This window comes from Melospiza melodia, chromosome 18, assembly GCF_035770615.1.
Source record: "Melospiza melodia melodia isolate bMelMel2 chromosome 18, bMelMel2.pri, whole genome shotgun sequence".
NCBI lineage: Eukaryota > Metazoa > Chordata > Aves > Passeriformes > Passerellidae > Melospiza > Melospiza melodia.
Window position 1 is genome coordinate 1,844,223 of NC_086211.1, and position 243,793 is coordinate 2,088,015.

General features: G+C 49.4%; 5 protein-coding genes and 1 long non-coding RNA gene across 7 annotated transcripts; 3 read left to right on the plus strand and 3 right to left on the minus strand.

Annotated features, from left to right (window-relative positions):
- Window positions 1–30,373: 30,373 nt before the first annotated feature.
- C1QTNF8 (C1q and TNF related 8) lies at window positions 30,374–36,083 on the plus strand. Its single transcript, XM_063171406.1, has 3 exons — window positions 30,374–30,712; window positions 32,913–33,148; window positions 34,010–36,083. The coding sequence occupies exons 2-3, from the start codon at window positions 32,929–32,931 to the stop codon at window positions 34,555–34,557; spliced, it is 768 nt and encodes a 255-aa protein (XP_063027476.1). The 5' UTR covers window positions 30,374–30,712; window positions 32,913–32,928; the 3' UTR covers window positions 34,558–36,083.
- A 5,594-nt stretch (window positions 36,084–41,677) lies between these two features.
- On the minus strand, window positions 41,678–52,576 carry SSTR5 (somatostatin receptor 5). The gene is made up of 2 exons (XM_063171526.1): window positions 52,505–52,576; window positions 41,678–45,279 (listed from the first exon to the last, which is right to left on the minus strand). Exon 2 carries the CDS (start codon window positions 45,202–45,204, stop codon window positions 44,092–44,094), a length of 1,113 nt encoding a protein of 370 aa, XP_063027596.1. The 5' UTR covers window positions 45,205–45,279; window positions 52,505–52,576; the 3' UTR covers window positions 41,678–44,091.
- Window positions 52,577–63,059: 10,483 nt separating this feature from the next.
- On the minus strand, window positions 63,060–70,939 carry TEKT4 (tektin 4). The gene is made up of 6 exons (XM_063171584.1): window positions 70,421–70,939; window positions 68,311–68,381; window positions 66,949–67,092; window positions 65,519–65,741; window positions 64,011–64,165; window positions 63,060–63,367 (listed from the first exon to the last, which is right to left on the minus strand). The coding sequence occupies exons 1-6, from the start codon at window positions 70,937–70,939 to the stop codon at window positions 63,148–63,150; spliced, it is 1,332 nt and encodes a 443-aa protein (XP_063027654.1). The 3' UTR covers window positions 63,060–63,147.
- Window positions 70,940–125,565: 54,626 nt separating this feature from the next.
- Window positions 125,566–233,566, plus strand: CACNA1H (calcium voltage-gated channel subunit alpha1 H). Its single transcript, XM_063171616.1, has 33 exons — window positions 125,566–125,672; window positions 126,077–126,210; window positions 129,389–129,486; window positions 134,051–134,210; window positions 141,425–141,737; window positions 153,077–153,169; window positions 155,588–156,365; window positions 160,763–161,178; window positions 185,059–185,210; window positions 186,391–186,576; window positions 187,595–187,712; window positions 189,133–189,288; window positions 192,146–192,236; window positions 193,569–193,777; window positions 196,429–196,854; window positions 198,000–198,100; window positions 198,438–198,561; window positions 198,680–198,748; window positions 198,858–199,042; window positions 200,903–201,029; window positions 201,365–201,490; window positions 201,971–202,060; window positions 202,802–202,994; window positions 211,068–211,219; window positions 213,369–213,478; window positions 214,207–214,340; window positions 215,065–215,135; window positions 219,910–219,988; window positions 221,766–221,887; window positions 223,363–223,668; window positions 226,589–226,772; window positions 229,994–230,139; window positions 230,812–233,566. Exons 1-33 carry the CDS (start codon window positions 125,580–125,582, stop codon window positions 231,904–231,906), a joined length of 6,837 nt encoding a protein of 2,278 aa, XP_063027686.1. The 5' UTR covers window positions 125,566–125,579; the 3' UTR covers window positions 231,907–233,566.
- LOC134426540 (uncharacterized) lies at window positions 232,536–236,620 on the minus strand. The gene is made up of 3 exons (XR_010029998.1): window positions 236,455–236,620; window positions 233,747–233,794; window positions 232,536–232,765 (listed from the first exon to the last, which is right to left on the minus strand). It is a non-coding gene; the product is annotated as an uncharacterized LOC134426540 (long non-coding RNA).
- Window positions 236,621–239,441: 2,821 nt separating this feature from the next.
- B9D1 (B9 domain containing 1) lies at window positions 239,442–243,475 on the plus strand. Of its 2 annotated transcripts, XM_063171619.1 has the most exons (7): window positions 239,442–239,512; window positions 240,094–240,162; window positions 240,243–240,354; window positions 240,418–240,514; window positions 240,909–240,971; window positions 242,172–242,239; window positions 242,345–243,475. In XM_063171619.1, the coding sequence occupies exons 1-7, from the start codon at window positions 239,456–239,458 to the stop codon at window positions 242,470–242,472; spliced, it is 594 nt and encodes a 197-aa protein (XP_063027689.1). In that variant the 5' UTR covers window positions 239,442–239,455; the 3' UTR covers window positions 242,473–243,475. The 2 variants fall into 2 exon arrangements, with proteins under 2 accessions (XP_063027689.1, XP_063027688.1); XM_063171618.1 differs by having other exon boundaries at window positions 240,243–240,514.
- Window positions 243,476–243,793: the final 318 nt, after the last annotated feature.

The window sequence follows — 243,793 nt, forward strand, 5'->3', positions numbered from 1 at the left end:
CTAAAAATACAACAGAACAACAGCAGCAAAGTCATTCCAAAAGCAGGGATGCAGCTCCAATCTCTCCTGGATGGCTCTGAGCACTCCTGCATTTATGGATGTTGACATCAGCACCGGATGGTGTTTCTTATTTCGTTTCACGCTTTGTTAACTTCTCTCAATTACGTGGAACACTCTTTTTTTTTCCTTTTTTTTTTTTGGTGGTTTGTTTTATTTTTTAAATACCCAAACTTCTGCCTGTTCCCAATTACCAAAATGAGGGAAAAAAGTAAAATAAAACAAGAAAGAAAAACAGAGTGGAAGAAGCTGGCACCAAAATGAAGTCAGGCACACAATGGAACAGAAGAGTTGGAGGCTGGAGAGATGGAGGAGTTAAGGCACGTGGTCGTAGGAAGCAGAGGAAGGCACTGACAAAGATAGAAAGAGGCCTTGAGGATTTCACAAACACTGAAGGAAATGTCAGAGATATTTCAGTGATAATTATCCCTGCCTTCTGCTCCGGGTATTTAGAGGATTTATGTTGTCTTGGAACAACAAAAAAGCCAAATCAGTGCTGCTTTTTAGGGGGTAATTTGTTAAATCTTAATAAATGCAACCAAAGCTTCGCCCTGTGCCAGAGGTTCACCTTCAGCGGGAAAATGGAGTTATCCAGACCTTTAAATAGCTTGGGATGTGTGGTTTGCTGGGCTTTTGAGCCTTTCTCCAGTGTTCAAAGTTGTTTTTAACACAATTGAAGATGGTTTTGATTCAATTATTGCATTAGTGGGAGGCTGAGCAGGCTCAGGAGCAGCGGGGTTATGGCTCTATGAGTTAATGTTCACACCCCTTTCGGGTGTCCCAGAGGAGCTCCACGGGCTGGCGGCCAAATTTGAGCTTGACTCGGCTCCCAGTGTGCGAGCCAACTGTTCCTGCATTTCATTTCTGTCATATCCTGGACATTAAAACACCATTAATCCAAACCTTTTGTTTCGAAGAACAACTGTGCTGTAAAACAGCGAGAGAAGCTGCCAAAGTTCCCTCAAAGCTGTGTAATATCGTGGTCATCCACACAAACTGGGATGTAAAATTCAAAAAAATGGGAGTTTTTTTTTGTTATTTGGGTCTAAAACACGCTACAAATGAGATTTTTTTTCTTGCTTGGCTTTGCTGTGGGATGAGGGGGGATGAGTCCAAGAGCAGGTTTGTCCCTGTGGGATTCCACAGCAATTCCCCCCATTTAACCATTAAATTAGGGACAAGCTGGGAAATTATTTTGCTGTTGTGAAATGCGTTAACCCCAGGCTTTATTCTGGAAGTGGCTCTATCCTGCTTCCATTGGCTTTTCCCGGGTAACATGAGAAGCACTCTGATTTTTTCTTCCCAAATTGCTGGGTGATTCAGCACGGTCTGGGAGATGCCTCCAGAGGCACGTTCCCTGCACTGGCCACAGGATTCAGGGATATAGTCAGGATTCCAACAGCTTCTCCATCTCCACGTGCATCCCCTTGCTTTATCCCTGCTTGTTTAATTATCTCACTAATTATTTTAATGGAGGGACGGAAAAGGCAGCAAAGGGTGAGGCTGGAAAACCCACAAGCCATGGGATTTGTCATTTGTCCTGAAAACACCTCAGCAGCCACCATTCCCACAGGGATATGGCCTTGCATTCCCAGGGTATGGATGGGCATGGCCACATCCCCATCCCAAACACAGCAGCCAAGGAAAACACAGAATCAGAGAATCCAGAAATTGGAAAGATCAGCAATTTAATTTAAGATCAGCAATTCCAACAGTGCATGAGTCCAGCTGGGTCCTTGTCACTGAGGGCATTCATCCTCCTCCAAACCCTCCTTCCCAGTCACCCTTCCCAGTTTTTCACAGCCTCCCCATGGAATCTTGACTTCCTCCTGCAGAGGTCTCAGCTTTTCAATCCATGGTCGGATGAGCAGGGAGATTCAAACATCACCACGCACCTTCCTGCTCCACCCAAGAGGGATCTGCTTCCTTGGCTTCCCGAGGCTCTGGATGAGCTCAATCCATAACCACTTCCCTCTCCTCATGGTGCCTTTGGGATCAGGAAGATGATGATGATGATGATGATAATGGCTGAGTGTCAGGATGTGATTTTTCATTGTGGGGTGATTTCTGGGATGTCCCGTGGAGGGCTGGGAGTTGCACTCGTTGATCCTTGTGGGTCCCTTCCAAGTCATGATTCCAGGACACCCTTCAGCAGCTGCTTCCTGGCTCCCATGTGCAGGGACTGAGGCTGGACTGGGCTCCTTTCCCAGAGCAGCTGAATGTCCAGGAATCCCCCATCCCTTGAGGAATATTCCAGGTAAAACTCTCCTGGAGCTTTTCAGGTGCAGCAGTGGCTGCATCATTTTAAGGACCAAGTGTTTCCTGCACGTCCCTTTTTCCTCCAGAGCTGGCGGTTGGAATCGGATGTTTATGGAACAAGGGGAAGTTAGGAACTGGAAGGAGGATTTAGGAAGCAAAGCCCTGCAGGAGGATCTCTGGCACCAGACATCCAGGAGCCACAGAAGCAGCACTGAGCCTTCCAGGCTGGGTTTGGAGGGGCTTTAAAGGAAGTTCAGAACCTCTCCCTAAAAAGGAGACATCCAAACATCAGCATCCATGACTCAGCTCATGTCTCTGGATCAAGCTGCCATTCCCAAAGAAAACCTGGGATGCCCTTGCCAACAGGTTGGGCTCCTTCATCACACACTCTCCGTCTTTCATCCCGGGGCTGATCAGGGAATATTTTGAGAGGAATTTAAACCACTGTAAATCCAAGCCCAAGGCAGCGCCAAAAGAAAGAAAGAAAAGGGAAAAAAAAAAAAATCCAATACCACCAGAAGAGAGGGAAAGATCTTTCCCCAGGCCACAAATTCTAAAGCTCCCAGACGAATTTATGACCTGTTGGTTAAACCAACGCTCCTGGAATCGAGGATCCCTCCTGGAACAAGCTGAGATGGATCCATGAGCTGTGTTTTGGGCAGGATGTTTTGCCCCCATTTGCTGTAGCATTGTCTCCAAAATTTCCCAAATCCCATCCTGAGCATTTCCCCTCCTCTCCCTGCCTTAAAAGCCTTGTTTTGGCTCCGGCTGCAAGGAATAACAGAACGGGGAAGGGGAGGGAAAAGGGATCTCCGTCAGCTGCTAAACATATAAACCTGCAGATTTATTTGGTAGGAATAATCCCTGAAGGAGAAACAGATCCAATACTTCATCATCCCACAAACTGCCCACATCTGTTCGGAGACAGCAACAGGCGGCCGGGAACATGTGCCAGGAGCGGCTCGGAGGCAACCTGTCCCTGCTTCCCTGGATCCCACATCCCATTCCCAGAGATGTTTCTGGATGCTTCTCTTCCTTGGGGAAATTCCCTCAGCTTCTCCTGAGCTGGGGAAGTATCCTGGGATAGCCTGAAGAGTTCATCTCAGAGGCTGTAGTGGGATATATTAGAAATTGAATTTCAATTTCTAATTTAACAGCTGAATTTAACCTGGAATTTTCTGCTATAAGCACCAGGAAAATTATTTTCTCTGGTGGCTTCAGCCCTGGAGGTGATGGCACAAAGTGCTGGGTGACTTCCCATGTGGACTACAGCCCACAGCCCTAATTTTGGCATTAAATTAGGATTTCAGCTCGTTGGGAACTCAGAAATAAGGAATAACCCAGTGCCTCAGTCTCATAAATTGTTGCACGACCAGGATAATTCCAGCTGGATCAGGAGCCTGGCAGGACAAAATCCACCCTGCAGAGAGGCACTGAAAAACACCCAAAATCAGCCAAATTTCATTGGATGAATCCCCTCAGCACAGAAACCCTTGGAGGAATGGATGCAGCAAGGTGTTGTCAGGCTCTCTGGGTTCCAGGATTTCCAGAGCCACTTCCCATGGGGGGCACAGCCCACAGAGCCCTAATTTTGGCATTTAATTAGGATTTCAGTTCTTTGGGAACCCAGAAATAAGGAATAACCCAGTACCTTGGTCTTAGTGTTTCTCCTGGTCCATGACCAGGATGCTCCTGGTTGGATCAAGAGAACAAAATCAGAACAAAATCAGGAGAACAAAATCCAGTCCCAGTTGGATCAGGAGAACAAAAATTGAGTGCCTACAGAAAGGCACTGAAATACCTCCAAAATTTGGGGTGAAATACATCCCAAATCAGCCAAATTTTGGGAGTTGAATCCCCTCATCAGAGAAACCTTTGGAGGAATGGATGGAGCCAGGTGCTGCTGGGCTCTCCAGGGATTTCCAGGACTTCCAGGCTCCCTGTTTGGCCCCTGGAGAAGGGAAGCAGGGCTGGATCCGTGGCTGTCAAAGGGCGATTGTGGGGTTTGGAGCAGGGCAGGGTGGAAGGGGCTGGCCCTGGAACAGCCTCCCCACGGCTCCCCTGCGAGAACCACGCGGCTCCGTTGACTTTTCACACCTCATTAAGGAGGAAAACTCACCAGGCTCCCGGTTGACATTCCCGGGACCGCGCTCCCGACCGGCAAACAGCGGCTCTGTGTTCGGGCTCTCGTTATTTTGGGGCCCATGCTCGGCTGGAAAAAGTTGCTTGACAAAACTGCCTCGAGAAATCTCCTCCCTGAAGAGTTCCACTGTCCAAGTTTACTCTCCAATAAAATCCCCAAGTCTGGGCTTTGGTTTTCCAAAGGGAAAATGATCCTGCTTGGATCCGTGTGGAAGTGCAGTGCCTGAGCTGGGGACTGCCCCCTTTGCTGGGCATGGGGTCTGGGGCAGATTTGGGAATTCTGATTCTGTGCCTGCAAAAATGTGGATCCTGGGGGACAATCCACAGCCTGGTGTCACCTGGAATGTTCCCAGAGCAGAGTAGGCATGGAAAAGTGGTGGACAAGGCCATGGAAAAGTTGTGGACAAGGCCATGGAAAAGGGGTGGACAGGGCCATGGGAAAGGGGTGGGGAAGGCCATGGAAAAGAGGTGGACAGGGCCATGAAAAAATGATGGACAAGGCCATGGAAAAATGGTAGAGAAGTCCAAGGACTGGAAATGTCAACTCAAGGGATGCTGTGAGTGTGAAAATCCCTCCCTGTGGACTTAAATAAATGTCCAACTCCACCCTAATTTTGTCCTTGAGGCCGTCACAGGATCCCTGCTCTGGACTAGTCACCGCAAAATTTTGAAACACAAAATTAAATTATAAAGGCATCACCACAAATTCTGCTTAATTCATTCTATTTCCCATTTAATTTGAGTGACATGCAGCAAATAAATACTAAAAATTACAGCAAAAAATAAAAAGATGATTTGTGCGAACGTGTCGTGGCTGCATAAAACGGGCAGGTTTTCATTTGGCTACTTTTTAGTTCCTGGAGTGGGAGAGCTGCAAATAAAAACACCCCAGGAAGCTCCAATTCTGGGTCAAAAGCAACAGTTTATGTCACAAACCCCTCGGGGGACGACTTTTGACGCGAGAAGCAGAATGGGTAATTCGGAAAACACAGTATGAGGGACTTAATGCAGATTTAGGATTGAGGAAATCAATTTTTCAAATGGGAAGCGATTTTTGTAAAGAGTTGGATCCAAGAGGAGACACACAGATTCCAGGGGGAGAGGATGGAAATTACCTTTTTTTTAGTGTGGGATCATGTTACTGGTGGAAAAATTGACCTGCAGGGACTGAGTTCCTCCTTTGTGTCACTGACCATCTGCCAAGACCTGATTCTTTCTGGATATTAAAGGTTCAAAATCCAAACTGGATTTTGGAAGACGTTTAAACCTGAGCCTTGTGCACTGCCCGACTTCCTCCACATCCCAAATGAAAATCCTGAAATTGAACTCATCTGGGACAGAAGTGATGCCCTTTTTGAGAATAACATTACAAAGTCCTTCAAAAAAACCAACATGAGGCATCTTCAAACCTTCTCCATGACCTTATGAAGAGCCCAGACTCCAGCCACTCTGTTCTCTTGGCTGCTTCAATAACTCTGGCATTCCAGGGAAATCTCAGCAGCTTCTCCTCTCTCTTGTCCCAGGATATTGCAACTTTTTGAGTGTCTCAAACCGTGCTGAAGGTCAGGAGATGCCTGGACTTGGTGTTTTGCATTGGAACAATTTCAGCTTGGTGCATTTTGGTGGCACAGACACCAAGGCAGGCCTTGTCTGCCTTTCCCTGTTTCTCTTCCTGCCGCTCTTGGGGTGGGATTTGATCCTTTTGAGGGGAGGTGGGTGCCAGCCAAGGTTTTTCCTTGTCACAGTTTGATCCAGATGAACTTGGAGGAGAATTCCTCTCAGCAACCGCCTGGAATGTGTGGAGGAGGTTGGAGTTCAGGTTGGTTTTTTCACAAAGTCTTCCCTGGGTTTTGGTTTGGAAACCCCAAATTCAAATGAAAGATTAGGGACTGAGATAAAATAGATCTGAGATCCAACTCAAGCTGATTTTGTTTTCACAAACCCCAAACCATCCTGGTTTGTTCTTCACAGAAATGAGGGAGGAAACCCCCCAAACTTTCATCTGACCCCTCCTCGAAATTCTTTTGATGCTCAAGATAAAATGGGAGTGAGATTCCCACAATTCTTGGGGGAAGAAGAGCCCTCAAAACAAGAGATTCTGGCCCTGGATGGACGTGACCCAGCGCAGCTTGGCAGCCCAAATTCTGAAGTCATTGATCCTGGGAAAGGCAATAAATCCATTTGACAGCTCAAGAAAAGCCAGTCTGACCTTGGGCTTTGTTTTGATCCCACTGATGCAGCTGGAGACCTGCAGGAGCACAAAAATGGCAGCTCTGAGCCAGCAGCCCACTGGAAAATGGGTGGAAAAAATCCATCCTGCTGAGATGGGGAATAGGAAAATGTCTCTCCAGGACAGCAGCATCCCTGAGATCGTTGGCTGAATTTATTCAAAATAATAAAATCATGAAATCTCCGAGGTTGGAAAAAAATCTCCAGGATGATTAAATCCAAGCTGTGCCTGATCCCCACCCTGTCCCCAGCCCAGAGCAGTGAGTGCCACATCCAGGAATTCCTTGGACACCTCCAGGGATGGGCACTCCAAAGCTCCCTGGGCAGCTCCAATGCCTGAGCACCCTTTCCATGGAGAAATTCCTCCTGATGTCCAACCTGACCCTGCCCTGATGCAGCTTTGGGCTTTTTCCTCTCCTCCTGTCCCTGTTCCCTGGGAGCAGAGCCCAACCGCCCCATCTGCCCCCTCCTGTCAGGAGTATTGCAAAGCCAGAAGGTCCCCCCTGAGCCTCCTTTTCTCCAGGATAATTCCCCTTCCAGCTGCCTTTCCATAGGCAGGGAAAAGCTGGGAAAACAGCCCCGTCCCCTGTCAGAAACCCACGGAGTGTCCAACTGGCTCCGGTGGGATGGAAAACGCAACATCTCCCAACAGGAACTGTTTACTTCTTCCTCCCACCACCTTGGGCTGTAACATCAGCAGCCAGCTCGGCTTTTGGAAGTTCTCAGAAGCTCTGGAAGCTGCACAGGGTTTAGGGCTGGACCTCGCCAGGCTAAAGGCTCGCAGGCCTCCGGGTCAGGGCCTTTTAAGGACTCTTTTATTGCAGCTTTCACAAATCCATTAAAAAAAAAAAAAAGAGGAAAACAATCCTCCTGAAGATTGCACCTTTGAAACGACAGCTACCTACAAAGTTTCACCACAGTAGTTCAAAGTGTTGGAAAAGACACTTTTACATTTAGCAGGGAACAGCAGGTTTTAATCTATTGTGAGGTTTTTTTCTCCCCAGCATGTTCCGAGTCTGTTCCATGAGTGTTATCTGTCCGGTTTCCAGGTTTTTATAATCCACTGGGGCCTGTGTAAATCTCAGGATTTCCTCTGCAGACTCGGCTCATGTTCCACAGCTGTGCTGTAGCACATGTGTGAGGAAATTAGAAATGAAATCAGCTGATCCAGCGTGGATTAGGACAAGGAGAGAGACCCAAGGCTTGCAGGCTCAATGGCTTGTCCAGGGTGTCAGTGCCACCCTCCAGAGCATGGCCATGGCTGGATCAGTGTCCCCTTAAAGCAGGAGTGACATCTGCCCCACCAGGGGACACCTGAGGCCTTTCCTCAGAGGGTGTGGAGAACCTGGAACAGATTTCCAGAGCAGCTGTGGCTGCTCCATCCCTGGAAGTGCCCAAGGCCAGGTTGGATGGGGCTTGGAGCAACCTGGGATAGTGGAAGGTGTCGCTGCCCATGGTGGAGGGTTGAAACTTAGATGACCATTAAAATTTCCTCCCAGCTCAAACCATTCCAGGATTTTATGGTTTTCTGATGGTGTTCCCCATCTCTTGCCCGTCCAGTTGCAAGAAATTTGCACCATCAGGAGATGTCAGCTCAGAGGAAGCCACGTGTGGTTAACTGAGGTCGTGGTTCCGGAAATGCTTTGAACTGGATTCAGTGTGTCCATCTGCTCCTGCTGCACTTGGTTCCTGCAAATCTCCAACTGGGAACCAGCAGCAGGGAATGGACCTTGCAGGATGCTCAGAAAGGGCAGGGTGATGTTTGATCCCAAACCTGCAAATATCCCAAAAATCAGTGCCAGGAGCAGCCAGTGGACCTTGCAGGATACACACAAGGAGCAGAGCAATGCTCAGTCCCAATCTGTCCATGGCAGACACTTCTTGGGCTGCTGGGCATTTCCCTGTCCCAACATCTGTCCATGGCAGATATTCCATGTTCCATGGGCTCCATGTGCTCCATGTTCTCCATGGGCTCCATGTGTTCCATGTGCTCCATGGACTCCACAGTCTCTGTGTGCTCCATGTTCTCCATGGGCTCCACATACTCCACATGTTCCATGTGTTCCATGTGCTCCATGTTCTCCATGTTCTCCATGTGCTCCATGTGTTCCATGTGCTCCATCAACTCCATGTTCTCCATGTGCTCCATGTGCTCCATGGACTAGGGAACACATGTTCTCCATGTGTTCCATATGCTCCATGGTCTCCACACACACCACATGTTCCATGTGCTCCATGTTCTCCATGGTCTCCACAGGCTCCACATGTTCCATGAGCCCCACGTTCCCCATGGGCTCTGGCAGAGGGGGCAGGCTGAGCCCCTGGGGCTCTGGGGTTTATTTGATGCCCCCTGAGCTGTCGGGGGGTGCGGGGCTGTATCAAAGCTGGGCTTAGCGTGGGCTCAGACTGAGGGGGCCAGGCAGGGGTTAAGTGAAGCCTGAGGGCTCCAGCAGTTTGGGGCTGAGCCTTTCCCTGCCAGCAAATCCCACTTCAGAAAGATTCCCCCCACACAGCCAACTTTTGGCCCTGGAGATGGGTTTGCCATGAAATCCCCACGCCAGGTGAGTTCTACCTGCTTGAAGTTCTCCTCTGAGTGCTCCAGGCCCAGGAGGGTCACCAGGGAGGGTCACTCCTTCCCTCAGAAGGATCCAGGCACATCCCAGGAATGTGCTGTGGGATTTCTCAAGCCAAACCATTGTTTCATTTTTATTTTTTTGGCTATCTCCCCCTGACAGTGACAAGGAGCCCAAATTCCCAGTTGCAGAACCATTTTCCACTCAGTGATGGAAAACCTGGCAAAGCTCTCGAGGCTTCCCAAAGCTGGGAACACTAGGAAAGGGAAGGGAATCAAGGTAATTGCAGTCTTGAGCAGGGCAGAAGTGGCACTGCAAAAAGTGTGGGCAGGTGTGGGTGAACCCTGCAGTTCAATCACCCCGAGCAGGTAAACTCAACCAACTCCTCACCTGAACGGTTCCTCCCTTTTCCAGCACCTGGAGGATCACAAACATCCCTTTATCTCCGGCTTGTCTCATGTGGAATTGGCAGCTGGGCTGGCTCCAAACGCCTGTGCAAAGTTGGAATTCCTGAAAGACTTTTCAAGGGGTGAGTGCTGCATTCCACGGTCTGGCAGCACCCCCAGCCCCGCTCCTGGAACGGGAGACAAAAGGGAATGAGGCTTGGAGAGCGAGTTCCCAACGAGATCCGTGGATGTGACACCCCTGTGCCTGGAAAACCCCGCTCCTTTTCCTTTTAAAGGAGTTGGAGGAGCAAAGGAACGGGAATCTAGCCCAGCTTTCCTGCATATTCAAGCAGCATTTCTCCCTCTAGGCCACAGGCTCGTGCGCAGGGAAGCAGAACAAAGGGAAAACACAACTGCTGTGAACTGGGATGAACTTCCAGCCAAAGTTAGGAGAAGGAATTCCAGCTTTTGGGAGCTGCTTGGTGGGGTGTCCACTGGTCCTGACTCATGTCCAGCTCAGCTTTACATGGATTTGTAGTCAAATTCCTACCCTGAATTCCTGGTGGGGTCTGGTGCCAGTTTGGAAAGGGTGGTGGAGCTGGTAGGACACTCCTATGTCCAGCTGTTCCTGGCTTTGGAATCTGGCTGGAATAAGGTTTGTCATCCACATGTGTCACCTGGGATTGAGGTGAAGGTGCCTCCAACAGGGAATGTTTGGTTTCTCTCAGGGTGAACACAGCAATTCCATGCAAATACTGCTCCAGACAGTGAAATTCTGAGGAAACAGAGCTGGGTTTAATCCTTAACCAACATTCCTGCTCGTGTGGAGAAGGATGTCCCAAGGGAATTTCCTATAATCTTGGTAAGAAACAACCCTGAGCTCCAGACCTTGGTTTCCTACATGATTTTCTTGCCCTTCTGAGGCTTTGATGTCTCAGGAGGTGCAAACTCTGCCTTCATTTTCCTCCCTGACGAAGCACCTGCACTAATTTGATTTTCTGGCCTTTAGAGGGATTTTTGAGGAGTACTGCATTGGGATCTTGCTCTGGGAAGTCGGGAAGCAGCTCTGGAGCAGGGAAAGCTCAGCAGAAGTGGCTGTGAGTTTCCCAAAACCTGGCATGGAGAGGCTGGGCAGTGTGTGGAGCTTCACCTGCTGCTGGGAGCCAGGGAGGAACTGGAAAACTCCTGGAATTGGGATCCTCGGGTGCTTTTGCATCACCCATGAGGCTCCGGGCACAGCCATGAGATGTGGGATTGGCACATCCATCGGGGAAAAAATCCCTCTTGGAGCTGCAGAAGCTTCCAGCAGCTTTGCTAAGCCAGGGCTGGAGGCTGTGGAAAAAGTTTGGAGATACTTCCCACTTTCCCTCCACCTGTTTGGCTCTTTGGCCTCGGTAGAGTGAGGAGTCTCCATGTGTGCCGTTGGATTTATGGAATTTTGGTGCTTCACGTGCAATCCCGGGACACTGAGGAGGGTCTGGAGTGCACGACCCCCTAACAGGGCTCTTCCTGCCCCCTCTGCTCCGTGGGAGGCCCAGTCCATCCCCATCCCTGCCCCGTGGCCCCATCCCAGTGGCGGATCCCGCGGATCCCGGCTCGCTCCGTGCTTGTTGTTCCTCCCAAACCACCCAGAGTGCAGACAGATGTCCTCCCTCAGATCCAGCTGTTCCGGGGGAGGGAATTGCAGCTCCCAGCTGTTTGTCCCCGCTCCCCTGCCAGCGGGGCCGCCGGGGTCAGCGCTCCCTCATCCATCTCTGTCCGGAGAGCTCCGCTAGCGCGGACCTGCTGCTCATTCCCTCTTGGAATTCAGCTTGGGTTTGTCCGAAGGAGCTGGGCCAGAGAGAACCTTGGGAAAACTCCTTCCCTCATCCCAATGTCAGCATCCTGCAGGACAGGATTGGGCTGGCACAGCTGAGCTTCCTGGCGCATCCTTTTGGTGCCAAAAATTCCCTGGAATGACTCGTTGTGGTGCAGAATTCCTGCTCATCCCTCCCTCTGTTCCATCTTTCCCTTCATACCCATCCCAAGGGAAGCTTTGGCAGTGGATCCTGGGCCATGAGCCCGCAGATTTTTAGGATTAATCCCATCCTGCCCTGTCCTTGGGCAAGGCAAGGATCCCCCCTATCCTGGCTTCTCCCTGCTCTGTAAAACAGGAATGACAATCCCAACTTATCCCACCTCCCTCGAGGATTATTGGACAATGCTTTGAAAACACTCAGGGGGTGAAAGCCCAATTACTGGAAAATCCAAGCAATCCCAGCCCTCCTCGGGAGTGGGATTTGTGATTCCCAACAAAGCAGGAGCCGCTAAAATCTTGGGAAATTCGTGTGAGTGCATCTGAGTGGGCAGGAACAGCAGTTTGAGCTCAGCTTAACTTGATTCATGTAGGTTTTGACTCAGATTAGCTGAGCTTAAAGGGAACAAGGCTCCTATTTCTGCTCCTGATTCCTAAGCTTGGGTGGGATTTTTCCCCTACTTTTTTACTCTCCCTCTTTTCCTTCCTCAAACAACCTCTCCTGGATCCTCATTATGTTCTGGAAGTTTTGGGTGTGCTGGCTTTCATCTCCAGCCCCAACTGTGGCTCATCTTCCTTTACTTCAAACTAAAAGCCAAATTAAGGAAAAATTCCCTGTTTTCCCCCTTTTTTTTCCAGACACACACAATGCATTCCCCCTGCGGAAAAGCAACAACACATCTGGAGAGTGTTTTCCAAGGAATTATTGGAACAGCATCCTCAGCTTCATATTTTTATGTGCCACACATTAAAAATTACTGAGGGGAAGAGGAGACCCATGAGAAATATTTAAAAAACCAGCAAATTTAAAAAAAACCGAAAGATATATTATATCTATAATTATTATATAAATAATTATTATATTTTGAAAAATAAAATAAAGCAGAGTTTCCATTTGGGAACTGAATCTTATGGAGGAGTTTGCAGTTGGAAAAGCTGTGATTTGATGATTTATTCCTGATTTTTTTCCCTGGGGGTGTCCTCGAGGAGGAAGGAAACATTTGGGAGCAAAATGGATCAATGTTTTGGGCTGGGCTGAGGATCCTGGGGAAAAGCCGAGCGTGGATGTGCAGGGATTGGGATTTTTCCTTGTATGGCTCTGTCATTGAGATTCCAGGTCTTACAGATCCCCTGGGAACAGATCTTGGGAAAATCTTGGTGATTTCAGAAGTTGTTCAACTTCAAACATTTTTGGGAATTGTGTAGAAGGGCTTTGACACTCAAAATGTGATTTATGGATCCTGGCTGTCCATGGAGGGGATGCAGGGATATTCTGGATGCACAGGGGCACACAGATCCCTCATTTTGGGACACTCTAAGCAAGGAGGTGCTGTTCCAGATGGAAAAACAATTCCTGAGGAGCCCAAACAAGCAATAAACTCCCAAAAAATGCTCTCAGTAAATAAATCGTGACCCCAAATCTGTTGCTTCCTGCCCTTCCTTTCCATGCATCCCTTGATGAGCTGCACTTGGCAGGTTCGAAAGCACCTGAATTCCTTTATGGGCTCGTTCCAAGGGGATATAAAGCATTCCCAGGAACCAATGGGAAGAAGGATCCTAAAAGCCATGGTGACAGCTGCATTCCAAAGGCAGAGAGACAAAGGAATGGTAGAATAATCTGGAGTGAAATAAAGATTTTAATAGGAAAACGAAGTCTTCGGAGAGTGAACATGATCCAAAGCAAACCAGACCTTTATTTGGGAATGTGGGAGAGGGAGGAAAAAAAAATCCTCTCATTTTTTCCCCCCTAAAGCAAATTGTTCCTCATGGAGCAGTTTCAGATTTGCTGTTAAATTATTAAACTCCTTCTCTGGGGAGAAGAGATCAAATAAACATCCAGCATTCCATGGTTTTTGTGTCTCATAACCGAAGGAGGCTTGGGTGAGTGGAAAAGCAGCCTGGCTGTGGATAACCAGGCAACTGGAATAAAATCATCAGATGTTTGGGAATGCTGAGGACATGTGGAGCCCTCGAGAAATCAACAGCTTAAAACAACAGGAAAAAAAATAAAAACAATTGCATTGGGATGTGGACACCAAGATTTTCCCAGCCTGGAGGAAGTTGTGTCCCAACACCTTGGATGGAGGAGGTGGGACATTTGTCTGTGCTAAAAGGGACAAAAAGATGGGAATGGATCAGGGATTACATCATGGATCAGAGCAGGTTTGGTTGGACACGTGGGGAGGAAGAGCCAAGGAAGGAGAATCCAGCAGGAATGGGATCCCCCAGAGCAGCTGTGAGGGATGGGGTGGAAAATCCCCCCAGGACCAAGAGCTGGAGGAAAACCCTCTGGCTTTCATGGATGGCAGATATTCCATGAGTGGCAGATATTCCATGGATGGCAGATATTCCATGGATGGCAGATATTCCATGGATGGGAGCTATTCCATGGATGGGAGACATTCCATGGATGGGAGCTATTCCATGGATGGCAGATATTCCATGGATGGGAGCTATTCCATGGATGGGAGCTATTCCATGGATGGCAGATATTCCATGAGTGGCAGATATTCCATGGATGGCAGATATTCCATGAATGGCAGATATTCCATGGATGGGAGCTATTCCATGGATGGCAGATATTCCATGAGTGGCAGATATTCCATGGATGGCAGATATTCCATGAGTGGCAGATATTCCATGGATGGGAGACATTCCATGGATGGGAGCTATTCCATGGATGGGAGCTATTCCATGGATGGCAGATATTCCATGGATGGCAGATATTCCATGGATGGGAGCTATTCCATGGATGGCAGATATTCCATGGATGGCAGATATTCCATGGATGGCAGATATTCCATGAGTGGCAGATATTCCATGGATGGCAGATATTCCATGAGTGGCAGATATTCCATGAGTGGCAGATATTCCATGGATGGCAGATATTCCATGGATGGCAGATATTCCATGGATGGGAGCTATTCCATGGATGGGAGATATTCCATGGATGGCAGATATTCCATGGATGGGAGATATTCCATGGATGGCAGATATTCCATGAGTGGCAGATATTCCATGGATGGCAGATATTCCATGGATGGCAGATATTCCATGAGTGGCAGATATTCCATGGATGGCAGATATTCCATGAGTGGCAGATATTCCATGGATGGCAGATATTCCATGGATGGCAGATATTCCATGCCCCAATCCCAGCACCCTCACCCTTTTCCCAGCCTAAATTGGCTCTTCCCAATCTCATCTCCTTGCCTGGAGTTTGCCAGTGTTGGAAGTCAGGGAGAGGATCCAGGAGGGATGCAGTGGGTGCTGAGGTGAGGCATCCCTTCAGGTGGAATTCCTGCTCCAGGAAGGTGGGACAGGTGAGGCAGTGATGGATGGTTGGGAAGGAGCTGTTGGGAACAGCTCTTTTCCCACCTCTTTTTCACCTGGAATTAGGTCTGGATGACCCCACACAAAAATCAGGCATGGGAGAGCTTTGAGATCTCAGTCTTGGCAGGTTTTCCTTGTCAGAAGCCATCCCAAAGCAGAGACTCCCAAGGAAAGGAGCCTGATTTCACCATCCCAGGATTTCCTTCCTGATGGCTCAATCAGATCTGTGCAAATCCAGAGAAATTTGGTGTTTTCTGGAAGCTTTCCTGAAGGAAAACACAATCCCACATCGTTGGAAATTTGCTTTTTCAAAGAGGGTTTGGATGTTCAGCTTGATTTCCATCAGCAACAGGGAAATTTTCCTGGATCTTGATGGAATCTACCCCAAATAATGGAGTTAGAATGTGGGAAATTCAGGTTTTTCCCTTCAGACAGAGGACATTTCATCCCTTCTGCTGGTCCAGAGGATCCATCAATCCATATCTTTTTAGGAAAAAGCCTTTTCTGAGCTGTCCACACTCCAGGATTTTATGGTTTTCCTCTTTCACTCTCAGGTGAGTCAGGGTCAACACCAGCACTTGGCCAATTTGGAATAAATTTTCCACAAAATTCCCTTTCTCCTTTGTTTTCCACGATCAGGAAATTCTCTTTTCATGGATATGCAACCAGGAAAAGGAAACACAGAGGGAAAAACTATTGATCTAGAAGGAATCTTTGAGTTTTGGCTCCCCAAATATTGAGATAAAAATCAGGAAAATGGGATGGAAAAGGAAATTTTCCACGGCTTGTAGGCTGAGTTGAACAGATTGTGTGAAAAGTCCTGGGATGAAGCAGCACTTTTCGATCTGGAATCAATCCTGGCAGGAAGTGGAAACATTTGCCGTGGAGTGGGAAACAACACATGGTTGTTGCATTATATTTACCCAATAAAGTCCTTTTTTTTTTTTTTCATGTAGGATTGGAAAAAAACAGCATTTAATAAAAGAAGGATGCTGGGAATGCTTTACCAGTTAAGCAGGGAGAGATGAGGAGTATTTTTTTTTTTTTTTTGCCATTTTCTCAGGATTTTAGCAGGTAGGGAACGATCCTTCCATGATTTGGAAAAAACAAATGCTGGAAAATAAACAAATACTGATGTTTTTAAATTTGATTTTTTTTGTCTGATGACGTTGCAGGGATATAATCCTCCCGTGTGCAGATTCCAAATGATTCCATCTGCCATTCCCATGGAGCAGAGAGCCCCTGGACACCTTGGAGCTGAGCGCTCCCCAGTGCTCCCCGTGCCAGGCTGGGGGAGAAGCTGAATTCCTGCTTTGATTGCCACGTGTGTGGGATGGCACAGGAGGAGCGTGGGCAGGGAAGCGATGGAAGGAGCTCTCCCACCTCCTCACGGCATTTCAGGAGGAATCAGGCCCAGCCTGGGAGCAGAAGGAGCCGCTGGTGAGGGCTGGCGTTGTGTAACGGGATGGTGGCACGCGGGATGTGTCACCTCCTGTCCCCACACGGGGCTCCAGGTGAGGATCCTGCTGCAGGTGGCTGATCCAGCAGGGGTGGCAGCTTCCTCTTGGATGTGGTCATGGCACAGGGTCCAGCTGGTGAGCTGCAGGAGGGTTTTCTGTGCAAACCTCGGGAATTGTCTCCGTTAAGGTGATTTTAGGAGCACAAAGTGTGGCTGGGGCTCTGCCAGAGCCTCTCCTTCTCTGGATGGGGGGGGCAGCTGATGACCCCACTTGTCCAGGGGTTCAGAATCCCAGAATCCCAAAATTCCTGAGGTTGGAAAAGCTTCCAAGGTCATCGAGTCCAAGCTGTGCTTGATCCCCACCTTGTCTCCAGCCCAGTGCACCAGGAATTCCTTGGACACCTCCATGGATGGGAACCCCAAACTTCCCTGGGCAATTCCAAGTCCTGACCAGGCTTTCCATGGAGAAATTCCTCCTGATGTGCAACCTGAGCCTCCCCTGGCACAGCTTGAATCCTTGGATTTCTCAGACTTGTCGATGGCAAAAGCTCTGCCAGGTCCTTCACACCTGGAGGGAATTCCCAGGATGGGGACTGGGGAATGTCCAGCCGGGCCTTGGACACTTCCAGGGATCCAGGGGCAGCCACAGCTGCTCTGGGAATCTCTGCCAGGGTCTCTTCACCCTCCCAGGGAAAAATTCCTGCCCAGTATCCCATCTCTCCCATTCTCTGTGTCCTGTCCCTCCATCCCTTGTCCCAGGTCCCTCTCCAGCTCTCCTGGAGCCCCTTTAGGCTCTGGAAAAGGGGCTCTGAGGTGTCCCTGGACCCTTCTCCAGGCTGGATAATCCCAGTTTTCCCAGCCTGGCTCTGGAGCAGAGGGTCTCCAATCCTCTCCTCCCCTTCCCAGCTCCCACAAGGGCTCTCCAGTGATGGAAATGTTTCCATTTCCAGGGAAACAGCACCAATTCCTTAATTATTGCTGCTCAGAGCTGGTTTCCACAGAAACATTTTGAACTCTGAACCTGGAGGATTTTCTTCGCTTAGCCCTCCCTTATCCCATTCCTGATGGGAAATATCCCAACCCAGAGCAGCTCAGACCTTCCCAATGTCCTGAACATTTCCCAACCACGTAAACTAGGTTGGGAAAAGGTTCAGGATTCAAACCAAGGGGACACTTGTGCTTATTCCTCATCATTTTTAACCTCTGCCTGTTGGAAAACCTCTCTGTGGTCGTCTGGGAAGGGAGAGACAACTGGAGACCGGGAAAAAACAACTTTCCTTTTCTCGGAGTGCCTGCAGCTGTCAGCTGAACCCATTCCTGCCCTCTCCAGAACAACAGCTGGAGCAGCCAAAAATGGGATGCTGGGCATGAAGCAGAGCTCCTGCAGGGATCATTTACAGCCAGCACCTCGCAGATGCCACTTCCGTTCAAAAACATAAACTGGGCAGGAAAAAAACACCCCACAGATGGAAAAATTATTTGCCTGACATTGGGAATTCTTGTTGTTACATGACCCCCACCATGTGTTGCGCTGGAAAAGGCGGGAGTGGGGAGAAAAGGGAAACTGGAGGAAGGAGAAATTCTCCGTGAATTCGCTTTTCACCTGTTGTCTCAGCCTGGGGTGTCTGGGGATGTCTGGGGGCAAGATGGGGCCACTGGTCTGGCTCCAAGGATTCTCTTCCCCAGAAATATTTCCAAAAGGATGGAAATTTCTCGCCAGCAATTGGGGGTTTTTATTTGCTGGCTGGTGGAGTGGTGAAATTGGGTGTTCTTCCCTAGAAAATCCCATTCCAGCTCCAGTTGGAGTGAAGGAAAATTTGAAAATGGGCTCTGATCTGTTTGTTCCTGGCTAAGCAGGGAATGTGTGGCTGGAGAATGGGATGGTAGGGAATAGAGGGATGGGACAGAAATCCTGGCACAGGGACGTCCCTGTGGGCCACACACACCTCACTCCATCCTTGCTGCATCCAAACCTTGTGATCCCAAAATCCTGACACACGCAGAGCCATGGAGCTGGGATGAGGATGAGGGGAGCCTGCATGGATGGGGCATCAGGAAAAGCCTGGATATCAGGGAAAGGCTCTGTGGCGGGGCACTGAACGGGATTCCAGGGAATGGTCACATTCCCAAGGCTCCAGCAGCCTTTGCACAACGCTCTCAGGCACAGGGTGGGATTGTCGGGGTGTCCTGGGCAGGGCCAGGAGTTGGATTTGATGATTCCCATCCCTTCCAGCTCAGGATAATCCGCGATTCCATGAAAACATCCTTTCCACTAAAGGAATCATCAGCCCTTTTCCCTGCTGTGGAGATATCCGTGAGATTTGGGGAGATATTAATGTAATTTGTGAAGACATCAATGGAATCTGTAAAAACATCAATGTAATTTGGGAAGATATCAATAGAATTGTGAAAACATCAATGTAATTTGGGAAGACATCAGTGTAATTTGGGAAGACATCAATAGAATCTGCGAAAACATCAATGTAATTTTTTAATATATCAATGTAATTTAGGAAGATATCAATGTAATCTGTGAATATATCAGTGTAGTTTGTGAAGACATCAATAGAATCTGTGAAAACAATGTCATTTTTGAATATATCAATGAAATTTGGGAAGATATCAATATTATCTGTGAAAACATCAATGTAATTTGTGAATATATCAATGTAATTTGGGAATATATCAATGTAATATGGGAAGATATCAATATAAGCTGTGAAAACATCAATATAACCTATGAATATATCAATGTAATTTGGGAAGACATCAATAGAATCTGTGAAAACATCAATGTAATTTGTGGATATATCAATGTAATTTGGGAATATATCAACGTAATTTGGGAATAAATCAATGCAATTTGGGAAGATATCAATAGAATTGTGAAAATACCACTCTGAATTGTCAATATCCCAGGATATTGAGAAAACATTCCCAGGATTTCCCCTCCAATGCTCCCCAGGTCCAAAGTTCCTGCAAACACTGATTAGTTCCAGCCCTGCAGCTGATCCATCACTGCCTCCCCTCCGTGCTGCAGCTCTTGTCAGCATTTCAGGGCTTTGTCCAGGGCTCATTTCCAGCATCATCCACTCAATCCGAGCTGCTCCCCACACACAGCTCATCCCAGAGTGGCCAAAACCTGGGGACAAAGTGGGGACAAAGTGGGCACAAAGTAGGGACAGGAGCATGGGTGGGACAGAGGTGGGGAGGAGATGGGGGGCTCTGATGGGAGATGGAGGCAGAGCCTTCTCAGGTAGGGTGGAATGGGAAGAGAGAGGGGGAAAGAGGGGGAAAGAGGGAAAATAGCAGGAAAGAGGAGGAAAGAAAGGGGGAAAAAAGGGGGGAAATAGGGGAAAGGAAGGGGAAAAGAGGGAAAAGAGGGAGAAAAAAGGGGAAAGAGGGAAAAATAGAAGGAAAGAGGGGAATAGTCCTGGTACAAGGATACGGGAAAAGTGTGGATCCTCAGCAGTTCGATGCTAATCTAGGTGAATTCCTTTCATCTTCAGCTTGTGGCTCTTTTGGGGCTGGATTAGGGATCTGCGGGGTCTTTTCAGACCTGTCCTCGTGTGACACAGGGCTTTGCAATTTCCCACAACATTCCAAAAACCTGGAAGTTCCACAATGCGCATCCAAGCCTTGAGGACCAGGATGACAACTGTAGAACGGGGGAGACTTCCCTCCCCTCCTCTCTGTCCTCCCTTTCCATTAGCCTGGAATGACCCCCCCCCCCCTCCAATCTGGGCCTTTCTGGGTTGGAATTTCAGCATCACAGGCCTGGATTCACTTTCCCAGATCCCGGTGCTGCCCATCTCCCCCTCACTGTGAACCCGGGGAGCTGCAGAGCCCCGCATCCCCTCCCTGCAGAGCTTTGGGGAAAGGCAGCTGGGAGAGCTTCTCCTTGGAGCCTCAGCCTCCCCATTAGGAGCGAGCGGGAAGCATTTGCTGCTGCTGCTGATGGTGGTGGTGGGAGAATGTTCCCGGTGACAGGTCCCAAAATAATTGTGGAGGTGACAAGAGTGAGCGACACCGCTAATGAGCGCGAGTTGGTGGAGCTGCCACCGCTCCCGCGCAGCTCCGTGGTCCCCAGGGAGGCTCTGCCGCCCCCGCCGCGCCCGATTTAACGCAAAGTTTGGGAGTTTCACTTCGCCCCGAGCGCAGCTGAGGTGCTCCAACTTCTCCCCGTTCCTCTGGTGCAAGATAAACGTTAACTCTTCGCTGGGATTTGAGTTCCAGCCATTTTTTCCGTGACTCCGCGTCCCAAAAAATGTGCCCCGGTGTGGTGTCCTCACCCATTGGGATGATCCCAAAGGAGTTCGCCCCTTTTTTAGGATCATTTCCAGCTTTGGAAGGAGCAAATGTCACTTCCAAAGGGATCTTTTGCTGGTGGCTTTCAGGCAGTTGTGGTGCAAATGTTGGGAAAAGGATTTAGGATCAGGAAAGCTGAGTGTGGATGCAGGGCTGGAGTTTTGTCAGGATTTGGACATCTCTTTGTATACCCTTGGATTTTTTCCCAGCTCTGGAAATTTGGATTAAATGTCTTGGGAGGGACAAATCCTTCTGGATTTGGAGCAGAGCTGGACCCTGTCTGTGAATAAATGGAGACCTTCGGGGTGTGATGGTTTAATTTAGAGGTGGCACCTGACATTGGGCTGAGATGATCCCAACTTCACCCAGTCTGGGAATCTCCCAGATTTTGGGCTGGGAGCCATGAGGGATTTGGGATGTGGGTCCAAACTTCCACCCCGGAGCCTTTGGGATGCTCAGGGTACCAAGGAATGATTTTCTGCCTTATCACACACTGAGGAGAGAGGAATTCAGCTCCAAGTTCCTCTTGCACCAAATCCTGGTGGTCATTCCTGTTCCTCCCATCAAATCTCCCAGTGAACTTCCATTTGTGCCTCCAGCAGCAAGGACTTCCCATGATCCTGGGTGAAAAAGCTGACATTTTGCTGGAGAAATCAGCTGGATCTTCAGGAGCATCTCTTTGGGGTTTGTCCATGATTTTCATATCCAGACGAGCACAGGGAGTTCCTGTTTGTGCCAATCCAGCAAGGACACCCCATCCCCTCCCTCCTGACATTCCTTGGGGCAGGTTAAAGAGAGGAGGGAAAGTTGGGGTGAAGGGTTGAGAAGCAGCTGGAGGGGGGACACCAGGAGTGCAGGATTTGGAGAACATTTCTCCTGAGTTTTCCTCCTCAATCCCTGAGATCCCTTGAGCTCCAAGTCCTTTCCATGGGATGTGTCCTTCCCTCTCCATACCCAAAATCTTCCTACCTCCCCCTTAAATCCCTGCCAAACCCCAACTTCTGCTGAGATTACCCAAATTCCAACCCCTCCAGAAGTATTAAAACTTCCCAACATTATCCTTCCAGATAATTTAGTTTTCCTCTAAAGTAATTAAATCACTAATTTTCTGACCCTTTCCTTTTCATCTGGGAACTTGTGTTCTGGAGAGAATTCCAAACCCCCTCCTACTTTTCTTTCCTGCATGTTTCCCTCAGAGCATCCTAATTAATGATCATCAGCTTCAACGCCTCCAGATTACTGCAAATGAGTGATGCCTCCCTAATTAATAACGTCTTAATCACGTTATCACCCTTTGCCATTGCCAGACAGACTGCACAGAGAGGATTCCTTCCTTTGGGAAGCTCTCCACAGAAATGATGGATGGTTTGGAAGGAATCCCTCTGTGTTTGACACGTGTTTTCCCCGTGTTTATCCCCAACACCCCATTCCGAGATAACGTTATCAGCAAAGGCCTTATCAGGGCAGGTTTCCTTCGTTTATCACCTGCTCTGGGTGTCAGGGTTAACAGGGCTGGGATTCCTTGGATTTGCTCTCCTTCACCTGGGATAATTGCAATTAAAACATTGATTGTTTTCCTGCTGCAGATAAGGAGCCACATCCACGAGGGGCTGGAATCTCCAGGCCCCGCATTCCAGAAGGTTTTTCAGAGCAAATCTGGGAAATATTACAGATCTTTATTCCCCTCTAGTGGCACATCCACAAAAATCCAGCTGAATATCCAAACTGCTTCTTCCTCAGGGATCAGATTTTCTTATTGCTTTGCTTCCCAGTCTGAATATCCAGGTGGTGTTTGGTTATTAAATTGATTTTTGATACGTCGAGGGTGGAGGGAGCATTTCCAGCTGCTGCTTTTTCCAGGATGGGGATGGGGATCTCAACGCGTTGTCCTGGAAGAGAATCACGGGATAAAACCAGGAATAATTTGGAATTTGAGAAGGAAAATTGATGGGAAGAGGAGCAACTTGGGAGAGTCAGCATCACCTGCCTCAAAGGTGCTGGGAGAGCAACTGGATCCCAATCTCTGCATGGAAAAATGGGAACTATTCTGGGATTGTGTGACTTTTTATCCTGCAGGAGAAGGAGGCTGAGCCCATCTGGGTGCCCACATGTGGGACTGGGATCCAGGGCTGGGAACACTCCTGGAATTCCCAACTGGGCCACTTTGGATGGGTTCACCCTCTAAAGCAAACCCTGAAAATGAGAGAGATGTGGGAAACCTGCAAAGATGGGAGAGAGGGAATAACATCAGTGGGAAAATCCTGGTGTCTGTGAAATGTAAAATATTTCTCTTTTTAAAGCTTTTGTGGCAATTTTGGTTGACTCCAGAATTCCTCAGTTTCCAGCTTTGGATTTGATTCCTCCAGGCAAAATGGAATAGGGAAGCTCATGGCACCTCAATTCCCTTGGGAAGAAAAAACAAATAAAATCCACTATTTTAGCTCCAGGGTCAGCACTCACTGAAAAGTTCCTTTTAAAAATTAATAATGATGGAATTAACAGCAGAATTTCCTTCAGAATTGTTTTTCCTAAAATACAAGAGTGGCCTCTAGTGGTGTCATCCCCTGAGTCATCCTTCCCAGGGTATGAAAAATAAGTGATTCAACTTAATAATTAATAATAAATAATTGGTATTGGACTTATTAATTAATAATAAAAACATAATAGAAAATTTAAGAACTCTTTTGGGAACTCAACTCTCTTTTCCTAATGGTTTTTCTGCTCCTTATCAATTCTGATCTTCCCAAGCCAACCTTACATCAAAAATCAGACTGAAATGGGGTGAATTTTAAATTCGTATTATTTGGGACATTTGATGCTTTTACAATGGGAGATAAATATAATTCTGATTTATTTTTTTTAATGAATTAAGAATTTGAGCAAAGTTTTGTTTGGGGTCTGATTTGGGGTCTGCTTTGGGGCTTGGTTTGGGGTCTGATTTGAGGTTTGGTTTGGGGTTTGGTTTGGGGCCATGTCCAGGGCCCAGCTGCAGAATTTCCATGCAGCCCTTACAAAGAACAAAATAAAATCATTTTTCCCAGGATAAATCCACACATCCCACATTTGCTGTGCCCTCAGGAACACTCTGAGCCAGACTCTCCTTCACCCACCAGTGGCTTTTGATTCCCACCTGACCAGACAAGCCCTGCCTGAATAAATGATTTAAAACATTGAGAAACCACTTTTGGGAGTGGTGATCAGCGCCAGCTCTCTCCAAAGCTGTGCCAATCACTCTGGGAGATTATTTGGATTATTCCTGGATTATTTCCCACTTTTTGCTGCCAACTTCAGCCCCTGCTTTGTGCAACTGCCTGGCTATTCTCAGGTTCAGCAGGAAGGAAAATGATGATAAATAACTGTGCCAAAAACAGACAATGGTTTTGAGCTGCTCAGGAGGTTTGAGTAAAGCAGCAAATCCCACAAATTCCCTTTCAAAATGGAGGGGAAAGAGTGAGGATGGTGCTTGCTGGCAAGGGTTTATCGGGAATAGACATCACACAAAAAGCATCACTTATTTCTAAGAGAGTTCTTCAATCACAGGGGGAAAATATGTGGGAAGAGGAGTTGAATAGAAATCCTTTCTGGATTTATAGAAATGCTTGGATCTGGCTTTAGGGGCTGAAAATTGGGACTTTCTGCCCTAAAGGATGGATCTGTACAACAGAAAATCCAGTGGTTGTGTTGTGCTGTTCCTTGTTCCTTGCATATTCCCATGGCACAGGGAATGGCTCTGCCCAAAACAGGGCAAAGCTAGCCAGCCATCTGCAGGAGAATCCTGGAAATTATGGGAAAAACCACCTGGAAATTATGGGAAAAACCTCCTCAGAGTTATGGTAAAAACCTCCTGGGAATGATAGCAAAAACCTCCTGGGAGTTAGGGTAAAATCCTCCAGGGAATGATGGCAGAACCCCTGGAAATTATGGGAAAAACCTCTGGAAATTATGGGAAAAACTTCCTGAGAATTATGGCAAAATCCTCCTGGGAATTATTGCAAAAATCTTCTGGGAATGATGGCCAAAATCTCCTGGGAATGGTGGCAAAACCCCCTTGGGATTGATGGCCAAAGCCTCCTGGGAATCGTGGTAAAAAAAAACCTGGGAATTTTGGCAAAAATCTCCTAGGAATTATGGCAAAATCCTCCTGGGAATTACAGCAAAAACCTCCTGGGAATGATGGCCAAACCTCCCTAAACTGACATGGCTGGGGAAGAATAGTGGGAATTCATGGCCAAGCTCTGCTCTGGGCAAGGAGGAGGAGGAATTTCCCTTTAGGAAAACACAAAATTCCATTTTCTATGGAATGGGAATGGTTTGGGTGGGGAGGGACCATAAATCCCACCCAGTCCCAATCCCAATCCCAATCCCAATCCCAATCCCAATCCCAATCCCAATCCCAATCCCAATCCCAACCCCAGCACCTTCCAGGGTTCTCCAAGCCCCATCCTGAACATTCCAGGGCTGAGGCATCCACAGCTTCTCTGGGAATCACTGTAAAAAACCTCTTAAAACCACTGTAAAAAACCTCTAAATCTCGTCTAAATCAACCCATTTTTAGATTTAAAAAAAAAAAAAAAATTTTGGATCATTTTTATTGCCTTCAATGATTGCTGTTTTTGAGCCGCAGGAAGGACGCGGTGCCCTTGGCCGTGACTCGAGGCAGGGCAAGCTGTGCCCTCCCCGTGCTCCTCCAGGCGTGGCCCAGCTCCTTTCCTGGAGCACAATGATCTTCCCTGACCTTCCAGCTCAAGCTGTTCCCTGAAAAAAAAGGAGCTCCAGATGCTCCACAAAATCCCTTCTGCACCAAGGGATGCGGTTGGCTTGAGAAACTTGCCTGGAAAAGCTCCTTGGTGAGCTCAGCTTGGAGCATTCCAGCGTTCTTGGTGCTCTCAGGAATTTAAAATAAAAATTACGTGTAAAGTCATTGTGTTCCGGGTCCCCTTGGGAATTTAAAATAGCAAAATAAAAATTACATGTAAAATCCTTGGGTTCTTGGTGCTCTCGGGAATTTAAAATAGCAAAAAAAAAAAAAAAAAAGCGAAAGAATAAATGTAAAATCCTCAGGTTCTAGGGCCTCTCAGGAATTTAAAATAGCAGGAAATTAAATGTAAAATCCTTGGGTTCTAGGTCTTCTCATGATTTTAAAATAAAAATTAAATGTAAAATCCTTGGGTTCTTGGTCCCCTGAGGAATTTAAAAGATATTTTACAGCTGTGAACCATTCCCACTTTTCCTGCCTCTCCAGGGGCTCTGAGGTGCCCAAACTTTCCTTTCTCAGGGGAACATTCCCAATTTTCTCAGCCTCTTCTCTCCCATGGATATTGCTGAATTCCCTCTTTTTTGGACTCTCTATTCCTCATTTTTGTACACTGATTTTTGCCCTTTTTTTTTTTTTTTTTTTTTTCTCCCACGTGTACCAAATCCAAGCCCTATAAATCCACTGTGTAAACAGGAATATCCTTCCCTGAATGGGATTATTATTCCCAAAGAGCAAGCTGTCATTCCAAGAGGCAAAATCCTGTTTATTCTGGAGACACCAGCACTGCTTACATAAAATCCAGACTCAATGAAAAGCTCCCATTTGGACCATTCCTGGACAGTTTGGGGCCAGTTTTCCAGGTTTTCAGACCCCCAAATTCTCTTTTTTCTCCAGTTTAGTCCCTGTTTTCCTGTCCAGGTGTGGAAGTTCCTCACCCCCTGTGGAAGCAGAGCTGTGGCCCCTGAAATTCCAGATTTTTCTTGGCCTTGGAGAGTTTGGAGGAGCTGAGATCCAGAGGGTGCCCCATGGAGAGCTGGATCCTGCTTGGGGTCACGCCAGGACAGTGGGAAAACTTTTTAAAATAAAATTATTTTCATTAATAAAAACCTTTTCTTTATAAAAATATTTTACTTATAAAACTATTTTATCCATAAAGTATTTCACTCATAAAGCATTTTCCTTACAAAAATATTTTTCTTTTCAATTTTTGAATTTATTTTCTTTTTTTTTTGAATTTTTATTTTTTAATTTTTTTTAAATATATTTTTTTATTAAAAAAAATCATCACCTGCTCATTTCCTTAAACTCCACCAGTCCCAAACCATTCCTGACAAAACTCATCCGCCAAGGATTTTTTTTTCCCCTTATTTATCCCATCTCCACCCATGGATTTAAAGGTTGTTTTCCTTCTTTTATTTGGAAAAGCTGTTGCAGAGCTTTTCATTTTTTAATTAAAAAATATATATTTTTCTTTTCAATTTTTGACTATATTTCTATTCAAAAACCCTTTTTTTAATTAAAAAAAAAATCATCACCTGCTCATTTCCTTAAACTCCACCAATCCCAAACCATTCCTGACAAAACTCATCCGCCAAGGATTTTTTTTTTCCCCCTTATTTATCCCAGCTCCACCCATGGATTTAAAGGTTGTTTTCCTTCTTTTATTTGGAAAAGCTGCTGCAGAGCTGTGTCAGCTTTTCCATGGAAACAGCTCCACCTCTGCTCCAGGGCTCGGAGCACTGGGAATTGGGGCAGAATGGGAATTTCTGGGAGCTCTGATGGATCAGGAAAACCCCAGGGAAGGGAATATTTAAACCTGGGATGGGAAAGGCACAGAGAGGGCAAAACTCCCCTTTCCCTCCTGGCGTCCCCAGGCTGAGCCAAGATTCCCTTTCCCTTCTCATCCCTGCCCAAGGAATGGTGATGGAGCTGCCATGGGATACCTGGAGCTTCCACCCCTGCTGCAATTCATGGGAAGCAATCAAAGGAAAAGGGAAAAAGGGAAAGGGAAAGGGAAAAAAGAAAAGGGAAAGGGAAATGGAAAGGGAAAAGGAAAGGGAAAGGGAAAGGGAAATGGAAAGGAAAAGGAAATGGAAAGGAAAAGGAAAAGGAAAAGGAAAAGGAAAAGGAAAAGGAAAAGGAAAAGGAAAAGGAAAAGGAAAAGGAAAAGGAAAAGGAAAAGGAAAAGGAAAAGGAAAAGGAAAAGGAAACTTAAATTCAGAGCCCAAAGTGACTTTAGATAAATCCCCAAAGTGTTTTTCCCAAGGGTAAAAAAAGTGTGGGCATGAAAATCATGGGATTCTGGAATGATTTTGGTTAGGAGGGACCTTCAAGCTGATCCAGGCCCATGGGCAGGGACAATCCCCACCATCCCAGGGTGCTCCAAACCCCATCCAGCCTGGCCTGGGGCACTGCCAGGGATCCAGGGCAGCCCCAGCTGCTCTGGGAAATCCATTCCAGCCCCTCCCAGGGCAGAATTCCTTCCCAATATCCCATCCACATCTCCCCTCTTTCCCCTCAAAGCCATTCCTGCTTTTCCAGTTCATGCTGGAAATATAGAAATGCACAAATCCCAGAGTTTTTATTGTGGCTTCGTTGTTTCCTTTTTCTTCCCCTTTCTCCTGCTTAAAAAGATGCCGAAAACTCCCAAAGAAAAATTCTTTCCATGTGATCCCAGCACTTTCCCTCTTGGCTGGAACTCTGGATGTGGTTTTGGGTTCTGTGGTGGAGTTTTTTTTCATCCTTTTTTTTTTTTTTTTTTTTTTTTTATAATCCCATTTTTTTCACTTTTTATTTCCATCCCTGGGAGAGGCCCTGCAGAATTCCAGACTGGCAGCGAATCCTGAGGAATCCAGAGCGGGACAAAGGCTCGGGAGCGCGGCACAAGTTGGTGCAAGCAAAGAAAAGCAGGGAAAAAATTCCTTTTGCCGAGGTTTCCTAAGGATCCAGGCTGACTTTCCGTGTTTCTCTTGGATCCCAGCACGGGAGCTGCAGCCTGCCTGGAGAGCTGCAGCAGCTCGGGAACAGCGAGGGAAGGAGAATCCAGGGATCCTGAGGGACCAGGTGAGCTCCAGGGATCGGGATAAGGGGATGGGATCCCTGTGGGAGCAGAGCATTCCCACCCTGCCTGAGAGATTCCTTGGGAAAAGCGGGAATGAGGGGGTTTGGGCGTGCTGGGATGGCTTTAATTTGTCCCAATTAAAATTCCCGATCCCATTATCCACCCTGCACACGCCAGGACGGAGATTTCCCAGCGGGATGGGGATGGATCCGCCGTGCCCGAGGGACACGGGGCAGGAAGGAGCCGCTTCCCGGAGCCTCCACAGGCGTGGAAACTTCCAGGGAATTCTCCTTTCCAGCCCTTTGGGATTTGCTGCTCCCTAGAATTCCTCCAGGGAATTCTCCTTTCCAGACATTTGGAATGTGCTGCTCGCTCCGGGATGGGATCCAGGCACCGCATCCTGGGATGGGGAGAAAATCCCACCCGGGACCCTCTGCAGGGACAGCCCCGAATTCCCGCTGAATCCCCAAATCCCGGGGAAGCTGCTTCTCCATAGGGAAAGGTGAGGGAGGGATCGGTCGCTTCCATCGGGGGGGTTTGTCCTGCGGGAGAAGCTGCCCTGGGAATGACTTTTACTGTAATTCCTGCTGAATCACCGCCTGCGCTGCCTCGGGAGCCGGGAATTCTGCCAGGGAGCCGCCCAGCCTGGAGCAGGGACAATTCCAGGACACCGCAGGAGTCAGAGGTGCGGGCAGGGACACGGGGAGGGAGAGAGGGAAGAGCTGTTCCCTTGGGAACTGGGATCATCCTCCTGCTCCCTGTCAGAGTTCCTTGGGAATCAGGAGCATCCTCCTGCTCCCTGTCCTAGGGCAGGGTGGAATCCTGGGATAAAGAGAAGGAAAAAGGGAAAAATTGTTCCCTTTGGAATCATAAACCTCCTCCTGCTCCCTGTCCATGTTCCCTTGGGAATTGGGATCATCCTCCTGCTCCCTGTCCTAGGGCACGGTAGAACTTTGGGATAAAGAAAAAGGAAAAAGCGAAAAGTTGTTCCCTTGGGAATCATAAAACTCCTCCTGCTCCCTGTCCATGTTTCCCTGGGAATCAGGAGCATCCTCCTGCCCCCTGTCCTAGGGCAGGGTAGAAATTTGGGGATAAAGAGAAAGAAAAAGGGGGAAACGGTTCCTTTGGGAATCACAAACCTCCTCCTGCTCCCTGTCCTAGGGCAGGGTGGAATCCTGGGATAAAGAAAAGGAAAAAGGGAAAAATTGTTCCCTTGGCAATCACAAACCTCCTCCTGCTAGGGCAGGACGGAACCTTGGGAATTTGCAGGAATCCAGGGAACATTTCCATCCAGGCACAGCCTCTCCTCCTGCAGCATCCCCATGGAATTGTGGTAAATCCTTTCAATCACCCCGGGGTGCAGGGATATTTCCTTGGGAACCTCATTTCTTCCCATTCCTGGTGAATTCCTGGTGAATTCCCAGCAGGTGAGCACCTCAGTGGTTGCTGCTCAGGGCTGGCTCCTCCCAGGACAGAGGAATTCAGGGAATCATCCCCACTGGAACAGGCCTAGGCTAAAAAGCATCAGAAAAGTAAAAATAAACTGGATAATTGGAAAAAAGAGCTGTGAATTCCCAGACAAATGTTCACCCAGGCACTGCAAATCCAGCTGCAGCTCCACTCCTGGATCTCTCCATGGCTGGGTCCTGTTTTCCCCTCCGTTCCTGCCTCTCTCCCAGTGTCCAGCCCCTCTTCTCCATCATCCCAGGCTTGGATAAACACCCGGGACAAGGACCTCGCTCATGCTCCAACCACGACAGGCAGTGGGAATTCCCAACCCTCTTCCTTTTTGGGATGCAAATATTCCTGCCTGGGAGTTCTCAAATCACTCCTGCCACAGCCCAGCTCCTGCAGGACCTCCGGGGTATTTTGTCAGCACAGAATCCAGCAGAATTTTCCTTGGAAAACTCACAAAATCCTCCCGTGCTTTGGGCTTTTCCACAAGGAGCTGCCCACTAAGAAATTTTAGATCCTCCAGGGAGAGAAAATAAAAACAAATCCCGGGGAAATCCTTTCCAAGAGGAAGAGCAGTGTTGGACAATCCCAGCCCTGAGGATGCCTCGTTTCCTGCTGCTCCCGATCCAAGGAGCTCCGGAGCTGTGAGGAGATCCAGGCTGAGATTCAGAAGATAAAAGGTAAAAAGGCACAATCAGAATATTTTCCATATTTCTGGAATGGTGCTGAGCCTCAGAGCTGGCACATCCGTGAGTTTTCCATCAATTTTTCAGGTTTAACTGTGGGGTTTTAATCGAGGTTTGTCCTGAATTAAAAGGGGCAGTGCCTGGTGTTGTCCATGGATTTAAATCAAGGATTGTCATGGATTTCTTTCCCAAGTAAAGCCCTCGGAATAACCCTAGGAAGGAAAACATCAGCAGGAATTCAGAGCGTGGCTCAGGGAGTCCTGGAATTCCTGAGGCTGGAAAAGCCCTCCAAGACCATCAAATCCATCCTGGGCTGGTTTTTAGGATTTTCTGCCCATTTAATCTTCCTGTGTTTCTATTCCCAGTTGGAAACTCAAAGATGGCTTTAAAAATTATTTAATTACGTGGAATTCAAGCAATGAATGCTGGTGGAAAAGAGGGATTGATCCCTCCTCCAGCTGCTCCTGGAATGAGGTACAACTACAAATCCAAAGGTATTTCCAGTCCTGATGGATTTCAGGAAAGAGCATTCTCTGCTCTCAGAGGCAAAGTCATTATTTTCCTGCTAATAAGGATTTCTTGGCTTTCCAGGAAGCTGGAACGGTGTGAGTGACGCTTCTTTTGCAGCAGGGAAGAATGGGAAGCAAACATTTCCCAGGAATGCTGGTCCAATCCCACTCCTGACAGGTTTCTCCTCCTTTTTTCCTCCCCTGGCTCATTTTGTTCCCAGGGAAGCAGCTCCAAGGCTGGAAGTTCTCCCTCTGGGTGTCCATGGAATGAAACCCATGAAATCCATGAATCCTGGATTTCCATGGAATCCAGGCCATCCAGCACCCCCTTCCCAACCCATTCCAGGAATTCCAGCTGGTGGCAGAGGAGCCATTCCCAGCCCAGGGTCAGCCCGAGTCCGTCTCACTAATTGGACTTTGGAGAGGATCCACGGAGGCGTCGATCCAAGAAATCTGTCCTGGATGAGGCCCCACTGCAATCAGTGCAATGACACCAATTACACATGGAATGGGAACCAGTGGCCAATCTCCAGCTCCAGTCTTTCCTTGGGAACACGTCAGTGAGGAGCCAGAGAAAATTCCTCTTCTTTTCACCTGTTCCTAGGGAGGGATTGGAGCTGAATCTGGGAGGAATCCAGGGAAAAAATGCTTCAGATGGAGAGATGGAGATGGATGGAGATAAAAGAGGAATTTTCACCCTGGATTTCACCCAGAATCAGCTGCAATTTTCCTTAGGAACAGGTCAATGATGAGCCAGAGAAAATTTCTCTTTTTTCCCCATGTGAGGGAATTTTTTCCCTGGATTTCTCCCAGTATGAGTTGCAATCCCTCTCTAAGAACAGGCGAAAAGAAGAGGAATTTTCTCCCTGGATTCCTCCCACTGTCAACTCCAATCTTTCCTTAGGAACAGGTTAATGATGAGCCAGAGAAAATTCCTCTCTTTTCCCCATCAGAGACATTTTCTCCCTGGATCTCTCCCAGCATCCAGAACCTTTGGAGCTCACCAGGAGCAGATGAAAATCTAAGGATTCCCAAACCCCGGGGTTTGTGCTGAGAAAATCCAGTTTGGTGCAGCTCTTTGGGTTTCCATTCCACACATGGGACAATCAAACTGGAAAATACACGCAGGAAATCCAAGAATAAGGGAATAGATAAACCATGGAACGAAGTCACCAGCAAGAGGCTGCCAGACAACATTTAAAGATTGAAATACTTTTGATTTCTTTTGGGTTAGGTTTTCTTCTGGGCTTTTCCTCCCCCCAAAAAATTAGGTTTCAGCTCTATATTTAAATAAAATCCATATTTTGCCCTTCATTTTGAATTTTTTTGGATACTGAAGCCCAAACAAACCAACAGAGCATCACTTTTGTCTTTTCCCCAGAAATTTCCCGTAGCACTTGTTCCAGGAGCTTTTCCAGCGGAGCTTCTCCTCCCAGCAGGTTTTGTTTGGCTTGGGATTTTTCCCCCCCCCCCATCCTTTTGTTGACCTGGTGTCTCTCAGCAGCTGTCACAGGTAATGCCAGCCAGGAATCGCCTTTTCCAGCGCTCCGAGGGTCACCGCTCCCACCTGGAGTCTCCCGGCGCCGCTCCAGGAGCCGTCAATGATTAACCCCAAGGAAAGCACTCGCCAGCTGGCCCTGATTGGGATCGCCCCGTTAATGGTTTGTGTTCCCTCTCCTCCCCAGCTGCTCCCCAGGGAGGATGAGCTCCGTGATCCTGCTGCTGCTGCTGCTGCTGCTGCTTCCCGCCGGGGACGCCGGTTCTGAGGAGCTGCCCAGGCGGCGCCTGGCGTGCGTCAGGTGCTGCGGGCCCTCGGAGCAGCCCGTGTCCATCTTCTCCCAAAGGTCTGCCAGGATGAGCGGCCATCCCCAATATCCCCTGCCCAAAATCCAGCCCACCATCGACATCACCATCCTCAAAGGTGGGTGAAGCTCGCTCGCCCCTTGGCCTTCTCCTTGCTGATCTTCCTTGGGGCTTCCCTACGGAAAAATTCAGCTCAAAAGTCAAGAACGAGCAAAAGGGGTGCCCAAAAGTGCCCATAATATGGTTGTGCCCAGAAGTGCCCAAAACGAGGTTAAGGGGTGCCCAAAATGTGGTTGTGCCCAAAACAAGGTCAAGGGGTGCCCAAAATAAGGTCAAGAATGTCCAAAAATGTGTCCAAGTAAAAGTTGAGGGGTGCCCAAAAGGTTGTCATGCCCAAAATGTGTCCCAAACAATGTCAAGGGGTGTCCAAAATGTGGTGGTGTCTAAACTTATCCCAACGTGCCAAAAACAAGGTCAAGGCATCCCCAAAATATAGTGGTGCCCAAACATGGCCCTAGGTTAATCCTTCTGGGAATTGGGAAGCTGCCGATATCTGATTGATGTTCCCAGATTAATTCTTCTGGGAATTGGGCAGCTGCTGATATCAGGTTGATATTCCCAGATTAATTCTTCTGGGAATTGGGCAGCTGCTGATATCTGACCATGGATTAATCCCTCTGGGGATTGGGAAGGTGCTGTTATCTGATCAATATTTCTGGGTTAATCCTTCAGAGGAATTGGGAAGGTGCTACTGATATCTGATTGATATTCCCAGATTAATCCCTCTGGGAACTGGGAGGGTGCTGATATCTGACCATGGATTAATCGCTCTGGGAATTGGGAGGGTGCTGATATCTGACCGATATTCCCAGGTTGGGCAAATGCTCCAGCACCTCCCCTGCTCCCTGTCCCCAGGCCATTCCCACCACCTGACCTCCCCACCCTCGTGTTCTCCCTCTTTCCCCCTCACCCCGGGCAGGCGAGAAGGGCGAGATGGGCGAGCGCGGGTTCCCCGGAGCCGCGGGGAAGGTGGGAGAGCGCGGATCCCGCGGGCTGAGCGGCCGCAAGGGCCAGAAGGGGCAGCCGGGCCCCCAGGGCCACCCCTGCAAGCAGCTCTTCGCCGCCTTCTCCGTGGGCCGCCGCAAGCCCCTGCACAGCTCCGACTACTTCCAGCTCGTCACCTTCGACACGGAGCTCGTCAACCTCTACCAGCACTTCAACATGTTCTCCGGAAAGTTCTTCTGCTACGTGCCCGGCGTTTACTACTTCAGCCTCAACGTGCACACCTGGAACTTCAAGGAGACCTACGTGCACGTGATGAGGAACGAGCAGGCCGTGGCCATCCTGTACGCCCAGCCCAGCGACAGGAGCATCATGCAGAGCCAGAGCCTGATGCTGGATCTGCAGGAAGGGGAGGAGGTTTGGGTCAGGATGTTCAAGAGGGAGAGGGAAAACGCCATTTACAGCGAGGAGTCGGATCTTTACATCATCTTCAACGGGCACCTGATCAAACCCGCCCTGGAGTAGGAGCTCCTCGGCTCCAGGGAAAAGCTTTGGGCCACCCAGCAGTGTCTTCCCTCTAAAAGTGCATCTTGAATTCCATCTGGGATGGTTGTAAACCTGGAAGAGTTGTTTTTCCACATCTGTGTGTCTCCAACTGCTCAAGAATTCCAGAAGGTTCCCAGCTCCCTTTGTGGCCCCTCAGGAGCATCCCTGGAGTTTGTTCAATTGACAGCAAAAATTTCCCTTCTTTCTCTGGGGGCAATTTTATCTCCTTTAACCCAAAGAATTCCCAAAAGGAAGTCGTCACCAGTTCTTTTTCCTCTAAATCAATGCCAAATCTTCAAGATCTCCCATTCCACTTGGAATATTTGCAGCCCTTGGAAGGGTGGTTTTTCCACTCATTTATGGATGGAGGGAACTGTTCCAAATGCACAAAAATTCCAGAAGTTTTCCAACTCCCTGTGTAGCCCCTCAGGAGCATCCCTGAAGAGCTGCAAACTTAGCAGCAAAATTTTCTCTTCTTTCTGCATCTCCCATTCCATTTGGAATATTTGCAACCCTTGGAAGGGTGGGTTTCCACCCCTGTGTGGACAAAGGTGGCTGTTCCACCTGCACAAAAATTCCAGAAGGTTCCCAGCTCCCTGTGTAGCCCCTCAGGAACATCCCCAAAAATTTGCCAAGTTGGCAGCAGAATCCCCCTCCTTTGCTGTGCTTTAGATAAAGAATTATAATAATTAGGATATGATTACAATAAAATAATTATCCTTGAGGACCAGAGTGGTTATCCAGGTGCTAATTAAGGAATTTTGTTATTCCTGCAAAAATCTCAGCGAATAAGAGCCACCCCCCTCAGCAGCATCAGGTTGGCTCCTCTCAGGCAGGAATTTTGGCATTAAAATCAATATTTTGCACAGGAATTAATCCCAAGTTCCAGTTGGGTTCCATTCTGTGTCACATTCCATGGTTCCAGCAGAATGGTGGAATTAGAGCAATAACAGCAGACGGATTCAGGAAAGCTTTTCCAGGGAAACGGATCTTGGTACAATCACAGGCTCCAGAGGAAAACTTCCCAGAAGAAAATCCAGCCTGGGAATGTGCTTCCCAACTGGACAAAATGCTGGGAATTTGGGAGTTGCCATGCTGGAATTTCAGGCTCTGCTCCCATCTGGACGTTCCCATTCTGGAGCACCATAATTTCTGGGAAAGGGAGGAAAAACTGGAAAGAAAAAGGTTTTTGTTGTGGTTTTTTGTTCTTTTTTTGAGCATTTGGGGTTTTTCCTCAGAAATTACCATCTTGGAGCACCATAATTTCTGGAAAATGGAGGAAAAATGGGAAAGAAAAATGAGTTTTTCTTCAAGCAGTGATTTTTGGGAATTTTGGGTTTTTCCCTAAAAAATTATGGATAGAACCATGGTGCATGCAGCAAACCCCCATCATTTTATCCCATTCCTTCTTTTCATTTTTCCCAGTCTCTCATTTGCTTCCCAAACCTTTTGTACAAAGAATCCAGGGAAATTCCTGCCAGGAAAATGCTTCCATGGATCTCACCTTCCCCAGCTTTGGGAAAAGTAGCTGAAATAAAGATTTTGCTTTCAGTACCTGGGGTTGTTTCTCTCTTTTTCATAATTTTTTCCACAAGTTTTTCCACATTCCCTAGCTAAAAACACCACACTGACCCTGGAAAAGTCTTGGGGGGCAATTTAATGCAAAGAATTCCCAAAAGGAAGCTGTCACCAACTCCTTTTCCTCTAAATCAATCCCAAATCTTCAAGGTCTCCCAATTTTCCTGAAAATAGGGACTTCTAAGTAGAAAATTCCAGATAAAAATTGATCCCAAGCCTTGAATCCTTGAATGTGCTCCTGCTTCCCTTAACCCGCATCCTGAAAAGGAAACCTGGAAAATTTCCATTTTTAACGCCACACTGGAGATCTCCACATCTTTCCCCCTCCTTTTCCCACTTCTAAACCCTTCCCTGTCCCATCCCTGGGTTGGAGAAATAACTCCAAGGTGGGCAGGAGCTCTGTGGTGGAGCAGGAGCATTCCCAGCTGCTCTGGAATTCCTCATTCCTCACAGATCCAGCAGTTTTCACACAATTTTGGCTCATTCCCTTCTCCCATTTGCTGCACTGATTAAAATTGCAATTAAAAATATTTCTGATTATTGCCAGGGATGGAAAAAAAACCACACCCAGAACATTTTCAATCCACAGAATTACACAGAAGTTCCTTTTTCCAGGGAAGCAGCAAAAATCCATCATTTTTATCCCTGAATAAACTCATCTCCAGGGGAGATATTTGGATTTTGGAGCTCTCATGACTCATCCCAGTGCCAGGAGCAGGGGAATCATTAAATCCACATCGATTCCAGGGGCACAACGACCTTTCCAAGCATCCAAAGGGATCCACAGGATCCAAATTATCCCTAATGGCCTAAAAACCACTGGGAATCTCAACTTGCCGAGGCTTTGGGGGAAAACTGGAATATGACAAAGCTGAACGTTCCCACTGCCACATTTTAAATCACTTTTACAGGGCTGGACACCCCTTTTGGGAAGGAAATTTCCCAAAAATCCAATTTAAACCTCCACTGCTCTGCTCGTTGAGCTCCCTCTATCCTGGGAATGCCAAAATTCCTCGTTCCCATCTCCTCCCAAACTATTTTGGGGATAAAGAGGGAAATCATGAAATCTGCATCAATTCCAGGGGCAAAACCCAGAGTGTGCCCACAGGATCCAGATGGCCTAAAATCCACCAGGAGTCTCAGCCTGCTGAGGTTTTTTGGGAATCAATTGGAACCTCTAAAAGCTGAATGTCCAAAGAATTTCCCACTTCCACCTTTTAAAATCCCTTTTCGGGGCTGGAATCCCTAAAATCCAAATTAAACCCCCTCTGCTCTGTGTGGTTCTGCTCCCTCCATCCCAGGAATGCCACAACCCCTCATTCCCATCTCCTCCCAGCCCGTTTTGGGGACAAACAGCCTGTTTGGGTGTGGTTCCATCTCTCTGGATGGATTTTTCTCAGGAATAACAACAGGCACCGGTGCCTTGGGCAAACTCTTCCCTTCCTCTCCAGGAGGAAACTTTGGATTTACAACAGGAACGGCGAGATAACATCGAGGCTGATAAGGAAACCAGGCAACAAACCAGGCTAATGGATTGCCTCTGGATGAGTGGAATGGGATTTAATGGCTCCAGCAAGGATCTATCCCACCCCAAGGATTGGGAGAAAATGCAGGAGATGGGAGGGGAGAGTGGGAAAACAAACAGAGAGTGCTTCCAAGCCAGGGAGCAATCCTGGCTAAAAGCTCCAGGATGGAGACTTTGGCCTTCCACACCCTCCCTGCAGGCTGGGAATGGCAATTCCCAATCCTTGGACAGGCTGGGATTGGCAATTCCCAAACCTGGATAGGCTGAGAAAGGCAATTCCCAATCCTTGGACAGGCTGGGAATGGCAATTCCCAAACCTGGATAGGCTGGGATTGGCAATTCCCAAACCTGGATAGGCTGAGAAAGGCAATTCCCAAACCCAGAACAGGCTGAGAATGGCAATTCCCAAACCTGGATAGGCTGGGAATGGCAATTCCCAAATCTGCACAGGCTGAGAATGGCAATTCCCAAACCCAGAACAGGCTGAGAATGGCAATTCCCAAACCCTGGATAGGCTGGGAATGGCAATTCCCAAATCTGCACAGGCTGGGAATGGCAATTCCCAAACCCTGGATAGGCTGGGAATGGCAATTCCCAAACCCAGGACAGGCTGGGAATCTCAATTCCCAATCATCAGACAGGCTGGGAATGGCAATTCCCAATCCCTGGGCAGTCTGGCAATCTCAATTCCCAAAGCCAGGACAGGCTGGAATCTCCATCCCTCCCTGGAATGAGAGGTGGGATTCATTTGGGTGTTCCCTGTTCTTGCTCCCTGCTCTGTCCCTGTAAATCCTGAGGATTCCTCATTCTCCTCCTGATTTTCCACAGTGGTTTTATTTTTCCTGGCAAGAGCCAGAAAATCCGTGTGTGCTCTCTGCCCTCAGCACCTTTTCCTTGCTTAATTTGGGGAAATTTCCTGTTCTCTCCCAGGTTTTGCAGTAAAATCCCTGGGATTCGGATGGGACAGGGCCTTCCTGTGGGGATAACTCAGGATTTGTGTCCCTGCAGGGCTGGATTTGGCCCCAGCAGAGATGTGGGAAAAGCTCCATCCCCTCAGGAATGGGCAAACAGGGAGAGGAGCTGGGTCCCTGGGATGAGGAGGGATTTGCTTCCCTGTTCCCAAAGCTGTGGATGTTCCCTCCCCAGCTGCATTTGTATTCCAGCCAAAAGCTGCTGCAGAGATTTGGGCACCCAACAATCCCTGCCAGACATGGGGAATGACAGCCTAATGCTATTTCCAGGGAAAATCACATTAAAATCCAAGGAATTGGGTTTTCTCTGGATGGTTCTGGAAGCAAATCCCTCTCTGCTGGCTCCAGGCTGGAATGCTGCAATCTCAGCCTCCCCAAGGCCATTCCAGGAGTGAAATTCCACGTGCAGGAAACTGAGGAATTGCCGCTGGATTTGGGGTTTTGCTGATCCAAAACCCAGGACAGAGCCTGAGTGAATTCCCAAGGGATCACATTGGAATCATCTCCCTTTTTAAGAATCCAAAACAATTCCTCCACCATATCATTTCTCGCTGGATTTTGTGTTTTTATCCCTGTTAAGTCAGAATCCTGAATTTTTCCAGGATGGAAAGGACACCAGGACAGGGATGGGCTCAGTGATCACAGTGATCCTGTGATTCCAGGGATGCAGAACCCTCCATTCCCATTCCCATTCCCATTCCCATTCCCATTCCCATTCCCATTCCCATTCCCATTGCCATTCCCTGCCTCTGTCAGCTCAGCTCCCATGTTCCCATCAGGTCACAAACCCACAGATCTGCTGTTCCCTCCCTGAAAACGTGCTGGAAAAATCCAAACACCATCGAGTGCCATGAATTAATTCCATGGAAATGTCTCTTGATTCCTGTCAGGAAATAAAAGAATTCCAAGTGTGGGATGGGGGCTGTCAGCCCTGTCTGGCACCCGGCATATGGGGCTGGGATCTGTGGAAAAAACGGGACAGGGATGCAAACAGGATGCTCTCATTAATTCTGGGAATGCATAATTAATTAATTACCCTGCCCAGGGGAGCTGCTGTCACCACGGCTCCCGGAGCCAGCGCTTCTCCTCCTGTGGTGAAGCAGGAATTGTGCATGGGATTTGTGCTGCCTGCCTCTTGAAAACGGGAATTGTGCAGGAATTTTGCATGGGATTTGTGCTGCCTGGTTCCTGGAGCAGGAATTGTGCATGGAATTTGTGCTCCTTGGTTTCTGGAAGCAGAAATTGTGCATGGGATTTGTCCTGCCTGTCTCTGCTGTTCCTCCTGGATGCAGGAATTGTGCCCAGGATTGCTGCCCCATCCCTGGAAGTGCCCAAGGTCAGAGCTTGGAGCATGCTAGAATAGTGGGAATTGTTCCTGCTCATGGCAGGGGTTGAATGGGATGAGCTTTAAATCCCTCCCAATCCAGAGCATTCCACGATTCTTTGTTTTGCTAGGAAAAGCCAGGAGTGCATAAATTCATCGAGGCCTTGGAGGGGTTTTTATGCTTTTTTTTTTTTTTCCCAACAGATTCTCCAGGGGAAACCGTGGTGGGATTCACCTCTGGAGCAGGGAGGGGGAAAGCCCCAAATCTCCCTCTGGAATATGAAATAGGGATCCTCTGGAGAGGAAAAGCCCCAAATCTCCCTCTGGAATATGAAATAGAGATCCTATGGAGCAGGAGAGGCTGCAATCCTGGATCTCCCATCTCAGAGGGATGCACCAGGATTACAAACCCCAAACCCAGCCAGCAGAGGTGATCCATGGAAGGTGAAGGGAAAACTTCTCCCTGAAAATTCCCAGGTCTGATCTGCACTTCCAGGCCTGGGCTGTGTTTGCATCCAGGTCAAATCCGCACGGAAATTCCTGTTTATCTCCCACCCCCACAGGCCAGGATTGTTCATTCCCAGAATTTTCCAAGGGCTGCTACTTTTCCCGCTGGGAAATCACAGCAGGTTCATGCCAGGCTGAGGGAATGGGATCCATCCAATGTTTGGGATGACTCCTGGCTCGAGGTCAGGACAGGATCCAGGGCTTAGAGGCTCAGGAGAAGGGAGGCAGCAGGGACAGCTTCACCTGCTGTGACTTTCCAGGGAATGATGGGCAGATAGGGAGGATTAAGTGTGAAAGGGAGAGGGAACACAGAAACCCCGAGCGTCGCCCATCCCATGGCAACAGCGCCGGATTTCCATGGAGTTCTCCAAACAACACCCAAAGGGGAGGGAATGAGGGACCCAGGAGCACCAGGAGCTGGGTGAGGTGAGCAGCTGAGGCATTCCAGGTGAGAGAGGGGCTGGAGCTGGATAAAATACCCTGGGAATAAAGCTGGGAATGAAATCGGCTGCTCCTGCCTGGGCTGCAGCTCCAAGGAGCAGGGACAGGCACTGGGAATTGGGATTTGTGGGATTTAAGGATGCTGCTCATGGGTCGAGGCTGGCCCAGGATTCTGTGGCACAGGGAATGTTTGGATTCCAGCCCTGGAACCTCAGGGAGCAGAGAGCTGGGAGTTTAACTGGGAGTTAAGGAGGGAAGGTGCAAAAACTCCATGCATGCCCTACTCTAACTCCAACATCAATCCATTGATAAATCCTGCGATAAATCCCACACTTAAATCCCAGGATAAATTCCACACTCCAGGCACTTTCCTGGGATTTCCCTCCCTTGGGGAGCAGCCAGGAGAGATCCCAAAGATCCCAAAGCCAGAGGATTCCAGGGTGACCCTGCTGAAACCCAGGAGGTGCCCAGTGAAGCCCATGGATCCCAGTCCCTCTGGTATGCCCACCTGGAATCTGCCCTTTGGAATTGCTGTCTCCTAATGCCACTTGTCCAAACTGAATCCATTATTTCCCCCCCCTCAATTAAACCCATTTTTCATGGAATAAAAAGTGAATTCCTGAAGGAAGCTGCTCCTGTATTTTTTCCACACACCCTTCTTTCCTATCCTTTGGTATCCAGCAGCTGCAATTCCCTTTATTCCATGGATCTCATTGAATATTCATAGCTGGAGCCTGAACCAGAAATTCCAGTTTATTTTTTATTTATTATTTTATTTCATTTTTATTTTATCCAAATGATTTTTCCACCTCCTGAAGGTCAGGTGGGCACCGGGCAAATTTTCCATGATCTTCCCGTGGATGTTTTGTCTTTTTTTTTTTTTCCAGCAGAGCAGAGCCAACATTTGGAATCCTTGGATAAATCAAAGAAAAAGCTGAATAAGCTGGAATTTGGAAGGATTGTCTGTCGAGGTATTAAAGATGTCACTCAGTCCCTGGGGCTGAGGGATTGGGGTTGGAATGTGTGGATAGAAAAAGGGATGTGGGGAGTGTCGGTGCTGTCTGGAGCTGCTGGGAAGGGCTGGCTGGGAGGACAGATTCTCCCTGGAATTTGTCATTCTTTGTGGAAGGATGACATGTTTTGATGGGATGTGTGCAGGGACGTTGGCAGCTCAGCTGGCTCCTCAAAATTCCTCTGCCAAGCTGCCAGGAGAAGCCCAGGAATGGTGTTTGGGATGCAGGGAAAAGCCAGCAGAGCTTCTTCCCGAGGCATAGAGCTGAGGAAAGATTTGTTAGGATGGGAGGGAATCCCATGGAGCAAAGGCTGGGTGGCACTGGGAGAGATGATCTGCAAGAGCTGCTCCCAGAAAAATTCCTTGGGCCAGGAAAAAAATAAAAATAACTCATCCAAAGCAGCATTCCCATGGCACTGAATTCCCCAGGGAGCTGCTGCTTGGAAAGGGAATTTTCCTGGGTATTGGGGCATTGAGAGCTTTCCTAAATTTATCCATGAATACGATGGATTGCAGCATTACCAATGGGAATGTTGGATGGGCTGGCTGGAATTTCTGTTTTCTGGGAATTGGGATCCCCATCCTGATCTGGGGGGTGGGATCAGTCTGGAGGCAGTAGAAAACAAGGCCCAGGTTTATCCACCTCCTTTCCAGGGTCTATTACCTTCAGATAAAACTTCCCTTTGTTAATTCCAAGGATTTATCAAACTCCATGGAAGGAGGGGACAAATGCTCTTTGCTCTGCCCAAAACAGGGTTTAGCTCCTTCCCAGAAATCTGAATTTATTAAAATCTTTTTCTTTTTTTTCCAAAGCAGATTTTCCTGCCCCAACCTTGAGCTTTCCAGTCATTTCCCTCTCCAGAGGGAACATCTCAGGTGGAAAACTGAGGGAACCACCACCCAGCTCACACCAAACCTACAGGAAAAGTTAATTTTATTAATTAATCAGCTAAACCTGGCAGTGCTGGGAATTGGAATGTGCTGCAGGGGAGGTGGGCACTGCCTGCTACTGGGAGAATCCTGGGAGTAAATTACTCATGGTCCCAGCCAGGCTCTGTGCTTGTGCCTCAGTGAGTTCCTGCCTTTGGGAATGTGAGTGTCACATCCAGCAGAACAAATGGAATGATGGAATCATTAAAGTTGGGAAAAAACCTCCAGGACTGAGGCACAAACACTCCCTGGCAAGTGCACCACTCAGGAGGGGATTGAGCTGGGTTTAGTGTCTGAAAACACAATTTTGAGTCCAAACTTATGCTCAGAGGGGATTGAGCTGGGTTTAGTGTCTGAAAACACAATTTTGAGTCCAGACTTGCACTCAGAACCAAGGAATGGACACCAAACCTCCCCAGGAGCCCATGGCCATCAGCACTGACATCACAATGACGGGGTCACAGCACATTTCATGGGGTGGCAAGGTGGAAATGTCATGGCTGCATTGATTCCTTTCCAGAGTGTTTTCCTAATCTTGGTTTTTTATCCTTTCTGGCTGTGTTTGAAGGGTTCCTGGCTGTTCTGGCTCCCTGGGATGGGTTAATGGCAGGAAAACAAAGCAAAAGCAGCACCCAGCACATCAGAACCTGTTTCCAGAGCAGTGCTGGTGCCTTTTTTGCATGAAATTCTGAAGAAATCTCATTTTCCTTTCAGAAATCCCCTTGAAGAATTCCCAAATATCCCAGCTGAGCTGTTTGCTGCTCAGAGCTGATCCCAGCAGTGCAAAGCAGCCATAAACCAAGCTTTAACAAGAGAATTAGAGCTGGCTTAGTGTTGTTTGCATGGCTAGAGGGGTACAAAGCCTGGAAATCATTCCCTGGAGGACCCAAAGTGGTGCCAGACATCAGATCCATCAGGACACCACCAGAGCTTGGCACTTCCAGCTGGGAAAAGCAGGGAAGAGCCCTCTGTGTTCATTTGTGGGAGCTTCTGGGGCTCCACATTTTCCTTTTGCATGAACTGAAGTCCCCAAGTCCTCCAGGGGACTTTGCAGTGCCAGGCCATGCTCCATTTGAAGTCCCCAAGTTTTCCAGGAGACTTTGCAGTGCTAGACCGTGCTCTGCTTGAAGTCCCCAAGTCCTCCAGGGGACTTTGCAGTGCCAGGCCATGCCCTCCTTGATGGCCCCAGGTCGTTCAGGGGACTTTGCAGTGCCAGGCCATGCCCTCAGACCTTGCTGGTCTGCATGTGCCCGTTGAACTCCACGTTCCTCTGGGTCAGCATGGACTCCTGCAGGCGGCTGCTGTTCTCCTGCCTGTGCTCCACGGGCTCTCCATCCTCCGCCCCATCGCCCTTGCGGAGGCAGAGAACCTTCTGGAAGCTCTGCTTGAAGTTGTCGGAGAGGAAGCCGTAGAGGATGGGGTTGGCGCAGCTGTTGGCGTAGCTCAGCACCACCATGAAGAAGTAGAGCCCCTCGAGGACGGGGTCGGCGGGCAGGATGAGGATCAGGTTGACGATGTTCATGGTGTAGAAGGGCAGCCAGCAGAACACGAAGACCACCACGATGATCACCACCATCCTGGTGACCTTCCGCTCCGACCGGCGGCGCCGCGTGGAGCCCACGCGGATCCCCGAGGACTTCACCTTGACCACGATCAGCAGGTAGCACAGGCAGATGACCAGCAGGGGCCCGAAGAAGCCCAGCACCGAGGTGTAGATGATGAACGCCGCCGACCAGACGTTGACCGGCTCCGGCCAGTTCATGTTGCACGTCTGGAAATCCTCCTGCACGTCCGAGAAGATGATCACGGGCAGCACCACCAAGAAGGAGAAGGTCCAGACCGTGGCGCTGATGAGCTTGGCCACCCTGGGGCGTCTCCACTTGGTGGATTTGATGGGGTGCACCACGGCCAGGTAGCGGTCCATGCTCATCACCGTCAGGCAGAAGATGCTGGTGAACTGGTTGATGCCGTCCACGGTCATGACCAGGCGGCAGAGGAAGGAGCCGAAGGGCCAGTAGGAGATGGCGTTCTGGGTGGCCAGGAAGGGCAGGCCCAGCATGAAGAGCACGTCGGCCACGGCCAGGTTGAGGATGTAGATGTTGGTGACCGTTTTCATCTTGGCGTGCCGCAGCACCACGTAGATGACCAGGGCGTTGCCGCTCAGCCCCAGGGCGCACACCAGCAGGTAGCAGATGGGGATGAGCACCTTGTGGATGTACTGGAACGGTGGCACCTCCGGGAGCGTCCCGTTCTCCGTCCCGTTGGGCAGCAGCGACGAGTTGGCCTGGCTGGGAGCAGCCTCCATGCTGAACGTGCTGGAGAAGTACAGAGGATCCATGGGGTTTTTTTGTTTTCTCTCTCTGTGGTTTTTTTTCCCTCTTAGGAGAGATTAAACTTCATGGGCATCTTGTTCCTAGAATGAAAATTCGAAATGCGAAAAGTCAAAATTCAAAGGTTGAAAAAATAATTTTTTTTTAAATTATAGAATTATAGAAAAATAAAAATAAAAAAAAATAAAACAGAAATAGGAAATAGAAATAGAATAAAGTAAAATAAAATAAAATATAAAAAATTAAAAATTAAAAATTTAAATGTTAAAATTATTTAAGATTTTTAAAATTTAAAATTTCAGAAATTCAAAAAATCAAAAACTCAAGGAAAAGACGGGACTTTTACAAAGCAGAATTTTACAATCACTTCCATTTTCTCTTCTATTATTCAGGATTTGGGGTTGGATTATTCAGCCAGGGAGTGGGGTGGGATCAATTCCCTACAAAGGAATTGCACAATGGGAGAACTCCCATGCTCATCCCAGCTTCTGTTTCATTTTCACAGGATCCGGGGCTGGGTGCAGCTGTGATGGATTTTTCCCTGTGAAGGTGGAGAGGCTCTGGAATAGAATTCCCAGAGAAGCTGTGGCTGCTCCTGGATCCCTGGAACTGTCCAAGGCTGGGCTTGGAGCACCCTGGGATAGAGGAAGGTGTTGGGGTTGGAACTGGGATCAGGAGAATCCATTCCCATAGCAATGGAAAACCCTTGGAAAAAAATCCCTGAGCTCCAGTACAGAAAGGGTCACGTCAGAGATCTTCCCCACCAGGTCAGGGTGTGTGCACAGAGAAGGGAAGGAATAAACTCCTTTTTTCCATCTCTCAAGATTATTTTTTGTATTCCTGCATCCTCTCCTCTCACCCTGAACTGCTTTTTATCCCAAAGATCTCTTTTTTCCCTGCAGGAAATCCAAGCTGCACTGGGCAGCTTCAGGACAGCTGAGCAGATTTGAAGCTGGAATAAATTTTACCAGCCATCCTGAAAAAGGTGGAGAATTCCCAACACCCCTTTCCTGCGGCGAGCTCGATCCCCAGGAATATTTTTCCACCTTTTTGTCAAAGTGGGGTACAATTTATCAGGTGGAGAAACTTGGAAACACCATATGAAAAATGGAGATTTAAAGCAGCAGAAAATGGATATTTAAAGCACCAAATCCTGGTGAAGGTGGAAGAAACACCCAGCAATTTTTGCTGCCGTCACCTGACGATCAGATTCCCACAATAATCCGGGGGTTTGGGGCTGGCATCACAAACAGCCAGCCCACAGCACTGGAAAAGCTCCTTGTCTCCAGGAGCAATGTGAAACCACCTCCGTCCATGGCTGGGCTTTCTCCTGGGGTGAGAAAACCTGGGGGAGAGGAGGAGCCCCTGCAGCTCCCGGGAGGAATCTCAAATGTGCCGAGCTGCTTTGGGAAAGTGCAGATGGGGAGTAGGTGTCTCACGCGGCTGGGTGGAGATGCACCGGGGGAATTGGGAGTGCAGGAGGAGCTGGGGGAGCTGCTGGAGCTCCAGGGGGATGGGGAGGATGGGGCAGGAGGAGCTGGATGTGCTGCTGGAATATTTGGGGTTCGGGTGTTGGGAGCATCCCTGCAATTCCCAGCGTCCCGCTGCAGGCAGAGCTCAGCCTGAGCTCTTTATAAATTAAACAGGAGAGGGTCAGAGGCTGGGTAAAATAACACAGGGAAAGTCCAGTGCTGGCTGGAAAAGTGGAATTTTAAATCCTGATCTTCAACCTGTTTTGAAGTCCTGAGCTGTAGCAAATATCAGGTTATTTGTGGGGGAATTCTGGGAGAATTCAAAACTGGGACCCCTCATTCTCAGCTGGGAGGGGTTTGGAAATTCCCATTTTCCTGCTGTGACCCCACTGGGATCATCAAAGGGAAGGATAGGAAGGAAAAATGCGTGGGATGGGGCAGGCAAGGTTTATAAACTCATATCCATAGAGCTGCATCCTTGGGATTGGGAAATTCTTCCCAGAGAAGCTCAGCACATCCAGGCTGGGCCCAAAAAGCCCAAATTTCCATCTGAGCCTGGGAAAAATTGGAAGGCACAGAAAGAAGCAGAGCTGGAGCTCAGCAGGGAAGGTCAGGAGGGGCAGTCATGTGTGGCTCATCCTCTAACAAATGGGAAAGGACACCTTTTCCAAAGTGCCCTTTCCACAGTGTGAAATCCTTGGATTCAGGACTGGAGGAATTGCACAATGACTTCAGTCCTGCTCCTTTCACCACCTCTGGAGCTCAGGCCTTGGAAAGAGGAGCTTTTTCTTTGGATAATTCCCATTTCTTCTCCCCCTGGAGAAATCCTCCAGCCCCAAATCCCTGTTTGCAGAGGGCCTCGGGCTCTCCCAGCCATCCATGGGCATTCCAGGGGTTATTCATGAAGGGCTTAAGTGTGTTTTCCATGGAGAGGGGTGGATATTTTGGGGTTCTTTTGTGGGTTTTTGGATTTTTATTTTCCAACAGAGAGGAATTTCCAGGTTCCCTCAGCAGCCAGACTTTTCCTGGAATTAGGGACACCGGGTCACCTCAGCGTTTTGGGGCTCTCCCCATGGGTTTGTGGGAACATTCACCTTTCCCTCGGGATTTTTGTTCTGTGGGATGAACTGTAGAACATTCCCTGTCACACTGAGCGGATTGGGAAGGGAGTCCCAGAACCCTGGAATGCTTTGGGTGGGAAGGGACCTCCAAGCTCATCCATGAGCACCTCCCATGATCCCAGACCGCTCCAGCATGGATATGGACAATTCCAGGGATGCCCGGGAGCATTTCCTGAGGGGAAATCCATTTCCTAAGGCTCTGCTGTGAATCCTTCCAACTCTTCGCTGCTGTTCTCATCACCAAGGAGGAATTTACCCCACCTGGACATTCCCCATTCCCAGGATTTGACATCCCAAATTCCCCCAGATCTGCAAACCAAACCCAGATCGCCATCCCACCTTTGCTTCCCTCAGCCTTTGCCTTGCAGCCACCAGAATTTTGGGATTTTTCCTGGGAAAAAAAAAACCCAAAAAACCCTCAGCTGCAAATCCATGTTTTCCTGGCTGCCTTGGAGGAGCACAGGGAATTTTCCCCCCTCCTCAGGTGACAATTTGTCCCTCACCAGCATGATTTGGCCTCAGCTCCTTTTGTCACCACGACCCTGAACCTGCACAAAGGGTGATTAAAGATGATGATTAAAGGTAATTAAGAGGCGCTGATTGATCCCTCATAGCCTTGTTTAGTGTTCTTAATTAAGGGATTAATAACAAACACGCCTCCAGGGGGTTTTCTCTCATTCAGCTTTTTCTTTTTCCCCTTTGATTTCCAAGCCCCCACCCTGGGATTGTCCATAAATTCTGGGGTTTTTGCTTAAAATTGAGGAGCTGGGAATGTGGACCTGGAATAATCACTGACAGAATTCCAAGTTTTGACAGAACACCATCCAGGAAAAAAATCAGCATCCACAGCAGCTGAATATATCTCTGTCCCTGCTTCCCAAAAAAATTCAGGGAATAAATAGCAGAGGTGTTATGGTGCTAGAATTTCGCATTTGTGAAAACTCCTAAATAAACCTGGGTGAAAAAAACCCCAAGCATTAACAGAACAGCGACTGAAAAATCATCCCAACCTAAGGAAAAACAAACGTTTAAAATGGAATTAACATTTTTAATTTAAAATTAAAAATGCCCAGACAGATCAAGGCTGAAGCTTTCCCTGGGCTCAGGTCACAGCAGGAAAGCAAAAATAACTCCATGGAGAACATTGCATGAGAGTGGGGCAGGAATTGCAGGAATTAAACCTCATTTTCCAAGCTGGATTGGATCCTGCTGCCTGTTTGCCTCTGGAATCATCACTCTCTCATCCACGATAATTGCTGGGAATGGAATTACAGCACCAGCATGGCAGATTGCTGCTTCCAGCAGCAGGATAATTAGGGATAACACAGCCAGTGGGAATCCAGGCTTTTCAAACTGTCTTGGGAGGAAAAACACCCCGAGAACTCTCCAGGAATTGTCTCCGGGCAGCAGAGTTCCCATCCCGTGGAGCTGGCTGCAATAAATCCCTGGGATTTTGATAAGTTCATAATTTTCATGTTTTGGAGCTGTGTCCATCACCTGTCCATCCCCAGGGAGCTCCTGGGGCCTCGTTTGTGCGTTTGGGTGGATGGGGCAGGCAGGGCAGGGAGGGAGGGAGGGAGACTGCTGGGGAAGATGAAACAGGAAAGCCCTATAAATATGATTGTCTGGCAAAAGATTTTGAGAATATGGAAACTATAAGTGAGATTGAAATGAAAGCGAGCTTTGAGATCCCTCAGTTACTGAACAACTGGAAAACAATGGTGTGGCCAGACTGAAGGTGATCCCCTTTTGATGGAACAACACCCTCTGCTTGCAGACAGGCCCAAGGGGCAGAGCAGACCCTGCAGCTTGGCAGAAGGGTCCAAAGAGGAGGTTTTAGGGTTTAAAATGTAACACAGTGAGGTAATGTAATGATTCTTACAGGCTGTATGTAAATGCTGTAGGATTTGTATATTGTACTAGATTGGTTAGTGAGAATGAGAATATTCAACGCAGAAAAAGATTTATTGTATTGGAATGGAAACTTCACTGTCTTAGCTCTTGCCTCATACTCTTACTCTCACCTCTTGTCTCTCAGCTCTTGCCTTTTACACTCTTACCCCTTTTACTCCCTTATGTTTTTACTCTCTCACCCTCTCATCCTCTCTCCCCCTCTCTTCTCTGGGGCCTGCTCTGAGCTGTGTTTGGCAGCTCCCAGCAGGGCCCTGCACCCAGGCCCTGTGCAATAAACCCCAAGTTCCACGACCAGAAGAAGATTTATTGTATTGTAATGGGAACCTCACTCTCTCATCCTCTTTACTACTCTCTTACCTCTCTTTCTCTCTCTCGGGCCTGCTCTGAGCTGTGTTTGGCAGCTCCCAGCAGGGCCCTGCACCCAGGCCCTTTGCCATAAACCCCAAATTCCATGACCTGGCTGCAGAGATCTCTCATGTCCTGTCCCCACTGTCCTACCCCCCTTCAATCTTACAGGAGACCTGGCAGGGCAGCTCTGGGATAGCTCAGAAATCCCAGGAAAGCTGGGGGGGAGCAGCAGGGAAATGCAGCATCACCCTGAGAGCTGCCTCAGCTTTGAGGGATGAAATTGTTCTGTACAATGCAGCAGGGACACCTCGGTTTTCCCATTCCCACCACCTGGAGTTAAAAAAAAAAAAAAAGGAATCCATTCAGATTCTCCTGAAAAGGAATTTTCTCCTTGGACAAATCTTTGATGTTTCTCAGGGGGCGTTTGTTGCCCTGAAAAAAACAAATTATGGATTTTTCTCTGCTGAAAACAAAACTTTCCCATCTGAAATTGCTCCTCTGCTTCCACTCTCTGAATTGGGACTAAACCAATCAGCTGAAGTTCAACAACTTCTTCCCGCTTTTAACCCTAAAAAAATCTCTTTGAATTGTATATTTGGCACCACCTTGTCACCCCTCAGCCCTTCCCAGGGTTTCCCAGAGCACCTGGTCTGAGAGGCTGCTCCTATTTTTATGAGCAAACAACTCATAAAACAACTCACAAAACCAAATCTTTGCTGAATCCTTTTTTTTTCTCCCCAAACACATTTCAGTCATGCTCAGGGATTACTCACTCAGGCTGAGCTGCTCCTGCCACACCAACACTCGTGGAAAGCAAAAGCTGCTGGGCTTGGTCCCAAGTTTAAACTGGGTTTGGTCCTGGATTTAAACTGGGTTTCGTCCTGGATTTAAAATGTTGATGTTCTTTGTTAAAATGTTTGCTTCTGAATTTAAGGTGGGTTTGTTCCCAGATTTAAACTGGATTTGCTCCTGGATTTAAACTGGGTTTGCTACCAGATTTAAACTGGGTTTGCTCCCGGATTTATGATGGGTTTTCTCCGAGATTTAAGGTGAGTTTGGTCCCAGACTTAAACCAGGTTTGGTCCCAGACTTAAACCACGTTTGGTCCCAGATTTAAGGCTGGGTTAGGTCCCAGGCTTAAGATGGGTTTGCTCCCAGAATTAAAGCTGGGTTTGCTCCAGGCAGAGCAAGGTGTGCAGCTCCATCTCTGTTCCCCCACCGGGCAGTGGGGCTGGGGTGAATCTCCCAAACCCGGCTCCAACTCCAGCACATCCCCAAACCCAGGGGGTTTTTCTGTTCCTCCCTTCCCCTCTGCAATCCAGGGACAGGCAGGGATTTCAGGGATATTCCAGGTGGGTGCAGGAGTGCTGATTCCAGTCTGAGGGAGAATGGCAACAGCCCCAGCCCCAAGGTGGAAGAAGCTCAGGAACAGCAGCTCCAGGGGGGAAATTCCAGGATTTGGGGTGTTTGGCTTTAGGATCCATCCCACCCCAGCAGTGCAGCTCCACTGCAGCCACCGAGGCTGCTCCCAGGAGCTGGGGGTCCCTCAAGCACCCCCAGACTGGTCCCATCACACAGGGAGCAGCTGTGGGGTCTCACCTGGGGCTCTCCTCCTCTCCAGAGCTACAAAAGTCCCTGCTTGATCCCAGACCTCCTGAGCCCAGCTCTTTCTGAGCTCAGCTGTTCTCTCCCTGTTTTTTCACGCCCAGCTCTGGGTTCCAGGGCTGGCAGCTGCAGGGATCCAGCCCAGGGACAGCCGGAGCTGCTCCCAGCCTGACCCATCCTGACCCCCCAATGTCACCTTGGCCTGACCCCCCGGATGTCACCTCGACCTTGACATCTCTGCTCTCTGACCCCCCCGGAGCAGCTCCCAGCTTTGCTCTCCCTGCCGTGTTCTGTCCCAGGGCTCTGCTCTGTCCCTGAGCCCCATCAGGGCTCTGTCACACCCCCGGGTGACAGCGGCCCCGGGCTGTGCCCGCTGCTGCGTTTCGAGTCCCCTCCAGCCCCAAAGCCGCGCTCAGGCTGCTCCTGCTTCAAACGCGGCATCGTCCCCACGGCCAGGGGTCCCTCCCGGGCACCCCGAGCCAGGATTATCACCCCACTGCCCAGAGGGTTCCTCCTTGTCATCCTCCCAGCCAGAACTGTCACGTCGTCGCCCAGAGGGTCCCTCTCCGGCACCCCCCAGCCAGGATGGAGTCACTCCAGCACCAAAATCCCCCTCAGGAGGGCAAATTCCACAAGCGGGACCGACGGCTCCGGTGCCTCCTCCACCCCAGCGAGTCCCCCAAGCGGGGTTTGCTTTGCGGATCCCCCGCCTGCCCCGTGCCCATCCTCCCTGCAGCGATCCCGGCTCCCGTTCCCGCATCCCGGCTCTTCTTCCCAGCTCCCGTTCCCGCATCCCGGCTCCCGTTCCCGCATCCTGGTTCCCGTTCCCGGCTCCGGGCCGTGCTCACCTGCGGCTCCAGGGCTGCTCTCCGGGGCTGGAGCAGGAGCCGCCGCTCCCGCAGCCGCGCCGGGAGCGCTCCCCGCGCTGGCCGCTCCCCCGGGAGGAGCCACGGGGCTCGGAGGGGCCGGGGGTGCCGCAGCCCTGGGGCCGCCCCCTGCTCGCCAACTTGGGCTGGCAGCGGCTGCTGCGGGCAGCGGGAGCGCTGAGCGGGGATGCTGTGCCCGCCCGTGCCCCGGCCAGTGTGTGTGTGCGCCACCTGCGAGTGCGTGTGCCACCTCCACTGTATGTGTGCCACCTTCAAGTGTGTGTGTTCCCTCCCCGTGTGTGTGCCACCTCTTCATATCTGTCCCCTTTCCCATTTCTGTGCCCCCTCCCCATGCCTGTGTCCCCCTCCCCATGCCTGTGTCCCCCTCCCCATGTCTGTCCCCTTTTCCGTGGCTCTGCCCCACTCCCCCATCCCCATTCCTCTGTCCTCATCCCCGTTCCCTCGTCCCTGTTCCCCTTTCCCATCCCTGTTCCCACATCCCCATCCCCGTTCTCCATCCCCATCCGTGTCCCTCCATCCCTGTCCCCACTTCCCGGTCCCTATCCCCCCATCCCCATCCCTGTCCTCTCATCCCCATCCCTGTCCCTCCATCCCCTTTCCCATCCCCGTTCCCCATCCCCATCCCGGGCTCTCCTTACCGGGCTCTGCAGCTCCCGCAGCCCCGGGGCTGAGCCGAAGGGGGAAGAGCCGCATCTCCCCCTGCTCCAGCTCCTGTCCAGCCCCGAGAAATCCCCCAGAGCCTCCTGCAGGCTGGGACCGAGCCCCTCCCGACCCTCAAACACGGCAGCCGAGCCCGGGGCGCGTTTGGGGACAGCGGGAGGGCTCTGGCACCTGCGGGGCTCCGGTTTCACGCCCCCGTGCCTGGGCAGAAGGCGAGCCCGAGTGCCACGGGCGCATCTCCATCATCCCCGCAGAACGAGATCCCATGTGGGGAGGATTTCCTCCAGCTGGCTCCGAGTCAGGCCCTAAAATCGCTCCCTGGAGGGAAGATGGGGGCTGAAGATCCAGGCTGGGAGGCGAGCTCCGTGTTGGGTTTGCTCCCTCCTAAACTCTGCTGGGCAGGAAGGGGCTGAAGGATTTGGGATTTCGAGTATTTTGCGATGCAACAAGTGCGATAAAAGTGAGGCAGAGCTCTCCCCCTCCTCCCCGCACCCTCCCTGTGCTGTCACACGCTCAAACATCACTCCCAGCATCACCTCGAGTGCTTTCTCCCCAGTTTCTGGGCAGCTTGGGGGGCTCAGAGCAGCTCCGAGCTCAGCCCCTCCTCATCAGCATGCACAGAGCATCGCGCTCATAATAATGGATCTGATCTTAATCCTCTGTTGAGGCTTTTCAATTAGAGCCGGGTGCTTGAGTCAGACGTGTGAACACGGGGGAAAAAAAGCGAGGCAGAGCTGCTGCTGGCATGTCAGGCTGGAATTCAATCTGCTGATGTATTTATGGGCATGGGTTGCTAAACGCGAGCGAGACTCCAGCCTGCTCTCGCCATGACAATGGGAAGAGTCATCTGATAAAAATAGAATTTGGCATGATAAACAGGCAAGGAGAGGAGCTTCGCATCACCTGCTTGGCAAACACGCCCAGAAAATGCCCACAATTTATTGCCCAGCAATGATCCCGCCAGGAGCGGCAGCTTGAAGCCAAATGGGGTTAATTTGAAGGAATTATCTTTATTTTATTAGAATTTATTGGCAGTTTGTGCTAGGGAAAATGTTGCTGGATAAACATGGTGGTGTCTAAGTTGCCCTGAAGAAAGCAGCGCTTTTCCTGTAAATAAACACTGGGAAAAGAGGAATTTTGCTGGGATATGTGCAGGGGAGACACACAGGATTTTCCAAAGCTCTCAATGTTGGTTAAATTCTTTACCCACCCGAGCCAACAGTGCCCTGTTGGGGCTGAATGGAGGGAACACAAAGCCTGGAGAGAATTCCCTGCAATCCTGATTTCAGTGCCCAATTCCCCTGGGCAGAGGGCAAAGAGCAGAGGCAAAAGAGCTCCTGGCACCCATGGGTGGCACAGAGACCTTTGGTGGCACAGGGGACAGTGCCCCACAGGGATGGGAGAGTTTCTTGTCTTTAGAATTTTTCTGTCTCCCCTTTTGCTGGATGGAATATTTGATGATCCGCGCGCTTGTGACATTTTTTACGTTGACATTGTGGAAAGAAAGGAGAGCTGAGATGGAGATAAAGGCCTCAAAATGAGGGATTGGGGCTGGTTCTGCTCTTTGTGCATGTCCTGGTGGCCGTGAAGGACAATGGAATGATGGGGCATGTGGAGAAGAGCATTCCCAGCAGGACAAGGAGTGACCCTGCTCCTCCGGGTGCTGTGTCCTGCTCTGGGCCCCAGCACAGGGGGGACAGGAGCTCCTGGAGGGATGTGAGGATGAGGAAGGGCCTGGAGCAGCTCCATGCCCAGGAGAGGCTGAGGGAGTTGGGGCTGCTCAGCCTGGTGAGGAGCCCCAGCTGAGCTGAGAGGGGCCTCAGCCCTGGGTGTCCCTGGGTGTCCCCGGGTGTCCCTGGGTGTCCCCGGGTGTCCCCAGGTGTCCCCATGGATCCCTGGGTGTCCCTGCGTATCCCTGTGGGTCCCTGTGTGTCCCTGGGCATCCATGGGTGTCCCCAGGTGTCCCTGTCTGTCCCTGGGTGTCTCTGGGTGTCCCCATGGGTTCCTGGGTGTCCCCAGGTGTCTCTGGGTGTCCCTGTCTGTCCTGTCTGTTCCTGGGTATCCCTGGGTGTCCCCATGGATTCCTGGGGGTCCCCAGGTGTTCCTGCCTGTCCCTGGATGTCCTTGTGTGTTCCTGGGTATCTCTGGGTGTCCCTGGATGTCCCTGTCTGTCCCTGTGTGTCCCTGTATGTCCCCATGGGTTCCTGGGTGTACCTGTCTGTCCCTGGGTGTCCTTGTCTGTCCCTGTCTGTCCTGTCTGTTTCTGGGTGTTCCTGGGTGTCCCCAAGTGTCCCCAGGTGTCTTGGTCCTGCAGGGAGGGCTCTGTTCCAGAGGAAGGGCAGGGACTGATCCCAGGAATCCCCTCTGAACTCCTGCCCAGCCCTGAGCAGATCCCACAGAGGGTGTGGAGTCTCTCTCTTGGGGATATTCCCGAATTTCAGGATGTAATCCCACTCTGGGATGATCCCTGTGCTCCCTCCCAACCTGACCCATCCCCGATTCCATGATCCGTGTCCAACCCCCTCCCAAATCCCCCTAATTTGGGTCCAAGCCTGGCTGGAACTGGGTGGAAATGTTGGAATTGGGTGGAAATGTTGGAATTGGGTGGAAATGTTGGAATTGAATCCTTCCTCCTGAATTTTATCCTGACTCTGATTAAGGACTGGAGTAATTAAATCAAGATCTCTTCAAACCTCAGAACAGCAGAGGGACCAAGGAGCAGAAGGTCCCTGGGTTGCTCCCAGTTTTTGGAGCCTTTGCTCCAAAAATGGATTGGATGGGAAGGATTGGACACAGAATTTTCACATCCAGCAGAGGAAAAAGTCAAACCCAATGGAAGCAGTGTGGAAATGAGGGAAAATCTGCAGAGCTTGGCCAGGCTGGGAATCAACAGAATCAAAACCATCCCAAGTGGTGAAGGAGCAGCTTTATTAAAAAAAAAAATAAAAATTGAGGAGGCTTTGGAAAAGAGGGAAGCAGATCCTGGTCACACAGAGGGTTGGGGCTGGAGATTTGTCCGCTCCTCATTCCCATAAAATTCCCCAAAGTGCAGGAGGGCCTTGGGAAGATCCCAATCCCAGCCAGACACAGAATTTCCAGTCAATTTGAGACTCAATCCCAGTTCCTGAGGAACCCAATCCCAGCCTCTGCCTGGAATTCCCACCACGTTTTCCTCTAAGGATTTGAAATACTGATTTTTAACTTGAGGTGAATGAGATAAAAGCTCTGGATATTGCTGGGAAAATCATGGATCAGAGTGGGAATCATCACTTGGAGTTTCCAAAGGCAGCTGAGATTTGGGCTCTGGTGAGCCCTGAGTTATTCCTGTTGCCATAGAAATAAATGGATGTGTTTGCTGCTGCTCCCTGCTCCGGAGATATCCACAGATATCCATCCCCACCTCCAGCTATGGCTCTTGGTTCCCAGCTTTTCCTTCTCCCAGAAATTCCACGTGCAGCAGGAAGTTTTATTTTTATTTTTATTTTTATTTTTATTTTTATTTTTATTTTTATTTTTATTTTTATTTTTATTTTTATTTTTATTTTCATCTTTATCTTTATTTTTACTTTTATTTTTATTTTTATTTTTATTTTATGTTCATGCCCATTTTATTTTTATTTTTGTGTCATGTTTAGTTTTATTTTAGTTTTAGTTTTACGTTTATGATCATGTTTATTTTATGGTTATGTTTATTTTTATTTGAAATTGTATTTTTAATTTTAATTTTTTAAATTATTTTTATTTTCATTTTCATTTCATAGGAATTCCTGCCTGGGAGGGCTGGGATGGGATTCCCAGAGGAGCTGTAGCTGCCCCATCCCTGGGAGTGGATCCTCCAGCCTCATTGACTCAAAGTCAATCCTGAGTGCTCAAAACCAAGCCTTAAACAAGAATTAAATCCCTTTTAGGATGGATGAGCCTCTAGAAAAGGATTTCTCTTATCTGTGACCCTTATAAGATTTATTTGCCTGTTCCTCCTGACTAAATGAATTAAATTCAAGCCTTAAACAAGAATTAAATCCACTTTGGGATGGATGAGCCTCTAGAAAAGGATTTCTCTTATCTGTGACCCTTATCAGCTTTATCCTCCTGTTCCTCCACCGTTTATCAGTTAAAGTCAGGACTTAAATGAGTGTTCAAAACCAAGCCTAAAACAAGAATTAAATCCCCTTTAGGATGGATGAGCCTCTAGAAAAGGATTTCTCTTATCTGTGACCCTTTTATTTTCCTGCTCCTCCCATCCACCCAAATCCCCCATCCCTGGGTTCGTGGTTTGTCGCTCTCCGTGGTGCTGCAAAACTCTCGGTGCACCAAAATTCCCCTTTTTGGCCTCATTTTCCCCCCAGCTCCCACTCCCAGCAGGAATTTATTCCAGCCTGAATTCCATGTTCTCCAAAGCCCAGAATTCCGCAGGGAAAGCTGATCCTGGAACACAGCTGTGCCTTATTCCTGCTCCATTCCCACTAAACCCACCCTAAATCCCATTAAACTTTCCCACTTCCAAACAAGTCTGAAACTCCTAATTGCTTCCAGTGAGTCATTCCCGGGTGCAATTGTTCCCTAAAAGTCGTGGATTGGGGCTGTTAATCAACACTGAAATGGTTTTTCAGATGAGGTTTGAATAAATCCATTCAAGTCCTGACAATTCCTGATATCCTTGGATTGTTCTCCCAGACAAAGCCGAAGTGAAACTCGTGAAAAATCCCATTATTTTTGGAATTTCTTCTTTCCAGCGCCTCCAAAACGTGGTGAAATTCCTGGAAATTCATTTTCTACCATGGCAGACTCTGAATAAAATTAAGGGAAGGGTCTGGAAGGGAAAGGGGCTCCCAGAATTCCCCAAAGGAAAAGGATTCCTGCTTTTCTCCTCAGGAATTCCAAGTGCTGATTTTTGGGAACCTTTGGTGAATAGTCCTGCCTTGAAAAGATAACAATGCCCAGCTCTTATCAAAATCCCTCAGGATCCAATTTATGGAAATTTAAAAAACCCAAAAAGAATAAAAATTGTTTTATCCATAAGGGCCCAAAGCTCTTGGAATTGGAATTCTGGGAACAGCAGCCTTTTCCTAATGATCCCTCTGGAATGCACAGGGGAAAGATCTGCTGGGAGAAACAATTCCAGGAGCAAAACCCTCTCCTGCTCCCTCCCAGGGCACAATAAAGGAGATTTTTAATATTTTGGGAGCTCTGATAAGACTCTGCTTCCCCCATTCCTGGGAGCAGCCAATTTTCAGGAGCCATCCTTGAAATCTCTCTTGGAAATAAAGAAAGATGAAATTCTCCCACCAAATCCACCCCTGAGTACTAAAAATAACATTTTAATACTTCCTTTTTACCACAAAAATGGGGTTTTACCCACATTTTTGAAATGGGGGGAGGTTAAAAATAGCCCCAGTGCCAAGGCCCAGCCCAGCCTCTGGAATCTTGTGGAATTTGCTCTGCTCCACTGGAAAATTCCAAATTTTCCCCTTCTGTGGAGTTTGGGCTGAGTGGAAGAATTTTTAGGGGGAAAAGGGCTTTTTTTGGGTGATGGAATAATTTCATTTTGTGGCAAAATCGGGGAATTTTCTCCCCTAAAAGGGAAAGAAAAGATGGGAAAATCCACCAAAATCCCAGATTATTTTGGGGAGATCCATCCATTTTCCCTGGGTTCTGTTTCCCATCATCAAAGAACAGAAAACTTTGCTAAATCTCAAGAATCCTATGGAAACAAATAGAAATAACCCTGAAGTGGCTGCAGGATGGTCTGGTTGGGAAAATCCAAGAGTCAAGGAAGCTTCTGGATATTTCTGATTTAAATTCCAGAAAATAAAGCAAAATTAGGATTGGCTTGGAGCAAAAACTGAGAAAAAAAAATCAAGAATTCTGCTCATTCCTGTCCTGATTTCCAGGAAATTGTTGATCCCAAAGCTGCAGCTCCAAGACTCTCCTGGTTCTGGAGAAACCCAGGATGGGGCAGGCAAAGCAGGAATGTGGGTGAGGAAAATTCCAGGAATAAATCCTTTGCCACCTGCTGGAAAAATCTGCTGAAGCTTGCAAACACCGAGGTATTTAAGGAAAACACCAGAAATTCCTGCCCTGCCTGCGTGGGAATCCTTGGAAAAGCTGGCAGCTCCTTCCTGCCGTTTGTTCTGGGGTGGGAATTCAAAAATCTGTGAAAAATCCACACCAAAATTATATTGGTGATTTAACTCAACCTGTGATTCCTCCAGAAAATGCTGGGATGGGAAGGGAACAAGGAGGGAGGAGAAATTCTGGATGTGAATGGTGAATCTCTGGCCCCAAATGAATCTTGTTGGACAGCAAGCCCTAATTCCAAGAGGAATTTGGTTTTTTTCAGAGGAAAACTCCTTCACTTCTCCTTGCAGAGCAGCAAAACCAGCTGGAATTTTATTCCAAAGGGGATTCTGGTATTGCCAAACCTGAGATGAAAAAAAGAGTTGGGAAATTGGAGATTTATGGCTCAATTTGAGAATTTTGGAGTGGAGTTGCATCATCCCAGCTTTCCTTTTGTTTTTCCTGTTCCTCCAAACCCTTCCCATTTTCACTGCTCCCATTTTAATAAAATCAGGGAAAAGTGTGATTTATGAGTGAATTGCTCCCTAAAATGATCACAGAAAATCCTTTGTTTTTAATGCAGCCTGGGATGTGGGAACACCTCAGCTCCAATCCCACAGAGGGAAATGGGATCCCTCAGGCCCTGTTCCCTGCACTTCCCAGATTTAGGATTTCATTTTCCCTCTGGCAAATCCCACCAGGAAAACATGACAGGAACACTGTGTTTACCTCCCTGGTGGATTTCTGCTGTTCCATTTTTATTCATTTCCTGGGGAACATCATCCCAAATGAGGTTTAATTTATTCCCAGCTGCTGGTGTTTATTTAATTCCCACCTTTTTCCACCTGTGGAATAGCTCCATCCCAGCAGATGTTCCCTGAAATTTGAGGATGGAGCAGGAAAAGCTGCTCAGAGGGAGGGGTTGGGGTGGGGTGGGAAGGTGAGAGCTGGGCTGGAGATGGGGAGGGGAAAAGGGAAAAGGGAAGGAAATATTTTATTTCCACCTCTATATTGTTATTATTCCTAAGAAATATTTCTATTCCTCATTATTCCTAATAAATGTTCACTCCTATTTAATTATTAGGATGAAATCCCCTCCAAATAGTCACACAGGCTATAAATAGATTGCAGATGGAATAAATTGATTTTAAGATGGTTTAAACTCTGTTTTATGGCTTTTATAAGGAAAGGAAAGGAAAGGAAAGGAAAGGAAAGGAAAGGAAAGGAAAGGAAAGGAAAGGAAAGGAAAGGAAAGGAAAGGAAAGGAAAGGAAAGGAAAGGAAAGGAAAGGAAAGGAAAGGAAAGGGAAAAAGGAAATGGGAAAATGGAGAAGGAGGAGAAAGGGAAAAAAGAGGGAAAGGGGAAGAAAGGGGAAAGGGAAAGGGAAGATTGACCCATTGATGCAAAATCTGGGATGAAGAGAAGCCAGAGAGCCCTGGCCTCACAACCCCATCCCAAAGCTACTCATCCCTGGGGTTGTGCAGCTTTCCCAGCCTGGTTTCTCACTGCTTTTCCAGAATTTTTCATTATCCCAGCTCCCAGGCTCCCTCTGTCCAGCATATCCAGCCTAAAATCATTATAATAATCTGCCAAATTGGCTCTGTTTTCCCAGGAATGAAACATTTCCACTGCAGCCAAATGGGCCCTGCCCGTTCCTGGGGAACATCCGTGTGCTCTGGTGGCACAGGCAGTTAAATGGAGCCTGGGAGATAATCTCATTTCTGCCTCCTCTGCTTTTCATTCCATTTTCCCTCCAGACCAATTATCCCCAGGAATTGAATCACAGGGATTGGCACCGCCGCTGCCTGCGGGAGAAGTGGGAAAACAAGAGGAACCACCGGAGGGGAATGGTTTGGGATGGAGAGAAAGGGGCTGGAAAGGGGCTGGGAATTCTCCCTGAGAACCACAACTGCTCTGGAATCCTTCTCCCAACATTTTCCTTACTTAACTGCTCTGGAATCCTTCTCCCAACATTTCCCTGCCCTTTGCAAGGTTGGAATGGGTTTAACCACCCCCTCCCCAGCAGAGATGCTCAAGAAATCCAAAATTCTGGTGATTTTAAAGTCCTCTCCAACCCAAACTATTTGGATTTTATACAAAATAAAAGGAATTCCATTTCACCAGAATTTCCCAACCTTTCCCCCTCCAACTTTCAAACAGGCTGGGAATAAATTCTCTCTTATCAGCAGAGGGTGATTAATGTTGGGATATTTGATAAATGTGTCAGGGTATTGGATAAATGTGTTGGAATTATTTGTTTAAATGCCTTGGGGTGTTTGGATTCTTTTTTCCCAACCCGTTTTTTCACTTTTTGTGCTTTAAAGGCTGAGGTTTCCCACGCTCAGGTTTCCCTTTTTCCAAGTGCTGCTGGTTGGGAGGGTTGGGAGAAAAACTTTGCTGCTTGGAGTCCTGGGAAAAGTGGGATAAAGGCTGCTCCAGGGTTTTCCCTTCAGTCATAATCCTATAAAATATAATAATTCTATATTATAAATATATTTAGCAATAAAAAAATGGAAGCTTTTGGAAAGGAATTGCAGACTGGGATGGAATTCCAGTGAAGTTGTGGCTGCCCCATGCCTGGAATATTCAAGGTTGGACAGAGTTTGGAAAAACTTGTTGGAGTTGGAATTGGATGGGCTTGAAGGTCTCTTCCAGCCCCAATCACTCCAGGATTCCCTGATTTCTCCCTCAGGATCCAAAATCAGGGCTATCAAACACAATCATAAAGAGAAATCCATGAAAAGCCCCAAAGAACAACCCAAACTCTTGGATCCCAAATGCTCCTTGACATTCCCAAAGGAATGGGAGCAGCTTTTAGCAGGAAAAGCAATTCCTGGATAATCCTGAATTCAGAGAACACAAAATCCCAGGAATTCCAACCCCACACCCCATCCATGGGCTCTGCAAATGGCCCTGGCCAGGGTTTTTTGTGGCAATTTTGCCTTTAAGGAGGGTTTTTTTTTTTTTTCCCCTTTGAGCCACTGCTTTTTAAAGGTTAAAAATCCCTGTAAAACAGGAAATGATGGAATTTTGGTCTGGTCATTTTTCCCTGGTTTGGACACTCACATATTTAACAAATGCCCAATAATGGCTGCATGGCATTTGCTGGGGATGTGGATAATTGGGGATAAAAGGATGGATAACAGCTCATCCACAGGCTTTGCTTCCAGGGAAAAGCCAGAACACAGCACCAGCTCCATTCCACATCCCAGTGATGAAGTGGAAATTCAGGATTGCATCCCCAAGCTGGTTAAATTATCTTTTTATTTCTTGAAAAAAATTTAGAATTAAAAACTCTTGGATTCATCTCAGCAAGTGCCATGGATTGGGAATAGTTTTCCCGAGGGAAAATTGTCATCAAAGCTGGAAAATGTGTGGAAAATTTGGGTTTTTTATTAATAATGTCTGAGCAGCCTAAATTCCTTGCTGAATGAGTGTTCCTCAGTTTTATTGCACTCATTTCAAGCTATAAATATTTTATTTCCACCTGGATATTTTTATTATTCCTAAGAAATATCCACTCTTATTCCTTTTTATTACTAATAAATGTTCACTTCTTTTTAATTATTAGGATTAAATCCCCCAAAATAGGCACACATGCTATAGATAGAATGCAGATGGAACAAATCGATTTTAAGCAGGAAAGAAAAAGGAAAATGAAATGGAAAAGGAAATGGAAAAGGAAAAGGAAAAGGAAAAGGAAAAGGAAAAGGAAAAGGATTTTATCCCAAGTAGAAGAAAACCGAGTGAACACAACACTTCAATGTACAATTTCTCAATTTATTCATATGAAAGCTCACAGATATTTTTTTTTCCACACTTGCCAATGGCTGAACAGAAAAGAAGGAATAGTTTTTCTCCTGGGTTTTGCAGGCTGGGTACAGAAATCACTGTTGGTAACTCGCCACCTCCAGGTCCACGGGGTAGCGAACTCGGTAGCCCATGCACTTCTGCCTGTCAATAAAAATGCTGTTGGCTTTCACAGCAATCTCCTTCTCCAGCTTCATCCTGGTCTCCTCCAAATTCTTCAGGTTCTGCTCTGACTCCATCAGTTTTCTCTTCAGGGCCTCCAGGAACACTGTGAGCCCCTCCACTTCATTCACCAACCTGCAAGGAGTTGGGTTAAGCCATGAAAAATCAGGGGATGGTGAGCAAGAGATTGGATATGGGGTAAAGAGCAACTACAGATTCTAAAATTCATCAGGAAAAGACCTCAGAAAAGTAAAATAAAATATTTGATTTGGGATAAACTACGGAATTTAAAATTTATCAGGAAAAAGCCTCAGAAAAATTGCTCAAAAAGGTAAGATTTGGGATAAAGATCAATTACAGAATCAAAAATTTATCAGGAAAAAACTTCAGAGAAATCCAAGATTGGATTGGGGATAAAGATCAACTATAGAATCTAAAATTCATCAGGGAAAAACCTCAGAGAAATTGCTCAAAAAGTTAAGATTTGGTATAAAGACTACAGAGCTACAGAATCAAAAATTTATGAGGAAAAAAACCTCAGAAAAATCCAAGATTGGATATGGGATAAAGATAAAACAGAACAACTACAGAATTGAAAAGTAATTTCTGACTTCAAGTAAAAAAAATTAAAAGTCGTGAGGCAAAAAATTAAAAGTTGTGAGGTAAAAAAATTTTAAAAACGGCCCCAAATCACTTTGGGATGGAACAGGAGCCTTGGAGGAGTTGCTTAATGACCTAAGTTGGAGTTTATTGTGTAAATTGGAGTTGATTTACTGACCTGAACTGGGGCTCATCCCTGCAGAGCTCGACGTTGGGCCTGGAGGATCTGTCGTAGAGCCTGGTCTGAGCCACCTTCAGGAAAGCTTCCTTGTCCCTGATGGCTTTTTTCAGGTTCTCAATGTTGGCCTCCTCATCCCCAATATCCTTCAGGATCTGGAGAGAAAATCCAAGGAAAAAACATCTTCAAACAATGATGAATAGCATCCCCAAAAATATCTGCTCATGGTGAAGCGTTAAAGTTTTTACCACCAGTCTGGGGAATTAAGTACAACAAGAATAATTTTCATTTTAGATGATAATACGATTAATTTTATTTTATTTAAGATTAAATACAAAAATTAAGGTGGGTTTGACCTGTTTATTTTTAATATTACACTGAGAAGCACAGCTTTACTTTAAATAAAACAGAAAATATTCTGCAGCTTCTCCCATGTCCCAAAACCATGGGAGAGATCCCAAACCTCTCTCATGGGATGAAAACACATCCCACCTCCGTGGAGTGCTTTGAATTGTGAATTTTAACTGGAAATTCAAGAAAAAAATCAATTTATTTTGAGGGAGAGATGCTGATCAGCTTGGGAATACCTGGTTTTCCAAAGAAAATGGAAAAGACAGGAAATCCTGTAATTCTTCCCTTCATAACCATTGATACACATGCAAAAAATAGAGATATCCAGCTGTCATTCCCAGATCCTAAGGAATTATTACTTTTTCCACACTTGCCAATGGCTAAAAGAGGAAAAAGGAGCTGTTCCATATTGGAAAGGGGAAAGGCCCAAAGCCACCCCTTGCTCATAGAAAAAAATAAAAGTACTGTGGTGGTTTTGACCTCTTTATTATTATTATTATGCTGAAAATCCCATTTTCAGTCTAAAAAGAAGCTGGAAATATTCCCTCAAAACCTCTTCCATGTGTTCTGTGGGATGACAGCACATTCCCACCCCAGGAATTGCCACCAGGAGATAAGGAGTGACATTTCCTCCACATTTCCAATGACTTCAGTCCGGAGATGAGGAAAATATTTACTCTCAAAGTTTTTAAAGAAGGAGCAGGACTTCATTAAAAAAAACCCTAGTAAATAACTTTTAAAGAGCACAGAATTCCACATAAAATCCAGTAAAATCCACAAAAGAAGGAGTTGCTCCACGTTGGAGGAGGCTGAAGTCAACTGCCAAATTGACTTCACTGCAATTCCAGAAAAATCTGGGAATCCTGGCTCAACTGCCTGATCAGTCAGTTTTAGGGTTTAATTCAGGTTTAAAGGGTTTAATTCAGGTTTAAAGGGTTTCATTCAGGTTTAAAGAGTTTAATTCAGGATTAAGGTGCTTCATTCAGGATTAAGGTGTTTAACTGAGCTCCATCCCAACAAAACCCACCAAGACCACAACAAAACCCCAAAACCTCTCCCCGCATCCTAATCTGACACAAAAATACTTCACTCCTGTGTGGATTAAACCAAATTTTTTTTGGTTTAAGGACGCCAGAACTCCATGAAGTGCCCCTGACCTGCTTCAGGTGGTTCTCCAGGCGCAGTTTGGCATCGTCCAGCTCCCTGCAGTGGCTGTCAAAGGCCTCGCTGACCGCTGCCCGCTGCATGCGCAGGTCCTCGGACGCGTCGTGGATGATGTTGTTGATCAGGGACCGGAGCTGCACCGACGCCAATTTTTCCTGTTCTGCCCTGGAAATGTTGTCGTGGCTGAACTGGGCCCAGGACTTCGGTGTGGAGGCGCTGGAAGAACAAGGAATGGGGTAAATTGGGAATTTTGACCTTAAAAAAGGTTCTAATGCTGGGAAAGTGGGGTTGGCTTTTGGTTGGTTCAGGTCTTGCTTGGGGTGTGGATTTCCCATAAGGAACAGGATTAATCCTTTAATGAGTTAATAAAAATCCTCAAATAAATTAATAAAAATTCTTGGATAAATTAATAGAATATTCTAATAAATTAATAAAAATCCTTTAATAAGTTAATAAAAATCCTCCCATAAATTAATAAAAATTCTTGAATAAATTAAGAAAAATAGTCTAATAAATTGATAAAAAATCCTCAATAAATTAATAACAATTCTTGAATAAAATAAGAAAAATCCTTAATAGATCAATAAAAATCCTCAAATAAAGTAATAAAAACTTGAATAAATCAGTTAAAATCCTTGAATAAATCAGTTAAAATCCTCAAATAAATTAATTAAAGATATTGGACATATTAATAAAATATTTTAAGAAATCATTAAAAATCCTAGAATTAATTAATAAAAATACTTGAATAAATTAAGAAAAACTTCTAATAAATCAATAAAAGTTCTCAAATAAATTAATAAAAAATCCCCAAATTAATAATCTCCTGCTCCTGTGGCTTCAGAGGGAACTAAGGCCTAAAATAAATTCAGTCCAAGTGCTCCATCTTGAGCTAAAGCTGGTCAGAACATTCACACACATTTTTTGTCCAGTTCAGTCATGGCAAATAAACTTGGGAATATATCCAGGATTTAAAGGTTGGAAATTAAAAAAAACAGGATCTTGACAGGCTGGAGAGGAGAAGGCTCCAGGGAGAGCTCAGAGCCCCTTCCAGAGCCTGAAGGGGCTCCAGGGGAGCTGGACTGGGGACAAGGGATGGAGGGATAGGACACAGGGGATGGCTTCACATGGAGAGATGGGATATTGGGAAGGAATTCCCTGAGAGGGTGGGGAGGGGCTGAAATAGAATTCCCAGAGAAGCTGTGGCTGTCCCATCCCTTGGAAGCACCCAAGGATGGAGTTTTGAGCAGCCTGGGATGCTGTAAAGTGTTGGGACTGGAACCGGATGAATTTCCAACCCAAATAATCCACGCAGAACATCCAGCACGACCCTTCAAACCATGGCACTGCCTCGAAGCTCTTCCCCCAGCTGGGATTGGGCACTCCAGGTGTGCTGTCCCAGGAGATCCTGGGAATTACTCACTTCTCCTCGAACTTGACGGAGCTGGGGTGGAACTGGACGTCGGTGCTGTCGGTGCAGTAGCCGATGCATTTGTCGTCGATGTTGTACGTCTCCACCTTATCCGACCAGTCCAGCTCGCAGTTCTCCTTCTGGATCCGGTTGGATCTGCAAAAGTTGGGATCACAGCTCAGCTGGAAGCAAGAGAATTCCCAACCCAGCCCTCTTTGGGAAGCACAGCTCCACCCTTTGTGCTCTACAGGGAAACAAGACCGTGACATTCCTTGCAGGTTGGAAAATCCCAAACTCTCCCTTGACAGCTCCATCTCCTGGAAGAGGAGCCTGACTGAGATGGGATTTTGGGAAAAAATTCCAGTGTGAGGGTGCCTGGAAGAGGAGTCTGATTGAGATGGAATTTTGGGGAAAAATTCCATTGTGAGAGTGGGGAGGCCCTGCAATAGAATTCCCAGAGAAGCTGTGGCTGCCTCTGGATCCCTGAAATGTCCAAGGTTGGAGAACTCTGGGATTGTGGAAGGTCCCTGCCCATGGAACTGGATAACCTTTAATGATATTCAGATTAAAATTGCTGCTTTTTTGTTAATTAGAGTCACATATTGTTCAGTTAATTATAATTATAATGATTCTAATTACAAAAGCCTGTGGGTTGTTATCAGTTGATAACAGCAGGTGTCACTCTCAGCCAAGGAATTGGGAATTCTCTTGGAAAAGAGAAATAAAATGGGACTAAACTTGGAATAAAATGGGGCTAAAACTGGGCTAAAATTATCTTAAAACAATTAAAACCCCCAAATTAACCTCATTAGGCTCCTCTCATGCTCTAATTAATACAACAGAGCAACTTTATCTTAATTGGCATTTACAGCCATTTTTAAAGACAAATATTTCTTCTATCAGGTAGAACAGGAGCAGATTGAAGGATTTTTTAAACTAAAATATGAAGTTTCAAGCATGATTCCTTTATATTGATGGAATTTAGGATACAATAACAACTTTCCAAAGGGTTTGTTAGAAATTCCAAGGAAAAAAATCCTTTGGAATGGCAAGGAATACCTGGCCTGGCACAGAAATTCCAGATTTAAAGTCCACACTGACCTCTGGTGGCAAAAAAATTCCTTTGATCCCAAAAATCCCTTTAATAATACAAAGATTTCTCCAAGAAGATATCCAGAGAATATTTTTATAGCACTGGAATTAAGTGTTGGAAAACAAATCCAACACAGTTGTGGAGAGCAGGAAAATCTATATCTACCTGAAAATCTGGGTTTGCATGGAATTCCCTCAGCTCCTAAGCCTGGCCTGGCTGAGATCTGTGTCCACCTTTATCCCAGGAATTATTTGGCTGAAGAATCCTGGGAAATGTTTTACCTTATCTGGGTGGCAGCTTGGATGATGGTTCTTTTCAGAAGATCCCGGATATCCCGGATCAGATCGGCTTCCTAAAGAAAAACAGGGAGAATTCCATGGATCCAGAGCAGGAAACACCATCCTGAGGAGCAACTTGGGAATAAATCCTTACATTTCCCTATCTACTCTCACTTTATTAGGGTAAAACTTGGAATTTTGGAGTCACCAGATCCTGAGGGAACTCAGCTCTAAACCTATGGGGGCTGAAAAACCTGGAATATTTCAAAATTTTGTGGATTTCATGAAAAAGTCTGAATGTTATGGAAGGAATTCTTCCCTGGCACAGATTCCCAGAGAAGCTGTGGCTGCTCCATCCCTGGAATGTCCAAGGCCAGGCTGGAAGGGGCTTGGAGCAACCTGGGATAATGGGAGAGGGTGGGAATAGTGGGAAGGGGTGGGAATTGATGATTTTTAAGGTCCTATCCATCCAAAACCATTCCAGGATTCCATGATGCCATCAGATTAAATGGAATAAATTAATTCCCTGCTCAGTTTTGAGATGGGGAAAAATCAGGGAATTTCCCCATGCCTGGAACCATGGACTTGAAGAGTTTTAAAGTCTTTTCCAACCTAGAAATTGTAACAACTCCCACATGGAAATATCCTACATCTACTCTTCCCTGTTTATATTTTTGACTGGAAAATCTCTTAAATATTGATTATAAATCAGAAATTACACCCAATTCCCATTCAAAATATTCCTAAATCCTATCATGCCTTCTATGTGGAATGCTAGAATATCCTGAGTTGGGAAGGATCCACAGGGATCAAGAAATTCCTGGTTCTTCTCAGGATAATCCCCAAAACCCCACCAGGTTTACACATTTCAGTCTGATCCTTATTTTTTGAATATTAATCCTCTGGTAACTGACTCTGATTGGAGGCTGCAGGTGAATAATCATTAATTAATTTACGGGATATTGGAATAGGTGTAATTCCAGAATGGAAAATGTGTTTTTTGTAACACCCAGCACAAGAATGACACTGGAATTTGAAAGGAATCTCAGTGACAGGGTTGGATCATCACCTTGGCAAAACTCGGGGAGAATTAATGACAGAAACTGCCAAAATTTGGTCAATTTGAGCATGGGAACAGCCAAGGAATATCCCAGGGTTCCTGAACTTCTGGATTGTGGAGTTTTAAAGTGTAACCTGCAGAAAGGAGGGTGTTTCAAGGTGGGTAGAGAAGGAATTTATGTCAGAATAGGATTTTTGTGTTGGTGCAGGAAAGCTCTGGGTTGGTTTTGTTGGGGTCTGGGCTGAGGGAGTGAGCTGCTCTCCTCCAGCCACACTTCCCAAAGTGATTTAATCACTTCCCAAAGTGATTAAATCACAGCAAGGACTCAAAAAATTCCTTGGAGTGACACCTGGAGCACAGGAAGGAGCACCAGACCCCGACTCACAGGAGACACTTCCAGCATCCTCAGCTTCACCTCCTCACTGCTGCTCCTCATTTCAGCACTGTAAGAAGGGTTTAACTTCTATTTTTAGAGTCACGGTCGAATGTTTTGGTTGAAACTATACTTGCATGTGGGGATACCAGAGATTAGTTCAGGTTTGAGGATTAGGAGCATTATGGGGATTAGATGTAGGGCTGTGAGAAGATGTTCTCGTGTGGAGTTTTGGACTGATGTAACACGGGATGGGAGAGTGCCTGGTTGTGTCATTGCGAGCATGTATAGGGTGTATGAGGCAGTAAGCAGGATTGTGGCTCCTGTTAGGACAATTTTGAAGGCACATCAGTTGAAAAGTGTGATCACAATCGTTTGTTCTACTATGAGGTTTGTTGTTTGTCAGGTTAGCGAGGAGTCATCAGGTGGCTATGAGTGACAGAAGGGGCTGAAGGCCTCGTGTAAGTAGGAGGATTCGGCTGCGAGTTCATTCATAGTTGGTGTTGGCTAAGCAGAATAGTACTGAAGAGGTTAAGCCATGCGAGATTATTAGAATTATTGTCCCTTATTGCGAGATTATTAGAATTATTGTCCCTTATTGCGAGATTATTAGAATTATTTCCCCCTATTACCACCAGAGCAGCAGCGCCGGGGCTGTCACCAAGCCGGGTGCCGCTCACCTTCATCAGCTGCTTCTCCACCTCATCGATCACCAGGTCCGGGGGCTGCCGCCGCTCCCGGCACTCCAGGTTATCGATGACAACCGAGTAGGGCACCTCGGTGGCATCGAGCGCCCGCTCCAGCCGCAGCTTCTGGGCCACCAGCATGTTGGTCTCGGCGTCCAGCTCCATGATCTCCTTCTGCAGCTCCACCCTCCAGAACTGGAGGTCCTGCAGCCGCTGGCCCAGCGTGGCCTTGGAGTAGCCCTGGGCTCGCTGCGCGCTGGCGGCCGCATGCTTCATCAGGTGCTTGGCCTCGCCGCGGCCGCGCTCCGCCTGCTCGCCCGTCGTGTACGCCTCGAAGCAGACGCCCGCGTTGCGGCGGTGCCACTCGGGCAGGTGGTATTTGGCGGTGCGCAGGCCGGCCAGGGCCATGCCGCAGCAGGAGCGCGGCCTCTCGGTGGGGACCACATCGCAGGTCTTGCTGGGCAGCGGGCAGGAGGGAACGACCGGCGGGTGCGGCTCGTCGGGCTGCGCCATGGCGGAGCCTCCGGCGCTCGCCGCTCCCGCCCGAGCGTCCTCGCCTCACCGCGGCAACCAACGACTGGGCGGGCCCGCTGCTTGATGGACAGCAGTATAGACCAATCAGAGGGATTATCCGCACAGAGCGCGCCGCTGATTGGTGAATGTGCTCTCTGTGCCCGCCCCCACGCGGCTCGTTGCCGTGGTAACGGGAAGGCGGTTGCAGTTAAATCGGGAAGGCCGCGGTGAATGAGGACCGCGAGCTGCGGAGGGCTGAGGGGAAATGCCGGGGATTTCGGGAGGGTGAGGGCACCTCGTTCCAGGAAGGAAAGGAGGGGTTCAGATCCGGTGCTTAGCAACACCTGGAGCCTGGAATCTGGTGTTTGCTGCCACCGCCAGAGCCCAGATCCAGAAATTTCTCGGTGCCAGCACAGCCCAAGTCCAACAATTTGCTGGCATGGAAAGGCAAAATCTGACAATTTCCCGGCACCGCCCAGCTCTGGTAATTTGCGGTGCCAGGACTCCACATCCAGCAAATTGCCGGCGCCTGCACCGCCCAGGTCTGGCATTTGCCAGCACCGGCACCACCCGGATCCGGCAATTTCCTGTGGCTGGGGCACTTGGGGTGTCTGGCTGAGCAGCAAAGGTGACCCTGTGCCAGGAGCTTTCCTTGGCTGCAGCAAAGCCTCGGCATGCAAAGTCCTTGCCCTGTGCCAGGAGGGATTGTGCCAGCAGAGCTGACCTAAAATTCCTTCTCCCAGGCAGCTTTAGGTACGCGCAATATGGCGACGCCAGAGGCTGCTCATCTTTCTGGAGTCCTCCACAAGAACCTTGTGCGGGAAGCAGGGTTTATGTGCCAGGGTGGGCAGTTCAGAGCCTTTTTCTCCCCCGTGGGCTGAGGGTCTGGCCCTTGCCCTTTCCAAGAGCCCAAGGATGGCCATGGTGAGGGTGGCTCGTTGCCATGGTGACAGGAAAAGGCGGGAAGGCGCCTGAGGGAGGTGTCATGGTGGCCAGGGCGGCCCTCATGGAACCATAGGAAGGACGTCAACATTAAACTTATCCAGAGGAGAGCAACATGATGAAGGGCTTGGAACACCAATGTTTAGAAGGATGGCTGAGGGAGCTGGGGTTGTTTAGCCTAGGAAAAAAGGAGGCGCAGGGGTGACAGGATTTCATCGCAGTTTCAACCCCTCTGGTTTCCCCTGGAAGATTCCAGAGAGCCCCCCTGGTTTTAGGCTGCTCGGTTAACACATTTGTGCTCTTTGTTCTGCTTTTATTCCCAAATATTCATTGTTGAGGCCTTTGCTGTGACTCTGGTCCTGTTGGGGAAAAGGGAAAAGAAAGGGGAATAAAGGAGGAAGGGAAGGGAAGTTTGGCTCTCCTGCAGGAGATGTGGATCTTGATGAGATTTGTGGAATTCTCTGCCTTGGGAAAGGTGCTTTTTCCAGCTGGCAGAACTTCAGGATGAACCCGGCAGGTGTGGGCAAAATTCCCAGATTTCCACAGGGAATCCCACACTCCAGGTGGATTTTAAAAGCACCTCTCCCCATTCCTGCAGAGGGGAATCACTCCCATTTTGGAAAACCCGGAATGTTTTCCCTCCAAAAGCAGGATTTGGAGGGAATTATTGCTCAGATTGCAGCTTCTCCCAGCACCTCAGAGCTTTGAGGGCAATTTTGGGAAGGATTATGGATATCCCTACTGAATTATGGATATCCCTGCTGGATTACAACAGCCCTGGGAGAATTCCAGCCTCCAATCCTGTTTGCTCCCAATCCTCCCCATGCTCTGGAGCTGATTAGCTCTTGGAATAATCCCTGGAATGCAAATAATCCCAGGTCTGTTCTGGGTTTAGGATCATTTCAGAGGATAAATGGGATCTGCCAGAATTTTTGGGATTTACTGTACAGAGAAGTGCTGATGTAATTTATTTAGCTCCTTCACAGAAAAGAGGGATAGAGAAATTTCCAGGGTTTACTGTGTAGGGAAGTGCTGATGTAACTTATTTAACTCCTTCATGGAAAAGAGGGATTGAGGATTTTTTAGGATGCTGGCAGCAATTTGAGAAGGGTGGATGAGGGTGCAAAAATCATGCCTGGGACAGCTCAAAGAAAAGGAAAAGAGCCCGCCCCTCCCATCTTTCCCAGTTTTCCAGCCTAATAAAAGGATCAGGGATGGATGGACCTCCTGTGGAGGGGAGAGGGACGCAAGTGAACCCCATTCCCGGTGTCCCCCATTCCCGGTGTTCCCCCATCCATTCCCCTTTTCCCGGCACACATTCCTCCATGTGCCTGCGGCGCTGCCGCCGTGCAGGAGCCGCTCGCCCACGCAGCTCCAATTCCCCGTCTGGAGCAGGGATAAAAACCTGGAGCGATCCCAATCCCAACATCCCCGGCTGCCTGCTCCCGGTGTGGGGGACGGGAGGAGCCAGCCGGGGGCACATCCAAGGGAATTTTGGGATTAGGGAATGTGCCTGTGCCACAGGGAGGGATTTTTATCCTGGCTGGAGGGGGATTCGAGCACAGGGATTTTATTCCCGGCGTTTGGAGCAGGGGATTCTCCGGGATAAAGGGAAAAGTCGGATGTGCTGGGATTTGGGGAAGGAAGGAGGGGTTTTGAATATTCCAGGTGTTGCTGGCTCTGATCCCAGCGCTGTGCCCAGAGTTTTGTGGCATTCCTTGTTTTCCACTCAGGGAGCATTCCTTGTTTTCCCATTCAGGGAACATTCCTTGTTTTCCCACTCAGGGAACATTCCTTGTTTTCCACACAGGGAGCATCCCTTGTTTTCCACTCATGGAACATTCTTTGTTTTCCAAAGCAAATCGCTCTTTCGGGAGAGGCCACACGGAAAAGCAGGAAGGGGCTTCCCTATAAAATATTCACTGGCTCAGCTCCGCTGGAGTCTCCTGAGGAATTTTGGGATCTGGGATAATGAGGCTCTGCCGCTCTTCCCGCATTTCTGCCTCCTCCTGGCTCATCCCTTATTTATGTGCCCTTTCCATGACTTTTCGGGATGGCTTTTCCTGCAGGAGGTTTTGATGCCTTTGTTCCTGCTGGAGGAAGGGAAAGCACTGCTGGAAAAGTGGGAGAAGGGAATTTCCTTCACGGAATTTGTTTGGATTAATGGGATTTTATGGAGGATCCCATTGCAGCCCTGACATGGATGGGGACACTGGAATTCTTCCATCCCAGCCTAGAAAACATTTTTATGGGAAAGAAAGAGGAATTCTTTTTCTGCTGGGATAATCTGAAGTGCAAGAGGAGCTTTCCCATTCCAGGAGGAACCTGGAGGCTCCTGCTGCTTGGATCGTTCCCAGGATGGAACATTTATCCCATTTCCATCTTTCTTTAATCCTAAAATCCCCCCTTTTTGTGGGATTGACTCTGGAATGGTCAGGCCAGGATGATCCTGGATTGCTCCTGGAATGGTTTGGATTGGGATCTTCAAGCTCATCCCATTCCAACCCCAATGCTTCCCATTATCCCAATCCTCATCCAACCTTTCCTTGGACACTTCCAGGGATCCAGGAATTCCACAGCTTCTCTGGGAATTCCATCCCAGACAGGATGGAATAATTCCTTCCCAATATCCCATTTATCCCTGCCCTCTGGCAGTTGGAAGCTATTCCCCCTTTTCCCATCATTCCATACCCTTGGGAATATTCCCTTTTCATCTTTCCTGGACAATTCAGTCATTCCCACCCAGCTGAGGGGATTTTCCTGGGAAAAACCAGCTTAAGGTTGTTTTATCCCACTTTTTTAATGCCGGGAATTCTCATCCTTGGAATGGAAAGAGGAAAATCCAGGAGAGTGAAACACCGGGAATTGAAAGCGAGGGAAAAGCGGGAGCGGGAGATTCCAGCGGGAGTGAGGTCAGCGGGAATCCTCGGCAGGAAAACCCGCCTGGTTCCCATGGAAACGCCCAGCCAGGATTTCACACTCCACGAGTTTCGAGTCAGCATTCCTTAAAAAAAAAACGGGAAAAACCCAGGGAGGGAATCCTGAGGGAACCCCTCCAGCACCTGTATTTTTCCTGCATGGAATGCATGGATAAATAGGAATATTTGGCAGTGGAGCACAATTCCAGGGAGCCGCTCCCAGTTCAGACACTTCCAGGTGATTTTCCAAGATTCCAGAGGGTTTGGAATCATTTTGCTGTGGGATAATCAGTGGCACAAGGAGCTCGTTGGAAATTAAAGGAATTTTAGGAGATAAATGAAAGAAAATTAAGGAAAAAAGGGGAATAAGAGGAGCTTGGAGGTAAAAAATCCATAAAAATCCTGATTTTCTTCTTGGGAAAAATACAGAATTGCTGGATTTGGGAGGGAAAAGGAATTTTAGGGAGGATTTTCCATGGCAATGAGAGGTTGCTATGGGCAACAGGAATTCCTGCCCCGAGGTGGGAATTCAGGAATTCCTGAGTGGAGCAGGGATTCCCTTCCAGCAGCAAAGCCCATGGAAGAGGAAAATCAGGAATGCAGCTGGAAATTCCAATTTAAAAGAGTAAAAAAAGGGAAAATTCCCAAGTTGGAGCTGTTGTGGATCCTGAAGGGTTGGAATTGTGGGAGAAAATGGGAAGGGGTTTTCTGGGATGAAGTGGGATGAGTGGGAATGGGAATTGACAAAAATATTCCATAACTAATCCTCAAAAAGTCAAATTAATCTGGATTGTTGGGGGTGATTCCCAAACTCCACTGGCAGCTCTGGGCTGGGCAAATTTGGGAATTCTCTCCAAGGAGAGAATTCCAAAAGAAATCCATGGATTTAGCCATAAAACAGGAGTAATGATAAAACTGGATTGGGAGTTTTGTTATTCCTTTTCTCTTTGGGATACACCAGATTGATTTATTGGAGCCAAAATATCCCCAAAATCCACTTTAAACAGGAAATAAACCAGGAATGAACCAGGAATGAACCCCATGGACAGCCCGGAATCTTGGGAAGCTTTCCCTGGGGATCCTGCTGGAATGAAAACCCCGCTGCAGGGCAATCCTGAGCCTCTGGAATCATGGAATTAGGGAATGGTTTGGGCTGGAAAGCTCAGTTCCATCCCAACACCTCCCACAGTTCCAGGCTGCTCCAAGCTCCAGCCTGGCCTTGAACATCCCTGGGATGAGGCAGCCATGGATTCTTTGGGAATGCTGGGATTTTAGGGAAAATCACGGAAAATGCTGTTTCCAAGGAAATCTGGGATGGAAACCAGGCTGGACATTGAGAACAGGAGGAAAGCAAAGGAGATAAAAGGAAAATTCCAGAATTGTCCTTGAAATGTGGGATGGGAATGGGAAGAACTCCCAGGCCCTGGAGGGAGCTCATTGCTGCCTTTCTCAATCCCACATTAACCCCATTATCCTGCTTTTCCCGGGCTAAAGTCCCTCTGGGGAGGCTCCTTTCAGCCTCTGGATCATTCCCAAAGATCTGTTCTTATCCAGGCTTTTAGAGCCAAAGCTGGGCTTTACAAAGCCGGGCTTTTAGAGCCAACCCCGGGCCCTTAGAGACAGGGCCGGCTTTACAAAGCCAGGCCTTTAGAGACAAAGCCAAGCCTTAGAGGCTAAACCAGGCTTTTAGAGGCTAAGCCGGGCTTTTAGAGACCTCCCATGAATATTTTAGGCCGGAGCTCTCTGGTGAGAGCTGCAGGGATGGGAGATGCTCCAGGGGGAGTTTTCTGGAATCTTCCAGCTGGATTTGCTGGGATGAGCTCAGATCTTCCGGGGTGTCCTTCCCTCAGGGTCAGGAGCACCCAGGGAAAGCTCTGGAACAGGAGAAGTTTTGTCTTCTGGAGTTGGGATCAGCTGGGATTTCATCCCCACGTGGGCTGGAGGCTCCTGGTTTTCCTGGCTTTTTGTGGATTTGTGAGGGAATTCCCAGCTCTGCAGCCCCTCTGCACCAGGAATTCCAGGGGCCCTCAGAGCTGGGGCTGCTTCTCCTCATTCCTACCCCAAAAAACCAGGATAATTTGGCCAAGAGCGGAGCTTCTGGAGTTCTCACCTCATTTTTCAGGATCACCAAATCATTTGGGCTCATTTGACCCCTCCTGCTCCTGGGTTTTAGAGGCCAGATAAGGAATCATCCCAATTATCTGTGGAAAAGATTATTTCCTTTTTTTCTGGCTTCATTCCTTCCTTGTTATCCCCAAAAAATGAACATCCAGGCCAAGAGGCCAAGGAATCTCCCAGATAACAAAGAGAAATTAAATTACTTTATTCCCCCCTGGCCCAAGGAGGTGAATTCCTCCCTGAACTCATCCCTGAGGATTATCAGGAATAAACTCCAACTTTTCCAAGGTTTTTAACCTGGCCCAAAGGTTCCCTGACCTCATTCTGGGCTGAAAATTCCAATTGGAGAAGTGCTGATCTTCCCAAAAAATAATCACAGCTTGGAAGTGGAATCCTGGGAACTGGAGGTGCCGACCTGAATTTTGGGAATGCAAAGTTTGGATGAGGGAAAGAACTTTGTAGGAAACATTTAGGAAGTGCAGGTGGGTTGATTCTGGTTATTCCCAATATCCAAAATTCCCTTAAATATGGATTTTCTGGAAAACACCAGTATTGCCTTCAAATTTTCCTCTCCTGTTTTTTCCATGTTTTACAAAATCCCAGAATGGTTTGGGTGGAAAAGGGATAAAGCTGATCCCATTCCAAATCCCAGGTTGCTCCAAATCCCATCCAACCCAGCCTGGGATTTTTCCAGGGATTGGGCATCCCAGTTTCTCTGGAAAACAGGGAATTCCTGCCGTGGCGCTCCCGCTGATCTTGGATATCAGCCAGGATAAATCCCATAAATTTCTGCTTTTCCCTCATTTATTTCAGGGATAGGGTGACACTGAGGGCTCTTGGAAGCAGAGAATTCCAGGGATTCAGGAGCTCCTGCAGGATCCAACCGACCCCAAAGGAAATCCAGGAGCTCGTTCCCTGCTCCTGGAAGAGCAGAAGGAAATTCCCGTGAGGATCAGATCCTATCCAAGGATTTTCCCATATTTGAAGGGCAGCCCCAAATCCTTCCCAGAGGGATTTTCCCGTTTTTCCCTGGAAAAGAGGCTGCCAGCAGAGGGCACACAATCGATGGAGATGTGATCCTGATCCCAGCTCTTCCCAAACCCCTTTTCCAAGAGGACAAATGGAGGCAGGAAGCGAGGTTGGAGAGGGCCGGGAATGAGATCTGGGATCCACCAGAACTTCCAGGGCTTTGGGATGTGGTTATGGATCAGAAATCCCTGGATGCTTCTTCCCTGGGATCTGAGACCCCTCAGAACTTCCAGGAGTTTGGGGTGTGATTAAGGATCATCAATCCCCAGCTGTTCCCTCCCAGGCTGGGTGGGAATGTCATAAATCCCAATAAAACATTAAACTTTAAGCGTTAAAGGAGCCAGGAGTGATCCATAAAAAAAACATGGAAAGAGCTGGATGAGACTCTCAGAGCAGGAGCAAGTCCTGACTGTTGTTCCCTGGCACTTTTGGAATGTGGTTTGTCCTTCCTGGTCCATCCTCAGCTGGAACATTCCCTGCTCCATCCCAAACTTTAGCAGGGATGCAAATTCCCCTCTGGATGCACTCCCTGATCTTGGATTTGACTTTGAGGCTGGAAGGGAAAAGCCAATCAATTTTTGGGATGGAAAAGGGATTGGGAGGATCCACAGATCCCAAATTCGATGTTTCCTCCTAAAACATCCTGAATTTATTAATCATAACATTTTCTTGATGGATCCCTGGCTGGATGAACTCCTCCAACACATCCAGCTCTCCATCAGCATCCTGGATAGTTAATTTCAGGAATTAGCAGCAATTCCAATGATTTTGTTCCCTCGGATTTGGGATTTGGTACCATCAAGGGGAAAGGAAGAGGAAAGGAAAGGTGCAAAGCAGGGATTGTACTGGAGATTCCACACTTTTCTCCCAGCTAATCAGGACAAATCCTAAATTCCAGATGGAAGATGTGGTTGGGAGTTGGTGGAGCTCTTCTGGAGTTTCCCACTCTGGAATTCTCCCATTTGGGATAATGACTTCTAGAGGGAAACAGGAGGTGGAGTCAAATGGGAATGGGGAGAAAGAGGGGCCAGGAGGTGCCTCAACCCCATCCCAAAGGCAGGCAGTAAAATTCCCAGCAGTGGGATGCTTCCGAGAATGCTGGATCCATCCCCAAATCCATCCCTTTCCTGGCATGAGGATTTATTCCCTCCCATAATTCCTGAGGATCCCACAAGGAATTGGGGGGATCAGGGCAGATCTTGCTCTGTTTGTTCCAGGGTTAATTCCATGGAGTTGGAATCAAAGTTGATTTTTTTTCCACATGGACACCTTCCACTATTCCAAGATGCTCCAAGCCCTATCCTTGAACAATTCCAGGGATGTGGCCAGAGCAAGGATCCTCATCATCATTCTGGAATTCTCTTTCCCAGAGTCAAGAATCCCAAAAGCTTGGGAAACAAAGTGGCTGAGACCCCCATGTGAGCTGGAAACCCCACGTCCTTCAGAATTCCCACAAACTCACCCTGGTTTTAATGGAAAACATTGGCAAAAAGGGCAGGAAACAGAGGGAATTCAACCCCAGGGAAGGAATTCTAGCAGAATTCAACTGGAAGAAGATCCTGGTGATTCCTTTTGGATTTTCCCATGTGCCTCATCCCAATCCTTCATCCCATATCCCTCCTATCTCCACGGCATTCCCACAAGCAGCCCCGCAGACAGGTTGGATCATCCTGATGAATTTTTGGGATTCCATCCTCGAGGTCTTTTCCATTCCTCTCTCTCCTGCTTGTGAGGCTTTTCCCTTTGTATCTCACACTAAAATCGCCACACCCTGTTCATCCCGACCCGGGACTATCCCATAAAACCCTGGGATCGTCGCTACATCCCAGCTCTTTAGGAGCCGCATTAGGCTCAGCTCTGGGTGCTTTGAAAGCCGCCTGACCTCTCTTCCCAATCAATTCCCGGTTATTAACCGGGAAGAACATCGGGAGCTGCATTTGCAAATGGAATGTGCTGCTGGATAATGAGCTCGCACTCCTGAAAACATTCCAGGGGACGGGAACTCATCCACTCCCAGATTTCCAACCCTTCCCTGCACGCCCAGCCTGAGAGAATTCACGGAATTCCAAGGAATTCAAAGGGATAAAACTTCCCGAGCGGAGTTGAAGGGCTGGAGCCTGTCAGGACTCTCCCTGAGCTGTTCCTTGGGATCCCTGGGAGTTTCTTGGGAGTTAAACCTGGAGCAGCTGAGCGGGGAGCTTAGAGCCGAGCTTAGTTATTAAACCGCTCCTACCTCCAACCTGGGCTCAGACAGGGGCAGGGGGAGCGCTCCACCTTTTTGGGGCTCCATGTCCCTTTTTAGGGGAGCATCCCCCCCCTTTTTGGGATCTCCCCCCCCTTGGAGGTGCCGGAGCCGCGCAGCCCTCTCGGGATGGAGCGGAACCAAACCCGCACCTCCCGCTCCAAATCCTCTCGGCCCGCCCGGGGGTGCTTTGGGAGGGTCCCCGGCTCGCTGCCCCCCACCCATGGGTGCCCTCCCGTCCCGCAGCGCCGCGCGGAGCCCGAACAAAGGCGGGGGAGGGGGCGATGCGGGGCAGCCCCGGCTCCTCCCGGCCCCCGCCCCCGCCGCCCCCGCTCTCCCCTCCCCTCGCTCTCCCTCCTCCCCCGGTAAATCCGAAGTTTCCTGTTGGGCACGGGCGAAGCTCGGCGGAGCTGCCTCCTCCTCGCTCCTTGGGATTTACCGTTGGGAGAGGCTCGGGAAGGGCCCCCGCCACCTTCTCCTCCTCCTGCTCTTCCTCCTCCTCCTCCTCCTCTCCCCAGCCTTCCTCCATCCTCCATCCCCGCGGGCGGGCGCCGCACGCCGAGCCCCAACCCCTCCCTTCCCCCCCCGCTGGATTTTGGGGGTGCCACCGTGCCTGGGAGGGGGCTCGGCCACCCCCGGGAGCCGCGATTGTCGCCGGTCCCATGTGAGCTGCAAGGCACGGCTATGCCCCTGGGGACACCGCGCTCCGCCCAACTGAGGTAGGACACCCCCCGAGAATCCGCCATCCCCCAAAATCCAACGCCGGGAGGCTCCTCCGGGGGCTCCCCGAAGCGTGGGGGGCACCCCCGGCTCGCCGTGGGGGGCGGGAGCGGCCGCGCCCGGGCGGAGGCTCGACCTCCCCCCGCCCGCCTTTGTTGTGGCTGGAGCGCCGGGACCCGGCGGAGCATCCCCGGCAGCGGCGGCGGCGGCGGAGGCGGCCCGGCCCTGACCCGCTGCCCTCGCCCCGCAGGTGCCGCTGGCCGCGACCATGAGCGCCGGCGAGAGCCGGGAAGCGCCGCGCCCGGCCGAGGTGCGGGTGCCCATCACGGCGCTGCCAGCGCCGCGCCGCCCCGCCGAGCAGCCGCCCGAGGATGCCGGCAGCGGCTCCGGCAGCGCCTCCGGCTCCGGCAGCGGCTCCCCCGGCCGAGAGCCGCCCGCCGAGCTGGGCTCCGAGGAGGAGGAGCAGGTGCCTTACCCGGCGCTGGCACCCACCGCCTTCTTCTGCCTCAAGCAAACCACCCGCCCGCGCAGCTGGTGCCTCAGGCTGGTCTGTAACCCATATCCTTTCCCTCGGGACACCCCCGGGACACCGCGGCGCCCCCGGGACCCTCCCCGTGGCCGGAGCATCCCGGCGGAGCTGCGCGTCCCCGCTGCCGGCAGCGCCCGGGGATGCCGCGGAGCCACCGGCGTGTCCTCGGTGTGTCCCCGGTGCCGGCTCGGAGAGGGGGACGAGGGGGATTTGTGGCAGCGGGACGCGCACGGAGCGTGTCCCCGGTGTCACCGGTGTCCCCCGTGCTGGGGACACGCCAAGGTCCCGCAGCGGCTCCGTGCGAGTGTCCGGGACGGGGCCGCTCGGGGGGTGCGGAGCCGCGGCCCCCCGAAATTCCCAGCGGGGAAAAAAAATCCCTCAACTCCACTCGCGGCTCGCCGGGATGGGAATCCTCGCAATTCCAAAGGCGAGTTGGTTTTATTGGAATGCCGGGGGGCATCAGCCCCTCCGCTGTTTATATAAGAGCCGCGAGTGCACGGGAGCTTTCCCGATGGGGGAAAAATGAAGCTGGAGTTGCTTTGGGAAAGGCACATTCCCGAAAAGTCCCCTCCGCTTTTGTTCTGCTGCAACTTGCAGGCAAGGAAGGGAACAGTGAATCCCTTAAATCTCCGCCGTTGCCGGTGTCCTTTCCCGGCTTTAGGAATGTTAAATAATCATCCAGCCGCGTTTTCCTGTGGCTCGTGACATCCAGGAGATGGAATTTTCCCCGGAATGCTGGGTGCGAGCGGGAGTTGTCAGTTTGTGCCCGGAATCTTTGGGAAGTGAGCTTTTAGCACGGGCATTGTGTGGAGAATTCCTGCTTCTCCCTGCCCCCCATCCCTGCCTGCCTCTCTCCCCGTTATTTATTAATTTATTAAGCCCATTATTTATTAATAAGCTGATTATTGATCTGCCTCAGCTCCCCACACAAACCCCTGGTTCTCCCCAGCAGGAATTGCACATTCCTCCCAGGAATGCTGCCCCGGGCTGGGAGCTGCAGGAATATTCAGAGGGAAAATCCCACAGTTTTTATGGATTTGGGGCTGCTTTTGTTCTGCACAAAATGTTGACCAACTTTGGTCCTGTAGTGATTCCTCAAAACCCTCAGGGATTCATTAAGGGTTGGATTTAGTCGGGAAAAATCCCTTTCCCATTTTTTTCCTCTGGAAAATGGAGCTCCTTGGCCCCAGCTGATTTCTTGGTTCTGCTCGTGTTGGGTGAAGTCTCTGCTTGCAGCAAGTCTGGGTTTAAATTCCCCTTCCTAAAGTGCTTCTTGCTGGTTAAGCCAGGCCTAACATCACCAGTGCCATCCTGGGTGCTTGTTCCAGCATTCCTGAGAGCCTGGATGCTGGAAAAAAGGGATTTGGGGCAAGGATTTCCAGCCCTGGAGGGGGAACTTGGATGTGCAAGGGTGGAAAGGAGAAACTGATACTTAAATATTCCACGGAATGGTAATTCTGTAAGAAAAACGGGATGGAGCTGGCCTTGGGGTGGGCACTGTGTTGTCACAGGCAGGAGTGAGTCAGGATGGATTTATTCCCTAATCCAGGCGCTTGTGATGGAAAACTTTGGGAGTCTGTGGGAGGAAAGGTCATTTCCTTTGGGTTTGGGGGAGTCTCTGGGTTTGGCATTCCCGAAATCTCCTCTGGCAGGTGGAGAATTCCAAGGCAGGTGTTTTGGGAGAGGGTTCAGGTGTGCTCAGGCTGGGCTTCGATTTTCCTGTAGGGAATTCCCAGCACATCATCTGCCTTTCCCAAACTTCCCCATCCAACAAAGCATCAGCTGGAAATGGGGATGGATTGTGAACAGCCAAGCAGGAATTCCACAGAATTTCCAGGATTTCAGTGCTGGTGTGCTTGGATGGCAGCAGCAGGGATGAGTTCCTTGCTGGGATTTATTCCCATTTTCCAAAATAAAATCCTCGGATTAAATTTTTCAGGAAGAGCTGGTTGGGATTTTTGGAGCCACCTCAGAGCAGGATCTGGGTCTGGGTGTGTTGGACCAGAGGCACCTGGAAACCAGGAGCTTGGAAAAAATTCCATGGAGTGGGACACCTGTGAAGCAACTGGAAGAGGGGATTGAAGGAGGAGCATGGCTGGATCAGGGCAGGAATTCCTGGGAGATTTTCTCAGAAGGAAAAGATCCCACAGAGGGAATTTCTGGCTCTGTGGGTTTAGATTCTCTTCCTGCCCTTCCTAAAGCACAAATCCATAAATCAGGAAAAAGGGTGTTGGGTTTTCCTTAGGATTTATGGACGGGAGAGATGGGAACATGGAATGCTCCCAAAATCCTTGGATTTTCCTGAGGTGCCCTCCTTGGATGGGGCTTTTTGGTTGTTTTTTCCAGGGAAGTTGTCCTTGCTCCCACTGGGATTGATTTGGTGGGAAGAGGGGAAGGTCTCACTCCGTGCCCTCCAATTCCCATATCCCTCTTTCTCCTGTGTTTGCTGCTTTGGGAATTCTCCTCCTGTGAGGAATTCCAGCTCCAGGGTCCAATTTCCAGCAGCTCCTTGAGGCTGATCCCACGGGATGCTCTGGGAATGGAGCTGCTCTTGGATGAGGCACCCAAAATTCCCACTGTGTTCCATCCAATGAACCCCTTGGGGATCTCCCTTTCCCACCCAGATTTTCCAGGAGCTGCCGGCCACTCCAGATATTTTTGGGAATCGGAGCTATCCCAGCCCTGTGGCCCGGAGCAGGTGGGAATCTTCCCAAAAAATGTGATTTGTGTGGAGCTTAAGCAGGAAGGGGTCACTGGGAGGCTTTGGAATGGCTAAAAAAAGCTGGAGCCGGGTTCTGGAGGGGACAGGTGGGGCAGGGTCAGGTTACAGAGCCGGGAGCATTCCCAGGGAACATTCCCAGCCGGAGGCATCAGCGGGAAATGGGGATGGGGCACATGGAGGAGCTGCACCTCGGGCTTGGGGCACCACTGCCTTTGGGAATGCTGAGAACAACCTGGAAAAGTGATCCTGGCACAGATCCTGCTCTGCCTCCCCTCTGCTTCCAGAGGTTTGGGTTCGTGGCATATTCCAGTTGGGAAAAGCGCTGATTTTGGGGGGTGGGAGCACTAATTAGGTGTTAATTCAATTAATCGGAGCAGGGACGCTCTGCTGTCACTTTTGCTGTGCAGTGGCATTCCTGGATTTATTCCTGGATTTTCTGAGTGCAGGAATCTCTTCCCGAGCTCCAGGGTCACCTCCAATCCCAATTCCCACCCTAAAATCACAGATCACAACAAACAAACAACCCAAATATCATTTTTGGGATACAAGCCCTGATCCAAACGGGATTTTCCCTCAAACCTGGGTGGATTTTCTCTCTGTTTCCCTGCTGTGATTTGCATTTCCCTTTGGTTTTTTTTTTAATCCACACAAAATTAGGACCAAACTTCTTTATTTTCCTTCAGATTGGATCTCCTACGTCTGTTTATTTCTGGAGGGCCGTGGGTGGTGTTTTGTGCTGTTCCCGTGGGGATTTGGGATTTGCCACCCCTCAGGGTCGTTCCCTGGCTTTTCCCAAGTGGATCCATGGAAACCTGGAATGTCAAATGGGGTTTCCTTGAATATTTGGGATTAGCAAGGAGGGAGTGAATCCCTGAAGGTCTTTAGGAGGGGTTGGAAGCATATCCTGGATTTTTGGGTCATGGATGTAACCCCAGGTGGGCTCTGATGTGGAGGAAAGCTTGGAATCCATCCCAGGACTCCAAGGGGTTTTCCCTCTGGAAAACTGGGATGGAGGGATGGGAAGCACATGACTGAATCTGCTTCCAAGCCTGGCTTTTCTAGGATCCCTTTATCCTAATCCATGTTTTATTGCCAATGGATTCCAGAGTTATCCATCTCCGCATCCCAAAATCCAGGGTTTTTCCTAAAAATTGGAATTCAGTGATTCCAGGGTGGCTTTGGGACTGGTTTTCGTCTTTTCCTGAATTAAGTGATGTATTTTCCCTGGAAAATCCCCTCCAGCTCATCCCATTGGATTTTCCTGAGGATTCCCCATCATCTCTGAGAAATATCCTCAATTTATTCCCATTCCAGACTAATTTTAGAGCATCTAATTCCCATTTTCCATGGTATTTATGGATGCATGGATCCATGGAAATCCCAGACTCCACTTGGCTTTGCCAGTTGCCTTCAATTCCTCCCCTCAAATTTGTTGGGAATCAACAAATCCTATTCCAGTTTGGAATTTGGTTCGGAATTTTGGGATGGAATTGAGTCCAGGTGTGTTTCCAGCATTTCAGGATGGCAGATTCCTTGGAAATGTGGAGCAGTGTATTCCAGGAGTGGAACTGGGAATGCAGCAGATCCGAGGCTCCAGCTCATCCCTAGGGTTGGATCTGGGACAGTGGGATCCCAAATTTTCCATGGATATTTCCTGAATGATCATCCAGCTTCTCTGGGGTGTTTTGCTGGTTTTTAGGGAATTTTTTTTAATGGAGAAATGGGATTAGATTGATTTAAACTCACCTTTCTCTTGGCTTTGTTTTTGAGGGCTCGGGCTGATTCCTTGGGAGCCAAATCGTGATTTTTCCAAGCTCCCAGTGGGACAATTCCATTGGAACTGGGATCACTCTTGTTTGCAGTGAATAAACTGGGAATTGGGATTTTCTCCCTGTTTTTGCATGGATTTGGGATTAATTTCCCAATCCCTGCAGCAGCCAAGAATTCCTGCTGCCCATTTAGAGTTTTCCCTGGATTTCCCCTCTGGTTCCCAGTCTGGGATCTCCTTGGGCTGCTGGAAATTCAGGAGGAATCCCAGGGATGCCCATCCAATGCCATCCAGGTGTTTTTTCCTTTAATCCCTCAGAATTCCATCCCCAGAGGGCCTGCCCAGCATTCCAAGGCTGGAATTCCTCATGTGAGGAATATTTTCTGAATATTTACACAGATGTTGGAAACTCTGATTTTGCTCTTAATTCTTGAGGCAGCAGCAAATCCCAAAATCCCCAATCCCTAAGTCGTTGGGATTTTAAGGAAAAGACATTTTAGAGGGAATATTTTGCTGCCTGGGACAGGAGGGAAGTTACTCCAGGGTTATTCCATGATCCCAGCTAGGAGTTAATTCCAGAACTTCCAATCCTTTTCCTGAAGCAGCAAGGGAAGGGAATTAGAGGGTGCTGAGCTCCCTGGAAATCCAGGAATGGTCACTCTGGAGTGGTCTGGGAAACTTTGACAAAAAGCAGCTGCAAAAGACAATTTTTCCTCTTTTTTCCCTAGATAAAAATCCGGTCTGGGCACTGCAGCAGGAGCAGGGATTTGGCAGTGGATGAAATGCTCGGCTCTGGGATCTCATTTTCCCTCTTTCCATGGACAGATGGGAATTGTGTGAGCTCACAATGCTCCCACTATTTGGCTGTTTTTCCCTAGAATTCCAGAGGAATGGGATGGCTCTGTGTGTGTGCCGCTATTCCAGGCAGGAATTCCAGCTGGGTCACTGCTCCCAATCCCTTCCCTCCATCCCAGCAGGGAGGATTTGCCCGGATATCAAAAATCCTGGGAGATCTTGCTGGAAGCAGGAGTTGCAGTGTGGGTTTTTGGGATATCAGCCCCATTCCCAAGGGATGGAGGATGTTGGATGGATGTGACAGACGTTTTGGGAAGAGCATCCCGTGGGATTCGTGTGGAGCTCGTTGTACCCAAGCTCTTTGATCCTCTCTGCCTGTTTGGATTTTCCTGCTGTCCCAGGAATTCCTGGGAGAGTTGGGATCAGAACACAGGTGTTTCCATGGATTTCTGCTCCTGTCTCTGAGGATGAGAAGGAGGAACTGACACCTCCTTTATTGGGAATGACAGGAAGGGAAGGACAGGAAACAAAGCAAAATGTGGGATTTGGTTCCACAAATGGGAATTCTTTGGGACTGGGAAAGGGCTCATTCCAAGGGCTGCCAGCTCAGGTGGGATGGGGCTGTTTAATCCCAAATCATGACCAGCTGAGGGATCCCAAATCCATCTCCAGCATCCCTTGGGATAGAGCTGAGGGCAAACAAGGCAGGATCATCCCTGCTGAAGTGACTTTAGGCCCGAGTTTAAGCCAGGCTTAACCCCACATTTCCTGACAGTTGGGAAGCAGGGAGATTTGGGAACAGGGAAACTCGGGAATCAGGGAGTTGGGAGATTTGGGAACAGGGAAACGCAGGAATCAGGGAGTTGGGAGCAGGGAGATTTGGGAACAGGGAAACTCAGGAATCAGGGAGTTGGGAGCAGGGAAACTCGGGAATCAGGGAGTCTCAGGAACCAGGGACCCATCAGGGAATGCTCTTGGCCCAGCACTGTGTCCTGATCCTGGCTCCTGCTGGATGTTCTCCAGGACTTCTGCACCTTCCAATGGCTCCTGGAGCGATCCAGTGCCAACAATTCCTGCTGCTCCAGACATCTCTGGGGTTCTGTCTGCCTGGGAATGCTGGACCAGAATCCCTAAAAAGGCTCCAGGGCTGGGGCTGCCAAAAGGGATGAGCTCGATCTGGCTGTGCATCCTGTGGGGTTGGTTTCTCTGGAATTCTGGGATGTGCTGCCCTTTCTATAGCCTTGGGAAGCCAAAAGTTCCATTTTTTCACCAGGAGCCTGTCCTGAGCTCCTTTAGATTGGATGTTGGGAAAAACTTGGTTTTTCCATAGAAGTTCTCGACAGTCCATAAATATTACCAGGAATGGGATAGCTCTAGGTTGGAAGAAATTCCAGTCATTATAAAACTCCTCTGGAACACTTCATATTCCAAGCACTTCCTAATTCCTTGAATTCTGTAGGAAAAATTCTGGGAGTGGTGTTGGGCTTAGCTCTGATTTGGGAAAGGTTTTGGAATTCCAGAGGTTTAATTTGGAGGAAAAACCTGTGGAATAGGAGGAAAAGAAAAGGAAAAGGCTCTTCTGCAGCACAAATTCCGTGGCTTGAATCCCACCTGGAATTTTGGGGATCGAAAGAGGCATAAAAGTATGGAAGGGACAGAATTTCCCAGGAATTTTCTAATTCAGGGATCAAGCATTGCTGTCCCTTCAATTCCAGTTGGGAACAAGTGGTGACAATGGAGAAAAGTTCAGCTGGGCTGGAAAAATGGGAATATTTTAATATTCCCTGTGCTGCCTGATCCCAGAGTGTGGAATTTCCAGGGAATTTCCCTTTAGCAGCTCCTAAGAAAGTTCTGCTCCAATTCCAATCCCAGGAATTTTGCTGTTAGAGCAGTGAATTTTCCACATTTTTATCAAAAGCCCATTTCCTTCCCTGTCTTTTCCAAGTCAGATTCCCTCAATTGCTCTCCTACCTGAACCGGGATATCCACAGGACAATGGGATTTCCTGGAAGTGCTGGAAAAGCTCCAGCCAGGGGATTTTCCAGGAGTGCTTTGTGTTTCCTGGGAATGCCAGGAGGGAATTCCAAGCCAGAGTTTGGATCTCATCCTCCTTCATCTCCCTTTTCCCGTCTTTTCCACATCCTGCTCCTCTTGGAACCCATCCATCTTTTTTTAGGATGAGGAGGGAATTCCCAGTTTGAATACAGGGAAAACAAATTTATTCAAGGAATTGGGACTTGTCAGGACATGAGGGGACAGAGTGGGGAGAAAACCATGGAATTTTTGGCTTTTCCTCAGTTTTCATGGCAAAATCTCATTTTTTCCCTTTGGGAGCAGCTCTCAGGCCACAAAAACCGGGAATTATCCCTAAAATCCTCATTTTATTTGAAATCCCAGTTGGAAAAGGCAATTTGGGGACACGAGTGGGAATTCTGGTGCTGTTCCTTCATCCTTGCACGTTCCTGGTGAAATTCCTGAAGGATTTTCCACCCCACGTCCAGGAAAAGTTGCTTTGGGTTTGGTTTTGATTTGGGATGGGGAGGAGGGAAGGAGGAATTAATGAGCTTGGAGCCGTTGCCATAGCAACCTGTTGCTAATGGATCTCTGGGGTTTCCTCTCCACCTCCAGCAGCGTTTCCTGGGAATATCATTCCCATGGCAACGGATGGCGCCGATCCCTCCCAGGCCACCGCCTTGGAAGGGCACAAAATGCTCCTTTTCCTATCATCCTGGGAGTTTTTAATGGGAAAAAAATTCCTGCCACTCCAGAGAGATTTTTGGGATGCTTGGAGTAAAAATTCCCAACTTGATCCTGTCTTTTTTTGAGAGTTTTTCAACTCAAATCCAGCCCTCATCTCTGATGTGCTCTTTGCTGCCTCCTCTTCCTCGCCCTCCCCTTGAAGTTGGAATTCTGGGAGAAAAGCCCAGGAAAAGTGGGAATTTTGTGGTGTGGGATAATCAGGCACGATGAAATCCCCTTGACCTTGGAATTTTGGGAGAAAATCTGGGAAAAGTGGGAATTTTGTGGCAGGATAACAAAGCACAAGGGGATCTGCTCATTCCTTTGGAAAATTCCCCTTCCCTTTCTTCGTTGACTTTCTGTCACCTTTGGATGATAAAGATCCCATCAAATTCCTGCCTTCCAGCCTGAGCTTTTCCCTCTTCCCAAAGAATCCAAATGGATTTTGATCCAAAGGGATTTCTTTGGGTGAGCAGCACTCCAGGAGCTGCTTTTCCAAGGAAAGTTGGGTTTGTTTCTCTTTCAATTCAGGGAAGGCCACTCGGAGTCATTATCCAAAGTTTTCCTGTCCCCTGGCTGTCTCTGATGGATTCCCAGTTTTCCAAAGGCTTCTTGGGAATGGAGGGCTTTGCTAGGGAATGTTTGGATCTTCATTTAACTGTTTAACTCAGAGGTCCTGGAGTTCAAACGCTTTTCCAGCCTTTCCAGAGCCTGTGGCTCGATCCACCCTGCAATCCCGTTAGGATCAGCACCATTCCAACAGCAGGAGGATTTTTAGGGATTTGCAACCCAGTCTGGTGCTTCTTGCTCTTCCTTTTCCCCAAAATTATTCCTGGATGCCCCCTCCCAGCCAGTGTGGTCTCGCTGTTCTCCGTGTCCATTCTGTGTCGGGTTCCTGGTGGTGCCTGGAGAGGAAAGGTTGGATTTGAGGGAGATTTATGGATTCTGGCAGCTTTTCCAAGGATGTTCCTGCATCCTTGACCTTGGAGGAGAAGCTGGGCAGCACTGCAGGTTCCCACTTGGCTCCTTGGCGTGAATTCCCAGCCTGTCAATCCCGAAAATGCTGATGTTGGGATTTTAGCGGAGCGTTAAAAATCCGGGATAATTACCTTGGAATTAGATCGTTCCATGGGAGAGGTGCACAGCTGCTCCTTCCTAATCCGAGGTGCTGATTTAGGCTTTATTCCCTATTTCCTCTTGGATTGTTTAAAGGGAAAATAAATTGGCTCCATTTAAAAAAGGTGGAATTCTTGCTTTTCCAGCAAATCTAGGCCGTGATTAAATCCTTCCACGGTAAAAAAAATCATTCCAATTATTGGAGAGGGAATTTTTTCCAACTAAAGCTTAAGTGGTCACCCTCGGCTAAATTCCACCTTTTATCAATTTAATTGGAAAACATTCATTCCATGAAATAATCTGGGAATGCTGGGAAGGAATTGCCAGTTGCCAGGACAACCCATTTCTCCCTGGCTCCCTTTTTAATCCTTATTTTTCCTCCCCCTTTTCTTTCTCCAATGTCACTTTGGATCATATCATCCTGACGGGAGATTTCATTATTTGGGAATTCAGGCAGCTTGCATTGAAAGGCAGAGGGATTTTTGGGAAGTTAATGGAATTTAGGGAGCTCTCCTTGTATCCGTGCCTTTCCTCCACGGAAGGTCACGAGGAGAAGTGGGAATTACAGGGAAAGCTGGAAAGTCAGTGGAAGCAAACAAGAGGCGTCTCCTCTCTTATCCCAACAAATCATTCCAGCAGATTCCAGCTGGGAATGTCCTTGAATCCAAGCTGGATTTGTGACGTGGGACACGGCGTGGGATCCACGAGGTTCTGGTCAGTGAAATTCCAGTGGCAGAATGAGGGTGGCTCAAAGTCTGCTGGATCCAGGATTTTCCTGGACAACCACTTCCCTCTCTCCCATCCTTTCTCCTCCCCACTGGAATAATCAGGATTTCAGGTTAGGATGGAATTTTGGTTCATGAAGAAGGAAATAATCCCAGAGGAAGTCAGGGACACAGGGCTGGATGTCACCTCGAAGGGAAGAGTTGGTGGCAGGTGTGTCCGCATTGCATAGGAATGGATTGGACATCGGGAAAAGGAGCCTGGCAAAATCCTGACAAAGATCCAAAGCCTTCAGGACGAGGCCAAATCCCAGAAATCCCTGGATTTGGTCATTCCAAGAAATCCTTGGCTCGGTGTCCCAAGGGTTTGACATTCTGGGATGAAAATCCAAGGACAGGATTCTTCATGCATTGCTGGAAAAAATGGGAGAAGCTCAGGAATACACCCAGGAATGGTGCAGCAGTGATTTCCAGGGAGATCATTTTGGAGCCTGATTTGGGGGCTGTTCCCAAATTCCATAATTGTCCCACAACTCCCAGAGCGCTGCCGGCCCCGATGTTGGAATTCTGGGGGGAATCGGATGATGTGGAATTTTTGGGAATAGACACCGGACTCCAGAAAGTAGCCTGAAAAAGAAAAGCCTCAAAAATAAGGTTATTCCTAAAAAATCTTGGATTACTTGGAATCCAGTGAAATCCCAGCCTCCTCTGGCACTGGAGCTGCAGAGGGGATAAATCCATTCATTTCAGCCCCGTTCCTGATCCATTATTTATGGCCCAACATTTGCTCTGGAAAACATCTCTGTGTGCTCACTGCCAGAACCTTTGGATCCCGCGGGATTTTCCCTGTTTAATGAGTCCCAGGGGTGGGAAGAGGGGTCAGGAGAGGGGGAGACTCTGAACGTCTCCGCTCGGGTTTTTCCTGCTCTGGGTTGCTCCAGTTTTGTCGGAATTCTCCTCCCAGCCAGCGAGATCAAAGGAAAAAGGGAAAATAAATCCACGGAGCCACTTGTTGGGATTTCCCTTTGGAGACACCTAAATTGCAGCTTTGCTTTTCCATCTGCTAATTATCCATTGTTGGGTTTTTCCATTTAATTTATTGGTTGTTCCTTTTTTATTTTTTTTTCTTTTTTAAATCCGCTTTTTTCTGGGAGCGCTCGGTTCTGCAGGAATCTCATCCGTCCCATCCCAAGGATCCCTTTAGGATCATTCCCATTTTTCTGCCCCCTCCCTTGCGCTCGTGTCTCTGCCTCCAATGGGATGATTTATTTTCCATTTGCCAAAGGATGGAATAATCCATATCCGTGTGCCTCCGGCTCTAATCCCTCTTTTTTTTTTTTTTTTTTCCCCTGGGCGATTGATTCCGTGCGGGAGGGGCTTTAAAGCTTTTTTGGATTTTATTTTGGGATTTGGAATTAAAAACCAGGCTGGAAATGCAGAATGGAGTGTGAGGAATATTTTGTTTAAATTTGTCCTTTCCCCTTGACTTTGCTTGAATTCCAGATAAATCTGGGAATTGCTACCTGCCCCCATCCTTCTCCCAACATCCTCGGCCAAGGATCAAAAATCCAAATTCCTAAAAAATCAAGGGAGTCAGTGAAGCTTCCTGGCTCCATCTCCTCCATCCTGGAGAACTTCTTCCATTAACTGTGTGGATTCTGAATTTCCCTTTCCCACTAATTTCAAGGGAATGAACCCATCAGGCTCCTGGAAAATGCAGCTTTTCCACACTAAACAGAGGGGAAAAAGAGGATTTAAAGGAATTAGGGGGGTATTCCCAGAATTCCTGATTGATTTGCAGTTCCTTGGGAATCTGGCAGTGCTGCTCAATCTGTGCAGCCTCATTGATTCCCAATAAATTGTTGGGATCACTTGATCCCATTCCATGTCCCCAGTCCAATGTCACTCATCCCACATGTCAGTGACAGCTCCAAACATCCCAGGCAGCTCCCAGCCCTTCCCAGATGTGGATCTGGACTCCCAGAAGCTTTTTTTATCCAGGTATTTAATGGAAAAATCCATCAGTATTTATTTTTAATCTCAATTTCATTGTCAGAGTTTGGAATTCAGAGTTTGGAATTTGGTGTTTTTCCTTTTTTTCCTGGATTTTTATGATTGGATGCTCCATCCTCCCTGTGTTAAGCAGGAAAGGCTGACGGTGGGATAAGGAAAATAAGAAATCCTTGGATTTGGCTTGGCACAGGGACAGTGACCACTCTAATGACACTTCCAGGGATGCAGGGGCAGCCACAGCTTCTCTGGGAATTCCATCCCATCCCCTCCCCACCCTCCCAGCTGGAAATCCCTTCCCAAATCCATTGAAACCTCCTCTCTTCCAGTTTAAAGCCATTCTCCTTTCCTGGGTGGGGGGGGAAGAAGCTTTTAAAGGAAAAAAAACTCTGGGAATATTTAAATTTTTCCCCTCTTTGAGCAAAATTCTTCCAAAATCTGATAAATCCTGGATAAAGCCACATGATTCCAGATAAACCTTGGCCTTTCCCTGTGCTGGGCAGGAAAGGAGCAGGATTGGCTCCGAGGAGAAGTTTGGGAAGAGCATGGAAATGTCAGGGCTTATCCAGTGGAAGGGGAAAAATGCCCGGAACTCTTTGGTGCTCCCAAGGTTTGTCAGGAAATCTTTCCTAACAACTTCACTCTGCATCTCCACCTGGAGTTCTGACGGGGTTTGGAGGGAAGGACATCGGAAAAGATGGATAACAACGGGAATTCAGCAAGGACTCCAGCCAATTTTCCTTTGCAATCCAATTTCCACAGGCAGGATGTGCCACTGGAAATGCCAGGGCTATTTATGGATCCTGGGAGCAAGGGGAAACGTAGAAAACTTGGGAATTTCGGCAGCTTTATCAGGATCTGGGAGGAGGGAGAAGCTGTTAATCCTTGGGAAGGTCTGGAGGGAGCTGGGGGACACATCCAGCCCCATTCCCTGGCTGAGGAATCCCAAATCCTGCTCCTTCCTTGCCTTTTCTTCTCCCTGGGCCATCCATATATGGGGCTTTTCCCAGAGAAACCTCCTAGCAGGGCTCCAATCTAAACAGTGGCAGCATCCCAGGATTTCTGCAGCTCCAAACTCCTGGAACAGCTTCCAGCTGGAATTAGGAGCCCTCGGGAATTCGGAATCCCAAGCTGTGCTTTTTGTCATTGTCAAACTCCCACCTGGAATTTGCTTGGAATTCGCTGTGGTGTATTGGAAAGCTGAAAGGGGAACCCAGGAAATGCAGGAATTTTTTTAGGAATTTTCCCCATTTTCTCCATTTTTTTTGGCTGTACAAAGCTCCCACCTCTGGTAGTTGATCTCTCCATGGATCCCTGTTTTGTGCAATCCAAAATGTGCACCTGCAGGGATCACACTCAGAATTCCTGCTGGCAGACTCAGAGGTGCATCCAGAATTCCCTCATTTTTTTGGGGGTTGGATCAGAATGGAAGAGGAATATTCCCTCTGCTCCACGAGTGTGTGAGCAGGGAAGGGCTGATCCATGGGGGAAACTGGCACAGATTCCCAGAAAATCTGTGGTTGCCCCTGGATCCCTGGAATTGTCCAAATCCAGGCTGGAGCAGCCTGGGATAATGGGAAGTGTTGGGATTGGAACTGGAGGAGCTTTAAGGTCCCTTCCAATTCCAAACCATTCTGGAATTAGTCTGGACCAATGGTAGCATCCAAAACTTCCCAGTTCAATGGGATCGCCCCTGGATTGTGATGGTGGATTTGGGATAATTAGGGCAGGATTTGATCCTGGATATGTTGATGTTTATCCATGGGTATCAGCTCCTCGTGTCCTAAAGGACAGGAGGAAAAGCAGGAAGAGAAGTGGGAAAACCAAAGCTTTTCCATCCTTCCTGTCCCTGTTTTCACAGGATGGAAATATCCTGCTCCAGCCATAAATCCCGATCCCCAGGGGGAATTTTTTTCCCTCTGGAAATGGAATTTTGTGCTGGCATAACCTGGCAACCCACCCACGCTGGAGGCTGAGTTGTCCAATAATTATTGGATATTGGACTGGGAGCAGCTTCCTCTGCATCCCTGGGCTATTGATCCCTGGAGTATCCTGGGATTAGAAAGGCAGGGAAGGAAATGGGAATTGGCATTTGGAAGGTGCCTCTGCTGGGGATAATAATGGGATCATTTCCTCAGGAGCAATGGGGAAACCAGGCTGATCCATCAGGGATGGGGATGTGGGCTTTGGGCTGGCTGGCACTGGAGAATTCATGGAATCATGGAATGGTGTGGGTGGGAAGGGGCCTTGAAGCTCATTTTGTTCCAACCCCAACACTTCCCACTATCCCAGGGTGCTCCAAGTGTCCAACCTGGCCTTGGGCAATTCCAGGGATGAGGCAGCCACAGATTTGCTGGGGATCTGGGGCCTCAACACCTTCAGAGCCAGGAATTTTTCCCAATATTCCATCTAAAGTTTCCCTCTGGCACAGAAGCCACATCCATGTCCCCTGGACATGCAGCATCCCTTTGTCCAGGAACCCTGGATCACTTCCCAAATCCTTCTGAGATCCCAGGAGTGGGCACTGAAAGGAATTCATTGCTTAGAATGAGCTGGGAATTTCATTCCAGAGTTAAATTTCAGTCAAATTCCCGTTCTCAGGGATTTTCTGGCTTGTTTGGAGAAGGAAAAGCATCTCAAAATCCAATGTTATTGACTCATGCTCTCCCACACATCCTGCAAATCTGGCTTTGGGAAAAGCTGGAATTCTGTGGATGGGAGGGATTTGTTTGGAGCTGGAAGCTGCTCTGGGCTCATTCCAGGCTGGCTCCTGTCTCCCATGGGATGATGGTGCTGAGGATTTTGGGAATATTTGGGTTCAGAGGCTTTGGGTATCCCCACTCCAGGACATGTGGAGCTGTTTGGTATTGGAGCTTCCTGCTGATCCTGGTTTTTCTTAGGGATAGAAAAAAGCCAATGTCTTTTGGAATTGCATTCATTTGGTTTCAAACTTTTGGAAAAATTTAGGTTTTGGCTGTGGAGATGCTGGATTTGGATGATTTTTCCTGAAAATGGGATATTTATCCCTGAAAACCATCCCTGGTGCTGTGAGTGTTGTGGGATTTCTGCTTTTCCCCGCTGCTTTCCGAAGCTGTGTCCATTAAATCCCAGAAAATCTCCTGTCTCTGCTCCCCTGTGACACCTCCACCTGATTTTTCCTTTCCCTTTATCCTTCCCTCCCCTCTCCTGCCTTTCCCTGCTCCACTTTTCCCAGGAGTTCAACCCCTGGTCACAGCCAGGTCAGAGCAGGATTGAAACGAGGCCAGGCTTTGTCCCAGTTGGAAAACGAGGAATATTTTTGCTCTTGGAAAACATTCCTGATGTCACTTTGTGTTAGACATGACACCACTGCCAGCCTGTTCCTGGTGTCTGCCGGAAAATCAGGGATTTCTCCTGGAAAATCAGGGATTTCTGCCTTTTCCAAGGGAAACCAGGTGCTCAGCAGGCAGGAATTTCTCCTCTTCTGCTTTTCTACGTTATTTTTCCTGGGAAAAAATCTCTCTTCAAGGAGAAGGGATTGCTGGGAATGGGAGAGTTTAAAACATGTTGGGATTTGAGGATTTGGCCACGACCAAAATCCTGCTTTATGCCTATTGGGATTTTTGGGAATCATCTAAAATCCCATGGGATTTAAGGCTGAGGAGGAGGGGAAAGAGCATGGAATGTTTGGACTGGGATGAAAGTTTGGGATCAGCCTAAACTGGGCTGCTGATCCCTGATCCCAGGGATCCCAAATCCCCCTTTTCCATGGAGGAAATGTTGGGAATGCAGCTCTGCCAAGGGCTGCTGCATCTTCCACAATTCCACCCCAAAATTCAGAATTCTGGCCTCTTCCAGCCTCACAACTTCTGGGATTTCCCTGGATTTGTGGTGTCCCCAGGGCATCCAAAATTCCATGGCTGATCTCCCATCCCAGCACGTCCAAAGGGGTTGGAAAACAGCAGAAAAATTCCTTTAATTCCCAAATCCAGGCCTGGATTCCCAGCAGTTCTGGAGCTGTTTTGTAGGGCAGGATCAGGACAATTCCAGCATTTCCATGATCCAGGGTTTCTTTGGGAATATTTTGGTGATGATTAATCCCCATTCCCAGCACTTCCAGACTCTCCAGGAGCTGCTGGATCCAGGGAATTTGTCTCCAGCTGCTCAGAGCCATAAATATGGAATTTGTGTCAGCTTTATCCCTTTGGATTGGCACCCAGAGGAGGGAAAATGCCTGATCCAGCATTTCTGTCCTGGGAAAAAAACCCAAAGCCAGCGATTTTGGATGTCAGGAAACCCTTTGGTGTCCAAGGCTGTCATTTTGATCTCTGATTTTCTTTTCTGAGTGGAGAGAAGTGAATGTGCCCTGGAAATCTGGGAAAATGCTGGGGAAAAAAAACGATCACTCTCTTAGGGAAATTAAAAAAAATAATTTCTGAGAATTTTGAGAGTTGGTTTTGAGGGGTGTGAGGAGTGTCCATGTCCCACCAGTGGGAATATTGGGATGCACTGGGGCACTGTGGAATCTCTGGAAGGGGAAGAAGCAAAAAATTCCCACTTTTTCCTCCTGCACAGCTTAAAAGTGGTTAAAGGAAGGAATTGGGGAAAATGGAGGAAAATCCAGCTGAGAGCTCTGTTCATTCCCAAGCCATAAAATTCTGGAAAACAGAGATTTATAAGGCAACACTTGGAATGATCCCACTTTGTGGGATTAATGGGAAGGTTTTTTAATTTTTAAATCCATTTTCAAGAGGAGGAACTTTCCCTTCAGTAAAAGGAAAAAAATATTCCAAACCCTCTGGCTCCTGGAGCATCTTCATTTTCCAGCCCAGCGGAGTTGGCAAAGCTGCTGATTTTCCTTCATCTCCCATTTCTCCTGGTAAAATAAGGATTGGGAAGTGACAGGTGTGAAGACGTAAGGCCTGGGATAAAGCTCTGGCGTTGCAGCTCCTTCTCCCATTGGATTTGCCTGTTCCCAGTTGCTCCCAGCTGGAAATGTTGCTCCAAAGGGAGATTTGAATGGGAAGTGGGAACAGGACTGTGCCTGGATATCCCTGAAAATTCCAGGAGTCTTCATGGATTTAATGGATGAGGTTAGTGCTGGGTTTAAGCCCAGGGGTGGCTCCCACTGCAGAATTCCCTATGAATTAGTGGGAATTAAGGAGTGATCTCTGCATGGAGGCAGGAGAAGGGTTTACCCACCCTCAGCTGGGTCCTGCTTTTTGTCAGGAGTCAGAGGGAAAGGCAGGCTTGGATCAGAGAATTCCAAGAGATCTAAAATCTCTTTTTTTGGCTTGGCATCTCAAACAGGGCACGGAAAATCCCGTGCTGGAGAATTCCATGGAATTCCGAGGTGCTGCAGGGAGGGAGAGTTTGGAAAAGGCACCTCCGAGGCAGGAACGGGGAGGTCTCACCCAGCAACAAAATCTGGGCTGGGAGGGAGATCCCTGGATAAAATCATCCAGGATTAAAGGATGGGAATTCATCCAGCCCCCAGGGAAGCCTCTCTCTCTGCTCCATAGGGAAAGCTTCTTCCTAAGCCTGCATTTGGGATGGGATGCAAATCCAAAATGCCTTGGGCTGGGAGAGGCAGCGCAGGATGGGGATGGGATGGGGATGGGATAATGGGGCGGGATGGGATGGAAAGGAAAGGGATGGGGATGGGATGGGGATGGGATGGGGATGGGATGGAAAGAAAAGGGATGGGGATGGGATGGGATAATGGGGCGGGATGGGATGGGGATGGGATGGGATGGGGATGGGATGGAAAGGAAAGGGACGGGGATGGGATGGAAAGGAAAGGGATGGGGATGGGATGGGATGGGATGGAAAGGAAAGGGATGGGGATGGGATGGCATGGGGATGGGATGGCATGGCGATGGGATGGGATAATGGGGCGGGATGGGATGGGGTGGAAAGGAAAGATATGGGGATGGGATGGCATGGCGATGGGGACGAGGCTTTTCTGTCACCCCCTGCCCTTCCCAGCCGTTCCCAGCCCCTGGCAGAGCCCGGAGCCTCTGGAGCTGGCCCAGGCACAGAAACCCGAGCGGGCGCTTTAATCCTCGGCTGCGCCAGGGAAAGTCTCAAGGTCACCGCGAGGCTCCGGCTGCCCCCGCCCCTGGAATCTTCCCTTTTATGTGGGAATGTCGGGATGGCTCCGGGCCAGCTGCTGGTGTCCCTGTCCCCTCCTCCATCCCGGGAATCGCCGCTCCATGGGTGTCCCCAAAGGAATGTGCTGGGGGGATGAGCAGAGACAGCCCAGGGCACTCAGATCTAGCATAGAAAACTTCAAAAAGTTATATATAAATATAAATTAAAAAATTTAAAATTAAATATAAATATATATAATTAAATATAAATAAACCATGATTATGTAAATACAAAATTTAAATAAACATAAATAATAAATTAAAATATAGCTATACCTTTAATTATAAATGTAAATATAAATAAAAATAACTTTAAAAATAGAAATTTTATAAAATAAAAGTTATCCTTTATAAAATAAAAGTTTTATAAATTAGATATTTTATTATTTTAGGTTAATTAATAGCTAGCCTATTAAGTTCCCATAAGAAAAAGATTCTAAGAATGAAAATTAGTTTACGTAACAATCTACTCTTGTAAGAAAAACAGTTTATGCCTAAAAAAATCTATCCCATGAAAATTCATTTAAAAGATTATAAACGATCTTGAAAGATAAAACTTTAATAAACATAGACACTAGCTATTTACTAACCAATAAACTAAATTTTAGTAGATTGCTAACTAATTAAATTTAACATAGTACCTTTTAATATTCCTATAAATATAAGCCAGGTAAATAAATTCTACATTAAAAAAACAAATATCTAAAAATCTTGGCCATCTCTATATTACAAGATGGGAGCACCAGGTAAACCAAGATCCTTGTCTGATAACCTGGTGGGCTCCATGGAATTATTTGGAATGAGATAAGGACTGGGCTTGGAATAACCTGACCCAGGGGAAGGTGTCCCTGCCAGAGGGGATAAATATCCGTGTTCAGAGCTGGAGCTGGGCGTGAGCCAAAGCACAGCTCCTCTTTTGCACAGCTTGGACAACCTTGGGGAGGCTGGAGCAGGGGGAAAAGCTCCTGTTTTTCCACAGCTTGGACAACCTTGGCGAGGCTGGAGCAGGGTGAAAAAACTCCTCTTTTGCACAGCTTGGAACACCCTGGGGAGGCTGGAGCAGGGGGAACTCTGCGTGCCGGGGTCTCCAGCAGGATCCCACCCCACGTGGAGCCATCCCGAGGTGCCAGCAGAGCGGGAATGCTCGGCAGCCAGGGCGGGGAGGGATCCCTGCTCCCCAGGGGCATCCCAAACCGCCCTGCTGATCCCAGGGAAGGAGCAGGGCAGGGACAGCTGCACGGGAGGGACGGGAGCCAGGGCAGGAATGTCCCCCTGCTCCTGCTGCCAAGGCCAGCCCAGCCCAGCGGGATTCCCACCGGCCACACCCAGCGTGGGATGGGAGCAGCTGGATCATGGAATGCTGCTGGGTGGGAAGGAGCAAAGCTCATCCCAGAGAGCGTTTGGAGTCACCCAGGTCCTGCTGGGGCTTCCCGGAGACCTTCTGGGGGTCTCAGTTGGGAAGGGCCGGCCTCAGGATCCAGGGAATATCAAAGTGTGTGGATCCTCCTGGAACGCCACGTGGGTTCTTGTGCCCGGCTGGGAGGGGAGCCCTGGCACAGATTCCCAGAGAAATTGGGGATTCCCCATCCTGGGAGTGTCCAAAGCCAGGCTGGACGAGGCTTGGAGCAATAGTGGAAGGTCCCTGCCCCTGGAATTGGAGGAGCTTTAAAGTCTCTTCCAACCCAAACCATTCTGGGATTTTTTCCAAGCATTCTTTTGCTGCTGCAGATCCCACTGTGATCCTGCTCTGCTTCCATCTGTGCCTGGACACAGGGACATGGGACACTCTGTGTCACCAGGGCTGTCCCATGATCCCCTGGAGAAGGAGCTGGATCCATTTGTAAGTTTAAATAGGATTTGGGGAAGCAGAGGAGAGCTCCCGATGAATGGGAAATCCATGGATGTCAAAGTGGGGGAGATTCCGTTGTGCAAACTGGGAAATTCCCACTTTTGGAGCTGGGATATTCCCACCTTGGAGCTGGACTCATCCTGATGTGGGAATAGAAGACTTTTCCAAAAGTTTCCTTTCTCCTCTTCAGTCCCTCCTTTTGGGATTGCTCTGGTTTGACTGGGAGAGCTCATTGCTGGTTCCTGGTCCCCATGGATATTCCCACCTGGGAATTCCTGCTGGAATGACTCAATCCCTGCCTTAACCTCAGCCTAAAACATCCCTGATGCTCCCACCCTGCAATTCCCGGCTGGATTTCACATTTTGGGATGCACTGGAAGAGATTTTAGGGCTGAGGGGTGGAGAAGGAAATTCCAATCCTCATTTCCTTGGTGTATTCCCATTTTCCTGCATGTTCCATCCTTTCTCCCTGTCCCACTCCCTGTGAATGTTGGTGTTCCATGGGGGATGTTGGTGTTCCATAGGGAATGTTGGTGTTCCATGGGGGATGTTGGTGTTCCATGGGGGATGCTGGTGTTCCATGGGGGATGTTGGTGTTCCATGGGGGGATGTTGGTGTTCCATGGGGAATGTTGGTGTTCCATAGGGGATGTTGGTGTTCCATGGGGGATGTTGGTGTTCCATGGGGGATGTTGGTGTTCCATGGGGGATGTTGGTGTTCCATAGGGAATGTTGGTGTTCCATGGGGGATGTTGGTGTTCCATGGGGGATGTTGGTGTTCCTTGGGGGATGCTGGTGTTCCACGGGGGATGCTGGTGTTCCACGGGGGATGCTGGTGTTCCACGGGGGATGTTGGTGTTCCACGGGGGATGTTGGTGTTCCACGGGGGATGTTGGTGTTCCACGGGGGATGTTGGTGTTCCACGGGGGATGTTGGTGTTCCACGGGGGATGTTGGTGTTCCATAGGGGATGTTGGTGTTCCATGGGGAATGTTGGTGTTCCATGGGGGATGTTGGTGTTCCATGGGGGATGCTGGTGTTCCACGGGGGATGTTGGTGTTCCACGGGGGATGTTGGTGTTCCACGGGGGATGTTGGTGTTCCACGGGGGATGTTGGTGTTCCACGGGGGATGTTGGTGTTCCACGGGGGATGTTGGTGTTCCATGGGGGATGTTGGTGTTCCATGGGGGATGCTGGTGTTCCATGGGGGATGTTGGTGTTCCACAGGGAATGCTGATGTTCCATGGGGGATGTTGGTGTTCCATAGGGGATGCTGGTGTTCCACGGGGGATGTTGGTGTTCCACGGGGGATGTTGGTGTTCCATGGGGGATGCTGGTGTTCCACGGGGGATGTTGGTGTTCCACGGGGGATGTTGGTGTTCCACGGGGGATGTTGGTGTTCCACGGGGGATGTTGGTGTTCCATGGGGGATGCTGGTGTTCCATAGGGGATGTTGGTGTTCCATAGGGGATGTTGGTGTTCCATGGGGGGATGTTGGTGTTCTATAGGGGACGATGCTGAGGCTGCTGTTGCAGTTTGCTCCCTGCTCCCATTATCCCACCTGCATTTTTCCATGCCCTTGAGCCAGGATTTGCTGCTGAGCTTGGCTTGAGAGCCTTGTGGTGGAATGAGAATGATGGAACTCAGGTCAGGAATCCTGGGAGAGGCCCAGGGCCAGCTGTGGAGGAGATTCCCAACATCTGGCCTGGCTAAACATGGCACAGAATCCCCGTGGAATGGGCCAAACTGGGAGATTCCCACTCCTGGTGGCTCCTTCTTGAGCATTTCCCACCTCTGGAGGTATCCAGGGAATACCTGGATGTGGCCCTCGGTGCTCTGGGCTGACAAAGTGGGATCAGAAATCCTGGAGGGCTTTTCCAACCTCAGCAATTCCAAGATTTTATGGAGAGGGAAGCACAGCTGGAGGTATTTCTGTCCCTGTGTGCTCTGGGCTGTGCAGCAATCCCATTTTTTTCCCCTGGATTTCTGGTGATATCCAGTAGCCAGCGGGTTTCATCCCCAGCCAATCTTCCCTGTGGATCTCACAGAATCTCCCCTTCAGCCCGAATTCCAAACAAACATTGCCATGTTTGGAAATCTCCCTGCTGGGCCCCCACTTTCCTCCCGCAGGAACTTTGGCTGGAGGTGACTCATCACAATCCCTTCCCAAAGAGCAGAAATTCCCAACGGAGCCGCCGGGATCCGCAGGGGCCTTTGGATGCCACAAAACCCCAGCCCTTCCCACCCCTTTGGCCTCCAGATGGATTTTCCCCATTTTTTTCCCCATTTCTTTGATTTTCTTGGGCACTCAGAGCTCCTCTGCCAGCAGCAGGAGCAGCAGCCTGGATGTGCCATTTCATGGGGTGGTGCCAAGTTTGGGAACATCTTTTTCCCACTTCAGCTCTTTCCAAGGCACACCCAGGCTGGGTTTATCCCTCTTTCCTCCATGGAGTGGATTTTTATGGAAAAATTCACTTTTCTTGGAATCCTATGGAGCAGGGGCTCGGGGAGGTGGCTGAGAGTAACAATTAGTGCTGGTCAGCCTGGCTTGTTAATTAATTAAGTAATTAATTAACGCACTGCAAATTACACTTTGATGAGGGATAACCTTCGAGGTGTAATTAGAGGGGTGCAGTAATTAGCCAGGCTGGGTTGAAGGGGAGAATTCCCAATCCAGGTTGGGATCCAAAGCTGCCTTTGGCAATCCACAGGGATAAATCTCTACTGCTTCCAAGGAGACAGAATCAATCAAATCCATCCCCAGAATTCCTGGTTTTCCAAACATAGGAGAGATGGAGGGATGATGAACCAGCAGTGGTGAAGGCAGGGTGGATTTATGGGATTTTTGGGAAGGAATTCCTGGCACAGATTCCCAGAGAAGCTGTGGCTGCCCCTGGATCCCTGGCAGTGCCCAAAGCTGTTCCATCTTTGTGGATTGGGGTTTTCCTTACTCTGGGAATGCTGGGATGAGTCTGGCTTGCTCCTGGTGTTCCTCTTTAAACACTTCCACAGAGTCCCAGAGGATTTGGGGGTTCCCCAAGTCATGGGATGTTATGGGATCATGGAGCCATGGAAAGTTTTGGGTGGGAAGGGACCTTGAGGCTCATCCATTCCATTCCATGGGCAGGGACACCTCCCACCATCCCAGGTGGCTCCAAGCCCTGTCCAGCCTGGCCTTGGACACTTCCAGGGATCCAGAGGCAGCCACAGCTTCTCTGGGAATTCCATCCCAGCCCCTCCCCATCCTCACAGGGAATAATTCCTTCCTCAAATCCAATTTTAATGTATTTATTCCCTCCTGTCCTGACCCTGGTTAAAGTCTCTTTCCATCATCCCGCCCCGTTCCAGAGCCATGATTCTGGAATATTCCTGGGCTATCTCACCAGAGCTGCCTCAGCTGGTGAGATCTCCTTGTCAGGGGCTGCCAGGAGCTGCCATCCCTTTTCCCCATTGCTATTCCTGGAAAACACGATTTTCCAAGGCTCGGGAGCTGCGTTTGGGCAGTTCCTTTAAATAACCCTGATGATAAAGCGTTATCCATGGAAAGGCCATCTGTTCCCTGTGCTCCCAGAGCAGCTCCTCACGCATCCCTCCCTCCTTCCAGCATTCCCAAAGTTTCCAGCTCAGGCTCTTCTCCACCTGTCCCACCCATTCCAAACTTTTTTTTTCCAGCTTTTTGCTGGAAAATCCAGCTCTCCTTGGAGGAAAGGTTGGATCTTCACCTGAAGGGCAAGGAGCTGCTTCCCTTGGAATTCCTGTCTCATTCCACATGGCTCTGGAGCAGAGGGATCATTTCACCTCAATGATCTGCTCCCTGTGTTCCCAGACTGAGCAGGGCAGCTCCTTCCCTCATCCCTTCTTCCCTCCAGCATTCCCAAACTTCCACCTTGGGCTCTCCTACCTGTCCCACCCGTCCAAGCCCTTCCAGGCCATTTTTCCCAGTTTTTTGTGTGCCCCAAATCCAGCTCTCCTTGGAGGAAAGGTCACTCTCTGCCCCTGATCTGCTTCCCTTGGAATTCCAGCCTCGTTCCACAGGGCTCACGTGGGGCTGGGCTGGAGCAGAGGGAGCAGTTAACCTTAATCAGGGCAGCCAAAGGAAAGGTTGGGAAATAATTCTGCTGGAATGTTTGGATTCGGAGAGCTGACATTAGAGCGGGTAAATGTCAGAGGAAGTTTAAACAACAGAACAACTCTTGGAGGGCCACGTTTTCCTCTGGTGGATTTCCAGAAATCCGCTTCCTTTCCACCCAGAATTTCTGAGCAGGGTTTGTGTTCCCACTTGGAATTCTGGCCATGAACCTGCTGCTCCTTTCCCAACTTTTCTTTGGATCCCACTTGTGTTTTCCCAGTTTTTTCCCACCTTTCTGTATTGGCTGGGCCCCTCTCCAGTGCATTTCCCACTAATCCCACCAACCTGGATTTTCTGGAGCATTTCAGGATCTCCAGTGCATTTTCCACTGATCCCACCCTCACCCCAGCATTCCCTCACCCCATGGCTGCTTCCTGAGTCGTGTGTTATCCTGGGATAACAACCCACCATTCCAGCTATGGACACCCCTCAATTTGCTCTTCCCAACTTAGAATTTGGGGCGATCCCTCTTCCACGATCAGGATCCATCTTCCAGGAGCAGGATCTCTTCTTCAGGAGCAGGATTCCTTCTCCAGGAGCAGGTTTTGTTCCCCAGGACCAGAATCCCTTCTCCAGGGGCAGGATCCCCCCTCCAGGAGCAGGATCCCCCCTCCAGGAGCAGGATCCCCCCTCCAGGAGTAGGATTCCTCCTCCAGGAGCAGGATTCATCTTCTAAGAACATGATCCCCCCTCCAGGAGCAGGATCCCTCTTTCAGGAGCAGCATCTCTTCTCCAAGACAAGGATCCATCCCCCAGGAGTGGGATCCCCCCTCCAGGAGCAGGATGCAGCCCCCACAAGCCGGATTCCCACTCCCAGCTCATCTTCCAGGGCTTCCCCGCTCCGTGGCTCCCATCCTCCATCCCCGCTCCTGGCAATTACTCAGCTGTTTCTCAGCTGTTCCCTGGAGCGGCGGGGATGAGAAGGCAGCAGAGATATCGCTCCCAGGTTTTTTTTCCCCCACGTTTTATGGCTGGGATAAGCTGCTCCCGAGCCCTTGGAACAGCTGTGGGGCGGCAGAGCCGCGTGCCGGGCGCGGCTCCCGAGGCAGCTCCAGGTGCTCCTTTATGGTCCCTGCTCCTGGTGTTCCTCAGGCTGGGGGGGCTGAGGGCCAGGCTTTTCCAAACGAGCCCTTTGGGAGCTGTGGGATCAGGGAAAGGCCGGGAGAACAGGACTGATCTGCTCAGGATCCAATGCTTACAGATCCTCACACGCTCCCTGGGCAGTGTTGGTTTTCCTGCTGGGTTTTCCTGAGGGTGATGGATCACCTGCTTCCCTCCCTCCCTCTCTTTCATCTCTCAGGATTTGTTTGGAATCCTGTGGATTTGTTTTGATGGGAATTCCTGGTTTTCCATGGCTCAGGGCATCCCATGCACTTGCTCCTTGCTGTAAACAGATCCTGCAGCTCCCACAGCTCAGGTTTGGCTTTTCCTGACCAAAAGCTGGATTTCCCTTCCCTTGAGGTTTTCCAAACCCTGCCAGCTCCTCATCCTCTGGGATAAATCCATGGCTTGACCCTGTTGTTCCCCTGTTGGTTCATTTGCCTCCAGAGGCTGCTCCATGAAGAATTGCTATCCCGAATTTCCAGAGCTTGGCAATGCTCAAGCGGAGCTTTCCCTGGCCCCTTTTCATTTCCCAAGCCCAACATCCCAAAGAAAATCCCTTTGCTCCCCATGCCTGCAGGCAGCTCATTCCTCACCATGCCAGCCTGGATCAGGTTTAACTGGATTGGAAAGGAGACCCCAAGAGGGAAAACCCGAGCATCCCAAGGCTCATCCCGCAGCGCTTTTTGGGATGATGCGAGGGTGCCTCGCTCCAGGATCACCCCGAGGATGCTCAGGTGCAGCTCCCACCCCTGCCGAGCCTCGCCCACATTCCCGGGCTGCCCTTTCCCATCTGGAGCCGCCTGGTCCTTGGGAAGCGCCTCGGCAGCGTTCCCTTGGCAACGGCAGGAGCCGGGAATGGCAAGGTGTGTGGGAGAAACACCGAACCGCCATCCCGCCGCGGCCCCACAGGGACAGCCCCGGCCCCGAGGATTTTTCCCGGTTTTTTTTCACAGCCAGGGGGGTATTTTTAGCTCTGCCACGTCCCAGGGATCAAATATCCCCCAGGATGGGGGAGCTGGCAGGGGGGGAACCCTCGGGATTGACCGTGTAAGCCAAGCCTGGCCCCGGCTGCCAAGGATGAGCTTGGATTCCCCCGGCTGCTGCTCCGGCTGAACTCGGGGTTACCTCCAGCATTCCCCATCCCCAGGAATGACTGACACAGCGGGAAAGATGCCAGAGGCTTTCCAGCAGAAGGGAGAACAAATGAACTTGGTGTGCAACCCGTGGCAGTCTGGGCTGGTGGCAGCTCCCTGCCAGCTCTGCTCTCCTTCTCCTCCTCAATTTGTTAATTTGTCTGTCTGCTCCCAGGGAAGGTTTCTTTTCCTTTTCTCAATCCAGGAAACCGGAGAGGGGAAAAAAGGAGCTGGGGAAGGAATCTAGGCCATCCCATTGTGGCTCTATCTGGGGCTTAAAACCATCGAGCTGGGTTTGTTTGAAAGGGCCCATTTCTGTCTCAGGCTCACTCGTTTGATTTTATTTGGATTTTCCTTTGTTCACTCAGCTGGAACAGGCAGGCGCAGAGGGAGGGGAAAGCAGAGGATTCCAATAATGGGGTTTTGGCAGCAAGCTGGGCATAAAACAGCTTTATTTGGGATTTTGGTCCTTTTTTGCAGCAGCAGCAGCAGCAGATGAAAGGAACTCGTGGAGGGCCAGGGGCTGGTGATCCCCAGGCTGTCGTGTGAGTTGTATCCCACCCCAACAGCTGGGATTTTGCTGGGAATCCCTGTCCTTTTCTTCAGGGAATCATTGGGAATCCCTGTCCTTTTGTGCTGGGAATCATTGGGAATCCCTGTCCTTTTCTTCAGGGAATTCCTGCCCTTTTCTGTTGGGAATCATTGGGAAGCTGTTGGTAATTGATCTATGGCTCCAACCTCGGTGTGTCCACCCCACTCCTGCACCCACTGCCCCCAGGGCATCCCAGATCCTGGGATGAACACAGCAGGAAGTTGAATCATGGACTGGGTTGGGTTGGAGGAGATCTGAAGAATCATCTAGATCCAGCTTGGAGTCTTGTTCCCACTGTGGGATTTGGCTCCCGGCTGGAAGCCACCCAGACCCAGCTTTTCCCCCAAGGAGCTTCCTTTGGGTTTTGCTTCCTGCAAATCCAGATTTTGCTGTTTTGGTGCTGTTCCCCTTCCCTGCAGTCTCAGAATCTGCTGATGGAAACCTCCTGTTTAGTCGTTTTAATGATGCCAGGAGCCCAAAACCTCCCAGGTCCCTGGGATGGGATTTTGGGATGTGTGTGCTGTGGCAGTATGGGATCAGGGAATGGTTTGGGTTGGGAGGGACCTGCCATGGGCAGGGACACTTCCCACTATCCAAATTTCCAAGTTCCAGCCCTCCCTTCTCCCTCCTTCCCTGACATCCCACCCAATTGCCCTGCTGTTCCTGGTGGGATTGGATGGGCTTTAAGGTCCCTTCCAACGCATCCCATTCTGGCATTCTGGGAATCAAATCTCTGCTGTCTGATCATCCCTAACCAGCAGCCAGGGTGGGATTGAGACAAACTGAGCTTATCCTGGGCTCAGCTTGATGGGCTCGAGCCCAAACCACCGTGCACGTGCTGGAGAGCTCGGCTGAGCAGGAGCCCTTGGGAGCGAGCAGGCACCGGAACGTTTTTGGGAGGAATCATCTCAAATGTCGAGCTGCTCTCCAAATCCTGGTGGGAGTAAATGTCACTGGGATGGCTGAGCCTGTGCCAGCCATGGGGGGAGCCTGGGAGAGGCTGGTGTTGGTTGGAGCAGCTCCAGCAGGCTGCAGAAGGGGGGGTGACTCCAGGATCCCATGGAGAGCAGCATTCCCGGGATGGGGACAGTGACAGGGCCAGAGCTCTGGGCTCTCCAATGGGTTCCTCCTTCCTTTGGTGTGACACCACCTTTGGAAAGCTGGGATCTTGGAACAGCAAACTCTGGGGAGCTTTGGGAGGACATCTCTGAAGGGTGAGCTGCAGGTTTTGGAGTTTTCACCCTTTGTTTTCCCATGGGATGAGGGGATGGATTTGGATGTCCACACGAGGTGTGGATGGGGAAACGTTGGATCCAAAGTGTAAAATTCCCTGTGAGAGGCAGGAGTTGGATTCCTTGTAGGGCGAGGGGTGATTGTTTTAAACTCCGAGAGAAGATTTGGATGGGATATTGGGGAGGGAATCCTGGCTGGGATGGTGGGCAGGCCCTGGCACGGATTCCCAGAGCAGCTGTGGCTGCCCCTGGATCCCTGGCAGTGCCAAGGCCAGCCTGGATGAGGTTTGGAGCACCCTGGGACAGGGTGTTGGGGTTGGACCTGGACAGGCTTTAATTCCTCCCCAACCCAAACCACCACTTTTGGTGGGGATTCTCTGCATGGACATCCCTTGCCTCACCCTCAGCAGGGACAGCTCTTGCCAAGTTCCAGGAGGGTGCTGGAGGAGCCTCCTCACTCCCTGCACTCGTGGCAGGACTCATCCCTTGGAGGAGCAGCTCGGAGCCCCAGGCAGGGCCGGGATCTGCAGCAGGAGCGGCTCCAGCTCCGTGCTCAGAGCAGATGGAAGGAGCAGCATTTCCCTCCCACGCTCCTCCCCAGGAGCCCCTTTGGAGCGATGACATTTTTCCTTTAACCCCCTGATATTTTTCCGGGATCTGAATGAACAGCCCACACACGAGGATGGGTTTTTTCCTCCTTTCCTTTTCTTTTCTGTCTCTCCCTGCATTCAGGGAAGGGGCTGCTCTGAGTATTCCAGTCATTTGGATGACCAGGAAAAACCTACCTGGCAGCTCTGCTCAGGATAAATTCCTCATTAATTAGAATTCCAGGAAAAGATGAGAGCTGATGGGAGGTAATTTTGGTGCTGCAGGTGTGGACATCACCTTCCCAAACCCCCCACCATCCTCAAGTTCTCCCCTTTCTCCCCTTTCCAGGGAACATCCCCAAGGGATGGAGGATTCTGCTTTACCAGACTTCCCAGGGTGTAGTTTTCCATGGAAGAGGAATACCCCTGGAAGTATTTAAACTTCTGCTGCTTATCCCTCGCTCACTAAGTCCCAAAGCTCGTTAAATCCCAAGCTTTGGAGCAATGGTTTAATGTCTTAAGCCTTGACCTGAATTACCTGCTCTGTGTCCCAGGATTAGGAATGCTCTGCATTGGGAAGAGTCCTCTCCTCCTCCAGCTTTCCCCTGTTCCAAACAGTTCTGCATTTGGAAGTTGGTTTGCTTTAAAGTGCATTTGGGAGCAGCAATTGGACTTTTCCTGATTGGAAGGCTTTTTTCTTTTTTTTTTTATTGTAAGCAGATCGGGGGGGTTGGAGTCAGGCTTTAAAAGCCTTATTCATCCCTAATCCCAAATAATTCCATCTCCGTGGCTTTTAACGTGATTAAATCAGGGCAGGCTGTGACGACACCGGCAATTCCGCCTCCCAGAGAATATTGGATTGAACCCGGAGCAGAGAGAGGCTCCACCAAAGGAGGAATTTGGTGCTTGGCTTGGGCACTCCTGGGTCCAGGTGCTGTGGAATTCCAGGCTGGAAAAGCAGAGCCTTTTCCTGTGGGTTTTGCCTCACCCCTGGATCTAAAGCTGTCCATATTCCCTGCTTGTGCTGCTCTCCCCATCCCAGATTTCCCAGGATGTGCAGAGAGAGCTCTTTGTGCATGGATGGGATGGAAGGTGGAGTGGGGTCACCTGGATTGTCATGGCCATGGATTTATCCATCACCAAATCCTTGGAATTCTATCCCACTGAAACTGCATCCCCCTGGAGTTTCATTCTCCATCACTTTCCTGCAGGTGCTCCCCTCTGGAAAACCCCAGGAATAATTAACCCCTGGAATAATCAGTGATCTTGTGCCAATCACTCAACCTCGTTATGTCCCAGTTCCTTTGTGCTGAGCCAGGGGATAATCCAGGAAAGGAGCTTTCCAGAGGGTGCTGTGGGATAAACCCATTGGCAGCTCGGAGCTGCTGAGCCCCAGGGATGTGCCAGAGCCCTGGGAATACGGCAGGGAAGGGAAATCCTTGGGAAAAATGGGATTTAATTGCTGCTCCTTGTAACAGGGCCCCCAGTAAGTCACAATTCCCAGACAAGGAAAGGCCCAAGACAGAATTCCCCACTGGTGAGAGGGAATCCCAGGATGGGGTTTATATCTGCTGCTCCATAAATTGCTCTGATACATTCCCAAAGCTCTGCAAGTCCAAATTCCTCATGGATCTAAAAATGTGTCATTTTCCAGGTCTTTTTTTCCCCAGTCCCTCTAAAAACAAAAAGAGAGGGGTTGAATGAGAGAGTGGGGGGAAATATCCAAGGATTGGGATCAGGGCTCTGCATTCCCAAAGCTCCCAGGCCGTTTGGGAAGGGAGGCACCACTCCCATCCAGATGTGTCTCAGTGTTGTCACAGCTGCACCAGCTCCCAGAATTGAAGCCAGGGACACTTCCAGGGATGGATTTTTTGAACCAGGATCTGCTCCATGTTTTTTCCTGGAGCCTAGAAAGAGGGAGAACAGGCTCAGAATTCCTCATTTCCCTCAGGCCCAGCAGATTCCTGATGTGCCTGATGTACCTGTGGGGATTCAGTTTGAATATGGCTTTACTCTTTCAAATTATTTCTTCAGCTCTTCCCTGGCCACCCCATGGCAGCCACATCTCCTTTGGCACCACTTCCCCCAATATCCAAATATTCCCTCTCCACCTTGGCCTCCATCCGAGATTTAATGAGCAGGGAGCTCTTGTGAGGGAAAAAACCTCAGATTTTTCCTTGATTTCTCCTTCATTTTTAATCCTTCAAAGGGCTCTTGAGTCCTGATTCAAAGGGACCTCGTGTTTCTGTGTTTTGGGGAAGATGCAACTTTGTCATGGCAAAACAGCTGCAAGGAGATGTGAAAACAGAATAAATATGAAAACAGAATAAATGTGGGAACAGAATAAATGGGAGAACAGAATAAATCAGGAGCTGGAGAAAGGAAGGAGTGGGATGTTTTAATCTATTCCAACACTGTCCCCAAATGTCCCCATTTTCTGTCACTCCCAGCTCCTTTCAGATCTGCCAGACAGGGACGTGGCACTGCAGGGGATGAGGAGAGATAAGGCAGAGGGACTTGGTTAATTATTAATATTTAATATTAATATTCCCAAAGAATCAATGGGAGCTATGGAGGGCTCCCAACCTCAAAGGGCAAAGCTCAGCTTTTGCCCCCATATTTAAAATTCTTTTATTTGGTGATTTAGGCTCATCCTAAAGGCAAACTGGACTTGGGGTTTACAGAGGACTTTAGCTGCTTTTGGAGGTTTCAGGGCAAAAAATCCCAGGGGAAAAGCTCTGAGCCAAAATTCCCTTTCCATGGTGCAGCCACTTCCTTCCAGCCCCTCCTTCCCAGGTCTGAGTTAAAATCAGCTCCATCCTGGTGGGGAGAACAGCCCAAGGTGATCTCCAGGGCCACCATCCAGAACAGGAGCACTTTGTCCTCCTGCTGTCCTTCCCTCTCTGCAGGCTCTGGGATTTTCTGGAAGCACAGGCAGAGTTTGGGTTTAATTGGAGCCTCCCCTGCACAATCCACGCTCGGGAGAGATGGAAAAGGGAGATCTGAGGATGCTGCTGAGCTCCAGCGGGAGGTGGGAGGTGGATCCATATCTGCACCTGCCCTCGCTGGCCCTGCTCTGCTGCAAACACAATTCCATCAAACCCTCATTTCCTTCCTGCCCTGGTGCTGTGATGGAGCTGCAGCAGGAATTTGTATGGGATAATGGAGATTTGGAGGATAACAGGGATTTGGAGGCAGCTCTGCCCCTGTGGGGTTGCTGTGGAGGAGTGGAATGCTCCTCTCTCAGCATTCCCAGGAATCCTTTTGATGCCTCAGGAATTTGGGAATATTTTGGCTGTGCTGGTGCCAGGGTGTGGCTCTCACTCAGCAGGGTGGGATCTGCCAGGGTGGAAAACCCCAAATGGGAACATTTGCCTCCCTCATCCATCCAGGAGTAGGGCTGGAAAGGGGAAGCAGGAATTCCCACTTGGGTCAGCTGGATTAGAGAAATCCCAAAAATCCAGTGCAGGGAGGGGTTTGGAGTCTGGGCTTTTGTCTGATTTATTAACAGGGTATTTCGAGGCCTTCAGAGAGTCCCAGAATGGTTTGGGTTGGGAGGGACCTTACAAATCATCCAGTGCCACCCCTGCCAGGGCAGGGACACCTCCCACTGTCCCAGGCTGCTCCAACCTGGCCTTGGACATTCCAGAGATGGGGCAGCCACAGCTCCTCCAGTCAGATTTATCCCAATATCCCATAAAATCCCATTCCAACAAACCCCAGGCACCAGGCCCAAGCGCTGCTTTGCCAAAAATCCTCATTTTGGGTTCATCCCGAGGTGCTGTCCCATTTCCTGTCCTTTTGGGTGGCCCTTGGGTCATCCAAAGGATCTAAACCAAAAACCATAAAGGACTGGAAGTATGAAGTACGAACTGTAAGGACTATAAAGTACAAAATGAAGTCAAGCCACTGTGAAATGAAGGAGAGAGAAGCAGAGAATGACAGGAAGGTGCAATCCCCACCATCCAACCCCTCTGCTGAGAGGATCCACGCTCACATTCCATCATCCAGCCTTCCCCACAGATCCAGCAGGACTCGTGGGCACTCCAGAAGCTGTGATCCCATAGCAGAACAGGGAGACAAATCAGCAGCTCCTTTGTTCCCCCGTTTCCACGCCGGGCACCCCGCGTTTATTCGTCGGGAGCATCCAGGGAGCAGGAGCCGCTCGGGGTGCTCCATCACGGGCACTAATTGACTGTCGCGCTGCTTTTTTTCCCTGCTTTTTATTCCCGTTATTCATCAGCCCGGGGGAGCCGAGGAGCTGACAGGCAGGGAGGGAGCGGCGGTGCCCGGCGGGCAGCGTGGGTGGCACCTCCCGAGCTGGCACCGAGCCACCCAGGGGACACCGAGGGACAGCACAGGGCCCACTGCAGCCTGGCCCTGCCCGTGTTTCCCGAGGGGTTCTTGGGCAACAAAAGGCGAATTCTCAAATTTAGCTCCGTGGCAATTAACGGGTGCTAATCCGCGAGGAAATGGGGTTTTCTTCCTGTTTTTTTTTTCTTTTTCTTTTTTTTTTCCCTTCCAAGTTAAATTATTCCTCCACGTGCTTTACAGCTGGAGCATCCAATGAAATTCCAGCATTTGCCACCTTTTCCTTTCCCAGTTTTCCCTCTCAAAATCCATTTTTCCCTTCTCTGTGCAGCCCCCCTGGAAATGTTTTTGGGTTTGTTTTTTCCTTCAAATTCAGTCTATTCCTCCACATGCCTTAGAGCTGGAACATCCAAGGAATTTCCAGTCTTTGCCACCTGTTTTTTCCCATTTTTCCCTCTTCCCTTCCCTGTGCAACCTCCTTGGAAATGGTCTTCTTCCCATTTTTTTTTCCCTTCCAAGTTAAATTATTCTTCTTTCCAAGTTAATCTGTTCTTCCACGTGCTTTAGAGCTGGAGCATCCAATGAACTTCCAGCCTTTGCCACCTTCTTCTTTCCCATTTTTCCCCCCCAAAATCCCTTTTCCCCTTCCCTGTGCAGCCCCCCAGGATGAGCTGCCCCGTTATCCCACCCTGGCTGTGCTTCCCAGCGCTTCTGTGCGACTGAGCTCCTTCCCAGAGATCATCTGAGGCAAGAGAGGCCCAATTAACAGCCCATTCCAGTCCTCACCTAATTGAGAAGGGAATTGAGGGTTATTTTTACTCAGTCTGAAGACAGCAAAATATTTTCCTCGCTGGGGAAGTTGTTTGGCACAGTCAGAGAGGGAGAATCCAGAAAATTCCAGCTGGGAAGCACCAGGTCATGGCAGGGATGGAGGGATTCGGTCATGCCAAGCTTGGTGTTACAGCTTCTGCAACATCCTGGGTGGAAAAAGGGGGATTTTGGGATCTAATTGATGGCTGGAAAAAGCAATGGCAAATTCCCATGAAGTGCTGAGGGGTTTCTGCTGCTTGCAGCTGGATCTGAGGGATTTTTTGGGAAGAATTCTGATTTTCCTGGTGGTGGTGATGCTGTTATTGTAGGGTTTGGGTTTGCTTGAGGCTGGGGAGTTTTCTGCTGGGTTCATGGTTGGCAGTGAGTTTGTGGATCCCATGGGTGTGGTGGGAAGCTGGAGGAGCACTGGGCAGATCAGTCCAAGGCCTGGATGGGTTTGGAGAAACCTGGGAATGCTGGAAGCTGTCCCTGCCCAGCTGGGGGTGGCACTGGAGGAGCTTTTCCAACCCAAACCATTCTGGGATCCTCTGAGCTGGACGCAACCAGGCTGAAGGGGACTGAAGCCCTTGAGATGTGCAGGAGATGTGCAGGTCCTGCTCTCCAAACTGGAATTTGCAATGGGAAACATGGAAAAGTCAGATCCTGCTGTTCCAACCAGGAGAGGAGGAGCCTGTGGCCGTTCCCACCTCATTCAGGGCATGGATAAGGACAGGGAATCTCCTTGGATTTGGTGTTGGATGCCTTGGAGCTGTGGGAGAGGCAGGGATTGTCCACAGGGATTGTCCTGTTCCATCCCACATCCCCAGAGACTCCTCCTGGGTCCAGAGCCAGTCTGGAATATCCAACCTGGAGTCTGTAGGGATGGCAATGACCTCCAAACCCCAGTGAGGGCAGGATCCGTGTTCATTAGGGCTGCAATTAATGCTGCTAAATGAGTTTGGGGCCCCCAAGCCTGCAGGGTGTTCAGCAGGGCCAGAGCTACCCAGGTGGGATGAGAAAATCCCAGAAAATCCCAGAGGAGCCACACAAGGAAAGTTCCAAAGAACCTGAAGTGTGCCAGGGTCTGCACTCCCCAATGGCCTCGATTTTGGGAGAATCCAGGCTGGGAAAAGCTCCTGGGGCAGCTCAGACCCAGCACTGAGGGCTGGGAATTCCCGTGAGGAAATTCAGGCCCTGTCCCTCCCATGAGCTCCAAACTCTGCATCCCTGCAGCTCAAACCTCCCAGAATTAACCCAGAGAAACGGGATGAGCTGTTCCCTGGATTTATAATGGCTGGAACATGGAATTACATTGGAATTGAATCCCTGAAGGTGTTGTCCCAGGGGAGCAGCACAAGGCCTTCCCAAGGATTGCCCCTGCCGCTCCTTCCCGGCGCCTCCTCGGATTTTTCCCAGCCTGGTTGTGCTTGGAAATGAATTCATACCTGACTAATGTTGGGATTTGTATATGACAAAAGGAGTTTGGCACAGACAGCTCCAGAAAGTTCAGCCTGAGGTGGGAATTGCTGATTGGAGCTCGTGTTTGTGCCTGGCTGTGCTCAGCCTGGAGCTCTGGGAGTCCTGGGATTCCTGCAGCTTTGATTCCTAGCCTTGTTTCAGCTTTGCTCTGTTACTGAGAGGGGGGAAAACCCTGATTTGGGTTGTTCTTCCTGCACACAGAATTCTCCAATTGCAGCTGACAGCTTGGAGTGATTCCCTCTTGGAAGGAGGAAATGGAGATAATGAACAGTGCCCTGGCAGAAATTGAGAAATTCAGGTTCATCTTTGCTGGGCCACCCATTCCTGTCCTGCTTTGTTCTTGGGAATTTCTCTGCTGCTCCATCCTCACCTCCCATTTCCAGCCTGCTCCAAACCTGGGTGAAATCCACAGGAAAACGTTGGTTTGAGTGCTCTGCTGGATTTGGGCCAGCTCTGGTTGGGTTTACACAGGTGCTTGAGCCAGGACTAAACCCTGAATGCCATCACTCAGGGCTGCAGCTCAGCATTAAAATATCCATTAGTGCTCAGAGCAAAAATCTGTTCCCTGCAGCACCCTCAGGATGCAAACAGGGGAAAATGGGAACAAATCCACAGGATTTCCATCCCAGTTTAAAGCCCGGCTCATCCAGGCCTGGCAGGGACCTGTTGCTCTCCAGGGCGAGCATGCCTGGAATTTTATAACTTTTAATTTTATCAATTAAAATTATAAATTTTATCAATTAAAATTACAAATTTTATGCCATCACTTAATTAAATTAAAATTATAATTAAAATTAATTATAATTTTAATTTAATATAATTTAAATTATTTATCAATTTAAAATTAAAATAATTTAATTATAATTAAAATTATAAATTTTATTAAAAATTTTGTAAATGATGTTTTGGGATTTTTCCCTCAATTTCAGACACCAAGCCTGTTGTGATCCCTCCCTAAGGAAACACCCCCAGCCCTGGCACTGCCCCTCTGTGCCAGCTGCAGCTCCCTGAGCCCCCTGCTAACGAGCAGGGCCTTAATTAGTGCCAGGGCCTTAATTAGCAGGAGGAGGGAGAAGTTACTCCCAAATTCCTCCTGCATCCAACCCCACATTTCTTTGCTCACCCTGTGCTGTTTGTGGCAGCACCCGGGAGGATCCTGCAGGGAAATCCTGGTGGTTGTGATGGATCTGAGGTAGGAGAGCTTGGGAAAAGGGTGGGAAAAAGGGATTTTGTCACCTCTTTGCAGCTCCCACTCCTCGCTCCTCGTGTGGCACCACAGCCTCCGTGTTTGTGTTGCAAACGCTGCAGGGGGACTTTTATCAGGAGCTTTCTTTTATTGCTGTGTGAAAAGAAAAAAAAAGGGGGAAAAAAGCAGCCCAATAACTTTTCCATTAATGCCGAGCTTTGGGAGGCTTTTGTTTGGTGGCTTTGTTTACAAAACCTCTTGGAGCTGAGCTCTGGGAGAGCTTCCCTTGGAATTAGGGCTGGAATTGAGCTCGGAGCCATTCCAGGGTTTTTGGGGGGAATCCCATGTGTCAGCCTGGAGTGGGGATGGATGGGGCTGGCCCAGGGAGCAGCCACTGGGCCATGCTGGTGTTACTGGGAGGAGCTGCTGGGATGATGGATTTTAGATGGGAAAATGGAGCTTTTTTGGGTGATTTATGGAGTGACTGAACTCATTTGTGTGACAGCGCCTGATGGGCACAGATAGCTGGGAATTGTGTGAAGGAAATCCCATTTCCAGCAGCATTTTTATCCCAGATTCCCCCCCTCAGGATGAGCTCCAGTCCTGCTCAGAACCACCTGGATCAAGCCCTCAGTGGGATGTGCATCCCTCTTTGCCAGCTGGCTTTTCCAGGAGCTGCTCTCCAGCTGCAAACCTGGAATTTTGGGTTAGAAACTCCACAGCTGAACCTCCTGTGGCCTGGAAATCTGCTGGCTCCTTTCCCTCAGCTCCAAAGGGATGGCCAGGGCTCCTTCCTTTCTTCCAGCTGCACCTTGAGATGCTTTTTTGGGTTTATTTTTGGGGATATTCCAGCTGGAGGCTGAAGGAAGAGAAAGCACAGGGAGAAATGCAGGCTGGTGGGAGGTTTTCCTGGTGTGGCCACCCAGGACAGCTCTGGGGTCACTGATGGCTGCAAAAGTCACTTCCAGGGAATTTTCCCTCTTCCCACTGTGACATCCTGAGCCCATTTGGAGGTGGGATTCCAGTCCCTGGCTGGATGGGAGGGAATTCCAGGGGGGTTTTGCATGAGGAGGCTGCCAGAAGCACTGAATGGGGTGTTCTCCGTGGGATTTGGGGATATCCAGGCAGCCACAATGCTGTGGTGGGACCTTTCCAGGCTGTGGAGCAGAGGGATGGGGATGTGTCACCATGGGTTTGTCCTGGTGACAAAGTTAAATCCAGGTGTGATCCATGCACAGCTGGACTGGAGGATCCTGCTTGGATGCTCCATATCCTGTAACCTCCAGAGCTTTTGGGATAAAACCATCCCAATCCTCATTTTCCCTAAATTAATTCCTCCTTCATCCACTTGGAACCTGCCACAGATTCAGCTCCAGCAGGGAGCCCAGGGATTCACAGCTGCCACTGTGGATTTCTCCCCAAATTCCTGCATCCACTCCCTGTGGAGCAGCTCCTGGGAGGAGATTCAGGGCCAATTCCCTGGTTTGGGGGTAGATTGGATGTGGGATCAGTTGTTATCTCGGATATCCCTGCTGCATCTGCCTGTGCCTCATTTCCTCTGGCATTTGGGGCCGTGTTTGTCATCCTGGCAGAGCTGGGATGAAAGGGAATAAATCCAGAGGGAGGAGAAGCACACGGAGAGGATGAAAGAGCGTTTGGGGTGAGGAGCAGGGAAAGGCATTACTCACACAGAGAATTAAAGATCAGGAGCCTGTCTGGGATCCCACAGCAGCCTGGGAATCCCCAGGATAGAAACAACATCCCTGGGATGTGTGGGAATGTGTTTATGTTGGGATTGTGCTGCTGCAGCTCAGGGATGTGTCACAGCTCCTGGGCGGATTCAGCCATCCTAAAATCCAGCCTGAGAAAAGGAGGGAGAACCTGGGAATCCCTAGGAAATATTTATCCAGGAATCCAAGCAGGGACAGAGGTGGTTTTCTGCGAAATATTTATCCAGGATGCTGCTGCTGCTCCTGCAAATCCATCCCAGCATTCTGGCTCTTTGGGAATGGCACTGGAATTCTCCCAGCTGAATTCAAAATGAAAAAAATGCCAGGATCTGCCTTAGAAAAGGGAGCCTGGAAGGGGCAGATCATGAGGAATTCCAGGGTTGTAGGATTATAGGAGTGTTATGGATTGAAAATTGCTAAAAATCAGAATCCTGGAATCCCCTGGGCTGGAAGGGATCCCCAGGGATCCAACTCCTGGCCCTGCACAGAGACCCTGAGATCCAGACATGCCCTGTGGAAGCCCAGGATGCTCAGGCAGGGAACAGAAAGCTGTAAAGCTCCAAAATCCCATTTTCTTTTGTCCCTTTTCCCCTCTTTCAGCCACACTCGCCCCCCGTGCCCAGCCCAGAGCACCAAGGGCTCCGCTCCAGGCTCGGGGCTGGGGCTGGGAAAGCCCCACTGAGCTCTGCACATCCAGAGCCAGGGAAAAGCTGGGAAAAGCTGGGAAAAGAGCTCCTGGAGCATGGCAGGGCCTGGGGGTGATCCCATTCCCCAGCCCAGCTCGAGCCCTGGGAGCTGGGAGTGCCATTCCCGGGGTGAAAAGGGCATTCCCTGTCTGGAGCCGGCTTTGGGAGGGATTTGTGGCTGCAGCAGATGTTGGGGACAGAGCAGCAGGAACGTGAGGCTGCTCTGGCTCCAGCTCCAGCCCGGGGCTGGGAATGCTGCCAGCCCCCCCTGCTGCTGCCCCTTCCCCAGATTTGGGGCCAGGCTGTGCCTGCTTTGCCTTCTCCTCAATTATGGCTGTAAAATCCTTTCTCTGATGGGTAACTCTAGGAAGGATCATTGGGAATGGCACAGGATAAATCCATCTGGCCCTCTGTGTGGGTGTGTGCCAGGAGCTGGCCCTGGGGTGGCCAGGTGGGCACTGGGTGCTGTGCCTGGGGAGCAAAGGGGAAAAATATCCCTGGGGAGCAGAGGGAAAAATCCCTGGGAACAGAGGGGGAAAATCCCTGGGGAGCACATGGAAAAATCCTTGGGGATAGAGGGAAAGCATCCCTGGGGAGCACATGGAAAAAGCCTTGGGAACAGAGGGGAAGAATCCCTGGGAGCAGCAGAAAAAATCCTTGGGAACAGAGGAGGAAAATCCCTGGGAACAGAGGGAAAACATCCCTGGGAGCAGAAGGAAAACATCCCTCAGGAGCTGCTCAGGTTGGGGTTCATGCCCAGGTTAAGAGCAAAGGCCAAGAGAGAATCCCAGAATTATTCAGGAAAAACTCTCTGAGATGGAATCAACCCAGCGCTGCCAAGGCCACCGGTGACCCCCAAAGCCACCAAATGTCACCCAGGCAGTGACAGCCCAGTGTTTGATCCCAGGATCAAATCCAGGAGCTGCCAGAGCTTGGGGCTAAGCAGGAATGAATTTCTGCTCTAAACAAACCCCAGGAGCAGCCCTGGATTGGCTTTGATCAACATTTCCTGGGAATTTTGTCCTGCCTGGGGCGGATGTGTAGCTCTGCTGACTCTGCCTCCAAAATCCCAATTCCTGGAAAGGCTGGCATTATTATTGTCCCTTTTTTTGGTCCTTGTCACCTTTCCCAGCCACGCTCATTCCCAGGGACGGCTCATCCCCAGCTCAGGCTGTCCTCAGCACTTTTGGCAGCAGGTGACATTTGGCTCTGCTGTGTGCTGACCCTGGGGACAGCACGGTGACAATTTTGGGACCAGGTGACATTTGGCTCTGCTGTGTGCTGACCCTGCCTCCAAAACCCCATTTTCCTGAACAATTGTCATTATTATTGTCCCTTTTTTTGCCCCTTTAATTCCCAGGGCCAGCCCAGCTCGGGCTGCTGGGGACAGCAGGGTGGCAATTTGGGGACCAGGTGACACAGGACCCTGGTGCTGGGTTGTGGCTCCTCCTCTGGATCATCCCTACCTTTTGTTCATCCCCTTGCTTTGCTATTATTAACTTCATAATCATCATGATCATCGTTATTATCATAATTATTAATTGTCATCATCATCACTATAATCATTATCTGCACTGCTATTTTATTAGCATGTTATTATACATTACTGTTAACTATTATTATAGCTTTTATTCTTGTTTGATTTTGTTCTGTTTTATTTTATAAATATTATAAATGGTAAAATAATTTTAGAATAAATTATTATAATTTAGAATAGATTATAAAAATATATTGTTATAATTTATTATAATTTATTATAAAGTATAATAATAAAGTATAATATATTAAGAGTCTAATAAAAATATTAGTATTTTATTATAAATTATAATAAAAATAGTATTATAATATAAATTATTATACTTTATAATAAATAATAATAAATTATTATAATTTCTATTTTATTATAAATTCCCTTTTTTCTCCCCCCTTTTTCCTCCCCCTTTTTTTTATCCCTTTCCCCTTCCCACATTCCCAACCCAATCTCTCTGCTCTCGGAGGAGCAGGACATCCCTGGCACGCTCTGGAATTCCCAGGATTTCTGTTTGTATTCCGTGCATTACTCACATCTCAAACCACCCAAACTGAAACTTCCCTTGGCGGCTCCTCCCGTAAATATTTGGTTTTTCTTGGAACCAAACTGCAATTTAGGGCTTTGGGATTTTCCTCAGCCTCGGGACAGATCCATAATAACCAGGATCCCGCCAAATCCCAGGGGTTAAAATCATGGGTTAAGTCTCCAAAATCCCCTGAGTGGCTTAAAAATAATAAGATTATGGGAAAATAGTGCCATGATCTTGCTTCTGTTCAGTTCCTGGGTGTCAGGCCTGTGGCTCCAGCCTCTCTCCCACATGAAATGAGGATTGGGATTGGCAATTTCTAAATGGAGCTGCTCCCTCTGGAGCTCCTGGGAATTTGGGAATTGTGTCCTTCGTTCCAAGCATGAGATGAAAACCATGAATTTGTCACAGTGGTGATTCCATCCCAGATTGGTTTTGCTGTGTTTATTGCAGGAATATTTGTAGGATTTGGGAGAGGGGTGGTGGAGATCCATAATAACCAGGAGGCTGCCAAATCCCATTGGAAAATGACAGCTTAAAAATCCACTGAGTGGCTTAAAAAATAATAATATGGGAAAATAAATTCCATAAATCCCACATGAAACTGGCGGGGAGTGTCAGGAGAGTTTCCCTGACAGAGTCAGGAGTGTCAGGAATGGCACCAACATTTGGGGGCAGAGCCTGGGTTTTGTGGTGCCGCTTTTAAACTCGGGGATTTCAGCGTAAGAGCTGCTGTGGATCCCTCAGAGGAACCAGGAGCCCCTTCCCAATCTGGGAATCAATCTGGAAATTTGAAATCTGGCAATCTGAGTGTGGCCCGGGTGTTCTGAGATGTGTTTTCCCTGGAATTTCTGCCGGGGGATGGAGCACTGAGCGCTCCTTTTGGGATGCTCTCTGCCTCCAGTGCGGATCCCCCTTGGCCCTTTCCCTCCCCAAGGATTTGGGAACTTGCCCGAGCTGCTGTTTCCATGGCAACAGCCGCGTTCCCTTTTTTGGGGGATTTTCCAGGAGGGATTTGTGCCATCCCTCACCTGCCCTGCTGGAAAAGCGCTCCGGGAACATCCCCGAGGATGTTCTGTGGGAATTCCCTCTCCAGGCACATCCTTGCTCTTTGTGCTGCTCCAGGACTTTTTTTTTTTTTCACCATTTCCTTGCTTTTTTTTTCTTCCTCTTGGGGTTTTCCCATCCCACCAGAATTGGGATTTCCATCCCTAATCCCACCCTGCCAAGCAGCATCACCCCATCCCCACCTCAGGGAATTTTTTTTGGGATATCTCCATGGGGCTGCTGGAATTTGGATGGCTTTGGGAGGTTCTGGAAAAGCAGGAAATCAGGTTCAATCTCAGTTTTTTGGGGCTCCCAGGACTTTAAAGGGGGGGGAAAAAATCTACAAATATAATAAAGGAAATTTATGGAACTGCAGGCACAGGAGCCGTGTTTATAGGGAGTTTTACATGGATCCCATCACTCCATGGAATATTGGGAATGGAATCTTGCTGTGGTTGGGGTTTTGGGGCAGGATTTGGGTATTGGCTCCGTGGGGTTGGATTATCTCCAGGCTTCCAGTCAGGGAAAAGCATCCAAACTGCTCCTAAAGATGAGAAAAATCAGGAAGAATTCATGGAAGGGAGGGAGAAATTAAACTAACATTGGAATGTCAGCGATGGAAAAATCCCATCAGGAGCTTCTCCTGCTTCATTCCCAGGATTTTATTTCATTTATTTCTCAGGCTTCCTACATTTATTTCCATTTTGGGCAAGTGGGTTCCCAAGCCTGCCCTGTTGGTTCCCAGCTTTGAGGTATTTAATTAAAATTTTAAATTAAATTAAATTTGTTTTCCAGTTAAAGCCCCTCTAAAATAAGAACTTGGGCTTTGGGATCAGATTTTAGGTAGCTGCAAGATTTGACCCCACTGATTTTTGCCTTTTTTTTTTCCATCTGGCTGAATAAGAACGTGCAAAACCAGTTTGAGACTGAAGCTCTGATCTGCTGCAATAAATTTTATCCTGAGCAGATAAAATCCCAGCTAAAATATTCCTGAGGAATAAACATGGGAGGTTTTTTATCCAGGAATTGCTGTTATCAGAAACAATTCAATGTCTGTGCTTCTCTCTGCCTCCCCCAGGTGTGGGTTTGGAAGCACAAAGGTTTATTCACATCCAGATGTTTCCAATTATTTTCCCTAGAAACAGTTCTCTCGTTCCTGCTTAATTTGTGGAATTATTCCATCTTTTTGTGGGATTTTTAATTGTCCTGCCAGCAGCAAACAGCAACTTTGGGCCTATTTTGCACTGATGCAAAATCACCACTTCCTACTTAGATCAATTAATTATCGGTTAATTGAGCACTGGCGGATCCTGTAAGGAGTATGAGGGAATTTTGGAGACTGGAAACATCCAGCTGGGAGCCCTTTCCTTCTTTTCATGCCCTCTGCATCCTGAATCCCAACATTCCCACCCTTGGCCCCGTCAGCTTGGCTTTGTTTTGTCTTTGTCCATCAGGATGTGAAATTTGTCCTTCCTTGAGGTGTGGGAATGGGGTTGGAATGGGAGAACCTCATTCCCATCAGGGTGTGGATCTCAGAGTGGAATCTGTAATTCCTTGAGATTTGGAAATGGGGCTGGAATGGTAGAACCTGATTCCCATCGGGATGTGGATCTGGGAGTAGAATCTCTCCCTTCTGGAAATTTGGGAATGGCTTTGGAAGAGAGGATCTGATTCCCATCAGGATGTGGATCTCAGAGTTAAATTTGTCCTTCCTTGAGAATGGACAAATTCTCCTTGGAATGGGAGAACCTCATTCCCATCTCAGAGTGGACTCTGTCCCTTCTGGAAATCTGGGAATGGGGTTGGAATGAGAAGACCTCATTCCCATCAGGACGTACATCTCAAAATGAAATCTGTCACTCCTTGAGATGTGGGAATGGGGTTGGAATGGGAGAACCTCATTCCCATCAGGATGTGGATCTCAGACTGGAATCTCTCCCTTCTGGAGATGTGGGAATGGGGTTGGAATGGGAGAACCTCATTCTCCCAACTCCAGAGGGAATCTGGGAGAGCAGGGTTGGCACTGGGCACTGCTCTGCTGGTGCCCTTGAGTTTCTCTCTTGCTGTGGGGCGATTCCCTGCTGAAACTCGGGATTTGGAGCCGGGAATAGCCCGGGAGAAGGGTTGGGATGGGAGGAGGGTGTGGAGGTGTCCCCTGCCGAGGCTGTGCTGTCCTTAACCCGGTGCCACCTGGTTCGAGCACGTGAGCATGCTGGTGATCCTGCTCAACTGCGTCACCCTGGGCATGTTCCAGCCCTGCGAGGACGTGGAGTGCCAGTCCGAGCGCTGCACCATCCTGGAGGTGAGGATCCATGGCCCCAAAATCCCTGGGGTTTGTGGGGTGCAGGGCTGGGGTGGCCGCTCTGGGAGAACTGAAATTACGGAGCAAAATTCTGTGTAGTTTATTAAGGGAAAGTTGATTAATGAGGACAAGTCCCTCTCCAGCTCTCCTGGAGCCCCTTTAGGCTCTGAGGTTTCCCTGGAGCCTTTTCCAGGTGAACACTCCCAGCTCTCCCAGCCTGGCTCCAGCCCTGTGATACCCTCATGCCTTATCAGGCATGAACAAAAGCTGGGGGCTCTTCCCAAGGCCTGGAATGAGCCAGGAGCTGTGCCAGGGGCAGGTTTGATTTTGGTGACGGGAACATGGAATATCTCCATGCTGGCGGCACTCAGGACTGACTGAAATCCTCTTTTCCCTCTCTCCAGGCGTTTGATGACTTCATTTTCGCCTTCTTTGCCGTGGAAATGGTCATCAAGATGGTGGCCCTGGGCATCTTTGGGCAGAAGTGTTACCTTGGAGACACCTGGAACCGCCTGGACTTCTTCATTGTCATGGCAGGGTCAGCAACCACCTCATCCCTTCATCCTGGGGCAGGGAAATCCCAGGGAACAAATCCCTGCCTGGTTCTCACAATGCCTTGGGAGGCAGAATCGCCCAAATCTGATTTTTTAAAATCCTTACCCCAAAACCACGCTGGGTTTGGGGGTGGGTGGTGAATATCAGGCAGAGCTGTGGGGGTTTGGAGCAATCCTTTAATCCTAACACATCCTGAATGTCCCAGTGCTGTTATTTCCAAAAAAATCATCTCAGCCCCACTCCTGCCCTGTGCCAGCAGCACAGTGAGGCAGGGATGGGCTGAACAAGGAAATTCAGCCCAAAAACCCTGTTAGGAATGTTGAAACCTCAGTGGGAAAAGCTGTTTGGGAGTTCACCCAAATTCCAAACTCCTCCTGGCTTACAGCTTCCCTCCATCTCCCCCAGCTGCTGGTTTGTGCAGGATGTGTTAATAAACAGCTCCAAGGATGATCCTCCTGCTTTTGACACCACTTCCCTCACCCCCACAGGGAATAACTGAGTGGAGTAAAAGCTTGGCAAAGCTCAAACTTTTTTTTTTTTCTTTTATTTTTACCCAATAAATAAACAGCTTTGGAAAGCCCAGGCTCTCCTACCTGCTCAGTACATCCTGGGGAGGGAAGGAAAGCTTTAATTACTGCCTGACTTCTGCATTCCTGCGTTTCTAATGACCAGCCCGGGGTTAATTAAAACATCCTTGGAATATGTTGGGGCGTTTTTCCCTTTCCATTAGTGCTGTGCCATCTTCCCTGCCCTAATGGGGTTTTGTTGTGCTCCGTGTTATTTGTCTGGAATACAATTAGGAATGGTTTTAGTGCCCTGAATAAAACATGAGCTCTCCTGAGCGGAGCTTCCTTGGAACTCGGGTGCAGTTGGAGGAGGAACATCAGGGACAACAAAAAAACACCCTAATTATTAATTATTTTTACCTTAATTATGTTTTCCTATAAAGCTGCTGCGGTGTTTAAGGGAGGAATGGCAGGGGAAGTGCAGGGAAAACTCTGATCAAGGAGCAGAGGGTGTTTTTCCACGTTGGATCTGTGGGATGAACAGAAAATCCCCAGCTCCTCAGGGCTCCCCCAAACCCAGGATTGGGGCACCCCATGGAGGCAGAAGGGCTGAGCCCTCTGCTCATCTTCAGGGGCAGCTTTGGCACTGGGCATTTTGCTGTTGGAATGAGGGGGAAAGTGACTGGTGAGACCATTTGGGAGTTTTCCATGGTTTTTCTCCACCTTCCATGGCCGGAATATGTTTGGGGAGGATGCAAACAGCAGGAGACCCTGCTGGAGGTGTGGCATTAATCAGGCTGGAGAGGAGAAAAAGAAAAACCCCTTCCCAACCCCTGGCTGATCCCAGACCATCTCCAGATGTGAGCCAGACCTGGGAAATGATTTCCCACCTCCCCTGGCCAATCCTGGACCATCTCCAGATGGTTTTGGTGGACTTGAGCCATACCTTGGATATGATTTCCCACCTTCCCTGGATGATCCTGGACCATCTCCAGATGGTTTTGGTGGATTTGAGCCATACCTTGGATATGATTTCCCATCTCTCCAACGAGAAGCTGGAGCTGGGAGTACCCCTGGAGGAGGAGAAGCTGTGCTGAGGGCTGGGATTCACCTCCCACCACCACCACCCTCCAATCCAGCGTGTGCTCCTATAACCGGAGCTGCTTTCAGCAGGGAACTCACCACTGGAACAACAAAGCTGCTTTTTCCAGCCAGGGGATGGATGTGCTGAAGTTACTATGAGGTTTTTTTGTGATAAGAAGGGAACAAGTGATCAGCAGAGCTTTGTTTGCCCCGTTCTGCCTCCTCAGAGGAGCTGCTTTGCCTCAGCAGCAGCAGCTCCAAAGGGAGCAGAGGAACTACAAAATAAACACAGCTCCCGCCTCCAGCACGGACGGCGTCTGAAGTTCCTTCCAGCTCCCAGAGTCCTTTCGTGTTTTCCTCGCCCCAGAAATGTTCCCTGGAACGTTTCAAGCCCAGTGGAACTGGTGAGCTCTGTGTCTGCAGCCCAGCAGCAGGGATGGTGCTCAGGAGAGCTGAAACCCAGAGGTTCCTGGTGCATCCAGTTCCTGGAGATACTCCAGGCTGCCGGGATATGATTTGGATTTGACAGCTGAAGGTTTGCAGCTGTTGATCCCAAAGTCTTGTGTTTTTCAGGGTAGGGAATTACCTACCAAGGGATAATCCTCCCAAAATTCCCAGCTCCAGTGGATTTCTGTGGGGCATTTCCAAGGGATTCAGGATTTACAGGCAGAATCTGATAACAGGACCCCACTCTTGGTATCCTGGTCCCTCCAGTCCCTGGAGATCTTGCACGGTCCCAGGATAAATTTTGGGTTTGAGAGCTGAAGGTTTGGAAGCTGTTGATGGCACAAGACATCCCAAAGCCTTGTGCCTCCCATTTTCCAGTGCAGGGAATCACCTACTGAGTGCCAATCCATCCAAAATGTTCAGGGAGAGTGGGGAAGAAGAATCAAGGAGAAAATGTTCTTTATTCTTAAGAATCAAATGGAAAGCAAAGGATTTGTGCATTTTTTTTTGTTGGTTTGGGTATTCAGGTTTGGTCACAGGAGGAGAGAAAAGCTGGGGAGCAACTCCTTGTCCTGGAAAGTCAGGGAATCATGGAAGGGGTTGGGTTGGAAGGGACCTTAAGGATCATCTCATGGGCAGGGACACCTCCCACTATCCCAGGGGTGCTCCAAGCCCTGTCCAACCTGGCTTTGGACACTCCCGGGATTCAGGGGCAGACACAGCTGCTCTGGGAATCTGTGCCAGGGCCTCCTCACCCTCCCAGGCAGGAATTCCTTCCCAATATCCCATATAAATTTCCCCTCTTTCAGTGTGAACCTGTTCCTCTTTGTCCCATCACCACAATCCCTGCTGGATTTCCCTCTCCAGCTTCCTTGGAGGTTTTTGCACATACTGGAAGGAAAATCCTGCTTTCCAAAGTAAAGGCTGGAAGGGACCTCAAAGTTCATCCCATTCCACCCCTGCCATGAGCAGGGATAACCCCAACCATCCCAGATTGCTCCAAACCCCATCCAGCCTGGAATTGCTTCATGGAATTGCAACCAAGCCCCCCTGGGCTTGCAGGCAGCATTTCCTGAGCTTCTCATGAGCACCCCCATCCTGACTGCTGTGCTGTTCTCCCTGCAGGATGATGGAATATTCCCTGGATGGCCACAACGTCAGCCTGTCCGCCATCCGCACCGTGCGCGTCCTGCGGCCCCTGCGCGCCATCAACAGGGTCCCCAGTAAGTGACACCCCTGGGCACAGCTCTGGAAAACTTTGGGAATAACCCCCCCACACACACACCTGGGGTTCTGAGCTCAAAAAACTGGAGTGAGTCTGGGAAAACTGGAAAACCATAGGAATAAATCCACCCCACCTCAATTTCTTGAGTCTGGGAAACTCCAGAAAACTGGAGTGAGTCTGGGGAAACTGGAAAAATTTGGGAATGACCCTCCCACACATCTGGATTTCAGAGCTCAGTTGTGGAAAATTGGAAAACTTTGGGAATAACTCTCCCCACCTCAGTTTCTGAGCTCAGTCTGGGAAAACTGGAAAACCACAGGAATAACCCTTCCCACACACACCTGGATTTCTGAGCTCAGAAAACTGGAGTGAGTCTGGGAAAACTTTGGGAATATACCCACCCCACCTCAGTTTCTGAGCTCAGTCTGGAAAAACTGGAAAACTTTGGGAATAACCCTCCCCACATCTGTATTTCTAAGCTCAGTCTGGGAAAACTGGAAAAGTTTGGGAATAACCCCTCACACACACCTGGATTTCAGGGCTCAGTCCGGGAAAACTTTGGGAATAACCCTTCCCATACACACCTGGGTTTCTGAGTTCAGAAAACTGGAGTGAGTCTGGGAAAACTTTAGGAATAACCCCCCCACACCTGGATTTCTGAGCTCAGTCTGGGAAAACCGGAAAATCATGGGAATAGCCCCCCCACACACACACGCTTGGCTTTCTGCTTTGTGCAGCTAATGAGAGGAAATGAATTAATTTAATTTTTAATGGCGAGTTAAAGATCGTCATTATCATAATTGGTGTTAGCAAAGGGCAGGGGAGCAGGGGATTGACCCTCAGAGATGTTTTCCAAGGTTTTTGTCCTTTTCTAGGGAAAACATCTCTCTGGTGGTGTAAAGTAAACAATGTTCCTCCAAAGGAAGGGAAAAGGTCACTTCCAAGAGGGATCTTCTTGCCCTGGTGGATTGGTTTTCCCTCCTCAGTGATTTAAGATCTTTCCAGGACTTTATGTTCAGGATTAGCAGCTCAGGAGCTTCCCTTGCTGCTAAAACCCCAGGGAGGGTTTGCTCCATGTGAAACAAAATTGGGATCATCCTCGATAGGAAGTTCAAGTGGCTCCTAAATCCATTTTCAAGTGGCTTCAGCTGCTTGGCTTCTAAATCCAATTTTAAATCCGAGGCACCACGTTGGAATAATTCCCTGCTGGAATCAGCCAGCTGCTGAGCTGGCCTTTGCAAGGTGCTCATTCCACAGCAATTCCATCCTTTTCCAACCCAAATCTCCACCTCAATCAAAATGCAGCAGCATTGGGTGGAAATCACAGGAATCCAGGCAAAAAAAACCCCTAAAAAACTTAAAACAAAACCCCAAAAAAACAAACAAACAAAAAGAAAACTAAAACTAAAAAAAAAAAAGGATATTTCCTGTTTTGCTGGAATGAGCCAGCCCCAAATCCTGCCTGGATTCAGCACATCCAGGGACAACCAAACAACCTCCTCCAGAAGGGGTTTGATTCCAGGCCCTCCAAGGAAAATGTGAGGGAACAGATGGATGTTTACACCCAGAAACCTCGGAAATTTCTCTCAGAACTCCCAATTCCACAGGGTTTGTTTTCTGGAAAACAAGGAACGAAAGCAGTGAATTGCACAGTGAGGTCCTTAGTTCAAAACAAGGCCACAAAAAAGAGAGGCCAGAAGGGGCCTGGAACCCTTTGGAGCTTTGTTTTCCTAACGAGGTTTTGTTGCCAGGGATTTGAAAAGCACAACACCAACTTTCCCTCTGGGATTTGGGGTTCCAGGGAAGTTTCTCTCTGTGATTTGGGGTTCCAGAGAGGTTTCCCTGTGGAATTTGGAGTTCAGGGAAGTTTCCTTCTGGGATTTGGGGTTCCAGGGAAGTTTCCCTTTGGAATCTGAGTTTCCAGGGAAGTTTCCCTCTGGGATTTGCTGTTCCAGAGAAGTTTCCCTCTGGGATTTGGGGTTCAGGGGAGTTTCCCTCTGGAATTTGGGGATCTGAGGATGGGCTGGAGCAGAAGCACCATGGGCTGGGATGAGGATCAGGCTCCCTCTGAACTCGTTCAAATCCACAGAACCCTTCAATATTCCCATGGAACAGTGGGAATCTCAAGCTGGGACCCAGCTGGGCTCAGGGGAACTGAAGGATTCCCACCAAGCTCCAGGGATCCAAACAACTCCAGCTATAGGTGGAATTTTGCTCTTGAGTCCAACTTGTGTTTGTCTCCCTGATCCCTGACACCAAACGAGCCTTCCAAGGTTTTTTCACTGCAATTCCCATGGGATTTTCATATTTTTCCAACAGGCAGGTGATAGAAAATATCCCATATTTTAATTAATATTCTGTGGGATGAAATCCAGTGGGTTCAATCCATGTTTGGAGTGGAGGTGCCTGAGGAGCAAGGGGACCTGAGCACCAGGATTGGGATTCCCAGGAATGATTCCCAGAAATATCCCCATTCCTTAGGGGCAGATCATCCAGCCTCCACTTTCCAACCCCACCCACTCAGCACATTGGGAATTTTGCTGTTTCAGGCCAAAATATTCCAGAATCTGTGGAGAAGGGATGGGAAAATCCCTGGATTTTGGTGGATTTTTATGGTTACATTTTCATCCGTGAAAATTCCTTGGAATTCCAGCCCATCCCAGCAGCATCCATGCCATTCCCAGCTCTGGGACTTGGGAATGGGATTTTCCATCAGATCAAATTCACAGCTGGATCAGAGGAGATGAACCTGGTGCTAAATGCAGGGAAACAGGCAGAACCAGCCTGGAGATTTATCCCTGGGATTCCTGGGCTCTTCCCTGGGATGCAGCCAGCACCATCAGCTCATGCCTTCCAGGCACAATAAATTCACCCACGAGATTCTTTCAGCTCCATGCAGTTTGTTAAGAAGAGAAAGAAGAACCCTGGCCAATAAAAACATCATTTCTATTAGAAATTATTCCTTCCAAACCACTGGAAAAATGGAATTCCTGCAATTTATTCACTTGGCAGGGGCTGGAGTCAGGGATATTTTTTCAGCAGTGGTCATTAGGTTGTTGGGTTTTTTTTCAAATCCATTTCACTGCTTTATTTTTATATTTATTGTTATATTTATTTTTAGATTTATTATTATATTTTAATTTCTTTTTAATATTTATTTTTTAGATTTATTTTAAGATTCATTTTTATATTTTTATATTTATTTTAATATTTATATACTTATTTTTCTATTTATTTTTATATATTTTAGTTGATTTTTTATTGTATTTTTGTGTATTTTTAAAATTTATTTTTATTTTTCTGCTGGGCGTTATTTTTTAGGTTTATTATTATATTTTTATTTCTTTTTAATATTTATTTTTTAGATTTATTTTAATATTTATATGCTTATTTTTCTATTTATTTTTATATTTTTGGGGGGAGGTTAATTATTTTTGTGTATTTTTAAAATTTATTTTTATTTTTCTGCTGGGGGTTTTTAAACCAGGCATCCCATGGAATGGGGATGAAGATCCTGCTCCTTGTTTCAGCCTGGGTGATGCTCTTTTCCCATGGCACACTCAGCATTCCAAGGAGAGCCCGGGGTGGCTGGAGAATAGCTGGATTCAATCTCTGGGATGATGCCACTAAACATCCCCAAATACCAAAAGGAGCTGAGCAGAAAAAAAATTGTCTGGCATGGGGAGAGAAATTTTACCCATTTTTGGAAAAAAAAAAGGAGGATATCAGTGAGAGAGAGGGGGGAAAAAAAAAAAGGGAGAAAATCCCAGCATTGTCTTTCAGTGGGGATTGATTGTCCTTGCTTTTCCTAAGATGGATTTGCCAGGAAAATGTGGGATTGCTCCTGAGGGGGTGACAGTGCTGGGCAGGGCCAGGAGCTGGACTTGAGGAGCCTGGTGCGTCCCATCCCACTGGGGTATTCCTGATTTGTGACAGGATACACTGGGAATAACCCCCAGGAATTCCAATTCCATTGTTGGGAGTAAACACCAGGAATTCCAACTCCCTTTTGGGAGTAACCCCAAGGAATTCCAACCCCATTTTTGGGAATAACCACCAGGAATTCCAACCTCAATGTTGGGAATAACCACCAGGAATTCCAACCCCATTTTTGGGAATAACCACCAGGAATTCCAACCCCAATGTTGGGAATAAACACCAGGAATTCCAACTCCCTTTTGGGAATAACCACCAGGAATTCCAACCCCATTTTTGGGAATAACCACCAGGAATTCCAACCCCAATGTTGGGAATAAACACCAGGAATTCCAACCCCAATGTTGGGAATAAACACCAGGAGTTCCAACCCCATTGTCAGAGAATTCCAGGTGGAATATCTGGCATGGAAATCAGCATTTCCCTGACACTAGAGGCCTTGGATCCACCCTCTGGAGATTGCTGTCATTCCCATTTCCTGCCAAGCCTTTGACATTCCCACCTCCCTTTCCAGCCTCAGCATTTAGGGGAAAACACCAAGTCCTGATGTTCCTGCCCTGGCTGTGCGTCCAAGGTGGGAATGGTGATTTGTGCCCATCCTGACGTGGTTCTCCCTCCTCCCCCAGGTATGAGGATCCTGGTCACGCTGCTGCTGGACACTCTGCCTATGTTAGGCAACGTCCTCCTCCTCTGCTTCTTCGTCTTCTTCATCTTTGGCATTGTTGGGGTCCAGCTCTGGGCAGGGCTGCTGAGGAACAGGTGCTTCCTAGACAGGAATTTTGCCATGTAAGTACAGCAAAAGCAAAAATTTTCCACCTTTTTTTTTTTCCATTTTTTCTCCACATTTCTCTCTCTCTTTTTTCTTCCTTTCCCAGCAGGGGATTTTTTCTGTCCCCTGCTGGAAAAATCCCAGCGCTCAGCAGGGTCCTTTTTGCCTGGGAAAAAAATCCCATTTGTCAGCAACTTCCTGAGGGTTTTGTGCATTCCTGCTGCACCTGAAGGACGAGGATGGGAGAGGGCTGGATTAGGTCTGCCTGAGATCCCTCCCTGTGTGACTCTGGGAGGATGCAGAACAAACTCCCAGCTCTCCAAACACTTCAGGTCACCGAGCATACCCCAACCCCTGGCAGGGGATGGAGATTTGGAGATGCAGCTGAAACCCAGAGATAAATCCTTGTCAGGGATTTAAGATAAGAAACTGGATGTGAGAAGCATTAAAATCATTTGGACACAGCTCAGAGCGTGGGACAGGCACCAGGGACGGGCAGGACCTGAATCATTAAGGCTGAAAACACCTCCAGGATCATCAAACCCAACCTGACAGAGGCAAATTTTCATTTGGGATTTTCCAGGCTGGGCACTTGTGCGGAGCAGCCCCTCTGATAATAAACCTTCATTGCCCTGCTGAGCCTCACCTGGGACATGCCCAAGGCCCAGCTGATCAATTTAAGCCCAGCCCAGGCTCTTAGGCCTGGTTTGGGCTGTGCTGCTGATGTTTGTCTTTGCTCCTGAGCCCTCTGGATAAATCCTGGACCCTGCTGCCAGCCCTGGGCTCTTCCAGCTGGGTTCAGAGTGGGATTGAGGAGGTTCTGCTGGAGCTGGGATGGGTTTGGGGCATGCCAGGCTTTGGAGCATCCCTTGCTGCTCCCTGAGCTGGGGCTGTGGTGCCCCTGCCCCTTCCCAGGGTTGAGGACACACCTGGATGAAAACCAAGCACAGCCAGCACAGAAAAGAAGGATTTTCCTGGAAAAAATCCTTCCAAAGGCTCCTGTCAGAGATGTCAGCAGCTCAGAGGTGAGGAAATGCCCCAGCCCAGCTCTTAGGGCAGCTCTAACTCGGCGAGGGGAGATGGAGCCTGTAATTACATCGCTGGGTAATCATCGGCTGCCTGCGCTGGGATTGACTGCGAGACAGGCAGGGATCATCCCTCAGGTCCTGCTCCTGCCTCTCACTGCCACTCCCGGGGCTCCCTCAGCCTCTCCTGTCCTCTGCACCACCTCTGGTGGCTTTTATTCGTCCCAGCCGGGTGGAAAATCCTTAACCTGCCATGGGTGTGATTCCGCTCCCCGCACCCCAAACCCCCTCCCAGCATCAATTTCCCGCTCCCCAAACCCCTCCAGGCTCAGCCGGACCCCGGAGCTGCCATCCCCAAGCCCAAACTGAGCAGTTCCAGCCCTGCTTGGGTGGCCCCGTCGCTGTAATTAACTGCAGCGAGCCCCTCTCAGCTCTCTCCGAGTCAGGTTTTGAAACGCTCGCTGATTTTCTGGTGATTTTCTGCGAAGTGGAGCTTTCAAGATGAACCACAGGGGAAGCGTTCTCTAAGCACAGACATTAAGCAGCAGTTATGTAATGGCCATTAGCAGCATCAAAGGCCTCGCTGGATTTTCTTATCGGGGCTTGCTCCTTGTCAGGAGAGGTTTTGGGATGAGCTGTGTTTGATGGGGTTTGGCTGGGATCGCCTCCTTCCCTTTGGGATGGGTTCAGCTGTTGGGGTCTGGTTTATTGTGCTGCATTTTAAGGGAATTTGGGGAAATGGGGATGTCCATAGGGCAGGAAAATTCCAGTCTGTAGCTCAGTGTCAGTGGGAGAAATGTGGAGTTTTCTGGTATTATTAATTTTGCATTAATTTCAATATAATGCAAAATGTTCCGGTACCTGCATTTCCAGCTATGCCTGTTTCTTGGAGCTCAGTGTGGAAGTTTTAGGGTCACAGGATTTTCTCATCAGGGCTTGCTCCTTGCCAGGGAAGGTTTTGGGATGAGCTGTGTTTGAAGGGGTTTGTCTGGGATCCCCTTCCCTCTGGGATGGGTTTTGCCACCCCCCAGCTCTTGGGCTCTGGTTTAGTGTGATGGAAGGTGCTGCATTCCAAAGGAATTTGGGGAAATGGGGGTGCCAATGGGGCAGGAAAATTCCAGCTTCCAGCTCAGTGCCAGCAGGACAAATGTGGGATTTTCTGGTACCTCCACCCTGAGTGTTGCTGCTGGGTTGGGCTTTCTGCATTAATTTTAAATTTAGAGAAACCCAGCAACGTTCCAGTCCCTGCATTTCCAGCTATCCCTATTTCTTGGAGCTCGGTGGGGAAGTTTTAGGGACTCCAGATGGAATTATTCCCATTTTTTTAAAATAATTTCTGACTCATTCTCTCAACCCAGGCGTCAGGGCACGGCTCTCCCCTGCAGTGGCTGTTAACACACCAGCAGCAAATTGTAAAGGAGAAAAGGGCATGGAATGACCTGGAAAACACTTCAGGGCTCCATCCTCCTGCTGTTGGGCAGATGATGGAATCCTGGAATGGGCTGGCTTGGAAAGGACCTTAAAGATTCTCATTCACCCCTGACCATGATCAGGGACACCTTCCCTCATCCCAGGCTGCTCCAGCCCAGCCCCAAACACGTCCAGGGGTGGGAAATCCTCAATTCCTCAGGGCACAGAGGTTTCCCAGCCCTTCAGGAGCCTGGGAGGGGCTGGGACTGAGATCCTGCCTCTGATTTCCTCTGCAGCCCTGGAGACAGGGAAAACCTGAATTATTGGAGGGTCTCCCCTCGGTGCTGCTGCCAAACCCTCCCAGCTGAAACCAAACCTGCTTTAAACACAGGATCTGGACAAAATCCAGGGGCCAGCAAGGCAGGGCGCTAACCCCAAATTTTCTGGATGAAAGGAGGTGTAAGTGAGCTCCCAAAGAGCTGCTTCAAATCCAGCTTTGCCCTGCTGTGTTCTGCCCTGCAGCTTCCCGAGCCTTCAGCTCTTCCAGAGGCATCAGATGGAAGGAGTGACTTTGATTTTTGCCATCATTCTTCTTTCCCCATGGAAACCTTTTCTTTTCAATCCCCCTTGAAAGTTGGCAGCTCCGAGTAAAGCAACTATTTTTGTGTCGAGCGCATTGTGAGAGAAAATTTGGGGACTTTTTGGAGGTGCCCTGGGAATTTCTGCTTTTCTCTCTCTGTCTTTCAGAGCTGTGCTGCTACAGGGCTGGAATGAGGTTATTTAAGGATTTTTACTGGGGGTTCTGAAGGAATTGCTGGGTTGTTGCAGGAGTGGGTTGGAACTGGAGCTCTGCTCGTTGGGACATGGGAGAATCTCTCCCTCCACACCCAAAGTGATCCTACAAAAGCTGGGATTGCATGGACCAGCAGCTCCAGGAGGGGCTGTGAGTGATGCCAGGAGATCCTGGCACTGGGAGCTGCAGGAGAAATCCCCCAAGGATCCTTTGGTGGCAAGGAGGAAGGTTTGGTGTGCTGGGTGGGGAGGACAAGCAGAGCCAGCAGCTCCTGGGGACACCTCCAGGATGGTTTTCTTCCCCTCGGGCTCCTTCCCACCCTCCTGAGCTGCTCCCGGGGGAAATAAAGGAACTGGGTCAGGCCCAGCCCCTCTCCTGGGGCTGCCCCTGTGTGCGGGGATGCAGAGCAGCATTTCCAGGCTGGAGCCTTTCAAGGAACTCAGTGGCTCGGAAGCAGGGGAGGGGAGGGAGCCGTGGAGGGTTTTGTGTTTCTCTGCTGCCTCAGGACACTTGTGGTGGGAGCTTTCAGCCTTCAGCTCCTCAAGCAGGCTCAGGAATTTGTCTGGAAGGTGTTTAACTGCTCGTGGTGGCATTGCTGAGCAGGGAATTCACCCTGAGGGCTGAGCTCCTGCCCCTTCTCCCTCTGCTCCCCCAGCTGGGGCAGGCTGTGCTCCGCTGCGTTCCAGTGGTTGGGATGGATGGGCTGGGAAATCCTCCCCTGGGGGAGGCTGGAGCAGAGGATAATCCAGCAGGAGTGGGAGGAAAATGGATTTTCCTGCCCCTCTGTTGTCCTTCCTGCACATAGACATGCAGAGGGACAGAGAAAGGGAAATCCAGATGTGCAGGGAGCAGGGATGGGAAAAGCTGGGAAATCCTCTCTGCTGGGATAACAGATCCATCCTGGGGCTTGGCTTCTCCTGTCTTTCCCCTAGAGCTCTGCTGATTAGTGAGTTCATTAGCATTAATGAGTGATTTGTCTCTACCTGTTGGCAAGGAACAGGGAAGGCAGGAAGAAGTGGAAGCTCCTGGCAGATCTCATCCGTTTACTTGGGAGATATTTGGGATTCCCTCATTCTGCAGCATTTTTGTTTCTCATTCTTCTCTCCTTCCTTCTTTCCATTTTTTGGTTTTGCCAGGAAAATAAAAGCGGGGGGGAGAAAGATTTTAAGAAAATTCTGAAATTTGCAGTGTTTGCTGCCAGTTGGGGTTCCTTTCCCCCTCACTGGTGGTGCTGGAGCTTCCCACAGGAGAAGTTCCCAGTGGGAAAGACAAAGACAGGGAACAGGGGAAGGCTGGGCACAAAGTGCCCTTCAGGTGACTGATTTTGTCATAGGGACAACTCTTAATTGAGAAATTATTTTGAAGACAGCTGCAAAAGTGAGGAGAGCAGAGGAAAGGGAGGATAAAATCCTTCAGAGCTGAGCCAGGCTGCACCCAGCCCTCCCAGCAGAGCTGGGCTTTGTTCTCCTGCTCGGATTTTCCTCCCCCAGCCACCAAACTGCTCCAGATTTGTGCCCTGATCTCCTCTGTGCAGCGTCTGAGACCCCAGCCCGGAGTCTTCATCCCAAAACTTCCCAAATGGAGACTCCTGGGATGCACAGAGCCTCTCCAGCTGTGGGGACCTCGCTCCAGTGGCATGGGGACTGATGCTGTAGTTTTGAGAGCTGAAGTCACTTCTCGGGTGTCTCCTCTCTGCTTCTTCTCCCAAATTCTCCAGCTCTTCCCAATTTTCCTGCATCTTGGTGTGTTTTAATCCTCTGTTTAATCCTCCCTGTGTGTGGCACTGCTGGGTGGTGTCTGATGTTCTCCCAAACGCGGCTGCTGCAGCTCCTGGCCCGTTCTCCAGCCTGTTTCATATGGAAATTTCCTCCCGGGGAAGCAGCTGGTGGGAGGGCAAGGAAAAGGCTCGGGGAGGAAAAACATCTTGCAGGTTTTTGTTGGATCCCAAGCCCAGAAACAGCGCAGGTGATGTCACAGTTTAGTCTGGAGCTGCGGGGTGTGTGAGGAGGGGCTGCTGAGCACAAAGAATTCCCAATTCCCAGGACGTGCTCCTCTTCCCTCTCCCATTCCTGAAGCTGCTGAGCCCTCCACACCCACCTCGGGTAATTGGATCATGGAACAGAACCAAATTCCCCCGGGAAGTTGCTGAGGGCTGATTTCCCTCAGCTCTGCCCTGCAGCAATTGTTCTCTCCTGAAAGTGCAGCCGCAGAGCAATTCCTGCTTGGCTCCAGGGTTTTGGGGAGCAATTCCAAGCAATTGTCTGGAATAACACTTGTTAAAGCCAAATCTCTTCACCAGATAGGGACGTTCAGAGAGAGATAAAAATAGAGCTGTCCTGGCTGGAAGAATTACCTGGTTATCTTCTGCCCACATCTTTTATAATGTGTGTGCTGCCTCTCCCTTATCTCGGGGCGATTATGGAGCAGCTGAGATCCCTGGAGCTGGGAAAACACTGGAGAAAGTTGGCTCTGGAGCAATGCAGCCCTGAGTGCTGCAGGCTCTCACCAGCACTGAGCACACAGCCCAGAAAGTGCCAGATGTGGGACACAGCTCCGGGAAAAGCAGCTCCTGCCCTGCTGCAGGTCCAGGCTGAGACAGAGCCATCGGCTCTATCCAAGCCGGTTCCATCAGAAATACAGCAAGCACATGGTTTTCCCATTAATTTGGGCTCTTCCTTTCTTTATGGAGGTACAGAGGGAGTGGGAGATGGCCTCTGGATGGGTCTCTCCTTGTGGGAGCTCAGATTCCTCCTGAGGGATGCATTTTTTGCGAAGCTGCTCTGCCACCCAAATAAGCATCTTCAAATCCTTCCAGGGAGCCCAAAATCTCCCTGGATTCTGGGGCAGAACCTGATCTGCTGGGATTTTCTCTCCATCTCTCTCATTTCGTTCTTTTTGCTGCTTTGTCTGCTTGGGGAAACTCAGACTGGTGTTTGCTGGGAGATCAGCAGGGTCTGATCAAATCAAAGGGATTTGGTTTTAGGGGCTGCAGTTCTGACAGGGATTTCTGAAGGGTGAAGGGATAGCAACCAGTGGCTTTTCCTGCTGCTAAAATCAGGGATGAACAGTCAGTGATGGAGAGAGATGGGGACACTTACTTGGTGATCAGAATCCCATTTTATTGTGGGATATAAAGCTTATATACTATTTAAGAGACACTAGTAATGTGTACTACAATGATTAGGTTAAAATCACATCCACAAACTTATGTATATGACAACATCTTTTGCTTGCAGGGTTTAATGGGATTTTATTTTTCCTGTAAACCTGTTTGATTGTGAGAGGAATAGCAGATTTGTCTTACAAACAAGCTGTGGGTCTGCTGGTATATAAAACTAGCACTGGGAGATAAAAGAAACAATGGGAAGGGTTCCACTGATTGATAAATGGAAAAATATATTTGCTTTTGCAAATAAACTTTAGGTTTGTTGATAAACTAAATTAGACATTGAAAGATGAAAGAAACGATGGGGAAGAAAAAACCCTAAATTACGTAAGAATTAAAAATTAAAAGGGAGGGTTGTACATTAGAGGGAAATCTTTGGTGTCAGGTGTATTGGGGAGTCTGAACTTCTCAAGTACCTCAGAAATGGGGAAAGAAAGAAGGGAAATTGGGATAAAAAGGAGGCTGCGTCCTCCAAAAATTCCATAGACCCCAGGGGAATGCCCCATGGCCTCTCCTTTTATTCGAATAAAATAAAAGGACTCCTGTCTCCTTTTTGGACATAAACCTCTGGTGTTTGTGGATTAATTTTCCTGACAATTGAACCTTCTTGCAATCCAGGTCTAATTTTCAAAGCTCCCTTTGCTTTTGCCAAGCCATCCTGTTATCAAATCTCTGATGTCAACCAGGTCCAACATCCATCCTCTGTCTTGTGTCCCCCAACATCCCAACATCTCCCCCTTTCCTTTCCACCAGAAACACTTTTAATGGCCTTAATAATTAATCGTGAAGCATTTTTTTTTTACCCTCCTCCTTTTCCTTCTTTTCCACCTCATCCAGGACATACAACCTGACCTTCCTGCACCCCTACTACCGGCCGGACGAGGCGGAGGAGAACCCCTTCATCTGCTCCTCGCACCGGGAGAACGGCATGCAGAGGTGCTCCAACATCCCCAGCAGGAAGGAGTCCAAGGTGGAGTGCACCCTGAGCATGGAGTCCTACAGCCCCAGCCTGGCCAGCCCCGAGCCCAGCAGGAACTCCTGCATCAACTGGAACCAGTACTACAACATCTGCATGGCCGGGGACGTCAACCCCCACAACGGGGCTATCAATTTTGATAATATTGGATATGCCTGGATTGCTATTTTTCAGGTAGGGTTCTCCCAAAAATGGGATTTTTTCATGATTTTGTTGGGGTTTTTTTTGTTGATTTCCCGTTTTTTCCTTGTTTTGGGTTTGTCGTTTTTTGCTCTCGGGAAGGTTTTTGCATTTTGGTGAATGCAGCGAAGTTGGAAGGAATTTGCTCAGCCCTGAGTGAAACTGGAAATCAAGAAATAGGGAATGAATGAATCAGGCAATAAACGGTGCAGGAGAGCATGTGGAGAGAAGAAACTTTTCTTTTTAAATCATTCAAAAAGAGGGAAAATAACTTCTGGAGGCAGAAACATGCATGGCAAGTTCCACCTCTGTAAATCACATAAATCCCAGGGATTTTTGGGAGCAGGGTCTTCGTTGCTGGAGCGTCAGGAAACTGAAAGTGCTGTTGAGGTTTTTAAGCAAGATTTAATTTCATGCTAAAATGAAGGAAGCTGGCATGGCTTAGGCTTGGTTTTAAATCCCAGGGTGATCCTGGTGAGCATGGAATGCTGGAAGGGGGAACAATCAGTTCTGGCCAAAATTCCTGAGAGGAAATTCTGCCCCCAGGGAATTTCAGTCTCTTTTGAGGCACTTCAGAAAACACCAAAGTGCTTCTCACTGGGACTGGGGGAGATTTTACAGGTGATAAAACTCTTCATAAGGGAAGGATTTTCCACGGATTTTCATGTCCAGAGTCTGTGGTTTCCCAGGGCTGCCCAGCTGGAAGATCCCGGTGTTCTTTCCCATTTTTAATGGGCACTTCCTGGTGTTGCAGCATTTCTTTGGCTCTGGCTGGGTGCCCTGGTTGATTCAGTCCCCCTGAAGTGGAGGTGACATCTGTTCCTAGAGCAGAATTCTCCTTTCAGCTTCGTTAATGAGGAATAATTACTCATCCAGAGCTCTGTGTTTCGTTTATGGATTTCCTCCCAGTTCCATATTATCCATGAGGTTCATCACTTCCAGCTTTCACCTGGGGGTTGCAGAGTGGAGAATGTTGGCTCTGAGCACCTTCCCTGCTCCTCAGGAGCTGCTCTTGGGTCACTGTGCTGGTGCCAGAGGCTCAGAACCAAACCCAGAGGGGTTCAGGCAGATCTGAATCCCAATTTTCCCATTGGAAAAGTGCTTTGGGATTAGTGAGGAAGAGAGGAGCTGCTGGCTGCTAGTGAGTGCTGGGTAAAGGGCAGAGGGAATTCTCCTTTTCCTGCTCTTTGATGGATCTGAGGGATGTTCCCAGGAGATCCCACCTGGTTCCTCTTCTCAGGGAAAGGACACAGAGAAGGAGCAGGAGCTTCCTCAGAGGGGTCCTGCTGCCTTTTCCCTTCCTGAGCAATTTTCCAGGCTGCAAATCTTCATTCCATTTGATTTCCTCATCCTTAAAAGGCCCAGTTGAATTTCAGGAAGGGCCCCCAGCCCCAGGAGAGGTTTCAGCTGGTTCCTTTGAGCAGCACAATGTCTGGCAGAGGGGGATCTCCTGTCCTCAGATGGTTTTGGCAGCTGCCAGGAGGTCGATGATTTGTTTTATCTCTGCTCAGGCCATCCAAAGGCTCCAGAGGATTTCCAGCCAAAAACTCTTCTCATGTGTTTATTCCTGCTGGAAGTCAGGGCTCGTTTTTAGGAGCTGGGGATGATTTAATTCCAGGTAAAGAGGCAGCAAAGGTGCTGCCTCAACCTGGACGTGGGAAATCATCAGTGCAGGAGGTGAGGTGCTGAATCCAAACAATTGCTGGAAGCAGGGAAGGTTCAGCACATAAATCCATGGGATTGTGCTGGGTAGCACAATGAACAGCTGGAGCTGGACAGCACCAGCTCAGCAGTGGGATGAGGGCTCTGAGGAGGTGGTGCAGAAAGCCCAGCTGATGGATTTAGGAACTCTGAGCTTCCCTGGGGATCGGGGTTGAGTTACTGGGGTGAGACAGGGCTGGCTGTGCTGAGCCATTTTTCTGCAGCATAATGAACCCAACCCCTGGCACTGTGCAGGGGTTCTGAGATGGGGAGAGGGCCCCGAGGGCTGGCAGATCTCCAGTGGGAATTGTGGCCAGCTGAGGTGGCTGCTGCACAGAGATCCCTCAGGATTTATCCCAAATGAGCCGGGAACCTTGGGGTGCTCAGCCTGGAAAAGAAGGGCCTGGGGGACCTTCCAGGAGCTGGAAAGGGTCTGGAGTGCCAGGAGAAGGGGGAACAGCTTCCCCTGGCACAGGGCAGGGATGGAGGGGATCAGGGGAAGGAAAGGGAGGCCCTGGCAGAGGTGGTTTCTGTGACCGTGTTCACAGGGGTCTCAGGTTGAGGGAAGAGATGAGGATCTGACTCCATGTTTCAGAAGGCTTGATTTATTATTTTATGATATATATTACATTAAAACTATAGTAAAAGAATAGAAGAAAAGGTTTCATCAGAAGGCTGGCTAAGAATAGAATGGCAAGAATGATAACAAAGGTTTGTGTCTCCACTCTCTGTCCGAGCCAGCTGGGCTGTCATTGGCCATTAATTACAAAAATCTAAGATGGGCCAGTCAAAGATCCACCTGTTGCATTTCACAGCAGAATATAACTATTGTTTATATTTTGTTCTTGAAGTTTCTCAGCTTCTCAGGAGGAAAAAAGTCCTAAGGAAAGGATTTTTTATGAAAGTTGTCTGCAACAGGTCTCATCCCTGGGAGTGTGCAGGGCCAGGCTGGGATGATGGGAGGGGTCCCTGCCCACAGCACAGATGGGACTGGATGGGATTTCAGGTCCCTTCCAACCCAACCCATTCCAGGATTTCATGATCTGGTGTGGTTTAGGAGCTGTCAGAAGGGAGGGGGATGAAATGAGCCCCCAGGAGGAACTTTCCAAGTGCAGGAAGTGCCCAGGAGTTTCCCAGGGCAGTTTGATGCCGTTCAGACCAGGAATAAACCAAACCAAAAGCAGAAAAAAAGCAGAAAAGTCTGAAGATTTCCACTCCAGAACATCCAGCAAAGCTGTCCCAATGATAGGTGAGCACTTTTAGGCACCAGAACTAAGATTTTAAAAGATTTCTTTCAGAGGGAGTGGCCCTGAACTTCCCAGAGCCAGGACAGGTGACAGCAGGAAAACAGGGAAATGTGTTGTCCACCTCCCAAGGAGGAGTCAGAGACAGAAGAAGCTGGTGCAAATAAGAAAATTAAAAATAATCAAGGGAATGGCTGCATCCCTGAGTGCTGTAAAGGATGATAATTCCTTATGTAATCCTGAAAGTGATTCATGTTTTGCTTCCCCTCATTTGTTGTGCAAGAGGCTAATTCGTGTCTGTATTCGTTACAAAGGCACGTTCTGTGGCAAATTAGGTGAACTAATTAGCTTATTACAGACTAAATGAAAGGAGATGGAACCTAAATTAACTGTGAGGTTTGGCATGATATGAAGATCCCTTTATTGCACATGAATTCCAGCCCCAACAATCGGAGCAGTAATTACAGGTATTGTTGTCACGCAGCAGATGATGAATTACCCACCTCAACAAAGTCCAATTTAATTGGAATTACTGACAGTCCCAGTGCAGCAACCAAAACCTTCCCACCTCCCTGACCTGCAGCCTGCGGGTGGCCAGGCCTGAGTGCAGAAATCCTGATAAAATAAAAAGGGATTGGAGAGCTGAAAGTTTGGCAAGAAGAGATCTTTCGGCTGCTTTGCAAAGCAGAGAAGCTTTGAGTGGGTAATTTCTCATAGGATTTGTAGGAAAGCAAGGCCCCTACTCACACTTTACTCCAGGGGTGATGCTTCTGGCAAAAGTTGAAGGAAAAAGCAGTCCCAGGCAGATCCAAGAGGGATGGTTTTCCCATTGGCTGCAGCACTGTCCAAAGGTGATGTTAATCCCTTCTCTGCCCCCTCTGCTCCCTCACTCCCTGCAGATTTTGGGAAAGAACCAAAAAAGGTGGAATGGGAGGAAGAGGTCTGAGGTTTCCAGCTGGGCCCAAAGTCATTTTGGGGCTGTGGTTTCAGGAGCTGTCACACTGGGTGCCTGTGTTTTCAGTGTTCATTGAGCAGAGAAATTTGGGATTCGGGAATTTTTTTCCTCCAATGGCTCAGCCTTTAAATTGGAGAGTGTGTCAGCAACGTTTCTCTGTGCTGAATTTGGCAAGAAAAAGAGTTTGGAGCTTTTCATTCCCACTGCTTGGAGATGATGCTTTGTCACTCAACTCGAATCTGTTTTGGATCACCGAAAATATTTCCCTGGAAATGACGGGGTTTGAGCTCTGTTGCTGTTGCTTTTTTTAATTTGGTCAGCCAAATAAACAGCACTTGCTGCATTTGAAGAGCTCTCAGGCTGAATACCCCAGCTAAAAATACCCAGCCCTTTTCAAGCAGCTCGGAGCGTGCTTCCAAGAGGGATTTGTTGCCTTTGGAAAATCTTTGTTTTGAAGGTTGGGAGGAGTTGTGTCATGTAGGACAGGGCAGAGAGGCCACCCTGATGCCAGGAGTGGTTCCATGACCCGTGGGGGTGCTGGATGGAATTAAAACCTCCTGGAGATGGAGACTGGGCTTCCAAACCTCTGGAGTTTGGGAGAGTTTCATCCAAGCTCAACCATGGATTCTTGTGTTTGGAGTAGGAAGAGGGGTCCTGCAGCAGGACCTGAACCAGAGACCAGTTAGGAGAGCAAAAAGCTGCTGGTTGTGAGGAACATCAACAATTGATCCAAGGGAATGGCTGTCGCTGTGCCAGGGAGGGTTAGATTGGATTTTAGGGAAAGGTTCTTGCCCTAGAGGGTGGTGGGGCATTGGAACAACTCCCCAGGGAATGAGCATGGCCCTGAGGCTGCCAGAGCTCCAGGAGGCTTTGGACACCAATCAAGGGAGGCCCAGGGTGGGGTTGTTGGGGTGTCAGGGTTGAACTCTGCTCCTTCCAGCCCAGGATATTCCATAAATCCATAATTCTCACAGGAAAATCTCACTTTGCTTTGGTTGCCCCAAATCTACTCTGCGACCTTTCCCCTGGGCCAAAGGTGCAGCTCCTTCACCCTCATTTCCTGGCCTCATCCTCCCAGATATGGTTTGGAATCAGTAAATCAGTAAAATCCCCTCAGCTGGAAGCACAGATCTCAGCCTTCCTTTCCCCTTTTCCTCATGGCAAACCCTTCCTGTCCCAGCTGGGCTCTGCAGAAATCTGGGATTTGTGGGGTTCCCAGGGCTGAGGTGAGCAGTTAAACCCTTCCCTTTGCCAGGGGTCCTTTCACAATCCATGGGGACAGGAATCATCATCAAACTCAGGAATATGGGCTGGGGGGGATTTGTGGGAGCAGCAGCTGAGGGAAATCAGGGAGTGTTTTGCTGTCAGATGAGGGCCTTGCAACAATAATTCGCCTTCCTTTGGAGCCAAACTGAGATTTGGGCTGGTTTTGATGCCAGGGCTACCATTCCATGAGGGTTTGTGTGACAAACAACAGCATCAATGACATGTCTGGCTTCACCCCACACCTCAATTCCCACTTTGCTTCTCAAAATCCACCAAGAGCTGCCAGCACTGCCCAGGCATTGCTTTTATGGGACCAGATTTGACAGGTCAGGAGCCCAAGGCAGGGAAAGAAGCACAATTTCCTTTTTTCCCATCATTTAGGGCCACTTTTCAGAGCAGATTCCTGCTCTGAGAGGCTCAATTTATAAAGAAATGACAAGGCCTCGAAGTGAAAGGAAAAGCATCTGTTCAAAGGATGTTTCTCAATGTAATAAACCTGTTTTTCTGGCCACAGAGGTTCCTTAACGAGATGTTTCGGGAGGAAATAATTAAAATGGTGACGTTGGCTTCAAAAATAGGGATTTGATTATCTGCCAAGCTCGCTCTGCCTGTGCAATATTCCCTGGAATATTCACTGGGCAGTGCTTGGGAGCCAAATCCACGTTGCCCAAGAGGGTGAAATTCAGATAAGAGGCTTTCAGAAATGGAAGTTAAAGGCCTTATAAAACTTCCTGAAGCCATCAGGGTAATTAATAACTCTCACAATTTATAGCACTGGATCCCATCTTGATAAGTTTGATGAAAATAAAATATCAGAAAGCCTCATAGCAGGGCCAGGGGAATGAGGAAATAAAAACTAAATGACCCCAAACACTCATGGCCATCCTCAGAGTTGCTGTTGGGTTCAGGATAATTGATTTGGATGCGGATAATTCCCATTTTTTTGTCCCCCAAAGGACTCAATTTAGGCCGAAGGAAAAGCGGCTGAGTGCAAATTAGAAGTGTCAGTCAAGATGAAGTCTTCAAATGTGGCTTTCTCTGGGTTTCCAGAGCATCTCCTGCCTCAGCCAGGCACTGAGCTCAGCTAGCAGCTGCAACCCTGGAATCAGAAGGAATTTCTGGTTGCCAGAGCTGCATTTTATCAGGATTTTAATAAGGGAGCGATGCTGATTTTGGGTGCCTGCTCAGAGAGGCTGTCACTCCAAATGAAGTTTGTTCAGGTAATCAGAGCAGGGAAATCTTGCCACGAGACAGCTCCAGGCTGGAGTTTTGTGTGCCCTGTGCTGGGTTCTGATCATCCCAGGCTCGCTCCACACGGCGCCTTTCCAACCTTCCCTCGACTGATCCGAGGAGCTGGAGGTGGGTTTGGAGCTGCAGCTCTGGCACCAGCCCTTGGTGCTTTCCAGCAGCCAGGAATTCAGCCCTTGACTCGTGGAACTTGGAGTCTGAGCGAGGTTTTCTACCCCTGGATGATTCTTTTTGCTCTTTGTTATCTGACACTGGAGCAAAAAAAAAAAAAACCAAACAAACCCGTCCCGCTCTCTTGGAGTCGGCTGCAGCCAAGAATTTGCAAAGATTTTGGCAGAGCTCAAAGGAAAGAGGGTTTATGATGAAAACTTCTCGACACAATAAAAGAAAATCGTTCAGTGCAAGCTCTGAAGTGACCCCAGAAAAAGCAGTGTAAACCTGCTGCCTCCCTGGGAGCACTGAGGAGGTCTGAGTTAATTGCCAGCAGCTTTAATCTCCATTTCCCTCGTGATTTTCACTCTGGAGTTTTAGATTGACTCTGATTAGCTTGCCTAGAAGATCTGATTCTGTCCCCAATTACTCTCCTATAAATCAGACGAGCATCTTTATTACAGCTGATGAAATTACTGTGGCATGAGCAGAGCAGGGGGATCAGAATCAGCAAAGACCTAAAAAAATTAAATCTGATTGGGTTTTGTCCACACTCATCCTGCTCCTGTGAGTCAGGTGCTTGGGGAGTGTTCAAGCCAAGCATCACTGAAATCAAAACCTGTCTGTGTGTTCCCCTGAGGGAGTTTTCTGTTAAATTCTTGCAGTGAGGGGAGAGAGAATTGGGCAAAACTGAGAGATTTACTGGTATTAATGGGAGAGAAATGGTTTATCCCAACCCTGGGGAAGGGGTAGAGAACTGGAGGAGCAGGGAAGGAGCTGAGCATCACCCAGCAGCTGAGTGGGGTGAGAGGACAGCCCTGTTCTCCTGGCAAGGCAGAAATCTTTTCCCAGGTACCTCCTGTGCCCCGGGTGAGGAGCAGGAGCAGCACCTCCAGCACCACGCTGCCAATCATCCTAATTGAATCTCCCAGCTCTGGCCCTGCAGCTGCTGATTTTCCTGTGCCTCGCACATCTTTCCCATCAGAGCAGAATTAGGAGCGAGTTCTCACCCTCTTATCTGGCTGATAAATAATTGTGGATCGTGTTGGTGGGAGCCTTTGAACTGGAGCCTTTGGAGAGGCCCCGTGTGAACAAGCAGGGCTTGAGCAGCCTTTAATTGCTGAGCAGGGATTGCCCAGATTGGGAAGCACCAGGAAGGTGCTCCAGGGCTTTGGGAGATGTCCCTGGAGGGCTTGGAAGGGCAGTGAAATGGATTAATCAGAGTGGGGATGGAGAGAGGAGAAAGTCCTTTCTCCTCGGTGGGATGAGCAAAGCAGTGCTGGATGAACGTCCCCGAGCTGCTGGGTCTGAGTCCATGGAATCCCACAGGGCTTTGGGCTGCAAAAAAACCCCTCCAGTTTGGACAGGGACCCCTTCCACCCTCCCAGGCTGCTCCAAGCCCATCCAAGCTGGCCTGGAACACTTCCAGGCATGGGAGGGTGGGATCAAAGCAGCAAACCTTGTGCAGGTGCCCCAGTTTGGCTTCCAAAACCAGTTAAAGGCTTTAGCTGGGGGTTTATGAATCAGCTCCTGGTGCTCTGGTTCCCATTTCCAGCAGGGCCTTGCTGGGGATGTGCATTTTTCCTTGGATCAGGGAAAGATGACCTCGAGTAGTCCTTGAAAGCCAGCAGGGATGAGGCTGGAAGGAGCCCAGCCCTTGCAGGTGCCTGTGCACGTGTTGTCCTGCATTTCCCCAGAGCTTTGGGATTAAAAACCCTGCTGGATGTCTGGGAGCCTCCTCTTTTCCAGGAGATGTTAAAAAAATTAGATTTGCTCCTGGATCCTGGCAGCCCAGGAATGAACCCCCCAACGTGCCAAACACCAGGACAATCCCCAGAGGTCTCTTTGTCCCTCCTGCATCTCCCCCTGCTTTACAAATGAGCAGTAAATAACACAAATTCTAATTACACCTGGAATATTCAGAGAGCTGGTGAGCATTTTCACCCTCCAGAGGAGGAACAGGGGGTGTTGATTGATTCCTGTGGGAAATGCTGCCTCTCATGCAACAAAAATATCCCTGCAAGGGCTGGTGGGCCTTCAGTGCTGGCTCAGAAGCCCTCAGGTGACTCCTTTTCCTTTCTTTGTGTTTAACAGGTTTAATCCATTGGATTTGAGGATTTCCAGCTAAATCCAAATCCAATGTAGAGGTGCATCCCATATTTTTGGGGTCCTTGGGTTTTTCATCCCTCAGTGGGAATGGCTGGAGAGCCTTCTAAGCATCCGGAGGGAAAGGAGAGAGGGAATAATTCCTGGGAAAGGGGCAGAGATTTGGTGTCACCTCCTGAAGTGACCCTGCAAGGGCTGTGGGAGGCTCGGCTGTGCACAGAGCCCTCACAGACACAGCACCTGCCCCAAAAGGACTTTGTTCTCTGGAAATGTGCTCAGGGAGAGGCAGGAAAGGACAGGAGGGGTTTGATTGCTGGGCTGTTCCTCATGGATGAGCACCCAGGCAGTTTAACCCCTTCCCACCCCATGGGAATAACAGCACCAGGGGGAAAATGGGGATAAAAACCTGCCCTGGGTTGATCCTGGGGTTAATGATGGGTAAAGAATCCTCTGGGGTTTGGTTAAAGCTGTTTGTGGCAGGACAAGGGGCAGTGGATTTAAACTGGCAGAGGGCAGGGTTGGATGGGATTTTGGGGAGAAATTCTTCCCTGTGAGGCTGGGGAGAGGCTGGAATGGAATTCCCAGAGAAGCTGTGGCTGCTGGAAATGTCCAGGCCAGGCTGGATGGGTTTGGAGCAGGCTGGGACAGTGGGAGGTGTCCATGGTAGGGTTGGGATGGATGGATGGATGGATGGATGGATGGATGGATGGATGGATGGATGGATGGATGGATGGATGGATGGATGGATGGATGGATGGATGGATGGACGGACAGGCTCTGAGGTCCTTTCCAACCTGAAGCATTCTGGAATTCTGGGAAGCCAAGATTTGCTGAGTGCTGTAATTCTCATAGCAGCAGTGCATCCCTCTGAGCTCTCACATTCCTAAAACCAAAATATCACCCACTGGAGGTGCTGGGGGTGTCTCCAGGAGCTGCCAGTCCATCTCCACAAGGTTCTGGTTTCCAAAGGGCACAACCTCCTCCAGGAAGTGGAAAAGTGAAATATTGAAGGCAGGAGGGGAAGGTAGCACCGAGATTTCAGGCAGGACATGGGATGGAGGTGTTTAAAAGTGATTTTGTGACTGGCCAGTCCTTCCTGCTGGCTGATCAGCGAGGGTGGGATGTGGAGGAGCAGCTGGTGGATGTGAGGAGGAGCAGCAGAGGTGTCAGACCTGATCCCCACGAGCCTTTAACAGCCCTGACACGGGGAACAGCTGCAGGGACAAATTTCACAAATTATCTCCTCCTTGGCAGATGAGCTTGGTTGGTTTTAGCTGTGCTGCCTCCTCACTCGGTGGGGGTGAGCCTCCACGAGAAGAAGGTCAGAAAATTGCTGGGAAAACATCAGCATTTTGAATTGAGGGTGAGAAATCCCAAAGAGGCAGCAGCCCCGAGCTGCTCTCTGGGTTCTGATGGTTGTGTGAATGTGTGGTTGTGTCCTGAAGATCCTTATCCAGGAGTTTCCTTCTGTTCCTCTAGCAAAAAAACCCAGGGAATTCATGGATTCATGCCTGAGTTCCCTGCAAGGTTTATTCACTGTTTCAGGGTTTATGGACCAGCTTTTGGGGACACACCAGGCAGAAAATCCCCTCCACCCCATCCCCTCCACCCCTTCTCTTCCCTCAGCAATTCCTTCCCTGGAAACGTGATTTAAATCAGGGATGATGCCTGAAATTGTGGGGTTGAAATCAGGGATGATGGCACTGAAATTGTGGGGTTTGAATCAGGGATGATGGCACTGAAATTGTGGGGTTTGAATCAGGGATTATGGCACTGAAATTGTGGGGTTTGAATCAGGGATGATGGCACTGAAATTGTGGGGTTTGAATCAGGGATTATGGCACTGAAATTGTGGGGTTTATGTCAGGGATGGTGCCACTGAAATTGTGGGGTTTCCCAAGTTCCCCCAGGCTCGGGTGGGGTGGTGGTGATGGGGGATGTCCCTGGGAGTGGGTTCAGACAGGAGCTCGGATTCTGATGGAAATTGCAGTTCCAGGGTGGAATTTCAGCTCTAGTAGCAAGCCAGCACTGAAAGTTTGGGGTATTTTATCTAAATAAAAAGTGTAAATTACGTGGCAGAGCTCGCTTTGCTGTGCACACAGCCTGGGTGGTGTTAATTAAACCCTCAGCTGCTTTTTTTAGTGGAAGGAAGGCTGAGAAAACGAGCCTTAAATCAAGTCTACATTTAATTAAAGCCTCTCTTCCATTCAGATGCTCTCCCACTATGATAGTGGTGGTGCACTTGGAATGCTGAGCCAGGAGGAATCAACAAGGAAATTGGGTTTGCAGACACAAAATCAAGTTAAAAATGTGGGAATTTTCTAGGTTACATTACAAAACCAGCAGCTTGAGGTAAAACTCCAGATCTCTGCAGGGAAAGGAGGTTTTGTTTTTGGGATTTTAATCCCTCCTTGGAATTTCTTTGCCTCAGAACCAGTGTTTCAGGTGGTTTATTTGAATGTTTCATGGTTTCGATTGTACCAGATTCCTGTAGGAACCTCGGGCCAGCCCTTTGTCCCCATTCCTTCTCTCTCAAACAAACCTGGGATGGATCCCAAGAGTTTCTGTGGAGGGATGGGTAGCTGGCCCTGTGGGAATATGGATATTTAACAACTTCTGGGGTGACTTTTGTCCTCACACTCTTTTTCTCTGTCTCCCTGCAGGTGATAACCCTGGAAGGATGGGTGGACATCATGTATTACGTGATGGATGCACACTCTTTTTACAATTTTATATATTTTATATTACTTATCATAGTAAGTATGACTTGGCAGATTCTCTTATTCCTTTTCCTTGGGGGGTGAAGTTGTTCCCTGTTTTATTCCACAGGGAAGAACCAGGCAGGATTCAGGGCTTTCCCTCCCTCTTGCCTTTCCACTCTTGGTCTTGTCATCTGGATGTGTCTGTGCCCAAAAATCCAGGTTTTTCCTCCTCAGTGTGCCAGAGGGAGCCCCATTTCTTTGGAGAGCCCTCAAACCTTTGAATTTCACCTGGAACCCTTTAAATAATAATAATTCTCATAGCAGCAGTGCACCTCTCTGAGCTCTCACATTCCTAAAAACAAAATGTCACCCACTGGAGGTGCTGGGGTTTGTCTTCAGGAGCTGCCAGTCCATCTCCACAAGGTTCTGGTTTCCAAAGGGCACAACCTCCTCCAGGAAGTGGAAAATTGAAATATTGAAGGCAGGAGTGGAAGGTAGCACAAAGATTTTAGGCAGGACATGGGATGGAGGTGTTTAAAAGTGATTTTGTGACTGGCCAGTCCTTCCAGGTGACCCTGTCTTTGTCAGGGTGGGTTTGGAGGCCTTGGGAATCCCAACCAGTTCCCAGCAGCAGTGGAAACCTGGATGAGAGCAGGGTGAGAGTGCCCTGGAGAAGTCAGGGGTTCCTGAGCTGGAGCAATGGGCCATGAACAGAGATTCATGCTCCACTCCACTGAGCTGTTCTCTCCAAGTGGATCCATGTGGAAAAGGCAGAAGGTGACTCCTGCCCAAGTCACCTGGAGCTGGGAAAGGCACCTCTGCTGCTTCTGTGGCTGCATCCAGGCTGATATAGCAGCACCACAAACCATCTCCACTCGGCTCCCCTGAGCATTCACCAGACAATTCCAGGTTCAGTCCATCCCTGCCCTGAGGTCACTCCCTTTTCACCCCTCAGGCACCAATCCTCTGCTGGACGTTTCCCTCTGGCTGATTTAGGAACCAGAGTGGTGAGAAATACTTTGTGGGCTCCACAGCTGAGGGGAGGATGCAGCTTTAGGTCACATCTTGTCCTTGGGACTTGATTTTGAGAACTTGGTGTCCCCCAAGAGCAGATCAGCTCACCCAGGGACTGAATCAGCCCCTCTGGGGCACTGAGTGTCCTGGAGATGCTTTTCTGGGTCAGGGAGCCACAGGAGCACAAGATCACAGATCCTTGGGTCCTGACTGTACCCCCAAAATGATTTCACCCCACTCTTTTGGGGTGTGAAATGATTGAAGAAGAGAAGAGGATGTTTCAAACCAGCACCAACTGGACTTGAAATCATCTTTCCCTGCTGGCTGGCCAAATTTCAGGAAAAAGTTGTTCACTGTAAGTGACTGGGCCCTGGAATGTTCTGCCCAGGCAGGGGCTGGAGTCACCATCCTGGATGTGTTTAACAAGACCAGGAGGGGAAAATGTGGCACTCAGGGCCATGGTTTGGTTGATGAGGAGGTGTTGGGTCATAGGCTTGACTCGATGATCCCAAAGGTCTTTTCCAAGACCTTTGAGAATTCCAAGACCTTAGTGAATGTCCAAAGCAACGTTGTGCTGGGCACTGTGTGTGTTTCCTACACTTGTGTTAGCAAATGTCTGCTTGGAGGAGAGGAGAGTGGAGCTAAAATCATTGATCATGCTTCAGAGCAGTTTAGCAGCTAAGGCACACGTTGGCAGCACATTTGGCGAGCAGCCCCTGGGATTTGGCACGTTTGGAAATCCCAGGATTGCCAAGAACCACGTATGGTGGTGAGGAGCTTCCCTCACTCCATGCCACCCCTGCTTCTCAGGGCTTCTGCTGCTCAGCGTGATCCTGAGATAAGTTTGAAAGTCTCTTTTCCCAGGGCAGTGGTCAAAGAAGGAGTCAGAACTCTTCAGTTCTCGGTCTCAAGGTTGTTTATTGTTTCTTATCTATAAAATTCTTTCTCCTGTCCAGCCGAGGTCCACTCAGCAGGACAAACAGAGGCACTCTGGCCACCCCTGGGGGGTTGTTATCTTTTTATACTAAAAAAGTTTTTTCTTTTTATACTAAAAACTACAGTGTACAATTACTTTCCAATACCTATCACCTATGTTAGACAGTGAGCTTCTACTCTAAACCAATCCAAAAGTGCCAACATCACAGCAGAAGATGGAGGCCAAGAAGAAGAAGGAGAAAGGGCATGCCCAGATTCCTCCATCTTGTCCCCTGAACCCCCATTCTAAAAACCCCAAAAAATCTATTTTTCCACCTCGTGACAAACTAATTATTATTCTCCTTATACTTTTGTGGCTTGCAGATCCTCATGTAAGGTTGGTAACTTTTTCCATGCGTCATAATCAAAGTCACAGGTGCCTTGCTCTGTGCCAGGGTCTCTGAGCCCCCTGTCAGGGTCCTGGCAATCCAGGACAGCCTGAATTCCAACACCTGCTGACTCCTTGCCCTGTTCTCCCCACAGGTTGGCTCCTTCTTCATGATCAACCTGTGCCTGGTGGTGATTGCCACCCAATTCTCAGAGACCAAGCAGCGGGAGAACCAGCTGATGCAGGAGCAGCGGGCGCGCTACCTGTCCAATGACAGCACCATTGCCAGCTTCTCAGAGCCAGGGAGCTGCTACGAGGAACTGCTCAAGTACATCTGCCACATCTTCAGGAAGGTGAAGAGAAGAACCATCCGCCTCTACAACAACTGGCAGAGCAAACGCCGGAAAAAAGTCAACCCCAACAGCAGTGGCGGCAGCGGGCAGAGCCAGCGGAGCAGGAGGAGAATCACCTCCATCCACCACCTGATCCACCACCACCACCACCATCACCACCACCACTACCACATCAGCAACGGGAGCCCGCGGGGGCCTCGTGCCAACCCCGAGCTCTGCGAGCTGGAGCTGCAGGTGATGAAGCCGGGCCGGCAGCTGATGCTGCCGCCGCCCGCCTCGCCCAGGCCGCAGGGCCCCGCCGGCGCCGTGCACAGCATCTACCACGCCGACTGCCACGTGGAGGGGCCTCCCGGGGGCTGCAGGGCCGCCAGCAGCCCCGTGGGCACCAAACTGGCCGGGCTGGGCAGCCAGGGCAGCATGAACTACCCCACCATCCTGCCCTCGCCCGGCGGCAGGGCCGGCGTGGCGGCCTTGCCCAAAGGGAAGAAGAACGGGAATTCTCCGGCGGCCGTGGGGAACAGCCCCGGGAGTCTGGGCCTGGATTCGTATGGGAAGCTGCAGCAGCTGGTGGGAGAGCATGGTAAGGGCAACAGAGCTGGGGTTTGTCTGGGAGAAGGGCAAATGGCTCCAGAGTTGAGGTTTTAGTGTGTGGTGCTGAGGGTTGGGATGGTTGGGAGTGTGCTGTGGGACAGGCAAATCCTTGGATTTGCCGTCATGGATGGTGGAGGCCTCTTTGCTGTGGTTACAAAATCAGGGTTTGAGCTCTCGTGGACCTTGAGGCCTGTGGAGGCCTCTTTGCTGTGCTTACGACATCAGGGTTTGAGCTCTCGTGTGCTTTGTGATATCCTGGAGGTGCTCCCACTCTTCCCACCCAATCCCAGAGCTCTGCAGCCCCTGGGATTACAGCTCCAGTGGATGCTGGAGCTCCAGCAGAGAACCCCCAGGGGTTCTTGAAAAGGATGAGCAGGTGGAATCTGCAGGAGAAGTATAAGATAAAGCAAACTGAGACGTTTAAAACAGGCAGGCACTGAAAGAACTCAAACCAGACACGTCCAGTTCTGCTCTGCTGGGCCCTGGAGCCTCTGAATCTCTTTTTGGCAAGGAGGAGCTGCAGTTTCAGTGCTCAGAGGACGTGTGGAGGGCAGGACAGGAGCAGAGCTGCGCATCTCAGGCTTTCCCTGTGTGCAGAAGAAACGTGGAACTGAGTTTTGCTGCAGATTTGGGGCTCCATTCAGTCTGGGGAGGATTTTGGGGAACTGTTCAGTGCCTCTGTCCCATCCTCTCTGCACAGATGCAGCCACCCCAGCACAGCCAGGGAGGTTTTATCTCCCCTCACATATAAATCACCCACTGGAGCAGTGATTACACGCAACACTTGGATTTCTATTTTATAAAATGTTTTTCCAGTCCTCGTGGCTGGAGCTAAAAGCTGCAAAATACTCTTAAGCCCTCCAACAGTGAAAAGTCACAAAGATCCAGCTTCTATTTTTTAATCTCTTTAAGCCAAACTCGTCATTTGGTTTTTTCAATGCCTGTGTTTTCCAAAACTGTTTATTTGCGTCTGCATGGACACAAATATTTACCCTGGCAATGGATGTGCTGAAAAAATACCAAGCCTGGCTTTGAGGGGGGTCACAGGAAAGCTTGCTTGACAGAGGGTTCGGGAGGCTTGCCTTTGTTAATTTTGTTGTTTTTAAGGACCACACAAAAGGGTAAAAGTGGATTGTTTATAGAAACTGCCTCGGGCAGACGCTTCCGAACGCTTGGGAGCTTGGCACGGGGGGCAAGGTTACTGCCAACAGTTCTGTTGTTCAGCAAGGACTTTTTATAAATCACTGCTTCATCCTTAGCTGTGCCAATTAGTGAAGGTTTTTAGGAGAATGCGTTTTTACCTTGAAATAAAAACCCAGGCTCTGCAGAAGGCTGGAATTGGGAAAGAAAGGAGCAGGAGAGCTGTTGAAGTCAGAGTTTGGATCCTCCTGCTTGCTGCTGGGGTCCTTTTTAGGAGAAGAAAGGCCCAAATCTCAGTCCCAACTGTGACATCCCCGAGCCAACTCGGTGATTTAGGAGATTTTCCCGCAGCCTGGGGTGGTTCTTTGAAAGCTGGGATTAGATTGAGTTGTCATTAATAATGCAATTACAGTGTCCTCTTTCCACAGAGGGATTTCAGCCCAGAGGATGCCAAAATGCTTTAAACAAATCTCCTGGAATTGTTTTGTCTCTTCCAGAAGTGTGCTCACAGCTGGGAAGGGCTGGAAGGTGGGGAGAGGCTGCTCATCCATCCCCTGAGGGAAGCAGGCTGGGGAGGGATTGGGGCAGACCTGGAGACCCTGTGAGTGCCCATGGATCCTCCCTTCCATGGATCTGCCTCTTTCCAGGCCCTTCTTCCCACTCAGCCACTCCTGCAGGGCTGGGCCAGGGTCAGTTCTGCACCAGGAGTGATGGATGTGACTTCCAGGGGTGCCGGATGTGACTTCCAAGCTTTGGGATGATCTTTAAGTGCCAGAGTGGAACTCTGCCAGGCACAGCCCTCAATTCCCATTTCTCCATCCCTAAAAATCAGCAAAGGAGCCACGAGCAAGAATCCCAAGCTCTCCCAACCCTCCCTCAGCCTTTTTTGGGGAAACAAAGAGCCTTTAATTGTCTCTCTTTTTTCCCAAGCCAACAAGCAGAGCGTGTTCAGTACAAGACTAGTGCAGGGAGAGCACAGAAGTGCTAATTGAGAGCTTTAAGGAGCATTAACAGCCCGGGCTCTCCCAGCCCCAGCTGGAGGCCAGGTTGGTGTCTGCTGGGAAGGATGCAGTGGTGGGAGAGAGCATTCTCCTGCCTCTTTTGTTGTGGATTTGAAGAGCTCCGAGTACAGCCTGTTCCCCGTGTTCCCGTGCCCTGCAATGCTGGAGGTTATTTTAGCAGGCAGCCAAGGAGACTCTGGTATTTTGAAGACATCTGCGGCGCCAGGGCTTTTCATATCGTTTTTAACACTTTGATAGCATTAAAAGCCATCTGGCAAACCCCCTCCCTGTGCTGCTCCTGGGGCTGGGCTGAGCCTTCTCCCCCCTTGGCTCAGTCCTGAGCAGGAGCACCGTGCAAGGGGCAAAACATTCCTGATCCTGGCTGTGGCCGTGACGCAATGCCCAGGAGCCAGGCACGTCCTCCAAGGCCCTTCTGAAGGCCACTGGTACCCCTGTGACATTCAGGCAAGGAAAATGTGTTTTGACTCTTGCCACATCCTGGTTTTCCAGCGAAGGGATGCGTTGGCTTGGTTCGGAGCTGGGGCTGGAATCAGCATTCCTGCTGGGTGAGCTCCAAGCTCCAGGGCTCAGAGCCAGGAGCAGCCACTGCTTCCAAACTGATCCAAGTGGTCGCCATCCCACCTCCACATGGATATGGCACTTATGGATGTGGTTTAATTGACTTAGAGGTGAACTTAGAGGTCTTTTCCATGGTTCTGGGAGAGGGGAAAATTGTCCCTTTGCCTCATGTCCCTGAATCTCAAGGAATCGATGCTTAAACGGAATTCTGTGGGAAGCATCCTGTGCTCATGCCATTAATATCTGGTTGCTAAATATAAGGAGACTGAGAATAAGGTTCCTAAATATGAGGAAACTTAAGGACTGGATTCCTAAATATGAGGAAATAAAATCTGGGTGCTGTTCCGTCAAATCATCCCAGTTACTCTTGTCCCTGTCCTTCCATTCCCTGGCTCCAGGACAGCCAGCATTTCTCCTCACACCACAAAAAACATGTGTTTGATTTTAAATCCTCCTGAAGGCTCAGCCCTGTGCCTCAGGCAGCGAGTCCACCTGAGCTTTATTAAAGGCTGAAGGAGACGGAGGGGACTCGGTGACTCTCCGAGCTGTGATCCCAGCAGCCACCTTTGGTCCCTTCTCCCTCTCCCTCCTCATTAGGAGCTAAATGGCAGTGGTGGCTAAATTGGGTGGAACGGCTTGATAGCGCTCAGAGATCGTTAATGATGGGAGCTGCCCAGGGATAATCAGGAATAATGGAAAGGGAGGGATGGCACTGTCACTCTTCCCTCAGCCCGGGACACAAAATGAAGGCCACGCTCCGTGGAGAGCCCATAGAGGGGGTAGAGGGTGGGAAAAGGGACCAGGAGGGGAAAATGAGGCAACCACCAGAGCTGCCGGGGAGGATATATGGATGGAAGGCTTTTTTAGGGTCTGGGGAATAATTCCTGTGAGGAGCAGCTGTGGTGGCTCAGCCTGGAGAAAAGGAGGCTTGGGGAGACCTTCTGGCTCTGCACAACTCCCTGACAGGAGGGGGGGGTCAGGCTGTGCTGCCAGGGAACAACAGGACAAGAAGGAATAACCTCTTGTGTGGCTCACAGTGGCTCTTGGTGGCTCCCAGTGTGTACTGGCTCTCGGTGGCTCTTGGTACATGGTGGCTTTTGGTGCACAATATCTCCTGACACATGGTGGCTCTCGGTGGCTCTTGATTGCCCATGGTGGCTTTTGGTGGTGTCACCACGATAGCTGTCAGTAGTGTCTTGCAGAGGCTCATGGCCCACGGTGGCTCTTGGTATCTGGTGGCTCTCAGTGCGTGGTGGCTCTCAGAGCATGGTGACTTTTGGTGGTCCATGGTGGCTCTTGGTGGTGTCTCATGGTGGCTCTCAGTGGTGGCTCTCAGTGTCTGGTGGCCCTCAGCAGTGTCTCATGGTGGCTCTCAGTGCATGTTGGCTTTCAGTGGTGCCTTACAGTGGCCCTTGGTGCATGGTGGTTCTCAGTGGTGTCTCTGTGTCTGGTGGCTCTCAGCAGTGCCACAGTGGCTCTCAGTGTCTGGTAGCTCTCAGCAGTGTCTCATGGTGGCTCTCAGTTCGTGGTGGCTCTCAGTGGTGACTCTCAATGGTGTCTCTCAGTGTCTGGTGTCTCTCAGCTCTCTGGTGGTCTCATGGTGGCAATCAGTGGTGTCTCTCAGTGGTGTCTCTCAGTGGTGTCTCACGGTGCCCTTGCCCCGCAGGTCTCCGCCGGACGCCCAGCCGGCTGTCGGGGCTGAGCGCGGCCGGGGCCCTGCCCAGCGCAGGTGGCCCCGGGCTGAGCTGCGAGCTGCAGGACTGTCCCTTCTGTGCCAGCCTCCTGGACGACCCCGAGTTCGCCCTCAGCGACTCCGACAGCAACGGCGACTCCGACAGCAACGGCGTCTACGAGTTCACGCAGGACCTGCGCCACGGCGACCACCGCGACCAGCTCCAGCAGCAGCGCGGCAGGAGGAGGAGGAAGAAGAAGAAGGCCAAGGAGAGGAACAAGGTGGTGAAGCTCTGGAAGGCGTTCGGCACCAAACTCAAGAGGATCGTGGAGAGCAAGTACTTCAACCGCGGGATCATGATCGCCATCCTCATCAACACCCTCAGCATGGGCATCGAGTACCACGAGCAGGTGAGTGACCCCTCAGGGTTTGGGGTCTGGAGTTTGGCTGCTCCTGCAAGGGTGGCTTGGGGTGGCTCTAAAACAATGTCAGGAGGAACAATGATTTTCGTGGTTGGAAACGGGGCTGAAGATGACCCCGTGAGGAGCAGGAGAAGCCTTTGGGGTGTGGGACACTTGGAAGTGCTGCTGAGGTGTGCAGAGCTGAAATGTGTGTGGTGGATGTGTCTGCTCAGAGCCTGGCTGCTCGTTGGCTGGGAATTATTCATACAAGTAGGAATTTTTGTGGTGGAAATACCTTTGGTCTGATGGTTGTGCTGGAGATAACCCAGGCAGAAATTTCTTCTTTGATCTGGAGCTTCAAATAAGACTTAAACTTATTTAAGTTTAAGGCAATACTAAAAGCAACAAAGAGAAAGAAATTAGGGTGTCCCTGAAGGCTCCAAACCCTTTAATTTGCTCTCACAGGGTGTGAGTAGGACTTTATTGAAGTGTTTAGAGGAACGGTGCCGTTCTTCCCAGTGCTGGGATGGCAGGAAGCAGAGCTGGAGCTGAGGACAGCTGGGACTGGAGGGGCTGTGCCATGGGACAGGGAGCTGAGACAGGAGGGCACCTCCACTTGGTCACCCTGGCAAAGTTCTGCTCTTCTGGGCTTTCCTATCTTGGAATAATTGGGGATTTTCCGCTGTTTTGTCGAGGCACGCTTGGGAATTTCTCATGTCACCTGAACTCTGTGTCAGGTGCAGGAAACGCATCCCAACGAGGCCAGGTCTGTTTTTCTGGGATCAAAGGCATCCAGTGCTTCCCCAAAACCTTCCCTGCAGGGTCACGACCAGGTCAGGGTTATTTTTAAAGCTGCTCCTCCTCTCTTCCATGGCCTGTCTGTTTGGGAATGAGGAGGAAAGGCAGAGCAGCATAATCCACCCAAAGGCAGGACAAGAGAGAGGCTCTGCAGCTCCTTCTCCATCATTTCCCAGGATTAAGCACTGCTCAGGACCATGACAAAAAACCCTCTGGAGTGCTGCTACTTCATTTTCTCTCCACTCCTGTGCTTTAACCTCCCCTATTTTAGGCTAAGACTTATTTTCTTTCCAAAACAAAAAAAAAACCAGGACTCAGCTAAAACAACCTCAACCGTGCAACGACAAATCAGAATTACAGCAAAGTGTCCAAATCCAGCAGAGATTGAGCTGTCCCTGTCAGCTCCCTGTTGAATCCTGCTTCGTTGTTCCACAAGAAGTTCTAAAATTGGGAAATACACCTTGTCAGTGGCTTCTGAATAGGCCATTCATCCCTCATTTCTGCATGGATACTCTTTTGTCAGGCGGATACAGCTTTGTCAGCCCTTGGATTTTGCCGTGATGGGAGCTTGGGGAAAACCTGAGGCAGGCAGCAGGAGAAAATCCAGGATCACATGGAGTGTGTCCCCAATCAGTCCCATAAAAGCGAACTGGGATAATTACAGCCTTGCTGCTAACAAAGGAGAGCTGTAGCTGGCTGGCTTTTATTGGATTTTACCTTGTAAAAGCTTGGCTTTAGGGCATCTCAAAGCCAATGGCAATAAAGATTCCGAAGCTTTTTGGCTGTGGAGTGGCAGATTGCTGCCAGCTCTGCTCACAGGCACTGCCCAATAAAAAGGGAGGAAAATGGAAGTGAAACCTGGAAAAGTTCTCCCCCCACGTGCCTGGGACACTGGGATAATGAGGCGTGGAGTGTCAGAGCCCAGCTTGGTGTCACCTCACCTCCCAGCCGTGTCCCAGGGGCTGAGGGACTGCCCAAATCCAACAGGAAACTGCTCTGGATTTTGGCACAAAACTCTGTGGCTTCTGTGGGCAAAGTGGGAGGGATTTGGGAGCCCCCCTCGTGTGAGAATTGGCTGCAAGGCTGGTTGGTGTGGAGAGCAGGGGGAGGTGTCTGTAAAGTGCCCCAGAGGCAGAGCTGCCTCTGTGTTGGGGTGGAGGGAGGGGGAATGGCTCCTTTGGGGCCGTGAGCCTGGCAGGAACAGCAGTGGGATCACAGCTTGCTGGGTGCTGCCCAGCATCTGCCCCCAGAGGGTTCCAGGTGGGAAGTTCTGAGCCTCTCTAGGCTGTAACCAGGTGTTGGGTGTTGTTGTCGTCTTCTCCATCCTGCCAAATGCAGAGGCCATTCCCCGAGTTAAAAGGATTTAGGAGCTGCTCTGTAGCTCTCCTCTTTTCCTTGCTGTTCCATGTTACTCCAAGAGCAGTTTTTAGGGAATCCAGGGGAGCCTGTGCTCTGCTGGTGACAGCATTGGAAGGGCTCTGCTGGACACAACCACAGAATCCTGGAATGGTTGTAATTTTAAAGTTCATCCACTTTGCCAAGGGCAGGGACACCTTCCACTGTCCCAGGTTGTTCCCTGTCCAACTTGGCCTTGGACGCATCCAGGGATGGGACATCCACAGCTTCTCTAGGAAACCTGTCCCACCAACTCTTCCCAACATTTCTGCAGAGTGAAACAGCTTCAGCAGCTTCTCTGCTCTTGACTTTCACCACTTTTTTTAGGCCATTGTCTGGTTGGATCAAACTCCAAACAAACCAGAGCAGCAGCCCCAGGGAAACCCATCCCAAACCTCAGTGTCCATAGGGAAATGCCCAGTCCCTTTTATACAATTTACTCATGGTTTTTTGCTTTTTTTCCCCCAAACTTCTCCGCAGTCCCCAGTGGCTTTGCGGGTAGAGGGACACAGAAAATCGAATTTTATTGAGCCAAAGCCTCAGTGCTGTGTGTGTGGGGAGGGTGAGGGGAGATGGAACAGAGCGGGCTGGTCCTGCTGTTCCTCCTCTCATCCTGGGACGCGGCCGAGCTCTGCAGAGAAGTCTCACGGAGCCCTCTTGAGGCAGTGGAGCATCATTGTCCAGCTCTGCTGGATGAGGGAATCCTGGCTGGAAGGTGCCAGGCTGGAGGCAAAACCCACCGGGCTCCCGGGACTGCTTGGATTTTGGAATCACAGAACATCCTGAGTCAGGAGGGAGCCACAGGGACCCTCCAGCCCTGCACAGACACCCCCAAATCCCACTCTGGGCATCCCTGGAGTGGTGTCCAAACCTTCCTGGAGCTCTGGCAGCCTCAGGGCTGTGCCCATTCCCTGGGGAGCCTGGGCAGTGCCCAGCAACCTTTCCCTAAAATCCAGCCTGACCCTCCTGTGGGACAGCTCCATCCCATTCCCTGGATCCTGTCAGAGGGAGCAGAGTCAGGAGGAGCTGGGGCTGTACTGCCACAGCCTCGGGTGCTGCTTCCAGACAAAGAGAGCCCTGGCCTCACCCAAGGCCCCTCAGGACCTCAGTCTGTGTTTTTCTGGGAATGTGAGATTCCCACCAGTCTGCTCACCTGGCTGCTCCTGGCTCAATGGCACGACCCCCTTTAGAGCACAGAGCTTGGGTGAGTCATGGAGCCATGGAATGGTTTGGGTTGGAAGGGACTTGAAACATCATCATCATCATCTCATTCCTCCTCACCATGGCAGGGACACCTTCCACCATCCCAGGGTGCTCCAAACCTCATCCAGGCTGGCCTTGGGCACTGCCAGGGATCCAGGGGCAGCCACAGCTGCTCTGGGAATCCATGCCAGGGCCTACCCAGGGGAGAATCTCTCCCTAACACATATTCCAAGCATTGTTTCAAACCCTCCAGGGGATCCTGTCCCGTGACAGCTCAGGGGAAGGTGAGGAGACACCAGAAGTGCTGTGCAGAGCTTTTCTCAGGGCAGCACAGCCCACTGGTGGCAGGAGATCAGGGCAGCTGCTGATGGGAAGTGTTTCCTTGGCATTCCAGGCGTTGGGAGCAGCCAGATCCTGCCCAGGGCATCCTCAGGGTTCAGAGCCAGCTCCATCTGGGGCATGGCTGGGAACTCAGAGTTCCAGGGTGCTGCTCATTAGCAGCAGCTCAGCTTGGATTTCAAAGGTTAATTGCCTGCTGTGGAGTCCTCCCTGGCTTTTATTTCTCCCCTCCAGTGCTGTGTTTATTTACTTGTTTTTTATTTATTTATTAATTCATTAATCCATCCATCCCCAGCACAAGGAGCGCTCCCACGGATGAGGAGAGCCAAGTACAAAGAGAGAAGCAATCCTTGCATTAATCTTCCAGGCCATTTCAGAACATTGGATGAGTTTTGTTCTGCATTCATTGCAGCTGACAGCTCTCCAGAGGATCTGAGAATGTGCCATGGCACTGCAGCACTGAGCAGGGAGCAGGGCACTCCAAAGGCACCACCTTGGGCTGGTGGGCTGGATCCTGGCACAGGGATCCCATCCCAGAACATTCCTAAGTGGAAAACTGATTCCTTTTTGCCCCAGAGTCAGGATCTCTGAGTGTTCTGAGGAAATAACTGCTGTTCCTACAGCCTGCCTCAAATCCCAGCTTTGGGATTAACCAGGAGAAGGACAGAGCCCCTCATTTTTCCAGGAGAGGTGCTGGTGTGGTCCCTGCAGAGGGAAATGACCCATGAGCCCCCCACTCAGCTTCCCAGAAGAATTCACTGAAGGAGCTGTTGGTGCTTGTAATGACTCCACATAAAAAGCTCCATTTACATCAAATGGCACTAGAAACGTTATTTTATATTCTCTCTTCAGCAGAGAAGTACAAATTAGTATTTGTTCCAAGCTATTGCTGTTCAAAGAGCTTTTAATTGCTTTTCTGATCCCTCATCCATGGCATGTTTCGTTGGGAGCAGCTGCCTTTGGAGCAGGAGCTGACCTTGAGGTGCACCCAGTGGTCCGTGGCTTGTCAGAGTGAGAGGAGTGTTGGTTTTGAGTAGAACATTTCATTATTGTGGAGTAAAAGTCATTCTGTGTGATTGAAGGCAGCGCTCGCTTCAGCAGTGACGTCCTGCTTTAGCGTTTGTCAATTTTGGCTTGAAAAATTGGTTTGGCATGGAAAGCTCAGCACTTACTCAGAAAGCAGAGCAGGATTTTTCAGCAGTGTTTGAAGCAAATTGCTGAAATTCCTTTTGAGTTGCAAGTCAATAAAATACTACCCTGAGCTGAGGTTCACGCTTTCAGCTGGCAAAACTTCTTCTCCCTTCCAGATTTTCACAGGATCCAATTTTCAGGACTCACACACTGGCAGGATTTGAGGAAAAGTGATTCCCCCAGCCCAGGCTGGGATGTGAAAATTCAGCCCAGTGTGTGTGTGGCTGTGGTAGGAATGGTGTGAGACTTGGGAGTGCTTTGGGTTTTTTGATTGTTAAAAAGGAATTCTAGGATTTTGTTTTATTTTGTCTGATAGTAGTATAAGTATTTATATGGGTACTAGTTGGTTTAATTGAAAACAAAGCTTTTTTAGCAGCATCTTTAATATTTGTATATTATTTTGTATATTAATATAGGTTGAGGCAATTTTATTGCTTGATTTTTTGGTTTCTGGTAAGGTAAATAAACCCCCTTGCCAGTGCCATTTGGGCTGTGCCAGCTGCACTCTGAGCTCTCCCTCTCAAGGTCCCAGCAGTGAGAGGATTCCCCAAGCCTTGGTTGGATCACTGGAGAACACATCAGTGATGGAAATTCAGCTTTTTCCACAACCTGAATTCTGCCTCCACCTCAGGGAAGGGCTTTTCCTGGGGAACTTTGGGAAGAAAGGGATGTTTTCCATCTTTTGTGCCCCAAGATGTTTTTATTGCACATCCAGGCCCTCTTGCTGTCAGGTCAGCACCAGGCTGGGGAGCAGAGCCAGCAGCAGCTCCCACGCGGAGATTTCCACCTGGAAGTGTCATTCCCACCTCGAGGGGATCAGGGATCAAGGCAGGGCAGCAGGAATTGCTGGCAGGGAAAATCCAGGTGTCCTGGCTTGCTGCTGGACCGTGGTCATGGATAAACCACAGCCTTCCACACAGAACCTCCTCTCTCCCCCTTTTCTCCAATTTAAGGGCTCCTCCCCTGCTCTGTTTTCCTTCTCTTGGGATATTTTTTTTTACTATATAAGGGAAAGAGATCCCGGAGATCCTTCCCTTCCTGGGCCTTGGAGCAGACAGGAGCAGCACCTCAGCAGGGCAGGGCTGAGGTCATAGCTCCCCCCAGGGCAGAGCCAGAGCAGGGGGGGCTTTGCTTGCTCTGCATGTGCTCATCAGCCACGGGAATATCCCAAAATTCCCCGTGGAACTGCAGGAATGTTTCCCAGTGCTTGCTTCCCCTCACTTGTGCCATCAATTGTTCTCTCTGTGAGGGGTTGGGATGGAAGGTGACAGTGACAGGCAGGTGACAGTGACAGGCAGGTGACAGTGACAGCTTTCCCTGCTGCAAACTGGGGGTGTTCTCAGTTCCACAGGACCCCCAGATGTGTTTTTTCCCCGTCTGCATCCATCCCCAGTGCCCTGATCCCACGCAGCCCCACTGCAGAGCCCCGGGGTGACACTGGGGCTGGCAGCTGCAGCCAGGATTGTTTGAGTTTCAGCTGGCAGGTAAAATAAACCCAGCAGCATCCAGCCCCCAGCAGGAGAGCAGAGTGCTCCTGGCAGCTGCATTCCATCAGGAATGTGTGGAAATCCCAGCCAGCCCCTGGTGCTGGGACAGGGGCTTTGATGAGCTTCAGGCCAGGCAGGGTTGGCACCGTTTGGCCACTTTGTGCAGAGGGACATGGAGTGACTTCCACACCTCAGAGGGGCTTTTGTGGGGTCTGTTCCTTCTGTTCCTCCAGCCACATCCCTGCTTTCCATCTGGGACTGGCTTTGGGAGAGGAGGGTGAGGGTGGCTTTGAGCAGGAGAGCAAATCTGTGTCCCACAGGTGACAAAGGACAAGTTCCAGGCACAGCTCTGGTGCCAGCTGTGATCAGGGACCCCAGGGATGTCACAGTGCCCCAGCCAGGTCCCTCCAGCAGCTCCCATCCTCACAGGAACCTCCAGGAAAAGCAGGGAGAGCAGAGAGGGGATTGTGAAAGGCTGAGGCAGGAAAGCTTTGGCACATTGGGAAGCAAGGAGAGGCTTGGGTTGAGACAGGAGGGATGGAACTGCTGGAACACCATCAGCTGAGGATGTTTCTGCATCCATCTTGTGTTTCCTGGGGTTTTTTTGTTCCCTGAGACCAGGATTGCAATGAGCTCTGTGCCAGGCAGATGTGTCAGGTGGCATTTTAGGAAATATTTCCTCCTTGGAGGGGTGGTTAAACACTGGAAGGTGGAGTCACCATCCCTGAAAATGCTGGACACATCAGTGGATGTGGCATTTCATGGTGTGGGTTAGCGGTGTGTTGATGACCTTGAAATTCTTCTCCCATTTTAGTGACTTTGAGTTATTGCAAGGAATGATAAAATTGGGAATGAGAACAGAGCCTTGCACCTCTAAAGCAGAAACTGAGAAAATCCTTGTGAAGGCCTGGAAGGAGCAGCCAGGTGTGGATTAAAGATGCTCAGGGTGCCAATGCAGCCTCTCCCCGTGGGCTCCATCCCCACTGCTGCCATCCCAGCTGGGGATTCTCCTCAGCTTTTAACCAGGGAGATCTCCCAGAGTTATGAATGAAGTGAAAATGTCACCTTGCAAGCTCCTGCTGGGGTTTGTGCTCCAGGGTGGGGATGCTTTTTTAGGAGTGGGGTGGAAAGCTGATGTGAGAGGAGCGAGACTCTTGGAAATGAGGGAGCTTTGGCATCCCTGCTCGGATTCTTCTTCCAGCTCTATTTTTGTTTGCGCTGTCTGGTTTACAGCCCTAAAGACAGCCTGACTCCCAATTTGGGAAAAACACAGAGCACAGCCCTCGGAGCATCAGTGGCAAAGCTTTTTTAGAGCAGGGAGGATGGGCCAGGAGACCACTCGCCCAGGAGTTTTCTCCCTGTCTGGATTAACAGCTCCTCTCTCCCTGTCCTTGTCCTCTCCTTGTCCCACCCAGATCTGAAAGCTGTGACTGTAGTAAAACAGAGAAAACAACACCCAAAAAAAAAGGGGGAAAAAAATGAGTTAATTTTATATACTCCAGAGGGAATTGGCTTTGCTGCAGACAGATGGATCCTGTAATTCCCTGTCTCTCGACATGACTATACATGGATTGGTTTGTTCCTTGGGGCTGGGGTGGGATGGGAGGCCAGGGGGTGCTGGCAGCTCCCAGAGCTGCACCTGGGGCAGAGCTGGGACCAGGGGCACCAATCCCTCCCTCTCTGCTCCCCAGGCAGGAATTTCCCAGCTCTGAGCCGCCTCAAACCCAATCAATAAACGGGAATAAATGAAACCACCGGGGAGAGAACAGGATATGGGAGAGAAATCAGCATTTTCCTTTCATTCCTGAAGGGTTCAGGGGCAAAGCATCCACCCTGAGGGCATCGTTTGTCCCGGTCGCTGCTGCTGGGAGGACAAAGAGTTGAAAGTCGTTTGTGGAGATGGTTTTGGGCCAGAGAGGCAGAGAACAGCGTGGGTTGCTGGGCAATTATCTCCTGCCAGTGACCTGTGTGTGCTGCAGAGCCCTCCCTGGTGCTGGGAGCTGCCAGGAGCACAGATCAGCAGCTCAGGAGGCTCTGGAGCAGCTCCTGATGTGCTGCTGGTGCTGCTGCCAGGTGCCAGTGCTGGCTGTGCCAGGGGGCTGAGCTGCAGGGTGGGCACAGCCAGAAATCCCAGAAATCCCAGTGTGTGCCTCTGGAACCATCAGAGCCAGGGGTGTGATGCAGGGAACTGTGACCGTGCTCACAGGGGTCTGAGGATGAGGGAAGAGACGAGGATCTGACTCCATCTTTCAGAAGGCTGATTTATTATTTTATGATATATATTACATTAAAACGATACTAAAAGAATAGAAGAAAGGATTTCATCAGAAGGCTGGCTAAGAATAGAATAGCAAAGAATGAAAACAAAGGTTTGTGGCTCGGACTCCCTGTCCAAGCCAGCCAACTGTGATTGGCCATTAATTAGAAACACCTTACATGGGCTAATCCCAGATGCACCTGTTGCATTCCACAGCAGCAGATAATCAATGTTTACATTTTGTTCCTGAGGCCTCTCAGCTTCTCAGGAGGAAAAATCCTAAAGAAAGGGTTTTCCATAAAAGATGTCTGTGACAGGGAACAACTCAGAACCCCCAAAAACATTTCTGAAGGATACCTAAAGGCTGTTCCCATGTCTCTGCTTGGCTGTGTCCCCCCTTTCCAGGCTGGAACGATGGGATTTACATCCCTGCCAGGCTCCCAGCACACACAGCCACTCCAGGGCAGCAGGAATCACTCCCTGGCTGCAGGGTTTGATGGTTGGGGGATGTTCCTCAGCTCATTCCCTTCCCAGAACAGTTTTTTTCCTGCTCCTGAGGCTGAGCTGAACCTGGAGAGGGTGATGGACAGGCAGGCTCAGGCTCCAGACAGGTAATGAGGGAAGGAAACCATGCAGTGCATGTTTCCCACCCGACTTGCACAAGTCCTTTTGTGTTTCAGAAATTATTTTAAAGCTGTGGATTTCCTCCCACTCCTTCTTTTTTTTTTTTTTTTTTTTTCCCTCCTTCTTGCTCGTCAGGGTGTAACAGCAGAGGGTTTCATCCATATTTGATTTTTTAACTCTGACAGGAAACCTGAGTGCTGGATTTATGGCTGCAGCTGTCACTCCTCTGCAAACAGGCAGGGAAATGAAGGTTAACAAGTTTGGGCTCAGGGGAAAGCTTGTAAAACAGCCCTGCAGAAGACTTTGTGTCATCACAGCCGCCTGAAGAGCAGATCCTTGCTGAGGTTCTCCAGCCCAGGGTTATTTATCATCATCTGCACTGAATATTTTTCTAATTGTAGCTCTTAGCTGGAAACTCTCGAAACCCCAAATTGAATTCTTTTCCCTTGTTTGATAGGGAGGGGAAATGCAGCCTGGGGAGCCTGGGGGATTGGTTTGATGGTTAAAAAAATCCGAGTGGCACTGGGCAGGCTTGCAGCAGCCATATGCTCAAATCCCAGGGGTGAGCACTCACCAGGAGGCACAGGATGCTCCAGAACATTTCTGGTGTGTTCTCCAGATGTCCCCATTCCTGTGGCTGAAGGCAGGGATGCTCTGCTTGTCCCCCAGGCTGCCCAGTGTCCCCTGCCATGCTGGCACTGTCCCTTTGTGTGGCTGAAGTGTGAAGTCCTGGCTGGGTGATTTTAAGGGAGGTTTGCTGAAAGGGGACAAAATAGCTCCTGACTTTTGTTTAAATGAGGAATTTGGCCTGGAAAGTATCAAATCTACTGGGGAATGGTGTGCTTGGAGTAGAAGGACTTGTTAGAACATGTGGCTGTGTGTCTTTGGAGTCACTGCACTCTGCTTTGGGCTCTGTGTGGCTCCAGGGAGTTTTGTCAACAGGATGTGAAATTTTTGCCATGTCCATGGACTTTTCTGTGCCACAGCCTGGAGAGGAGGAGGCTGAGGGGAAACTCCTCTGGATCTGCAGCTCCCGGGACCAGGGAACAGCTGGAGCTGTGCCAGAGAGGGTCAGGCTGGATTTTAGAAAAAGGTTCTTCTCCAGAGGGTGCTGACACTGCTCAGGCTGCCCTGGGAATGGGCACAGTCCCAAGGCTGCCACAGCTCCAGGAGTGTCTGGACACCATTCCAGAGATGCCCAGGATGGGGGTGTTGGGGTGTCTGTGCAGGGCTGGATGGTTCCTGTGGGTCCTTTCCAACCAGGACATCCCATAATTCCATAATTCTGTTTTGGGAGCCAAACTGGAGCCTGTTCCCTGCAGCTCAGGGGCAGCAGGGCCCCAATTCCTTCCTCACTCTCCCAGCCTTTGCTCTCTCCCAAACTTCTGCCCTGCACCCCAAGGATGCCTTTAGGGTTTTTTAGCATCTCCATGGAAATCACTGTGGGGCTGTGGAGTGCAGGGCTTGGATTTGAAAAGGAGCTCAAGGGATGCTCCAGTGGGGTCAGGTTTTGGGCCAGGAATGGTCCAACCAGAAAAGTTGGGAGAGGAGGCACTGGGAGCTCTCAAAGGCAGAGCTGCAACAATTTCCTGCCATGTGAGCTCAGGATGAGGCTTTGATGCTGACACAAACTTTATCTGGAGATGGTTTGGAGGGAGACAGGCTCAGCTCTGACTCTCCCACAGAAATCTGCATGAACTCCTCACCTGAGAGGAAGCTGCAAAGCTGCTTTTTGATGTGCCAGCCACTGCTGCACCTTGTTAACACATCTGTCTCTCAGCGTGCCCTCTCTTAAAGCCTTTAAACGCTGATGGATTAATTTGCTTTTGATGTCTGGGCTAATGAAGTGCTGGGTCTCCTCTGTTTCATTTTCTAGCTGGGTGGATTGAGGCTCAGGAGCAGCCAGGACTGGAGCTGGGGCTTCTTTGGAGCTGACTGAGGGACAGGTTAATTCAGGGCTGGCTCAGGGATGCTTCCCTGGCTCTGCACAACCACCTGAGGCAACTCCTGGCTGGGGCTGAGCTCCAATAAAAGCCACCATTAGGCAGGCGAGGAGGAAATTCCGTGCTGTGCTCAGCTGTGCAGAGGTCAGGGTGCTTCAGCAGCGCCAGCAGCCCGTGGTCACCAAGGCAATGCCAGCTCATTGCCATGGAAACTCTCGCCACCTCCTCCAGCCTGGCTTGCAGCAAATTATTGCTGGAGATCCGCTGTGGATGCCACAAGTAAAATCATCTGGCAGCTCTCAGCATGGCCTGCCTGCTCTGGGAGCCCACCAGGGGGATTTCCAGCAGGAAAGGAGTTTTTGGGAGCTCGGGGTTTGCACAGGGTGGGTTGGTTGGTGGTGGAGCTTTAGGAGTTTATGAAAGCCACCAGGCAGGAGCTGCAATCTGAATTCTCTCACTCCCACTCTCAAATTCAACCTGGTGTTGCCTGTGCCATCCCTGCCTGGAGGATTTGGATTGGTTTGGTTCTTTCCTGGGGGCAGGAGGTGGATCCAGGCCCTGGAGCAGCTGTGGGTTTGGGCTGAGCAGGGGCTTGGAGCAGCTCTGGTTCTGGGTCTGCTCCTTCATGCTTCACTTCTGCCACTCAGAGCCACAGCAGGGCTGGGAAAAAACAGGAAAAAAAAAACACTTGATTGGGGCATGGAAGAGAGAAAGTTACAAAAGAAATAATCCCAGAATGGTTTGGGTTGAAGGAGCCTTGAAAGGGATCTTGTTCCATGGGCAGGGACCTCCCACCACCAGGCTGCTCCAGGCCTTGGACACTGCCAGGGATGGGGAATCCACTGAAATCCTGCTTTGTTTGTTTGTCAGAGCTGTCCCTGCTGCCATCTCCTCCCAGCTGGATGTGGGATGTGCAGGGGCTTGAATCCAGTGAAATCCTGGTTTATTTATTTGTCAGAGCTGTCCCTGCTGCCATCTCCTCCCCAGCTGGATGTGGGACATGCAGGGGCTGGCAGAGCCTGGCAGGGTGATTGCAGAGGTGTTGTTATTGCTGCTGTAATTAGTGGTGGGTAATTAGTGCTCCTTAACAGCCCCCTTTGCCCAGCTCACCAAGGCTGAACTAACGACCCCCAAAACCCAAACTCACCCACTCCTGCCTGGGGACAGCCTCAGGTGTTCACCAAGCCCACAGTAATAGTGAACTGCAATAATTTTAATTAGTGCTGCTGTTATTAGGGCTAACCCAGCTGAATTTCATTATTTTAGCAGTGATTTGATGTCATTATATCAAATTAGAACCACTGATTTTTTATTTTTTCCTGTATCATTTCGTTCCCATAACAATAAAACCACACTGAAAATCAGGGCAGGCTTGGGGGTGAGGCATCATTCCTGCAAAAGGAATCAGAAATATCCCGTGGAAAGTCAAAAATCCCATGGAAAGTCAAAAATCCAGTGGAAAGTCACCTCCTCAGTTTGAAGTCCTGTTTTCCAGACCTTTTTGTTCTTTTCCCAATGTTAGGAATAAATATGATAAGAGAATCACAATGCAAAGTCAGCACAGTGGTTTCTGTGAGTATTGGTGGTGGTTTCATAGAATTTCATTTCATTGGCGGTTTCTTTTTGTCAGGAAGGTGAAAATGTGGGAGCTCGGGGCCATCTCCAGACTCTGAAATTCTGCCAGGTGCAAACCCTGGGCCTGGATAGAATTATGGGATACAGACAGAGGATGAGGAGCAAGACTCACTGAGCTCTCCTGCTGCTTTTTGCTCCCACTTGGAAATTCCAGGATTTCACTCAGTGCAGATCCAGATGATCCCAGTGTGCTGAAGGGCAGCTCTGCCTTGGAATTCCTCTAGTATCCTTGGAATTCCTCCCTGACCTCTGGAGTCCTTCCCTGCCTCAGCAGAACAAGCTCCTCTCATCTCAGCGAGCAGGAGGGATCTTGGTGCTTGTTGTTTTTTTAATTCTTGATTATTATTGTATTTTATTATTTTAAATTTTTATTTTCTAATATTTATTTTATTTTATTTCTATTTTGTTGTTGTTATTTTCTAACGTTTATTTTTAAATTCCTCAGGCACAAGTGGTCTGCAGCTTCTCCTGAGGGCTCTGCTCCCTGCCGGAGCTGTGCCAGGGAGGTTTAGTTTGGATTTTAGGGAAAAGTTCTTCCCTGGAGCGTGTCTGGAACAGCTCCCCAGGGAATGGCACAGCTCCAGAGCATGGGGACAGCACTCCCAGGGATGCACAGGGTGGGATTTTTGCAGGGCAGGATCTGGATTCTGATCCTGGCGTGTCCCTCCCAGCTCAGGGCATTCCATGATTCCAGAATTGCCGAGCTGAAATGGAGCAGGAGCTTCAGGAGAACCCCTGGTTCCCAGTGCCAGCTGCACGTGCTGGAGGCTGCTGGCAAACACGGCCCCTGCTTTTGTACCTTTTTGTCTCTCTGCTTTCCCTTTCTGATCCCGGTGGATGGGCTTTAATTGCTGCTTTAGTCTGGTGCTGGTGGCTGAAAGGAGAGATCAATAATTCACGGGGAGCTCCAAGGTTCCCATCTGCCTGCCTTGGCTCAGGGCTGCAGCACCCTGGGCTCTCACTGCTTTGTGTTTTCCCAGACAAAAAGCAGCTCAGGATGATTGCTGGGGTTGTTGTGGGTTTGCTGCAGGGGAGGAAAGGTGGATTTCCCCTGGATTTGTTCTCCTGGCTCTGTGTTTGGTGTGAGCAGGGAGGAGCTGCTGCCTGGGTTCCAGATGTGGGTTTGCAGATGATAGTTTCTGTGCTGTTAAACATTGGGATCTTCAGCAGTTTGGGAGCATTTCTCTCTTTGGGAAGCTGTGTCAAACTTGGGGCAGTCCAGTCTAGAGAGATAAAAGGGTTGGAGGTTCCTCCAGCTGTGCTGTCCCCACTGGATGTCCCTGAACTTCATCAGCCTGTGGAAAATGTGAGTTACCCCCTCTAGGAATGACTTGGATCCTGAGATCCCAAAGGATCTTTTTGATCCAGTGCCACAAAAATCACAATAAATAGAGCTCAACTCAGCTGGTCCATGCCCAGGCTCTAAGGCAGGATCAAGTGTTGCCATGTCAGGGTGCTCAGAGGTTTCCTGGCACTGAGAAGGTGAACAGCCCTGGTTAATTGGGATCAGCTGGAATTGGGATTGTTCAGCCTGGAAAAGAGGATTTGGGGTCAGTGAATTGTGGCTTTTCAGTGCCTGAAGGGAATCTGCAAGAAAGGTGGCGAGACATCTTCTAAAAGGGCCTGGAGTGCCAGGACAGGGGGAATGACTCCAAACTGACTGTGGGCAGGGACAGATGGGATACTGGGAAGGCATTCCTCCCTGTGAGGTGGGGAGCTGTGTCAATTCCCAGAGAAGCTGTGGATCCCTGGAAGTGTCCAAGGCCAGGTTGGACAGGGCTTGGACAGCCTGGGACAGTGGGAGGTGTCCCTGCCCAGGGCAAGGGTGGCACTGGATGGGCTTTGAGGTCCCTTCAACCCAAACCATTCTGGGATTCAGTTCCCCAAACAAAAACCCCTAAAGAACTCCCTGTGCCCAAACCAGACACAACCCCAGCTTTTCTCCTGCTGTCCTCCAACATTTCCATTTCCTCCTCCTATTCCAAGACCCTTGAACCTTTTAAAACCTCTCCCAACCTTCTCCCATCTCCTCACATCCCACTTGGGCACTCAGAGGTCGGCTCCAGCGGCTGGCTCGTGTTTTTTTCAAGAATTACCCTCTCCTTGAACTCATTTCCCCCTCCAGCCTCTCCAGCTCCTCTCCTGGGCTGCACAAATGACTAAGACAAGGGTTTGTTTTTTTTTTGAAACACAGACTAAACACATGCCCACCTTCCCTTCCTCCCCAGCACAGCCCCTGCTGTGCTCCCCTGACGCGTTTCATCTCCCGATGCCCGCGCATCACCAAAGTGCATTTTTCAAAGGGACTCTCCATAAAGCTCTATTAGCAGGGGATGAGTAATGGCTTGACAAACCAGATTTAAGTGGCCCCTTCTGAATCATCTTGGCAGTAATAGGGGGAGTGTGTCCATTTTTTGATTAAATATTTCCAGTGCCATTAACTCGGCCGGAGTAAACAACTTCTATTGGGTTTGCCTGCTAATGACAACCCAAAGGTCTTTGATCCCGGGGTTGCAGAGAGCCAGGAGCTGGATAAAGATCATGGAGTCATTGCTAAAGTGTCATCAAAGAGTCTGGAAATGGTTCTTTGCTCTCTCTCTGTGTGCGTGTCCTGCCACTTTCAGTGCGTGTGGTGCCACCTGTGATGCTCTTGGGCAGCTGTGGGATGCGGCTGGAGGGTTTTCTCAAGAAAAATCCATCATTAACCTTCATTTCTTGTGCAGATTCCTTCAGGCTGGGTCTCTGTTGTTCCTTTTTACCTGCAAGGGGCTGTAGCAAATTCCATGGGTTTTGTGTGTATGCCAGTCTTAAATATTCCAACTCTTCATATCCCAGGACTCAGCTCACACCTAAAAGGAAAAGGTAGAGCCTCGTTCTTCTTTCAAATTAATGAGATTTGAGATATCTTCAGCCTAAATATAAAGGTGTATTTATTCATATATGTTTTAAAGGACCATAAATCAGTAGGAATGCTGCATTATATTTTAAAAATTAATTCTTTGTGGTTAACCAGCCAAACAAAGCTGATTTCAGGCATTGTGCTGATGATTTTGGGGTCATTAATTATTGACTTCAGCACCGAGCATGGTCAAAAACAGCTTTGCAGTGGGCAGGAACCGTGTGGATAAAATTCTTTGTGTGAATGTAATTTTTTTTATGGGGAGGGAGAAGCCAAATTTCTTGGATGAGAGTCAGGCCAGGCCCTGCTCTGAGCTGTCCTGGCCAGCAGATCCACTGGTGCTGCTCAGCATATGGATGGGAATGATTCAGGCTGGATGAATTCCCTGGATTTTGGCCAGAGGCTTTTAAAGGAGCCAAGGCCATGCAGGGTGGGATGGCAGCAGGGAGAAACCTGCTCCCATTCCCAGGGAAAAGGCTCCAGTGACGGGTTCTGGGGTGTTGGGAAGGGGCCACAGCATCTCCTGGGATGCTCCTGAGGGTGATCCCTGCACCCAGCACAGCAGACATTTCCCATTTTCCCTCTTTTTCCTGACCGTGGCACCAGTGTGCAGAGTCCAGTTCTCCCAGCTGCTCCTGGGGCTTTGCTGGAGCCATTCCCTGCTTATTTGGAGAGCTGGCTCCTTCCTGCTGTGACTTCTCATTTAATAACTGAACCTGAGCACTGCTGGCCTGCTTTGGGGCATTGTTTTACAGGGTTTGGGTGGGTTTTTCTCATTTTAAGGCTTATTTTTGAGCCATCTGTCAGTCCAAGTGATCCTCCACCCAGATATAAGCCAGCTGATTGCCCTGCTTTCCCAAACTGTTCTGCTGATAACATTTCAGACTGCCCTGGTCCCGTCCTCCAGAGGCTGGAGCAGGCAGCACTTGATCTAATCCTGCTTGGCATTTATGTCACTGGAAATGAAATTGCATTTTGCTGAATGAAACTGAGAAATGGGAAAGTAATACTGCAAATATGTTCTGCCACGTGGGATCTCCTGCCAGGGAAGCTTCTGAGGGAAGTTGATTATCCCAGAGAGCAAACTCTGCTCTGTCCGTGGCTCTTCTTGCGGGACAGGGAGATGTGGCATCCAGGGATTCTTCTGCAGAGAAAACACTCCCAGCCTGGAGACAGAGAGCCCTGGGATGGGTTGGGTTGGGAAAAACCTTAAAGCTCATCCAGTGCCACCCCCAGGGTCACCTTCCACCATCCCAGGCTGCTCCAAGCCCTGTCCAGGACATTCCCAGCTTCTCTGGGAATCTGCCAGAGCCTCACAGGGAACAATTCCTTCCCAATATCCCAACCTGAACTGGAGGGACTGGCCCAAAAATCTTGGGGGGTGCCTGAATTTGGAATCTGGTCACTGAACTCTGCTGGGTTTGGGGTTTTGGTGCTTCCTCCACCCCACAATGTCCCTTTGGCAGCTCCAGGAAGGAGCAGAGTTTTGCATCTGGGAATGGAATCGTTAACCATGGAGCAGAGAGTTAAAAGGAACTTTGCAGAGCATTAGGAGATCAAGCAGGTCAATTGAAAGGAGGAAAAATTACCATCAGTTATCTTCAATTAAATTGTTATCGCTCCACATGAAGGATCCCATTTAGAGGGAGGCATAAAACCTGAGAGTGGAGGTGACTGAGGGAATAAATTCTCCACTTTTCATTCCAAACCCAGAGAGGGAACATCCATCAGCAGGCACAAGGAGGAGATCTTTTTTTCCTTCTGTTTCCAGCCTACTTTGAAGCAGAGCCCATTTGGAAATCTCTCAGTGACACTTTTTTTTTTTTTTTTCAGTGGAAAGCACAAACTCCTTAAAGCCATGACTTTTAGGAGAGCCTTTAATAACAGAGAACCCCTTCTTGAGTAGGGCTTGTGCTTCTGAGAGGTTGTGGTTGTGTCTGGCTGTTAAATTTGGGGCAGTGGCACCCCAAAATAGCAAAATATCTCCGTTTCTAAGGCTGGGATATCCTGGTTCAAGTCCCTGATCCCTTTCCAAGGCCAGAGAGCAGAAATAACTTTGAACTGTGCTCATGAGCCTGGGAAAACACCACCCAAACCCTTTTTTTTAGGCAGTTTTATCACACAAAGGAAGGCAATTCCTGTGGTCTAGATGGACTAAACCAGTTTGAAGTTGATTTTCAGACATGAAGAGTCCAATCTTGTAGTAAATAAGCTTCGTCCAAATGGTTTACACAGGAGATATTTTCAGATGCAGGAGTTGAAAAGCCACTTGTGTTATTCCTGGGGTTGATTTTGATTTTTTTTAAAGGCAGGGAAAGCAGAGGAGGAAGCAGCCAGGTCTGCAATTGCTTGGGGGGTTCTGCTTGTTTGCTTTGCTGGCTTGTTTACTTACCTCAGAAATATCAGAATTGCTCAGTTTGATCTTTGACAAGCAAAGAAGGAGAGAAAAATAAAGGTCAAAACGGAGCCTTCATCTTCTCTGGGGTGTCACTTACATCCCCTGACAGCTCTGCTTCCTCTGCCTCCTGGAACTCCCTGGAAAAGGAGATTTTAGCCCGGGCTGCTCCAGAGGCAGGGGAATGACACAGCTGGAAATAAAACCCAGCAGAGTGAGCAGAGCAGGGCAGCCTGTCCCTGCTGCGTGTAACTGAGCACTGGGAGCTGTCACACATCCCTCCTCCCCCCTTTCTTCTCCTGGGGGATGCTCAGATTCCTCCCTGTCAGGGTGGGGAAGCCTGGCACAGATTCCCAGAGAAGCTGTGGATCCCTGGAAGTGTCCCAGGCCAGGCTGGGGCCCCCTGGGATGGTTGGAAAGTGCCCCTAGATGGGACTGGATGCTCCATAAATTCCCTGAGTTCCTTCTCTGCATTCTCTGTGGGTTTTAATTCCCTGGCATGGGGCTGCAGACAGGTGAACTCTGTGGCAGTGGAAAACCTGGTAATTGGAGAATTATAATTGCCCAAAAATGAGGCGAGGGGAGGAAGCAGGAGTGCCCCGGAGCCAGGCAGGGATTGACAGATCATTATTGTGCCTGGTCAGAGCCTCTGTGGGCTGAATGCAACATCCAAAGCAGAAAAGCCAACATAAACAAGCGCTGCAAGTCCCATTGACAGCTTTAGGCTCGGGACTAAGAGAAAAAACAACCCAAGTGCAAAGGATGTTTATGAGACTCAATGTTCTGGGTTTGTTTACTGCTCCTCGGGGCTCTGCCACTCTCAGATCTCCCAGCTCAGGAAAAGTTGGGCTGCTTTGGAGGGGGATTTCTGAAGGAAAACAACATTTTTAACTCTGGAAACTTCCCTGGTCATTCAGCAGGGAGGAGGTGGTGTGGAAGAGACCTTTTCTCCTCTGTGAGGGATGCAGGTGTGATTATTTCTGGGTTTCAGAGCAGAAAGGTGTTCAGTTGTCCTGCTGAGACCGAGCCTAAATTATGTAAAATAGCAGCTGGTGGATGCAGCAATCAAAGGAGATGAGGGAGAAGGTGGGCGAGAGGAAAAGGAGGCACAAAGAGATCCCAGTCCTTGGAGAACTGCAGGAATTCAGGTGCACAAAGACAATCTGAGGCTGCAAATTCCACCCTTCATTGTCTGCTTGGAGGAGCCATCGATAATTGGACCGTGATGGGTTTCTCTTTTTTCTCTTTTATTGCATTCCGTGGTTCCTGGAAGGCTCTGGGGTCCTTGCTAAAACCACAAGTGGCAGATTCTCAGCTCCCGAGGTTTTCAGACCAAAATTATTTAGGAAAGGATTTTTTTTTTGGGTCTGTTTATCTGAACTTGGAATGAACTGTTTGAGGTTTGTCCCTAATAAAAGCATAGTTTGGAATCGCTGGAATATTCAGCAGCATAAAAATGGCCTTGAAAATGGGCAGAGAGGGGGTGTGTTTTGCCTGCAGTCAGGGCTTGCTTTTATTTAAACTCAAGGATGCTGAAACCTCCCAAACTGATCCCACACAGTTCCTGCCCTTCCCTTGGATAGAGGGAAATTTAACCCTGCAGCTCAAGGATGATTTAAATCTGAAATTGTAAACTTTAGACGGAAATCTGAACTTTTTTGAGCATTCCCTGGGATCTGCCAGTGGGACTTGGGGTTAAACCATTCTGTGCTGGTTTTTGGTGACAGTTTCGAGCACGACCATTCCCATTCCAGCCTGGGGGATCCTCATGCCAGCATTGCCCATCTTCTCCCACATTCTGGGGATTCCTGAGCATTCTGGATCCTCCTGCAATTCCACATGGTCACCTTTTGGCCCTGGAATCCTGGACTGATGTAAAGGTCAATAATTGCATCAGCAGAAGATGTGGAGATCCCCAGAGCTGCTGAGGGGTCGTGCTCACCCTCTTTGTGTTTGGAAAAGGAATTTTTTCCTGGTGCAGCTTGGAGCCCAATGGAGGGCAGGTATTTACCCTGCCAGAATTGTTGAGGCTTCGAAAAAAATTGGCAAAAAGCAAAAATCTCCACTTTAGACCAACTCTCCTGGAAGTGCCTCATTTTGCTGCCAAGCTTTGTTACACATCCCAACCCGAGCTGCATCTCATGACAGAACCACTGCTGGAGCCAGAAGTCTGAAGTTTCCAGCTCTGAGCAGGTCACAACGAGACATTGCAGCAATTTGAAAGTGTTGTTGCAATATCGTTTTCTCCCAGCCAGAAAGCTGGACGAAAATAATCCTCGCCATGAAAAGCTTTGGTTTCAGCAAATCAACGATTTGTTTCACCCGGAGAAAAAGACTCCTGGAAAAATTCCTGCTCTGGGACTGCCTTTAATTCGGACAAAATCAACAGTGGCTCCTAGTGGCTGACTGCGGGGGAATGGCCAAATCCATCTTGAGTGTCCCTTCCTTGACCCTCCTCGTGGATCCGTGCTCGTCAGCGAGCGGGAAATTTGCGCTGCGAGCAATAAACCATTTCAGAAGGCATAAAAATATCCCCGTTTCCCCGGCTCCCGTTGGTGTCAGGGGAAGATAATTACACTGGAAGGCTGGAGCAGTGGATGTTTGGCTCATCTGCTCCTCAGCATCCTCTCCAACAATCCCCAAGCTCCCAGCAGCGCTTGGCCGCCGTTCAGGGCCATCCGTCCTTGTCGGTGCCCGGCGGGTCCTGCCCGGTGTCCCGGCAGGATCCCGCTCCAACATCCCTGCTCACAGCTGGCCCTGTCATCACATTAGCGCTGCCTGCCTCCAAACAGCATCCCAGAAGGATAATGAAGATCCCTGAGGTGAGGTTTTGCAGTGTCAGCCGTCTGTCAACCTTTCCCAGGCGTCCTGCCGCGCTCCAGTCTGCTGGATCAGCTCCTGGGCGCAGCTGCTGACGTTCCAGGCCACCTCCTTGTCCTCTCCTGTCCCCGTCCCTCGTGGCCTCTCTCCCCTCCCTGACAGATCGCTGCAGATTTTCTCCCACACTTCAATAGGAGGCAAAAGCCACGGAGCTGGAGACAAAGCAAAAAAGGGGCACAAATCGTCAAAGGGAATTGGGAAATGAATTCAGGATTGGCTCAGTGCTCCACAGGAGGATCTTGGGTTTGCCTAAGGGAACTTGGGATTTTAGAGGGTTACAATGTCCAGATTCCTTTTATTTGCCTTATGGTGTTTAGGTTGTTCAGCTTTTCATACTCTGACTTTTTTGGTGATGACTCTGAGATTGTCTTATCATGATGCACTTGAAGATCTTTGAGGTCTTTTCCAACCTTAGCCATTCTGTGCTTCTATATCCACATCATTCCAGGATTGGGGATTTGAAGCGACCACCAGAAAGCCCAATTTTCATGATAAAATTGTGACTCTTGGCAGCAGCAAGGGGGATTTGGAGAACCCCACACTACATTTGCCTTCAGTGCATGAGGCTGCTGCTCCGTGGGAGAGGATGAGGTTCTGGGAATGGCAGTGGGCAGGTTTTCCATGTTTCCCAGGAAAAAGTGCTGGGGAACAGCAGGGAAAACAGAACGACCCCAGCAAGCTGTCAGGAATGGTGGTGGCTTCCTCTCCCAGATAATCAGCAACAGGATGAGAGGAAATGATGAGGCCTCAAGCTGTGCCAGGGGAGGTTCAGGTTGGACATCAGGAGGAATTTTTTCATGGAAAGGGTGGTCAGGCATTGGAACTGCCCCAGCCTGGTCAGGAACTGGAACTGGAGGTGGCACTCAGTGCTCTGGACTGGGGACAAGGTGGGGATCAGGCCCATCCTGGACTGGATGGTCCTGGAGGTCTCTTCCCACCTCAGAGATCCTGGGATTCTGTGTGATTCCTTGCTGACAGTTGCCATTCATTTCCCAGCCTCAGCCTGCCACCCACACCCTGCTCCAGCAGCTGTGCCTGCAGGGACCCCAGACCTTAATGAGTTCTTTTGCTCCTTGTCAAGAATTCCCTCTCCAGCTCTGCCTGGGGGGACCCTGAACGTGCCAGGTCCTGACAGAGAGCTCGGGGACGCTGCCAGCACCTGTGGCTTGGAGCAGGACAGCCTGGGAGCCTGCAGGGCTGTTTTGGGATCAGTCTCTGTGGAGAGCTGGTCAAATTCCATCCCAGAGCAGCCCTGAGCCTCTGATGAGGTTGAGGGTTTTTTTGCCTCTCCCCAGGTGTGAGTTGGAAACTGGGTGGAAATACTAATTTTGTGTAGTGGCTTTGATTTGATAATTTTATATTTTTAAAATTTGGATTTAATTTTTAATTTTTTCATTCCAAACCATGACACCTGGTAGTTTTGGCAAGGAATAGGATGGATGAGCTCTGCCTGATGTGAGGGAACCGGGCCCTGCAAATTTCCCAGTCCTTCCCTTCCTGGTATCCCATAGCGATCCGAGTTTATGGATTAGAACCTGGAGCTCTGAGTGCTCTTCCCCTGGATAAATGGTTGAGCAGCAGACAGACGATTGCAGGGAGTAATTTAGCAGTGAATGATGGCTCATTAGCAGCCCACGGGCTGGAGGGGATGTGTGGGCTCTTCCCAAATCCCAGTTAACTCTTTCACCCTCTCCTTCCACTGCCAGGGGTTGGATTTGCTGAGTGTGGATGTGTTACAGAACCTCCAGTAGTGCAACAGCATCCCCCAAACCTGCCGATTTTTACCCCCCTAACGAGGGATGGGGAATAAAGGAAATTATTATCAGTCCAGGAGATGAGTCAGATATGAAAATCACACTTTTTCCCAGACAATGTTATTACTCTGAGGAAAAGGAAATGAAAAAGACTCATTTTGTCTCACAAAGGAGCCGGCCTGGAACTCGAAATTCTCATTGCAGAGCCAGGTGCTGTTGGAAGGAGCAGCTCCAGGGAGGGAGCAGATCAATCCCACCTTTTCCCATAGTTTAGGGAGCCTGGGTGCTGGGCAGGCTTTGCTGCACTTCCCAGGAAAGGAGTGGAATGTCTGGAAGCCCGAGGGAATGTGGTGCTGGGATAGAAGAGGGGCATGGAAAAATCTTGGGTTTCTGCTCCATTAAAGTCTTGTGCACCCAGAGAAACTCAGAGATCCTGAATGCACTCCTGGCACTCAGGGCCACACTGCTGGCACTTAAAATCTGCTGGGTTCAGGAAACACAATTTGGGGGTTTGGGGGGCAATTTCCAAAGGGAGTTAAGTGCCTAAAAAAACATAAAACTATTGATCCCACTGACTTCAGGTGTATTTTTTTTCTAATGCTCTTAGGAGCATTAGAAAAATGCTTTGTTTTAATGAATAGGGCTGATATTCCTATATCACATACAGGAATATCCTATATTCCTACATAGCAGCACCCATAAAGTTCTGCTGGAGTCAGTGCAGTAAAAGCAGAGTGATCCATGTGAATCCAGGCAGATTCCAGCCTGGATAATTCTAGCTTGGAACAGTGAGTGATCCATGTGAATCCAGGCAGATTCCAGCCTGGATAATTCTAGCTTGGAACAGTGAACAAACCCTCTCCTTTGCTTAGCTTGAATTATTTTGCGTTGGGCACAATTGTTCTCCAGCTGCTCCAGAGCTGGGCTGGGATCCTGTGATCCCAGTAAAACTCACAGGGAACTCCAGAAGGTTCATCTGCTGTTCCCTCAGACATTTCTTTTCCCTCCGTGGCTTTCCAGAAGGAGCACAAATCCCAGCAGGAGGAACATTTCCCATTTTCTCTGACCATTTTGCTTTTCTGCCCACAGCCAGATGAGCTGACCAATGCCCTGGAGATCAGCAACATCGTCTTCACCAGCATGTTTGCCCTGGAGATGCTCCTGAAGCTCCTGGCCTTTGGCATCTTTGGCTACATCAAGAACCCCTACAACATCTTTGATGGGATCATCGTGGTCATCAGGTTCTTCCCTCACTGTGGTTTTTCTGCTGGGGAGTGGGGTGGGGATCAGGGATGGCAAGGGAAATTCAGGATGGGTGTTAGGTAAAGGTTTTTTACTGAAAGAGTGGTTGGGCACTGGAACTGTCTGTCCAGGGAGGTGGTGGGGTCACCATCCCTGGATGTCTTTCAAAAAGGATTGGATTTGGCACTCAGTGCCATGGTTTGGTTGGTGAGGGGGTGTTAGGGCTGGGTTGGACTCCATGGTCTTCAAAGTCTCTTCCAACCTGGTGATTCTGTGATTCCATGTGTTAATCCAGGGTTGGGGTGTGCTGTAATTGTGCTGGACTTTTGGATTCCTGTCCTTAGGAGAGCTGTCCAAAGTAAATCAACCTGGCAGATGGAGAGGAAAATCTATTTATGCCACACATCTGGCACTGGGGTGGATTTTCCACTCAAGTGCAGCGTGGCTGGTCCTGGGAAAGGGGTCCTGGGAGTGTCCATACCCCAGCAGTGCCCTCCTCTCCCAGATGACCCCAGCTGGGCTGGAATTGGGCAAGCAGGAGGGGAAGGGAGGGCCCTGCTTTGCTGTGTTCCCCAGGAACACTGTCCCAGTGCTGGGATCCTTTCTGGTCACCCCTCAATCAGTAATTTGGGGCAAAGAATTCCAGGAACACAGAGATGTAAACCAGGAGAGTGCCCTTGGCACATCCCTCTGATCCAGACAAGGCTCAAGGTTCTGAACAAAGGTCATTCTGTGGTCTGATCAAACCAACCTCCCCAAAAATCCCCCTGGATGTTCTGAAGGAGGATAAATAACTCAAGAGACATAAGAACTATTGATCCTATTGACTTGAAGTGGGTTTTTGTTTCCTTAATTCCCTTAAGAGATGCTGGATTTTGTTTTAATGAATAGAGCTGTGCTGATACTCCTATATCATAGGAATGGATATTCCTGGGATAAAATTATGATCCACATTATTATTGTGGTGCAGACATGGAGAACCTCAGGCAAAAAAAGGGAATTAAGGAGGGAATTGACCCCAAAACCAGCTGTAAAGCAGATGAACCGTGCCACCAGAGGTGCGACCACGCCACTGGGAGTGAAGCTGCTTCCAGAAGCAGGAAAAGGGGAGATTCTTGGGGGGATCAGCTGCCAGGGAGCAGAACTGCTGGTGCTAGCAGTGTCCCCGTGTCCCCACAGTGTCTGGGAGATCATTGGGCAGTCGGACGGGGGCCTGTCCGTGCTCAGGACGTTCCGGCTGCTCCGCGTGCTGAAGCTCGTGCGCTTCATGCCCGCCCTGCGCCGCCAGCTCGTGGTGCTCATGAAGACCATGGACAACGTGGCCACCTTCTGCATGCTGCTCATGCTCTTCATCTTCATCTTCAGGTATTTCTTGGTGTTTCAGGTACTTCAGCTCTTCCTGAGGCGTTGTTCTACTTCAGGGATGGGGACACGCCGCTGGTGTGGGGGTGATGCCTTGGGAAGGCTGGGCTAGAACAGAGGATGGAAGAATTAAAGAATAGAACAGAGGCTGGACAGAGTTAAAGAATAAAGTAGGGATTTATTAAAAGGCCTCAATGGATCCACCTTGGGCCTGGCCAGGGCTACACCCAAGATGAACCAAAATGGTCCCAAAATGCACGACCGCTCACGGGGTCTCTCACTTTTATAAGTTCTGCTCCATTTGCATATTGGAGTTAATTGTCCAATTACAGCTTTAGGTTATGCAGTTCCACCCTGCTTATTTTTCTCTCCTCAGCCCACGTTGTTTGTGCTCTTGGGCCTGAGATTTGGATCATTTGTCCTTGATCCCCAGCTGGAGCAGGAATTGTTTTGTCTCCCTGCTCTGTGCAGAGAGCTCACCATCCCCTAATGTGAAGCCAGACCCACCCACTAAAGCAGCACAGAACCAGAAAAATAGAAAAGCCAAAACCTGAGGCATCAGGGGGGATGCTCACAGTGGGATATTCACCCTTTTCTGGTCTGTTTTTCATGGAATGCCATCATTCCAGAGGTGAATTAAGGACACAAACAGGCAATCACTGCCCCTCAGAGGCTCCTGAGCTGTGCCTGTCACTGACTGGACCATACCAGTGTTAGACTTGGGGTGGAAGTCGTGCAGACTCCAAGATTTCTGTCTGTTTGACCCTCTAATGCCCCTCAGAATCCTTTGATTGGAAACCAGAGAGCTGGCAGCATGGTTTGTCATTTTTCCAGACAAAGGAGAATCCTGGATTTTCCTTCAGTGCAGACAACTGGAATGAAATGTGAGGCAGGAGAACCAAATTGCGGGGTCAAAAAAAAACCACTGGGAGTGGAAAAGTGTCCGTAAAACCCCTGCAATCCTCCCTGCAACCACATTTCACCCAGGTGTTCCTTCCATCTGCCTCTTTCCCCACTGCAGCATCCTTGGCATGCATCTTTTTGGGTGCAAGTTCAGCCTGAAAACCGACACGGGAGACACGGTTCCAGACAGGAAGAATTTTGATTCCTTGCTTTGGGCCATTGTGACCGTGTTCCAGGTAAGCTCTGCATCCTTCAGGGATGTTTTAAGGGGGAACACGAAGAGTTTTTATTCCATGAAACTCTTCCAGGAGGTGTCAAATTTGGAGTGAAGAGTTATTAGGGTAGAGATGGGTTTAAAAGCCCTGATGGAGAAGAAATCTACTCCAAATCAGTGCTGTCCATATCTCTTGTAAGTAAAAGGAGGGCATCCACTCTTATTTTCCTTTTTGCTGCCCATCCTGCTCCTACTCTGCAGATCTCTGTCTCCTTCACTGCCTTTTGCAACCAATTCTGTGTGACTGGGAGTAACAGATCCTCTCCAAAATCAGAGCTGGAGGTGCTGGGGAAGCCTTGATATAAAAAGTTGTGTTTCCTCTGCAGCCTGGTTTGTGCCTGAAATTCCTGGCAGTTCCACAACAGAGGAATCATGGTTAATGCTGTTTCAAGGATATTTTAAATATAAAAATTAGACTTTTGTGTTTCAAAGCTCAGGCTTTAGAATCTGAGTGCAACAAGTGTAAATAAAGTCTCTAAAGGCAGAGTAGCATCACTCAAGGTGGAAACCAGGCCAGAGCCTTCCCTGTGGATATAAATGCTCACAAAGGAACAAGGACAATATCAGCCCCAGCCTCAGAGCTTCCCATTTTTCCCTTTCCAACACATGAATTGCTGCATTTCTCCTCCCAGTCCCTTGGGAAATGCAGCTGGCACGGAGCACAAAGGCTCAGTCCTGTGTCCCAGGAAGGTTATTGAGCAGCATGACTCAGTGCAGCACTCCTGTCCCCAAAGCCACCTTGGTTCAGGGGGTTTGAGGCCGTTTCCATTGCAAGAATTAATGTGGAACATCAGCCTGTCATCCATTTCTCTAAGATTTTTGAAACTGGAGAGTGAAAATCCCTGAGGAAGATCCCTCAGAGCAAAGCTTTGCAGTGATGGGGATTTTTTTTTTCTCAATGTTTTTACCTGAAGGAAACAACTTCCCTGAGGTTCTGGAGCCACCCAATGTCATTTATCTCATTAAATATCCTGTCCCTTACCCTTTCCTTCAGCTCCAGCTGCCTTCTAAAGAGCAGCCTGAAAGGAGACAAGATCTGAGGCCTCAGGTCTGTTATCTTCTGATGGTTATCAAAGGAGGCAACACCTCCAGGAAATAATGGGATTAGGACAGTGCATCCTTCACCTGGGGATATCTTGGATCTAAAGTGTCCTCTGTGGGCAGGCCAGTGCCTGCAGGGAGGGCAGGCTTGGCCAGCAGAGGTGCAAAGATCTAAATAAAGGCAAATTTCTACAACGTGATCCGACATCACGTGCAGAGAGCCGGACAAAGGCAATTCCTGCTGCCTCATCTCAGGAGAGCTGCCGGTGGAAAGGTCAGGAGGAGAGGGAGAATGGCAGGACTGAGTGCACAGAGGAGCTGAGGGTTCCCTTTCCCTGCAGATCCTCACGCAGGAGGACTGGAACGTGGTGCTCTACAACGGGATGGCCTCCACCTCCTCCTGGGCCGCCCTCTACTTCGTGGCCCTGATGACCTTTGGCAATTACGTGCTCTTCAACCTCCTGGTGGCCATCCTGGTGGAAGGATTCCAGGCAGAGGTGAGACCTCCAGGCTGAGGGAGGGGGAGAGACCTGACACACACGTGTGGGGATGATCCATGGCAGGGAAAACATCCACCCATGCAGGCAGCCCTACATTTCAATTTAAGGGCTGCAGATGATCTGTGTGAGCACCTGAAGCTCTTCTGGATCAATCTTTGCAGCTCTAAATTTGAATTTAAGCGGTTCCGATGAGCTGGGCTGAGCACCTGAAGCTCTTCTGGATCAATCTTTGCAGCCCTAAATTTAAATTTTAATTTAAGGGGTGCAGATGATCTGTGGTGAGCACCTGAAGCTCTTCTAGATCAATCTTTGCAGCCCTAAATTTTAATTTAAGGGGTGCAGAAGATCTGTGGTGGGCATGTGAAGCTCTTCTGAGTCAATCTTAAAGCCAAACTGGATGTGGACTGGGAATTGGGGGACCAGGACTCTGATCTCCTACACAGTCTGCTGTGTGATTTAGAAGAAATAATTTAGCATTAATTTTACTCACCAAATCTCCCATATACCCCATGGTTTGTGTTCCTGTGTGGTGGGACTCAGGCTTTCAATACATTCAAAAGTTTTACTGAAATCCAAACAGATTAAACCAGCTGGTTTCCCTTGATGAGGGCTGGTTACCTTGTCCTGCAGGGAGCTCAGGGCTCTAAGCAGGACTTTCCCCTCAGGAATCCGTGCTGTCCATGGCTCTATCCTGTGATTCCACATGTTCCAGCCCTGAGGACCAGGCAGGATGAGCCCTGTCCTTTCCTTGGGACTCTGTCCCTCTGGAATATTTAAAGCCAGGAGCTCAGCTGCTCAAAACCCATTCCCAGGTTCCTGACATTGAATTTTCAGATCTTTAGGACGATGCTTTGAGGTGGAAGGAAGTTTTCTCCTTTAGGGATCTTTGCAGGGAGCAGCTCCCGTTCCTCCCCTGCCCTGTGGGAGGTTGAAGCCGGTGCTGATGTGAAGCCAGAGCTCTCTGAGTGCCTGATTGCTCCTCCAGACAAGCTGTGGTTTCCCTGCCCAGCCCTAATGGCTCCTTTCAGAGCTGTTTCAGACCATGATTTAAATGTGTGCAAGCTCTGCTTTTCCCAGCCTGGATCATTCACCCCAAGGGCCAGCAACCACAGGCATGGCATTTGCAGGGCACATTTTGCTCTCCACTCCCATTTATTATCAATCCTGACATCAGGCCTGTGGGCTTGTCACTTGTCTCAGGGAGAGGCATTACACAAAACCCTTCTCAGCTGCCAGGGCTCCTCTCAAGCCTTGCACTGGGAAATCATAAAATCCTGGAATGCTTTGGCTTGGAAGGGACTTTAAAGTTCTGGTTCCAACCCCCTGCCACAGCTAGGGAACCTTCCACCAAACCAGGCTGCTCTGGTTGTAAACCAAGGACAAATTATTGTGGAGCTGGGTTTGCTTTTGTCATCCCTGGCTCTGCTGCTACACTGGGAATTCTTGGTGTGACCTCTTTGACTTTGCCTCTGACAGGGTCTGCTCTGAGCAGTCACAGGAGGCACTGAGGGGAATTTCTCCTCCATTTGCTCAGGTGTTTCTTTTATTTATCTGGAGGGGGACTCCTGGGACAGCTGAGAGCTGCTCTCGACTCAGAACCATCAGCAGGGCTTCAGCAAGGGCGCTAAAATTGTCCTGTGAAGCACAGCACACGCTCTCAGCCTGATCCCAGCTCCTGATCTGCCTCTGGAGCAAGTCTGCCAGGAGTTTTCCTAGAAGAGAACAGACTTAAATGGCCACAAACCCATTTTTAGTACATTTGTGTTTAGTACAAGTAGCCAGACTTCAAGCAGGGCCATAATTGCATATTTGTGTTTACACCGTTCCCATGTCATTTTGAAATCCCCCCCAGAGCTGCTCTGGGAGAGCAGGCAAACCTCCCAAAATTGTGCAGATCTTTCATCCACTCTGCACTGGTGTTTCTGCTGTGAAACAAAGATGAATCAGGGAGCTCGAGCCGTTCAGTCATCCTGGCTGCAGCTCTTGGCAATAAATCACAGCAAAGTGAAGCTCATTGCCACTTCACCGTGCCTCTGGAAACTGGGGGGGTTTGTCCAGGCACCAGGCAAGGAACTGTGCTGCTTTCTCTGGGATCAGCCCTTCCATGCAGCCCTTTGCTGTCAGTTTGCACAGGTTTCTGCAGCACTGAGGAATCCAGACTGATTCCTGCTGGCATCCTGCTGGAATCCCTCCCTGAGCAAGGAGAGCCTGAGGATGGCTCCTCTGTCCCAGGCTGATCAACTGCTCTGGTAGCAGATCTGTCCAAAACGAGCTGGAATCACAGGAGGAAAGGCAGGGTGAGGGTGGCTGTTCCCTGTCCTGAGCTGCTGCAGGGCTGCCAGGCACACTGGCCCCATGCCCTCTGCCTCAGGTTGCCAAGAGATTTCCCAAAACAATCCCAGCCAGCACAGAGGGTGCAAATCAGGCTCTCCAGATCTAAGTCAATTTGAAAGTGCTGTCAAACAGAGAATTAAATCCCTCTGACACCCTTTGACATCAAACCCTAAGTGCTTTCAGCAGGGATCACAGAGAGAGCAAACACGGAGCCCCACCGTGCCAGGTTTCTCAGTCATTCCTGCAATTCCAGCTGCTCTGGGATGTTTTCCCCTGGGATTTGCTCTTCCTGGAGCTGTGTAGGAAGCACAGTGACACGGCAGGGACACGGTGACAACCACAGCATGGTCCTTTCTGTCCAAATGAGTGAAAACAAGGGAGAGGGACTTGCCTGGGATCATTCCCAGGGTGGTCTCAGAGGGAATTTGGCACAAACCACCCACCGGGAGCAGAGGCAGCTCAGAGCTGCTGAGGAATCCTAATGACTTGGGTCTGTTAATTACCCTCCTCCTCTCTGCAGGGAGATGCCAACAGGTCAGACACAGATGAGGACAAGACATCTGCCAACTTCGAGGACGAGTTTGAGAAGCTGAAAGACCTCAGAGCAACAGGTGGGGCTTTGTGTCTGCATTTTCCTGGGAATCTGGGAGCTGCAGCTCTGCTTCCACAATGGAAGAATCCAGCTAATTTAGCAATTAATCTGACTGCAAAGTCACCAGAGCAGCTCTGCAAAGTGTAGGGGAGGCTAAATGAGCACTGATATTTCCTTTAGACAGATGTTTTTCTAATTTAAACGTTCCCCAAGAATTTTTAGCCGTGTCTCCTCCCTCCTCCTGCACCATTAGCACAGAGTGCTTTGCTGACAGCAATGTTCTCACCCCACTTCTCGGCAGCTTTTCCAATCAATCAAGATCTCATCTGTTCCTTTTGGTTTCCCACACAAAATGCATTTGGGTGAGGTTTGATGGATGGAAAATGTTGCTGCTCATTTGTGTTCCAGGAGGGTCTGGCAGTCGGTTTGAGGGGAGGCCCACACTGCTCTGCTGTACCAAAAACATGGAATTGGAGGTGACAGCCTTCGCTTTGCAGCCAGAGGGGTGACAAAAAGGGATCACACATTTTAACAGTGAATGATGGCAAACAGGAGCCTCTTCAGTTCCTGCTTCCTTTGATTCCCAGCTTGGGCTCTGTGAGGATCCCTCCAAATGCTCCTAAACCAGGATTTGTGTCAGCCAAGGAGATGCTGGTTGTGGGGAGCAGATGGAACTCAGCTGAGGAAGGGGCAGAGTCACCTGTTCCCTTCCAAGCCAAGCCGTTCCATAATTCCACGGCTCCTTTGGAGGACACTGAATTCCCAAAAGCCCCTTAAGAGGTCCTGGCATTCACCCAATGCCTTTCAACACCTTGTGGGGACCTCACTGCCCACAGCTCCCCCTGGCAGAGCTCCTGGAGGTCCCCAGGAGCAGTGTCCCCTCATGTGGTGTCCTCTGGTATTGTATTTGTGGGGTGCCCCATGGCAGGAAGGAATGATGAATCTGACTCCATGTTCTCAGAAGGCCAATTTATTATTTTAAGATACTATATTATATTAAAGATATGTTATAAATATGAAAATATTATATTAAACAGAAGAATACAGAAAGGATACAGACAGAAGGCTAAAAAGATAATAATGAAAACTTGTGCCTCTTTCCAGAGTCCTGACATAGCTTGACCCTGATTGGCCAATAAGTCAAAACAATTCACATGAAACCAATGAAATAATCACCTGTGGTAGACAATCACTAAACACATTCCAAAGCAGCAAAACACAGGAGAAGCAAATCAGACAATTATTGTTTTCATTTTTCCCTGAGACGTCTCAGCTTCCCAGCAGCAAAACCCTGGGCAAAGGGAATTTTTCAGAGGACATGACTGTGCCACCCTGTCCCCGTTCCCTGCAGAGATGAAGATGTACTCGCTGGCTGTCACCCCCAACGGGCACCTGGAGGGCAGGGGGGCCATGCCCCCGCCCATCATCCTGCGCACGGCCGCCACCCCCATGCCCACCCCAAAGTGCTCCCCACACCTGGACTCCCTGCACGCCCTTGGGGACTCAAGGAGAGGCAGCAACGCCTCGCTGGACCCCACAGGCTACGACCAGAAGTCCTTGGTAAGTCCTTGGTCCTAGTCCATGGTCCCAGTCCTGGGTTCTTGTGGTCAACAAGTGTCAGAGGGCACTGTGGGGTCTTGGTTTCCAGGTGGTGGTGGGATGCTCTGGGGTGGAAGGGACACACAAGGATTGAGGGAATGGCCCTGACAGGGGTTGATCCCATAAGTTTGGTGTTGTCAGCACCGGCTGAGATCAGCTTAGGGTTGTGTGGGATACTGGGGACAGGCACTGCTGGAAAATGAAAAGGAGGGTGGTGGAGGGGGGAAATGAGTAGAAAGGCAGGGGGAGAACAGAGCTGGGCCAGGACAGCAGAACAGCCAGGGACAGAGAGTCCATGGAAAGGGGAAACAGGGATGTACCAGGATCCAGGGTTTTCCTGCCTCCCTGGAAGCCCTTGCCAAATCATCTCACTGGAGAGCCATAACCTGAATGAGTCCAGCTAATCCCAACCCCTCAGAGGAGGAGCAGGAATCTTTTCCAGCCACACCAGACATTTGGAATGTCTTGGAGAAGCTGTCAGGTGTTCTGTGAGGATGAGACCTGCAGCCCCTTGGTGTTTTGGGGTTGTATCTTGAATTTATACTGTGTCAGGGAAATGAAGCATTTTCCCTTGAGCTCTGGTGACAGCCCCACAGCCCTCTTGGAGGGGAAATCAGGGGAACAAGGGATGAGGGGGTTTGGAATGACGAGATGGGATGCGATGATCCTCAAGGTCCCTTCCAAGCTAATTCCACGATTCCTTTGGAAGGCTCTGAGTTCCCAGAGAGGCTGTGACATTCACCCAGTGCCAGGATCGGGCTGAGCTGCTGCTCTGGCAGCCGTGCCTGCAGCAGGGGGGTGGGAGGGCAGCTCTGGGTGGGCACACAGGGAGCAGAGGCAGCAGGCAGAGTGGATTTCTGCTGCTGTTTATCCATCCCACTCCTCTGCTCCAGAGCTGCGAGATCATGTTCAAATCAAGGCAGCAGACCGTGAAGGCACCTCACGCCCCGGCACAGCCACCATCCCCCTTGCTAAGCTGCTTAGTCAACCTAATGCCTTTGAAAAGCAAACAGAGCTGACTGCTGTTTGCCTTGGGCTTTCATGGCACTGCAAGCTGCTGGACAGGGATGTTCATCCTTCCAATCCTTTCTCAGTGCCACCAGCCAGAGGCAGGGGAAGCAGGCAGGGCTGCACTGAGGAGGAGGAGGAGGAGGAAGGCAGTTTGCTTTGGTTTGTGCTGGGAGGAGGGTGTGGAAGGAAAAGGAGTTTTCCTCCTGGCTTTTCTGCACTGACCTTAAGCTCTCTCATCCTGGGAATTGCCTGTACCTGCCCAAGAGTGCAGACAGGCACTGAAATTTGTGGAGGAGGAACATTCACTCCACTTTCTCTCACGGCAAATGGGAGAAAAGTAATGGAAACAGGGGCACAATTCCTACCAGGCATGGGTGACTCATGTTCCCTTTGGAAGGCAGGGAAGTTGTGAGCTGAAACTACCAGAACATGAGCAAAGTTCAGCAAAATGCCACTTATTGATGTCTTTGGGTTCATTTTTATGAGGAGCTGGTGTTGCCAGGGAGTCACTGAGATGGAGGGTTGGAGGCTGTGCTCCAGGCGTGGTCCAGGTTCAGTGTGGCCCTGACTGGGTGCTCCCATCTCAAGGATGGAACTGGAGTGGTGCTGTGTTGGTTTTGCACCAGGGAAGTGATGTTTTAACAGAAGCTGCAAGCAGTTTCTTTTGTGTTAGACAAAAAAACAGTTAGTAATTAGGTTTGAGAATTAACAACCTGTTAAATACTGAGAAAGTCAACAGTCCTTTATGAACACACATATAAAACCATATATATGTTGGAAGCTTACCTCTTTTTCTTTTTGCTTTGGAAGCAGGTAAACCCACCACATTAATTAGTACATTAACCAAGAAACCTCAAATCAACAACTTAAACCACTAGGCGGGAAGGGGAGGCTGTGACTTTCACCAATCTGGGCAAAACTCCCCAATCCTTTGGGGATAAACAAGCCCTCCCTCCCTGTGGGAATCTAAAATCAGAGGGTTTTGGGAAAGCTGCAAAAGGCAGGCCTCAGAGACAGCAGAACTGTGATTAGAACTAAGCAGCAGCCATGAGATTTGTCAGCAGAGAAATTATATAGGTAGAAAAGTAAAGACAAATAGAACAATGGTTTGTGTATTAACACTTGTCTAGAATAACTCCCTAAGTTACAGAAAAGTTTATCTAGTGAGATATTAGGGAGTTCTAAGCTTAATAATGGATCTCTGTGCATTGTGTTTCAAGGCTTACAAGCAGGTATTTGAAATAAGCAAATTGTTAAGCAAAGGTACGTGTGCTTATAGTGGTTGGATGGAACTATTGTCAATATGGTCTTGATTTTTGTGATTGGTCAAAAAACTTTTAAAGTAAGTTGTAACATTAAGCTCTTTGTCTGCTGCCTGGGATGTGAGCTGCTGGCATCTTCCCATTGTCATAACCATGTAATGCGGCTGATGCTGGAAAATACAACAGCTCAAGGCACGTTCCACAGCAGCCCTGTCCTGTTTGTGATTTGTACATAGCCCCCGGCCAGCCACAAATGGTGCCCCTCTGTGAGGCCTGCCTTTCTCACCTTTCCCAAAACCCTCCGATTTCACGGATTCCCACACCTCCCTTCTCTCCCAGTCCAGCCTCCGCAGCTCCCCCTGCGCCAACTGGGCCACCAGCAGCACCTGGGGCAGCCGCCGCTCCAGCTGGAACAGCCTGGGCCGGGCGCCGAGCCTCAAGAAGAAGAACCAGTCGGGAGAGCGAGAATCGCTGCTCTCCGGAGAGGGCAAGGGCAGCACGGACGACGACTCGGACGACGCCAAGTCCGGCTCGCCCAGCCGGCTCTCACCGCCGCGCCGGGCCGAGTCCCTGGATCGCCGCGGCTCCCAGGAGCTGCTGCCCGAGCTGCTGAGGGTGCCCTCCGTGCGCCAGCTCGGGCCCGGCCCCGCCGCCCTGCTGCCCGCAGAGTTCCACGGCTGCAACGGCAAGATGGGCGCCGAGCTCTTCCTCAGGGTGGACGGGCACAAGGAGGACGCGCTGGACTACGAGGATGACGGGGAGGATGTGAGTGCCGAGGGAGATGGGGGCTCGTGGTTTTACAGTGGGTTTTCTGTTCCTAAAAGGATGGATGGAAATCCGACGTGGAAATGTGTTATCCCCTCCTGAGGGATGGGCCTTTTCTTCCAGAAAGATCCCTTTTTTAAGAGATTTTTTTAGGCCAGATGGATGGAAATCTGACATGGAAACGTGTTATCCCCTCCTGAGGGATGGGCCTTTGCTTCCTGAAAGATCCCTTTTTTAAGAGATCTTTTTAGGCCTGTGTTGTATTTGCAGGGAAATGCCCCAATGAAGGCAGGAATGATGAATCTGACTCCATGTTCTCAGAAGGCTAATTTATTATTTTATGATACTATATTATATTAAAGAATGCTATACTATACTAAAGAATACAGAAAGGTTACTTACTAAATGCTAAAAAGATCAAAATGAAAACTTGTGACTCTTTCCAAAGTCTTGACACAGCTTGGCGCTGATTGGCCAAAGAGTCAAAACAACTCACACCAGAATCCAATTAAACAACCGCCTGTGGGTAAACAACCTCCAAGCACATTCCAAAGCAGCAAAACACAGGAGAAGCAAATGAGATAAGAATTGTTTTCCTTTTCTCTGAGGCTTCTCAGCTTCCCAGGAGAAAAATCCTGGGTGAAGGAATTTTTTCAGAGAATGTGAATGCCACAGGCCTGTGACAATCCCATGAGGTAAAACTTTCTTTTTTTCCCAAAAATGCCTCATATTTGGGCTAATTGGGATTGTCCCTCTCCAAAATTAGCTGCTGACACAATAGGCTTTACTCACAGGAGCTGTTTGGTGTCATGAAAGCTTGGAAGCCTAAAAAGAGATGTTTTCCACTTCACTTTTTGGTTGCTTGAGGGCTTTTTGAGTTTGGCACAACTCTGTATCTCCAAAATGACCCCTTCCCAGAAGTCTTGCTTTATCCTGTCCATCTCTTCCCTTTTTCCACCCCTTTCCTCCTTATTTTCTTGGACAAATGTGATAATGGCCACCACAGTTCTGTCCCAAAAGCTGTGACCGCCTACAGACACAATAAAAAGCCATTAACTGCCCCCTCCTTCCACAAAACCACTGTGAAAGTTGAAGAGGCAGGAAAATAAAAGAGGAAGAAAAGGTGTTCCTTCTTTTTTACCCAGAGTTATTGCTACCGGATCCGCAAGGCCCTGGAGCCCTACAAACCCCAGTGGTGCAAGACTCATGAGAACTGGTCCCTCTACTTGTTCTCCCCACAGAACAGGTAAGAAATTCCAGGGAAATTCCAGCCCAACAGGGGTTTGAGGTAATGAAATATTGCCTTCCTAGCCAGCCTCCCCTTGGGAAAAATCCTTCAGAGCTTTAGGATCCAGTTCCTGATTTTGAGGTGAAGTTTTCCGTTCAGTGTGGGCAGAACTGTGTGGTTCACCCCGTTGCTGTCAGTGGTTTAGCCAGCATTAGTAATAATTAATAATTAATGATAATCATGGCCGAAGCCTGTGGAGATGCTGCCTCACCACTTGGGCTGGTGCTGATTTTTGGGGAGGAGACTGTTCCTGACCCAAACTTCTGAAGGATCTGTTTTTCCCACCTCTCTCTAGGTTCCGAGTGACGTGCCAGAAGGTCATTGCCCACAAAATGTTTGACCACGTGGTGCTGGTCTTCATCTTCCTCAACTGCATCACCATAGCTCTGGAGAGACCAGACATTGACCCCCTGAGCACGGTGAGAGGCATTTCCTTCCTCCATCTCCCATCCAGATCTTCATCTCCTCAGGACCAGAGCCTGCAAGATAAATGTCGGATTTCTGACTCGTGTCTCTTTGTTGTTCTGTGTTTTCCAGGAGAGGATATTCCTCAGTGTCTCTAATTACATCTTCACTGCCATCTTCGTGGTTGAAATGATGGTTAAGGTAATTAGAGCTTCATCCCATGGCCCAGAGCAAGTTCTGGCCAAGACCAGACCATACCAGAGTTATGATCTGGATGAAGATTTCAACATCTCCCTTCTCCTGGCTGCAGGTGGTCGCTCTTGGCTTTTTCTCTGGGGAGAACACGTACCTGCAGAGCAGCTGGAACGTCCTGGATGGAGTGCTGGTCTTTGTGTCCATCATTGACATCATTGTGTCCATGGCATCAGCAGGAGGAGCCAAAATCCTGGGAGTCCTTCGTGTGCTGAGGCTTCTGCGGACCCTGAGACCTCTCCGGTATGGGCTGATAAATCAGAGAGTTTGGGAAATGCACGAGGTCTTGCTTAATAACACAAAACACTGAAGTACAACGTGGGTAGAAACATCTTTGGGGATCTCTAAACTCGGGGAGAAATTGTTTGAAAGCAGTGAAATGAGCTCAGATTCATCTTCAGCTCGGACATGTGTAGCTGGAGTTTGGAGTGAGAGGTGTGGTCTGAATCCAGAGTGAGGGCAGTCAGAGCCTCCCCCACACTGCAGCTTTGTCAGCCCTTCCCAAATCCTTCTTCCACTGCACAACTTCACAGGCACTCCCCAGCAAAGAGGGATTTGCAGTTGAACAGGTGCTGATGAGGATTTGATAAGCTCCAGCATCCTTCTGAGGATTTGATAAGCTCCAGCATCCTTCCCTGCTCTCCTGACCCTGCCAAACATCCCTGCAAAGCAGCTCCTCCCTCAGCCAGGCACAGGAGGGCAGAGCTCCCAGAGTTTGAGAACAGGAGTAAAGATAATCTGTGTTTTGGTTATGATTACACAATAAAGAGGGATAATGCTTGGGCGGGATTTGGATCAGCTCCTATTCTGGTTTTGTCCTGTTTGGCAATAAACAGGAGCCTTTTTTTTTCTGAAATTTCAGGGGAATTAGACAGTCACCTCCAAAAAGCTGGAAACTTTCTGGGACAAAGCTGTGCTTGTGAGTGATAGGAAGAGGGAATCTTTTATACCACAAGAACAACAGTGCTTTGTGCTCTGTGTCCCCTTAGTGACCAGGAAATCAGTGTTTCTGGCTCCTTGCTGTTCTGCTGGTGGCACCAGTGTCCCCTGGCAGTGCTGGCTCCCCAGGACACCCTGGACAAGTCACCATGTGTGACCCACAGAAGTGGGAACAAAATTCAGGGCACGGGCAGTTCATGAGGAAAGGGGAGGGGGAAAGGGGGAATTGGTCTTTGAGAATAACTAGGCCAGATCCTATGAATAGAAAGGAATTCATCACCTCTCACCACGGCCTCACTGAGCACAGGATGGCTCCAGGGACCATTCCTAACACTTTGGAGGTGCAGTTCACTCTCCACATGATTTCTTTCAAACAAGACCCTGTGGAAATGCTGCAGCACAAAACGCTTTTCTGTGGGCTTGGCAGGCACAAGGCATCACTATCCACGTGAGCTGCAGCTCCCTGCAAGGACTCACCCTTTACAAGCCCATCCTAAAAACAACTTTGATGCTTTTCAGGCAAAACTCCCACCTGGCCCTTCCTAGGAAAGCTTGGCTTGGGCTGGTTTCACTGCCACCTTCCCAGGGCAGAGCAGTGCATGCCCCAGGCTCTCCTCCAGGGAAACAACACCCCAAACCTGCCTCAGAGCACACCAGGAATCTCCTTCCCAACAGGACTGACCCTTTGGCTGTGGAGCTGCTGATCACAGGCTCCTGCTAGCTAAGAGCCAGCTCAGGAGCTAATTAGGAAACAAACTGGAATTACTCTGTTTGGAAAGTTGTCATGGCCACAGGTGCAGGAGGAGCACCAGACGTGCTCGCCAGGCCCGCTGGGAAGATGTTCACGTGTTGGGAGAGGAAGGAGGGTCCTGCCTGTGTCCCTGGGCTGGGGTCAGAGCCCTTGGAGGGATCTGGAGTGAGGTACAAACCTCCCGCAGTGGGAGCTCTGTGATACCCTGCCCAAAGGGAGTCTTCTCTCCTCACTCTGCCCAGCTGTCACAATTCCATCTGATGGGATTGGGAATGTTCTGGTTGTCTGGAGAATTCCCTCCCTGCAGGTAGAGGAGGTTTGGGCCAGCCCCAGAGAGCAGAGGAGAAGCAGTTGGGTGATAACAGGACATACATAAAAATTAAAATTTAATTGTCTTGTGGTTTTTTTTCCAGAGTTATCAGCAGAGCCCCAGGTCTGAAGCTGGTGGTGGAAACCTTGATCTCCTCCTTGAGGCCTATTGGGAATATTGTTCTCATCTGCTGTGCTTTCTTCATTATCTTTGGGATTTTAGGGGTCCAGGTAAAGTATTTCCCTCCCCTGCAAGTGACTGCTGCTTTTCTCACAAGCTGGGGTTGAGGTGGAAATAATGAGCTGAAATGCCTCCAAAGGAAGATTTCAGGGGAAGAGGAGCCAGACTTTAGCAGAAATGATCCAGGGTGGGGTTGGCAGCTGCTCCCAGCAAGGATCTCAGGATTAGGAGAGCAGACAGACCTCCCTGCTGAACTCTGCTGCAGGAATGAAAGATAAATCACAGAACAGACTTTTCAGAGCTGCTTCTTTTTTGTTCTTTTTTTTTTTTTTTTTTTTTTTTTTTTTTTTTTTTTTTGTGTGTGTGTGTGTGTTCTCAAATGCAGCTTTTTAAAGGCAAGTTCTACTACTGTGATGGCCCTGATGTCAAAAACATCACCACGAAGGCTGACTGCACCAACGCTCACTACAAATGGGTCCGGAGGAAGTACAACTTTGACAATTTGGGGCAGGTAAAGTCCTCCCTGCAGGGCTTTTCTGTGCCAGTTTTCATGGATGGACACCTGAAATGTGTGGCTTCAGGAGAGTGTGGAGCCTCCATCATAGGAAGTTTCCAAAACTGATTTGCAATCATCTATCAGTGGGTTCATATTTGCACTCGGTGATCTTTGAGGGCTTTTCCATCCTTGGTCATTCTATAACTTTATCTGGAAATCTCTGTCTTTTACCCTAAATGTGTAAATATGGATCAGATCAACCCGTGATCTCTTGCTATGATTGTACAATTCCTTGGTTTTAGGAATGTTGTCGTGCTTTGAGATGCCATCCCTCAACTGCCCCTTTTATTCTCCAAATTTATTGCTGTTCTGTTTGCAAATGACGAAAATAAAGTGCTTTACATGGCTGAAAAGCAGGCCAGGCCATAGGAGGAGTTGGGAACTCCTTCTCTGGGAGCTGCAAGGCAGGACCAACCCCTTCTGTCCATTTTGCAGGCCCTGATGTCCCTGTTTGTCCTCTCCTCCAAGGACGGCTGGGTGAACATCATGTACGACGGGCTGGATGCCGTGGGCATTGACCAACAGGTATCTGTCCTGCAGAGCCCACCTGTGCTCCTCTCTCCAGCCTCAGGCCTGGGCACTCCAGGGTTTTTGAAATCCCAGGAAGCAGCAGAGCTGTAGAACCTCCTTGAGGCCCTTTTGCTCATTGAGCTGCCAGTTTTCCATTTTTTGGAGTTGCTTTTCCATGGCTGCTTCCCATGTAGGACAAGCTCTGGCGTGCCCTACATCAGGGTATGTAGAATGAATTAGAATGAGGGTGCTTGAGGATGGGAAACCACCAGGAATGTTGTGGAAAAGGCATTCAGTTTGTGAGTTTTGTGGCGTTTTCTGTGGGAAGTTGAGCCTCGCATGAGTAGGACCCACCCAGAGCCACAGTAACACTTTGGACTTCATTTCCCCCACTTCTGAAGATCTGGTAACAACTGAGAAACATTAGGCAGGAGCCCACATCTGAAAAAATTAAAAATCTGGAGCCTATCTTTAGCTGAAACAATCTTGCTGGTGGGATGATGCTCACCACTGAGATTTAACTGAAGCTGTGTGAAATAAATACCAAAATAATCAAATCCCGTAAGGCACTTTTGGGTGGGTTTCGCACCAAACTGTAAAATTTTAGTCAGTGAGAAGGTGAATGAGAGGAAAATCCTTGGGGAAAATCCTCCTCCCAGTGCTCCCCACCTCCCCACACAACTTACTGCTCCAAAAAATCTGACTCAACCCACCCGCTCTGTGCCGCTTCTCCCTCGTCTTTCCCTCCCCTCCCAGCCCATCCAGAACCACAACCCTTGGATGCTGCTCTACTTCATCTCCTTCCTGCTCATCGTCAGCTTCTTCGTGCTCAACATGTTCGTGGGGGTGGTGGTGGAGAACTTCCACAAGTGCCGGCAGCACCAGGAGGCGGAGGAGGCGCGGCGCCGGGAGGAGAAGCGGCTGCGGCGCCTGGAGAAAAAGCGCAGGAGTAAGGAGATGTACCTGTCTGGTCGGTAGAGTGCCTTACAAACCAAAATCTTTCTGAGCCCTGCCTGCTCCCAAAGCAAGATTTCTTTTTAGTTTTGGGGTTTTTTTTGTGGTTTTTGTTCGGGTTCACGAGGTTGTGTTGTTTCATTATCTCTTTGGCGGTGCCTTAAGGCTCGGGCTGGTGACGCCTTGGGATTGTCCTGGTGGGAAATGTCACCTTTTCACCTGGCTGGGGGGAAATGCTCCTCCAGCAGAGTCCTCTCTGCAAGGCCATGCTGTCCCAAGCACTGAGGGACAGGGGTGAATTATTTCCCTGCTCCCCCCGTGCCTGGAGGCCACTCCAAGGCTCCCCCGTGCCTTAACGTGCCGCCTGCATCCGAGGATGGTGGTGGGCTTTGATTTGGGGGTTCATTTCTCATCTGAAGCAGTGGTGATGCTGTTTGGGAGTCCTGGAGCATGGCCCCGCATGCCACAGACACTGCATGGGGGCACGGACAGAGCCTGGGGACAGCAGGGAGCCCCAGGGTGGGGCTGCAGGGAGAATTCCTCTTGGGAACATGTCCATGACAGGAGATGCTCGTCCCATTCCAGGCTGGAACTTAGTCCTGGGACTCCTTTTGTCCTTGGAACACTGGCCAGGGCCAGGGCCATTAGCCAAGAAAGGCCTTTAGCCAAAAAAGGCCTTTAGCCAAAACTTCCTTCTCAGTGGATCTCATAGGGACCATCAAACCCCAAACCCACCTGAGCCTGTGCTCCTTTCCTGCCCCAAACCTGCCCATTCCCACCTCCCCTGGGAGGGTATTCCCAGGAGATCTGCCAGGAAAGCAGCCCCAGCTTTCCCAGAAGTTCCAGTGAGCAGGGAGAGCCTGCCAGGCATTTTTGAGGAATGAGCAAACCTGGCTTGGCCACCGAGATCAAAGCTGAGCTTAGTCAGAGGTAAGGCTGATCTTTCCTGGCCCTGTCTGCTTGCAGCAGTGCTGTGTCTCTGCCTGGCCGTGTCATCTCCTGGAAGGAGCAAATATTGTGACAAATTGCTTGTGTCCCACACATCAAGGCATGGATATCCATTTCCAGCTGGAAAAGCAGCCCAGCTCCAAGGACACGGCACAGGCTGTGCGGGGAGAAATCCCATCCCATTCCACTCCCTGCTTCCCTCCAGGCCTGGGGCAGGAGCTGTGTCCCTCACAGCCCCTCTGCTGCTCCCCTGGTGCTCCTTGGTGGAGCCAGGGGACACCTCAGCACTAAATGGTGGCACTGCTGTCCCCACAGGACCTCAATGGCACCGCAGGGAGGGCCAAGCCCTTTTGATTTTAGCCGGTTGTGAGTTCAGTGCCTGGCTCAAAATGAAATCCAGCTCAGACACTGAGTCCCTCCAGAGATTTCCAAGGGTTCAAATGCAATTTCCTGCTCCTTTTCCCATTTTGCTGTGGGAGTGTGAGGGTGGAAATACTGAAGGCAGCATTTCCAGCACAGGGAGGAGAATCAGATTTAGGGTCCCAGGGGTCCTCCTTGTGCAGCTTCTACCCCAATGTCCTGACCTAAAAGACATTCAGATAAACTCAAAGTTTATATGAAATTTAAAAAAAACCAGCAATTTTAAGCATCCTTTGAGAGAGCAGAGGCACAGGTATGGAGGCACAGCTCGGTTCCTGATTAGGAAATAAATCTTATTAAAGCCTGGCTGTGACTGCACAGCTCAGACACAGAAAGAGCCAGTCCCTGTCAAAGTGATGGACACTGTGACATTGTCCCTCTTTATCCACCACCTCCAAGGAGCTATTTCAGCCCAGCCATTGCACAGATGAGCCTTGTAACATTTCATGGAGAGCACACAGGGAGGAGGACAGATTTCTGGAAGGGGATCAAGTCAATAGAGCAGCTGAGAAGTGAAACATTTGGCCATGTGCTGGGCTTCCAGAAGGTTCCCTGAAAATGTCTGGCTCTACCTGCAAGGACAGCTTGGCATCCAAGCTGGAGCTGTTAACAAGGTGAACCCAAATACCTGCTGCACTTTTGGGAAATCGCTGTTTCCATTTCAAGGGATGTATTTTTGTTTCAGTTGGGAGGGGTTTGAACCTCCTGGGTGGTTTAGGTGACTAATGGATTTGATAAAAAAAAAAACGTGGCAGACTCAGAAAGATGCGAGCTGTGGCTGTGGGCAGTGTGTGTGTGCTCGTGGAGCTGGGGGATCTGCATGGTGGCAGCAGCTGGCAGCTTCCTCTGCTTCCATGTGTCCCTTCCTCTGCTTCCATGTGTTCCAGCAGTCCGTGTCACCCCTGTGGAGCAGCCTGGTCCCCCCAGGGAGAGGAGGGAGGAATGTGGGGAGGCTGGCAGAGACCCCTGCTTTCACCTCAGTCAGCATTCCCAGCGCTGGGCAGAGCAGGAGAGGAGGAGGAGTTTGTGTTTTAGCAGGAGGAAAATCCAGCCTAGGCCACCAATGCACCCTGTGGGCTTGCTGTCTGCCTGGCACCTTGTCTGTGTGTCCTGTCCCCTGTCTGTGGTGTCCCCTGGGGGATCTGTCCCTTCCTGCACACACAGAAATGCACCACGGAGCTGTGGCAGGCTGGGAATGGGTTAAACCTCAGCTGGGTGATCTGGGTGCCAATCCCAGGCTGGATCCAGGATTTGGGACTTGTCAGAGGGGTTGTTGTGTGGAAAATACAACTCCGGGAATGGGATAAACCTCAGCTGAGTGGTCCTAGGCACCAATCCCAGGCTGGATCCAGGATTTAGGACCTGGCAGAGGGATTTCTCCATGGAGGACTCAGCCCTGCAGCAGGACCCAGCCCCTTCTCAGGTGGATGGGGAGTCACCACCCTGCTTTGGGGTGATTTTTCAGCAGAATGGTCCCTCTGAGCCCAATTCTGTACTGTCACCACCTCAGATCTTTCCAAAACATTTCTCCTTTCCCATCTGAGGAAGGAGGGCCACTTTGCTGCAGGGATTGGCAGCAGGTTCACTCTGCTCAAGGAGAGCAGAGGGCAGGGGGTGAGGACGCTGAGAAATGCATTTGATGTGGTTTTAAAAGCTCAGTGAACTTTTTTATGTGCAGAGAAGAAAAATCAAGATAAACCAGAATATTTTTCCTGCCGCTGTCCCTGCTCCATCCCTTCCATCCAAGGGTAATTTAACAACCCTGCTGCTCTCAGCCTTTTAATGAGCTTCTCAGAAGACACAGACCCAGAGCAGCCTCCCCAGATTGAAGGTTTTCATTAAAAACACGTGGAGCAGCTTGATCTGCTCTGCCTGTGGGATCCAGACCCAGCTGTCAGCTCAGCTCTGACCTTCAGGGGCTGCAGGAGGGTCTGGGTGGCACTGAAAGCAGAGCAGGAAAAGCTGGAAACCTCAGCTCTAGCTGCCTCTCAGTGGTGTCCCTTCAGGAAGACCCCAAAAAATGAGAATTCAGAAATACTTTTTCCTGATTTCAGCTCTGTGAGAGGAGAGTGGCCACAAATCTGTTCCTCTGAGGTTTTTCCCACCAGAGCTGGGAGTTGGGGAAGGATGAGGGAAATTTTGAGCCCCAGCAGAGGTGCCTTTCAAAGCAAAAGAAACTTTAAGAAATTCAAAGAAATTCAAAGAAATTCAAAGAAATTCAAAGAAATTTTAAGCCCCAGCAGAGGTGCCTTTCAAAGCAGTGGCTGCAAACCTTTCTCTAGAGGGTGGCACATGGTGATATTTGAATTTAAACACCCTCTCAGTGCCACAGCCCTCTCTGTATCCAGCAGAATCACTTGAGCTGGAACTGAAATTTTGGGTGCTGCATCCCTGAGTGTTCAGGGTTTGCAAGCAGGGAATTCTCAGCCCCTGCTATTTGTTTTTCCAGGCAGCTGCAGGTACAGAGCTGCTCTGTTCCAGGCATGAATAACCCCATTAGGGCTTTCTAATGTTTCATGCAGAGCATTGTAATGGAGGAGCTGGGGCTGGGAATTGTAATGCCAACTAAAAATGCTTTTAAGCCAGGGGAGGACGGGGCTTCATTAATTTCCATGTCAGCAGAAGCACAAGCAAAGTTGAAATACTCTGCAGAGAGGTGAGATTCAAGTGTTAGCCAGCATCTAAAAGCAGGGGGAGGAGAGGCTGGGATTTTCCTTTTTTCATCTGTTTGATGGTTGCTTTTTCTCCCTCCTCGCACTTCCACCAGTTCAAACCAGCAGCTGAAGGGAAGCTTGGCTGTGTTTGATGGAGGGAGAGCATTTAGAGAGTGCCAGGACAAGGGGAATGCATGCCCACTGCCAGGGGGTTATGGGATTTTGGGAATTAATTCCTCCCTGGGAGGGTGGAAAGGGGCTGGGATGGAATTCCCAGAGAATCTGGGGCTGCCCCTGCATCCCTGGAAGTGCCCAAGGCCAGGCTGGGATGGTGGAAGGTGTCCCTGCCATGGCAGGGGTAGAATGAGATGGGCTTTAAGGTCCCTTCCAACCCAAACCATCCTGGAATTCTATGAAAATGGACAAAAACCCACAAGAACCCCAACGTGTCCAGGCAGGATGGGGCTTGGAGCAGCCTGGGACAGTGGAAGGTGTCCCTGCCATGGCAGGGGTGGCACTGGAGGGACTTTGAGGTCCCTCCCACCCCAAACCATTCCATGATGACAGGAATCTGCCAGCTGGCTGATGGAGTCTCATCCCAAAGCCCATTTTCCCAGAGAGCCCAGGTTGTGTTTTTCCTGCTGGGATCAGCAGTGGATCCAGGGTTCCCTGTGGCTGTGCCCACATCCCGTGGAGCAGAACCCTCCTCAGCCAGGTTCTCCCACACACCCACAGCTCTGGTTGTGCCAGCAGCCATTGGGGTGTGTGCAGTGAACCCTCAGCACAATTTGGGGGCTTAAAATTCCCTCTAAGAGTTAAAAAAAGTGATCTGAGAGGAGCCCAGAGCTGCTTGCTGTGCTGCCAACAGAGGTAAAACTCCCTGGAGGGTTTGGGAATGCCCAGGGCTGTGGAGCCCTGGAGCTCTGCCTGTCCTGGCAGAGCTGTGTGGGGCTGCTCCCCTCTGCCCCCACCCTGCTGCAGCCCCTCTGCCTCCCTGGGGTCACTGAGCCTGCCCCGGCTGCTGGGGCACATCCCTGGGCACATCCCTGGGCACATCCCTGAGCACATCCCTGGGCACATCCCTGGGCTTTTCCCTGGGCACATCCCTGGGCACATCCCTGGGCACATCCCTGGGCACATTCCTGCTCTCTCTAGACACATCCCTGGGCACATCCCTGTTCTCTCTGGGCACATCCCAACTCCTTGGGCACATCCTGGCTCCCTCCAGGCATATCCCAGCTCCCTCTGGGCACATCCCTGTGCTCATCCCTGGGCACATTCCTGCTCTCTCTGGGCACATCCCTGCTCTCCCTCTAGGCACATCTCTGGGCTTGTCCCTGTGCTCATCCCTGTGCTCATCTCTGGGCACATCCCAGCTCCCTCCAGGCACATCCCTGGGCACATTCCTGGGCCCATCCCAGCTCCCTCTGCCAGCCTGGCACGGGCAGCATCTCCTGGAGTGGACATTGCATGGGGTCCCCCCTGCTGCATGTGGTTATTGTCACCTCTGTCACCTCCCTGCCAGCTCTCCTTGGATGTTTTCCCCTGCTGGAGTCCCTCCCCTGTCCCTTGCTCTGCCTGTGGGCTGTGTGCATCCCAGAGGAGCCAGGCTGCACCTGCACTCCCTGGGGTTAAACCTGGCCTGGGTTTTCCCAGCAGGAATTTGGGCAGGGCTGAGAGAGACCTGTGGGACCCCTCTGTGCTGTGGGACAGAGCCACCTCTGGGTCTGCTGCTTCCTCCTTGGCTTTTCCTCTCCAGCCCATGGGCAGGAGGGGCTCTGATTTTAGGAATTTAGGAAGTTTTCAGCTCAGTGCCTGGCAGTGGAAAATGTCTTCTTGTGATTCTCCTTCTGGAATTAGTTGATAAAACAGAATAAACACCTGATTTTTTGCTGAATAATGAATAAATCAGGCATTTGGGCAGGTGAGGGGTGGTGAAAACCACCTGCAACCTCTTTTCCTTATGTGCTGCCAGCCCATCCCTGCTCATCTCCTTATATCAATCCATTAATCAACCATTCCTCATTAATAAATAGTCCCTTAATATAATATTTAACTATTAAGGGTATTCTCAGACCTCCCAAGGAGTTATCTGCACTCCCAAGAAGACATTTCCCTAAAAATAATAATAAAAAAAATAAGGACAAGGATGTTGTAATCCTGAAAACACATGAAAGCACATTGTACAGGCTGAAATAAATATTATGCTGCAATGTTTTTATTATTATTTTTCAGGCAGGCTGAGCTCAGTAGCACAGACAGCCCCAGCAGTCCAAGATGACTCGTAGGATTAAGGCACATGAAAGCAACAGAAAAAAAAATGTATTCAGAAACAACTCTGGTTGCTTTCATCTTGTTTTTCCACACCCCTTAGCAGAGCAAAAAAAAAGCCTTGGTGACCCTGGTCAGAAGGAAATGTTTTTCAAATGCCTCCACTGTACTTTTAACTACCAGCAAAAAAAAATGTAGTTGAAAGGCAGCTGCAGATTCTGTTTCCCTTTATCCAATTAATTTTAAGGGTTTGGATTCTGATCTGGCATCAGTTGCACCAAAAAAAACCCCAAAAAAACCTCCCACATTTCAAGAGTCCTTCCATCTGAAAGGTATTAGCAGGATGAGAGGAGTGGGAGATGGATTTCAGGAGGGCACTGAGTGCTTCTGAACTGATTTCCCTCCTTATTTCAAGGTGAAGCAACTTTTTCTGAGCTCTTGAAGCATTAAAAGCTGAATTTGCTGATATATTTGTAAAATCCCCTCTCTGTGAGGAACCATCCTGCTCTGCCTTGGTGTGACCTCAGTGTCTCTCCACTTGTGAAATCCACAGTAATGCTGCCTTGGCCTTGTGTAAACCCAGAATATTTACATTGCTGCAGTTTGAAAGGAATTGGAGTGCCCACAGGCATCCCTGTGGTCACACTTTCACTGGAGAGAGGCAGTAAATGCAGTCCTGGGGTCCAAACACTCTCCTTGGAACACTCCATGCAATTTGGTCACAGGCAGAAATTTCCACAAATTTGGAAGAGAAAAAAAAAGGAGGATATCTCAGCCAGAGGCAGAGATATAAAATTCATGTGAATGCTTTTGGATGCAGCCATGCCCTGAGCCCTAGATATATTGTTTAATTACCTATTTTATAAATACAAATGTATATTTCTTTTTCCAGAGGACCTTGTGCTGGTTGTCGTGGCGGAGCCAAGCACTTTGTGGCTGTGTCCTGTGCGCTCCCATCCCTCAGGAATGCTCTGCTGCTTTTCCTTAAACCTTCCAAAGGTCCCAAAAAACCTTCTGGAGCTCAGGGCATGTTCTCCTGCCAGCTGGGATGATCCTGGCACTGCAGGACTGGGAGAGATGAGTGCTGCCCCAGCTCTGCTGGGTTGGGAGCTTTTCCTTTGGCCTTGTGGTCCTGTGTCTGTGTCCACCCTGCTCCTCCCCTGCTGCCCCTGCCAGGAGGGGACTCAGGGACAGAGGGAAGGACCTGGCTGGCACCAGAGGCTGCTCATCCCAAAAACCCACTCAGGCTGTGGTGGGAGGCAGGATCACACAGGGATCACTCAAAAATTATACAGGGATCAATCGGGGATCGCTCAGGGGTCACATAGGCGTATTTCAGGAATTACACAAGAATCAGGAATCTGGGGATCACAGAGGAGTATTTCAGAAATCACTCAAGAATCTCAGGAATTACACAAGAATCAATCAGGGATCACTCAAGAATTACACAGGGATCACACAGGAATCACTCAGGAAACACTCAGGAATTACACAGGAATCAATCAGGGATCACAGGGATCCCACAGGAATCACTCAGCAATCACACAGGGATCACTCAGGGATCACATAGTAATCACTCAGGAATCCCTCAGGAATCCCTCAGGGATCACACAGGAATCACTCGGCAATCACTCAGGGATCACTCAGCCACTCCCCACGTTTTGTCACCTTTGTTCCCCACCCGTGTCCAGCTGGGAGGTGACTCCAGCCCCCGTGCTGGTGGCCCTCAGCCCTGCAGCCCCCTCGGCTCATGGCTGTCCCCCGTGTCCCCACAGAGGCCCAGCGCAGGCCCTACTACGCCGACTACTCCCCGGCCAGGAGGTACATCCACAGCCTGTGCACCAGCCACTACCTGGACCTCTTCATCACCTTCATCATCGGCGTCAACGTCATCACCATGTCCATGGAGCACTACAACCAGCCCAAGGTAGGAGCTGCCCCCAGAAGAGTTGCCTTGAGAGGAAATTGGCCATGGGGACGCTCTTAGTGATGTTTTGGGGTTTGTATTTTATTATTTTAATGTATTTGTGATGCTGCAGTTCTTTAGTGTAGAACTCTAAACTCCATGTGCAGTGTGAGCTGCTGCTTTCCCATTTTGGGCAGACACAACAATTCCTCTCCAGGCCTGGCAATCAAGGACACCTCATTGGCTCAGGCCCCAGAAATGTAAACAAAAGTGCAAACTTGAGGAAAATTACTTCATTACCTGAAGCTGTAATTGGCAGATTAACCCCCAATATGCAAATGGCCCAAACTTAAAAAAGTGTGAAAACCCCTGACCTGTGGTCCAATTTTGGGTGTAGCCTTTGTCCGCCCTAAATGTACCTGAAGGGCCTTCAATAAATACAAACACTTTTTATCCCCTAATTTTGTCTAGCCTCTGTTTTTAGGTAGTCCCAAAAAGGCACCCCCAGTTTTTGGGGAGCCTCAGCATTCTGGTCCAGCTCTGCCTCAGGCAAAACTTCCATTTCCCTGCTTTGGGTAAAAAAACCTCAGCTAATGGAGAGTTAATTAGGCTTTTACCAGGAAAAGGCCAATCTAAATATTTCCTGCCCTGATCCCAAACCTGACTGAGCCTCACACTGGAAACCAGTCCAGAGTTTTAGAACATTCCATTAACAGATATAAACTCTGAGTTACAGCATGCAGAGTGTTTCTTTTCCTCAATGGATTCTGAATAAACCAAATTTAAAAGTACAATCCTCACTTTTTTTTAATGTATTATAAAATCATTTTCTCCTCAGAACACCTTTGATATAAATCAGAGGGGCTGATAGATAAATTTATATCAATTTATACATTTTCCATCTATAAATTTTCCATTTCATTATCATTTACGAAGCTCTGGCTCAGCATTTGCTTTTCCTGCATTCCATGGTAACCTGCAAATGCCTCCTGGATGCTGAGCCAGACGGTAATGTGTGTGTGTGTGTTTTACACCAGGGTAATTCCATGGAAATGTTGTTTATCCAGGTTAGGTTTTATTTACTCTTGGTTTACGTTCACTTAACGCAGAGTTGTAAATCCAAATGCAAACGGTCACAAACAATGGCAGAAGTCAGGCTCGGGCTTTGGATGGAACAGGGAATTGTGCTGTGTTTTTTAAGCTGCCATTTTATTTTAGGTACTGGTACAAAAATAGGGGTTGTTGCCAACACCTAAGAAACTTCCAGCTCCCATTCCCAAAAAATCAGGGCATGGCCATGCCCTGGTGACCTCACTGTGTGTGGGGTCAGCAAAGCCAGGCACCCCACAGAGGGACAAAAAGAGCTTTCCTGTGCCCTGGGGTTTCCTGCAGCCTCCTCTGTCCCATTTATTTCCATTTTTGTCCAGTTTGATGCTCACAATTCCCATTTTTAATTGAAAATTCAGAATCCTGCTCTACACTAAACTAAACCCCCCAATCCCTCCCCACCCCAAGAGCTGCTCCCCCCTCTCCCAGCTTGTCTATTTTAAGACTCCCCACAAGATTCCTTTGCTATTGTTGGCCCCCAGCTCCAATGAAATCCATTATAAACACTCATCATGCCCGAGTATAAACACTGTGGATTCCTGACTTCCGAGGGCGGCTCCGGGGACAGCGGCAGCGCTGCACCAAATATGGACACGCTTTGCCCAGCTCTGGAGATGCCCCATTTTTCAGCAAGGAAAGGTTCCATCCATCTCTCCAAGGTTTATTTATTTTCCTCAGCTTTTTAAGCAAAGCCTTTGTCCCCAGGGCTGGGATCAAGAAATGATCCATCAAGGCTTTTCTTCTCCCCACTTCAGACCAAGGAATCTTCAGGAGATGGGGAAGGGGGGAATTTTTTCCTGTCTGGCCCAGACTGAACAATTTGTGCACCGAGCTTGAACCTGACATTTTTAGCAGAACTAATCTCAGTGCTTTGGAGGGTTTTGTTTGACTCAGGGGCTAAGCCTTTATTTGAGTTCTGCTGGGTGATTTAGTGAGCTCCACGAGCCTTTATGACTTTATTCCTGAAATTTCTGAGCTGCTCTCACCCTGCTCCCTGCCAGTCCCTCCATGGGGGTCTGGGAAGGGATAACTGGGCTGGCCTAACTGGGATCTGTCTTTCCAGTCCCTGGATGAAGCCCTCAAGTACTGCAACTACGTGTTCACCATCGTCTTTGTGTTCGAGGCACTGCTCAAGCTGGTGGCCTTTGGTTTCCGGAGGTTTTTTAAGGACAGGTGAGAACATTTTGGACCCCTGTGGATTTGGGATTCAGGGCTGGACTGACCCAATTTCAGAGCCAGATTCTGTGGTGACACAAGAGGAGTCCAGGGCTTGCTCTCAGTGGGTGCAAACTTTGCAAACTTTGTAGTGTGAGAACTGAAAATCCTGAGAACTGCTGGCGGTGCTTTGCAGGAGGAATTCAGGAAATCTCCGCAAATTCCAGATCCATCTTTTCCCCCAGGATTTCCCTTTCCACCAGACCTGAGCAGCTCAGCCTAGAGGTCAGAAACCCTTCCCAGTCAGCTCCCATATTTTGTGGCTCAAGGATGTCTGTGCCAGCTGCTCTGAGCTGGTTTTGTACCACTAAAAATCACAGGCCCAGATGAGAGTGAAGAGATGTGTGGGAAATAAATTTGTAGAAAACTTTAAAAACTTAACAAAGTTTATACAGTATATATTTGTATATAAACTTCAAGATAAGAAATATTGATTTGGAAATATTATAGAATAAGGTAGATATTGTGGAGAGAAAAATAGAAATAAAAATAAGTTTTAAAGGATGGTTTTATAAAAAAAACCAAACTAAATACTTTGGAACTATAAAAGACATATTGTATTAAAACTCAAGAGGAGTAATTTTAGATAATTAATTTGACAAAGATGCATTTGGGATTTGCTGGTGCCTGTCATTAAGATGAAATATGTATAATTTGAATTTTGTTTGTCCTGCGTGTCTGTGTAGGTGGAACCAGCTGGACTTGGCCATAGTCCTGCTGTCCATTGTGGGCATCACTCTGGAGGAGATCGAGATGAACGCTGCCCTTCCCATCAACCCCACCATCATCCGCATCATGAGGGTGCTCAGGATAGCCAGAGGTGGGTCCTGCTCTGGGCTCTCCAGGAAATCCTTTGGATGTTTGTCCTTCCAGCCCTGCTGGTTCATTTCCAGTGGGGAACATGGAATGGAAGCTCAGAGAGCAGCTGGGGGTTCCATGGGGTTTCCTTCTGGGGCTGGGTTCTGATTCCAGCCTGGGAGCACTGAGCTTTTATCCAGGTCCAGAGCAGGGTGGGGAGTGATGGCAATTAGGGCTTGGGAAGATGCTCCTCACTGGTGAGGTGCCTCCCATTTTCCTGCCTGGGCATGTTGGGGTTCTCATGGGTTTTTGTCCATTTTCATAGAATTCCAGGATGGTTTGGGTTGGAAGGGACCTTAAAGCCCATCCTATCCTACCCCTGCCATGGCAGGGACACCTTCCACCATCCCAGCCTGGCCTTGGACACTTCCAGGGATGCAGGGGCAGCCCCAGATTCTCTGGGAATTCTATTTCAGTCTCTTTCCACCCTTCCAGAGAGGAATTCCTTCCCAAAATCCCATAACCCTCTGGCAGTGGGAATGCATTCCCCTTGGGACTGACAGGGGGATGTTCAGCCCTGCTGGGATCAGGGAGATCCTGGTTTTCAGCAGAGAGCTCCCCACATGTCCAAACAGCATTAAGGGAGATTTAAACCCTCCCTGCAAGACCTAAACCTCGATTTCCCTCCTGGATTTTGCCTGCAATTCCCCCCAGCCCTGCTGAGCAGGTTTTGCTCCTCATTTCAGTGCTGAAACTGCTGAAAATGGCTACGGGCATGAGAGCTCTGCTGGACACGGTGGTGCAAGCCCTGCCCCAGGTAAGCCCCCAAAATTCCTGCATCCCCTTGGGGACAGGAGTGCCTTTGGGGCCTGGGGACAGCTCTGGGTTTGGTGGCCTCCAGAAGCCACCTGGGGAGGGTCTCAGCTTTCTCCAGGCCTTGGGAGTGGAGGTTTTTGTGGCTCATCCTGGAGTGTGTTTGATAGGAGAAGCAAAATGATGGGAAGAGTTCCCAGAGAGCAAATTCCTGTAAGCAGAGCTTGTGCAAACCCCAGATCTCACTGGCAAGTTGGGGAAACACCAGGAGGGACAGAGAAGGATCTTGGAGAAAGCACTGGGAGCTCCCAGCTCAGGAGTTTAATTTGGGAGGCAGGAACAGTCACAGTTATTGACAGGGGTGCTGCAGCCTTGGAAAGGCAAATTGGGGAGAGGCTTCTAAGGGTTAAAATCTTGATTTGGGGACACCAATCACCAAATTCTCCTGAGCTGCAAGAGAAACAAGAACACTTCCAGACTCAGGGAATTTGATAGGATCCTGCCAGGTTCACTTCCTGGGATCCCTTTTTTATGGCTCTGAGAAAAGGAAAGGAAGAAGCTTTTTGCTGGCTTTCAGTCCTCCATCAGAATTCCAAGGTGTTTGGGTTTTTTATTTTTAATGTTATCCTTTTTAAGGTGTGTTCTGCTCGTTTGTGGGTGTGCTGGTGTGAGCTCTGATTGTTCAGTGTTGGAGTTAACTCAGATTAACCCTGCCCATCCCAATTCCCTGGAGCAGCCAAGGGCAGACCCCACATGGGTGGGAGTCTCCTCCAGAGGATGAGTGGCCACAAGAGAACCAGCAGAAAACATGGAATTACCCAAATACACCCCAGGGACTCAGTTCCTAAGTGCAAATCAACCCACCATCTATTCCAGGAGAGCTGGAAAATGGGGAATTTCTTTTCCTTGCAAAGACCCCTTTGCTTTGACCTTCATCATTGCCATGAACACATTTCTAATCCCAGCATTTGCCCTTTGGCATCCAGATTTCCTTAAGGATTTGGGCTGAGGCTGAAGCAGGGATTTCCCAACCTGACCCCTGGACTGGCATTTCAAGAAATCCTTGGATTTGTGTCTGGTTTTCAGTTTGCAAAGCATCATCACCACAGCCCATATTTTCTCTCCCTCCTTGTTTTCTGTCCCCACCCCCCAAACAATAGTGTGGCTCCTGGCCAGGGTTTGGGTTCCTTGGGGTGTTCCTGCAGTTTGCATTCCCAGCAGGGTCTCTTGTCAAGGGAAAACCCCTGGGATGTTCCAAGCAGATCTCATGCAGATAAAAAAATGCCACTTTGGTCTCCAGTGAATCTCAGAAAATGAGAAGGGAATTTTAAGAAGAGCTCTCTGACAACCATCACTCTTCATAAAGCTGCAGCTTTCATTTCCAAGGCAGGGCATGAGTTCCTACCCTAATTAAATTAGCATCCTAAAACCACAGCTGGAAAATCCTTGTAGAATATGGTTTCTAAGTGACAAAAAAGAGCTAATTTAATGTTTATTCATTCAGGTTTGGGGGGAAATTCTTTGTCTGGTGTGTGGAGAATGCCCATTTATGGGCTGACGATGACAAGGAGCTGTCACTGCATTTCTGGGGGGTGATTTTCATCAGCTTTGTATTTGGTTTTTATTCAGCAATTTGAGTAACACTTGGAGAACCAATTATCCCCAAATTTGGGGGAATGCAGCATTTTGATCCAGGACTGTCACAGGATTAATCTCCTCTTTTGGGATTTCAGGCTGAGCTTGAGCTGCTCTTTTCAAAGTGTCCCTGCCCTGCTCCTTGTGTGGTGACCTCTGCCTGCCAGGCCAAAAACCTTCTCCTCCACCTGATCTGTGGGCAAAAATGAGATTGAGAAGAGAAAAAAAATGAGAGGCCACAGAGATAGAAAGAATGGTCAGGGAATGATCTCAGATTCTCTGCCCACCTTCTCCATCTCCTCCCAGTCCCTGGTTCTTGTTTTAAGGACTAAGTGTTAGGGAATCAGCCATCTCCTGTTGATGGAATACATTTATGTTTACTCTTCTTACTAAGAAAATATCTGGTGAGTTTAGTCTGAATTAGCAAGGTTTGGTTTTTCACTGGATGTAATTTTGCTTTTTTCTTGTAGCACTTCTCCTTTTTGGAGCAGTGGTAGATAAAGTAATCTCCTGCAGTCTGGAGAACAGGAGAGCAGTGAACTCCTTTAATCTCTTGGTGTAGAGCAGCTTTTCAAGACCGGCTTCAAGTGTTTTCCTCTTCTTTCTGAGCTCCTGCTCGTTAAGGCTCCATAATGAATTACACCACTCATCCATCACTGATCATTTCCTTGCTCCTAAGTCTGGTGGCTGCTGGGTTTGGAAGCAAGGGCTGCTCTCTAAAGCTCCTGTTTGATGGTTTTTCTTTAGTCCTTTTCCCATTCCCAGCTTTCCAAAGTCCCTTTTTGGATCAGATTTGGGATATTTTCCAAAGTCCTTTCCTGCATCAGATCTGGGTTCAAATGCTCCTGGTGGAAGCAAATCCCCCAGCAGTCACTGCTGAGCTGCCTCAGCTCTTCCTGGTGGGGAGCACAACTGGAGTCCAGCCCAATCCCACCCTCCAACAGCAATAAGATGTGGAACTTCCCTATCAGAAGATCTGGGTTGTTTTCCTTTCTCTGGTCTCACTTGATCCATGGATGGAACATTAATTCCCTGCACAAGAGACTCCTCTGTCTTCAACAGCTTGGAACTGCCCCCACAGGGGTTCCTTTTCCTTTTCCTTTTCCTTTTCCTTTTCCTTTTCCTTTTCCTTTTCCTTTTCCTTTTCCTTTTCCTTTTCCTTTTCCTTTTCCTTTTCCTTTTCCTTTTCCTTTTCCTTTTCCTTTTCCTTTTCCTTTTTCCTTTTTCCTTTTCCTTTTCCTTTTCCTTTTCCTTTTCCTTTTCCTTTTCCTTTTCCTTTTCCTTTTCCTTTTCCTTTTCCTTTTCCTTTTCCTTTTCCTTTCCCTTTCCCTTTGTCTTTCCCTTTCCCTCTTCCTCTCCTTCTCCTTCTCCTTCTCCTTCTCCTTCTCCTTCTCCTTCTCCTTCTCCTTCTCCTTCTCCTTCTCCTTCTCCTTCTCCTTCTCCTTCTCCTTCTCCTTCTCCTTCTCCTTCTCCTTCTCCTTCTCCTTCTCCTTCTCCTTCTCCTTCTTTCCCTTCCCCATTCCCTCTTCCCTCTCCTCTTTGTGGAAATCCAGATAACACCTTTTACACGTAACCTGGTAATAACTCCCACATTACCCCAAATTCTTTGGGATTTCACCAATGCCATAAGTTTCCAGGCTGACTTTTCAGGCACCAAAAACACTCAGGCGGCTTAGAGCAAAACCCAACAGCCTCTTCTGTTGCCTCAACCTCGAAAGTTTGTTTATCCCTTTTATTTTAATTCCCTGTAATTATTTGCTCATTTGCCTCCCCAGCAGTGTGTGTGGGGTGCTTGTGCTTGTGCCTGCTCGTTTCTAATGGCTCCCAAAGCATCAGTGGTCCAGCAGACAGGAGCAGCAAAAGCTGTTCCAGAAGGCAGCAGAGGCAGATGAAATAACCCAGCCCAGCCATCCACATCCCTGTTTTATCTTTATTATTCCCTGGAGGATTGTAATAATGTTAGGGAAATTGCAGAGCCAGTTTAGGCTTTATAGCAATTACAGCCTGCACTGGGTGATTGGACTATTCCCATTTCTTTAATATAAAAAATCCCCTCTTTCATCAGCAAGAGCTGTGTTAATTTTATAATGACAGATATCACACTGATAAACTTTCTGATTAAATTAAGCACAGTACAAATAACCAAAAGATCTGTGGCTGTGCCACCTCAGAGAAGAAAACTCTCCCAAAGTCAGAGTTCACCAAAATGCACCTCAGAGATCAGGAATCCCTGGGCCTGACTTCCTGGATCACCTCCCAGCTCCTTGTTTTTAGGGATAAAATCCTGCTGGTGGTGTAGAGAACTCACTTTGTCTCAGTTAGGAGCTGCAAACAGAGAGATTAAAGTGGCAGCAGAGATAAATGGGAGCAGGTGGCAGCAGGTCAGGTCACTCTGCCCTTCGTGTTCTCTGCCTGAATCACCAAAAATCTGCTCCAGGAGACGTTTTTGAGGCTTGGATTCTGTGCTGGGATGAGATCCAGCACGGAGGGCTGTGATGCTGGTGGTGTGAAGAACTTTTGTGCTGTTTTCATGTCACTTGTCACCCCCTTCAGCCACCCTGGGGGCTTGGAACACCTCCAGCAGCACCTGGAGCTGCCAGTGCTGGTGTTTGGGATCAGGATCTTCCTGTGGGACACAGAAAGCTGAAATCTGGGAAGCTCTGGTTGAGAAGGGCCTGCAAAGGAAAAGGCTCAGGGCGTTCTCCTCTCCCTGGAGCACTGCAAGCCCTCCATGCCTGTGAAACCTTTGGGAACAGCTCCTCTCCTGGCTTGCTGCTGTCTCAGAGTCCCAGGAAGGGAAAGGGAAAAGGAAAGGGAAAGGGAAAGGCCCCAAACCCAACCCAAAGCCCAGGTCCCAAAGCAGCCCTGCCCCCCAAACTGCCCTGAAGTGGCCAAATTCCAGAGAGCAGGGTGATGGAGAAGCTGCTGCTTCCCCAAGGGCATTTCTGCTCCTTTCCCCACACAAAGGCCTCCCTGGGCCCCCTGAAGCAGAACTCAGAGAGGGACCAGGCTGCTGGTCCCAGGGGAAATCTGATTTCCCTCTGGCCCCCCATCCCTGCTGTGCTTGTGTTGAAAATGTGATGGAGTGATTTAGTTCATGACCTCGACTTGCCTGACCCTTGTTCTGCTTTCTCCTTGTGTAGGTAGGGAACCTTGGCCTACTTTTTATGCTCCTGTTTTTTATCTATGCTGCCCTGGGAGTGGAATTGTTTGGCAAGCTGGGTGAGTAATGGGCCCCAGGCCGCTGGCTCCATCCGGTTGGTGTTTATTTGCTATCTGCCTGCTTCCTTTTCTCCCTCTCCCTCTCATTCCTGGACCTTCCTCAGCTTCACACTCATGTTCTGGAAGATGGAAGTTTTCTCTTGATCTCAGGGTCACAGCTGACACACGAGGATGTAACACAGAACCTTTCTGACACTCACACACACACATTCAGGGCTCTGGCCAACGCCAGCCTTGGCTGGAGAGGAACTCTTTGCTTTTTAAATATCATTGCCCCAGCATGGATTTGTTCAAGTTTGCTACTGGAGACAGAACACGAGCCTGCAGAGCTGGATGGGGGTCAGATTCCTGCTGGAGAGATGCCACCATAAACATGTCCCTGCTCACAGCTTCCCCACAGCCCATCAGTTCTGTGCACTTGGCTGCCACTGCTCCTGCAGCTCCCAGGGCCCCTCTGTCCCCTGCTCTCAGCATCACCTTCCCCTCTCTCCATCAACCAGGAGGCATCCAGTGCTTCCTGCTTGTCCAGCATTAATTAATCCTCCAGTTTGAGGAGACAGCAGCTGCTCAAGAATGTGCCCATCACTAAAATCAGAGCAAACCCCAGCCTTGCCCAGCCTGGAAAATGCTGTTGGAGGGAGCTGTGTCTGCATCCTCAACATTTCCATCCCAATTAGAGCTCCAGGAGCACCAGAAGGCCCTTCCTGAGCAGAGTTTATGGCTGTCATTAATCCCCTTTATGAGCCCAGCCCTCTGCTCAGATTACAAGTGCCTGAGAGCAGAATAATTCTTTCAACCAAAACCAAATTATTTTTCAGTCTCTCACAAATTCTGGGGAAGGACTGAGTTCTGCACCCACCCTGAGTGAGACAGTGAGGGTTTATATTCCACCCCTGGAGTTATGGGTGTATTTGTTCAGTCGCAGGGGTGAAAAATGGTTCTTCTGGTGTTTCCACCCACACCTGGGCAATGCCAGCCCAGGGGACCCCACTGGGGCAGGACTCTGCTTCCCAGCCCAATTTAATGGGAATATTCCTTCCTTTTTCCTGATCAGCCCATGCCAGCCACAAGAACCATCAGCCCTTTCTCCCTCAGGACTGGTCATTTGTGGGTTTTTCTTGGAACTTTTTTGTTTTTCCTTCCAATTTACCTCAGAATAATTACCTAAGACTGAAATGCCCAACCAAGAGCCATTGCTGCCTGTCCTAATGGATATTTAACGAGGCTGTGTTTTATGGGAAGACAGATATTTCATATGTTCAATTTGCATTCATTAGGCTATTAATTCTCAGGGGGAAAATGTCAAATTGCTCCACTTTATCTCAGTGAAAATATCCCTCGTGGTGGATGTAAAAAATCATCAAGGCAAGGGCGCAATCAACAGGAAAACAGACAAAGGAGGCTGTAGAGCAGGAGTAAAGAAAATCACAGAAATCAGAAGGAATGGTTTTGGTTGAAAAGGACTTTAAAGCCCATCCAGTGCCACCCCTTGCCATGGGCAGGGATGCCTTCCACTACCCCAGCTTGCTCCAAACCCTGTCCAACGTGGCCTTGAATGTTTCCAGGGATGAGAATTCCACCAGCACCATTTCCACATCTCCCGCTGTCCTGTGCCAGGGTTCTCGAGGTGAAAACACCTTTCCCTGTCCCTCCTGTTCCTCCTGAGCAGGATGTCACCAACCCCTGGTGCCATAAACCCATGGGACGTGGCTCTGGGGGCTGCTGTGGGTTCTCCAGCATGGCTTGGCTGATGTGCTGCTCCTTCCCTGCCCCACAGATTGCAGTGAGGAGAATCCCTGTGAGGGCCTGAGCCGCCACGCCACCTTCACCAACTTCGGCATGGCCTTCCTCACCCTCTTCAGGGTGTCCACGGGGGACAACTGGAACGGCATCATGAAGGTGTGTGCAGTCTCTGGGGGATTCCTCCTCTCTGGAGGGCTGTGGGTATAGTTTTCAAATGGATTTGGGCAACTCTTGGGTGCCAACAAAAACGTTTCCTCTTAAAATATAAAAACGGGATTTCCTAATAGAAAAGCCAGGTGTGTTTTCAAGATTTGTCCTAAGTCTCACCCAGCCTGAAGCTTTGTTCCTGGATGTCATATTGAAGGAAAATGATGCCAGGTTTTTGACTGGGAGGAGTAACCATGCTGTGCTCGGGTGCTGTGCCATAGAATCACAGGATCATGGAATGCTTTGGGCTGGAAGGGACCTTAAAGCTCATCCAGTGCCACCCCTGCCATGGGCAGGGACATCTTCCACTACCCCAGAGCTCCATGCTCTGTCCAACCTGGCCTGGAACACTCCAGGAGATGAGAAATCCAAAACTTCTGGGCATTCCATCCTCCTCTATTGTAGGTGCTGGTAATCCATGACCCCCATATTTCCTTTTAGCTGTTTCAGTTGTACCCACTTTGTGTTCTTTTGGTGTTTTGAGACATAAACTTTAAGGAATTTAGAGATTTTAGAGGAGCTAAGATTTTAGTTAGAGATAAGCTTTATTGGAGTTAATTAAAATAAATAGATAGGCCTTGATGAAGTTAAGAATTAGTAGTTAACTAATAATTGACTGCTTGTCAACACAATGTTTGGTTAGCTGGGTTTAAAATGAAGAATATAGAAACTGATAAATAGCTTTTAGGCACATAAGACAATTGTAGCCTCCTCTGTTCTGAAACCAACTGAAGATGGGGAATGGGAGTTCTACCAAGGGTTCATTTGTCATATTTGCATTGAAAAGATAGAAAGGTCTGAACGAGAAGACCTCATTTACTTCCTCATTTTGGGACCCCTCCCCATGAAAGGGACCACCAACCCAGTTCAAGGGGCAAACTGTGCATGCTTAATAGCTTTTGAACTAATTACCATGCTTAATAGCTTTTGAAGTAATTACTATACAAAGCGAGGAATGAGATGTACCAAAGTTATGAATATGGATTTGTATTTTGGGTATTCAATACTTGCATAGATAAAAGGACTCTGTAATCAGCTGTAAATTGTGGTGTGTATTTGGGAGCTATCCCACAATAAACAAACACTTTCTAACTTTAAATCGTTAGAGAGTTTTTGGATATTGGTACTAGATCAATATCCATACTGGGAATGGGATCTACCAAAGTTATGAATATGCATTTGTATTTTGGGTATTCAATACCTGCATAGATAAAAGGGCTCTGCAATCACCTGTAAATCACAGTGTGTATTTGGGAGCTATCCCGCACGCTGCCCAGCATCACAATAAACTTTCTAACTTTAAACTGTTAGAGGGTTTTTATCCCTCACAGTTGGATATGGGCACTAGATCAATATCCATATTTTCAATAAATCCCTTTCTGCCCCTGGAAAGCTCTGTAATGTCTGCCTGTCCCCTGGTGCAGGACACGCTGCGGGAGTGCACGCGGGAGGACAAGCACTGCCTCAGCTACCTGCCCGTCATCTCCCCCGTCTACTTCGTCACCTTCGTCCTCATCGCCCAGTTCGTGCTGGTCAACGTGGTGGTGGCAGTGCTGATGAAGCACCTGGAGGAGAGCAACAAGGAGGCCAAGGAGGACGCTGAGATGGACGCCGAGATCGAGCTGGAGATGTCCAGAGGAACCGGCGGGAGCAGGAGCGGGGCCGTGGCCGGGGAGAGCCGGGCGCTGCACGGGAACCTGGAGCACCCCAAGGAGAAGCACCAAGGCCTGGTGAGAGCTGGGCTGGGGAGGGGATGGATCCCACCAGCCTGACCAGCAGATCCCACGCAGAGCCAGCGAGGGAGACAAGGAGCTGTCCCAGCCCCTACCCCAGGGATGTCACCACCACCCCATGTCCTGAGGCAGCCCCCAGAGCTCCTCAAGGTTGAAACGCTATCCTGGCCATTATTCCAGAGGAGAGCTCAAAGTCCATCTCTCCACCTCGTTCTCAGGTTGTGGATTTTAAGTTCAGAGCCATAAAAGTCCCTGTCCTGCTGTCCCAGCCAGTCCTTGTCATTTTTCAGGGCAGCAAAACCAACAAGCAATCCCAGAAATCCTGGGAGTGCTGGCACTGGGAGCCCTGGCACCTGCAGCATGGGATGGGATAAATTCCCTTCACAGGTTCTGTTTAATCCCACTTTGGGATTTCCAGAGGATCCTCCAGCAATTCAGTGCTGCAGCTCCCCATGGCTCTGCTTAGGACATGGAGAACTTGGGAATTATCAGAGCCCCTCAGCAAGGAGCTGCAGGTTCCTGGGTTTTTGGAGGTTCCTGGGTTGATTTTTGGAGGTCCCTGTGTTGATTTTTGGAGGTCCCTGGGTTGATTTTTGGAGGTTCCTGGGTTGATTTTTGGGACACTGCCTGCTCTCTGATCCCTGCCAGTCTTCCAGGAAAAGAATCAGAAGTGCAGGGGGAGGGAGGGTGTGAGATAATTGTCTCACCCCATGTCAGCAGCCTGTGATTAAGAGTGAACATGGAACTGCTTTGTCACCACGATCACAAATAAATCTACCGCGAAATCAGTGGGGGCTTTGAGATTAAATTACATTAAATTAGATTTTTGTGAAATCCATCAGGCTCCATCAGGGCGAGGAGAAAGATTTGGTTCCACAGGGCTGGGGAATTGGCTGTTTGAATGTTGCTCCTGACAAACATTCCTGCAGGGAACTGCACAGGTTGCTTTTCTAATTGAGGGAGGAGAGGGCACCTCCCTTCACACAGGCTGGGAGTGCAAACTGTTCATTCTCCTTGGGCTTTCCTCATCCTCCAACACTTGCCAAGCACATCAGAGCCTCCCTTTAACCCTGGGGGTGATGAGGGGGTGAAGTGTCCCTTTCATCCTTCCACCACGTCCTGCCACCACCCCACAAAAGCCCAGGCCACCAGACTGGGGTGGCTGATGTCCCACCCGTCGTGGTGCTGTGCTCTGGGACTGTGTCAGAGCTGTCCCCAACCTGTCCCTTCACAACCACAACCTTGCCAGCTGGGAAATCCCACAGCAATCAGCCCTGTGTGGGATAGGAGTGAAATCCTCTTTTTAGCCTTTAAAATGTGCATTTGGTGTGACTTCAAGTGTTAAACCCAGAGCTGCAGGCAGAGTTCGTGGAGAAAACAGTGTCAGGTTTGATTTTATTGTTGTTATTGCAAGAACTTGTTTGTGATGCTGAGGAAACTGAGGCAGGGAGGGATCAACACCTCAGGCTTCCAGCAATCCCCAGAGCTGGGAATTCAGGGAATGCTCCAGGGAAATTCCCAACAAACCAGAATGGCTTCAACCCCCTCTGCTCCCACTCACCCCCACGCCCAGGTCCCATCCCAATTTCCAGGGCATGGGATCAGGCTCTGGAGTGCAGCAGGTGTTTCCCAGCAAGGAGGAGAAGCAGCAGTGATGCCTCCAAACCATCCTCACAGTCCAGAGCAGCTCTCCAACAAATTTCCCATCCATGATTCATATTTCAAGCCCTTATTTCATTTGAAATTTACCCACGTCCCTAATTCAGTCAGCTCTCAACAGCTGAACCTTTAAAAATTGAAGTGGCTGATGTCAAGAAGGGCTTTCTGTTCATTTGTTCCAGCCACAGCCAAGCTGAGCTTTAGGAGCCAAATTCCAAGATCCTCCTGTTCAGGTGCTGAGACCTTTTGTTCTCCTTGTGGCTCAGGGTGAGCAGGAGCCCCTGGCTGTCCCCAGCCCAGGTGGGGCTGATGAGCTGGGATGGCCAAGGACCAGCTGGCACTGGCTGCTGAGGCTTTCATCCATCAGCTGAGAGCCCTGGTGGCTCCTGGGCACAGCCACAGCTGGCACGGCTGGATGCCAACAATCTGTAAATACCTGCTGGTCCCTTCTTCCCAGCCAAGCTCCACAGGGTAAAAGCATGGAGTAATTCATCTTGGGGTGTGCACCTTCAGGGAGCTGAGGGAAGATATTTCCAAGCCAGAAACACAAGCTAAAAACCAGATTTAACCAGATCCTTGGTGAGCTCCAAACCTGAGGGATCTCAGGGACAGGTTTTGCTGGGAGAGCAAAGCAAAATACATTTAATTTAAGACATGCAGCTGGGAAAATGTTTTCAATCAGTCACTGGGAGGCTGATGTGAAGAGAGAACCAGAGGGATTCACTGTGTTTGAGATAAAAGGGGAAACTGGGAGGGGGATGTGTCCAGCCAGGACAAGGGAAGAGATGAGAATCTTGACTCCATGTTTTAGAAGGCTGATTTATTATTTGATTATATATATTATATTAAAAGAAAATTATATACTAAAACTATACTAAAAGAATAGAAGAAGGATTTCATAAGAAGGCTTGAAAGCAATAGAAAGGAATGATAATAAAATCTTGTGGCTGACCAGAGAGTCCGAGCCACCTGACTGTGATTGGCCATTAATTAAAAACAACCACATGAGACCAATCACAGATGCACCTGTTGCATTCCACAGCAGCAGATAATTATTGTTTACATATCATTTCTGAGGCCTCAGCTTCTCAGGAGAAAAATCCTAATGAAAGGATTTTTTATAAAACACAATCATCCTTATCTCCTCACAGACTTCTCCCAGGACCATGCCTGGGAAATCTGTGCCTCTCTCTGTGGCCAGGGAGCTGCTGCTGCTGCCACAGGGGTGATGCCCCCTCTCTCTCCTGTTGCTCTGCAGGGCAGTGTGGGCTCGCTGAGGGCCCAGGACTCCCAGAACCTGCTGACAGTGAGGAAGATCTCGGTGTCCCGGATGCATTCCCTGCCCAACGACAGCTACATGTTCCGGCCCGTGGCCCCCGCCACGGCCCCCCTGCCCCTGCACGAGGTGGAGATGGAAACCTACCCCTGCAAAGCCCAAAGAGGTACCTACCACCCTCACAGATTCCTCTGCGCTGGGGCAAAGGTTTGGGTTCCTCACCATGAGAAGGATGTGGAAGGGTTGGAGTATGGCCAGGGAAGGGGATGCAGCTTGGGGGGCTCGGCCTGGAGAAGCTCAGGGGGAAACTTCTCATTCTCCACAAATCCCTGATAGGATGGGGCAGGGTTGGGCTCTGCTCTCAGGGAACACGGTCAGGATGAGAGGAAACAGCCTCAGGTTGTGCCAGGAGAGGTTTGGATTGGATATCAGGGAAAATTTCTTCACTGGAAGGTGTTCAAGCATCAGAACAGGTTCCCAGGGCAGTGGTGGGGCCATCATCCCTAGGAGTGTTCACAAAACCTGTGGATCTGGCACCTGGGGACTTGATTTAGCACTGGCCTTGGCAGTGCAGGATTAATGCTTGGGATCCATGGCCTTTTCCAATCTTCACAACTCCATGGTTACACCCACAGGGGGTTCAGTGGGGAGCAACCAAGGCAAGCGTGGCCTGAGCAGGGCTGGCTCCCGTGTGGTTCCACAGCACCACAATGCTTCCTTCCCCACATCCTGCAAAATTCCACATTCCCCACATCCTGCAAAATCCCACCTTTCCATCACCTCCCCAGAGGCAACCTCAGGTGTCTGGGGAGGAACAAAGCTCCCAGGCACAGGTAGAGGTTTTTAGCTGAGGGAAGGGAGCTGTGCATTCCCTCTGATCAATAACATCCCCAGGAATAAAAGCCGGAGTTGGGATTGCTTCCAGCACAATTCCTCATGTTTCAGGCAGGCTGCAGCCTCAGGGCAGTGCCTTTCAGCAGCACACCTGGAGCTCAGAGCTGCAGGAGATTCTTTGGCAGCACAAAGATCAGAAACCACTCTCTGGTTCTTCCTGAGCCCAGCCTTGTAATGAATGTCATGGAGAGACCCCAAAATCCAGGAATCACAGAGCCTTTGAGGGGGCATTCATCCTCTGCATCCCAGCACATTTCCCTGAAAATGCATTTCTGTCTCTTCTCTTGAGCTGCTTTGAAGGGAAAATTGTTGGAATTTTGGATGCTGAGAATTTTAGGTTTTTTATGTTGATTTTGATTTTTAAGAGAGTATTGTATTTAATTTGAAGTTGTAGAGGAAGTTTTTAAAAGCAAATTATAGAATTGAGATTATGAGTGTGTAGTTGCATTAGAAGTGTATAATATTATGTAGTGGAAAATTTAGAGCTTAAGGTTTTAAAATATAGTGATATATGTAAAGTAAAATAGAGGTTTTAGGGTGGAGGTTGGGTTTTTTAAAATTTATTTTTATGGGTTTGAGTAGTATTCTATAATTAGATAGAAAAGTTTGTATTGTGGGATATGAGGGATTCATTATTAGGTTAAAAGTAAAAATACAACAGGAAATTGATCTGAAACACAATTCTGCCTCCCTAAAAGCTCACGTGCTCCTGGAGGGGCTCCCTAGAACTCTTCCCAGCCTGGTTCCCTTTGATCCAGCGTGGTTTGAAATGCCAGAACTGCCCAGTGGGTTTGCACACCCTGATTTCCTTGGGAGAAGGAACTCTGTGTTTGTTCAGACTCTCTGGGAGCCAGGTCATGTTCTCTGCTCAGTGTTTATTATTGTTTCACCTGCAAATTCCTGGTGAGGGAAAGAAAACAGAGGTTGAGTTTCACAGGCAGCCTCCTGGGGCTGCTTTTCATCCCTGGAGTGGCTGTGAAGGAGGATTTATATCCATATAAAACTGCTGGGGCATTGGCAGGGGTGGGTAGAGCCCACCAAGGATTCTCTGATGTTTTCTAAATTCCTAAATTTCTCTCCAAGAGCACTGGAGGGATGGATATGATGGATATGACTTTTTACCTGGTGGTAAAACCAGCAGCACCCTGAGCTGTGCTGCTCCTGAGCTGCCCAAACTCTCCTTCAAGTCACAGATCCAGAAATTATATCCAAATAAAACTGAGCCCATGGAGACTCCCATGAGCGTTTCCATGGGCTTCAGGATGTCTGATCTTCTCCACTGACCACACAGTGAAAATCCTGTGGGATGAGCAGATCTCAGGATATTTTGGTTTTAGATGCAGTTTGCTGATTTCCTAGAAAAACAAGAGAAAAAACATCCAGCTCCAGAAATCCTCAGTGCTCCTGAGCATCCAGTTTGGAGGAGGTTTGGGTTTCCTATATGAGAGCTCGATGGAAAGTGTCCAACAGGAGGAAATTCCAGCTGAGGACAGGGAGTAGAGCATTGGGTCTGGATTTTATGACCATGTTTGTGACAGACTTTATGCCAGAGTTTTTCTGCACCATAAAAAGCACTTTATAAAGCCTGGAATAGCACATGAACAGCGCAGGCTCAGTCTGAAACTCTGGGTGTAAGAGAGCCCAAAAAAAACCTGGGGAGAAGCAGGGTGGGGGCGGGAATTCCTTCTGTGTGTTCTCGAGAAAAGCTCCAGAAGAAAAATTATTAAACACTCACTTTTCTTTGTCCCCACCAACAAATCTGTCTGTGAAATGCAACTGTGATGTGTCTGGATGGCTTTTGTCAGGGGTTCAAGTTCCCTGACCCCCGGGTGAGATCTCTTGGAGTGATGGATAAGGGTGTTTGTAACACGGAGCTGGGCAGCGCTGCAGGAACAGACGCTGGGTTTCAAACTAATGAGGACAATAAATCCTGCAGCCAGAAACCAGAGAAGATCTTTCAAACAACTCCCAAGTGCAGTAAAGCAGCACCACGGATGGGCTGGGGAGGAGGGATGGCCTTCAGACCCAGCCTGGGAGGCTTTGGGAAGAGAGAGATTCCAGCCTGTCCAAGGCTGTCAGAGCGCTTGGAGCAGCTCCTGGTGGGACCATGCTGAGCTGAGCTGAGCTGAGCTGAGCTGAGCCTTGGGAACAGCCCCTGGTGCTGGCTGGGCTGGGCTGGGCTGGGTGGGAGAACTGCCCTGGGCCTGCAGAAGTTGTAGAATATCTTGAGTTAGAAGGGACCCACAAGGATCAGAGCCCTGCACAGACACCCCAACATCTGTGAGCTCCCTGCCATCCCTGCTGAGCTTCAAAGCAGCAGACAGCACAAGGGACAAGGTTTTTAATCCAAGGTTTATGCCAAGATTTGGCATTCCACCCAGGCCCAACAGGTTTTCCCTTCTCCCTCCTGTGTTCGCTCCCCTCTTGAAGCTTCTGCCCCAAGCCTTGAGAGCCCCCGTGCCCAGCAGTGACTGCTCCTCTCTCCTGCCCTAGGGTCCATCAGCTCCACGCGCTCGCAGCCCGTGGGGGGCAGCTCCTCGCTGAGGGTGCCCGCGGAGGACGGGCGGCACCGCTGGAAGGGGCTGGTGCCCCCTGGCAGCCCCCGCTCCCCTGCTCTCAGCAAGCTGCTCTGCAGACAGGTGAGGGGCCACCAGCACGCAGAGGTAACTCCTGTCTTGTCACCCGGTTCCTTCCCTTCTTCCCCAGCCCTCTCTCGTGTTTCTGTGCTTGGAGCTAAAGTGGAATTCCTGTTTCAGAACAAAACGCGCCGTAAATTTTAATATATTCCCAGCAAATGTGGGAAGGCCCTTTTTTCCCTGCTTACATCTTCATGGCTGTGCTGTTCCAGGAAATAAGAGCTAAACTGTGGGAAGTAGGTGCCCAATCTCCATTTGGGAGAGCCCTCCACCATGATGGGGTGTGCTGGCTCAGGATTTGTGGCTGGAACAAGACCAAGGCCCAGCAGATGCCAGCCCTGAACATGAAAGTTCCTGCCAGCTAAAGTTTATCCTGTTGTACAGGAGGGTCTGACAGGACTGGCACAATGAGGGAGGGATGGGGTGGGCTGTGTTAGACTCACAAACCCTTTGCCTCGTGCCATGGGCTCCCCATCCCTGTGAGTGTCCAAGGCCAGCTCAGATGGGGCTTGGAGCAGCCTAGACTGGTGGAAGGTGCCCGTGGCAGGGTGTGGAAGGAGATGAGCTTTAAGACCCCTTCCAACACAGCGTGGTTCTATAATTCTGTGTCCATCACTGGAGGTGCTGCTGCCCAGCACATCCCCAGGCTCTCACCCCACTTCTCTCCCCTTCCAGGAGGCCGTTCGGACAGACTCAGTAGACGGACAGACTCCAGAGCACAAAGACAGCCAGCAAGCAGAGCCTGGAGAGCCCCAACCATCAGCAAAGCAGCCCCAGAGCACCCTCACCGCCAGCCCTCTCCATTCCCCGCTCCCAGCCACCCCTCCACGCTCTCCCCCATCCTCCCCACACCGGGCCCTGGGCCCCCTGGCACGGAAGCACACGTGTGGCCAGCACGGCGTTCCCAGCCGGCCACCCAGCCCCAGCAGCCCCCCCGGCCCCGAGGGCTGCCAGGCCGAGCCCTCAGACCTGGCTGACGAGGAGGTTCGGCACATCAACAGCTCGGCCAAAGACTGGGCGGAGGAGCACTCGGACCCCGGCAGCCGCTCCACCTCGCCCTTCACGTCCCCGGCCCCGTCCCCCGTGCCCCTCAAGAACTGCAGCACAAGCAGCCTCTCCCGCAGGGAGAAGGACTTGAAGAAGTTCTACAGCACCGACACCAAGGGCTTCCTCAGCAAGCCCAGCTGGGCCGACGAGCAGCGGCGGCATTCCATCGAGATCTGCCCCTCCGGCGGCGCCCCCGAGCCCGCCGAGGACAAGCAGCGGCCCCCTGGCCACATCCAGCCGGAGGCCGACTACATCCACGGAGCCCGGAGGAAGAAGAAGATGAGCCCGCCCTGCATTTCTATAGATCCTCCCATGGAGGACGAGGGAGCGGCGGCCCCGCGCACCAAACCCTCCGAGAACACCCTGCTGCGGAGGAGAACCCCGTCCTGCGAGTTCCCGGCCTACCGAGAATCCCTGGAGCTCCCGGAGAGCCGAGGCGGGGAGCACCTCAGCATCCCCAACTTCTCCTTCGAGCAGCTGGACGGCGGCGGCTCCTTGAGCAGCCTCTCGGAGCTGCGGGACAGCGGGCAGCCCACGCCGGCCTCCCTGGACTCGCGGCCGGACGCTGAGCCGAGGAAACAGGAGCACTTAAAGACTCAGCGGGGCAACAACGGCAAAGAGGGGGGCAAAGAGCTGCTGGGCACTGCCAAGAGCCCCCCGCGCAAGCAGGACTTGGGCCCCGTGACTGTTGCCACAGAAGAAGGCACGGATGAGCCAGTATAGCTGCTGGGATGGGGGACAGGGGGGGTCTCAAGGGCTGTCACCAATGTGGGGGTTCCAAAGCGAGGGGACCCAGCCGTCAGGGGTGGCCGTCACCGGGGCCGTCCCCTCGCTGCGGGCACTCGTTGGGAGGAGCTGTGGAAGTTTGCAAAAAAACCACACAAACACACACACACACACACACGTGAAAAAATGAAAAAGAAACCAAACAAGCGGCTGGATGAAACTGGGGATGGGGTTTTGGGGGATTTGGCGAGAGGTTTTGGGGTTTCTTTTCTAAGGGGAAGGTGGATTGATGCAGGGGTGGCTTTGTTCCTCCCACCCCTCTCTGTGGCCTCGATCACATTGATTCGGGTCTGAGGTGGTGGTGGGATTCTCTTGGGGTTTTGTTGTTTTGTTTGGTTTGTTTTTTGTTTTGTTTTTGTTTTTTTTTTTTTATTTTTATTTTAAAGATGCTCAACTTTTCCTGAGGCACCTTTTTGAGCTGTCACGTTACGCTGGAGTGCCTGGGAGCTGGACATTGTCTGTATATCAGCAGTTCTATAAATAAAAATTATGTATTTGTGAGCTACAAAATGAGGAAACAAACAACAAACAAAAAACCTGGGAAAAAAATAGACCCACAAAAACTCTCTCTTCATAATGCACATATTTTTATAGAGAAACAGAGATGCTGTTTTTTGCATTACATGGGTGGTGTTTCCTTGGGTTTTCTGTGGAATTAATTATTCCAGCCGTTCATTTTCCAAATGTTTCTCCTCTCTCCCCGCTTCCCTGCCCTCCACCATCACCCCACCAGCTTCTTCTCACAGCTGATGCTTCTGACGTCTCGCTCATTTTCTTTTGTACTTTAGAGGTTGTCCTAATTACAGACAAAAAAACCAAATCACTACTGAATTGTAGCCAGTGCAATAATAAGTTATTCATTCTTCTTGTCTGTCCAACTGTCCTGTTGCTTTTTTCCCCCCCTTTTTTTTTAACTGAAATTCAGGTTAAACGTCGCAATAATCTGAACTAACGTGCACAAAGACAGTTTCTTGTGTTACAAAGAGAAAAAACTAATGAAAAAAAGGAAAAATAACTACATTTACAGAGAGATTAAAAAAAACTGAACAAATAAATAGTAAATTATTTAAGAAATGTATTTTGTTTACTGCAGTTCTAAGTAAATTATTGATACAGTGTGTAAAGGTGTAAAGAGCTGTCGTAGGTGATGTTCTTTGAGAGCATTTAAGGTGACGATTTGTCCTCCTTGTGACAGAACAACTCCGACCCCTGGGGGCAGTTTGCACTCCCTGTCCCTCCCTCCCCATCCCTGGACACGTTCCCTTCCCAAGGCCCTTCCAGAAGCCTCTAGAGGAATCCAGGTCACCTTTTAACACCATTTTGGGGTTTTTTTTTTGCAGCTTTGTTTTGTTTTTACCCTCCTTCCCCACCCCTCCTGCAGGCCCTGTGTCCATGGCCCAGCTTGGCCACGGGAAATTGGAGCAGGAAGGAGTCCGTGGACACCCAGGGGGCAACAAACCCATGCAGTCGTTTCCGTTTGGTTCCTTCCGTGCCGCCTCATATTTATGCCTTCACATTTATCTTCTGTTATCGATGCATCCATTACTCCAAAGGAAATGTATCTTGTTTCACATCTATTAAACTGTATAAACTGGAAGCGTGGCCTCCCTTTGTGCCGCAGCGGGGGGAGCCCAGCTGTCCCTCCCGCTCCCAGAGCTCGGCATTCCCTGAAAATTCCTTCCTCAGCCTCTCTGAGCTGCAGCCCCCCAGGTGGGAACCGTCCCTGCTGGATCTGGAGGCTTCTCCCACCTCCCCCTGAGCTCAGAGAATCCCTCACCTCTCCTCCATATGTTGATCCGGCTGCTTCCGAGGAGCACCTGCGCCGCTGTAATTAAGAGTCATTTAGAATTATTGTAAATAATGATTCTGTCTCGGTGGGATAGCGAGGAATTCCAGAAAACAGAAAAGAGCCACGAAATCCATGATTAACAGTGCTTTGGGGAGGATGGCGAGCTGCTTTTGCTGCAGTTTAAGGAGGGGAGGTGAATCCCTCTGCTCCAGGCTGAGTGCTGCCTGGAGGGGTGGGGGATGCCCTGGGGCGTCCCTCAGCATCAGGGGACACTCAGGGTGTCATTTACTGCTGGGATTATTTAGCTTTGCTGGAAAAAGCCTGAATTTCCTTCTGGCCCTGTGCCTGAATTCCCTTCAGGGGGAAAATCCTCTTGCCACAGGGTTGGTGGCTGATGGCGGTGATGGAGAGGGGTGGAACAACTTGGAAGGGCTTGAGGCCATGGCAGTGTCAAGAATAAGTTGGGATATTTGCTCCTGGTTCTCTCTCAGCCTGCCACCCTTCCCAAAGCCCTTCCCAGACCCCTCAAAGCTCATCAGGACCCAAACCAACCCCACGGGCCTGCAGGAACACCCTGGCAGAGTGGGGAGAATCAAGCTCAGACTGAATTTCCCAAGAGCAGAGAGTGACCATGGATTGCTCCCTGATGTCTCTTTTGGAGACACTCACCTGGATTGCAGGTGCAAAACTCCCCCAGCTGCATCCCCAAACCCGGCCATGGCCAGAGAAACTATTTAACATCAGCAGTGTTAATTTTGTTGATTAAATCTCTGCAGCATTAAGCAATTTCCCCCCGGACCGTCTGCAAGGCTCACTTAAGATCGGAAGTGAAAAGCACGGGCTAAATGCAAGTCATGATTATTTAATTGGATCGATTTCTATTTTGCATTTTTAATGGCCATTCAGTCCTGTCCATTAATCAGCCAGACTCTGCCCCAGCACTCTCCATCCCAGCAAAGCCACAGCTCACAGGGATGGGGGCTGTGTCCATCTGGGCTGGCCCAGTGCCACCTCAGCACCCCTGGAGGAGCAGGAACCAAGCAGGGATTAAAAACCACCATGCTGAGGAAGGAAACCATCATCGGGGCTGTGCTTCAAGGGTAAATCTCAGATGGCATCGATCTGAAATTCTCTTTGTCGCACTGGGGAGGGAAAAAAGCTTTAAAAAATCCCAAGCACCAAATCTGACGCCATCCTGGGTGCAATTAGCCCCAACCTTAATCTGTCAGAGCTGTGAGATCATACAGGTTGCATGAATGCTAATAAGCATTTGATATTTGTACAAGCTTTCTGGGGATGAATAATTCAATTGACTTCATCCATTAAATTTCCCCTATTAAGTTTTCAAACCATGGCTGGGTTTTAATGGCTGGGGCCACCTCATCCTCCAGACGAGGGGGCTTAATTAGGAATTTCAGCACACCCTGACAGAGCCACAGGAGCTGAAATCTCTGTGGCTCTTTGGGTTTTGAGCAGCTCGTGTCTCTGCTGGAGCCCTGCTGAGCCCCTGGAATAACTCCAGCTCACACCAGGTGAGTGCTCCATCCTCTCCCAGCATTTTGGTGCTGTCACAGAATGCTTTAGCCCTTTCTTTCCATGGGGTCAGCTTCTTCTGGAGGTTGGGAAGGTGCTGAGGGGCTGTTTGGGATGGGGGATCTGCAGTGGCACTGATGCATCCCCTGGATTTTGGCACCACTCGATGATTCTGTGGGTCCCTTCCAACTCAGGATATTCTACAATTCCACAATTCCCTGGAATTCACTGATGCAGAGATGCCACCAGGAGTGTCCCACACCCAGCTGGGGCTGCTCCTCATGCCAGGACCCTTCACCTGTGTCCCTTACTTGCAGCTCAGCGCTGGCTTGGTTTTTTCCAAATGTGGATGTTGGGCTATCTAGTGAAAAATAAATCTGTTCACAATGAGAGGGAGAAAATGCCAAGGACCCTCATTAAGTCACACCACAGGGAAGATCCAGATTAATGATTTGAATATTTGATTGAAGTCCCCTGGAGCAGCTTCTGATTCTGCTTTGCCCCACGTGGAGGCACAAGCTGCCGAGGGCCCGTGGCCACGTCTGCAGGGTCTGTTGGATGCACGGAAAACAGAGCTCCCACCTGAGTTATTCCCTAAAAATGCAGCCACCACTGGACACAAGCAGGAGGGCTCCATGCCTGGCAGGAGAAGGAGCTTGTTTACCCTCCCCATCTCCTGCTTTTATTCCTTATGTCCCCATCAAATCCAGCTGTCCCTCTGGGCACCATCTCCCAGGGTCTGCCTCACCCTCTCCCCTCCCTGACTCTGTGTCAATTTATTCTGACTGGCTCATTAATTCATTTTTCTCGTTAACTAAAAGAAACCTCACCAATGATAATGAGTTCTAATACAAATTAATTCTTCAGGGAAGACCAGGCACTTCACAGCTCCTTAGCAGTGACAGCGTCCGTGCCCAGCAGGGCCCCTGGCATGGGGCTGGCGGCCACATGGACACAGGGATCATCCCTGGAAGTGTCCAAGGACAGGCTGGACAGCAAGCTGGGACAGTGGAAGGTGTCCCTGCCCATGGCAGGGGGTGGAACTGGATGAGCTTTAAGGTCCTTTCCAAGATAAACCATTCTGGGATTCAGCCACGGAACACAAAACCCACCCAGCCTCACCCAGGTGCATTCCCACCACCAGGTAATTCCCACATTCCCACCTGTATTCAGCAGGAATTACAGCAGGAATGTCCCCCTGCGTGTGCTGCTGTGAGATCCCACTCAGCCCCGGTTGGATTTGAGCAGCAGGAGCAAAAGGCAGGGAAGACAAAGGGCAGGGGAGCCTCCTGCAGCCTCCTGGCAGGCAGGGATGAGTCAACGCTGTGCAAACAACTCTAAAAATACAAAAGCTTTATAGCAGATTAATGACACCGTCAAATGTATTTCACTGGCCATTTACCAGGTGTTGATCATAAATATTTGGGATTCAAAATAAACGTTCTTGCTGTGCTACCGTGGTGTTTTCTGTGTCCCTGCCACCCTCCCTGGATCGGCCCTGGGGCTTGAGCAGGTAATGGAGACAAAGGAGCTGCTCCTGCTCCCTCCCTGCAGCTCAGGGTGTCCTTGCCCTCTGTTCTCCAGGGATCTGCTGCTCCTGCAGGGGATGAGCCCAGAGCTGGGCTGATGGGCAGGAGATGCAGCCCCTGCCTGCCCTCCCCAGGGCTCATCCAGAGGTGATTCCAGGGGAAACCCAGGGAAAGGGCTCAGCACAACTCTCCAGGGTCCCTGGGAGCCCCTGGACCCAGAGCCGGGCAGCCTGGGCAGGTCACAGTGCCTGGGTCGGATTCAGGAGCTCCCAGTGACATTTCTCAGCAGTTTTGGAAATTTTTTTTTCCATTTTTCCAGCCCTTGGCTCTTGCTGGGAATGAAGCAAACATAATTCCCTCAGCTGTTCCACTCTGTGACTCCAGCACAGAGGTCAGTGCTGCAAGGACACTGGGAATGGCTCTCCAGGAGCTGGGATCCAACCTGGAAGAGGTGACAAGTCAGTGATCAACAGGAGCCTGTCCTTCCTCCTTTTTTACAGGAGTCCTCCCTCCAAACACCCCAGGGAGGATTCCTGTAAAAATCACAGTCCTGGAGAAGAGGAGAATGTTTTAAACAGCCAGGAGAAACAGCAGCATTGCTAAATAACACCCATGGGGTCAACACCATCCACAAACCTTCATCATGCTTGGAAATCAAACTCTCTGATGGAGCATTAATTAAGTTTTCCAGCAGGATAAAACCACTCCCTTGCTTGGGATTTCACTCTGCTCACAAAGATTAAAAATACAGCTAATTAAAACAAGGCTGGCATGCAAAGAAGGGAGGAATAAAAAGTCTTGCTATGGCTGGGAGGGGACAGAGTCCTTCCAGATGCAGGTACACATGACTCATGGCTGCCGAATAACCCCCCTGCCGTCTCTCTGCCATGGGGAAGGTCTCCTATTGCTGGGAGAACTCCTCCAGCAGCTGTATATCACCTGCCAGGCAACAAAAATGTCCTGAAATTGGCTCCAAGGTAGCTGGTAGCCAAGTGCAGTGTTAATTAAACAGCCTCACTAGCTGGTCCAGACAGCTGCTCCAGAACTGCTCTACTTCCCCCCCAACCCTGATCATTTTCAGTTCAAATGAATTCTTTTCCCTGAAGCATTTCTGAAGGGCTGTGGAGAAAGGATAACATTTCAGGCATTCCCTCCCGTCCCTCCTGCTTCCCTGTCCCATTCTTCTCTCAGCCAAATTTGTTTGGCCTGAAAAACTGAGTTGATATAGGGACTGACAGAGAACACATCTACTGAAATGTGGAAGGGCTCCCTCCACTCCTCCCACACTTCCCCAGAGGGTCTGGCAGCAATGAACCACCCCAGAAATTCCTCAGGGAGAGGGGAAGGTGGCCGGGGATGTGGAAAGGAGGAGAAGCATGAACCACAGCCAGGCTGGACAGCCTCCATGGCACTGACATGGTGTGTGGGCAGCAAATTCCCTGGCACAACCACAGTCCTGATGGGCCAGCACGGTGTCACCAGTCCAGAACTGTCCCAGCACCGGGCCAGAACTGTCCCAGCACCAGGCCAGCCGGAGAAGGAGCTTGTTTACCCTCCCCTCTTACCCCTGCTTTTATTCCTTATGTCCCCATCAAATCCAGCTGTCCCTCTGGGCACCATCTCCCAGGGTCTGCCTCACCCTCTCCCCTCCTTGCCTCTGTGTCAATTTATTCTGACTGGCTCATTAATTCATTTTGCTCGTTAACCAAAAGAAATCTCACCAACGATAACGAGTTTTAATACAAATTAATTCTTCTGGGCCAGCCCCATCCTGTCACCCTCACACCGTGGCCATCTTCAGAACAAGTCACCCTCAGCAGATCTCAGCGGGTGCAGCTCTTAGAAAGCCCCAGCACATCCATCCTTATTTACACACCAAACTCCCCCTTTCCTTTTTTAATTAGAGCAGGATAATTAACGCAGCACCGTGCTGTTCCCTCCTTTTCCCGCCCCCATCCACACCAGCGGTGTGAGGGCGTTTCTCCCGCTGGCCATGATCAACACCCGCCCTGCTGAGGGCACCGCGGGACCCTCTCCTCTGGCTGAGCTCCAGAGAGCACAAAATCCACCATTTCCCTCCTTCTCCCTGCCAACACCAGCTGCTCTGGCCCTTGCCCGGCAGCATCATCTAGTGGCCATGGCCTCCACACATGGAATTGTAGGATCGGGAATATCCCGAGCTGGATCATCCCAGCCCGTCCTGGGATCCCGTCCGGCTCCAAACACCCCAAACCCCCGCCCTGGGCATCCCTCAGAGCGCTGTCCCTATAGTCCGGCAGCTTTGGGGTCGTGCCCATCCTGTGGGCAGGCCGAGCACCGGTTGGGGTTGCTTCAGGCTGATATTAAATGATAATAATGATAAATAAAGTTCTGGACACGTGGCGGTGCGAGGATAACGGGGCAGCGCCGGGCGGGCTGTGCGGCTGAGGGGAACGAGGAGGATCCGCCCGGAAACACCCGTGCCGGGGGTGCCGGGAGCTCCAGAGGTGGGGCGGCCACGTTTTGGGGCGATTTTAGGGTGATTTGGGGGCGTTTCGCGGACCGGGAGCCCCGCGAAGAGAAGCGAAGCGCGGCGCCGGCGAAGTTTGGCCGCTGCGCCGCCCCGTCCGTCGCCACGGCAACCGGCGCGCCCGCCATGGCGGCGCCCAGCGTGTTCCTGCTGGCCGTGAGCGGCGAGATCGAGAGCGGGGAGGTGCGGGAGAGCCGGGGACACCGCGGGACACACACCGGGACAGCGCGGAGGGAGGGGGGATCGCCCTGGGCCGGTCTCGGTCCCGGTGCTGCGGCCGCCCGCGCGGGATGAGAATCTGCTCCCATGATCCTGGCCCAAACCCAACCCATCCTCATCCCACCCAACCCTGCACACCCTGAGCTCCAAATTCAACCCATCCTCATCCCGCCCAACCCTGCACACCCTGAGCCCCAAACCCAACCCATCCTCATCCCACCCGACCCTGCACACCCTGAGCCCCAAACCCAACCCATCCTCATCCCGCCCGGCTCTGCACACCCTCAGCACCCCCATAACCCTGCCTGGCTTCATCTCCCTTAACCCATCCCTGTCTTAAACCCTCCCAAACCCAGCCCAGCCTCATCCCCCTAACCCATCCCAGCCTCATTCCCCAAACCCATCCCAGCCTCATTCCCCAAGCCCATCGAGTCTGTCCCAGTCTCGCTGGCACATCTGCCCTCAGCACCCTGACTCGGGCAGATCCTCACCCCCAGAAATTCCCAGTGAATTCCCAGTAATCCCTCCCTCTCTCTCTCCCGCAGTTCCCGGGATTCGATGACCTCTACTGCAAGTTCTCCTTTGTCTACGGCCAGGACTGGGTCCCCACGGCGGTACCGCCCCTGTCCCCCCCCCGTGTCCCGCTGTCCCCAGCCCCGGGCTCGGCCCCAGGCTCACCCCCTGCTCCCCGCAGGGCCTGGAGGAGGGAATCTCGCAGATCACCTCCAAGAGCAGCGTCTCGCCCACCACGCTGGTCTGGAACTTCCCCATCGACATCACCTTCAAGAGCACCAACCCCTTCGGCTGTGAGTGCTGGGGGGGGTCTGGCCCTGGTGCCAAAGCTCCCCCTCACCCCCGTTTCCTTGCAGGGCCCCAGATTGTGCTCAGTGTCTACGGGCCTGACTTCTTTGGGCACGATGTGGTCAGGGGTTATGGAGCTGTGCATGTGCCCTTCGTGCCAGGCAGGTGAGTGCCAGCCTGGCCTGCAGGGCTCAGACGCATCCTGGGCCGGTTATTCTGCTGTTCCTGAAACAGAAAAACTCCCAAAAATCTCCTCACTGTGCCCTGTCGGTTCACAGAGATTTTCTGGCAGAATTCTTTCATCATTAAATAAGTTTTGGTCATCCTGTAAAGCCCAAACTGGCCTGGAAAAAGGCCAGAAATGAAGGTCAGTTCCTCACACAATAAATTTTCATTTATTGGAGGATGGAATGGAAGAAAATCTGTTGTTCCTGTGCAAACAAACCCTTTCTGTGTGAAGGGAAATTTCCTGGTTTGTCAGGAATTCTGTGCCTTCATAAATACAAAAATCCTGAGGTTTTTTCATTCCTGAGGTTCTGGGCTCTCCTCTTTGTTTCAGGCACAAAAGAACCATTGCCATGTTTGTCCCAGAGTCCACCTCGAGGCTGCAGCAGCTCACCAGGTAACAATTAATGACTTTCATTCATTAAGGAATTCATTTCTCTCCTGTTCTCAGCCACAAAGGCATTTGCAGCCACTCAGTGGTGCAGAGGTGTCACTGCTCTGTGCCATAACCAGCTTTGTGTTCTGGGGGTAAAAATCACATTTTCAGGTGCCTGGGTATTTTGTAAAGCTTTCATAAACATATTAACTATAATATAATATAATATAATATAATATAATATAATATAATATAATATAATATAATATAATATAATATAATATAATATAATATAATATAATATAATATAATATAATATAATATAATATAATATAATATAATATAATATAATATAATATAATATAATATAATCACACTATATTATATTTTATAATATTATGTATTATAATATTATATATTGTATACTATTCTATATAGTATATAATATTATACAATAACATATTGTATAATGATATATAATATAATAATATAATAGACATACTAATTACCTGCTAACTGCACTAAATTACTGCCTGAATCTTCTTGGGGCTGTTTTGGAATGACAGCAACAGGAAGAGCAAACCCATGAAAAAACAATTCCCAATCCAATTTTTTTAAAGAAATTCAAGGTGTCCAACCCTCAATGGTTCTCTGGGTGATTAAGAAGAATTTTTCAACAATATCTTTGCCACAGAAAGATTCTTCTAGCCCAGAAAAAAACCCTGGATTTAACAAATTCTGTATGAAACCAGTTACATTTTTTTTCCTTAAGGCAAAACTTACCTTTGATTGAATTAGATCAATAAAGAGAATCAGGTTTCAAAACCCTCCTGGCAGTCTCACTGACATCCATCTCATAGCCTGGATCAATCTCAGCCACCCAATTCATTATTTTGTAATTTGCATTCATTATTTTGCATTTTGTATTCAATGATTTTATTTTGCATTCATAATTTTGTATTTTGCATTCAATTTGTATTTTAAATTAATTATTGTGAACTCAATAATTTGTATTTGGAATTCATTAATTTGTATTTTGAATCCAATAATTTTGTATTTTGTATTCAACAATATGTTTTCTGTATTTGTTATTTTGTTTTTGTCTTCATTGTTTTGTATTCATTAATTTGAATTCATTAATTTGAATTTTGTATTCAATATTTTGTGGTTTTTATTCATTCATTTATACTTTGCATTCATTCATTTGTGTTTTTCTCCAAGCTGGTTCACAGGGAGGCGCCCGGAATTCACCGACCCCAAGGTGGTGGCGCAGGGAGAGGGAAGGGAAGGTGAGTCCTGGCAGCTCCTGCCTGCTGCCAGGGAGCTCCTCGTGAATCCCTTTCATTAATCTTTAATTAATCTTTAATTAATCCCATCCCCTCCCCTGTGTGCAGTGACCAGGGTGCGCTCCCAGGGCTTTGTCACCATTTCCTTCAACGTGATCACCAAGGACCTTCACAAGCTGGGCTACGACGTGGGCCAGGGTCAGAGCCCCGGGCCCCAGGGGCTGCAGGGCCTCTGAGCCCCCCAAAACCCCCCAAACCCCAGGGGCTGCAGGGCCTCTGAGCCCCCCAAACCCCAGGGGCTGCAGGGCCTCTGAGCCCCCCAAAACCCCAGGGGCTGCAGGGCCTCTGAGCCCCCCAAACCCCAGGGGCTGCAGGGCCTCTGAGCCCCCCAAACCCCAGGGGCGGCAGGGCCTCTGAGCCCCCCAAACCCCAGGGGCTGCAGGGCCTCTGAGACCTCCAAAGCCCTGGGGCAGCACAGGGGCTGCAGGGACTCTGAACCCCCCCAAATCCCCTCGACCCCAGGGGCTGCAGGACCTCTGAACCCCCCAGGGGCTGCAGGGCTTCTGAGCCCCCCAAACCCCAGGGGCTGCAGGGCCTCTGAGCCCCCCAGAGGGGCTACATGACTCCTGAGCCCCCCAAATCCCCAGGGCCTGCACAGCTTCTGAGCCCCCCAAACCCCAGGAGCTGCACAGCCTCTGAGCCCCCCAAATCTCCTGGGCCCCAGGGGCTGCATGGCTTCTGAGCCCCCCAAATCCCCTACACAGCCTCTGAGCCCCCCAAAACCCTTCTGAGGGAAAGGAGGAGCTGCTCCAACTCAGTCACTCCAAAAAACACCAGCCCAGGAGGATCTGGGGTAACAACCAAGCCTGATCCTCCCAGCAAGGCTGAAGTGTTGTGGCAATTGATGTCATTGGTAACATTCAGTGTTTTATTGATAATTATTGTATTTTATTCAGTGTTTTTAGGGGTCAGGCTGTCTCAGAGTAAGGCCTGTAACAAAATATTTTTATAGCAGCCTTTTGTACACCTTTTTATAGAATTAATGACACAGAAAGTTTAGAGCTGTAGCAGTTTCCCTGCAGTTAAAACTTTGCAAACCCAGTTTCTCTTCAGTGATTTTTTTTTTTTTTTGGCAAATGAGGAATTGAAATTATTGCACCTTCCAAAAATGGTCCTGTGAAATGCATCCCCCTCTAAGCTTTTTTAGGCTGAATAAATAAACTCTGTTGTATCAATGGATTCATTTGTTTTTCTGCTGATAAAGGAGTTTCTTTGTTTGTGTCAGGATGTTTTTAAGCCCTAAATCATCTGAGCTCTGCTAAACTTAAAGGTAGAGGAGAAAAAGAAGTGTTTCAATGCCGTGACTAATTGCTGAGTCATTTTCCTGTTTAATTTTGGGCATGTAACCTCTTGTGTTTGACTGCAAATCCCAGGAGAACGACACCATCTCCCTAAAAGGGAGCTACCAAGACCTCCAAGTGTAGAAATCCCAGGAAAAACACCCAGGGTTTGAACCACAGATCCTCCAGGCCACAGCTCAACAAAACACCAGGGCAG

Bases quoted from the DNA above. Each gene is read 5' to 3' on its own strand.
- B9D1 (XM_063171618.1), top strand. From the start codon at position 239,456: ATGGCGGCGCCCAGCGTGTTCCTGCTGGCCGTGAGCGGCGAGATCGAG. The intron at 239,513-240,093 runs GTGCGGGAGAGC...TCTCTCCCGCAG, and splicing joins GCGAGATCGAGAGCGGGGAG to TTCCCGGGATTCGATGACCT. The intron at 240,972-242,171 runs GTAACAATTAAT...TTTTTCTCCAAG, and splicing joins AGGCTGCAGCAGCTCACCAG to CTGGTTCACAGGGAGGCGCC.
- CACNA1H (XM_063171616.1), top strand. From the start codon at position 125,580: ATGCTGGTGATCCTGCTCAACTGCGTCACCCTGGGCATGTTCCAGCCC. The intron at 201,491-201,970 runs GTAAAGTCCTCC...TCCATTTTGCAG, and splicing joins ACTTTGACAATTTGGGGCAG to GCCCTGATGTCCCTGTTTGT. The intron at 223,669-226,588 runs GTGAGAGCTGGG...GTTGCTCTGCAG, and splicing joins AGGAGAAGCACCAAGGCCTG to GGCAGTGTGGGCTCGCTGAG.
- C1QTNF8 (XM_063171406.1), top strand. From the start codon at position 32,929: ATGAGCTCCGTGATCCTGCTGCTGCTGCTGCTGCTGCTGCTTCCCGCC. The intron at 33,149-34,009 runs GTGGGTGAAGCT...CACCCCGGGCAG, and splicing joins CGACATCACCATCCTCAAAG to GCGAGAAGGGCGAGATGGGC.
- SSTR5 (XM_063171526.1), bottom strand. From the start codon at position 45,204: ATGGATCCTCTGTACTTCTCCAGCACGTTCAGCATGGAGGCTGCTCCC.
- TEKT4 (XM_063171584.1), bottom strand. From the start codon at position 70,939: ATGGCGCAGCCCGACGAGCCGCACCCGCCGGTCGTTCCCTCCTGCCCG. The intron at 64,166-65,518 runs GTCAGGGGCACT...TTTTCTCTCCAG, and splicing joins TGGAGAACCACCTGAAGCAG to ATCCTGAAGGATATTGGGGA. The intron at 63,368-64,010 runs GTCAGTAAATCA...AACTCCTTGCAG, and splicing joins AGGGATGAGCCCCAGTTCAG to GTTGGTGAATGAAGTGGAGG.